The following is a 288,358-nucleotide window of genomic DNA, read 5'->3' as shown; positions in this document are numbered from 1 at the left end:
GGAGCCTGTCCTGCCTCCATCCCTACTCTGGATGTTGTTATGGAAGGAAATGTGTGAAGCAGGGTCACCAAAAGTCATACAGCATTCATGCAACCTGCCAACCGTTACCTCTATTATCATGTAAGACACTAAACCCACAATATCTAAGCTACTAGTTATATTCCCTACAACAGAAAGGACCCTACTCAGTAACCATGTTGGGTGAAGCAACTTGAGTCCCAAATCTCCCTCAATTACTCTCAAGACAATACAGATGGATCAAAGATTTAAAATAAAAGGACTAGAAGAAAATACAAACGAAGGTACAAGACCATTTTAAATGCACTAGCAATGTATAATACAGACTAAATGCTACATAGAAAATCATTTCCATGTTAGAGAAACACCATTAGCAGAACCCCAAACCCCTAACCCACTAGATCACAGCCCTCGTGGACTGTGCTGTCCTGCAGCCTGTGTGCCTCCTCCTCCTCCGTAAGCTATATCTCTAGCGCACTTAACTCTTTTTCTCCTTACTACTTTGTGAGCCTTAAAAACCATATCCTGGGCTGTGGATACAAGAAGGAACTTGGCAACAACGTAACAAAAATCATTTTACAGAACATGCCCCAAGACAGGTCCACAGATATGAAAAAGGACTACCAAACACAAGGTCACCATCCCCAATCTATAGCACACACAACCTTGGAGAGGCAAGCCCAGACTAAACATTGAGACTAAACATTGACCTCCAAGAACCTCAAACTCTGGAACTACCTGACAGACTACAACAGCCATGGCCGCCAAGCACAAACCAGTCCAAAACTGTGATTCCACAGCCCAAAGAACGGGCCCATACTGTAGGAGGAAGATGGACATGGAAGAAATGAGCAATTCCAGGCAAGCGGAGGAGGAGATGAACTGGTGGGTCTGACTTCCTCATTCAGCTCTGGCATATAGCCACCTCCTTCTCATGTGCAGGCTCTGAGTCACTCAAGCAACATCTTCAGCCTTGCCTTACTCTCCATCCTCACCTCTGCCTCCCCATCCTCACTCCTGCCCTTCCATCCTTACCCCTGCCTTTCCCATCCTCCCCATCCTCACTCCTACCCTCCCTCATCCTCACCTCTGCCTCCCCCATCCTCACTCCTGCCTTCCCATCTTCACTTCTGCCTCCACCATCCTCACCTCTGCCTCCCCCCATTCTCACTTCTGCCTCTCCCCATCCTCAGCCCTACCTCCCACATTCTCAGCCCTGCCTCCCTCATCCTCACCCCTGCCTCCCCATCCTCACCTCTGCCTCTCCCCATCCTCAGTCCTACCTCCCTCATCCTCACCCCTGCCTCTCCCCATCCTCAGCCCTACCTCCCCGTTTCCTCCCATCCTCATCTCGGTCTCTCCATCCTAACCCCTGCCTCTCCATCCTCACCCCTGACCCCCTATCCTCACCCATGCCTCCCCTATCCTCACCCCTGCCTCCTCTACCCTCACTCCTGGCTCCCCATCCTCACCCCTGCCTCCCTTATCCTCATCCCTGCCTCCACAAACCAGGCACAGGGCTGGCTTCTTAGCAAGGCCTGAGGACAGTGACAGCTCCTGCATGTGACCCAATGCCAGCCCCCAGTGTTCCACAAGTAAACTCCTCAGCCTCACTCGGTTCTGCACTCTGGTGTCTGCCCCTTCTCTGCCGACTTGTAATCCCAGCAAAGCAGGTGTTGGGAGTGGGATTGTGGGTCTACAATGCCATGATTTTCGAGGCTTGCCCTGGTGAGGAAGGGAAGCATGATCAACATACACAAGAGATCTGGAACACTGTTGTGAGCATCCAGACACCATGGCCTCGGGTTTCTAAAGTCAAATCAAACTGTGATCCTCCCATTCACCTGCTCCTCCTTGGGCCCCCTTTCATAATTGTGTTGGCGCTCACCTTTGGCAAAGGTTTCTGGAAAGCCTGCATCGCCAGAAGCAGAGGAGCTGCTGTTGTCCAGTTGTAATACCTAACAAGACGAGGAGATAGCATCAGACAGGGAAGCGGGGACAGCCTTTCTACTGTAATATGGAGTGCTATAGAAAGGCTGGGAAGTCCAGTGAGGTCCTTTAACAAATCCAGTGTGTTTCCTCCCTTCCCAGCCCTACACACTGACCCTATCTACACAGCGCCTCCCTTTCTCCTGTTCACCTCACAGCGTGCTGAGGGTGAAGGGTCAGCAGCAGGCAGGGCAATAGGGTGAACATATGAGCATGTCAGGCAGCCAGTCACTAGTGGACAGTCACCTGCTTGACTACTCTTGGCCATGTCCTACTGAACTTCATGGAAAAGGGATAGACAACTCCATAACCTCCCAAGTCAACACACAGCATGTTTGCAATTCCTCTCCAGGAGGAAAGTCTGCCAACAGTCTTCAGAGTCGCTCACCGCACACCACAGACTGAGCTCCTGAGGTGGTGGTGAGGTCTCTGTGCCACACGTGCCCTCAGACCTAGGAGCAGACAGGGTCGGAGTCCCACAGTTGGAGCACCAGGCCTGACAAGGTGGATTTCAAGGTCTGGTACACATACTAACACCCACAAGGTGGGGCTGGGGAGCAGTTCAATAGATGCAGGGCCTGCCATCGTGAAAACCTAGACCCTGATTTCAGATTCCCAGCACCCACACTGAAAAGCCAGGCCTATGGCACAGACCTGTAATTCCAGTGCTGGGAGGTGGAGACAGGAGGATTCCTAGGACTTGCCTGTCTTCCAGTTAAGCCAAACCAGCAAGCTCCAGTTCAGTGGTTTGACACCCTGTCTCAAAAACTAAGGTAGAAGGCCGGGCACTGTGGGAAACACCTTTAATCCCAGCCACTAGAGAGGCAGAGACGGGCAGATCTCAGTGAGTTCAGGGCCAACATGGTCTACAGAGTTCCAGGACAGCCAGGGCTACATAGAGAGACCCTACCTCAAAGAGTAAACCAAAACCAAAGAAGAAAAACAGGTAGAGTGATCAAAGACAATGTGGACCTCTGGTCTCCACAAGCACGCATACACACACACACACACACACGCACGCACGCACGCACGCACGCACGCACGCACGCACGCATGCTACAAGACTCTCAATGATCTAGCCCAGCAGCTGCACGTGGACATAGAAATTTACAAACAATAAAGGCAATAACTAAGTTTAACAAGACTCCATGAAGGCTCAACGGAAGCAGTTCCATTCCACTATCAAACGGACTGTCAGCAGGAACTCACTTATTACCAATCTTGACCACGAGATTGGGGTCATCGATGATAGCGGGGTTGTCTGCAAACTGCTGATACGACACGGCCTGTTCCAGGAACGCATCTGCGGCGGCGGCAGCAAGATGGGGGAGAGAGAAATCACGAGTGTTTTAGAGAAACAGGCCAGTTTTCAGGTTGCTCATTCCCACGTGTCTGTCTGAGTTTACAAATTGCAGTTCCTCAGACAAGCCTAGGAATCCTACAAAATGCACTTGTAAAGAGGGCTTGAGCTTGGTTTTCTGTTGTTATTTTGTTGTTGGATTTATGTGCCTGGGATGGGGGTGGGGGAGGACCTCTTTAGACATCAGCAGACATGTGGGGCATGGAGCCCGCAAACAGAAACAGGCATGTTCTCCAGGGACACTGGCTTGAGTCACTTCTGTTGTGGAGACCTGTGACTGGATTCTAACCTCAATGATCTCCCCCTCAGCATCTGCCTGATGGTCATGGCCACTTCCCAGGGGGTCCTGAAGATGGGAGAGGATGGCAGTCAGCATCCTGCTCAAAGCGAGGGCTTTATCACTGTCATCTATGTAAAAGGTGGGAGCCAGGGCGGTGTAAGGCCTGATACTGCCCATGCTCAGGAATATAACAGACCCAATGGTCAGAGCTGTGGTCTTAGAAGATGCGAAGGATAAAAGGAACAAGTCACTAGGAAGGGCTGGTGGCACCCGGGCCAGAATAAGAGGATGCAGTCTGTGCATAAGAAGTCTGCAAAGCCTCAGAGGGACTTCACAGTGGCCACTGGAGCAGGGAGAGGAAGTAGTACAGTCGCTAAGAGCATGGTCACTCCCTGCTGAAAAACAGAGAAAGCAGTGGTGGAGGGAAAAGGGGGCAGAGGGAAATTAGGTCTGGTTCTAGAATTCAACAGCCCATAGCAGCTGTTACACCAGTCACCATGGACCTATCACAAGATGGTCAGCTGTCACATTCCAGTACGGCAGGTGGAATGCACAAGTCATCAGGGCCTACCAGTGCGGCAGCCTCTAACACCCAGAGGGGAAACGTTTGCAGAGTTCCCCATACTGAGTCAACCTCCCTCCCCTTCTCTACAGATTTCACACACACACCCAACGTCCTGTTATAGAAGACTGATAAGCCTAACTCGCCCTCCCCTCCTCCCCTGGCCTCCACCCTACTCCCCACACCTGCAGGCTCACCATGAACATTCTTCAGGACTGGCCCTGGGCACAGGGTATAGGGTAAAAGAGCTGGTCAAAGAAATCCATCCTGGCTCTGAAACCAGAGTCAGTGAAAGAAATCCACCCTGGTTCTGAGACCTGAGCCAGTGAAAAACATACTTTAGCCCTGAACCCAGAACCAAAGAAACTTGCACATGTTTTGTCCCTAGAATCAGAGTCAGTGGAAGAAATACACACTGGCCTCAAAACTAGAGCCAACAAGCTTTAAAAGGCCAGTGAAAGAAACACAGTTTGGCTCTGAGATCAGCCATCTCTAACCAATTAAACTAACCAATCCCTGAGCAGGGAAAAACCAACCACTTCCTTGTCTCCCTGGAAAAACTCCGCCCCTAAGAAGCCCTATGTATGCCCTGGGCCTGTTCAGTTTGCGGTTGCTCTTCCACCCTGGTAGAGGCAGCCACTCTTCTGAACTCTTCCCTAACAATAAATCCTTTGAATGAGGTTTGGGTGAAGACTTTCTTTCCCCAGGGCAGAGCAGAGAAGAGCGGAGCTGGACTGTAACACTAGTTGGGGAAACCTTCCCATAGCAGCTTGTTACAACCTCGCTGGGGAAGTTAGGGGCAGAGGGAGGCCAAGCAGGGCTGCAGGGCAGTAAGACTGGAGCCTTCCCCTAGCAGCGGAGTTGTAATTGTAGCTTTGTAGGGGAAGTCAGAGTTGAGCTGAGCGGAGAAGGGCTGTAACGCTTTAGCTGGGGAAACCTTCCCATAGCAGAGCTGCTACACTCCCCAGTTATAACAACTTCACTGGAAAGCCCTCTCCTGTCAGAGCAGAGCTGTCACATTGGGGAAGCTGTCCCTAGAGCAGAGCTGTAAGCTGCTAAGCTTACCGTGGCCTGTGCTATTCCCTGGCTCCAGGCCGCCAGAGCCCTCTTCTACCCGAGCCATAACACTGAGTATTTCTTGGCTCCCGACTGCCAGGATCCCTTTCCCTCTGAGCTGTGACACTTCCACGGGAGGCACCCGATTGTGCTCAATGATTACCTCTGAGGATAAATGCTCCCAAAAGCGTTCTTGATTCCTGAAGGCCCTTGCACCCTGTCCTTGCATTCTGAGGACAGCTAACTGCAACTGGACACATGCGGGGCCAGAGAACAGCGAACCTTCTGTGCGCTCATCAACCACAACCATGAACTAAAGACGCCTCAGCTCCAGGGCCTTCTGCCCAACGACCACTAGAGGGTGCTGTCCCATAGAGCCTAGTACCTTTGGTGATGTCTCTGTGGTCACTGAGGCCACCGCAGAGGGAGATGGCTATGGACGGCAGGTCCCTCAGGCCATCCGAGGTGCTCTCCACACCACTGTCGATGCCCGAACTGCCCACAGACTGTGGGGACTGGTTGGTTGACCTGGCTCCATTGTCGCAGGCTTGTTTGGGGAGCCCAGCAGGATCACCACTGAAAGGAGGGGAAAGAGAAGCTGTTCTGAGCATCCCCATCCATCCTCATTCTGACTGTCACATCAAATGACCCTCCAGAAAGCCGCAACACCTCAGAGAAGCAATTACTAGCACCTTGGGGCAGCTTTGCCATCAACACATCGGTAAAGACAGCAAAGTCAAATGAACCAGCTCAGGAGGGCCTGCACAGTCTCCTGTGACACTCCAAACCCACATGAACCCTCGAGAAAGCCTGTGTCTGGGAGGTCACTATTATCCACTGGCACTGGCCCCTGCCCCGTGTGCCATATCTCAAGGGAGCTAAGGCTGGGTGCACAGAGCACTGAGTGAATCCCTCCAAGGAGGACCATACGGAGGTCTCTCTCACTTGGATTGTGGGCCACTGGTCAATGCACTCCAGCCTCTGACTCCTTCATGAGATAGCATTGAGCTCACATTCCTGTAAGAAAGGGTAGAGGGCAGTCACATGTGTCCACCCATTCCCCATACCCCTTCAACCCCCTAACCTCTCCTGTCCACACACAGAGATGCACACACAGACACACACACTGAGTCTGACACAGCACATGGAGCTGAGGCTGTGCCAGGTTAACTATGAGCCTCCAGTGTCCCTGCTTCACTTATCAGCCAAGATGAACTGAGCTCTTCTCGAACTACAGAAAATGGGACAGATGTGATGGCTGAACCCTGCAAACCCAGCCATCAAGAAGCTGAGGCAGGAGGACCACCACATGGGCAAGGACACCCTAGACTACATGGTGAGATTCTATCTCGAAAGCCAAAGAATAAAGTAGCTTGAGCAATGAGAACAATTTTTACTTCTTGGGGAAATACAGGGCTGCCACTTCAGGGTCCATGTCCGTGAGGTCATCCAGATACACGCCATCAGCTCCCAGGTGTCGACTCCGCTTATCTGAAAGAGTGCAAGGAGCAGGTCAGAAATCGACTCCATTTCCAGGAAGAGCACCTGAGCCCACAGTGCAGATCTGCTCCCTGGTGGCATCGCCGCCCCCAGCCCAAGAGCCACACAGTGAGAAGCGGCAAGCACATCACTGCAGAACCAGCAGGGTCCAGCGCTCCCTTCTGCCTGGTCCAGAGGGAACAAGTACTCAGCCTCAGGCCTCATCCACAGAGGGCCATGATCACCGTAATTATTAGTTGTAGATGACAAGTCCTCTCCCGAATGCTTCCCTCATGATGCTCTAAGGCACAGCATCCCTACAGCTGTGGGTCCCTGTCACGTGCCCACAGACTTCCTCTCTTCTCCCTACTGAGAACTGTGTAGCTGGTTCATACAAACCCAGGGTGTTGCACCACGCGGCCCGGCTAACCAGGGTGATCTCCTCACTTGGCAGGAGAGCACAGATTAAAGATTCAACATGACAGATGGCATGGATGTGAGTCTTCTCTGAGTTAGTTCAAACTTTGGGTGAAGCTGCACTGCCTCTGGTGTGGGCAGCAAGCCTGGGGGTAAGCTGGGAGACCCAGGCTTGGCTCCGTACCTTTCTTTCTGGAAGGGGAATCTGTCTTGTTTGTTGTCTGTGTTGTGCTGGGGGCTGGGGGCTTGAGCTCTTCGGCCACGGGTAACAGTGGGGCCGCAGCTCCTAAAGCCTCAAGATCCTCCTCGTTCACAAACTGCATTTCCGTCTGTGCCTTGCTCTGGTGGACCAGCAGCCCCTGGGCCAGTGTTGGCGACTGGTCACTAAAGGTGTCTGAAGACTCGCTATGAATGGCCTGAAAGTGAATTTTATCAGGAATCTTCCGGCTCCCTAAGGGACTGGAGTCTTTCATCTTGTGTGGAGAAGATGACTAGAAAAAAGGAGAAAAAGAGGAGAGTTGAAAGCCCTGCAAAGAGCCAAGCTGAGGCACCAATTGGCAAGAGGTCAGAGTTAAGGATTTATGATGAACTCTTTGACCCCAGAACAGCCTGGTGGGTCCCACGCCTGCCTAGAGAACCCAAGGTCACAATTTCCACAGCAAGCATGCTTCCAACGCAGATGGCACAGTCATGGCGTCTTACCTCTCCCACGGCAAAAGTCACACCAAACACACCTGGCTCCCAGGCTTTCACCTCCACTGCCAAGACCGAGGGCTGCACAGCACACATGGTCTTTGGGGGGGGGGGTGATGGCAGGGCATTGTGGGAGCTGTGGACACTCTGGTGTGGGTCCAACACCAAAGATGAGCGAGAAGACACTATGGCTGGCATCTGACTCGCGGCATCTCTACCAGGGTGTGCCTGCTGTGCTGAGGAGCAGCACACTCGCGTCCTGTGCGTCCCCACCCCACACTCGCCAGCTCCCACGAGCCCTGTGTGCTCCCTGCAGCTCTTTGGTTTCCTTATTCTCCTTGTTCTCCTCCGAGTATAGGCAAATCTCAGTTACGTTTATGGCTAAGAGTAAAAACTAGGAAAGCACAAGGAAGAAAGAAAAGAGCGGCTGACAACAGGAGTGGGGGGCAGGGTGGGGAATGACGGGCCAATGGGAAGCCCTGCAAAAGCAGTCCCTGTGCCTGTGGGGCAAGAGGGTGGGCAGTCAGCACGGGCGGCACTCAGAAGGGTGAGGCCCTCCATGCTGCTGGCCACCCACAGCCACAGCCACACACGCTGTGAGAGTACAAAGCTGCGTACGTCAAGCCTGTGGCTCCCCAGACACATGTATCCCGTTTCAATAAAGCTTCTCCCCCAAACAGGGACTGACGAGGACCTGGTGGTGGTAGGCTTGCACGAGAGTGGAGTTTACCACGCAGGGATCCACAGTGACAGAAAAATGTAGGCAAACAGAAACTGACGCTCACCAGCAGGCCCCCTCCCTATCTGCTATCCCTGGATCCCTCGCAAAGAAAAACAAATGTCGCAGGTTTGTGGTTAGAGCCACCTTGCCAGAAGGGGCTGTTCTGTGCCTTCACTGTCAGCTGTGACACAATACTGGAAGTGCGTATGTTCAAAACACACATATTCACTGAGTCAGAACCCCAGATGCACATCCCTTTGCAAGGCTGGGATACTAACTCCATGCAGTCGGAGCTAACTCAGAAATCTTCAGGGTGCCGCAGAAAGGAGATTAAAAGCTTACCTTGGCAGCCTGCGGCAATTCACCCCAAAGCCAGAGCATTTCCAGGTTACTCTTTGGTGTCGACCTGTCTGCAGACTTACTGATCAATTCGGAATCGCTCTTTGGTGTTGAAGGACGGGAGCCTGAAGGACTTAAGAAAACACAAGTCCATCATTCAAGTGAGAAAAGAAAAATCTTTGTCCCAGTTTCTGTCCCAGAGTTCCAGCAACCCAGAAACTAGATCTCTGCTGCTGCTCCCTTCTGACAATCCCTTCTTTGGCCACCAGAGGTCAGTGTGCACCACGTCCAATAAGGTGACCAGCCTTGGAGCTAAATTAAGAAAAAATGAGGAGCTATATTTTGGGAGGAGTAGGTGAATAGAATCAGAACTTGAAACTCTCAGAACTAATAAAAGGAGGAAAAGAGGAGGAGGAAGAAGAATCAGGGAGGCATAGGGAGAGGGAAAGCAGGAGAGAGGCCTATGCCACACCTGGCTCCCTGTGCTCCCATCTTCCTATCAAACAGCTCAGCTTCCAGCCAGGTGCAAAAGGGTCCTGGCCAGCTAATGCTGCACCCCAGGTTAAACACTGGCTTTGAGGACAGGAAAACTCTCGCGTGCCAACTTCATTACACTGGATCACGAGGCAGCTGTCTCCAGGAACACATCAAAAGGCTTTCTGTGTGGACCCAGCACTGTTCAGTCTCAGGCCAGCAGGGACGGCAATGCACCTCACTTCCACACAGCTCATTTTCACGTCCAGCACTTGAACCAAGTCCTGTGTCAATCCAGCCAAATTAATGGGCTAAGAGAATCAATGTAGGTCCACATTCTCTTCTCAGACACCAAGCTGAGAAGCAGGAAGAAGTGGCACCCAATTTCCTTTCTCTGTATTCTCTCACACCACTTCCTCAAGAAGAACACAGCCACCTTTTACATAAAACAGGAAGCAGCTTCTCCGTTGACCCGATCTATGTCCACACCCCCCACTCTCCCACACCCACTCCCACCACACTGAGTCTCACTTATCTAAGTCAAGTTCCATCTCCAACTCAGGATGGCATTTCCTGCCAGCACAAGCTGAGGTCCCTTGGCAGTGCGCACAACACCACGTCCACATGTAACCTGTATCTGAGAGATTTTCTCCATAGCTAGCCTGGCCTGACACTTCCCCGAAGCCAGACTACAGGCTATGTGACCCTCATTTCACACTGATGTATAGGACCCCCTTTCCCTTGGCCCCTGCTGACCACTGATTGTTCCAATGAAAGCACCCTGCCAAGGGGCACCCTCTTGTTCTAGCCCTGTCTGTGAGGGAGGAGGCTCCTGGTACATCATAGCATGAGAAATTCTACAATGGACCCGTACAACACATACTACGCGCGCACACACACACACACGCACGCACGCACGCACGCACGCACACACACACACATTTAAAATTAGTTTGAGCCACAGTGGAGAAAGGGAGGTAGGCCTGGCGGTGCACATCTTTAACCCCAGCAATCAAGGGGCAGAGGCGGGAAGATCGCATTGAATTCCAAGCCAGCCTTGTCTACATAAAAAATTCTAGGCCAGCCAGAGGTACATTAGTGAGATCCTGCTTCAAAACAAACAAAATCCACAGGGCATTCTTTCTCTTTGGGGGGCTGGAGTTAGTAAATACAATTAAATGTTAAGTTTTAAGTCAAACGAAACTGTAAAAGTTATGTTTCCCAAACAGAAATTAATCAATGTTTACTATGATAATAAAAGTAGACGAGGAATGTCCACAAAGTTAGCAAATACTGGGGAATAAGAGGAAAAATCTCAGACACCTGATCCTAATAAAAAGGGGGAAAAAAACCTACACCCTAAGACCCGTCCTATGCAGTTCTTCTAAATTCCATTCTAGAAACGCTGGGAAGAGTGTCTGAATCCATTATGCAGACAGCTAATAGGCTGTTTAAATATTTATAGTAAGCGGCTTGACTTATTTACTAAAGTGGCATTCTAAAAATAGCCTATAGACTTGTCTGCCAAATGGCCCACCACAGGAAAGACTGAACCCCAGTCTCAAGTTCCCTGTCCTGGCTTTCAAGGCCACCCAGGGAGTTGGGCAACAAGGTGGGGAGATCATTAGAGGGATTTTAACAAGTTCAATCAGATCTCAGCAGTGAAGAGAACATGCTGCTCTTCCAGAGGACCCCGCTTAAATTTCCAGCACCCACATGGCAGCTCACAATCCTTCGCGACTCTAGTTCCAGGGGTCCATCGCCCTCTTGTGGCCCCCTTCGACACTGCATGCATGTGATATCCGAACATACATGCAGGTACACGTTCATACCCACAAAAGTAAATAATTTCAAATAAATAGACAAGATTAATCACTTATGGCTCACAGTGAAAGGAGGCATGCATTTTTTATAAGTAAGTTGGTTAGTGAGCAAAACTGATTTTATGTGTTAGATCAAACTTTCTACTTCATATCAGCTGTCAGTAAGTTCTTCACAAGTCACTGGGTTAAGGGAAGGTAAGACAGAGAGGTTAGATCACGGCTTATGTAAGAACTCGTCTACCTTTCCGAAGCACGGAAGTGGGAAGACTGTGGAGGGCAAGAGCTAGAGAGAACTCCCTCGGCCACTACTGCAAGGTGAGGGGGGGTCCTCTGGCAATCTACCAGGCTGCTGGAGGCACCGAAAGATGCACAACAAAAAGAAAGAAGAAGAAAAAAAAAATCACAGGTCAGTTCAATGCAATCTCCTATGGCTGCTTCAGCAGCTCTCAGCAATAACAATTCTAAGAAGTGGAAGCATTGGCTGTTTAACAGCAAAGGTGAGTCTATGTTGAGATCAGTGGGAAATAAACATGAACCTTCTATGAGGCAGAGTCTCCTGTTACCCAGGCTGACCTCAAACTGGCTACGCAGCTGAGGGTGACCTTGAACTTTTATTCCTTTTTCTCCACTTCCCACTTGCTGGGGTTACAGGCATGTACTGCTAAGTCTGGTTTTTCCCTGGGGTGGGGAGTGAAGCCAGGACTTCACAAATGCTAGGCAAGCACGCCCCTAACTTGAGCTACTGCCCCGGGCATGAGCATCAACTTTCTGGGTTGCAAAGACAGGAAGCTGCCGAAAGACCCATTTGGCTTCCCATTTCATCCTGTGTCCTGAGCCAAGACAAGATCAGCCATGACTGGTTGAAGCTGGGCACTGAATCAAACTACATGATCTAAAGACTTGAACATGGGTTCTGTCTACGGTCTCCTTAATAAAAACGCATCTTCCTGAGTGTGGACATGAGTATCTACTTAACCTAATGTGTAATCCATTTGACAACAGTCACAATCTGATGCTACCAGTATTCTGGACTCACGAAGCAAACAAGAAAGACAAACATTCTCTGGGCTGGTTTGAAACATTCCATTTGCATTCGTCAGGTTAATGAATAGGTTTTTCAGTTGGCTACCAGTTTCCTAATACCCTGCATGTTTTCTTCCTAAACCCTAGGTTTTCTCTTTGTAGGGGTCATCTCCCCGAGCCAAGACAAGAACACAAGAGGTGCCGGGCACCTTAGACAGGTCCCGTCCTATACGGGGAGCCACTGCTGACATGCGGCCAGCTAAAACTGACACACGCGGAGTCACTGACCTTAAAGACTTAAAAATATCTCGTTAATGGATTTTGTGTTTTGTTTTGTTTGTTTTTCAAGGCAGGGTCTCACTGTGGAGCCCTGGCTGTCCTGGAACTTTCTCTGTAGACCAGGCTGACCTCAAACTCACAGAGATCTGCTTTCCTCTGCCTCCTGAGTGCTGCAATTTGTGCACCACCATCGCCCAGCTCAAAATACCTTGCTAATGTTTTTAAATAGACTTCTACAAAATATAGGTCAAATGAAATCTATCTTTGAAATTACGTTCATGTTTTTATAAAGGTTTATTTTAGTTGTGTGTATGTGTGTGTGTGTGTGTGATGTATGTATAGGTATCCACAGAGAGCAGAAGAAGGCATAGGATCCCTGAAACAGGAGCTACAGGCAGTTGTGAGGCACCCAAACCAAAGTGTGTTTTGGGAATCAAACTTGGGTCCTCTAGAAAGCAGGAAATGCTCTTCACGTCTGAGTACATGTGGTGGCTGAGTGTTAACTGCCAGCGTAACAGAATCTATAGTGGCCTGGGAGTGGGCTCCTGAACTGTGGAGGATTACTTTGATAGTAACTGGGATAGGAAGATCCACCCCACTGTGGGTGGCACCATTCCCTGCGGGATCCTGGACTCTATGAAAGGAGAAAGGGGACGGAGTGATGGCATGCATTTACCTCTCTGCTTCCTGACGGTGGATGCCCTGTGACCTCTCTGCTTCCTGACGGTGGGTGCCCTGTGACCTCTCTGCTTCCTGACGGTGGGTGCCCTGTGACCCTGCCTCAGTTCTGCCTTGACTTTGCTGCCGGGATAAACCAGACCCTTGAACTGTTAACCAAAGTAAACTGTTTTCCCCTTAAAGCTTTTTTCTTGGGGTATTTTATGACGACAATAGGAAAAGAAGTTAAACCAGAAAACGTTTAAGCTACATACATGTAGCTAAGCAATAGGTTCCTAATGGCAGGGCTGATATAAACACAGGCAGACCCCCATCGCTTGGCAGACCACATTTCCTGCCAGTACAAGCTGGAATCAGGCATAGGACACACTACACTACAGCCCACACTGCTGGCCGTTGCTGCCTCGTTCTCAAGGTGATGCTGAGCAAACTGGAACCAAAAGGGGTGCTTTGAAAGAATGGCAGCCCATGACAGTCCCAGGGTGCAGCCGCTTCCGTTCTAAACTACAAGTACACCACAGTATCAGGGGAACAGCCCAAGCTTCTCAGCGTCTTCTCCACTACCTCCACAGCCCCAAGCATCCTGAGCAAGTTGGCAATCTGTCCTCCACCACCACAACACTGAAAGCTGTGGTCCCTTAGGGGCCACAGACCACTATGCCCAGGATTTGTCTGCCACCCAAGAACCAAGCTGTTTTCACCCTAGCAGGGGTAAGCCTGTCCCGTGGAGAGCATGGGATTTCCATCTATGTCCTTCTTAGGCTCTGGGCAGAAGCACTCTGAAGGTCCTCCGTCCTCACAGGCGGCAGGGCTCTAAGAACCTCTGGAATCTTTGGGAAGGTCACTTGGACTCTGTGCGGCTGCAAGCTGGGCTCTCAGGTTCGTGTGGGCACTCCAGGACAAGTGGGAGGGCATTTCAGGGAAGCATGTGGTCCTGAACCCAGCAGTGTGGATTAGCTGTAGGCCAGCATCCCCATAACGGTCCTGAGTGACGTCAGAGGGCCCCTGCAGCAATGTTCCTACGTTTGAACTCCACTTCAAGGCTAAGGACCAAAGTGAGGTTGGCCATGCTGCCCTCTCCTGCTGCCAATGGGTACTGGGTAACTTAGCAGTCTTTCTTCCTGTCTGCCTTCCCCACAGAACCTTGCAACACACCTGCAGATTGAATCTAGATTAGATGTAAGGCAGATTTTTCTGATCCTAACGATTTTCAGTTTTAATTTCTATTTCAGGGTTTTCTGAGACATGCTTCCTACCACTGACTGCTAAACCCTCTGGATCAGAAAAGGCAACCTCTGACACACATAAGCAACTTACCTGGGGCTGGGGGACCACTCTCGATCTGAATTGGGGTACGATGCTGACTGGGGATACGATGAAATTGAGGGGAGATTTTCCTTAGGAATATCATCTTGGAATGGTGGCACATCATTAGGGAGAGTTCTGGAGGGATTTAAAAAAAAAAAAAGCCAAAAATTACGAAGGGCAGATTCACAATAAAGCCAAGTTTCTTTAAGGGTTTCATCAATCAGCATGATCTCTGTCACACTCAGACACATTCTAGAAAGTGAGGGTGGAAAGGGAAAAGGTGAAATGTCGGCATATATAAATGTGTGTTTGTGCATGGGTGGACTGCAAACCCAGAATGATTTCACCAGCACATGAACATGGTGAGCATGTCAGTGAAGTAACACTGATCCTCATACACGTGTGTGTATCCCCAGGGGCACCCTCAAAGTGTGTGTGTACCCCTGGAGCACCCTCAAAGTGTGTGTGTACCCCTGGGGCACCCTCAAAGTGTGTGTGTATCCCTGCGGCACCCTCAAAGTGTGTGTGTACCCCTGCGGCACCCTCAAAGTGTGTGGGTACACCTGGGGCACCCTCAAAGTGTGTGTGTACCCCTGCAGTACCCTCAAAGTGTGTGTGTACCCCTGCAGTACCCTCAAAGTGTGTGTGTATCTCTGCAGCACCCTCAAAGTGTGTGTGTGTACCACTGTAGCATCCTGAAGTGTGTGTGTGTGTGTGTGTGTGTGTGTGTGTGTGTGTGTGTGTGTGTGTGTGTGTTGCTGGGGATGGAACCCAGAACTCACACATGGTAGGCAGGCACTCTACCAGTAAACTGAGTTACTGCCTACTTTGCATATTTAGAAATAGGGTCTCACTAAGTCACTCAGGCTCGTGATCCTCCTGCCTCAGTTTCCACGGTTTTGGGCCTCCTGGTGTGTGCTACCACACCTACAGCCTCTTGCTGTCACCTTTCACACTATCCCTCACCAGAACCTAAGTGACAGGTCAGCCAGAACTGGATCCAGATGTTCCAGAACATTCCCATATACAGGTGGATCTCTGTGAGGTCGAGGCCAGCCTGGTCTACAGAGGGAGCTCCAGGACAACCAGGGCTGTTATACAGAGAAACCCTATCTCAGAAAAAAATAAATAAATTGATGGAAATCATCTTTAAATCTAACTCACTTGGGTCTAGAGATATAGTGCAGTTGGTACTTGCCTCGCACGCCTAACACTCAGATTCAAATCCATCCCTATCTGACAGAGCATGAATAGTGTGTGCCTATAATCCCAGCATCTGAGAGCAAGGGGCATGCTGGTCAGAAGCCCAAGGTGATCCTCAGCTACAGATTCAGCTCAATTTGTTGAAAAAAGAAACTAGCTCGCCCCCTCCAGCACAGAGCCGTCTTCATGCGGTTTACCTGTTTCCATCCGTTGGTGCTGTGTCCTCGTCAGAGCTCATCTCTATGGGAAACATGTCTTCATCCTCAGATGTGTTGACGTTCTCATCTCTTTTGAGATTGTCCAACTGAGACTTCCTCCTCCTTTTCCTCCTCTTCTTCCCCAGGGAACCAGTGGATGGGGTGTCGCTGGGAGGCAGGCCCTGGGCAGCTGTGGTGGGATCCAAGCACCTGATCCTGTCCACGGAGTTCCTTTTCAGCTGGCTTTCCATTCGAGAAGCTCCTTCCGACAGGATGGGAGATGTGGCCAGGTACATGGGGATGACTTCCTAAACAGGGCAGGTGAACTGATATTTCATTCGTAGTTTAATAAATAAAGCTTGCCTGAAGATTAGAGAATAAAACAGTCAGCCGCCCTGGTCAGCCTTACAGACCAGGCAGAGGTGACACACACCTTTAATCCCAGTAGCCATGCTAGTTTGCCATAGAAACTGGGTAGTGCACGCCTTTAATCCCAGCCCTAGAGAGGAATATAAGACGGGAGGAGACAGCTCTCAGTCAGTCTCATTCTGAGATTCCAGGAGGCAGGATCACCTCTTTGGACTGAGGTAGGGGTAAGAGCCAGTGGCTGGCTGTTTTGCTTTTCTGACTTTCAGGTTGAACCCCAGTATCTGTCTCTGGGTTTTTATTAATCGTGCTATATTTGGTGCCCAACGTAGGGCAAGAACCCAAGACCCTGAGGTTAAGAGTCTCATGCTCTACTGAATTGTGCTACAGGCAGGTGTTCAAGAGTCCCGCTAACACAGGTGAAGGAAGGCCATGACGAAGGGAGAGAGACACAACAGGACAACCCAACATTTCACGGTAACAAGGATCAGAGCCATGAAGTCTTCAGATACTGTTTTATACTCAACACAGCATTCCTATAATCATAACAAGTCGGGCCACTGCCAGTGACGTCAAAACTCATTTAAAACATCCAGGGCAGAGAAAAATGAGGGCAAAGTCGTGACACTGTTGCTGGGACCCAGGCACAGTTTTACATTACTTTGAGTGTCAGAGTAAGTAGGAGTGGGTTTCGATGGATGAGTGTGTGTGTGTGTGTGTGTGTGTGTGTGTGTGTGTGTGTGTTTCATATTCCAGCATGAGGCCCAGTCTAGTTAAAAAAAAAATCCAGATGACAGTTCTGCCTACAGGCCTGCCACTCCAGAGCACATCCAGCCGTGTAGCCAGTATGCTAGGAGACAGGGACCCCTCAGAGAGAACTGGAGAAGAGCAAGACCTGCCACAAGCAGAAGGGGGCAGTCGGTGACAGAGTATGCAGGTCCTAGCCTTCAGCAGGCTCCTAGCCTGACAGAGTATGCAGGTCCCAGCCTTCAGCAGGCTCCTAGCCTGACAGAGTATGCAGGTCCCAGCCTTCAGCAGGCTCCTAGCCTGACAGAGTATGCAGGTCCCAGCCTTCAGCAGGCTCCTAGCCTGACAGAGTATGCAGGTCCCAGCCTTCAGCAGGCTCCTAGCCTGACAGAGTATGCAGGTCCCAGCCTTCAGCAGGCTCCTAGCCGCCACAAATGCTGAGCCAGCTACTACACAACCTCTGTGGCACCCAGGCCCCTAAGGACTCCTGACTCCTAGAGTCTAAAACGGGCCTCAGCCAGGAGCAATAGGAGGTTGCAATAATCTCAGCCAGTAAACTCAGGCCTTCCCATTTAGACAGGAGTTGCCTGGAGGCTGAGGGCTGCAGCAGACAGTGGGGCAGAGCAGCCCTTGGCTTCCAGCCCAGAAGCTGTTCCCTCAGGCAGCAGATAACAGGGAAGTCTAAACCACAGATGCTGGAGCTTCCTTCCCAGTAAGGGACCAGCAGAAGTCTGGAACCCTGCACAAGACTGCTTCACAGGGGCCCCCAACAGGCTGGTGGGTGTCTTTCTCCGTCACTCTCCACCCTATGGCATTGAGACACAGTCTCTCACTGAACCTGAAGCTGGCTGTTTCAGCTAGACTGGCTGGCCAGCCAGCACAGTCTCTGCATCTGCCTGTCTCTGCCCCCAAGGCTAAGATCACAGCCACGCACTGAGCTTTTCTTAACTTGGGTGCTAGAGATCCAAACTCAGGTTCTCAAACTTGCAGCGCGAGCACTCTTACACCACAGAGTCATCTCCCCAGGTCCAGTCCCTCAAAGTGTTAAACATTAAGTCACCACACAATCCAGTAATTTCACTCCTAGGTATACACTGGGGGTGGGGGTGAGATCAGAGTGTATGTTCTCACAGAAACTTGAATACAAATGCACACAACATCATTACTCCCACTCGTCACAAGGTGGCGACAACCCAAGAGACGACTAGGTAAATGAAATGTGGTCTAACATTAACTGAAAACACTAACAGTTTGGGCCCAAAACAGGACTCGCTTGGTAAGGCACCTCTTGCGAAGCTTCACAATTTGATACTGTCTCTGGGATCCACGCAGAGGAAGGAGAGAACCCGCTCCCGAAAGGTGTCCTCTGATGTCCACACATGCTCTGGCACACACACACAAATAAACTGATAACAAAACTGAAGTTCAGACATGTGCGGTTCCACAGCTGAATCCTGATACACTGCATGAAGTGAAAGACATCAGGCATGAACGCAGCATTCCTGCGTGGTCTCCTTCAGATGTTCAGGGTGGACTGGCTGGTTTTGCATGTCAACTTGACACAAGCTAACGTCATCAGAGAGGAAGGACCCTCAGTGGAGGAAAGGCCGTGATGAGATCCAGCTGTAAGGCATTTCGCATTTAGCGATGAGTGCGGGAGGGCCCCGACCATGGTGGGGAGCCATCCCTGGGCTGGTGGTGCTGGGTTCTGTAAGAAAGCAGGCTGACAAGCCATGGGGAGCAAGCCAGTAAGCAGCACCCTCCATGGCTTCTGTGTCAGCTCCTGCCTCCAGGTTCCTGCCCTGCTTGAACTCCTGTCCTGACTTCCTTCAGTGATGGACAGCAATGCTGAAAGTGTGAGCCAAGTAAACCCTTTCCTCCCCAACTTGCTCTTTGGTCATGGTGTTTCGTCACAGCAATGGAAACCCTAAGACATAGGGACGTGGTAACTCAGCAGCGGCTTTGGGCTTGGGTGCTGAAAGATTGGCTGAATATAAAGAGGTGGTACATTCAAGATGGACTTTTTCAGGTGATTAAAGCATTCTGAAATTGAACAGAATGATGGCTGCGTGTACCTGTGAACCGACTAAAAAAACAATGAACCACACTTGTGGTAGCTAAGATGTGTGAGTGTCTCAATGAAACTGTCAAGAAATCATGACTGCTTGCTGTAAAAGCAAGAGAACTTGAGTTCAAATTCTCAGCATCCATGGAACAGCTGGGCATGAGCACACAGTGCCTGTACGCCAAGCACTGGAGGACTACAACAGGAGGTCACCAGAGATCAGTGCCCAGCCAGATTCACCAGAGCAACAAGCTTCGAGTTCCAGAAGAGAGCCTGTCTTAAAACTAGGGCGAAAGCAACAGAGAGAGACCTCCGACATCCTCCTCTGGCCTCCACGTGTACACAATCACCAGTACACATGCATGCATATACACCGTACACGGACACATACCCCATGTGGTAGTCTGAATGTCAATGGGCCCCATAATCTCATAGGGAGTGGCACTATTAGGAGCCACACTATTAGGTATGGCTATGTTGGAGTAGGTATGGCCTTGTTGGAGGAAGTGTGTCACTGTGGGGGCAGGCTTGTGGGTTTCCTATCTCAGGACACCACCCAGTGTCTCAGTCAACTTCCTGTTGCCTTCTGATCAAGATGTAGCCAGCACCATATCTACCTGCATGCCACCATGCTCCCCGCCATGATGAGAATGAACTGAACTTCTGAAATGTAAGCCAGCCAGCCCAATTTAATGTTCTCCTTAGAAGAGTTGCTGTGGTCATGGAGTCTCTTCACAGCAATAGAAATCCTAACTAAGACACACCATATTCACACAGTAACAATAACAGAAAAAAGTATTTTGGTCACGTACTAAATTAAAATGACCTCTCACCTGGTCATTGTCAGTCTCCTGGACGAAAAAGGCTTCTCCATTGTCTCCCAGCTTCATGTGCAAATCCACGGACTCCCCGTTGATCTCTATGTCCACCTGAAGGGAAGACACAGAAGGACACAGTAAACGTCCCTGAAAGCTGACACCTCAAGTCTCAGTAGCTGTCTCTCGTCCAAATATACCTGCCCTGAGCACTGGGGAGGGAGGAGGGAGGGAACTTGGGTTTCTAAATGTGTATACTGGTCCTTTTTAATACTGCCATTGCTGTTTTAGAACCTTCTGTTCCCCACCAATGCGCATACTTCCCCTCTCCTGGAGGATGAGAGAGGCTTGTGACTGACACCCAACCAGCAGAATGCAGCACAAGTCACTCCACAGGACTTCAAAACAATGTCATAAAAACATCATGTCCCCCAGGCTTGTGACTGATGTCCACCAGCAGAATGCAATACAAGTCACTCCACTGGACTTTCGGAAACCAGCTCATAAACACACCATGCCCACCTAGTCTCCCATGAGCAACTGCCATGCAGTAAGGGAGCCAGATCACATGGAAGGACTCTGGCTGGCAGCCTCAGCTGAGGACACAGAACCAGTCCCCAGGCAAAGAAAGGAGTGGGTGCTCCCCTGCTTTGCAGCACCATGCCCCCCTGCCCTGGCCTGTCCTGCCTTGAGTCTCTGACTTTGATAAACAGGGGTATGCCTGTCATCTTGGAGAAACTGACACCACGCTAGTAACTGGGACAAGTGGATCATTGGTGAGCGTTAAATTATGCTGAGTGTGAGAGCTCAGGACGGAGGGGCAGCACCCTCACACTGCTGTTCTCTGTGGAGGAGGTGCCTAGGCCTCACCACTTTCTCCCGGGAACGCAGAACGCCCATCTTCCCGAAGCGGACGTGGAAAGGAGAGCACTGCAGACTGCCATTGGGCTGGCGGACGACGATAATGTCGATGCATCCTGACAGCGTGGCAGGGTTCAGTCCCTTGTAGAGCTCCTTCACGGTCACAAACACCTGGCCGGCCAGCTGCCCCACGTAATTCATTGTCTGAACCTGAGGGACAAGACACAAGTTCACGAAGGCACTTAACACGGGGCAGTTGCCCAAAGGCTCCAACTCAGCGCTTCTCCACACCAATGGTGTAGTAGTGTACACACACTTTAACGTTTTGCCCACATCTCTTTGTTTCTGGAATGTTCTCCACAATGGCCCCTTTCTCCCACTCCATCAAGAAGCCTGGCATTCTTCCCACCACAGGGTCCAGCACAGCAAGACCCAGAAGTCCTAACGGGGGTACCACTGGGCTGAGTCCGTACATCCCAGGACAACTATGAATGTGACCTCACATATTTGTGTTTGGCAATATTGTCTCGTTGTCAAACACAAAAAAGCTTGGGACCCTGGAATAAAGAGAGTGCTTCATTTGTGTGGCTAATGGGAGACAGTGCCTCCTAGGGATCCAGGAAACATGACCACGTAGATCACTGTTCTGTAAGCCCTCCTCATTCTTCCATTCCTAGGCCTTCCATGCCCTGATGCTCCCTGGGCCTCAGAGGGGGTGACATCTATGTCCCAATTAGTGCCAAGCACTTAGCACATACTTATTCTCGACACTTTGACGAGTTATGAGCCCCACCCCCCCACCCTGACCAGTACTCACAGCTGAGAGATGTCCCTGACCAAGTCTGAGAGCTGCACTTGCCCGTGTGGGTAGACATGAACTGTTCAGGGGCTGACAAGATGGCTCCGCTGGTCAAGAGCAATTGCCAACAAGCCTCACATGGAGGGATGGGAACCAAGAGCTATACATTCACAGTGGCAACACACCCCACACACAAACTAATGTCAAAAATGTGACAATTTAGAAGGCAGTTTAATTATGTTTCCATTTGGCAAAACATCAGTCGTAGATTCCCCCACAGGGCCTGTGACAGCCCTGGCCATAAGCTCTTGACCAGTTCTGCAGTGTTCGGCGTGCATCCCCTCCCATGGAGCAGACTTTAGATCCAATCAGGAAGCAGTTGGTTTCCTTTCAAACACGCCACTACTGCACCATGGGCATCTCTGACAAGGCAGGTCGGCATTGCAGCCCACAGGGTCTGTGGTCCAGTGTGACAGCTGTCCACTTTCCTCCTCCAGCAGTCACCCTGCCTCACATTCTGACATGATGCCTGCTAGGCGACAGGGAGACAATGGCTCTTATCAGTTTCCATCTAGTCCCTGCCTGCCCAAGCTGTGACAACCCCAGGGGACAGGTATGTTAAGCATTTGCCCAACCAGTCAGCCACTTGCCATTCTCAGCAAATATCTGGGGCTTCTACCCTACAGGCCCAGCACTGTAACACATACAAAAGACACTGTCCCTGGCATAGGCTTGTGGGAGAGAATGAATACAGCTGTAACCAAAATATAAACCAGTGATAGCACAACTCCATAATCCCGACACACGGAGGTTCCAAGAGGAGCATCAGGTTTTCATGTAGCCAGCCTGTGCTACATGAGATCCTGCCTCAGAAAACAAATTCAAACAAAGGGAGAGAGGTAGAGGTCCCAAAAAGACCTGCAATTTAAAAACCACGACGCTGTAACTCTCACATTCTTCCCTTGCCTGTCACCCTCGCATTAAACTTGAAATTTTAACTTTTGCTGTACCTAGCAAAAGAAGGAGCATTTTAAGGGTGTTTTTGCACGATTTCTATTATGTCTCCTAATCCTGCGCTTCACAAGAACCCTGTGGGTGGGAGGCCTTTCACAGGGGGACCAAGAAATAGATCCCAGTGTCACGAAGTCAATGGCCATGACCACAAGCTTGGCATCAAGGCCAGAAGCAGGCTCACTGGGTGCTGAATCAACTCTGTTCTGGTTCAGTGAAGCCCCCTGAGATGTCCACCGTGGCCTCCCCTAATCCCTCCCTGCTCCTACAGGGTCTGAGCTTATTGCTGAGCAGCAGACCAAGCACGCTCTCTGGCAGGGAAGTCCCAGCCCATGCCAGCTGAGACCCATTTGAGTCTTTCTTTGCTATGAAGCAAACACAGCTCTCAATTCAAATGAAGTAAGAGGTGGTTTATTCTAAAGCAAATGCAGGGGAGCACTGCCCCAAAACACAGATTCCGAATGCCACAAATCCTGGGTGCCGCCATTAGAACATGGTGCCACCCTTACTTACATGGGATTGTATCATTCACAGGACAAAGAAAATCATACATCAAGCTATTTACCTAATAATTGGCAGGGATCACATAAGCAGGGCATACAATAAAGAGAGAAAACTCTGCTACACCTGTAGTTTCCAGTGTTATCTAATGACATCCTTAGCTTCTGAACTGGTAGAAGCCAGCAGAAGACCTTTGCAAGATACTGATAGTCCAAAGGAAGTTAGATCAGTGTGGTGCATTGCCTGAGAAATCTCCCCCAGAGTCTGAGCATCTGGACACTTGGTCCCCAGTTGGTGGCCCTGTTTTGGAGAGCCTTAAGTGATGGAGCCATGCTAGAAGTATGCTGCTGGGTTGGGCTTAAAAGCCTCCGCCACTTCCAGTTCACTCAGCTTCCCGCTTGCATTTAACAGTGTGAACCCTCAGCTTCCTGCCCCAGCCACCATGCCTGCAGTTTGCTGCCATACTCCATACGGTGAGGACTCTGTTCCCCCTGGGTCCATAAACCAAAGTAAAGTCTTCCTTCTATAACCGTCTTGGTCATGGTGTCTATCACAGCAGCGGGAAGGTGAGGAACACAGTCAGACAAAGGTGTGGACGGTGAATGGCTGTTTAGAAAACTGAAAGCATAAAAGCAGCCCAAGCTAATTCAGTCCTGGATCTGCAAGATTCTAACTCTCCGCAATCGGTTAACAGTTTAGCCTTCTAGAATCTTTAATACTGGGTGTGTATCTTTGGGTGGGGGCTTCAGTTTACATTGCATAGGAAAGAAAAAGGTTTGAGAGTTGGGGGCAGTTAGCAGATCTCAGCATCCCAGCTTCCCAGGTTCAAAAGAGTATGCACAGGGTCCCAAATGTCTGTAGGCCCAATTCTAGTTCTAACGGGTCAGAGAGAAGGGACACTTTCCCTCTCCGTTTAGCAACCCGAGTGGCACCCCTCGTCACCAATGCTCTCGGCTGCTCTGCCCTGTGACCTCAAGAAAGCAACCCTCCCAGATACAGGAATGTAGAAGAGGAAGAGTCCAAGTTGGAAGGACCCTGATCACTTCACTGCTCCAACAGGTTCTTTCTAATGGGAAAAACCTAGAAATGGGAAGTCTTAGGCAGAGATCCCCTGTGAACAACCCCGAGAACTCACCCCCTGGGTAACCATGCACTGTGTGAGCAAAGAGCTGGGCTACTGTACTTTTTTACTGCAATTAGCCAGAAGCAGCTATCTATTGGAAGCCTCTGCGGATGTTAAAAGGTCTCTATGTGGGCACCAGGACACTGTTCCTAATCCCCACCAGACAACAGTCTTCTTGAAATGAATTATCCTTAATATCTAGACCCAGGGGCTACCTAGACAACCCCATACTAAGCTTATAAATAATAATAATAATAATAATAATAATAATAATAATAATAACTGCCTCCACAACCTCATGAAGCTGACTGTCATTAACAAGAATACAGGCAATATTGTCAAGTAGGTGGGGGAACTGGGGGTCTTGTGTGCTGTTGGGGGGGAAGGGAAAAATGGTGCAGCTACCTAAAAGCCAGGGCGGCAATTCCCTAAAAATGAAAAACCCTATAATCCAGCAATTCAGTGTCAAGGTGTATCGTTTAAAGAACTGGAATCAGGGTCCTGAGAAGGTATGTGTACATTCATGTTCACCACATCCAAAAGAAGAATCAACCCCGACATCCATCGACAGAGCGACAACATGTGGAATGATGGGAAAATGATGGAGGCTGAGGAGGTAGCGCAGAGGACAAAGCACTTGCTATGCAAGAGTGAGGGGTAGAATTCAGATCCACAATGCCCACATGAAGTCAGTTAGGCATGGTGGTACACCTGTAACCAGAGCTTAGGAGGCAGGGAAGGGGGTCCCCAAGGCAAGATGGTCAGCCAGACTTGCCCAGTCAGTGAGATCTGGGTTCAGCGAGAGACCCTGACCTCAGTACGCAATGTGGAAAGAGGAAGACACCCAACATGCACTCCTGGCCTCTACATACATGGACACATCTTACGCATATGCAAGAAAAGGAGGGGAGGGGATTCTGCAAGCTGCCACAACACACGCAGGGTAAGCCAGGAAGGCACGAGGATGGTGAGAGAGGCCGTCAAACCAGACAAACCTAGGGAAGACTCTGAGGGGATGCAAGCAGAGCAGCAGCTACGGGGCTGGGAGGGAACAAGGGTGTCTGTTCCGGAGCAGTGTGGTGACTGCTGCACTGAGCGGCACACTTTAAATAACTTAAGGGCTGGAGATGCAGCTCAGCTGGTACAGCGTTTGTCTGGAAAGCACAAAGTCCTGGGTTCATGCCCCAGCACTGCATAAAACCAGGTACAATAGTGCAGTCTGCAATCCCAGCACTGGGGAGGTAAAGGCAGGAAAATCAGAAGTTCAGGGTCATCCTCTGCTACAATCCAAGTTCAAGGCCAGCTTGGGCTACCTGAGATCTCTGCCTCAAAAATATAAGTAAAAGACCTGAGGTGCAAGACACAGCTCCACCCCAGGAGGCATGTGACCGACAGTGGCCTTTAATAAGCCAGTCTAAGGCAGGTCCTCTCAGACACCCACTGGGCTGAAATCAGGTAAGGTGGATAGAAATGGCTCTCTCTGCCCCCATACCAGGGTCTCTTCTCAAAGAACACTGCACAAATTTTTCTTTAAAAGTTCTACAGCTCAAACTATGAGACGCAAAGTCCCAGGTTTCACTTCCTTCAGCTGCCCTGGCATTGAAAAGCTCAAGGAAGAAGCTAATTGGATTAGCCTGGAGATAAGCAGCCAGAGCAACCCTGCCGGGGCAGAGGTGCCTCCCGGGGGCTGCAATCTCATTACCACCACGGTGTCATAGCTTCCTTGAAAGCACCTGAGGAGGCAGAAAAGGAGAGGTTTGGTCTGAAGAAGAAAGCCTCTGGACAACTCCTGGGTGAGAAAGATCAAAGAACCAGAGGGAACAACGCAGGACACTCGCGTCTCAGGGGGACCAGCTGGAAGACGCGGGCCACCGGAAGCCTTTCCTGGCTGCTGGTTTCTATCTTCAAATGTGGCAAGATACTGCGCCTGGCAGGACTGAACAAGCTGAGGACAGATTTTTTTTTTTTTTTAACGAACACCACCTGTCTCTTGTACTCCAGCCTAGGCATTAGTTGCCTGTTTCTCCATTTCCTGTCTCCACACTGGGCTTTCTTCTGTAGGCTAAACGACTTTGACCACTGTTAAAGATGACTTCTGGTCCCTTCTCTCACTGGGCTATGCTCTTCCAAACAGGCGAGCCAGACTCCTCGGGACTGCAGTGCGTCTGGCTCAAACGTATTTTGAAGAACTTGACCAGGTCTTAGAAGATCCTCCGACTACCCTGGGATTCTCTAGAGCAGTGGTTCTCAACCTTCCTAATGCTGCGACCCTTTAACACAGTTCCTCTTGTTGTGGTGACCCCAGACCATAAAATTATTTTCGCTGCTTCATCATAATTATAAGTTTGCCCCTGCTAATGAATCATAATGTAAATCTGATATGCAGGGTATCTGATACGCGACTCCTCTGAAAGGGCCATTAGACCACCCAAAGGGGTCACGGCTCACAGGCTGAGAACCATTGAGAACCACGGCTAATGCAAACCAGGACTTTATGGGACTCTGGAGTCACAAAACAAGGGACTCTTTTCCTTCTTAGATGTGGCTGCCTCTGGGCTGGCATTTTGAACCATCACCAAGGTCTCTGAAACACCATCTCCAGGTAAGATCTTCCTAAATGGACGTGGAGCTTGTGTGGGGAAGGGAACCCCACTTCAAGGCCCCAACCTGCAACTGGAGGCCACTACCCACCCCCACATCAATCCTGGCATTCCGCAGGTGCTTGGCACAGCCACCACCCCAGCCTCAGACTGTCCCAGACATGGCCTAAAGACACACATCATCAAGCAGTGCCACGAGTCTCATGATTCCCCATCTAACTATGACACTAGAAAAGTCTACATTTAGTTCAAAATTGTTAAGACTCCATCAGCCGGCTTCATGAACCTGCCAAGAAATGCTGTTCCCCTGCCCATTTTTTTTTTATCTGCCAAAATTCAAAAGTCCTGCAATAGATCTCCTAACCCCACAACTTTATTACTGCAATTCCACCACCTGGAATATTCGTATCATTTGAGGGTGGCCTCAGGTCAGCGCCATTGAAAACTTGTCACAGTAACATAAGAGGCTCGCAAGACAGCAGAGGAAACCTGGATGGGTACGTCCCAGGAGCTCATCATCCCAGATTCACACAGATATGCAAATCAATAGAGGGATGGCTCAGTCCACAAAGGAACAGTCTCGAAAGTCTGAGGACCTGAATTTAATCCCAGCACCCACATTAGAAGTCAGGCACGAGGGGGCTGGGAGATAGCTCAGAGATTAAGAGCACTGACTGCTCTTCCAGAGGTCCTGAGTTCAATTCCCTGCAACCACACGGTGGCTCACAGCCATCTGTATGAGATCTGGTGCCCTCTTCTGGCCAGCAAGCATACAGACAAACAAAACACTGTATACATAATAAATAAATAAATCTTTAAAAAGAAGAAGAAGAAGAAGGAGGAGGAGGAGGAGGAGGAAGAGGAGGAGAAGAAGAAGAAGAAGAAGAAGAAGAAGAAGAAGAAGAAGAAGAAGAAGAAGAAGAAGAAGAAGACGACGACGACGACGACGACGACGACGACGACGACGACGACGACGACGACGACGAAGAAGAAGAAGCAGCAGCAGCAGCCAGGCAGTGAGCCACTGGGGAGGACTGGAAAGGACTGGGAAGGATTGTGAAATCCCTGGGACTCACCAGGATAGTCAATCCAACTCAACTAGTAGCAACAAATTCAGTTAGAGTCTAGTTCAAAAGGTAACGTGGACCTAAGGAAGGTCCACCTCTGGCCCCCACATGTGCACATGTATCCTGCACACATACACACTTGCACACACACAGACATACTTGTACACACATACCACATACCTACGCAGACACTCCCACTTGTACGTACACACCCTTGAACACACATGCACAAAATGATTCATTTTTAAGGCCTTTCAGAAGGTCCCAAATCAAAGCATTCCATAAATCCTCCAATAGTGAGAGCAGAATCACAGACCATTCACTCAGCTCTAATCATTCACACGAAGAACTACCCATTTGGCACAGGTCAGCAAATCCTAGCAATTCCACGGCAAGAACTGATTCTACAGATGAAAGAAGATTGTGTTTTTAGCATGTGTGTTCGCACAGGCACGTGCATGCTCACGTCACAGAATATACGTGGACCGCGGAGGAAAGCAACTAGTGGGCGCCCGTTCTTTGCTCCCTCAGAACTAGTGAGTTTGTTCTTTTGTTCCACAAATGCGGGCTCCAGGAATCAAACTCCAGTCATTCTGGTTGGCAGCAGGCACCTCTACCTGCTAAGCCAGCTCACCAGCCCCCAGAGACAATAACCATCTTTGTGGGTGGTAGTCACCATAGACTTGGTTGTGATGGAGGAAAAGCAGAAATCACTCCAAGACCAACGAGACCCTGGATGGACAAATTATGGACCATCCACATTAAATATGGAATAGTGTGAGCCTATTAAATGTGGAATGGAGTTACAGGCGCTATAAATACCCATACTCACAGGGGGTAGATGGCTGACCTTGGCTTTCCCATCTACACAAGCATTTCTTTCACGTCAGTTTTTAATTGGGGGGGGGGTCTGAAAACTGCTGTACATTTGGTCTCAGGGTCTCTGTGTCAATAAAAGCTACTCCGCACAAAAGGGACGTGAAGGGGCTTGTGGGATAGCTCACCAGGACAGGTGTTTACCAATGAGCCTAAGGCCCTCAGTTCAAGCCCGGGAACCCATGGGGTAGGGGCAGAGACACATTCATACACACACAAACACTAACTTTTAGATACTGTTTCTGATAAGGTTGTCCGAGTGGCAGGACAACTAGGACACGGTCCCTGACCCGGCTGGAAGGTCAACTAAGTGACACTCGGACTTCTCAGAGCTGAGCTCTGGCAACAAGGGGGAATTACTATAATCCCAGGTAATAAGTGTTCTCACATCCCTGCCAAGAAGCACCCGGGATCTGGCCAACAGGAGAGGGACACATAGACGCAACGTGACCCCTGTGCTCTGTGACCCTGCCCTGAGTTGGGACTCGGAACCTCAGCCCTTAACCGTTAGCTCCCTTGCAGGGCACAGGACCTTTGCCCTCCTTGGAAGTGCCAGTGTCTTTTCACACACTTGCGAGGGCCCTCTAGCCAGCTGCACATCTTGGTCAACAATGCTCTGCTCTTGGGACCTCTGTAAATCCTTGCAACTCCCTCTCCAATCCTGCCCCAGCCCTTCTGTAATGGTCACATATCCCCTGCCTGTCCGAGAGAACTGCAGCTCCATTCCAGGCCTGGAAGACAGGGTGATTCAAACAGGACCTGCCACCTGGAGGCACTAGCAAGTCATAAAGTCATAAAGGGTCCTTGCCACAGTACTGAGTCTCTTACAGCAGAGTACTTTGCGTGTATTTAAAGAATTCAGATTGTACCTACACACACACACACAAAAAGGCAGAGCAGGGAACAGTATTGATTCAGATGAATACAGGGGTACTGGAAAGGTAATACTCGTGTTCCATAATAAACATGGTGTCAGGCAGGGTGTGGCGGCACACGCCTGTGATTCCAGCATCCGGGAAGGAGGCTGAGGCAGGATGAGCCTGAGTTCCAGGCTAGGCTGGGCAACATAGGTCAAGACCAGCCTGGGCTACATACATAACAAGTTCCAGGCCAGTCCAAGCTACAGTAGCTCCAAATTAACATATGAGGACGTTCAAGCGCAGTCCGTTCACGGACCAGTCTGCACCACTCACTCCTGGTTGTTTTGTAAAAGGCTCCAAAGGCCGGGGCTGTTAGTGCACAGGACACCAAACCCCCGCCCAGCCTTCCTAGAGCAAGGTACCCATCCCCATAAACATCCCCACCAACATACTTGCTAAAATCAATTCATAACATTATTGGTCCCTTTCAGACCCTGAACCTGAAGAGAGAGAAGACCCCGGAAGAATGGATTCACAATCTAAGCTGGGGAGGAGTGAGCCAAGGCAGCTCAGGTATGGACCAGAAGCTAGCAACAGCTAGCCAGGACTAGCCTAGCTCTACAAAGTGCCCTCAATGGAACCCTGAGCTCCTCCTTGAAGAAACAGTCTGAAGTTGTTCTGAAGTATGTCATTTGGGCAATAATAGGGTAAATGAAGCCTGGTTTTATTTTTTTTTTCACTCACTCTAGATAGGGAAACTGATAATCAAGCTCCAGGCCTGACTCTGGCCCATAGATTTTCTGCTATCGGTGGTCAGCTGTCCTGCCATCTCCTGACCCTTTCCCTCTCTCCAGCCCAAAGCCCTGAGCACAATAGATAAGCAAAAAGCCTGGCCCAGCCCCTCCAGCAGATGCTTCCCCATTCTGGACAGCAGCCGAGGATCCCATCTCCCTCATCTGACCCCCAAGTTATCACCCAGGCAACAAGACCAGGCATGTTGTCCCCTTTCACTACCACTCCTGTTCCAAAGTGACAAGCACGGTAAGAATGCTGGCAACTGCCACCTCAAGAGGGTAGAAGTCACATGGGGTGGCACAGTCACCAAGACGGTACCAAGCACAGGAGCCAGGCTTCACAACTCAACCATCAGTCTCTACACAAGCAGGGATGAGGGCCAAAAACACCCACACACCCACACATAGAACCCGTGACAGCAGAAGCCATGTCAGCAAACAGGAAGCTCTGTCAACAAGGGGAACCAGACACACTGGGATCCTTCAGCCTTTCTGGGGACGGTGCAGAGTTCCCTTGCCAGGGTGTTTATCAGGCCTTAATTATTATGCACCCCTAAACTGCTTTCATTCATAAAACAAGTAGTATGGAAACAAGGGGTGGGCCGTTCATGTCTGAACCCTCCCGGGTCGCTATCCACTCCTCTAAGGACCGTTACAGGCTCACCCTCCCCACAACTCCACTACCCTATGGGAAGCCACTGAGTCCCCCACTCCCCGGACCAGCCCTGCCCAGGGCTTTCGTTTCTCGCTTCCTTTCCATAGGAGGGTGGGTGCCTGCAGCAACTACTGGAACAAAAATTAGCAGGCAGCCACCCCGACTCTAACCCCCATCCCATTACTTAAGATGACATCCAATGCTTTGCTTGTCACTCTGCATTCCCCTGGCCTTCCCCATGCAAAAAACGGTCTGTCGCCCAGGCTGGTGGAGAGGCAGGCCCAGCGACCACCACACGGCAAAGCAGTGCGGAGGCCTGCCGGGTAACCTGAGAATCAGGGTTCCTAGCAAGTCGCCACCCTGCGGAGGTGTGCCCTTGGGCATGGAGGTCAACCTCCCAGTCTGACCTCAGTAGCCAAGGCGGCAAAGCCCGAATCCTAAGTATGCCCTTTGGGATGGGTCTCATCCGGGTCCCAGCCTCCCCCCCCTCCCGTGGGGTCCCTGCAAACTCGTGCGCTCCGTGAGGAGGCCCGGGATGCGAGGCTGCCGTCATAGCCTCCGAGCGGGTCCCCACAACCCAAGAATGGGCCTCAGGGTATGATCTGGGACCCAGATCCCGGCTGCTACTCACCAAGAGGAACGGCACGCGTGGGCCGCCTTTGTATGCAAACACCAGGCCTAAAGCTGCTGTCAGTTTAGAGCACGGTGAGGGGCGGGGCCTGAACGGAGGCGGGGCTTGTAGGGCGGCACCAGGGGGACTTCGGAGGAGCGGTGTAGCTGGGATGCTTCCAGGGCCCACTACCTCCCCATCCCACCCAGGCCTTCCATAGACTGGACTGTCTGCCTTGGCTTTGCAGAATGTAGGGACCCTGTGTCTCCTCCCTAGAGCCGAAGTCTTCTACTCCAACAGCCTGACTGCTTCTTGATCTTATTGCTGTTCACACTTAGTCCTCCCCTTGATGTGCTATGAGCCAGCCAACAACCTACACTCTCAGCACCCCCACACCCTACTTCCCTCCTGGCTTACATTTGCCACCGGGGAGCAAAAGCCAAGAAAAAATAAATAAAAAATGACGCCAAGCCCGGTGGTGGAATGAGCCAAGTCAGATCAAGTCACTCTCAAGTGTTGCTGAGACCCCAAAGGTCTCAGTTTTGAAGACAGGGACTCCTATGTCCCAGGCTGGTCCCAAGCTTCCTATGTAGCCCAGGAGGACCCTGAACTTCTGATCTGCCTGTCACCTCCCAGGTGCTGAGATTACAGGCAGCCTCCAGCATGCCTAGTTTATGTGTGCTGTGGATGGAGCCCAGGGCTTCTCTGTGCTAGGCGAGTGCTCGACCAACTGAGCCACATTCCCAGCTAATAAACACCAAGATATATATAGATATAGATATAGAGACAGATACATTTGTGTGCAAATATATAAATATATACATGTATGTATGTATGCATGTATGTATGTATTTATATAAAGACCCGCCAGAGTCTAGGGAATGACTGCAGAGACCCGGAAAGAAAGCTGTTGAAGAACACATATCTGAGGTCTTGTAGGCCACAGAGAGAGTCGAGTATCATTTAGATGTTAGCCCAAGAAGGGAGCTGTGTAGCGCTGTATAATGGGGCTGGATGACAGGAGTGAACGCCTGCTCACAGCAGTCCAGGAGACCGGGGAGGAGGTGGGGATCAGAGAGACAGCGCTTTGCTCCCCCTTGGGGGAAACTAGCTTATAAGGAAGGAGGGGGTCTTGTGTATCCTAGACTGGTCTCAATTCTAGGCCTCTAAGGATGACCTTGAACTTCTGATCCTTCAGCGTCCAGACTGCAGAGATCACAGATGCACACCCCTACACTGAGTTTGTCGGGTGTTGGAGATTGAAGTCAAGGATTGTGCATGCCAGGCAAGTATTCTACCAGCCAAACTGTGGCAGTCAGACCTACAGGGGAACTGAGCCAGGCTGAGCAGGCTCCACCCAGGAGCTCTGGAGGCAGAGGTGGGGGGACTGGGAGATCGGCAAGGGCAGGGTGAGGACATCCAGGAGATCAGTACGGTAGGGTGGCTCTGCTGTCAGCCAGGTGTCTGGAAGGGCTCCAGCACTTGGGGCAATTCTTAACCAGCCACAAGGACAGTCACCACTGCCCACGAATTTCTGGGGCTCTGGGCCCCAAAGTGAAGGCATCCTGACCCCTCCCCCGCCCTCCAGGCTTTCCAGAAAGCAAGTCCTACATTCTGCTTTTTACAGGACACTTAAAAATATATATATTTTTAATTATTCAGATCTAAAGGGAAGATTCTGAAGACATAAAACCCAGCCCAAAGCGCCCTTACCCCACCCCCACAAATGGACCTGAGGATTGGTGCCCACATGTGCGTGTGCACACACACACATCACTTTTTTCAGAAAGATTCACTAAGTCACTATACAGAAAACAGGATGCTCTGAAGCCCAGGTGCTCTAGCCCTGGCAATTTCTGGAGCCCCCTTGGTGGGGCCCCAGGCTGTGTTGTCAGCAACTTAGCTAGAGGCTCTGTGGTGACTCAGCCTGGGAGCTGAGGTGATCCCCTGAGCCAATCCCTGCACCTGCTGTGTTCAGCCCAAGTCGGAAGAGGGGAAATAACCTACTGACTCTGACTTGAGGAGGAAGGAGTCAAAGGCGGGCTGAGCCACACAGCATCCAAGATTCCAGACTCAGTTTCACAATTCAGGAAGTGGGTGGGGGTGTTGGTGAAACGGGTCCTTTTGGAGGCTGGAAAAGGGATCTGTTATGTTCCGGGCACTGTTACTGACTAGACTTCCAATTCTAAAATCCAGTACTCTGAGAAGAGGGAATTCCATAAGGACCTGGCGGTTGTTCCACCCCATAGCTGCTACTCCCTGGTCCCTAAGAGAAGACAGGCATCATGAACTGGTCCCTGCCCTGCCAATGAGAATATGAAAGGCCGTTTGTTACTGAAAACCCACCTCCTCACCTCCTCCCTCTCCAGCAGTGATAATAACTGTTTAAGTCTTTGGGTTCTGCTTTCCTGACAGATTGCTCCACTGCTAACAGCTCTGGCCCAGGATCTCCGAGCAGGTGTGGGCAGAGGGGTGAGCAGCACCCTCTCCATGAGACCCCCACAGCCATACCACCACAGGCAGACAACTGACTGGCCTCTCCTTCCAGAGGTCAGCTCTGCAAAATCCCAGAAGCATCCCAGTCGGCACAGAAAGAGTACCAATGTCTAGGATTTCTGGGAATGGGAGGCTCTTCGGAGTCTAAGGCTAGCCCTTAATGGAGGTCATCCAGCCAAAGGAGACCCTGCTGGCCCTCTTTGAGACAATGGATCTCAAGAAACTAGGATTTCCCTAGAACTCCCACGGTGGGAAAAGACAAGAGCTGAGCCTGGTGTCCAACAGGGAGGACACGAGTCTCCCAGAAAGAGGCTTCCTTGCTCTTCCTCCTCCTCTTCTCAATGGCACCACGCTGAATGTATTTCCTTTTTCTCTTCTGCCCCATTACCTGTCTAATTGGCCTGTTGAAGACAGGCAGCAGAGGTTAGTTTGTCGGGGTGCTAGAACCCTAATGAATCCAGTGACACAATGAGGCAGTTTCATCGCAGGGATTTCCTTACTAGGGGCCTCTGAAGTAAGGTGGGAACCCCTGGCCTCCTGGTTCGAGGTCACCAGGGGCTGGGAGGACAGGAAACAGAGCGGTGGGAACGGCCAGCAGAGGCAGGATGCAGCCCGTGACACTATGGTTTGCCTGGGAGAATTTCCGGGGAGGCAGTGGCTATAAATGGTCCTGGTTCCAAAGGCAGAGGAGGAGGATGGTAATCCGGGAATGGCAAAGGGCAGGAACAAAAGCATCAGGGACAGAAGACTTTAGAAGGTCACAGGGCCATCTTAATTAGAACGGTGCTCCTGGAGGGCAAAGGAACGGCGGAGATATACAGGGGAAACTGCTCCTTGGCAGCCAACGGGCAACTTGGAGCCTGTGCTCCTCCAATCCGTTCCCCACATGCCAGGAAGTAAGCAACACTCAGCCTCCCCAGGGACCCAGGCACACAACATTGCAGCCAACACACAGAGCCTCAGGGCCAACACCTGTAGGACACACCCACACTGTAGCCAGGCTCCCCAGTCCCATCTCTGGGAGGAGCAGCCACAGCACACAGCCTCTCTCGTTCTCTCACTCCCCCCACCCCATTCAGCACAGTGGGCCTGTGCGGTAGGTGCCCAGGTTACCCGGGGGTAGCTGTCCTCAGCGGGCACACAGTCTCAAGTGCGTGTTCGATGACACAATGGACATTGTCATTGTTGTCCACTGATGAAGCGTTTTAGAAGCCTAGTCTCCGAGCAAGAGGATTCGACCTGTGTGGTTACTCCTCTAGGCAAATCCAGGCCAGATGGAGGGGCTAAGAACAGGGATAGCCAACAGCATTTGCAGAGACGCTGAGGTGCACCAGGGCTGACAGAGGCTGTGGCTGGCCTCAGGTGGACAGGGACAGTCACAGCTGCTAGGTAAGATACCTCTCTCCCTGAGAGAAAGCAAGAGCGGGGCCATCATACCTTTCCCCTCTGGTCACCTGAAAGAATCACAGTGAGCCAGGCTAGAGCAGAAGGGACAAGACAACACAGGCACGGAGGTCCCAAGGAACTGAGGCAGACTGACAGGAGTCAGCATCCGCTTGGGAACAGAGGCTGTCGCTCTGGGGAGCTACTCACTGCTCCTGGGAACAAACAAAACAGTCCCCAGTCGGTCCTGAGTCACCTGTGACCTTGTCAGGCAGACGCGAGGGGCAGCAGTCCTGCGAGCGATGTGTCTCGAGTCTCACATTTCCCAGCTAAGACACCAGCTAGCTTCCCAGAAAGGAGATCAGCACGGGCAGAGATGCAGAGAAACCTTACAGAGTTTAAAGTTGAGAGCAGCTGTGGTCGGGGTATTTGACATGCTTAAAGAAAATAGCTTCGCGAAATCCATCGCTGAGTACAACAGATTCAGGCCAATCCTTCAAAAAGTGAAGGTTAAAAGCAAAAAGGGTTCCCCTTAGAGAGCGAGGCAGAGAGGTGACCAGTAGCGATAGAGTACAGACAGGGGTGGTCAGCATTTGGAGACATTTGCGAACCAGAACCACTTCTAAGACTGTATGTTATGTTTCTTCTTCAACTAGGCCTATGCAGTAGACAACACTGGCTGACCCAGACCCTTCATGAGCAAAGTAAGGCACCAAGACATGGCTGAAGTCACATGGCCGGTGAGCAGTCATATGGCAGTTAACAGGCATTAGACCACACGGCACGCGCTTGTCCAGTGTGCTCTCTGACCCGAGATCTTTCCTGCCAGTTTCTTCGGCCTGCGTGTGTCCAGGTCAATGGAGTTTCGCGTCTCCTTTTTCACGCTAGGCCTGCTGGCATGAGTCTCTTGCCCTTGCTTTGACCCAGGATGAAAAGAGGCCAACTCAGTGGCATGCTGCATTTGGGATCCTCCCACACCCTGGCGCACTGACCCCAGCCGGTCTTCAGAAGTCACTCCTCTCTCATCTGAAGCTCGCAAGCACGCTGCTGTCTCCCTTGAGGGCATGATTTTTTGCCTTCAACTCTAAGGAGCAATAAGCAACCTGGGTGAATATGCAGTGTCTAGGAGCTCAAATCTTGTGGGCCTGAGTTCCAAGTCCAGCCCAGCCAAGAGGCAGGTGTGACTTAACCTCAATTTCCTCAGATATTCATCATGAGTGACCAGTTGCAACTCAGCATGTTGGAGCAGTCATGTGAGGTACTGTGTTTGGTCATGGATGTCAAGTAAAATTCATGCTGCTGGACCAGCCTTAGCTCTCGCTCAGTGATCAGAAACATATTGCTGATGGATGAATGACAAGCATTTAAGAAACCAGGTCTACTGTTCATTTTTCCCAGCTGTAGCTCACAGCAGGTCAGGACACCTCAGCAGATAACAGCACTCTTGACGCGGCCACATGGTGCCAACCAGGTAGGAGTCGACTAAGCAAATGATCTTCTCTCCATGATACCCATGGGACCATGGCCAGACCCACTCTCATGGCCAACAGAGTCACCAAGCAAGTTGGTGGCATAGTTGAGGCAGGACTCTGGGGCCCAGCTCAGTCACTCCTGTGGGCCTGCTAGGCCCAGTACTGATGTCTCGATGGCCTCTGCCCTGTGACCATACTGTGCATTGAGCTCACAGCCAAGGGAGAGTGGGGATCTGATGGAGGAGGGTTATCTGTCTATTCTGTTATTTTCATTGGTCAATAAAGAGACTGCCTTGGCCCTTTGATAGGACAGAAAATTAGGTAGGCGGAGTAAACAGAACAGAATGCTGGGAAGAGGGCAATGAGGCAGACGCCATGGAGCCAGCCACCAGGTCAGACATGCTAAATCTTTTCCGGTAAGCCACGACCTCGTGGTGCTACAGATTATTAGAAATGGGTTAATATCAAGATATGAGAGTTAGTCAGTAACTAACTCTCTAGAGATAATGGGTCAGGCAGTGCTTAAATGAATACAATTTGTGTGTTGTTATTTCTGGGACTAAGCTAGCCGTGCAGGAGCCGGGCAGGATAAAAAGCAGGCCTGCCCGCAGCTCCTTTCTACATATGGCGCCCAAACGTGGATAACTAAATCCACAAAAAGCTTGAAAAAGCTTAAAAATATATAATTTTCTTTGGGGCCTGCCTGCTGTGGGGTACTGGGCGGGACAGATACCCCAACAAGCGGCCCCCTCATGTTACAGGGATCCTCTCCCCTCTTAGGAGAAACAGCCCTGGGTCTTGCTGAGTTTGCACTAATTATTTCTAAAAGCCAGCTTACCTGAGTTCAGAACCACCTAGATAGCTGGTAAAGTCCCCCCCACTTTGGCTTTTTTTCTTTTTACTTTCTGGGTGCATCGTTGGTGTTTCTGAGAGAGAATGGTATCTGAATCAAAGGACTGAATAAGAAAGATTTTCCATCAATGTGGGCAGTCAGCATCCCTCAGCTAAAGGTCTGTTACTATTGCCGTCATGAAACACCATGACCAAAGCAACCTGCAGGGGGCGTTTCTTTGACATACTCTTCCCCATCAAAGTCCATCACTGAAGGAAGCCAGGACAGGAACTCAAACAGGGCAGGAACCTGGAGTCAGGAACTGATGCAGAGGCCATGGAGGGGTGCTACTTACTGATTTGTTCCCCATGCCTTGCTCAGCCTGCTTTCTTATAGAACCCAGGACCACCAGCCCACGGATGGTACCACCCACAGTGGACTAGGCTCTCTCCCATCAACTGCTAATTAAGAAAATGCCTTACCGGCCTGCATATAGCCCAGCCTTATGGAGGCACTTTTTCAGGTGAGGCTCCCTCCTCTCCAATGACTCTAGCTTGGGTCAAGTTGATATACCCAGTCAGCATACACACAAAGACAAAGGGAAGTAGAATCCGTTCTCTCTTCCTCTTCCGTCTCCTTCTGTCATCCCGCTGCCTTTGAACAGCTGAACTCCAAGTTTCCCTACCCTTACCCAAAAACTGAACGATCCCACTGACCTCCCTGGTCCTCTGCTTTCAGACTGGAGATTCTCAGCATCTAGCGCCCGTGAGCCAGTTCCTACATACCTCTCTCATCTACCCCAAACCGCCTGCATCTCATGGACTCTTGTTTCTCTGAAGGACACTCACTGATGCCACATGCTCAGTTCATCATCAGTGGTACAGTTGCTGTCGGAGAGGAGTTATTTTAGGGGCTGGAGAGATACTCGGGAGTTGAGAGCACTGGCTGCTCTAGCAGAGGACCCAGGTTCGGTTCCCAGCGTGATGGCTCAACCATCTGTAAGTCCAGTTTGGGGGGATCTGACACCCTCTTCTGTCCTCTAAGGGCACCAGGGATGCACATGGCATATGCACATCCATGCAGGAAAACATTCATACACATTTTTTTTAAAGAATAATTATCTTAGCCAAGCATGGTAGGCATGGTAGCACAGGCCTTTAATCCCAACATTTGGGAGGCAGAGGCAGTTGCATCCCTGAGTTCAAGGCCAGCCTGGTCTACAGAACGAGTCCCTGGGCAGCCATGTATACACAGAAAAACCCTGAGTCGAGAAACAAATAGTAAATAAATTGATCTTAGCATACTTGTCTACCATTCTGCCATCTCTGATGATTCTATGTCTGCTCGTGTGGTTTGAGTACAAAACAGCCTCCACAGATTTGTGTGTCCGAAAACTAGCTTCCCAGCTGGTGGCAACAAGTGGTTGTGTGACCTCTGGGACACAGAACATAGCCAGGTGGACATAGAACAGTGGGGGCACTAACTTGAGGGCAGTAATTCTACTCGTTTCCTGTTCCACGAACTCTTCCCCGGAGCTGCGGAGCTATGATAAGTTGCCTCCACGTGCTCCCATGGCCACAGACTCCCCAAGGATGCCCTTCCCACCATGGTGGGCAAGACCTTTTCGAGCTCCAAGCCAGAGAACACTTCTCCCCTCCTTTCAGCGGCTTCTGCTGGCTGTTTGGTCACAGCAAACACAATTCCTGAGTGATTTCTCTCCAGACAGCAATAACGCTGCTCCTGCTTCTTCAGACACCCCATGGTTTTTTGTTTTTTGTTTGTTTTTGCGAGGACATTTTGCCTTGTTGGTGGCCAGGTTCTGTTACATTCCTTTAAGGTTTCTTGGGCTTTACTCTGAGATGCAGGTAAGACACTTGAGATTAGTTGAATCCTTCTAAAACATGATTTCAAGTCCGGCTGCTCGTGTCACTAATGCTGTGGAACTGCCTTCCTGATCCCCTGCTCAAGGATCTGCTTTGTCGGGAATCCTCAAGCCCTGAATGGTCACCTGATGCTGCCTCAAAACTAGCAGTGTTAGCCAATGGACATCACCAAGATCTAAGGAGCAGCCCTACAGGGCAATCTTGGGAAATCAAACTGTAACCTCTGGAAGGGTCACGGTGACTGGGGCTAGGACCTGCTTCCAAAAGAGCGTGCTTGCTTCCTGTCTATTGATAAAGAGCTCAGATCTCTTCCCCAGGGGCCTTCCCCATAGGGTGACTTGGATGGCATAGCTGTGTCTTCCCCTGGAGTGGTGGGTCTAAGAGAAGGCAAGGTGGAAGCCAGAATACCTTTTATGGCCTCGTTGCTAAAGTCACCCACACCACCACCCTCCCTGGCTCCACAGTCTGTTCCCGAGAACTACATGAGTGAGTAAATCCAGCCACACTCGGCGGGGAGGGAGGACCGGACTTCTCATGTTGAAAGTAAAGATCTCCAAAGAATCTGCATGCTGTTATGAAGTTGCCACCAGCCCAGATTATCCTAGGCCTGGGTCATCTCTAGAGACTCTTCCAACCAGAAGAAGCTTTAACAGTCATGTGCCGACTGAGGCTCAGTCAAAACACAAGGGAGCCCCTCTGTTGACCTCTCGGGGTTCCTTCCTCTCTGCACTCTGCCTTACAAATTCTCTCTCCATCAACTCCAAACTCTCCTTTCCTGGGGAGCCTTTGGGCACTATTTAGGGCACCTCTTCCCCTCTGAGCTTGTGCGCATCTGTTTAAAGGTGTGTGTGTGTGTGTGTGTATGTACAGTGCGTGCACGCGCATGTACAGTGTGGTGTATGTGTGCAAGTTCCCAAGGAGGCCAGAACAGTCATTAGGTGCATTGGAGCTGAAGTTCTGAGCCACCAAACGTGGGTGCTGGGAATCAAGCCCCCATCTCTGGAAGAACATCAAGCCATAATAAATCTCCTATTTACCTCCCTTTTCCCATGCCCTGGCCTCCAAAAACTGCTGTTTCCAGTTCTCTGGAACTTTCCCTTTCTCTGGCTGTTCAAAGCAGTGGGATAAGTTTGTCCCCGATGCCCTGTGAGTGCCCTAAGTGGCTGTTCCTGGTAGCGGCAGTGAGCCCCGGAATGAAGCAACAGAGGAATCTCGCGTTCTTGCCCCCAGTCAGATGTTGCCGCCTTCCATTCCTGGGCCTCTTCTGGGCCTGCAGGACCCAGTAAGGCATCTGCAGTGCCGCCCTATACTCAGTCCTTTGGGATACACTTCAGAGCAGAACGTGGGCATCTAGCTCTGCAGGCTTCTGCCTTCCCTGCTTTCCCCTCCTTTCGGATTACCTTGAGTGGCACGTGCATCAGCCAATCACAGCAGGTGTTAGCCAAGGCAGTACACGTGTCTGCAAGGTTGCAGAGCAGGTGGAAAGAGGCCTCATCCAGGCCCTTGTTCCTTCTCTTGTGGACTTGAGGCAATGCCTACAACTGGCATATCTAAAATTTAATGGTTGCCAAAGCCCTATCAAATATATAACAGACCAATCTATTCATGTTTCTGTTTGGTTAAGACAAGGACTCATACCGCCTTAGACTAGCCTCCAGCTTGCTATGTAGCCAAGACATGGACCACTACACCCAGTTTTATTCAATAAATAATTTGGAAGAGCAAACCCGAGGCTTTGTGCATGCTAGGCAAGCGTTCTACCAATTCAGCTATGTCCCCAGCCCTAGATGAACTCACTATAGAGCAGGGCCTGAAGAGATTGCTCAACAGTTAAGAGCTGCCCCTCCTAGTACCCCATGGATCTGAGACCCTTGGCTGACCTCTGTGGGCATAGAAGAAAAAAAATGGAATATTTTTAGCCGCAATGCAAAGAAGTATCTGCTGTTACCTGGATTCTTATACTTCCTACAAATTAACACATTGACATGCTCCCCCACGATATGACGGTACCAAAAGGTGAAGCCTTCAGGAGGCAGGGCTCAGGAGATGTTTAGGGCTAGCTAAAGTCAAGGGTGAGTTAGCTCAGAGCTCTTCTGAGACCAGAGGAAGTCAGCCCTCACCAGAACTACACCATGCTAGCTCCCTCGTCTTAAACTTCCAGCCTCTGGAATGGTGAGAAATGAATTTCTGTTGTTAAACCAACTAGCTTATGGTTTTCTTTCTTAAAAATCTGGAACAATGACTTAACAGTTCATTAAATGGACCAGAAAAGATCATTTTAATCAATAAAGCCCAAGTGCAAAGCCAACCTGTCTAGAAGGCATTGCTGGGGTCTGTCCATCGGTCCTTCCTCAGAGCTGGCCAGCAAGCCGGGCAACCTGAGCCACAGCCTGGGTGTCAGCCAGTGAGCCACCATCCTCTGGCCTCACTGAGGGAAGCTGCCTTCCGGGTAAAACCAGGTTTCTGTGCAGCCCGTCTGTAGTTATAAGACACTCGCGCCAACCCCCGAATAATTGTTCAGCTACTGGGAGGTGGTTCAGTGGATCAACCTTTGCAGTGCTTAAGAAAAATCTACAAAGTCCATGTACAGAATTGTGACGCATTTCTAAAGAAGCAACAAGGAAACTGTAAAGGGATGGCAGCTGCCAACAAGCAATAAGAGTCCCCAGATCACCTGCATACGACCGCAGCTGCCAGCTTGCTGCCCGGACACCTGTCGTGGCTGATATAGAACCTAAGGTTGGTGGGGAGAGAGATTTACTTCTTGCTGTTTCCCCATCCCCACAGGGTCGGCTATGTGCTGGGCCCACGGGCAAAGCTGAGCAGACTTAATGAACGACCCACGAGTTGTGTAAGGTTGGTTGGTAGAAACAAGAAACTAGCGGCGTAGGAGACTTAAGGCAGCTTTGTGGACTTAAACATACTCCTTTGAGCATAGAAAGGCAACGTGAAATTTAACGTAAAGCACAGTATTAATGTCATATACAAACAACGTACCATAGATATGAAAGAAGAATCAGAAGCGCTAGGCAAACATTATCCTCCATGTCGCAGCCTGGGAACACTTTCTCGGCCTTCTCCACCCTTCCACCCTTCTGTTTTGTGAATGGCGCTTTGAGGTGGTAGCTCAGCATTCTGACCTCCGTTTATCCCGGTGCAAGACGTGAAAAAGACTGCTTTTCCTGATTTCCTTGAGGTGTTTAAGGCTACTGTTCAAAAATCTTTTCCATTTCCCTTTGAGAGGCTAGTGGGTGTGTGTCTGTAAGTGTGTGTGTGTGTGTGTGTGTGTGTGTGAGTGTGTGCACACGCGCGTGTGTGCGCGTATGCATGCACGTGTGTGTATGCAGGAACATGAATGCAGAGGCCAGAGGTCAATATTAGGACTATCCTTGTCTTCCACATTGGAGTGGGGAGAGCTGGAGCTCAGTACTTCGGCTACTCTCTCTTAATTCGTGGACACACACACACACACATGGTCTTTTGCCTTTGTACAATTGGTGAGCACTGTATAGAAAAGAACAAAAGATTTAAAAATCAGAGAAGCCAGCCTTACATCCCTGTCCTGCCTCTTATCAGATGTGAGACTTCGGCCTAGAGACACCTGAACTCCGGTTTAATCATACCTTACGGAGGTCACCCGTGTCCTCTTGCATTTTTATTTTTGATAAAATGGAACTTGGAGTGCTTACATGTGCCCTTAAGGAGCGTCACACAGGCTGTGCCCTTGGAAAGAAAACACAGCTAGAGAGCAACACAAAGTTCAGTTACAGTGGATGAGGGAGAGTCCTGATGTGTGATTCTGTAGGCCAACCCCATATGCGAATGTGTATGTGTGCACGCATGTGCGTGTGCGATTGAATCTATACACATATGTATTGCCACATGAAAGCCAGAGTCATCCGAGCAGCTGTGAGGCTCTGGTCTATGTAAGGTGTTCAAAGTTCCCTGGAAATCCAACAACACAGAGGAAAACCAACTGACTGCAATTTCGCTTGGAAACCATTTTCTACAGAGCTTAAAAGACAGCTCTGTCAGACTCCCGGAAACAGAGAGGACCTCCCACAGGGCTCCTGCCTCAATGACTCTCAGTGACTGCGGATCTGAAAGAAGGTGGGTCAGAATTTGGATGGAGAATTCGAGGCTATGGCGTGACGTCCTTGAGGACAAAGTGGAGGAGCGGAATGTCACGGGCACTCTCCGGCTCTCGCTCACAAGCGCCTGTCTTACCCAGTGTTCTACTGCTGCCACAAGACACCAAGACTGAGGCAGCTTATAATGGAAGCATTTAATGGGGGTCTTGCTTATGGTTTCAGAGGACGAGTCTGTGAGCATCGTGGTGGGAAGCATAGCAGCAGATAGGCAGGCAGGCGGGTGCTGGAGCACGAACTGAGAGCTCACATCTGATCGACCACTTGGAAGCAGAAAGAATGAGACTGGACCTGCCACGGGCTTTTGAAAACTCAAAGCCCACCCCAAGTAGCCCACCTCCTCCAACAAGACCACACCTCCTAATCCTTCTCAGACAGTCCACCAATGGGAACCAGACAATCAGAAATATAAGACTTTGGGGGGCTTTCTCATTCAAACCACCACAGTGTGTAGTGTCTGTTTTCCTTCCCAGTACATTCTGAAACATTGAGCAGAGAGACCTACAAGATTGGGGTTGACTCCTGTATGCAACACACACACACACACAAGCATGCAGTCATGTACTAGCACACACACACACACTTGCACTCACACACACACCTTATTCTTTGAAACAGTTCACTTTGAAATTCAAGTTCTGTATAAGCAGAACAATAACTTGTCTTTTGTATTTCTTTGACTATATTTTAAGAAAATATATAAGGTATTTATTTATTCCTCAAAAGTTATATTTCACCAGAGTACATTTTTCCACAAGACATAGATAGACCCTGTTTTCTGTTTTTTAAGAATACCTGAGGCTGGTGCTTGATAAATTCAAGTTATTCATATGGGTCTCAGTTTTAGAGACTGGAAGCAAGAAAAGATGGCGCCTTTGATTCAGTATCCATCAATGGCCTCCTTGGCTGGGTTACAACATGGCAAAGGATCAGAAAGAAGTACTGGCACACAGACATGGGCTATCCTTGCTTTACAACAACCCAGTCCCAGAAGAACTAATTTTCCCAAATCAATCAGCACCAACATCTTCCCAGGGTGCCTCCGGTGACCTCAGGAGCTCTAACTAAGCGCTGCAGGCATACCTTTGGGATCTGAACTATACAAGGGTAAAGAAGAAAGAGAAGAAAAAGATGGAGAGACATATATTAAAAGTCCAGAGGAAACCAATTAACTAGTATGAAATGAGAGACTCCAAAAGTCTCCATGCAGAGTTCTTAGTTTCCTCAAATTATCTTACCTGTCGTCCTCTTGAGTCTGTGTTTAAGAAGCCAGTGGGAGAGATGACAACGACATCTAAAGAGCTACTGAGCACCTAGGGAGATGGCTCTGTACATCAAAGTGCTTGATGTGCAAGCAAGAGGACCTGAGTTCAAATCCCCAGCACCCATGTAAAAAAGTCAAGCATGTCTGCACCAACATCTATATCCCTAACTCTAGTGCGAGGACATTCGGGATGGGGGGGGGCTCTCTGGGGCTTTCCGACTGCCAGCCTAGCTCCAGATTCAGGGAGACCCTTTCGCGGGGGAATGAGGTGGGAGTTATAGAGTAAGACACCCAGTAGCCGCATTCGGCCTCTGTTCCAGCGCAGAGGCACCTACACCTCTGCACGCAAGTGCATATATGCCACCACACACACATACCACATACACATCATAACCACACACAAATAAAATCAAAAAAGCCACTGAAGCCTCATTAACCTCCGCCCTCCCTGAGGCCGTGTACCTTAGTTGTCTGAAGAAAGTTTGTCCTCCCACCCCTGGAGAATAGGCTGTGATGACCCCATTTGTCTTCCATCAACTTCACTCGAAGGTCCTTGCTGGCGAGTTCTTCGGTAGCCCGGTGGCAGATTGGTGTTTCTTTTTTCTCTGCCCTGTAGCTATCAGTCTGCTACCGCGACCCTCGGAGGTTGTGCTTAGGGTAGGCATGTCTGGCTCCCCCAGCCTCCCTCTTCATGTTCTTTCCTCCCCATCCTCCCTCCCCCACTTCCCCCCACTTATCGCCTCCCCTTCTCCAGCTTCCTTTCATGACCACTCTCCACCAGGGCTCCAGGTTCATTGCTGAATGTCGGGATTATGATGTCATCGCTGGGGTTGTGACATCAGTATCTGATGGAGCTTGGAAGAAAGCGGTAAATGAGGGTCTAAAGTAAATGCTTTGGAGCATTCACCTGGGCAACGCGAGAGGCAGATGGTTGGGTCCCAATCCTTCTATGGTATTGGAATTTTCAACGGCTTTTGGAATCATAGAACCCATAGTCCAGAAAGTGGCATCCAACAAGCAGAAAATATCAAGGGAGGAAGGACCCCCGCCCACTTTTCTTTACAGCACATGAGCAATTGGTTTTTAGCACGTGTCATATTGAGATTCTTATAATGAATGTTAAATAATAATAATAATAAAAACATTAGTTCCAGGAAATGTGAGCTCTCAGAAATGCCAAAAGCAGGGGCTGGGGAGATAACTCGGTCAGTGACTCGCTTGCCTTGCATCCACCTTGAAAAAAGAAAAAAATGCAGGGTATGATATAATGAGTTTGTAATCTCAGAATGGCCAGGACAGGAGGAACTCTGGGCTCACTGGCCAAGCAAATCTAGCCTAATTGGTAAATTCCAAGTTACTGAGAGACTGTCCCAAAGGAGGGTAGACAGCTTTCCTGAATATGGCCTCTGAGGTTGTCATCTGACCACACACACGAGTATGACACACACAAACTACCTACATGTGTGCATGTACACACACACACACACACACACACACACACACACATTTAAGAAGAGAAATGCCTAAAACCAGAGAGCCGTGAAGAATGACAGGATACAAGCACTCACTGCGTCACTATCTGGTTCACTACAAACAAAAGGTTTTAAATGGCTGTAAAGGTGGAGAACTATCAAATAGAATAGAGTCCCTTAAATGGTGGCAGTTCTACCCCACAAGTGTCAGAAGGCTGCCAGGGTGTCATTCTAGGTTCCCAGGCTTTTCACTGAAAGTTAAGACACACATTGGCTCCTTTAGTCCATCACTATGTGGAGATGTCAGCTCATGACTAGTTGCTGGCATCGAATGTTCCACAACAGAAGAGAATCTGGAAACTTTGGACACAACCTAACTATGCACAGAGACTGACTGTGTGCAGAACCTGCCTGACCTGGCCCACCTGGGTTTTGGTCTGTGTTTGTGTTTTAACAAATAAAATTTGCCTCAAGATCAGAGTACAGAGCTAAACCACTAGAGGTCAGGGAGTGGTGGCTCACGCCTTTAATCCCAGGATTACAGAGGCAGAGGGATCTCTGTTAGTTCAAGGCCACCCTGGGCAACACAAGACGGAATCTGTCTAAAGGAGAAACAGAGTTCACACAAAGGCGATCCCACACTTGGGATCCCACACCTTTAATCCCAGCACTAGGGAGGTGGAGACAGGAGTGATATGGCTGGGTGGAGAGAGGAGTGTAAGACAGGAGGAGACAGGAGCTCAGGGCAGTCTGAGGAGAAGTGCAGTCTAGGCAGTCAGTCTGAGGACGCAGTCTGAGGAGGCAGTCTGTGCACACAGTCTGAGGACAGGATCGCCCCTTTGGTCTGAGCACTGGCAGAGGTAAGATAAGAACTCTATAGTGACCAGCTGCTCTGCTTCTCTGATCTCTCAGCTTTCACCCACTAATATCTGACTCTGAGTTTTTATTATTAAGACCAATGAGAAGTTGTGTTACAGGGGCTCCTGCACCAATTAGCCTTGAAATCCTCCTGATCCTCCTGCTGAGTGACGGGACAGGAGTGGTCACCACAAAGAAAGTTCTTTGCTGGTCCTCCCCTGAGGGCAGAGCACACTCACTGTGGCTGTTACACTGCAGTCCCGAGGATGCTGGCTCGCCTGTTTGGAAGAGCATAGCCCAGTGGCAAAAGGGACCAGAAGTCATCTCTAAGCACCATGGTCAAAGTCATTTAGCCTACAGAAGAAAGTCCAGTGTGGAGACAGGAAATGGAGAAACGGACAACTAATGCCTACGCTGGCATACAAGAGACAGGTGGTGTTCGTTAAAAAAAAAAAAATCCAAAAGACCTGGAAGTGTGGATTTGTGGTCACTTAAACAAAGGAGTCGGGACTGAACTAAGAGATCTCTCTCTTTCTCTCTCTCCCTCTCTGTCTCCCTCCCTCTCTCCCTCCCTGCCTCACCCCCTCTCCCTTTCTCTCTTCCGCCTTCCAAAGTGAGCTGCTGTGTCCTTTGCCAAAGAAGTCTGAGAAGTCCGAGGGGGAGCTGTCTTGCTCCTCATCTGAGAAGATCGCAGGTGGACCTGGGGGAGGCAGACAGAGCAGAGCCGGCTTCTGGAGGCTATGATTTCCACCTCGCTGGGCCTCAGTGGGCTTTAGTGGCTTTTCCGCTCCTCCCGTCCCCATCAAGGATGATCTGAACGTGGGGAAGCTCTATGCTGGGTGTTCATGAAGAGGGGACCAGGGTTTCACCCATGAGACAGGAGTGGGCAAGAAAACTCGCTCTGGAAGCTCAGAGTTTCACACTTGCCCTTGAGCTAGACCACATGCCCCACCTGCGGGCTCCCCAAGTCCCGAGAGGGACAGAAATGGCAGGATCGCCACACTGAGTCTGTCCTGGGACCCAGTCAAATCTGTTTTGTTTTAGTTTGTACTTCCAAACCCCACCCCTGCAAGTCAGATCCAGCGAACAAAAAACAAACAAAAGATCTCAGAACTTGCGAGAGTGCAGGGCGTCCTGATGAGACAGAGTCAGCAGAACCAGAGAACTAAGCTCCAGTTTGTTCTCTGACATTGCCAGATGACCCTGCGTGTAGCCTGAGGTTCCCTCCTAGAAAACAACAATAAACAGAACTGTCTAGCACCTTCTTCCTCTGGCCTATCATCTAACTCAGGGCTTCTTAATCTTCCACCCATGACAGCTATTCAATCAAGAAAGATTGTTGGGACCCTGAGTGCATAGGTATATAAAACGGGTATACAGATCACACAATTTCTTCTAATAACTTAGAAAAAATATTAATACAGTCCTTTGGGGGCTAAGGAGATGGATCAGTGATTAAGAGCCCTGGCTGTTCTTTCAAAGGACTTGGGTTCAGTTCTGAGCACCCACATGGTGGCTCACAATTGTCTGTCTCTGTATGCATACGGTGTGCCTATATAAGTATAGGCAAAACACTCATATGCATAAAATACGTAAATATCTAAAATAATAGTCTGACACATATATAATTTCATAATTAAAGACAGTAGCAAATTTGAATACTAATGAGATGCATGCGCTTGTTCTGCTAATGAAATATAAAGACATGCTAATTTGATATTTAAATGTCGAGGACTAATGGTAGAAAACATTGAAAATCTTTGTTTTCTGTAATTAAGCCATTATGTTTTATTAGCATGATGGCAGAAAAATTTGTACATACAGTAAAAAGTGCTGCAATTCACAAGGCCATAGCCGTGCACCGGAGCTGAGGTGTTTCAGGCTATGTGGGTTGAACCTGCTTCGGGTGGCGGCATATACCATGCAAAGCACACACGTTGTGAGTGCAGAACCCAGGCTAAAATGAAGACACGTGATGCCCATAAACACTCTGGGTTCGGTCCACATTTGCTCTTTTAAATTAATTTCTGGTAGTCGCAAGTTCAGAAGCCTTTCATTGTCAAGTGTTTGTGACCCCCACATCCTGCGTCGCAGTTATGACCCACAGCTTCCCTAAGAAGCTTGGATGTCCTTGCTTGTGCTGGGACCTCACGGGATGGCCCAGCCTGTACCCTCACCTCACATACGCACGTCCTCCCCAGCAACCGTCAGCATCCGGGCTATCTCTCACCCCCCAAAAGGGTGTTAGGACCACTTCAGAAGATGGAATTCACATAAAGTCTCTATAATTTTACAATAGATAACACTCCTTCCGATTCCTTCCCCTCTCGCCTCTCTCCCTGAGGAAGCAATGGGCGAGCCGATGAGGGTTTGAGTCTGTCATTAGAAGCCTCCCTCTGACATCTCCTCCTCTCTTATGTTTGCTTTGTCTGTCATGTCTCCAAATGAACCAGCTAAGCCACCACTCCATCCTGCTGCAGTCAGGAGCCCCAGGGCTACACAGTTCCAAGAGAACACACGGCTCAGAGAGACATAATATGTCTTCATCAAAGGTCTGGCCACCAGGCAGAAGCTGCCATGGCCCTGGCTTCACCACTTCACCACCAGCTATAGGCTCAAGCCCTCCTGGGTCATTTTCATTCCTCACACCCGTCAGATCCCTTCTTGCCATGACCCTTTCATGCCTTTGTCCACACTCCACCCCCCGTAGCGTCAATTACGTTGGTAAACTGTCTCACATTTGTACTCGGTGAAAGTAGGCTCTGTGGATGAGGAGGCCCCTCTCCTTGTCTCAGACTTGAGCATGGTTTTAATCAAGTGTCTTCTAAGATAACCTGTCTTGGTGTAGGAAGTCCTTCTGTATATGTGTTGCTTTTATTGGTTAATGAATAAAGAAACTGCTTTGGTCTGTGATAGGGCAGAATAGAGCTAGGCAGAAAAACTAAAGTAAATTCTGGGAGAAAGTAGGCCAGTGAGAAGCCATGGAGCTGCCAGAGGAGAAAGATGCAAGCCACCAGTCAGAACCTTGCCAGTAGGCCACAAGCCTCACGGTAAAATATAAAATAATACAAATGGGTTAATTTAAGATATAAGAGTGAGCTAGAAATATACATAAGCTAAAAGGCCAAGCAATGTTGTAAATAATATAGTTTCTGTGTGATTATTTCAGTTCTGGGCAGCCAGGAATGAACAAGCATCCCCCCTCCCCACAAATTGGTGCTCCAATATGTGCTAGCTAAATACACATACAAAATCCACATAAAACCTGAGAGAGCTTGGAAAGGAATTCTCCACCAACAGACAGGTGCCCTGGTCCTGAAACAGGGAAGTAAGGGACAAGCCAACAGCTGAGCGTACTAAAAAGCATCGTACTCTTGAAAATACCTGGAAGGTACGGCCTTCTGACTAAGGTCACTGTGTTTATCCTGAGGTGTAAAAAACACCCACAGTGGGAACCAGAAGGTGGAAGCTCGGCCACAGAAAGCCCACCCCACTCTGCCCAGGAATTTCCAATCGGGACCTCGCTCGTGACTTCAGCAAGCCATCCCCAGTCACCTCTGCCAGATGTCATGAGTCCCCCGATTGGATGATGTTTTGCCATCTGCCTGTTGCTTCCATCTGTCTGCTCCTCACTATTTCCTCTTTTGCCTTTGCTCACTTTACACTTAATAAATCCCCTCATTTGAAACCAAAAGTCTGGTTGTCCCCGGGCAGAGTTGCCTCTCTCTTCGGCCTTCTTCAACCTTAAGCATCACTACCCGCACCCCCAGCGAACTCTGTCGGGGACTGTTGGAGACCAGCACCCGGCTGTGCGTCTAAACCACATGCACTGTTCCATTTGCACGCATGGGCCCTGTGAGCCACTCTCCAGTGGGCAGCTACAGCAAGGGGACACAGACGACTGGTTTTTACATATCTAACACCGTGCCTGCACTCGGGTCTCAACAAATGCCTCCTAAACGAATGCCTAATTATTACATCATAGAGTGTCACGCCTGGTTACAAATAGGCCTGTCATAATTACAAACAAAGCTAGGGTGAAAAATATGGTCGCCACACTAAAAATTAACGAATGAGTCCTGCCCTGGTATGGAAGGTGTAACCACCCTTGTGAGAGGCCATCCTGGTGGTTGCAGCAGGCCAGGCCCAGTGGCCAGTGAGTGCATAGGAGATGGCTCCGCCCTCAAGAAGTTAAGACCAAAGAGATCCCCAGTACTCTGGCAAGAGACAGCAAGTGGTTAGAGTCCAGAGCAGGTGCTCCCTGGGGTGGGAGAAGAGATGAGTAGGGTGGATAGCTATAAACAGAAACAGACAGCACCCTGAGTTGTCACTACAGTGCAGTCCTTGACAAATAAAACAGCACCTCAGGGCATATCTAGAACCCCCCCCCCCCCCCCCGCAGAAGCCACCACATAGAAACTGAAAGCTCTGGGTCATGTGAGGCTGTAATTAAATAGGTTATTGTTGTAACTGACTGTGCTGGTGCCCCCAGCTAATCAACACCCCCACAAACTGGTATTAAGAAAGAAGAGCAATTGGATACAAGAGCCACACAGTGTGTGTCTAGATTAGAGCACATGGCTGTCACCAGATACCTGAGAGGACTCCGCTCACAAGTTGTGCAAGGAGAAAGCCACAGAGCAGGAAGTAGCAGGGCAGCCAACACGTGTTGTGTTCCCTTCGCTTCAAAAGGAGCCTCCCAGGGTGACAACTGCTGCGATGGAACGCGGTGACCAAAGTGTCTCGGGGAGGAAAGGGTTTATTCGGCTTACACTTCTACAGCACTGTTCCTCATCACAGGAAGTCAGAACAGAAACTCAAGTGGGGGGGGGGACCTGGAGGCAGGAGCTGATGCAGAGGCCATAGATTGGTGCTGCTTACTGACTTGCTCCCCGTGGCTTGCTCAGCCTGCTTTCTTATGGAACCCAGAACGACCAACCCAGGGGTGGCTCCACACACCATGGGCTGGGGCCACCCTATGGGCTGGGCCCTCCCCTACCAATCACTAAGAAACCCAATCTTATGGAGGCACTTTTGAATTGAGGCTCCATCCTCCCTGATGACGCTAGCCAGTGCAAGGTGCAAGTTTCTAGAATTTAAAAAATCAGCATTGGAAACAAGAGGGGCGTCTTCATCTGCTTCCTAGTTTTGTGCCTGTGGTTGTAGTAAAACACCCTGACAAAAGCAACCCAGAAGAGAAGGTGTTTGCTCTTGCTCACAATCTCAGCTGACAGTCCATCACTGCGGGAAAGTCAGGGCAGGGACCTGACACAACTCCACACATCCACCACCAGGAGCAGAGAAAGAATGGACATCCACATACAGGGCTCACTTCCTCTTCCCTTACACACTGTGGGGGCCCACCAATGTGTGTCTGGTCCACACTGACTGAATATGTGGGGGCCCACAGGAGATTATCTGCTCCACCTTGGCTGAAGGTCAGTGAGTTCAGCCTACTCTTGTTCTTTCAAGGTTATTGACAAGAGGGCTGGCTTAAGGTGTGACTCCAAACGAGATTATCTTGACCTAGGATGCACTTACTAGGTGTTTGGGGTATTGAGATGGCCCACAAAGGTGAATCCGTTCTACCCCAAACAGAGGTCAGAGAATTCAAAACTATCCCTTCTCTTTCGAGAACATAAAAGAATAAGAAAGTTTGACCCAGGGAGTGCTGCCTACAGGATGCTCGGTCTAAGGTGTAGTTGGTACATGTCCTGCCTGAACAACAGAATGCTTAACTCAGGGTATAGTGGCTTAATGCTTCAAGTATTGAGGCACGCACTTGCTTTGCTTGTTCTTTGTATCATGCAAAAGCAGCCTTTTGCCTTCTTTCTCCCTCTTTGGACTGGACTATATAAGATCATGGAAAATAAATGCAGGTGGATGTTGAAGGAACAGCGGGCCACTTCCGGCAGCCCACCTGGCTAGCTTTACCCGAAATAATTACACAGAAACTGTATTCTTTTAAACACTGCCTGGCCCATTAGTTTCACCCTCTTATTGGTTAATTCTCACATCTTGCTTTAACCCATATTTAGTAATCTGTGTAGCACCACGAGGTGGTGGCTTACCAGGAAAGATCCTAACCTGCGTCTGTCTTGGAGAGGAGAGTCATGGGGACTGCCTCATTCTGCTTTCTTTCTCCCACAATTCTGTTCTGTCTTCCCCACCTATGTTCTGACCTATCAGGCCAGGCAGTTTTCTTTATTAATTAACCAATGAAAGTAACACATAGACAGATGGCCCTCCTCCATCAGGTGGATTCATTATTCACTAGATTACCCTCCCAGTTCTATCTATGTCTAGATATTTCTTTCTCATCTCTGTTCCTCCTATGTAATATTTCTAATCCACATGCCCCTACCCTGGAGTGGGCAAACCCTGTCGAGACTGGACCCCAACACACAGTCCAGGACCCCCTAAGTAGGGAATGATGTCACCCACAGTGGACTGGGTCTTCCCACATCAGTTAACATTAGCTGTCAAAACAATGCCCACAGACATGCCCACAGACATGCCAACATGATTAGACCATCTTTAACTGAGACTCTCTTCCAGGTGACTCTAGATCCTTTCAAGTTGATTCCCAAAATCATCATAGCTGAAAGAGAGATTTAATCTGATTTGGAGGCAAAGGAGAGTCTGCCTAGGTAAATATCCTAAGAGACCAGATGAGTCATTCTCTCATCTCAGCTGAGCATCTGCGCCTGCCACCCCCACCCTCTGTCTCTTACTTCATGCTCAGCCAACTGTGAGGGCTCTTCCATTGTTCCCCAGAAGACTTACCTTATGTTGGAGGCTTTTTCTCTAGGATTGTTCCTAAGCCTTCTTCACTCACCTCAGACAAGCTGTTACCACCCCTCTCTCCTACTGCGGAGGCTTGCAGTAGACAGCAAGCGCTAAATACGTGGGATCAAGCGAGCGCCTACTGGACACAGGAGTTGCTGTCCTGTCAGGTATCTCGCTCAGGGTCTGTCTCTCACATACCGCAAGTAGCACAGCAACAGCCCCAAGCTTGGGTTTTCATCCCCTACCATGAGTGATGAAGCTTTCTGTAATTCCACCCTTTTAAAGTAGGATATTCCATCTGTGCCTTCTTCGCACTGATCTGTGAGGATGGGTTAGTTCCGGGTAGGGTGCCATAGCTGGGGCTAGTGGGCTGTTTCCCTCACCTGACTCTCCTCTGAACCACAACCATTGACCTGCACACAGGGCCAGATGTGAGCTGGAAACCTGGTAGCCATGGCTTCTAGCCCAGGGTCTGCAGAATAGGGAGCTGGCCACGGGAAGCAGCGTCAGGCTCCTTCTGTGACCACCGGCCTGCGCAGCCACCCACGGAAAGAGGCACTGCTTACCCAGAAACTTCCAGCCCCATTCTGGGCTCAACTGCCACTAACTGCCCTCTCCTCAGGCTTCCTGGCCTCTCATTGGGCCCATTCCTGTCTACAGCTTAGACATAGAATTTCAGCCCTTACAGAGTCCCCGGAGTTCTGTCTCCTTCAGCAGCCTTCCTCACTTACTCCACTGGGGCCTCCGGATCAATGCAAAAATATATTCCTTGCTTTGTCAGGTACTTCTCTAAGCCTCTAAGGTCCTCTGCAAGCCTTCGTCTATACCTCTTTTTTTTTTTAAAGGAATTTTTTTTCATTTGTTTACTTTTATTTTATGTGTGTTGTTGTTTTGTCTGCAGCTATGTCTATGTGTGAGAGTCAGATCTTAGAGTTACAGACAGGTGTTAACTGCCATGTAGGTGGTGGGATTTGAACTCAGGTCCTCTGGAAGAGCAGTCAGTACCCTTAAACCACTGAGCCATCTCTCCAGCCCCTTGTCTATACCTTTTTCCTGAGCCCTTTTAGCATTTGAGTTCTTTAAAGGCAGAATCAAAGTAATATTTTTGTTTTATAATCTCAAAGTAGAAATAAGCCACAGCAGAGTCAAATAAGCCTTAGGAATTGAGTCTTCCTTTGACCACCCAAGAACCTCTCTACCTCAAATCCGAAGAACTATGGGCTGTATTCAATGTGCTGTATGATCTATTGAAACCAAGCACCAAGACAAAGGGGTCATATGCTAAGGAAAAGGCTTTGGAGGTATCAGGACCACTTCCCAGACCAGAGGCTTACAGCAAAACATAAGGAGAGAGTCCACGAGGCCTTGAATGGGCAGGGGAGTCAGAGGATGGGATGGGCATCAGGCTCCTGAATTTGGAGTCTGGGGAAGACCCACAAAGACAGACTCCAGGGTCAGACAGAACAAGGCCAGTGTGTAATCCTAGAAATGACAGGAAGGGTGGGAACTAGGCTTGGACCAGCTACGAGGAGGAAGGGATTCACAACAGGACCCAGAGGAAGCTGTGCAAAGTTCAGGAGTATCTCTTAGTAGACATCTCTGACCACAGCCAGGGACCGCTGTCAAAGGCAACCAAGGACATGTCTTCTCCCATTCCACTAATGAGCCTTTGGATGCTTTTTAACTGGGGAAATGGTAAAATCCCATCTGTGTCTGGAGGCTGGTGGATTAAGAGTAGAGATGAGAAACCAGGCGACATGGTTAGCTGCCTGGGCAGAGTTTATGAAACACAGGGAGAGCTCTGGAAGCATCCACCGAACGGATTCCCACTTTGGAGACTGTGCTTGCCCAAGGCAGAAGGCTGTTCTGTGACAAGATTTAATCTTATCATATGAAACCACATGAACATGTTACAGCCACTGCACTCACGTTAATGTTGGAAGGCCACACATTCCGGATCCACCCAGGGTCTCTCATTATTGGAATCTGAAAAGCAAAAACATTAGACATTAATTAGAGGGGCTGGGGAGGTGGATCCCTGGTTAAGAGCATTGGCTGCTCATTCAGAGGATCTGAGTTCAATTCCCAGCACCCACATGGCAGCACACAGCTATCATCACTGCAGTCACAGGGGATCTGACGCCCATTTCTGGCCTTCAGAAGCAATGCATGAATGTGGTGCATAGACACACACCCTTCCACATAAAAATAAAAGGTTACAAATATTTTTAAGGAAGAAGTTAATTAGAGATACAAGTCAAGTAAATCATGACCTGGGCCCTGCTCATATGTCAAAGGTTTTAAGTACTGAGAATAAATTCTGGGGACCAGGCCCATGGCTCAGTTAGGAAAGGATTCGATGACAAACATGGGACGTGAGTCTGATCCCCAGAACCCACATCATAAAACTGAGCATGGTAGCATGAGTTTGTGACCTCAACACTGGGGAGGCAGAGACTGGCCCTTCAATCAGTCTAGCCAAATTGTTTGCAATCCAGGCCAATGAGAGTTCCTGCCTCAAAAATCCAAGAAGGGGCCTAAGGAGATGTTTCAGTGGGTAAGATCATTTGCCATGCAAGCTGAGCATCTGAGTTCAAGTCCCTAGCACTCACTTAAAAACCAAGGTAAGCACGGCAGTGTGTATGTATAACCCCAGCACTGGGGGCATGGAAAGGCAGATACCAGGAGCTCCCTGGCCAACTGGATCAGTGAGCCTGTCTCAAGGCAACGAAGGAAAGAGTGATAGAGGAAGACACAGGATTGACTCCTCTGGATTCTGAATATGCCCTGATAGGTATTCACAGGCACACACACACACATACACACACACACATACACACACACAGACATACACACACAGAATGACTGCTGCTGTGGAACAATGGTCTTATAGCCCTGTAAAGGTTTGTCAATTTTACTGGCTTAATAAAATGCTGATTGGCCAGTAGCCAGGCAGGAAGAAGAGGCGTGTCAGCCAGAACAGGAGAATTCTGGGAAGAAGAAAGGCTCAGTCTGCAGCTGTCACCCAGACGCAGAGGAAGCAAGATGAGAATGCTTCGCTGATAAAAGGTACCAAGCCATGTGGCTAACACAGACAAGAATTATGGGTTAATGTAGGATGCAAGAGTTAATAAGAAACCTGAGCTAATAGGTCAACCAGTTTATAATTGATGTAGACCTCTATGTGTTTCTTTGGGACTGAACAACTGTGTGACTAGGGCAGGGACAGAAACTATTGCCAACAGATAGCCATATATGATGGTTCACATTTATAATCCCATTGCTCATAATGTTGAAGCTGGAAGATGACAGAGTTTGAGGCTGACTTAGGCTACCTAGTGAATTCCAGGCCAGCCTGGACTATAGAATGAATGAGGTCCAACCCCCAAAACAAAACCGTTAGCAACAAAAAAAAGTTTTTAAAGGAGTCAATAGGAACACTCTGGAACTGGCCAGAAGCAGGGGTTGGAGAACCAGTGACTGTGTTAAAAACCACAGGATGGAGCACTTTAGCAGAGAGAATTTCAGCTCAGCCTGAAAAAAGAATTCGGTACTAAGCAGCATGTGGGGGATTTCCTTGGCACCCAGAATGTGACATGATCATAAATCCCATTCCTTCCCTCTTTCCTCATCCCATCATCCTGTGTGAAGCACACACAACCTATTGGCAAAGCCACAGGTCGGACAGGGAGGAAGCAATGGGATCAGAAGTCAGGACAGAGCGCCTCAGGGAAGCCATACCTGTTTCCTAGGTGTGTGCCACTTCATACAGCTAGTTTGTTCACCTCTAAAGGGATCCTACCAGCATTGTGTGAACTGAGTCCAGCGAGACTAAAGGGCAAAACCTAGTTCCCTGGTTCCATTGCACAGTGTGTTCATGTTAAAAGAGACCACACATGTCTTCTCTGCAAAGGATCCAATTAACACCGCCCAGAGTGTATCACTATGCTGGGTTAGCCCAACTTTCTAAAGGACATGCCAGCTGTCCAGGGCCTTTAATTAATTGCATCCTAATTTTGTTCAGAACATGCCTTTCTTAGTTTCCTTTCCCATGGTAGTGATAAAATTCTCAGACCAAACAACCTAAGGGAGACGGTATTTCAGCCCACGATTTAAGTCTGTCCTGGTGGGGAAGACAGCTCACCAAGAGCTTGAAACAACTGGACACCTTGTATCTACCGTCCAAAAGCAGAGAGTGCTGAATAAATGCATGCTGGCTGGGGCTCAGTTATTTCCTCTGCTTTATGCTGACCGGATGCCCTGCCTAGGCAATGGTTCTGCCCACAGTTAAAATGGGCCTTCCCGTATTATTTCACTTGATCAAGATAGTCCCTCACAGGCATGCTCAGAAACCCATTTATCTCCCAGGGGATTCTAGATTACATCAAGTTGACAAAGACTGACAATCAACACTAACCATCAGAACACATAATTTGAGTTCAACTAATACAACTCTAACAGTCAAGCCCCCACCCATCTTGCTACCACTTTGGCCGGGCTGGCTTTTCCAACCCACATTTGTTGGTGAACTGCTGGTGAATGGGCACATTCTGCATCATTTGGTGTTGAATGCCTGGCAGTGTCTATTAGGGTCCTGTGCCTGGCTTCTGGCTTGGTTCTGGGAGCATAGAAATGGGTGAGATGGACTTCTCCTCTGCGAGTTACTTTGAACTAGGGGAAAGTAAGAAGGCAAGTAAAAAATGTGTCTGACCAAGGTCACCTTCAAGAGATGCCCAGTGTGATGGTAAATTACCAACTTGGAAGATTCTCAAATCAGCTTCTCAGGGAGTCTCAGTGAGGGGCTGGTTAGATCCAGGTGGCAGTGGGGGAAGTGGGTTGCGTTAATTGAGGTGGGAAACCTTCCCACTATAGGTGAGACCATTCCCTAGGCCGGAAACCCTCGACTGTGTAATTGTAGAAAAAGCAAGTTGAGCAGTTTCATGCATTTGTGGCTCTTGACTGATGATGTCATGTGACCAGTTGCTTCATGTTCCTGCTGCTCCAGTTTCCCCACAGTGATGGGCTGTAACCCAGAATTGAGAGCCAAATAAACCCTTTGACCCTTAAGTAGATTTTGTTGTGTATTTTATCACAGAAACTGAAAAGGAAACCAAGACACCTCGGGAATGGTGACAACACAGAGCAGGAAGCCTGCTGGCCACCTTCCTCCAGAATCAGACTGGAGAAGGCTCCACACCACAAGCAAAAGACACCAACTGACGCAGCTCCTAAGGCTGAGTATCTCCCAGGGAGGAGCAAGAAGACATGGCTTCTACAAACATGGAAGTGGGCTACTCAAAGAATGGAGGCCCAAGTCCCAACAGGGTCACCTGAGTGCAGAAACCTGCAGCATGTCTAGGAGTGAAGGGGACAGGAGGCCCCCAGGGGGAAGATCCAGAGGCGTTCAGACTTCTGTAGGCCATGTCTTCAGCATTTTAAGAACATATTTCTCAAAAGAGACCCTTACAGGAGACGATTGTGTAAACCGACAGATGGAAAATCACCCAGGTCAAGTCTGGAGGAGGCCTCAGGACTCCCCATCCTGTCTACAGAAAATCTCTGGACCACAGAGCAGGAAAAATGAGGGTATGAGAGGTCGTCTCAATGACCTCTGTGTGGAGGATGCCCAGGAGGCAGAGAAGTGAGTCACAGCATGTGGCCAAGCTAAGACTCAGGCAACATTGGTCCATGGGACCAAAGGAAGGATACCAACAGATAAGTGTAGTTCTCACACCTAATCAGAGAAACTTCTTACATAACAGACAGAGACCATTATAGAAAACCATAATTAATCAAAATGCAGAGAACGAGAGACAGCGTGGTGTCCAGTTCCAACTGATGCATCTACAACAGAGTTCACTGTTCGGGTCTTGTTTAGGAGGCCGTGTTGGTGAGATTCCATGAGTGTAGCTTCCCTGATATTTCCAGGAGCAAACTTCCTGCTCCATGCTCTTCCAACCGTCCTCCTCCCACTTCCGTGACAACCCCATGGCATCTAATGACATCCAAGTTTGAAATAACCTCTGCCTGAGGCACACTGCTGCTGTTGAACCCCCATCTCCGTCGGGTGCTGCAAGAAGATATCCGACTTGAACTCAGCTGTTTGAGAACAGCCAACTCAAATTCTTCGGGGGGCCACAGACACAGTCATGCGCACAGCAGTCTCTCATTAAGACAGCTGGACCGGCTTTCCTACACTCATGGTTGACCAAGAAAGCTGACAGCAATTAAACTCACAGTGGGTTCATTTATCCCTGATTAAAAGTGAAATTTCGGACCGAACCCCAAATCTATTCTTCTACCAACAAGGGCATGGTGTCTCTAATGCCACCTCCCATGGAGAGTTGGTTTGATTTTATCATTTAAGCCTAAACACAGAAACACCAAAGGTGGCAGAAGTGTGTGTCGTTTACAAGCTCCATGGGTCACATGGTGAGATGGTGGAATGGAGATCAGATGGGCAGCGTCCCAGCCTTTGGCCTTCCAGGGCTTTCCCAGAAAAACATAAAAGTAGAGCAAGGCGGGACTTGGGAGGTAGAGCCAGGAGGGTATGGAGTTCAGCTACACAGAATTTGAAGCTATCCATGGCTACGTGGGACCATGTGTCAAAGAGAGGGAGGGGGAGGGAGAAAGAATGGAATGAAGGAAGGACATAAAACAAGGCAGTTGGGTCTGAGCCTTTTTTTAATGGTTTGTTTGTTTTTTGATTTTCAAGACAGGATTTCTCTGTGTAGCACCTCTGACTGTCCTGGAACTCGCTTTGTAGACCAGGCTGACCTTGAACTCACCAAGATCTGCCTGCTTCTGCCTGCTGAGGGCACTGCCGTGTCTGCTCCTTCTTGAATTTTTTTTAAAGATTTATTTTGTGTATTATGAGTGTTTAGCCTGTGTGTGTGTAATTGGAGTTGTAGGTGGTTGTGGGGTGCCGTGTAGGTGCTGAGAACCAAATCTGGCTCCCCTGGAAGAGTAGCACATGCTTTTTACCCATGAACCACCTCTCTGACTTTTTATTTTCTTAATAATGCTCGATAATATGTAGTCTTGAGGGAGTCTGATCATGCCACAGCAGGCCCTTGTCTCCAGTTACAAACTGAGGTTCTGGGCTGACAAGATGCTATCATGGCATGGTACGCACTAAATCACCCCGGAAACATCTCCCCCTTTGAAGCTCAAGGGGAGCAAGCCTTCTTCTGTCTTCATTCCTCCTCTCACTGCCACTTGCGGCACTTGCCTCGTGCTTCACCTGGACCATTCCTCCTGCCTGGGTCACCCGTCAGCTGCCAAGACACTGCCACAGGTGTCCGCTCCTCAGCAAAGCTGACCTTGGCTGCCTCAACTTCCTCAGAGAGGACTGCTCCTTCGTGGAGCACCTGCATGGGTCCCCCACACCGCTTAGCTCAGCTGGCAAGTGTACATTTGCTTGCGCATGAGTTCAGCTAATGACAGCCTTCTCCATAAGGAGAACACGAACATGGCCTGTTCTTGTCATCTAATTCCCCAAAGCCTCTGGCCACGGTAGATAGTCATTAAACATTGCTGAGTGGAAGAACAGAGGTATAATTTTCTCAATATTCAAAGGAAAACTCTAGAGTCCAGAGGGTCGAGAGAGTTAGCCCAAGTTACACAGCCAGCAGATTGGGGTGGGGGAGCTGGGATTTGTCCCAGGTTCCAGTAACTTCAAAACCAGGATGCTGTCTGTTTTCCAAACCCACAGCTGTGGGAGGGACTAGGACTAGAACAGCCTTATTCTTACACCTTCCCCAAAGGGGAGGGGAATGGTTCCAGCTCCTTCGATAGCTCCATTTGCAGCCCTCTGTGCCTCTGCCTTGGGTCCAGGAGTTTTCTTCTACCCCTCATCACATCCTCATGGCTACACGTGGGAGAACCAGGCCCCCAGGCTTCACCCAAGGCTCACACGACCAAATGGCTTCTGAGGACCTTCTGCAGGTGGGAAGCCAGACTGAGCACACGCCACAGAACAGACCCAACGAACATTGCTGGAAAGGAGGGTCCAGGTAGGAGAATATAGATCAGACCCACCAAGGACTTGGCCTCCATGTCCTGGAGTACAGTGAGGCATGGAGCTACCCGCTCCAGAATTCTCTGACTCCAATGGGTATGCAACACATGACCTTCGCTTCCAGACTTTGTGAGTACTCTGCACGGGGATTCCAGATGTCTGTAGATTTAGTGAGGGGTGCGGAAGATGACAGGTTAAGTCACAGGGCAGAAATCACTGTTCAGAGATTCGTGAGGACCTGGGATAAACACTTACAGGGAGCCCATGAGCTCCTAGTTCTGCCACAACAGGGTCATCACAAGGTCTACGGCTTCCAGCCTACCTACACCCCAAACGTGTGCTGGCCAGGGAAGGAGGCTTGGGCTTCCATGAGCGCTGCAGACTGTGTGTACATGAGTGTGTGTGTGTGTGTGTGTGTGTGTGTGTGTGTGTGTATGTATGTATGTATATGTATGTGTACGTGTGTGTGTAAGAGAGAGAGAGAGAAAGAGAACTGTGTGTGGATGTGTGTGTAAGTGTATGTAAATATGTGTGTAAGTTTGTGTGACAGAGCATATGTACCTGTGTGCACATGCATGCATATGTGTGTACATCTGTTTTAGATGAACAATGTCCTCAAATTCTTCATGACACCTGGCACTGAGACAGGGAATCTACAGTCCCCCCCACCCCCGCCTTTAAATCTGAACCACGTGAGTGACGGACTTAATAACATTAAGGACCCACGACTACCTTAGAAGCCCGGTTGTGAGAGTCCATGTCGTGTCTCCTCTGCCTCCATCAATACTCTTTCTCGAAGAGTGCTGGCTACTAGGTGAGGACCCTAATCTGGGGTGCCACCCCTCAGGGGCTTGTGTGTGACTCCTGTCTACAGTCCCCACCGTGCTGGGCCTTCCAGCTCCCTCCTCTCACAGACTTAGAGGGGTTCCTCCAAACCAGCCCTTCTAGCCAACAGATACCACCACTGAGCCAGGCAACATGGAGGGGAGACAAATCCTCTGGCTGAATCCCACACACATTCCAGACCTGAAATGTCCCCTAATGAGGTGATGACTTAAGCTAGTAAGTTTTATTCTCCTTTTTTAAAAAAATATTTTGTGTGTTTTTATTTAATTAACATTTAAAGATATTTTAATGTTTCCTTTAGCAGAAATTGATCACATACAATGAGTCTCATTGTGACGTTTCAATGCACGCATATCTTATTTGCCAGGGGCTCCTTGCTTTCTCTTGTCCCCTCCCATCCCACTGACTCCGATTCTCTTCCTGCCTGGTCTTCCTTCTACCTTCACGCCTTCTTTTTAAATGACTCGATGAGTTCCATTAGGGTTTGCAGGAGCATGGGTAGGGGTTTGATTATAGGAACATGGACACCTTCATAGGACTACACTGTTGAAGAAAACATCCCTCTTTCCCAGCAACCATTGCTTGCCTAGAAATGCTCAGTGAGAGGTGGGGCTGAGTGTGTCACCCCTCCCCCTTCATAACAAGATGTCCACAGGCCCAGTCTCGTGAAGGTTAAACCAGTTGCTATGAATTCAAGACTACAGTGGCCAATCTTGCCCTAAAGTCAGCCTTCCACACCACTTCCCACCTACTTCCTGTTGGAGTCTCACTACTTATGGCAGGCTGACCTTGAACTCACAGAAATCTGCTTGCCTTCCAAAGGCTGGGATTAAAAGCAGACACTACCATGCCCAGCTCAGTTCTTACATTTTTTAAAAACATTATTCAGGTACGTGTATGGATGCTCTTCTACAACAGTGTGTGGGGGTTGGTCAGCAGGGACCTTGCAGGCCTCAGCTCTGTCCTTTATGTGAGCACCAGGAAACAAATTCAGGTCATCAGCTCCTAGCCATGTCACTGGCTTCTCTTGCGTTATTTCTGGCCCTTCTTCTACATGGTCCCCAAGCCTTGGAGGAGGCAATACAGTTGTCCCATTTAGGGATGACATTCAGCAGTCACTTATTCTCCACGCTGGGACCTGTTCTGACTCTCCACAGTTAACCACTACTCAGCACAAAAAGAAAAAGGGAAAAGAAGTGTTTGTGAGCAAAGCTGAGAACAGCACTAACCCATAGGCAGAAACAAAACTGTTTAGAAGGCAAGTCTGCCAGGCACACCGTGTCCACTTCGCAAAACAACAGAGCCTTCCCCATAGGCAAGCCAACAAGTTTGGGACCGGAGTGTTCCAGAAGAGTAAACAACCAGAATAGAGCATGTGCCCAGGAGCAGGAAGGCACTGGGTGCTTCTCTATGCAGTGGCATGCATATACCTGGAAGAGCAACTGTGCCTCTCTGAGCAAGAATGTCTGTCTTGTCTGCATGGACAGTTTTGTCCTTTGTGTGGTTGCTCTCTTCCTGCTCCCCACTGCGCGCGTGTGTGTGTGTGTGTGTGTGTGTGTGTGTGTGTGTGTGTGTGTGTTTACAACAAAATGACATTCTCTCCTGAGTGAAATCAATCCCATGACTCACTTACCCTCCTGGCTATTTACAAAAAGCACCATGCAGAATTCACGTGTTTGCACACGCAGACGCTTCTGTGTGGGGTCAGGTTGCCTGGGAAACTGGCCAAGTCTAGGATCCAGAGTTGGCAGACAGCTATCCCAGCCTCCCTGGCCTCCCTGAAGCCCTGGCCCCCAAGTCTGGAGACAAGCCCAAGAGTGTTGGCTCGGAGCCACCCCTACTCCCGTCCCCCAGCAGGGAGACATTCCCGGAGGGTTTTTCACAGCACTTGAGTCGGCTTTAGGAAACATCAACTCCATGGTGGGTCACAGAAATGTAGTCAGAATGAATGGCTGCATTTCTGTAGTCAGAATTCCGGAAGAAACGTCTGTGGCATGGTGACATGAGGTGGGCGGTGCTGAGGAGACAGAGACAGACTGAAAGATAGAGACAGAGATGACAGATGCAAATCTAGAGAGATGAAGCAGTAGGGATAGACAGAGACAGAGACAGACAGACAGACAGACAGACATTAAAAAGAGACAGAAATAGAGATAGAGAATCCAAGAGACAGAGACAGAAGAATAGTCCTGGAAAGACTTGGGTAGAGAGAGAGAACCAGGATTAGAGACAGAGGTGGAGAACCAGGGGAAAAGAGGGGTAAACAGGGCATACAAAGAAAGATGCTAGAGAGAGAGATATCAGAGGTGGGGGGCAGAGAGGCAGAAGGGAAAGGGGGGAAGGGGAAGTTCACTGCAGCCTTCCTCCCAACCATTCACACAGTCTTGTGCCAGATTCTTATTGCACACGGTCCCTTCCTAGTCAGGCCATGCCAAGGAGGGCAAGGTTTGTCTCTCTTGAGACTACAAGTGGCAACTTGAGCCATGTCTTCTTTAAATTTCTCTATGTTGGGGTTCTTTGAGATAGGATTTTGCTACCCAACCCAGTTGTCTTGAAACTTATAGTAATTCTCCTGCCTCAGCCTCCAAAGTGCTAGGTTCACAGGCACGTGCCACCATGCTCTGCAAAAGTCTTATATGTCACGTGTTTCAATCTATTTTAAAGGTTTTTGGGTTTTGAGGCACTAGGGACAGAAGGCAGGGTCTCGCACATGCTAGGCACACGCATTACCGCTGGGCTTCATCCTCAGCTCGTGTCCGCTTACATTACACTAGGGACAGAAGGCAGGGTCTCACACATGCTAGACACATGCATCACCGCTGAGCTTCATCTTCAGCTCTCCTGTCCTCTTACATGTTGCTGCCCTGATGTCCTTCCAGGACTGGCCCTGTCTATGAGGAAGTTTTTCACAAGCAAACCAAGCCAGAACCTTTGCTCCATCCAATTGCTGCTTCTCTGGGCTCTCACGCCCTTGGGCCTCCAACCACCTGCCTGTCCCTTTCACCTGCCTGTCCCTTTCACCTGCAGATAGGGTATTTAAAATGTTTTAAGAACTTAGGACTTTTCATGACAGTGAGACACGTCTGCTCCTGGCAGCTCCAATCTACTTCAAGAGGAAGATGGGCATCAAAGAGGCTCCTTATGGAGTCTGGGCAAGAAACTGCTCTTGCCTGGACTGCTTAACTGGACAAGCAGGACCCGGAGAGAAATGACTGCTGAACTTGCCTAAAGGTGAGACAATCCTTCTGGGTTCTTGCTTCATGAAAGAGTCTGCTAGACATTCTGCAAGACACAGAAGAAAGTGACTGACAAACTGCCAATATAAGTGGAACTGTCTTTGAAATTTCCTGTATCATGACAAAGTCTGCCGGATACTATGGGCCTGTAGGCTGAAGATGGATGCCCAACATCCATCAAAAGAAGAACTTTGGATGACTGTCCAGGTAGCGAGATGTATCTGTCAATTCTAGAGTTTGGAAGTTGCTTACAATGTGTTTCCTGTTTACTTAGGTATTATTATATCCTTCTGGAGTCTTTGATGGAGTTGAAGAATTTATAGTTATAGTTTTCCTTAGTTATGATAAAAGATAAAGTAGATATAAATAATTATTGCTTGATACCTGATTTGTTATATGTAATTTTACTATGTTAAAGTTTAAACCTTTTTAATTTAAATAGAAACAAGGAGGTGATGTGGGATTCCCCTCTTTATGCTGTGAATACCATTGGTTATTAAAGCAACTGTCTTAGGCCTGTGATAGGGTAGAGTAGAGCTAGGCGGGGAAAACTAAACAGAATGCTGGAAGAAAGGAAGCAGAGTCAGAGAGACACCATGGAGACCTGCCAGAGCCAGACAGAACCTTACCAAGTAAGCCACAGCCACGTGGCGTTACACAGATTACTAGAAATGGGTTAAATTAAGATGTAAGAATTAGCCTATAAGAAGCTAGAGCTAATGGGCCAAGCAGTGTTTTAAATAGTATAGTTTCTGTGTGATTGTTTCAGGTCTGAGCCGCAGGGTAGCCAGGAAACAAACAAGTGACCTATTACAACAGAGACGGGCACGGTGACATTGGTGTCCTGATAACCAGACACAGCACAGGCTAGTTCAACAAGACAGCATGGGTGACAGCCTAGACAAACAGACCTCTGCCAGCCACAACAGACACACCAGCCCTGGATTCCCCCCAGCAATGACATAGAAGACTAGCGTTTGACCAGCAGAACTCAACCCTAACCCATCACACACATTCTTTTCCTTTGTGTAAGAGAGATGAAAACCCAGGCCATGCAAGAGCTAAATGACAACAGAGTTAGGGGACTTAGTTCAGAAACTAGTATGCTGCTTGAATTTGACAACTATCAGGCCTTTATTTTTTGGCTGTCATTATTACTGCATGTTGCAAAATAGCAAGAGGGCAGAGCAGTAACTCTTTGGGATGACAGTTCTCCTTATGGGCCACCTGGGCCGTGTGCTGGGAACAAGCTCAAGAGCTTGAGGCAATCAGAGCAGAGGGACTGGAGACTGGGTTAGTCAAGTCCACTCACACATGTCCTGGGCTCCGGCTGCGAGCCATGCCTGTGGTAAGTGATGAGATCATGATGGAGCAATCTCTATGAGATGGGCTGCTTGGATATCTCGTAGTACACAAGGAGGAAGTGCAGAAGCTGGGATCTGCAATCTGGCATGCTATGTTGTGTGTCATGGAGGAAGAAGGAGGTTTTCTTTGAGGAAGGTAGAGAAGAGGAGGGAAGATAATCCAGGAGGACCAGATAGTCAAGGAAGACGTGGGAGGAAGAAGAGAAAAGTCAAGAAACATAGCAGGATAGTCTTGATGCTGCGAGAAGTGAGGACCCAGGAGTTCAAAGCCAGTGGAGAATGGATCGAGAGAAAGAGAAGGAATTTGACCACTCAGGAAGAAGAACTAGGAACAGACAGAAGGACTCAGGGCACCAAAGACATGTTTTATCCACCGTAGTGACAGTGTGATCCCAGCCATAGCCTCAGAGCAGCCATCTGGAAGGGTGGGAAAGAAAGATGAGCTACAGTCCACAATCCTCATCATGAGTGTCAGTACCAGGGATGCAGTCATGTGTCTTCCGCAAGCCTCACCATCTCCCTGGGGGCTCATCCATTTAGGAATGAAGAAGTCATCGTGCGAGCAGCTGTTATGGGACCTGCCCAAGTTCAGACACTGCAGACTGAACGAGGTCTGCCTTGCCCCAAAGGCCTTATTCTCTCAGATCCCATCTCCTGAGAGGCCCATGCTGAGGCCCGTGGGGTGGGTAGCAGTAGAACAGAGGGAGAGGACACCACCACGCAAACCAAGGTCACACCTGAGTAAGAGTGTGTTTGGGGGCTTCAGGTGAACGTGTGTGGTGGAGATTGATCCTGGCACTGAAGAGAGTCTGCACATGGAGTCCATTGGCCTGCACCTGCAGGGATTTCTTCTAACCTATGCACCAAGGCAGACCATGACAGGAACAGAAACTCCTCCTCCTAGACCAGCCAGGTTCCACACCGGTATTTTTCTATTAAACTCGTTGAACTCTCTAAGCACGGAGGGTATTGCCATTACGGTCTTTCTGTTTGCTTTTGTTTTTGTTTTTTGGGGTTATTATTTTTTTTGGGGGGGGGCTTCAAGACAATGTTTTTCTGTAGCTTTGGTACCTGTCCTGGAACTAGCTCTTGTAGACCAGGCTGGCCTCAAACTCACAGAGATACGCCTGTTTCTGTCTCCCGAGTTCTGGGGTTAAAGGCGTGTGCCACCACCGCCCGGCTTTGTTTTTGTTTTAAAGAAACAGTTTCAGCAAAGTTGAGTCATTTCCTCAGGCCACACCAGCTGGTCCAGCTAGACTCATCTTCAGTTCCCATCTCATTTTTAACACAGCTCCTGCAGGTGGATGCCACTTTTCCCTACCCTGCCCAGCCCCACACTAGTCTGGGAGCTCACCGAAGGCAGTCCCGAGCCTCATACGCCTTGTTCTTTAGAGCGGGGTACATGCTACAATCACTTGGCGACCCTTGACTCATGAGCATGAAGGATAGAGAAGGTGGGTGACATCGCTATGCTTGTGGCCAGAAGGCATGGAAGACTTACTTAGACCGTCTCAGCATGTGTGGTGCTGATGCCATCACGTGTGATGCTACGTGTTCACATGTCACGGTCTTGAAGAGTAGGAAAGACAGCCTCCTAACTTTGCGACCATCAGGAAGGGGTAGGAAGATCGGACCTCACTTCCTCTGCTACCGCCTTGCTCCCACACCGACATGGACTCCACACCCCTCAGGACACAGCACCTGTCCAGTCTGAGGCACAGGCAAAGCCATGGGTTTCTTAGAAAGCTGAACTTCACACAACCCATTAAGTCAACCTCACTAGCTTGCACCTGTGGAGCTGAGACCAACTTGTAAGGTATTTCTTCCAACACAAGGGTTCATCCTCAGCAAGAAATAATTCCCAGAAGAGATTGCACGTGAGTCAGGGCTGCAGGGAGATACAAAGTTTACATCTTCTTAAGTTTTAAGTTGTACTTTTAGCTGGCGTATAAACTAACAGGTTTCCTGTGGAGACCAAAAACTGTGAGCCTATTTCCACCTCGTCTGAAGGTCAGAGAGTTTGAGGTTGCTCAGAATTGTTGACAACAACCAGACCCCAGGATGTGGTTACTTGGTTCTTTTGACATTAAGATGGCCCAGACAGCTAGATCCACTCCACCCTGACCAAAGGTTAGGATATTCAAGCATACTTCTGCTCCTTTTTTTTTTTTTTTTTTTAATTTGGAGGTTTAATCTGGCTGCCTTCAGGATACTTGGTCTAGGGCGACTTCACTGCCTAAACAACAGAATGCTAATGACTTGATGTCTCAAAGTGTTAACGCAATCAACTGTTCAAGTTGTCCTTTTGTTAAAAAAGAAAAGAAAAGAAAAGAAAAGTCTTTTGTTGCCTTCTTCCCCCTTTTGTCTTGGGGTATAAAAGTGTATGGAAAATGAAATGCAGGGGTTTCAGTACTCACTGGAGCTCCCTCCTGGTACTGTCCTATGTTTCTGTTTTATTACCTTCACTCACATCTTCACAGTCTTTACTTATTTTCTGATCCCCACGCCCCTAACCTGGTAAGTAATATTTTTGTCAAAGCTGGTCTCCGACAGTTTCCCTGTGGTATTTTTATAATATACTTAGCCACCCCCACTTCTCTTGTCTCCCTGACTTGATCCTGGCTGTGTCCCTCTCCCCCAATATTCCTTTTTCTCACCTTCATAAAAATTCCATTACCCTCCCACCAACCTCTCTTAAAGTCTTTTTCCCAGCTGCTACCCACACTCATCCCACATACATACATATATGAAAATAAGAAGCTAGGATGCACATGTGAGAGAGAACATGTTGATTTTCTTTTTCTGAGCTTGGCTTCATATATTTTCCAGCTTGATCCATTTTTTTTTAACCTGTAAATTTCCCAATTTCACTTTCTTTATGGGGGACTAAAATTCCCCTACAAGTCAATGGCACACGCTTTTAATCCCAGCCCTCGAGAGGCAGAGGCAGGTGAACCTCTCTGTGAGTTTGAGGCCAGCTTGATCTACACAGTGAGTTCCAGGACAGCCAGAGTTACAGTAGTTCTCTGAGACCCTGTCTCAAACAAACAAGCAAACAAAAACAATGTATTTATATACCACAGTTCATTATCAATTGTTGCTGATGGCCATCTGGGTTGATTCTGTTTCCTTGGGACTGAAATAACGTAGCATTTTGCATTCAGATGAGGGACCTGTGGACTTGGCCTCACAACAGGAGGGCTCAGTAAGAGCAGGAACTACAGACAAGGGCTGACACATGGCACCTGACCCTGATCATGGGTACTTTAGATTTTGCCGCAAGCCTTCTGCTCACAAAATGCAAAGCCTTGACCTTATTCAGAGCACAGCAGATTCCAGCTGAGCAGGTTTGTTCACAGGTACAGAGCTCCTCTTCGGGAGGCCAGCCCAGAACTACAGACTGCTAAAGGACACGGTGTGGTTTGTGGGGCAAGAGGGAACAATGCAGTCAATGGTCACAGCACGGCTGTGTGGCATCGGGCCACTGACAACTGTGACATCTGACTCTAAGCCATCAACTCAAAAGCAAAGTTTATCTATTAAACAGTAGCCCCGACTGTGAAGAAATCATGGTTTCTGATGACATCAGTGCCTAGACGCTGTCCCCAAGGTACCAGGACTGTTCTTGTATTTCTTAGAAGAGATAGGTACATGACAGCCAGTTCTAGCAGCCATGATCAGGAGAGAAGTTTTAAATGAACAACATGGAGAAAGCCCTTTGGCCTCTAGAACATCCAGTTCCTCCTCTGAAAGTTCTGGCCTCCTGGGACAGACATGGTGACGTTACCAAGCATGAATAAGGTCATCCGCAGTCAGCTGGGTCCCTGCCAAGGCAGCCAGCAGCCAAGAGGCCCCCACAGTCTTGGTTAGGTCTTGCTCTATATGAGAATGAACTACCTGAAAAACAGATTCCCACAACCCATTACTGAACTCATTTCCCTCCGAGCAGGATGAAGGAGAGCTTGTTCCCCAGCCCGGTGAGACAGGGAGGAAAAAGCTGGGGCAAGGACGAAGGACACCCAGGTGAGGTGACGCACACTGGCGAGGACTTTGGGGACCAGTGGAGCCACCCAAGTGCAGCACTCTGTTTGTTTTGTTCTGTGGTTTTTTTCCCCCTCTCGTATCTGACTCTAACTCTGAGTCACAATTTAAATGTCCCTGGCTTGAGAAAACCATGGCGCCATTGTCTCTGCATCCCCAAAGGCAAGCCACAGGATGTGCCTCTAATTCCTCGGCAATGAAGATAGAGATAACAGTTATTCCCAGGCGTTGATCAGTGTTAAGACCTCAGAAACCACATATATGTTGGGGGCAAGGAGTGGAACAGAGATACACAACGGTGAGGAGGAGCTGAGAATGGAATGAGGGGAGGGGACCTGGGAGGAACACTTTCTCCCTCCAGGGCTACTCTGCTAAACTGTTCCTCCTCTCTCACGGCGCTCCACATTAAGGACTGTGAGTTGGTGCTTATGTGGCCGGAGCAATGAGCGAGAAATACCTGAATCTCTAAGCTGTGCTCTATTTAGAGAGCTGGCTAGTCAAGAAGGTGAAGGTGGAAATCCTTAATTCTGCCTTCCGTCTCCTCTCCAGCCACCAGCTTTGTAGGAGGGGTGGAAACAAAGGTAGTCTGTCTGTCCGTCTGTCCAGAGTTCAGTCCTGCCCTCTCTAGCCAGGTGGCCGGTCTCAACCCTGAAGTGCCTGATAGCTGTGGCTCCCTCATTTCCTAGAGAGTAATTAATCATCATGATCGCAAATCCCATAATGCCTCATGTAGACTATCATAAATAAATCCGCAGGTGCTGAAAAGGTAATTGGCTGTTTCCTCCATACCTTGGGTGCATATGGAAAACTGTTTACATATTTTAAATAACAGAATTTCAAAAGTTCTGCCAGTCCTACCCACAGTGCTTGAGCTTGAAGCTGATGAACCCTGGAAACTGAGAACCATGGCCTTGTCTTAGAACTGAAGGCACACTGTGCCCTCAAAACACCAAGGCTGGAGAAAGAAAGCCACTGTGTGATGTGCGATTTCCCTCTGTATGCTGTGAATACCATTGGTTAATAAAGAAACTGTCTTAGGCCTATGATAGGGTAGAGTAGAGCTAGGCAGGGCAAACTAAACTGAATGCTGTGAGAAGGAAGGCAGAGTCAGGAGAAGCCATGTAGCCCCATTGGAGCAGGACAGAACTTTACTTGGTAAGTCACAGCCTCGTGGTGATATACAGATTACTAGAAACAGGTTAAATTAAGATATAAGAGTTAGTCAGAATTACACTTAAGCTATTGGCCAAACAGTATTGCAAATAATATGGTGTCTGAGTGATTATTTTGGAGCTGGGCAGTCAGGAACTAACTAGTGGTTTTTCTACAACAACTGCACCACACAACGCTGCAGAAGATCAGAGGACACCGAGATATGGCCGAGGACAGAGAGGTTACTGAACCGAGTTCAGCTCTCAAGAGCCAGGGAAAGCAGAATTCCCTAGAAGTGGCAGCCACGCAGAATCGGAGGGCTCTTCAAACCCTGTCCCCACCCCAGGTAGATCACATGATAATTGCAGAGCATCTGAGCACTTTGCTCTACTGCACCTTGATTTCTTCATCCATTCAGAGCGTGTGTATTCTCCACAAACTGTGAAAACCTACTCAGTTTCAATTTTGAGCCCCAAAATTCTATGCCAAAATGACTATGAACAAAACCAGGCTTTGCTACGATGACCCTGATGAGACATCTTGGACAACGACACCTTTACCTGGACAGAATCTTGTGTAGCCTAGGCTGGTCACAAACTCCCTATGTAGCCAAGGGTAACTTTGAACTCCTGATCCTCCAACACTCACCTCCCAAATGCTGGGTTTACTCACAGGACTTTGGATACCTTTGGGACCCAGCTGTGAGGCTTGTCTCCAACTCTCGAGCGCCACCTAGTGTGGACAAAGTATCCACCCTCACCACAGGGAAGTTCCTTGTAATTTTGTGCTGCCCCAGTTTAGACAAAGTTTCTGTGATTGATGTACCTGGGAAAGGCTGATGCCTGCCCCTAAATAACCCCAAATGCTATAGCATCCTGACTTCAGCTACTCTCAGACTGCGCTATAATCTTAAGATCACAGTGGAAGGTCAAACTCGTGTTTGTCTCCGTAGCTTGGAATTTAACAAAAGGCATTTGAGCCAGGTCTCATTTTTTGATGACTTTTGTCAAAGGAAGACATCTGTAGAAAAGAGCCTGACCAGGTCTTGTCCTACCGTCCTCTGCGATGCAGTCCAGGCAACCCTAGAGACCCATGTCCCTTGGAAGGAGTAGAGAAGGGGAAATAAGAGCAGGGACTCGCGGAGGAAGCATTTGAAGGGCACTTATAAAGCTCTAAGCACTGTTTGCTGAGTGCCTCACAAAGTTGATGGCACAAAGTCTAACCTGTTTTTCTTTTCACCAGACTCAGTTGAAGGATTTGCTAGCATTGTGCAATCCCAGCCTTTTCTCATCTGCTACATTTAGCAAGCAGATGAGCCCGAGAGAGGCAGGCAAAACCTAGAAGATAATTCAGCCTGGAGCCCTATTTGGTTTGGGTCACATACACCTTACAATGCACTTGGCAACCTAATTCCTTCACCTGCACATACTGTGCACACACGCCCCTCTCCAAACAATAAGCCTAGCAACCTCAGAACTCCCTTGGCTTTTTCATCCACACTAGTAAACAATAGTATACTCCTCTGGTCCTATAACAATCAAATTTAGATAGTTGCTATTCAATTGCATTTCCAGTGTGTCCAGGTATGAAGAACAGAAGGGCCAAACTGGCCTGAACTGGTTTGGGGATGCATATGCAGTAAGGCAAAACTATGTCCATTTTAAACTATCATATGCATATGCATAATTGGGCTGGGCATGGTTAAAATTATATGTCTTATGGGAAGAAACATGCACAGTGGGAAAATAAACATCTGACCAATCATAATAGGGATCCACCCACTATTCCACTTGGTGACTCGCTCCTCCTCCCTCCAGACTCACGTTGCCCACTGTCAATCTTGGTAACGGATCCCTCAATCAGCTGCGCTATCGCTTCTCCTCAAATGAAATTATCTTGTTCCTTTTACAAATGTGTGATCCCTTATATTCAGTTCTTTCAGGAAGAGGCCCAGAGCCTGGAAACACTGGGCTCAGATCTACACCGACAGTAATGCAGGGACTTGTCAAAGCCCTCCGAGGCTCTGTCGTTGGAGAGTCACTCACTGCTCTGCTTAATCCCCACAGTGATTGGACTTACAGACGAGGCCACTTGGGAGCAGAATGACTCGCCGACATCGTGAAGCAAGGAGGCGCCAGAGTCCAAGCAAGGAGAAGGAAACGGCACCAGGGTTTGGAGCGGCAGTTGCACAGAAAGTCAGAATGCTTACTCCACCAGGGATGTAGCAATACACATGGGTTTTGTTTGTTTGTTTTTGCCTTGAACACATCAGTATTCGTTTTGACTACCCAGGAGTCAGGGTACAGGTCCTATCCTAGATGCCTTCCCGGGAGCCGTTCTTAGCACTGGAAAACAAGGGACATTAACTCCCTGTGAGAGGGCTGCGGTCACCAGAATCCACAGGGAGGAAATGTGATGAAGAAGAGCTTTCCTTTCCCCATGGTCGGATGGAGTGTCAGACAGAAAAGTACAGACACGCTGGTACCCAAGGACACGCGTGCTTTGCATCCACATGGGCAAAAGGGTTCCAGGAAGGCATCTGATGAAAGCTTTTATAAAGCCAAATAAGGTAGTGGAGGGGCTGGGGTTTATATACTGAGTACAGCTAAACAAACCACCATCTCCAGGAAAGGGGGATAGCTCAGAGGGAGGCTTCAAATGGCACACGTGTATCTAGTCTCTTTTTAAACATTTTAGTGATGCTGGGTTAGGAGAGAAAGCATGTTTGTAGCTTATGGCCAAGACGATGTCATGAATCAGTTTTTCAGATCATCTCAACCCCCTGGCATGTAAATATACAAAACATCTATGACATCATAGATAAAAAGAGATAGGCTTACACAGGGTGTTTGCAGACGCCAAAGACAGATCAGACATGTAGAGAGAGGGCCAGCAAGATAGCTTAGTGGGTAAAGGTGCTTGCTGCCAATTCTGACGACCTGAGTTCAAGCCCTGACTTCTGCATGAGTGCCACGACACGTGAATTCCCCCCTACAAATAAATACATAGTTTTCCGAAAAAGTAAATATAAAAAATTGAATGTGGTTGATTCACAGGGCCACTTTCCGTGACTCCGGCTACAGCAGATTCAATGCTTTCTTTGGGCCTCCATGGGCACCAAGTACACACGTGGTACACAGACAAACATGCAGGCCAAACACCCATCCACATGAAACAATAAATCAAAAGTTAAACTAAACGTATTTTATGAGAGTTTGTCATTTACTTGTGGATATGTGCGTGTGCCACAGTACACACGGAAAGCCAGAGGACGACTTTCAGGAGCCTGTCCTCTCCACTTGAGGCCCAGAGACTGAACTGAGATCACAGGCTGGTGATAGGGAACCTCATCTGCTGGTCCATCCCACTGGCCCCCAATAATCAATTTACCCCTCCCTCCCTTCCTCCTTCCCTCTTTCTCTCTCTCTGTGTGTATCCGTCTCTGTTTTCTTGTCTCTGTCTCTCTCTCTCTCTACCACACACACACACACACACACACACACACACACACACACACACACCACACCACACACACACCACTGATTCTGGCAAGCATCAGCAAATCACACAAAATATAATTCTGACATTACAGATCTCAGAAACTCTGGTGTGATTAGATGAACATTTTCAAGCCTGTTCAGGGGTCTCCACCAGAGCCATAAGAAACCAGGGGTGCCTGGAGCTCACCTCAGACACTGAGATTACTCTGGCAGTTCTGTGAGCAATCCTGATTGCCCAGGGCTGGCATAAGCAGAAGGCACCCATGAGGCTGGATGACAATGTCCAGCTCTGAGTAGAAATCGAGAGGACCAAGCAGGCCTCAGCCGTAGTCAACACTCATGACTCCATTGTCCCCTCAATCCTCCTTCCACCTGGAAGTTTCTGGAGATGGGATCCCTGAAGAAGTCACTCTCCTGCTTCTTCTCACATGCGCACCCCATCTAGCCATCACCCCGAAGAAGACTCATGCTAGAGTCAGCTGGAAAATTACCATCACCTCAGCGACATCACGTCTCTAATTCAGGCTGGAGAACGAGAGTCACTGAAAGTCAGGCCCCACCCGCACGTGCAGAGAGAAGCAGGGAGCAGCATCTGTGGTGGAGCCAGCAGGGCCTTTGGACACAGGTGCCCACCCTGGAAACAACCTCCTAATAAACCTCTCTCAGCTCCTCTGTGTGATCTGTCTGACCGGAGGCTAAGTATCACTGTAGGATTATTATTATTATTATTTTTACATTTTTATTTACGGTTCCATGATGTGTGCTGGGGGCCGAAGTCAGAAGGACAACTTTCAAGAGCAGGTCTCCCCTTCCGCCATGTGAGCCCCTGGGAAACAAACGCAGACCATCACACCTGACAGCCAGCACCTTGATGCATGAAGCCATCTTGCCTGGCCCCACTATGAAACTCTTAAACAGGTCTAGAGCAAAATATGGGAAACGGCAGAAATGATCCCTGACGTGAAAGCTTACGCAGCAAATGACTATAAACCTAGATGTTGGGGACCATGGGCCACCAGACCCTGAATTTCTTGTAAGCAACTTGTTTTCCTCTGCTTTGAGCAGCCTGCAGCTGCTCTGAGCATGAGACCCTGATGGCTGGGGAGTGGGTTCTGATGAACCTGCAGCTGAAAGATCCTGAGAGCTGGGCTGCGGCCAGAGTCCCAAATAAGCTGCCCTTGAGCACAATAACGTGGGCATTCTTGGCATTCTTGTCTAAAGGATGTCCCCATTGACCCGTCTATCTGCCTTTTTCTGTCTCTGCCTGTGTGTTTTTAAATGTTCAGCTTAGTTACCATAGCGCGTAGCAAGTAGCGTGCAGAATGGAACCGGTGTAGTTTTACACCACTTTAAAGTACTTCGGCTTATCAAAAACCCAAGAGTGACTCCTGTTTGCAAAATGCTCATTTTCAGGTTGACTGCTTGGCCTGGCCCTGACTCATGCTCTTTCGCTACGTGTGCTGACACCACGGGCATGTCTAACTGGAGAGAAGCTAGACACTTGATCTCATGGCACCCCACTGTCCACTGCAAAGTGTCTATCAGATGGCTATTAATAAACTCAATTTCTGCTCAGGTCAAACCAGGTCAAAGCACCAGCTAGTCAGGTCCCCCCCCCCCCCAGCCAGTTTTGAACTTCTGTGAAATTAAACCACCTCGTTCTCAGATGAAGAGAATTCATTTAAGAAATTGGATAAAAACCCTCCTTTTGTTAGCCAGAGATGTTTTATGTATTAATTCACTTGCCGTTTGTTGCTGCTAGCTACCCCTCACGGGAGAAGGGGTGAATTCCCTGGGAGACACCCGGCCTGATCATCATTTGGCTCTCAGCCCTTATGGCCCCCTCGGTCAGTACGCCGCAGGACACAACTCTAGAAACTCAGTGACAGCTCTACCGTGACCTTTTGATAAAAACGTCCATCACGAGCTGCCACCTGATAAGCAACCAAAGCAAACAAGCGAACAGACAGCAGGAACCATGCCGTGCTCCTCTGTGCCCCCACCACGGCCCTCTGCTTCCTTTTCTCTCTAAGCCTTCGCCTTACCTGACCTTGTGCTTACTCAACTGTGCATAGTTCTCCCTTCCTCACCTGGAATGTGAGCACCAGGAGGGCATGGGGGTTTGTTTTACACAAGGGTCCATCTTCAGCACTTAGACACGTGTCTGACATATTTACTTCCTTATTTGTTGTATGTGTATTTGTGTGCAGGTGTGTGTACCTAGAAGCGTGCTTTCCTCAGTCACTCCCCACCTTATATTTTGGACACAAGTTCTCTCACTGACCCCGGAGCTCGCTGATTCAGCTGGGCTGCCTGACCAGCAAACTCCAGAGATCTGAGTGCTGGGATTATAGTCACACACTGCCATGCCGGGCTTTCTGGCTCTTGGTTTATTTGGGTTTCTGATATTTTTGTTTTGTTCTGTTTTTCTTTCTTTTGTGAGACAGGATCTCACTTTGTAGCCTTGGCTGGCCGGGAACTCACTGTGTAAGCCAACCCGTGCTGGAACTCATAAAATCTGCCTGCCCCTGCCTCCTGTGCTGGATGGAAGCTCCTGGAGGAGCCACAGTCAGGGCCTCATACTTGACAGGCTGGCACTTCGTCTGCTGAACCATCTCCCTCCCTGGCCCTCCTACTGAAAGACAAGCGTCTATTAGTTTTATTTCAGGCAGACATGAAATTATCCACTTTTAATCCTAAAGAAGGATGGAGGAAAGAAGAAAGGAAAAGAGGAAGGGAGGACCCATCTAATGAGATAGTTTCATGAAGGAAAGAGATTTTACAGTCTCTAGATTTGTTATTTTTCTCACCACTGAGACAGAACAAGCTCATGCTTTTAGAGGGTTCAGCCCGTGGTCACTTGGCTTCTTACACTTGGGCAGAACATCATATCATGGCAGAGGGAACAAGTCGCGGAGGATGTCATTTCCTTATAGCTGACAGGAAGCAGAGAGCAAGGAAAAGACTGGGGACCAGTTACAACCTTCAAATGCACAATACCAGTGCCCCACTTCCCCCAGGAAGGCCCTGTCTCCTTAGGTTTCCAGAACAACCCTGTCCTAGTCAGGGTTTCTATTGCTGGGATGGAACACCATGACCAAAAGCAAGTTGGGGAAGAAAGGGTTTATCTGGCTTACACTTCCACACCATAGACCACCACTGAAGGAAGTCAGGACAGGAACTCAAGCAGGGCAGAAACCTGGAGGCAGAAGTCGATGCAGAGGCAATGGAGGGGTGCTGCTTACTGGCCTGCTTCTCCTGGCTTGCTTTCTTATAGAATCCAGGGCCAGTAGTGCAGGGATAGCGCCACCCACAGTAGACTGAGCCCAACCACATCAATCACTAAATAAGAAAATGTCCTACGGGGTTACCTACAGCCCAAGCCTGTGGAGGCATTTTCTGAATTGAGGTTCCCTCCTCTCTGATAATGCTAGCTTGTGTCAAAACATAAAACCAGCCAGAACCATCCTCAACTACCAGCAGCAGCTAAAGACTAAGCATTTAATACATAAATGTGTGTGGTTCGCTTCTTATTCAACCCACACCAGTCTCCCAGGATACAAAGTGCATTCTCTCATAGTAAGTAGTGACTTTTCCCAAGAAAGCTCGTTAGACAGCATCACATCAGCACATACATGACACAACTCTCTCTTATTTTCTTTTATGGCACAATGCTAAAAACCATGGCACAACCACGCAACTGAATCACTCCGGTCCTTTTTGCAAAAAGGAAAAAAAAAAAAAAGATGTGAAGAGACATCAACACTTGGTCGTTGGTTCAGCGGATGCACCTGCCCGAATCAGCATCGTTCTTGGCACTGGAGGTTGAAGCACTGGCAACTGGCAGGGACCCAGGGTCGCCACGCAGACCAGCACAAACCAGGTACCCACCTAAAGTTCACACGCTCTACAGGTCTTGTGGAACGCTTCCACCTATTAATACTCCCCCACCACACACACACACACACAACTCATCCTGATACATTTTTCATGAGAAAAAAAATCTACAACTTGAAAAAATGTCTTAGTAACAATAAGACTCTTCGCCAGCCTCCCCTCACTCTCCCTTGGCGTAGCTAGAATAGCGGATTCTTAAGCCCCGTGCTCTCTGTTCTGTTTTCGTTTGTTCTTGAGACAAGACCTCCGTTTGTAGCCTGGACTGGCCTTAAGCTTTTGATCCTTCTACTCCAGCTTCCCAAGTGCTGGGGTTATAGGCCTACACCACCACACCCCAATTATAAAGACAAAAATCCAGAGACCCTGAGAACCTAAGAGCAGTTGTATAAAGGACGGTAGCTTGGTTTATAGACAGCAAAGCTGAAATTTCAATTCGGGGACTGTGAATTCCAAAGTCTGAGTATTCTGTAGTCTCTCTAGACCAGTGGTTCTCAACCTGTGGGTCCTGACCCCTTCAGGGGTCAAACGACCCTTTCATAGGAGTCACCGAACACCATTGGGAAACACAGATATTTACATTATGAGTCATAACAGTAGAAAAAGTACAGTTATGAAGTGGCAACGACAATAACCTCATGGTCGGGGCTCACCACAGCATGAGGAACTGCATTAACTGGGTGCAGCATTAGGAAGGGTGAGAACTGTTTTTTTCTGCGTGTGATGTCAGGGTACCACGTGCAGGGGGCGCTCAAGACTCTCATACTCACCTGATATTGGCCAGGATGGGCCCTAGATGCCGGGAGCAGGAACCATTGTAAAAGGCTGTCACCAAATATCCCCCACTGTTCCCACCTCTCAGGACAGAGCTTCCTGTGGTTTTTCTCTCTGACCCTCCCCCTAACCACACCTGCCCAAGGGCAGAAGCTCTCAGATCAGGGGAGCAGGGGACGCAAGCACTCAGCCCGCACAACTCTGTGGAGACTCGGACCCTGTTTCTGACTCCCAGAGATCCTTGAAGAATGCAACCCAAGAAAGCCTCGTCCCTGTCCCGCTATCTGGGAGGTGGAGGCAACACCCTAGAGGCAGGCATGCTCTGTAGTTTTTCTACAATCCTATCCTGCTGAACCTACAGGATCTGAAGAAGCAGGCTGAGCCCAGGGTCCTGGAGGGTCACCTCCCTGGAGACACAGCGAATACCTCTGAAGAAAAGGACGTGGTTCAGTCAAGGTGTGGCTAGGATGCAAGGTGGTCACAGAGTCAAGGAGTGGCTGGGGCCAACAAAAGGTCCCGTCTGGCTGAAGCCTGTACTCAGGGTAAATGACAAAGAGACATGGCTCCATGTGTGTATGTCCTACTGAGAGTGTTCTATAGATCCAACACCTAGGTGAATGTTATTGTATATAATTTATACATAAATATAATTTTATATAGTTTATAACATAAAATTATATGTGTGTGTGTGTTTACAGAGAGAGAGAGAGAGAGAGAGAGAGAGAGAGAGAGAGAGAGAGAGACAGAGAGAGAGAGACAGAGAGAGTCTAATGTATCACAGCTTGACCTTCAGCTAACTGTGTAGTCTGTAATGGCCTTCAACTTTTGATCCTTCTCCTCTCTACCTCCCCAGTACTGGGATTACATACATGCACCACCACCATGCCTTGTTTTATGCAATACTTGGGATCAAACCCAGGGCTTTGTATATGCTAGGCAAATATTCTACCAACAACATGAGCTACATGCCCAGCCCTGAAACAAAAAAAATTAAAGTTTAGATTTAATCATTTTCTGTTGTCTGCGAGTACTTGACTTGCATGAATATATGTGCATCACGTGCATGCTTGATGACCAAGGAGTTCAGAAGAGAACATCAGATGCCATGGAACTGGAGTAACGGTGGATGGTTGTAAATCACCGTGTGGGTGCCGGGAACTGAACTTGGCTCCCCTGCAAGTGCTTTTAACCCCTGGCCACCTCTCCAGCACCCCCAGTTCAAAATTTGATTATCTGTCTCTATTACATTTAGAGCCCATAGCCCCAGGCCACCCCACCCAGGTTTAGTGCTGGTGTTAAGGACAATGGCTGTCTATGGAATTCTCTTGAGTCTTCTATCATCAGATAATAGAAACATCGCTTTACAGATGGGGACCCTGAGACTCTAGCAAGCTAAACCTGCATATGCCAGAGCTGGCTTATGAACCCGGACCTTCTGGCTCCTGTACCTTGACCTTTTGGGTCTCATATTTGGCCCCTGACTGCTTGCTTGCTGTCTTTCAGAGGCTGAGTGCCTGGCCAAAATGAATGTCACAGTGCACGTCCCAAGTAGGAGGGGAAAAGAATCTCTGAGAGCGGACTACTTGGGCAGGGAACACTCTGTACTTGCAAGCGTTTGCCTATGCTCAAACTCACCTCCCAGCCCAGTGGGGTCCATCCCTGTTGGCTGTCTATTGAAATCCTACCCCTCCTCTGCCTGGCTCTTAAGCCAGCTTCTCAGAGGCGCCTTCCCGCCCCCCCGGGCAGGCACAATCCCTCCTGAACTGTGCCTCAAGAACTCTGCCTGGCAGGCTGCCGCCTGCCCACCCACAGTTGGCCTGACCTCCTTTAGTGACCAGGCTTAGCATCTCCCCACCCTGCTGGGCTCTGCCCGTACTCAGGACCCAGAACTGAAACCCAGGCCCTGAAACAGAGTCCAGAAACTCTATGAGTGTCTGTAGCCAACGCTGCAGGTGGGTGGTGCCAACCGAGCAGGTGCCTCCAGGGCTTGTGTCGCTGCCAGCTGCCCTTTTCCCAGCCCCATGGTGGCTGAGTTGCTTTAACTCTTCCCAGAAGCCAGACAGCTGAGCCAGAGCAGCTGCAGCTCCCCGCATCTCCTGTGCGCTCACCAGATCTTCGGAAGCCTTGCACAAGCACTCTTGGTCTCACCAATCCGTTTGGGCTTCTGCTTCAGTTTCTGGACTTGGTCCCAGTTTCTCTTACATTACTAAAGCCACGACCCTGGGCTTATCCCAAGACCTGATGTTCCACCATCAGAGGGAGACATTGATTTCACTGGGCCTGCTGGTTAGGTGGTCCAGAACACTAGCGTACAGCAGGTCAGATTCTTCCAGAAGACAGAGGTCTGAGCCATGGTCCCAAGGCCCTAGAAAACTCAACCTTAGAGTTGACCCCTCCCCTTGTAGGGAGCCAATAGCAGGAAGATGGACTCTGTCACCCCTCACTGTCCCCGCCTCCCCACAGCCTCTCTTGCTCTGAGAACAAACAAGAGAAGCCAGAATATGGTGAGACAGAGGACGGCCTCTGCCTGTTCAATTTCTTCAGTGAATGAGCATTTATCTAGCCCACGGGACAGTGGGGAAAGAAACAGAATAAAGGGGCATAGAGCGTGGATTTCAAACCCTTTGTCCCTTTCTTATAAAGAGCCATCAAAGAACGAGGTTCAGTCTGTTTGCAATGCCCTTAGGGCTTTCTCTCACAGCCTCTATGTTCTACACAGTCAAAGCACAAGAGGTGGCGAGATGGGGTTTGTGGGGGTTGGGCTGTTGGGGAGGCAACACAGTCATGAGGGCCTAAGTTTGAGCCCCCATGTGAAACCCACGTGAAAAATCCTAGATGTGGTGGCACATGCTTGTAAACACAATTGCGGAAGCAGGGGCATGGAGAACAGGGCTTGCTGTTGGTCAGCCTAGCCTACATGGCAAGTCCCAGACCAAAGGGACGCCCTGTCTGAAAACAACAAGGTGCATGACGCCTGAGGAATAATGTCTGAGGGTGACCTCTGACCTAAACACACACACACACACACACACACACAACCTAACCACACATGTGTGCCACTCCCACCTCACATACACACACCCCTACCTAACTACACATGTGTGCCACCTACACATCACACACACACACACACACACACACACACACACACACACAAGCAGAACATAGATATCCAATCAGAGCTTCCTCAGGTTACAGAGCCAGTGGGCATGGACTTGGGGGGCAGACAGAGTCTACACCGGTCCCAGATTCACCGTCAGCTTCCTTAGATGCCTGCTACCTAGGCTGGCCTCGGTCAACACATGACAGTGAAGCCTCAAGGACACCAGAGAGTCCGTCATGGGGACACCAATGCGTCTGGTGGGCATCCTCATCACCCACAAAGGAAGAGGAAGTTTACATCTCAGCTCACACAGGTGAGGATGGGTGCTACATTTAAGTGACGTTCTGGACTCAAAGGGAAAAAAGCTACTTTAATGCCCGACTCACCCACAAACAGCTCACTTAATCAGACTGTGACTGTGATTCACCAGAGGGGCATTCTCAAAGGGTCGCGTCACTCCTGTCCCCAGGGCTAGGCCTGCGATAACACTTTCACAAGCATGGGTCCTTTCAGGGAATACCTGCCTGTGGAGCTGAGGGACGATTGGAGACAGAATAGGTGCAGAATCCAGAACCACCCCCATTTGGGCTCCCATCACTGCCCTGCAGCCTATTCTCCACGGCATCCTCTCGTGGACCCCCTGCCCTGCAGCCTATCCTCCACGGCATCCCCTCGTGGACTCCCCACCCTGTAGCCTATCCTCCACGGCATCCCCTTGTGGACTCCCCGCCCTGAGGATGAACTGCCAGGTGCCAGGTGCTGTGTACCACCAGCATCCAGGAGGCATCTCCCTGAGGATGCAGAATAGCAGGTGCTCTGCGCTCTCAGAGCCCTCCCTGCTGCTGGTCCAGTACCTGCATTCAGGGTCCTGACATAGTAGCATAGGGGTGTCCCGGGGGCACCACTGGGTCAGAGGTATAACCTGCCCTCAAACCTACTGGCCTTTTCAGGAACAGTGAGGCCCGAATTTTAGCCCCAGTCCTATCCTTGATACTCAATGCTACTTGGGGCGTTCTCAGTCCCCCACTTTGGGCTTTGGGGGCTTCAGTGAACATACCACATCTGAACAACCTCCCCTTTTCCTGGACTTTGAATGAGGTCTGAAACAGGCAAGCCAGAAGAACTGAGAGCTTCAGAATCCTAGGAGGCCATGTCATATACGGTGCTGTAAATGACTAGGCCAGACGCAAGTCATTCTCCTGCTTCTACTTTCCTCCCTGATGAGGCAGGGACCTGAGAACACCTATGGTCAAAGCACACATCGAGCATTTTCCATCCAGGGCAAAGAAATCAGGTGTTAAGCCCTGAGTCACTGCCAACAGCTTATAGAGAAGCCTCCATGAGAGCCCTGGGGTGGGAGCTTGCAGGGCACTTGGCTGGATACTGTGAAGGTGGGACCCTCCTAAAAGGATCCTCTAGACACAGCCAGGCAGCAGAGGTTAGTTCTCCCAGCAGCCACATGCAGCCTTACCCACGACCATGCCGAATCCTCAGAGCTTTTGTCCTGGGGCGGCTCCCACTTGGAGCTGCAGATACGATCCTGCTCTGCCATGGCTAGACCCTGCAGCGTCTGGAGAGAAATGACCCTCAGGGACACCGGCTCAGGAGCTGGAGGTTGGACACCGGAGTAGGCAAAACTGCTTCCCTTTACTGAGCCTGGGCCAAGTCACAAGGCCCCAGCAAAGAGCAGGGTGTTGAATTGCAAATCCTTTCCCACCTGGGGACTGGCTGACAAACACAACAGCCAGGATGCAAAGATACCAGAAAATGCCAGTTTCTGACCAGTTTGTGTGAGACAACAGAGGAGGGCCAGCTGGCATATCAGGGCACTTCAAACCCACCACGTCCACTCCTGCCTGCGAGACTTGGCTCAGGAGTAAGAAGGAGAGATGGAGCAACTTCCAAAACTTCCAAAGCTGGCAAGTCCTAAGACAGACTCTGGATTGAAACCCACATGGGATTCCCAGAGGGAATCTGATGAGAGGAAGCGCTGGCAGAGAGGCCATCCCTCAGGCCCCTTCCTGACTGAGTGCAGCAAATGGCGCTTTCAAGAGACTGCAGTCCACAGTCGGGGAGACGACTCAGTGAATAGAATTGCTTGCTGTGTATCTTAGTAAGTTTCTATTGCTCTGATAAAATACCACGACCAAAAGCAAGTTGAGGAGGAAAAGAACCTGGAGGCAGGAGCTCGTGCAGAGGCCGTGGAGGGGTGTTGCTTACTGGTTTGCTCCCCATGGCTTGCTCAGACTGTTTTTTTTTTTTTTAGAACCCAGGACCACTAATCCAAGGATGGCACCACCCACCATAGGCTGGACCCTCTCGCATCAATCACTAAATAAGAAAAATGCTCTACGGGCTTGCCCACAACTTGGTTTTGTTGAAGCATATTCTTAATTGAGGGTCCCTCCTCTCAGATGACTTTCGCTTATGTCCAATTGACATAGAACATATGAGGAACCTGAGTGTGAATCCCTAGGGCCCACGAGAAGTTGGTGCCATCTGTAATCCTGGTGGTGTGCCTACGAAAAATAGGAGGCAGACAACAGGAGAATCCCCAGGATCTTGTTGGCAGCTAGCTTGAGACACACAGGAAGATGAGAGACTTTCTCAGCGAGGCAGAAGGTAAAGACTAACTTAAGCAATTGGCTGGCCTCTTACTTCCATGGCTATAGCATACATGCACCAGCATTCTCACACACACGCACACACATACACGCACACCATATACACAAAAGATTACACAACACAGTGGCAGTGTTCTGTGCATTCATATTCTACAGGTTTTCCACCAAATCAGAGAGAAGCTGCTCTCTGGATTGCACTGTCATGGGCTTGTTAAAGACAAGAGAGAGGGGTTCAGCAGCAGGGCTGCGTTTCCCATGTGGCTTTGTGGCACACTGAGTCGGGTCCCGGCACCCTTCGTTACCACTGTGCTACTCAGTCCCGGGCATCCTTCAACAGTTCTGGGCTGGCGATGGTCTTAGACACCGTGGGAACTATGCTGAGCATGGTAGCTGCATGATCGTGTGTGGTTTCCCACCAAATATACATTGTTCCACCCAGGAAGGAGAAACTTCAAGAGCTGGCTTTGAGTCAAGAAGTGGGAAGTTACAGAGCAGGCCAGGTGACTTAAGGGACAGAGCCCTTAAGCTGATTCTTAAATTCCCACATGTCCTGGATTCTGTTGGGCTCAGGTGGCCTGAAGTTGCTAGGAGGGAGGCTTAGCAAGACCAATTCTGGGAACAGCTGGGGTCAGAGGCCACATGGGAGGCAGGGCACCTATAGAGCAGAGTCAGGGAAAGGGGCTTCAGAATATTGTCCCTGAGTGCATGGATGGGTGAGAGAAAACGGAGAGGAGCAAGTCAGCGAAGGGTTGGTTGCCCAGCCGACCTAGATGCTATTGCTGGCAAGGTGGCTATTGCTGAGGCCACCACATGCCACAGTCAGAGGATATAGAGACACGAAGCTGGAACAGAGCAGAACACCTCCCCACTGCTAACTAGCCCTCATAGTGAGGACAGTGTCGTGTAGGCTGCTGGGGTGGGAAATGCTATCAAACAGTCTTACTTAGCTGTGGACTCTGCATGCAACACTTATGACTGGTCAGTCAAGACACGCCCAGTGGTATGTAATGCCATGGCTGTTATGGAGGTAACCAATTGCTGTCTGATAGGATTTGAAGACCACTCCATGGGAAGGAATTCACATCTGGTCCTGTAAGTCTAGTCAAAAGCCCATGGCAGGAAAGGCCACAGACCCTGGCATGAAGAGCTACTCCTTCTAAATAATTACATTCACACCCAGGTTTGGACAGAGACTCTTCTCTTTGCAGTGGGCAGTGGTCAATGCAGAGACTCATCACTGGTCAGAACGATAAGAAGGAGTGAACAAGAAAGCCCAGCCATAAGCAGAACAACTGTATCAACCTTTCTAAAACTCCTGAGACATCACAGATAAAAGGGCAGAAGGAAGGAAATGCAGGAGGAAGTGGGGGCATGGGGAAGAGCTCACGAGGCTCCCCAGAAGGATTGAGAGACAGTTATTGGTTGCTGGGGAAGGGGGAGATAATTTCTTCAATGGTGTATTCACAGCAAGGTACCCATGCTCCTGCAAACAATCCCAACAAAACTCATTGAGTAATAGGAAAACAGAAGGGAGGGTTACTGGGAAGAGGAGGGAGTCACTGCGAGGAGATGACGAGGTAACTGGGGTGAATATAACCCAGGTGAATTAATTACACATATGTATAAAAGTTTCATAATGAAATCTACTATCATGTGCAATTAAAATATGCTAATAAAATATGCTAATAAAAAGACAAAAACCAACACTTCAGGGGCAGAGGCAGGAGGAACTCTGTGAGGTCAAGGCCAGCCTGGTCTACAAACTGAGTTCAGCCAGGGCTATTACACAGAGACACCCTGACTTGGAAAAAACAAACAAATTTAAAAAAAAAAGAAAAAAAAAGAAAAAGGAAAAAGACAGAAAAGGAGTCAGCAAAGGACAGTGAGTAGCAGACATTGCAGCCTGCCTCAATTTCCCCTGTGCTAACCCCCCCCCTTTCGCTCTGCTCCCTGGTCTTGCACACGACTGTGTATGATTCACACAGCATCCCTGTAAGATTCCACACAGAAAACAAGCTCGAAGAGCTGCCTTAAGTGGCGAAGCAGGACAGGCGGGTTCAGAGACAGGGCTGGCTGTGCACTGACTGCACCTCTAAGGTCAGGTTGGTGCTCACCCACTGAGCTCTGACACGAACCACTCAGCGGGGACACCCTCGGCCTTCCTTACACTGGGGAAGCTCAGAACAGGCACCCCACCACTCTGACATGGACTAGTGCCCACATCCGTATGCCCTGAAAGGTCCTTCAGTGCAAGAGAGAAAATGTCAATGCTCCAGGACATTTCCACCAGTCTGGGTCACCAAGGCCCTTACTATTTTTAATTCGCCCTGTCAAGATATTTTAAGAACCTCATGAGTGACAGGTGATAAGATTGTGTGGCGCTGTACCTGTCTGGTTCAGCGCTGACCTGATGGAAGCACCCCAACACACATGTAGCATACGTGTCCAGACACACTGCACCGTAAGGGCTGCGTCTTGGCCACTGTCCTGGCGCGCCAAGCCTAGCCCAGGAGTTTTCACACATGCTGGCAGCATGCTAGAAGAGACAAAGTGCTCAGTGACATGTGTCTCACTGCTGGGTCAGACAGCTGGGAACATACACTGGTCGGACATGACGCCAAGGATGGGGAAGTGGCCATGGATGAGCTCGAAGCTTGGGTTCAGTTCAGCAGGAGTTCAGCATGGGATGGGGGAAGCCACAGCTGGAAGCAGGCCAGCTCTTGAACGCTGCCCCTAGAAGCTGCCAGGACTTAGGGGGACTCGCTCCACCTCCAACAGCCTTCTTTTTCCCATCTGGGAAAACGAGGATCAAAACAATTCCCCCCCCACACACACACACACGTGTACAGTGGCACAAGCCTGTAATCGAGAGACCATGGCAAGAAGATCACTAGTTCAAAACCAACCTGAGCTGCAGTGAGCTCAAGGCCAGTTCAGCAACTTAATGGGATCCTGCAAAAAAAAAAAAAATTCTTTCTAGAGATTTTTGGGGAGACTTGAGGCCATGTCAGAAAGGTCTAGTTGTGATCCTTGTACAATGTAACCCCTGGAAAATAGAAACAGAATAATTCTTTTTCTCCACAGCAACTTTGGCATTAGGGACACCATTGTGGAGATGCAGAAACAGGGTGTGTGTGTCTGTGTGTGTGTGTGTGTGTGTGTGTGTGTGTGCATGTTTATGTGAACACATGTCTATAGGGTACACACGTATACACGTGTGTGGAAGCCAGAGGAAAACGTCTAGTGTCTTTCCTCAAACACCATTCACCATTTTTTGGAAACAGGGTCTCACTGCCTGAAGCTCACCAAGTGGGCCAGGCCGGCTAGCCGGAAGTCTTCAGGGACCCTCTTAGCCCAGCTCCATAGCCCTGGGATTGCAAGTGTATGCCAACACATCTCGTTTCCTCGCATGGGTGTTAGAGATTAAACTTGAGTCCTCATGCTCATTGGGCAAGAGTGTCCCTTATTTGACAGTTAGAATGTGCCAAGGAGGGCTGTTATCAGTGAGACTCTGTCTCTCCATCCCACCAGCACTGGGAGCCCTCAGGACAGGGTCTCTGTCCTCAGCCCTAAAAAGCTCACACTTATTTTTGACATCTTCAGTTGCTTGAAGCTCTAACATAGCGCACGGAAGTTCCCCCAGCTCCCTCAGTGGTCGGGCCAGGACCTGAAGAGATGTCCCTTGCAGATCCCAGCTGTCAGGAGCCCACAGGATGCCACCCTTCCCCTGGCAGCCTCATCCACATCTGCGAGCTGCCCGCAAGCGCTCAGATCCTTTGCTGCCGTGATTTCACCAATTTATTTCAAGGATGTGCTGACCTCACAGTGGAAGCCAGGAGATGTGCTGCGTTGGGGAAGGGGTTTTGTTCTTGTTTTCACAGGAGAGGAAAAATTGTGGATACCATCAAAATTAATAAAGGTTCGGTTTGAAGAGGAGAAGCCTCTTGGAAGAGATAAATGATAACTCACTTACACGGATAATAATCACACCAAAGGTAAGAGAAATATATAGGTTGGGGGCAGGGTTCTCTTCTTGTCTTCACAGGAGAACGCTCATTTTCAAAGGATTCAAGGGATCCTGGATAATTGAATATAGAAACCGCCTACGACCCAAAGAGGATCAACAATGAATCCAAATAGTTTAGGTATTACTATTTTTTTAATATGTACTAATGTGCATTTATTTATAAATATGTAGAGCTGGTTTTGGAGTTGGACTATGGCTCAGTCCCTCTTCATTTCAAAGCCTGTTGATAAGAGATATCCCAGAGTTTCTGTCTCATGTCAAGAGCCAAGATATGGGACAGAATAACTATAATTGATAAATTTTCTTTGCCTTTCCCCACATCTGTTTCTGTCTTTATTAATATATATATATATATATATATGTCTGTATATGTCTTCATAGATAATGTTTAACTTTGCCATGACAAACAATAAATTTTCCTGCAGTAATCTTTAAAGCTTCTAGGATGAAGATGGGGCCCCACAACACCAACTCCACCTGGTTACTATGACGTCATAATGTTGATAGCGCTATTTTTTAGACCTGTTTTTTGGTACCAGCTACACAAAACAGTTCCGAATGATGCACAAAATTTGACAACACTCTGGCCAGACCTCCTCAAACTACTCAGAGACTATTTACAATGTTTATATGGGAATTTTACCATAAATTATTTTCACAGGACCACCTAAGAGAAACATCGCCCCCATGACAGCTGGAAGCAATTTTAGAGGACGACATCGCCTCTCCCAGTAGAATTTGCCCTCAGGTTTAGGGACATAATTTAGGGGTTGGTTATAATTGATATAGGGATGAGGAAATGGGGGGGAGGTATTTTATAAGCTCAGGGGTGTTTATCAAAAAAGGGGGGGATTGATTGGGATAATAATATGTTGGTATTTGTGAGTTATTGTTTTTAGAAAATTGTGTTAGTGTTGATTTTTGTACATTGATATATTGAATATTGTATGTGAGTATGCTTCTACCTCTACTTGTATTGATATATATATACATATATTTACATTCCTACCTCTGATTAAGATATTTATGTAATGATATACATTGTTTACATTTGGAGGTCATTGTCCTCACTCATTGCACAGTTGTTCATTCTCTTAGTCTTCAAGTTAGATAGATAGAAATCAATAGTCATATATTTTATTATATTTATATTTAAGCTAATCAGTTTATTTAGGTGCATAGAGATCATACTTAGTATAGATAGTATGATCTTCAACCTCTTCGAAGAGCTGTGGAAAATGGCCTTTAATCTAACTCATAGTTCTACAGTAGTGAGACACAATCGCTCCTGGCATCACCGCTATACTCCCGAGAGAACGTTGAGCACCAAAGACACTCCACCTGGAGCTTGTCTTCTTCCTGGCAGAACTGGCCTTTGGGCAAAGAAAAAGCCCATGCCTCGTCCACTGACAGAGTTACAGAATATCTGTAAATGGATAAAAGCAGGATTGTCTTATCTTGCCAAGACAGGGTGAGAGAGTCCTAAAAGGTTTCTTGCCTTTGAAAAATGGCATGTCAGTTACATCAGGCCTTAGCCAAAGTTGGTTAACTCAACATTGCATACGAGACTTTGGGTGATTGCCCAGGTAATCAGTTGTCTCTTCCATTTGTTGCACATTTCGGAAGTTTCCCGCTTGTACTTCCGGGCTGCTTGAGTAAAATTATTTCCCTTCTCAGATCTTTGATGGAGTTGAAGATTAGATAGTTGTCGTTACCATCTACATTATTTAGACTCCCTGAAATAGAATGTTTAGTAAAACTTTTGTTATGTTTCTTGCTTAATATTGTTTGTTGTTTGTAACTTTATATTTATTATTTGCTTCTATTGTATATAGTTGTATTTGGTTTGGTTCTGTCTTATTTTAGAAAAAAGGGGGAGATGATAGGGGAGTTCAGCCAATCACACTCTGTTTGTGAGGCGTGTTGTCCTTAGGCTAAAGTTTACCTATCAACCTATAATGGTGAATCAATCCCACACCAGTTATGTTTTAAAGGGGGTATTTATTTTGGGGGGTAAACTTACATACACATAAACCGTCAGGAAAGGAGCCTAGTCGCTGGAGCAGGAGCCGGAACCAAGAGAGGCCGAGCCGAGCTGTCAGCGGCTATTGGCTGACAGAGTGGAAGGTGCTCCCGCAGCACTGTGGGCTCGTGCTTCAGCAACTATTGGCTGAAGCAGCGGAAGATACTCCCGCAGCAAACCTAGCTCTCTCTCGCCTGGCTCCTGTGTCCGGACGGATTGTTTGGATTCTGGTGTAAGTTGGTGTAAGTTTTCCTTCTGTTTATTAAAGTTGTATATTTTGTATTAAGATAGTATGGGGACTTTTCATTACCAATCGCCCTGTGGCATCAAAGAAGGACCTATACAATGAGGTCATAAGGGCAAGTCCAAGTGATGTTCTTTCACACTTGGTCACATTTCATTCAGCTTTGAACTCTTCAATTGGATATGGTGGTTGAAATAAGGATGGCCCCCCCACAGGCTCATTTATTTGAATGTTTAGTCACCAAGGAGTGGCACTATTTGAAAGTATTAGAAGGATTAAGAGGTGTGGCCTTGTTGGAGGAAGTGTGTCTCTAGGAGTGGGCTTTGAGGTTTCAAAAGCCCCTGCTAAACCCAGGCTCTCTGCTCTGTCTCTCTGTCTCTCTCTGTATGTCTCTCTCTCTCTCTCTCTCTCTCTCTCTCTCTCTCTCTCTCTCTCTCTCTCTCTGCTTCTGGATCAGGATGTAGCTCTCAGCCATTGTTCCAGTGCCACACTTGCCACCATGCTCACTCCCATGATCACACCTGACTGACCCTCTGAAACTGTAAGCCAACCGCCAATCAAATGCTTTCTTTTAGAAGAGTTTCCGGGATCATGGGGACTCTTCACAGCAACAGGACAGTGACTAGGAATGGGCTGGCCTTCTGATTGGGTTAGTGCCTTTATTATCCAATTGCCTTCCAATAGTGACACCAGGAAAACCTAAAGGTCCAGCATGAGGGCAAACATGAGGAAGCCAACCCTGCCATTGACCTGAGAATGGGAATTCAACCATGCTGTAATTTCAGGGAGCCATACTGTGGGGAAAGTAGATGGCTTTGCATGAGGAGCCTATTGCCCATTTCCATTCATTAAGGTCCTTAAAACATCAACACATTTGCATACCGACATTCGCATGCACATGTGTGCTTGTGCATATAATTACATATGCATTATTATACACAGTCGTGCACACACTCCTGATCACATCTACCCACAACCTCTTACACACACGTGTTCATGCTGCACTCACATATGTTCAAGCACTATGTTAGTGTTAGTCAAGGTACCAGTCACAAGCCTATAGGACATTCAAGCTAGGTCCCTGAAAGAGTCCCTCACAAACACGGTTTACAAGGATAAAGGTGAGACAAACGAGAGAGGAGGTGAGTAACCTGGACAGTAAGCCAGAGACATTGGCACATCTAGTAAGGAGAAAGGAGGGGAAGCAATGGGCTGAGCCTAGATAAGGAGGTAGGCAGGATATTACCCATCAGAAAGTGAGGGGGTCCCTTTCTCAGTCCTAGAATCCCTGCGTGTCCCCCTCACACAGAGTTCTTATGGATTTTGCCACATTGTGCAGTAATTGAGGCTGCAAGTAGGATGCAGGCTGCTACTCAGCTGCCCTCAAAATAGGAAGATGAGGCCCTGCTACCTCCAACCATGCGAAGCTCCTTGTCTGTCACACCATCTCACTGCCGCAGCATACCCAGCTTAGCTGTCCTCTCCACCTTTGTCCTTGTAGTGAGCGTCCAAAGGAAATCTCCCCGTCCCTACCCCACCCTCCCTATCTCTGCTGCCTCCCTCTCTCTCATCTGCTCAGTGTTCTAGCCCAGTGGGATAAGAACCCCAGACATGGGACTGGCGAGAGTGCAAAGTCTCCCCACAGGGGACCCAGGCTTGCTCCTAGTACTCACACCAGGCTTGCAGCCAACTGTGATCCAGCCCCATGTCTGGGCTCTCCACGGTGAAAATCCTCTTGGTGGTGGTGGTGGTTTTCATGTTGTTTCTGAGACAAGGTTTTACTAGGTAGCTCTGGCTGTCCTAGAACTCGCTCTGCAGACCGGGCTGACCTCAAACTCACAGAGATCCACATGCCTCTGCCTCCCAAGGGCTGGGATTGAAGGTGAGTTCAATATTACACCAGGCTTAAAACCCTTCTAAAACAAAACGAAACAAAAATTTAAATAACTTTTTAAAATGTGGGAAACATGGCCGTGTGAACCCTAACATACATGAATTCTTGTTTCTTAGTTCTCCAGCCACAAAATCCATCATCAAACCGCCAACAGGCAGCCTGGCCCATTTTGCTCAGTTTCCTTCCTTTGGGCTGCTCTGATTTCCAGTGAGAAGGAGGCCCTCCTTTGCAGGGCCCAGGGCCAAGCAAGTTAAGAGAACCCTTTACTCCAAAATTTCAAAGAATTTCAAGATGTCAACAGGAGCACTAACTCGGCTCTTAAGCAGGAATCCCCCAAAAATGTCAGACCACACACTCAGAAGTCAGGCCGTATGTGTTGGTGGCTCCTATCATTTCTGGCTTAACTAAAGCCATGGAATTGTTCCTTGTCTCTTTCCCAGTCTCAAAATCATCCCCATGTATGAGCAGAATGAAAAGTAAATTTATATTATCTCAGTTTCATTGTGGCTATGGTTGTATATCCAGAGGAAGACTGCACTGATTGTCACTGGGCCATAAAACCTGTGATTAAAAAAAAAAAAGAACAAAACAAACAAAAAACATCAGGAGGCCAGGGTGTTGATCTAATTCTGTTCCCAGGAGATACGAGGCCTCTAGAAAGTCTTCCAACCCCAAAGTTCTATTTTCTCCATGAGCTTAAAACTGAGCCCAGTAAAATGTTTTAAACAGGCTTAGCACACATTGAAGTGAGATCCTAAAGGAGTGGGACAGTATGATACCGGGAGGGTCTGGGCACCGGCCACCTTATTAGGTTGGCAAAGTTGCCAGAGCCTGGCAAAGCCTTCCCTAGTCTCTTTCTGACTGCTCACGGAGATGACAACAGAGAGAGGTACAAAGCTCAAACTCCATGTCTATCTGCCTGTCTGTTCCTACCGCAGCTTGGACATCTGTATGCCGAGCCACTCTTGATCCACGGAGAAATTCTGCATCAGGAGGGGTATTTTAAAATTGAAAATGGGGAAGGTCACAGAGGGGTTTAAAAACTTGCCCATGGGTCACACAGCTGATCAGTGATGCTATCCAGGCATACCCCCCCCCCACAAAGAACCCCCTTTTTCCATCAACACATGCTTTTCTGGATTGACCCGAGTGGAAAAGGGTTTCAAGTCTGATGCTACCCTGGAACTCCCTTCAGGGGCGTGTCCTCCCAGCTCTGGAGGTTCCCAGAAAGGAGGTTCACCGGGCAGCTAGCCCAGGCTCTGGGCAGTGAGAGGGAGGGAGCGCAGGCCACCACGAGACAGTGATGGAGACCAGCAGCCCGCGGCCCCCAAGGCCCAGCCCCAGCGCAGGGTTGAGCCTGGACGCACGGTTGGGCGTGGACACGCGCCTCTGGGCCAAGGTATTGTTCACCGCTCTCTACTCGGTCATCTTCGCGTTGGGCACTGCGGGCAATGCGCTGTCCGTGCACGTGGTGCTGAAGGCACGGGCCGGTCGCCCTGGACGCCTGCGCTACCACGTGCTCAGCCTGGCGCTGTCGGCGCTGTTGCTGCTACTGGTCAGCGTTCCCATGGAACTCTACAACTTCGTGTGGTCCCACTACCCCTGGGTCTTTGGCGATCTGGGCTGTCGTGGCTACTACTTCGTGCGGGAGCTGTGCGCCTATGCCACGGTGCTGAGTGTAGCCAGCCTGAGCGCAGAGCGCTGCCTGGCTGTGTGCCAGCCGCTGCGTGCCCGCCGCCTGCTCACTCCGCGCCGCACCCGCCGCCTGCTGTCCCTGGTTTGGGTCGCTTCACTGGGCCTTGCCCTGCCCATGGCGGTGATCATGGGACAGAAGCACGAAATGGAGGGGGCTGATGGGGAGCCCGAGCCGGCCTCGCGCGTGTGCACGGTAATGGTGAGCCGCGCCACACTCCAGGTCTTCATCCAGGTAAGGGAGACCCACAGTTAAATGGAAGAACCCACTCCCTAAAGTTGTCCTCTGTCCTACACACACACACACACACACACACACACACACCCCTTTTTTTAAAGGAACCACAAGGTGAGCCCGTGCACATTTTTTGTCCCATTAGACTCTACACCTATTCCACTCCAACCATGTGGCTTTGGAGTGGGCATCTCAGAAATTGAGATGGGGCTGCTTTTTCTGTTCCTGTCTTCTGTGAGCTGATGGGGTTTCTGGCATCACTTCCTGCCCCCTCCTGTCCTGTGAGGACCACCCCCCCAACCCCCCACCCCCGCCTCTTGCCCTACCCTGCCCCTCGCACCGCTATTTTCCCTAATTCTGCCTGGCCTCTCTCTCTGGCATTTGGTTCAACAAGTCTTTCTTTGCTCCCTCCCTCTCCAACCCTTCTTAACCCCAGAAGTGAGCCTTCCCTCAAGGGAAGGCTCCCAAGACCTCTCCTCTCCTGCCCCCTCCCCTACCTCTCCTAGTCTGTGATCCACTCCCAGCGATTTGCAGTGGTGTTTGTTTGTTTGTTTGTTTGTTTGTTTTTTGCAAGTCTTACCTTCCCAAGTACTTGGTCCAGTGGTCCTTGTAACCCAGGGCCCTCTGAGTTTTCCCTTCACTGTTCAAATGAACCTAAAGGGAACACACACTGGTGCAGTGAGAGACACTAAAGCAGCCACTCCAGCATCCTTCCCAGAAATCCAAAGGACCAAACATGGTGTGGCCAGGACTCCTTCACTAACCAAGAGCACGCAGAGGATGCCAGCAGGACACAAGTGGGAGTCGAGGGCTGCATAGACTCTGGACCATCATCCCTCTGCACTGCATTGCTGGCCAGGTGTAGACTTTAATCTGGGGGAACTGCTGAGATGTTCAGGTCCTTGTGTCCCAGAACAAAGAGTTGGACTAGGGGCACGCTCGCAGGTTTATCAAGGGGGAAAGCACTTCCAAGATTGAAGTGGACATAGAGCAGGGGAGAAGGGTTAGAAGCTCAAGGTCACTCAACCAGGAGAGTGGAGTGGTGGCGACCTTTTATGGGGCAATTGCATAGCACCTGCCTTCTTATGTATTTGTAACTCATGGGCTTTTCTATTGCATGCTCTGTCTCTTATATGTAGCCATTGCTAAGGATCATTTGCCTTTCTCTGTCATTGGTTTCTCTCATACTAATCTTGGGACCTCTCTCTCCCCACCCTATTCTCCTGCCTCAGTACAAGGCTGCAGCCCCTGACATAAGCTTCTCTCTGTTCCCTTTTACCACCCTTTGTGAGCTGGGTCTGACAGGTAGGGAGAGAAGACCCTTGTGACCTTCCTTTTCACCCAAGAGGGATGGGGAGGAAGCATGAGAGGGGCCAATTGTTAAATTGTGCCCATGTTAAACGGTGTTCTACAGAGCTGCTTTATCCCTATCTGGTCCAAGTTTCCCTCCAGGAGAAAAGAGAAGCAAATGCCGATAATGGTCTGTTTGGAATGGATTTGCTTTTAGGAAGAGTTTGGCATTTGAAACATTGTGTCCATTTCTAGCACTGAGTTCAGTCACTATAGGGGAGGGAAGGGATGGAGGGAAGTTGGAGGATTCTGATCAAGATGCTGCTGCAAGCCATGCAGAAAAGAAGAAACTTCAGCCTACAGAAGGACTCAGGACAAGGATGGCAGGGAGCAATGGCACCCTGAGTCAGAACGAAGGGCATGCTGGCTCCCAGGAGGACCTTCTTCTGTACTTTGTCCCTGCTTTGTTCCTAATTCAGAAAGGGATGTTTGCCTGTCCATGAGCAGTGTTCACATGCCTGGGTTTGCCTGAATGCCAAAATCATGGCGCCAGTATCATGAGAATCATTCAATGTGACCCTGTGAAAGTGTAGGGATACGGCACAGCAGGTCCTCAGCCCGTGTTCCCCCCAACTTTCTGTCCCCACATGCTCTAGAGGGTTGTTCTCCAGTTTTCCTTCTCACCCAAGCATCTAGCCTGAACCACTGTGCAGCCTTTCTTCCCCACCCCCGCCTCATGAAGTCTCCCCATAAACATATGAGTGATGGGTGGAGCCCTCAGGAACTGCGCGTGTGGCCTCTAGGACAATCACTGAGAGAACGAGTGGGGAGAGAGGACCCACAGGCCACCCCCTCTGCTGTCTTTGCCCCGGGTATCTCCGGAGGTCCCACTTCGCTTTGGGCCCCCATGGTGCCCCGCATGGATTCCGTCTTGTCCCATGGCTCTGGATGTCACTGCAGCTGCTCTTCCCGGACAGACTGAGCCTCCGCTTGCCACAGCCTTCTGTGTGCCAACCTCCAAGACTGTGATCACGGACTGTGATTTTTAAAATGGATTCCTTTTATTTTTTAATCATATGTCTATGTCTGGGTGTAAGGGTATGTCCACAACAAGTGCGGGTGCCTGCAGAGGCCAGAAGAAGACCTCAGATTTCCTAAAGCCGGAATTACAGGTTGTTGTGAACATGGATGGTGGGAACATGGATGCTGGAAACAGAACTCTGGTCCTCTGCCAGAGCAGAGGTTCTGAACCACTGAACCATCTCTCCAGCCCATGAAATGTTACTTTTTTGTTTATTTGCTTTTCGAGACAGCGTTTCCCTCTATAGCCCTGGTTTTCCTGTAACTTGTTCTGTAGAGCTGGCTTCTAACTCACAGAGATTCACCTGCCTCAGCCTCCCGAGTGCTAGGATTAAAGGTGTGCACTGCCACGGCCTCACTTACGGACTGTGGTTTTAAAATAAAGGTAACCAGCCAATGGGAACCGTTTGAAGATCCCGTTTGAATAGAAAGACTGCAGAGTAGGCTGGGGCACTCAGAGGCCTGAAGACAGTGACTGGGGAGGTCGAGCATCTAATGATGTCTCTCCTTGGAATGAGTTTCTGCCTCCTATTCACAGGGAAGAATGGGTTCTCTGTGGCCTTGAACTTGTACTGTAGCGGCACAGTTCTGAGCCGTTCCTTAGCTTTACCTTCCAGGCCTTTCTGTCCCCGCTTCTGCTGATGCAGATTCTGAGTTCGGAGCAAACCTGATGGCCAGAGCCGCAGGCACTGCCCCCGTGACGCTTGGCATTACCTTCACAGGTGAATGTGCTGGTGTCCTTTGTGCTTCCCTTGGCACTCACCGCCTTCCTGAACGGGGTCACTGTCAACCACCTGATGGCCCTCTACTCCCAGGTACCATCAGCCTCTGCCCCAGTCAACTCGATCCCCAGCCGCCTGGAGCTCTTGAGTGAGGAAGGTCTCCTGGGTGTCATCGCGTGGAGAAAGACCCTGTCCCTGGGGGTCCAAGCCAGCCTGGTGAGACACAAGGATACCAGCCAGATCCGCAGCCTCCAGCGCAGCGCCCAGGTTCTCAGTTAAGTACTCCACCACAACACTCCCCTGAGGGAGAGGAGCCTGGGGAACCAGGGTTGCCTCTATCAGTCCCTGGCGGGATGCGCTCGGCAGGAGCTGGACGTTCATCCGTTGCATTCCCCCACAAACACAACGGGGTCATTAAAAGAAAGAAGTGGAGTTCTAAATGAAAGTACAGATCTGTCCAGGGAATAGCTTACCCAGGACACAGGCAGAGACCTGGCTCTGTCTCAGAAAGTGGGTCTGTGTGAGAAGGCAGGCAGAACTCCAGTGGAGGACTTCAGTCTGGTGATTGTGGACTCTCAGACTGGCTGGGTCCCCAAACCCCATTTCCCCTCTAGCACATCTGTTTACTTGACTGCCTTTGGTAAGGATTGGGAACAATCTGGCCTTGTAAGGGACACTTTAAAAGGCACAGGAAAACAGGTCTCTCTGTGCAACCATTATGCCCTTGTTGAAATCTGGGCCCTAGCTGAATTCTGGAAGGATCCGATGAGATGGGCCTGTGCTCTCTGCAGCATCACAGTCTCATGGGAAAAGATGTTGAGAGCTGAGTGCACAGTGAGGTGATGATTGGCAAAAAGCCAGCCGGCTGGGAATAGCTAGCCCTAAGTTGGGAGTGTGTTCCAGCACGCATCAGGCTTCATTCTACAGTTGCTGGGTGGAAGTTCCAAGAGCCAATGTCTAGCAGATCTGTTCCCTTCACATCTACTTAGCATATGGACTAAATAGCGCTCCCAAACTTTAGAGTGTATGGCAATGGTATGGGACGTTGTAAAAAGCCAGAGCGTAGGGCCCAGTCAGGAGTTTCCAACCCATGAGGTCTTAAGTGGGATGACGATTCTGTGTTTGGACCAGAACACTAGTCAGTACCGCTGCCGCCGCTACTGCTGGTGCTGCCGCTGGCTGTTGCTGCAGAGCCCACACTGGGTCCTATGTGGGTGGCTGCTCATGCGAGGAAGAGGAAAGGTTGTCAGAGTCCAGTGGGGAGGACTTTCACAGGTGGCAGTAATGGAGACAAGGAAGACATAGAGTGTACAGTTGCTGGGGACGAGCCCACTAGAAGCAAAACGTGGAAGGATAAAAAACTAAGAATGTTCTGGTTTCTGGCCTGATGATGGTACACCATCCGTCCATTCAGAAGGAGGAGTTCCGGGACGAGCTTTGCAGGGTACAAAAGGCATTTGCAGTTATGGTGCCCAGGCATGCAGGTGGGACTGTCTCGCTCTGAATTGGGAGTGTATTCCAGTAGTCAATGGAAGATTCTGGAAGCATGTTGTGTCCAAGGACAGGGCAAGTTCATATCCAACAACTTAAAGTTCTCTTCCCATCCTTTGGCTCCAGGAAGAGGCCCCAGGAATTGCTGTCGTCACCTTGGGCAGCTTCCTCCCTGGACGATGATGTAACTGAGAACGTGTTTGCTTTCTGTCTGCTATGTCCCCTCTCTCTCTCCCACTGTCCTGCAGGAGCCATTGTGACTGTGTATGTCATCTGCTGGCTGCCGTACCATGTCCGCAGGCTCATGTACTGCTACATCCCTGATGACGGGTGGACTGAGTAAGTGGACTGAGGCTGTCTGGTCACTGAGCAGGGACTGTTGGGCTGGCCTGGAGCCAGGCAATGGATCCTCAGCTGCCAAGTTTTCTGGATTTCTGACCTATAGTCTATTTGATCCTGCTCAGGTTCTCAAAATCTTCCATCTGGAGGTGGGGAACAAGGCATTGTGGGGGTTTTTTGTTTGTTTTTAAATTATTTCATGTGCATTGGTGTTTTAGCCTGCGTGTGTGTGTGTGTGTGTGTGTGTGTGTGTGTGTGTGTGTGTGTTAGGGTATTGGATACTCTGGAACTGGAGTTACAAACACTTGTGAGTTGCCATGTGGGTGCTGGGAACTGAACCCGGGTCCTCTGGAAGAGTAGTCAGTGCTCTTAACTGCTGAGCTATCTCTCAAGCACTGTTCGTTTGTCTTCAGACCAAGTCTTGTTATACTGCCTCAACTGACCTAGTATTCTCTTAGTAGCCAAGCACAGCAATCCTCCTGCCTCAGTCTCCCAAGGACTGGTGTAAGAGGCTTATGTCATGCCTGTCGGGATCAGGGCACTCTTTGAAAACATCCCTGACCTGGTAAGGCCATGGGTATGACAGGCTTCATGGATAGTTAGGGCTATAAGCATCTTGACACCAGAACAGACCAATGCTTGTAGCCCAGGAAGGGAGGTAAAGGCCATGTTATTACAAGGAGAATGAGAAAGACACAACATAGTTTTGTCATCTAATAAAAACTGTGTGGAGAATAGGATGTGAACCCTCTTTTATTAAAGTTAGAGAAGAGAAAAATTATGGGTTAGAAATACAGCTCAGCTGGTAGAGTTAGACAAAGCCCTGTCTAAGTTATGGTTTCTGTTGTTATAAAGACACCAGGACCATGGAAACTCTTATAAAGAAAATCACTTAATTGGGGCTGGCTTGCAGTTCTGAAGTTTAGTTCGTTATCATCGTGTTTGGAGGCACGGCGGTGTGCAGGTAGACATGGTGCTGGAAAGGAGGTGAGAGTGATAAAGATAAAGAGAGCTCCATCTTTATCTGCAGGTGACAGGAAGTGGACTGGGGCACTGGGCATGGCCTGAGCAGATATGAGACCTCAAAGCCCACCCCGCAGGACAACAAGGCCATATCTATTGCAACAAAGCCACAGTTCCTAATAGTACTAATCCCTATGAGCCTGGGAGGGTCGATTACATTCAAACATCACAAGGAGCATATGCCAAGCCCTTACCACTACTGAGGAGTTCTTCCACAGGGAGCACAGCTTCTGAAAAACTAAACAAAAACTTCCCTCATGAGTAAAGCCACATCTCTTTGACCATACCATGAAGCACAGGGTTCCCAGCATCTCACTGACCTAGGCAGATAGCCTCTGTCATCAGGGGAGCCATCTGCCATATAGGTGATCAGTAATCTAAGCAGGGATTATCACCACCGAGCCTGGCTGGACTGCACCAGGGAATGGCAGCGATAAAAATTTGTACTCTCTGCAGTGAGAGTCCCATCAGCAGAAAGACATTCCTTGCTGGCCCGGCACTGTGGCGGGGACAGGAACTCTACAGCAGGACTCACAGGCACCGTGAGGAGGTGACAGTTTCTAACTAGACCCCTGGGTTTCCCTTCCAGCACACTCTACAGTTTCTATCACTACTTCTACATGGCGACCAACACGCTCTTCTACGTCAGCTCGGCAGTGACCCCGGTCCTCTACAACGCTGTGTCTTCCTCCTTCAGGAAGCTCTTCCTGGAATCCCTCAGCTCTCTGTGTGGTGAACAGCACTCCCTGGTGCCCTTATCCCAAGAAGCCCCAGAGTCACCCCCTAGGACATACAGTTTCCGGCTTTGGGGAAAGCCAAGAAACCCCAGCCTGGGTGAAATACAAGTATGAAGAGAATACCAATGACTGCCTGGGACATGGCCATCAGACAAGCCACGCCATCACTAACAACCCAGGTGGACCTCCTGACCCAGCTCAGTCATTGACCAGTGCGTACTGCAGGCAAGCCACATAACACCCACTACCCTCAGCTTCCCACCTGTGCCTGCCACCGAGTTAAAGAATAGGAACCGTTGCCTAGTGATGAAGGTGTCCAGTGCCAGGCCTGGTACATAGCCAATACTCAATAAATTTAGCTGGTGCTAATATCTCTCTCTCTCTCTCTCTCTCTCTCTCTCTCTCTCTCTCTCTCTCTGTGTGTGTGTGTGTGTGTGTGTGTGTGTGTTGGCATGTGCGTGTGAACACACATGTGTATGCACATTCATATTTGTGTATCTTATGTGGTCTTGTGTGTCCATGTGCTCATGTATGTGGAGGCCAGAGATCAACCATTGTCTTAGATAGGGTTTCTATTGCTGTGAAGAAACACCATGATTATGGCAACTCCTACAAAGGACAGCATTTAACTGGGGCTGGCTTACAGTTCAGAGGTTTAGTCCATTATCATCACAATGGGAAGCATGGTGGCATGCAGGCAGATATGGTGCTGGAGAGGGAGCTGAGAGTTCTACATCTGGATCAGCAGGCAGCAGGAAGAGAGTGACACTGGGCCTGACATGAGCATTTGAAACCTCAAAACCCACCCCCCCCCCAGTGACACACTTCCTCCAACAAGTCATATGTCCTGATTCTTTCAAATAATGCCACTCCCCATGAAGGACATTTTCATTCAAACAACTACAAGCATCCACCTTGTTTTTGAGACACAGTCTCTTCCAGGACTTGAATTCACCAAACATGTTAGGCTAGCTGGATAGAGTCCAAGTGTCCTGTCACTGTCTCCCTGACACTAGGATTCCAAGTGTATGCCACCACCACACCCATGCATGTTTAAAAAGCATGAATTATGGTAATTGTTTTAGGATTTCTTTCTTTTTTTTTTTTCAAGAGATGGTTTCTCTGTGTAGCTTTGGAGCCTCTCCTAGAACTCACTCTGTATACCAGGCTAGTATTGAACTCACAGAGATCTGCTTGTTTATATCTCCTGAGCACTGGGATTAAAGACATGCACCACCACCACCTGACTTGTGTTAGGATTTCTGTGAAGAGACACTACGACCACAGCAACTCTTAAAAAGGAAAACATTTAATTGGGATGGCTCACTCACAGTTCAGAGGTTTAGTCCATTATCCATGGTGTGACATGGTGTGCAGGCAGATATGGTGCTGGAGAAGTAGTCAAGAGTTCTACATCTTGACTTGAAGGCAACAGGAAGTGGTCTGCCTCCATGGGTGTAGCTTGAGCATATCTGAGAACTCAAAGGATGGGTAATGCACTGGAAGTGTTCCTCTACAAGTTACTTTAGATCAGTATTTACCAGAGCAACAGAAAAGCAAACTAGACCAGATCCCCCATCTTGCTTCTTCAGTTTCTAGCAGACAATCCTTAATGTTCTATGCTCAAACATCTCTCACTCCAGCCTGTGCCTCCTTGTCCCATAATCTTGGCATGCTTGTGTTCCTCAGGGGGCATGCCACTTAGGTCTACCTTCACTCTAGGACAGTGGTTCTCAACCTTCCTAATGCTCAAACCCATTAATACAGTTCCTCATGTTGTGGTGACCTCCAACCATAAAATTATTTTCATTGCTACTTCATAGTAGTAATTTTGTTACTGTTATGAATTGTACTGTAAATATCTGTGTTTTCCGACCCTCTTAGGTGACCCCTGTGAAAGGGCCCTTCGATTCCTAAAGGGGTCACAACCCAGAAGTCGAGAAGGGCTGCTCTAGCATAATCTTAGCCAATTTACATCCTAAGGACCCATTTCCAAATGAGGCCAGATCCTGAGGTGTTGAGGGTTAGGACCAATATGTCGTTGCGGGGCCCAATACCTCTTTTGAAGATCATGAAAACCTGGGAGGGCAGGCAGGCCTGCACCTCTAGATAGAGGTTTCTATTGAACAGGGACAGGCACAAGCATGACCCCAGTCCCCAGAAAGAATACAAGAGCTCGCCAGAGTTGAATGAAGAAAGAGAAACTGGGGCAGTGTATTCGGGGAATGACAAATTCACTCACAGGATCCTTGTTTCTTCCCTGGGCACGAAGGCTTTTAAAAATCTGCACTGGCCTTTCCAACTGCTTTGCCCATTAAGATGCTAATCTTTTCTGAGCTGGGACATCTGCCCAGACAAGCAGATTGAAAGGGAAATGAGATCGGTTATTGCTGGAGGCCACCTTGGTTCATGGTCCTCCCTCAAATAAAAGCTGTCTGTAGAAGCTGAAGACAGGTTGAATGTTTTCAGTGCAAATTTCTGAATGGAAAGAGATTAATAAACTCGGATCCCCAGGCACTTTGCAAAAGGTGTAAAATCCAGTGGGTTTGGTACTGACTCGTGTTTGTTATAGACTCATGTCCAATATGCAGCCCAAGTGGGCTTTCAGTGAAGAACTATGGGATCAATACATTTATACAGTACAGAGCGAGAGAAGCCGACGGTATCTTCCACTCTGTGACAGTGGCGGCAGTAGGTTAAGATGGGAATGTTGACAGGCATGTTACTGTGCTCAGAGGTCTACTCTTTTCTCACCTAACACCAGGGTAATCTTAGGTCCCTTAGTCCTTTGTTAAAATGGTCCCAACGACATCTACTTCAGAGTACTGTTGCATTAATAGAATGACATAATTGTTAGCCAAGACTCAGTGTTTGCTGAACCTTGGGATTTACTTTTTGGCTAACACATGTCCTGGAGAGCTGAGTCCAAGGATCCTGGCTTCTGTTATTGCTCTCCCCACCCTAAGACGTGATGCTGTAAGAACCCCAACTTACCTACTCTTTCAAACTCCAAGTCTCTGACATTTCTCATCTCTCATCATATTCTCTACACTGCTGAAAGCATTTGGGCAGTTTTTCTCTTTAGGGACCACACATATCAGAAAGGCATTTTCTGATACGTGCAAGCCCAGATGACGAGAAACAGAGAATGAAGCTCTAAAGTCAGGAGCTAGAACAGTGGTCCTCAACTTGTGGGTCATGACCTCTTTGGGGAAATCAAATGACCCTTTCACAGGAGTTGCAGATGTCCTAATATCAGATATCCTGCATAATTACAGTTATGAAGTAGCAACGAAAATAATTTTATGGTTGGGGTCACCACAACATGAGGGACTGTATTAAAGGGTTGCAGCCTTAGGAAAGTTGAGAACCACTAAGCTAGAGAATTCTGGGTCACCATGTATGTTCATGTCACTTACTCATGAAGACCCATCAAGCATATACTTGGAGCCCCAGGCCCCTGGTGACCCAAGCTGAGTTGAATTCAGGTAATGGTGAAGTTTGTGTTTGGGTTGGAGCATTATATTGGGGTTTAAGGGTATTCTAGCTGGTTAGATTTGAACCTGAGGCCTCCAGGACTTATCCTGGAGGATAACTTATCCTGGCTTAGGATAATTAAGGGTCTCAACCAGCTACCTATCCTGGCAAGGATTCTTCTGAATATTGGAGTGCTCCCTAAGTGAAGAAATTGGACATATAATAGTTGGTTGTGTTGGAGCTATCAGAGACACTTGAGTGTGGCTTCTGTATAAAATTACATGTGGTCAAGAGTCTATGACACCACCTCTCCTTTCAGAATGTCTATAGAACAAGAAGAACTCAGGACATCAGGAAAAACCATGTGGTGGAGACTAAAAACCTTAGAACCTCACTAACTCCACAGCTACTAAAGATTTTTAAACTAATAGTTGGCACATGCTCCATTACTGATATAGCAAGCTAAGTCTCCCAGTTCAGAATAAGTGGAAGGACTCAGTTGGTAGAGTGCTTTACCCAGCATGCAGGAAGCCCGGGTTTGGTCCCCAGCATCATATTAAACAGGCATGATGGTACACATAATCCCAACTCCCAGAGGCATAGGCAGGAGGATTACTGTAAATTCATGGCCAGCCTGAACAACCTAGTAAATTCAAGGCCGACTAAAGCTACATAGTGAAACCCTATCTCCAAACCAAAACAAACAAAAAACAGAAGAAGTTGGGGCTATTTGGTTTCTTGGTGCTAGAGTGTAGATGGGAGATTTTTTTATGGCATCTCTGCCTCTAGTCTGTACCTCTTCATTTGTTCCTTCTTTAGGAGCATTCAGAAATTGATAGGAATATCAACCCAAAAGAGCAGATTTTAATCCCGCCTAAAAAAGAGACCAGGAGCAGTGTGTAGCAACCAGCCCTGACCCTGGGAAAGAGGTACAATCTCCTAGAAAGACAAAAAGTCAAGGGCAAGCTTTGCCAATTAGAGAAAGTGAACTGGTCAGACTTTTCTTTAATCTATGACTCCAGAGAATGAGGGCACAGGAGCCTGGGGAAGGGTGCAGGGCATGCTGCACATGGGCCTGGGACACACTTCCAAAGGTGACTGTGATCAGTTGTTGGTGACATGGCTTTCATACTTCACCAGGAAGCATGGTGCCTCCATACCGGAAGTGAAGTGTTACAAAGGAAGAAGTTGGGACCAAAATATCCTGGAAGCAAGATGTTGATGGAGGAACATACAGCAAGGACATGGAGTCATGGTTTGGTGAAACACTTGGAAGCTCTTCTGGAAGAGGAGAAAGAAATAGAGAAACAAGATCTGGGAGGCATAGAAGAATAGTGGTGATAATAAGGAACCACAGGATTTCCTGAAAGAGAAGGGCAGAGACTTGGTAGGAAGTTTTAAAATGACCTGTATCAATAATAATAATAATGACACAGATTAATGGAGTTTGGTACAATGATTCTTTTCCTATGTATATGTGAGAGTTGTATGCACACTATGTGAGTGCAGTACCCAAGGATTCCAGAAGAGGGCATCATCTCCCAGAATGGGAGCTATAAACAGTTATGACTAGCTCTGCAGTTTTAAATCTGGGTCCTCCAGAAGAGCAGCATGTGCTCATAACCACTGGGGTGTCTCTCCAGCCCCTGCTGTGATATTTCAACCATTTATACAGCATACATTGATCAATTTGGGCTAATTAGCACTCCCTGCCATCATTGTTTGTTTTCAGACTTTGGGTTTCTCTATTTTAGATCTTTATAATGACATTTTGTGTGATTGTGTTGTTACAGCCATTCCCCTGTTCTCCTGTGAGTTGGGGGGCACCATCAACCCCTCTCTGTTCTGCCTTCCCAACTCTCATTTTTTCCAGCCTCTGGCCATGACTTCTTCACATTCTGGATGACTTTCTTCGGCTTCCACGTACAACAGAACAGAGTGGTGCTTGTCTTTCTGCGCCTGATCTACTGAAATGTTTGTTTCTTTGCTTGCTTGCTTCTTTTTGCAGCACTGGGGAATAAAGCCAGGGACTTGTGCATGTTGGGGAAGCAAAACCATCAGAGCTACAGCCTCAGCCTTTTTGAGCATTTTAATATGAGAAATGATAGGAAAATCTGTGAAACACAAGAAGGGGCATTACCGAACACATGAAACTTCCTTTTACCAAAAAAAAAAAAAAAACTACACAAGTATCAGTATTACTTTTTTTTTTTGAGACAGGTTTTTTCTGTGTAGCTCTAGCTGTTCTGGACCTCATTCTGTAGAGCAGGCTGGCTTCAAACTCAGAGATCTGCCTGCCTCTGCCACCAGAGTGCTGGGATTAAAGTTGTTCTCCATGTTCTGGATAACCCTTGAAAGGCGATTGAAAGATGAACCAACTCTAAGGAAAGCCCAGGCCAGAGAGAGACAGACAGATGTGGACAGATCAAGTCCAGAGGCTGAGAGCCAGACAGATGTGGACAGATCAAGTCCGGGCTGGGGTGCAAGACCGAGAGCCAGACAGATGTAGACAGATCAAGTCCGGGTTGGGGTGCAAGACCGAGAACCAGACAGATGTGGACAGATCAAGGCCGGGCTGGGGTGCAAGACTGACCTATACTGTGCCTCCATGTATGACTTTTTCTATGCAGGAGGAGAAGTTAAGATTTGCCAGGCACTTAGAACAGGGTGGGAAAGTGCTATATAAATGGAAAGTAATAAATATGTATTCCGTTAATTATGTGGGAAATGAACACACTTTATTTGCCTGGCATATAAGATTGGCAGGTCCCAAACATGGAGCTCATCTCTCTTGCCTCAAGGAGTCCAAGACAACCAAATAGACAGACACTGGCAAAACAAATGTCTGGGCAGAAAACTCAAGAAACTTTAAAAAGTACTCCAATTGCCAAGGAAACACGAGGTCATATTAGGGACATTAAAACCAGCATTGAGTCTTTCAAGAGAAAGGAGACAGGAGAGGCAGGAAGTGTAACAGAGAAGATTATCAAGTGCCAGGAGCACTTGAGAATGAGAAAGAAGGATGGTGACGGGTCTGGCCTTCACCAGGATTGGGAAGGTAATTCTACAGAAACAACGTGAAGGTGGGCAGCTTCCCTGGGAGGCAGGCTCCATGGCGTCCACAGTTCCACAGCTGGAGAGCTATGGTTATAAACTACCTCCTTGAGTGTGAAGGGCTAAGGACAGTCAGTCAGTGAGCCGCAGCAGGTGAACCCACGACAGAAACGGCCAGGGCTGCCATCTTGCTAAGTGTGACGGTTGACGCTACCAACCTGGTAGGAGCTAGAATCACAAACGAGGTAAACATCGTCAAGTTCTAGGCGCATCTGTGAGGAGGTGCCTAGACTGGGTTAGGTGAGGCCAGATTATCCACCCTAAATGTGAATGACAGCATTCTAGGGGCTGGGGTTCCACACTGAAAGGAAAGAGAGAAGCTGGCTGAGCACCGTCATTCATCTCTCTGCTTCCTGACTGCAAATGTCATCTGACCAGCTGCCTCATGCATCTGCCACCACGCCTTCCCCACGATAACCCACACCTTCAAACCATGAGCCACGGTAAACCCTGCCTTCTTTAAGTGGCTTCTGCTGGGTCTTTTCCATAGCAACAAGCAGAGCAGGTAATACACCAAGTTTCTCGACTTCGCAAGAAGCTTGATATAGGAGCAAACAATCAGAATTGAATCTGTGAGACCACAGAATTGGCCCAACAATTAGGCTCTGTCCAAACAGCAAGTGAATTCTGAGATCTCAGGAGCTTAACCCAGGCTGGGGATGGGGGTGAGGGTGGGCGTGTTCTGTGTTATGGATTCTTGTCATAGAACACTATCAAGAGGAGGAAGATGGCTGCTTATGGTCCTGGCTCCTTTCATTTCTTGGGGCCTCCCTCCTAACACAGCCACATCCTGGAGTCTCACACAGGTTTCAGAAGCATTGTCTAAAGGCAAACACTAAGCTGCAGTGAGCAGTCTTAAAAAAAAAAAACAAGAGCAAGTTTTTTTTCACTAAGAATGTTCCATTGCCCAAGAGATCACCTGTGTCAATCAGACCTCAGGGGCAGGTCCTGTGGATTAGAGAGCCCCAGCTTCTGATGTTTCCTCTCCCTGATGGGAATGTTATGAACATCGCCTTCTAGTTTCTCTCTGCCTCCTGATTTTCCCTTCCCCACTGACAGAGCCCTAACCTAGTTTACGGTATTTGCAGGGGAGGAGATGCTATATATAGTTTAGCATTTTCTACTCTCTACTCCAGGAGCCCAGCTGTGCTGTCGGGATGGAAGAAGGAAAATCACTTTTCTCCACAGCGGTCACTAGGTATCATCAGCCATCTGTATTTCTGACATTTCCTGCTATATCTAGCTCATAGCAGTGTCCCCGGGTCTGCAAAGCATTGTGGCCATCGTTACTCCCGGTAACCGCCAACAGAGGCACAAAGTTTTATTCTCTAGACCTGTAGCTGAGTTTTATGTTTTGGATAAACATTGTCATCTCACTTTTTTTCTGGTTTTAACCTTGTTTAAAGTTTAACCTTGTTTAAAGTTGCTCCGTGATATCCGGTTCACTCTACACATCTCCACACAGCTTCCATCTCCTCCCACTCTCTGGCATTAACAGTATTTTTTTCCTGGGTCTTTACTGTGTAAATTTCTGCAGTTCCTGTTTCCGTATCTTGTTCCATAGCCTTCCCTACACACTTGAGGTGACTGTGGAGGCTGAACATGCTCTCTTTTCTCTACGCCAGTTGTTCTCAACCTTCTTCATGCTGTGGCCCTCCAGTACAGTCCCTCAGGTGGTGGTGACCCCCCAACCATAAAATGATTTTTGTTGCTACTTCATAACTGTAATTTTGCTGCTGTTATAAATCGCAATGTAAATACCTGATATTCAGGTTATCTGATACGGGACCCCTGTGAAGGGTTGTTCAACCCCCACTCCGGGGTTCTCGACCCACAAGTCGAGAACTCCTGCTCTCATTTGGTTTGTGTTTGGTTTTCTATCACAGCAAAAGCGAAATAACGAACACAGTAGATCCTCGCCTTCCACCTTGAGACGGGGTCTTCCACTGTCCCTACTATGTACGTCAGCCAGGAGCTTCAGGGGTTCTGTTCCCATCTCCCATGTCACTGCAGGACGTGTGCATCCACACCCAGCTTTACCTGAGTCCTGGGGTTCCGAACTTGGGTCCTCATGCTTGTACGACAAGTATTGCACTCTCTGAGTGATCTCCCTAGCCCTCCGTGGCTCTGCTCTTCTTTTCTTTCCCAAAGTATACTGCCTTGCTATGAGATTTGAAGCAGGCAGTCCCAGGAAAACACTGGCTAACCTCTGTCTCCTCGAAACAATACCATCTGAGCCCACCATACAAACAAGAAGCACCTTATATGTTTTATTTATAAGACTGGAGCAGTCGAGAGTGTTAGTTTAAATTAACTAATAAAACAGGGGGAATGGCTTAGGGGCTGCTATTTACAGGAGACGAACTAAACTAGAGATCATCAGTTTTGTTCCAAATCAGGAATCATGACATTCACAAAGTGATTGCTTTATAAACATTGATCTAAATATTTTATGCTTGTGTATTTTTTTCCATTGGGGGACAAAGGTTGGCAGTAAATCTTTGGCATCAACTTGAACAGGGTTCTCCTTGGACTGTCACCATGCACAGTGCCTGTCCACCTCTAATGGGCCCAAGGACTGTGTTCTGATTACGTTTTCAGCAACCGCAGTTTTCCCGTTAGCCGTGGGTCACTCCTAAAGCACTGTGGTCTCGAGGCAGCTGGACAGCGGTTGGAATTGTGCTTCTGGTTCTTGTCAAGGCTTGCGCTCTTTGCACCGCAATGTTCATCTTTCAAATGAGAACAGTCATTCAAGGAGTAATATAAAGCGTACACAAAGAGACCTGGCCGCCAGGGAGTGGCCTAAGGCATTGATCTAACCGCCCATTGGGGAAACACACATCTGCTTGCTTCTCTCTGGGCAGGCCAGAGACTTTCTCTCTAAATGAACTAAGATGAATAAGAAAGCTCAGGCTGTCTCACTGATAAGTGAACTTCAAAAAATTATAAATCTGGTCCTTAACTGGTTTGTTGGGGTTTAAGATTCTCTCTCTCTCTCTCTCTCTCTTTCTCTCTCTCTCTCTCTCTCTCTCTCTCTCTCTCTCTCTCTCGTGTGTGTGTGTGTGTGTGTGTGTGTGTGTATGTGTGTGTGCATGCATGTGTTTGTGTGTGTGTGTGTATGTGTGTGTGCATGCATGTGTTTGTGTGTGTGTGTATATTTGTGTGCGCGTGCACACAGGTCTGAGCACACACAGAGGTCAGAGGAAAGCATTGGGTCCTCCGACCTGGAATTACAGGCATTTGCAGAACGTGTGGCTTGCCATCCATGTCCAGTCTTCACGACTGGACAGCAAGCACACTTACACCACTGAGCCGTCGCTCCAGCCCTCTTCACTGTCTTGTACTTCACTTTGGTTTTCATTATTTATTATTGTGTAAGCAATTTATTTGGTCCTCTTTTCTTCGGAAGGCAAATCCTCAGTCCACTGCGACAATCCTAATTCCCTCCCTAAAGCCCTTTGGTTTGTAAGAAAACTTCTTTTCCACTTTGCCCTTTCTAAGAGGTAGGGTATTTACCCTGTATTATTTTAAGAGTTGCTTTTTTGTCTAAAGTAAAGCAATTCATTTTATCATATTAAATTGAATGCCTTTGGGCTAGCTTCTGCAAAGAAAACTTGGAGGTGGTTAAATAATTCTTATTAAAATGATCTACTCCTTTTGTCTAGTCTCCAACCTTTACAGTTAAAACGTTCCTTTGGAATATTGCTCTGGAGGGAGTCATGGGAAACACACTATGTGAAATCACAGTCACAGGCACTGTGACAAGACAACCCAGGATTCTCTAGAGCCGGTCAAGCTTGTCCGTGGAAGCATATGAGCAACAGCAGAGTGAAATTTTCATTCTTCATAAAACGAACTTCAAGATAGCCCAGGGCATGTGGACTGGCCCAGTCTTCGCTTTTCTTGCCATCAAGGACTCACGGCTGTAGCTTTAAGTCATTATCTGCCACGGGACATTGTGACATGTGTCACACGGGGCTGTGCATGACCGACTCTGGGTGCGTCTGAGTTCATACACCCGTGGCCTGAAACCTGCACCAGCCTCAGCGGCAGGTGGGTGTTGACGACCCCACACTCTCAGGAGTTCTTTCAGCCCCTCCCCCTCAGATGTGCCGTCCAGTGAGGAAAAAGAGCGGCCTGTCTTCCTTGGCGTTGGCTGTCTGGAACTCATCCCGCAGCCGGAACTGCCATTCATCCTCCAGCTCCAGGCGGACCACGGTCTGGCGGAGTGAGTTCCGGTCTTGGCAGATCACGCACAAGGTGGCTCCTTGAGAGGGCAATGACAGAGGCAAGAAGAGAAAGGGGTTGAGTCCTTCCAAAGTACCCACTCACAACAGCTAACAGTTGGGTGGAGTGTCAGGCACCCCGTGGCCTCTGGGATCCCACTCGCAATAACCAAATGGCTGGGTGGAAGAGCCAGGTGCCCTGTGGCCTCTAGGATCCCATTTGCAAATAACTAAATGGCCGGGTGGAAGTGCCAGGAGCCCTATGGCCTCCGCTCTTGTCTAAGTGATTCCTAATCTCAACATCATAGGCAGTGGTAGGGATTGGGCAGGCTTGCTGGGAAGACAGTGTAGTGGGCAGAAAAGATGAACAGAACAGGGATGAAGGGGAGCAGAGATGGCGGCTTGTTGCCAGGCCAAACTATCTCAGCTCCAGCCCTGGGCTCTCACGTCACTACGTATCTCAGTTCAACCGTTTCTCACTCATGTGGGCCTTGGGTAGCTCGCACCTTTGCCACATGCCCCGCCATAGAAATTCTCCATCTGCATAGCTCCCAGCCTGCAGCAAGCCACCCGTCAGCCAGGCACTGTTCAGTCTTTTCTCCTCCCTCTCTACCTGTGTTCGGTCATCACTTTGGGCCTGGATGTTTTAAGTAAGTTTATCTTTTGGGGGGAGTCACATTCTTAGCTAACCTGGGGCACATTGGGGCCCCCAGACCACAAACTGGACAAGCCTGTTAAACACTGTTCCTGAGGTAAAAGGTTTGGCTATATTCTTGCTACTTAAATGAATAAGAGCAAGGAAAACAGGCAAGGTACAAACAACGCCAGCAAGGAACCAGAGCAGGCCTGGAGCCATCGGCAGACAAGTGCTGTTTATAGGGTTTTTCCAGATTCAGCTGCTAACAAGAAAAGGAGAAAGACTGGAGGCAACGGTAGACATGGTGCTTTGGACCACACAGAAGCCTCTAAGGGGCACCAACATAAAGGACTTAGAAGAATAAGAAACAGAGAAATGAGAAATGCCTGCCATTCGTGAAAAAGACAGGGGAGTCTTTTCTCTACTGAAAGGTCCCTGGGAATTCAGTCCCAGCTTTCTGCTACTTTGAGAGTTGAGGTCAATGTCCTGTCATCGGAGATGCGGGGTGACAGTGCCGATCAAACCGAGGTCCGGGCTAGGAGCATTACCTTTCAGAAAATGGAACTTCTTCAGGAAGCTGGCCACCACGAAGGAGTCACAGAGGTACAGCAGGAGCCCACTGAATGCCACGCCAGAGCAGCTGATATTTAGGGAGTGGGGTCTGGAACTCACATAACAAACAGAAATCTGGAAAAGAAGGAGCCAGGAGGGTCACCTTCCAGGAAGTACGCAGTCACGCTTGGAACTAACAGCCAGCACATAGCACGTGCTGGATCAAACTCAAGGTGGAGCTCGGGGAAGAGACAGTCATGATGTCGCCAAATCATATCCTTTAAAAAAGTCAGTTCTAGGAGGTTTGTTCCAATTGGTAAATTGATTTGAGAATCAGTAACGCCTTGCCATCAGAACTGGCTTTGATACCCCAGTTCTGTTTGACAAACCAACATGGTGCCCTCTGCCTCGGTTTTGGCAGAAGTCAAGTGTGGTAGAGCATCTGAGGTAAAGGCCTGAGCACAGCCCAGCCTCAGTATCCACAGGTTCCATCCATGCTGTGTGACAGTGATCCTGTCACTTGTTTTATTTTTAATAAAACGCTGATTGGCCAGTAGCCAGGCAGGAAGTATAGGTGGGGCAATGAGAATTCTGGGAAGAGGAAAGCTCAGTCTGCAGTCGTGACCCAGCTGCAGAGGACGCAGGATGTGACTGCCTCGCCGACAAAGGTACCGAGCCATGTGGCTAACACAGTTGAGAATTATGGGCTAATATAAGATGTAAGAATTAATTAATAAGGAGCCTGAGCTACTAGGCCAGCCAGTTTATAATGAATGTAGACCTCTGTGTGTTTATTTGGGACTAACTGGCTGTGAGACCTAGTCGGATAGAAACCCCAGTCAACACATCCATAGTCACAGATGCTGTCAACCACAGGTCTAAAATATTGGAGAACTGAGTCTGTATTGAACATGCGGACTTCTGGGTCCTTGTTTCTTTGAGCAGTGTAGTACAGTTATGTCCACAGCACCTACATTGCAATGGGTGTAAGCCACCTAGAGGTAAATCCAAGTGTATAGGAGCGTTACGTGAGCAATGCTAACACAAGGGACAAGAGCGCATGTAAATTCCCAGTACCCGTGGAGCCGCAGACCGGCCTCCATGGATACCTGAGAGACGCGGTAATTACGATTCAAGGTCATGGTACTGGGTCACCTGTTCTGTGGATTCCAAGCCACGTTACCTGAGGTCCTAGGTTAAGGTAGCAGTCCACAGACAACACGGGGTGGCTGTGGTTCTTCAGGGACAGTGGGAAGAAGCGGTGGCTGTGGTACTGGAGGAACTTCTCCAGTAGGAGCTGAGCAGGAGCGGCCAGGAACGGGTGCTTACTGTCTGGGGCACAGATGTACTGGGAAGGCACAATGGCCGCAGAGCTGTCGGATACCTGCCAGGAAGAGGGACAGGTTTCAGGCCACTCAGGTGTCTCGGGTAAGATACCGCAGCACAGGCATGATGCCTGAGCTCAGAACCCTGGTACCCATATGAACGCCAGACATGCTCACATGTATCTGTAACCCTCGGGCTGGGAGAGGGAAGGTCGGGCTGCATCCCTGTAGCTCACTGGCCAACCAGTCCAGCCGATTAATGAGTTCTGGGTTCAGTGACAGACGGCCTCTCAAAGGGTAAGGTAGAGAGATCCAACAGCCACCTCCAATGTCTGGCTTCGCATGAATGCCAACACATGTGCAAGCATGCAAACACACATTTACATGCGTGTGAGCATGTGTGCGTGTGTGCACACATGCGCACACACACACACACACACACACACACACACATACCACCACCACCACCACCAAAGAAAGCCTGTGAAAACCAACTATCGAGATCACATTGATTTGCACACACTGATCATTCCATGGAGAAAACTGATCCAAAGAAAATAAAAGCACACGCAGGCCTTGGAAACTCTCCCACGGAGCCTGAGCTATAAAAGCAACTAGAGTATCTAGAGCATTGGTTCTCAGCCTGTGGGTCACGACCCCCTTGGCAAACCTCCTTCTCCAAAAATACTTACATTACAGTCACAAAGTAGCAGCGAAAATACTTTTATGGTTGGGGTCACCACAGCACGAAGAACTGTATTAAAGGGTCACTACGTTAGGAAGGTTGAGAACCGCTGATCTAGAAGTCGTCAGCTCCTCCCTGACCCCCAAATCCTCTCCTCTCCCACAGCTCTTCCCCTTTACTGTCTAGCCGTCACCCACAAGGTCCTCCCACCCGCTCGACCACAGCATGGTCCCCTTACTGCGACCAGGGGCTGCTCAGTAATTGAAATGAATCTGAAATCAGAACCTCTGCTGGACATCATTAGTGCTTCTGCTGCGGCTCACTCTGAAATACCCAAGCTTCATTAGCTCATGTCTTGAGGACTTGTTCCCTGCCTGGTGGTGGTGTTTGGGGAGGCTGTGGAACCTTCAGGAAGTAGAAGCTAGCTGATGGGAGTAGGTCCTGGAAGGAGGGGCTTTTAAAGGATATTCCAGCCCGGCCCCTCGCTCCCCTGATGTCTACATCACGGTCCACTACCCCATACAGAGCTCCATCACATGATCCTGCCACCATAGGCTGAGTCCTCCACTCTGCCACCCACCCCCACTTTGGTGGACCAAAATCCACGCAACTGGAAGCCAAAAGAAATCTTTTTCCCTTAAGCTGATCCAATAGTCATTCTCCCTTTGGGGACATAAATCTACCTAATCGAGTGAACTAGTGTCACAGAAACGGGATTGTTATTTGAGCTAAGTTTGACTGTATGGTTGTTTCCCGTCACTCTTCCTGGTTCTGAGGCTTCCTCCTCGGGGGCACCCACGGACTCCTCGCCACCCAGCTGTTACGTTGGGTTACCCTGCAACATCTCCTGCAGCTCCATGGTGCTTCTAACAGTGGGGGGCCGCCCTAAGTCTGTCTTCTTCCTCAGCTGCAAGTCCACACCCTGCGAGAAAAGGGCCCGACTACCAAATGCTGGTTTATATCCAACAAAATAGATAGAAATGAGCGATTTCACTCGCATGAAAAGCTTTAAAAAACTATACTTAACCAAAGTGCAATTAAGATTATGTTCAAACTGGGATAAAAATCTTAAAAAACAAATAAGCGCTAGGGCTGGTTCAGTGAGCAAGGGTGCTTGCCAAGTCTGAGAACTTGAGTTTAATCCCTAAGACCCACGTGAGAGAAAGAGAGAACCAACTTCCACGGGTTGTCTTCTGAGCTCTATATGTGCACTGTGGCATACACACACACATACATACACCACACACACACACACACACATATATGCTCAAGAAAGAAAATTCAACCCAAGAACTTAAAAAATGACAATGGGGACATAAAAGTGAATTTAAAAGGCACATCATGATCTTTAGTAGAAAGATCTTGGTGGTCCCCACATTAAACATGTCCAACACTCAATTTTTTAAAACATCGCAGTGGCTTAGTCATTGGTTCTCAAGGTCTTGGGTTGAACAGGTCTCACAGTTGGAAGGCCTGCTACTCTGAGCCGGGCTTTGGTTCACTAAGAAAGCTTTGACCCCCGCCTGAGGGATGGCGGTGTGGAACTGTTGTGGGACCCAGGAGTGCTCCAGCTCAGGCTAGGTCACTCTGCAAGGAGCTGGTGGAGACTGGGAAAAGACAGACACCAGGAAAGGACGTCCTGATGTCACACATCAGGACAAGATCCAAGATGTACACGAGAATCAGAGGGACCTTCAGGCAGGGGGTGGCCAGCTTACCTGGCCTTCTGGAGGATTTCTGATTTGCTTTTCCTTAAGTGGATGGGTCTGCTCAGTTAGAGCAGTAGAGTCAAATCTTTCCCACTAGATCCCGGCTCGTGGGCAGACAAACATGGCCACGAAGCTGGCTAGCCTTGTGTATGACGCCAACAATTCTTTAGCCAAGTGCTATCCAATGGTGTGAAGAAAAACCTAGAACCCTGTACCCTGCCTGGATGGGGAGCGAAGGAGTGCACAAGAATGGTTTGCTTGGTGATCTTGCACTAAGCAGCAACTTCCTGCCATTTAATGTCAAAGAGTAGAGATTAGTCCCCAGGGCTTGGCACCAAGTGTCCAATCCTCTGACTCCCTTAAAAGGCAAGGCACCACCCTCCATCGCCAGGCTCCTGCTTTCAGCTTTGGTACCAAGGCCACCTGGGTGTGGCCTGAGCACCTACTTTCAGTGCTGCTATGCTCACCTTGGATGTGACGTGGAAGGACCTGTGCCCGCCCACCGCGATCTGCTTCTTCATGACGCTGAAGCGGTTGAACCGGCAGAGCAGGAGGCCTGCACTGTGCACACGAAGGTTGAAGTCTACATCATCACATGTAAACCTGCACGGAATCAAACGAGTGGGTCTAACTGGGCACATTTCCCAGGCCCCCAGATACTCATTAGGGGGTTACAAATGTTAAATCGCAAGTCACAGTAATTAATGGGATCTACGGCTAGGTGGAAACATGTCCTCGTCTTCTCCCTTTCGAGCTAATGGGAGAGGGGAGTGTTCTGATCTGTTGAGGGGACAACCCCAAGGAAGGTCGGTTCATGTTAAGAAAATGTTCTTCTCATTCAGTCCCTATGAGCTACTGTGAGGCTCAGCTGGGCCAGCCTGCCTTTTTCAGTCATGTTTCAGAAAGGCGAAACTATTCCTCTTGCTTCCATTCTTCTGTTTTGAATGTCGGCCAGGCCAGGGCCTAAGTATGCTCTGTGTGTGGGTGTGGGTGTGCGCACGCGTGCACGCGCTTTTAAACTACCTAACACACACTTTGGCTCTTTGCTGCCTGCAGTGCGGCTGCCTGCCTCCAAGTGGCGGCCTTCACACCAGCTCCTCTTCTCCATCCTCTGAGTTTTACAGCGTGCCTACCATCAGGTCTTCCTTTGAAACTCTAACTGGCCTCAAGCGTCCATCTGAGTCTGGCCACTGTCCCTGAGCCTCCACTTGCACCTGCTCTTAAACACTTTGTATGAATGAGACTAAGAACCACAAGGAGGGAGCAGTATTATATAATGCTGCTCCAGGATTCTCCAGGATTCCCGGGGATGATGCTTTACCACCTTTCGATTCTTCCCAGCAAGGAAAATGAACTTGTCCCTGCACCCCCTACACTGCGCCATGAGGCTGAACTGGACCTCACTCCTGCCTCAACGTCTCATTCTGGTGGGAAATGAGAGGCAAAGTGGAAGGCAAGGAATAGCAGCACTGGACCCAGAAAGGCTGTGTGTGCCGGGAACACCAGCTACACAAGGACTTGGATATGAGCGCAGACACCATGAGGGACACCACACAGATGCAGGTCCACCATACAGTTTGGTTTGTTTGTTGTTGTTTGAGACAGGGTCTCATGGAGACCAGGCTAACTTTGAATTTACTTTGCACCAAGGATGACCTCAAACTTCTGGTCCTCCTGCCTTCACCTCCCAAGGGCTAGGGCTGTATATATTTTATGTACTGCTGGGATTAAATCCAGGCCTTCAAATGTGCTAGGCAAGCTACGTTCCCAGGGCCTCCACTGAACTGTTAAAAAAAAGAAACTGTCACAGCCCAGAGTGTAAATACTCTCTGTGTAATAGAGTGTAATACTGGGTATTCTTTTATAGCAGAGGCAAACAGGTTCAGAGAGAAATCATTGCCTGTTCTGCAAGTAAATGGGTGTGGGCTCCAGAAGGAAGTTAGTCTGGCTTCCAACCTCACATCCCCAAGTGGCCCACTGCCTGGCATACAGGATGCTCAGTCAACAGACTTCTGTGGTTGGAAAGCAACTCATTCAAATCACTCTATAGTTTTCTTTGATGGTGTGGTGGTTTGAATAAGAATGCCCCCATAGGCTCATGGATTTGAATGCTTGGTCATTAGGGAGTAGCTATCTAAGAAGGATTAGGAGGTGTGGCCTTGCTGGAGTAGGTTTGGCCTTGTTGGAGGAAATGTGTCACTGGAGCATAGGCTTTAGGTTTCAAATGTTGAAGCCAGGCCCAGTCTCTCTCTCTCTTTCTCACTCTCTTTCTCTCTCTCTCTCTCTCTCTCTCTCTCTCTCTCTCTCTCTCTCTCTCTCTTCCTCCCTTCTTCCCTCCCTCCCTCCCTGCTGCCTGAGGATCTAGATGTAGAACTCTCAATGACCTCTCCAGCGCCAGGTCAGCCTGCATGCTGCCATGGACTGCCATGTTGATAATGGACCACACCTCTGAAACTGTAAGCCAGCCCCAATGAAACATTTTCCTTTAAGAGAGTTGCTGTGGCCATGGTGTCTCTTCATGACTAAAATTGTGACTTATTTGTCAAAGAAGCCTAAGGGAAGGGAACACCCAGTACAAAGTAGCTCACTAGGGAAAGCATCTATGAAGGGATGGAGTTGAACGACTCCATCAGAATTCAGGACAATTCTACGGCACCCGAGGACCTCCAGCGCTGTGGGCAGAGCCGCTGCTTCAGCAGCTGTGGGGATTAATCCTGACTGTCAATGTGACAGGCTTTAGAATCAGCACGGGTGTGTCTCTAGGGGAATTTCTAGAATGGGTTCATTGGGATGGGAGGATCCACCCTGTATGTGGGCAGCACCATTCGTGGGCTGGGGTACCATACTACGTACAAAGGAGAAAGGGAGCTGAGCATCTTTACTCATCTCTCTGTGAGTCCTGACAGTGGAGGAGATGGGACTGGCTGCCTCGCACCCCTGCCACCATGCCTTCCCCTCCCGCTGGACTTAACTGTCAAATTCCCCTTCAAATAACCCTTTCATCCCTCAAGTTGCTTCTGTCGCGTTGTTTTTGGCCACAGCAATAGTACAGCGCAGGTAGAACAGAGGAGAATCTGCATCCTGTACAGGGCTCAGGGCTACCGGCACTGAGGCCAGCTCCCACCCCAGGACCCCGGGCTCACCGGTTCTGGTTGTACTGCACATTCTGGGTCAAATCCACATTGAGGATGATGAAGTCGTGCACGTGGCATCGGGAGAAAGGCTCCTGCACCTCGCGGCCCCTTGTCTTGCTGGTCCACTTCCGCATGCCGATCAGGGCATAGTGTGTGATGTTGGGGGAGGCCTCGATGTGCTGCATGACGTACTTCAGAGAGACATTCCTCTCAGACCAGGAAAACTCCCTGTTTGGAGGAGAGACGCCAAGTCAGCCAGCGCATGGCTTCCTAACTGCATGGTGTGTGCTGGACAGGTCTGATATGGACAGAACCCAGAGCCATCCAATCATAAGGCAGCGGGTATCCTGGAACGTATTTCAAATTTATTATGACTTTGAGGTGCAGAATATAGTCACGTCCCGTGTATGGAGCCTACATACAGACGACGGTGTGGTCCATCTCTACAATGAACCCTAACCTGGAGATTGACACCCTTCAAAATGAGAAACCTAGAACCCCAAAGTTTTAGTTGCATGCCAAAAGACACAAGCAAAAATTAGTGTCAAGAGTGAAGGGTTCTGGGAGGATCAGGGCTAGAACGTAACACAAGGAGCATCTTGGGAGACGAGCAATGCCCATTTATTGATGGCAGGGGGAGGGGGTCAGCTAACTGGGTATGTTTGACGTGTGAAAAAAAATGTATACATGTTATACTTTGATTTTGTGTGTATGTATGTATCACACTAAGTATATATGTCTTTTTCATTTTTAAAGATTTTATGTACATGTGCATGTATGTATGTGTCTATGTGTGTTTGGGTGCATATACTTGTGCATGCGTGGAGGCATATGAGACCTTAGAGGGGGAGTTAAAGACATTTGCTAAATGTCTCTTGTTATGTGGGTTTTAGGATCTGAATTCCATCCTCACAATTCTGCAGCTAAGTATTCCTCACTGCTGAACCACCTTTCCAGCCCTTGCATTCTGTATTATATATCTCATTAAAGATTATTTTTTAAATCAAAAGAATGAGGACTTGGACAATGGGTTCACTTCTGCTACATCCACAACCCTGGCTTTCTGTCATGAGAGGCACACTGTGGTCCTCCAGGCTGAGAGCGGACTGGCCATCACTGTCCTGCGTGGTTCTCCGGAGGAGGGGAAGAGTACACCCAGACCACCTCACCTGCTCCGTTCTCCCGCACAGTCCACGTCGGCCACGTTCCACATCACACAGGAATCATCGGAAATGACGATGAACGGCCAGATGTCCTGGGGCTTGACCCCCAGCTCCTCCTGTCGGTTCCTCTCCAGCTCTAGGTTGTGGTAGCACAGCTCTTTGATCAGGAAGTGGGCAGCCCCTGTGGTGGCCAAGTGACCTGACTCAATGTTCAAGCTTGCATCCTCATGGCCAAGACAGCTCACACCAGACCCACCGGAACCAATACTACATATTCCCGCTTCCAATGACCACTGACCACCAGCAAGGAAAGAGCCCTCTATAGTTTATACATACATTTATTTTTTTAACAGCTGAGAAAATAAGTTATATAAATAATCAAACATTGTTTAAGGGTTATTTATAAGAAAATTCTAACACGGGCTAGGAGATATCTCAGTTGGTAAAGAACTTGTCTTGCAAGCACAAAGACCTGTATTTGCACCCCAGGACCCATGGATTTTATAAAGCTGGGTATAGTGTTCTGTGTGTATAATCCCAGCACTCGGAAGACAGAGACCAATGGATATCTGGGGTTCACACACCCAACCAACTTTGTCAAACCATTGTGCTCTAGACAACAAGAGACCTAGTTTCAAAAACCAAGGTGGACTCCTTTGGGGAAATGACACCAAGGCTGTCCTCTGGCCTCCACACACGTGCACATTCACTTGCACAGCAAGTGCACACACACAACCAAACACATCAGAGAAGCTTTCGTTCATCCATTCCTCAAGCAAAGAATGTACTATCAACCGTTCAGCACTTCCCTTCTGTAAGACATTCTCCGGAGTCTTCATTCATAAAAAGCATACCTGGTCTCATATGTCAAAGTCACCTACCAACTCCGGCGCTGTTGAAGATGCTTGGGAGAACAAGCATGATGTGGTTGGGCCAGTATTTCTTATAAATGGCCATTTCGTACTCCTTGACCACCAGCACGTGCAGATGGTTGGCCCCATCCATCGCATGGTACAGATTAAAGAGTCCATGCTCATGGCGGCCCGTCGTCGGGGTGAAGGTTGGGCTCTTGATGTGTTCGTGGTTCTGCAAAGTAGTGGGATATCAAGGGAGGGCATGGGTAAATGCAGGCATAAGGACTCTTTGCCCCGTCTCACGTCTTCCGTGGAAAGACACAGTTGTCTCTGATCTCAGAGAGAGCACTGTGATTAGCCCCACAGCCAGTAAGATGTGGGGAAAACGATGCTGTCCCCCTTCAGAGCATGGCCTTGCAGAGTGCACCCTTTTGGAATGTGCCCACAGTTAAGCCTGGGCTAGCCTGCTGGTGCTCAAGGCTTTACAATGCAGAGAAGCATAGCTCTGTGAGGCCGCTCTAGACATATGCCCTCTGGCTGGCTACAGCTAACCCAGACACAAGAGTGAGCTTGATCAGATTCAGAGCAAGCATCCATCAAAGTACCACTTATCGTCAGGCCGTGGAATGAGAAGCCTGGGTGTTATGCAATAACCTAATTGGCATCCACTAACTAAGCAAATCCATCACCATCTCATACTGGAATCTGGGAAATAATGCTCTTGTACACTGTAAAGATTTGTCACTCAGAACAGCTTGATAAAATACAACTTATGCTTGTGGGCTATCACTGGGAGGCTGGGAAAGTGAACTGAGTGTGAACAACCTCTCCTGGTACACCTACAAAAGGGCCACGACAACATCAGATTCCAGGGTCCCCAGACAACTAAGTAACCAAGACCTCTCTGGTGCTGTACAGAGATCTGCTTCATTGTCAACAGACTGCTCGGTCAGCAAGACCAAGTCCTGCTTGACTGACAGCTGGCACTCCCAAGGAGGAGGAGCAATGTCCTCCACTCCCGTCTGCTGATAAGGGCTGGTCAATCACATCCAGTCAACCCTGAGGCTGTCAGGTAGACATGGGAAGTAAGGAACCCTATACGGGTCATCTACAAGGGGAGAGACAGTGAGGACAAGGGGAGAAATGGTGAGATGCTGGGGATCAGTCTCCCCCAAAGGACATGTAGACAGAAGACAAGACAGAAAACACACTGACTACGAGTTAGTCTTTGTGGACACTGGGGACAGGACCTAAAGGAGTCTTGGGATCTTTCTCCTATTTCTCCTACCTCAGCCTACCCAAATGTTCCATGACAGAGCATTAACAAGCGGTGAGGAGGGAGTGAACATCTCACCAACGCGTGGTGTGTTCCAGGTGCTTCAGTCATCTCGTGTTGATTATTCTAAGTGACGCTTACAGCAAATGTCAGAGCTGTTTCTGACATAAGACCTCATATAGCCCAGGCTGGACTTGAATGTCTACACAGCCTTGAAATCCTAATCTTCCTGCCTCCACTTCCCCAGTGTCAGAATCACAGAACAAGTCACCACACCCAGTTCGTGCGATACAGGGAAATTCAGGGCTTTGTGCGTGTTAGGCAAGCACTCTAACAACTGAGCCCCATCTCCAGCCCCGTCAGAGAGCTTTTTTAAAATGAATTGTTACTGCCCACCCTTGCAAGTAAGGAAGGTGGGCTCAGCACTATTAAGGGACAACTGGCATAATTAGCAAGCGTTACAACAAGGCCCGAGTGTAAGTGACATCCAAGCCCACCCTTCACCAGCGTCCCCCAGGTTCAGTCACCATTGTGTTTGTATAACCTGCTCCAAACACCCTTGACTGGCTGGGCACCTATGTGTCTACGTCCCCAACTCAGGGATCCCCAAGGCAGTACCTTGTCTGTGACGAGGGGCAAACGCATGCTCTCCAGTTGACCTCCAGGTTGGCTGAACACAAAGTGGTGCTCCTTGGACTTGGGGATGATGAAGTGGAGTTGGATCTCCTCTCCTAGCATGGAGTAAGAGAAGGCAAAGGCGTGCAGGGTGGACTCATAGAGCTGAGGTGTGAGGGGAAAGGATAGAGCTTATCATCAGAGTCCGATGTCCGACTTACGTCCCCAAAGAACCCAGGCCCAGCCTGGCCACGATGACACCCAGCTCACCTGACACCCACCCCTGCCCGACAGTGTAAGAGCAACACAGCAGAGAGCTTAAGATGCTCAGATCAGGCTGCTGGGTGAGCACAACCAAGACCACCCTCATGGGGCCGGAGCTAGCTTCATCCTGAATTCCAGCGGTGCTTACCCAATCCTGTAGCTTCTATGACTAAGTCTTTCTGCCCTTGAGATTTGACCTACAGACCATCCTGGGTCAGAAAACAAGGCATTCATGAAGATCTCATGGTGGGTGTGTATAGGTGTGTGTATGCGCATGCATGTGCACACACACATGTGAGGCCATAGGACGGCTTTGGGTGTCTTTCTTCCAGCACTGTCTACACTTATTTTTGAGACAAGCTCTTTCATTAGCCTGGGATTTGCAAACTTAACAAGCTGGCTGATCAGTGCACCCCAGATCCTTCTTTTAAACTCCTGTGTATTAAACCCAGGTCTCACATCCATTAGACAAATACTGACCACTACACTACATCCCTAAGCCATCTTCAGCTTTTTGAGTTAGTGTCTAAGTTGTCCTGGTAGCCCTTGAACTTGTGATTCTCCTGCCTTGGTCACTTCCGTCGCTAGGATAATAAGCCTGTGCCATTAAGCCCAGTTTTTAGTTTTCATTCTAAGAAGGCATTTTCTGTTGTAGGTGTCATGAGAGCTGGCATATAACAGAACAATCATAGCCACACAACCCTGAATGTCTTAATACACTCAGCCCTGTGTCAGGTGCCATTCTGTCCCCTTTGTGCTGTCCCTAACACTCCTGGGGAGGATGGCATTCCTAGGAGACAAGGTTACTATCCTACCATATGGACACAGAGGCTAGCATCCAGAGGTCCCAGGTTCGCTCCCGTCCCCTAGTCTAACCTCACTTTCCTCCTACCCCACTGTTTGTGTGTCCTCCTTTCTGGGAGTGACCCCTAGCCCCAGCTCTGTTCTAGATTGGCCTCTCGGGTCCTGCTGAGCTCTGCCTTTCCTGCCTGGCAGCCCTCATCTGTCTACACAGGAGCTGCAGAGGGAGGTAGCAGCCCGGCACACCAGCACACGCTTCCTTCTGTTCCCTCTAGGGCTCTGCCAGAGCCATAGAGCCTTCTGGAAAGCAAGGGGATTAGACCTGCGGGGCTACGCAGTAAAGGTAGTAATGAGAAGATTAATTAAAAATAATAATAATAAATAAAAAAGGACTCTAGGGAAGCAAAAGGAGAGGAGAGGCAGAGATGCTTTTGGGGCTGGAATCGGATGCCAGCAGCTGGCTGGTGCTCCTGCACCCCTCACCAGACAAGATCCAGGTCCCCTTGCCCTAAGCATGCTCTTATTTGACTATCCCCAGATCTGTGCGGCTCATGAACACAGGCCTGGAGCATCCCCACCACCAAAACCCAGGAGTTTCTGCTTCCTGCCTCATGTGCTCTGGGCTTCCACTAATGAAGAGAAGGAGAAACACCATTTCTCCTGTTTAGAGTAACAGTCCACTGTTGGAAGTTAATGTTCTGAGTAGTGTTCACAGCTCATGAGTCCTTTCCAGTCTATCACATTTCAAAAGTCAAGAAAACACTTTTGCCACAGGCATGTGATGTTCTAGTTGTCAATGAGCACACAAGCATGGAGAAATTGGTTTTATATTTTATCATTTTGTGAATTTTCTACATTTAGAGAAATGTAGACATTTGTTGTCTGGAAAACTATAGCATATTTAGGTAGGAAAATTCCCAATATATTAAGTTGAAAACATGCTAGATAGCAAGTTTAGAGCATCGTTTCGGAATAAATGGTTACAACTTTGAGTGCCTTCAACAGTTTAGCATGTAATAGATGTTACAGCAGTCAATGTGAAGAAAAATATAAACCCTGCCTGTCCCAATAAACTATATCCTGGTGGTGAAAAAATATAAAATAAAAGCCAGTGATATGCCAGGACTTATTTTTTTTAAAAAAAAGAAAATAGTTCACATTTTTTTGTTTTGTTTTGAAATCTTGAAACAAAAACCCCTGTTCAAAGGCCAAGAGAAATCGGCCTTTGTTTATGTGGCAGGAGTAGTGTTACTATTTGACTTGGTTAAAAATACTTTCCAATGCCATCTATATAAAAGTGCTAAAAAAGGAAGCTGCTATGCCTGGGACGGACAAGCCAAAGGCCAGTCTATATTAAAGTCACTGGATGCCATTTCCCTTCATAAACAAGACAAAGGGTAATCAAGTCCTTGTCTTGGGCATTTCCAGCAGGACCACGCCTTCAGTCCCCTGTCATGAGCAGGTATGTCTGTTCCCATCTGCTCCAGCCCTCCACGTCCTCCTGCCTCCCTGCTTGGGTCTGAATTAAGATGAAACTCTTAAATCTAAACTATTAGAATCTACGCGTTTATTAATAGCCAGTTTGGGTCCTCTGCAAAGACCAGTGAGCTGGGGGAGACCATCCACACTGCAACCTTTCCTACCGGGTTCTCTGAAGAAGCCCACCTGCTTCTGAGTGCCCAGGGCCTTCTGTGACCCTCTCTCCACCCACCCTCCTGGCTGCCTCTTCAGGACACCCACATCTTCCATTCTGTGTTCTGGACACAGTCAACTGAGATCAGTTCTCATCCCCAGACTCCGCACTCCCCCTTTGGAACATTCTATTCCTTTCACTGGCTTTGGCCCCTCAGCAAATTCCTACCGACCCTTCAAAAGTCCTTTCTCTACCCCACCTGAACTGCAAAGGTCAATTATCCCGGACCTGAAATGCTTGACTCCAAGGGTCCTACAGATTTAGGATTTTTTTTCAGACCTTGTGACATTTCTAAGGACTTTTCTAGCTGGGCATTCACAGTCTCAAATCCCAAAGGCTCTGAAATCTGTGTTGAGCATTGTGTTAGTGATGACTTTGGACGTCCCAATGAGGGAAGCTCAGCCGATGCTCATTTATAAACCGATGATGATTAGGCCTAGATAGGATGCTTTTCCAGCCGGGGAACCCTGAATGAACTACAGGTGTAGTTTGTGACACAGTACCCTGATAATCAGTCAGCCTGAGACAGCCTGAGCCATGGCCAGGGAGTTTAACTCATCTATTCATTCATAATACAGGAAGAGCTGGTACATAAGAGAGGCAGGAGTAAGCTGCTGGCGCGCAGTAGGTGCCCAATAATCCGGACTCCTCCCGTATTATCTGATTCCTGTGTCACAACCATATAATTCTCCTTCCTGCTTCATGCTGTTCTGAAATCTTGCTCACCTCCCTTCCAAATCATGAACCCTAAGGATAAAAACAAGGTTGATTTGTATCTGCATTCTCAGGTCCTTCTAGTGAGCGCTCAGTGAGTGTCCCTAGCATTTTGGATTCTCTAGAGCCTGAAGATAGGAATGACACCCTTAGTCTCAGCCACTATTATCTGGATGACCACAGGCACTGTACTGTAGAGTCGACAACATGTCATGACCTATGAGGGCTGCCTGGCAGGCATGCAAGGGCTTCCAGAACTCTCTTCTCCCATTCTAGAACTTTATCAAGGAGCCACAGGGAAACAGACACAAGGGCTGTGATGTGGCACCAGCAGAGAGCCAGCCAGTGCCTGAAGCCTACCTGGTAGTGGGGGTGGAAGCCCATGTACTGGTGGCACTGTTCACAGTGGTGGTATGTGTTGTATGCTGCATACTTGGATAGTCTCATACGTGCTGTCTGACGCCGCACATACAGGTCCTCCGGCTTCCGGGAAGTCCCTCTGTCTGCAAATATATTCCCGGAGTTAAGCAGCATCAGCCCAGAGCAAACACCCCACCCCTGACTGCCAAACTCAAGTGAATGCATTGCTCACAATAAGCAGCCCACAGATGGGCTGTACCAGCCCTGAAGATTGTTTCTCGTGTCTCTAGGCCCTGGTCATAGGAGGTCAGCATCTCAATGGGGATACTAATACGGGAGAACTCGGATTGCATGGCATCATACTTGTGGATCTAAAAACACTTTGAAGGAAGGTTTCCATGACTAGGAAATAAATTAACAGCATGTATGGTCCCCAGTTTCTTCAAGGAACTTGGTAGGAGTAAGATTGTAACACTGGTCCCTCATTAGGGCTATCTATGGGAAGGGACACCCACACCCCTCCTGTCAGTGACAGGGAGTCAGGCCAGCAAGTACCTTTTATCTCTTTGGAGACAAGGTCTCACTATGCAAGCCAGGCTAACCCCCAACTCTTGACCCTCCTGCCCTAGTCTACGACGTGCTGGGATTACAGATGCACACTACCACACCCGGGTTATAGGTAAACTGTTCTCCCTAACATGACATTTATCAAATTTTTTCAGGATACACTAATAATCCCACAGGTCACTCCCAGCAGGATTGATTGAGGCTGCCCTCATAGACCATAGAAGTCAGCATCCCTGGGGAGAAAAAAGAGAGGCTGAGGACAGAGGAACATATGCACCCATTTGGTGACAGACTCATAAATAAAAATTCTCATCTTTTACCTTCCAGTAACCAAACCTTCAACAGATCCTGACCATAAGTCTATGGGTAGGGGTGGTCTCATGGGCTTTGTGGTAGTTCTTTCCTTCTCCCAGCAATGGGCAGTCTCAGTTCTAAACCAGGTTCTGGCAAATCACTCACTTACTACCAAAGAGTATCCCTAACAGGATGCATCTCAACCAAGCTGACATTTATTAATACATAAGAAGCAATTGAGCCTATGTACTTTGGGCAAGAGTGAAGTAAGACATCTTACTTCACTAGCTTTTCACTGGCCAAGTCTGCCCTCCCTCATGTGCATGAGTGTGTGTGTGTGTGTGTGTGTGTGTGAGAGAGAGAGAGAGAGAGAGAGAGAGAGAGAGAGAGAGAGAGAGAGAGAGAGAGAGAGAGCTATGTATCCACATGCCCACATAGGTACATTTGGAAACTAGAGGTTGACCAGATGTCTTCCTTAAGAACTTTTTCCATTTTATTTTTTGAGATAAGTTTTTGGCTGAATCTGGAGCTCAACGATTGGCTATACTGGCTGGTCAGCAAGCCCCTGAGATCCACCTGTCTCTATGATTCTCCCACCTACAGATGTGTATTCCAATGCTCATCTTTTTACATGGATGCTGAGGATGTGAGCTCAGGTCTTCATGTGTGGACAGCAAGCACGTTATGGAATGAGCCGTCTCCCCAGTCCCTGACCTTCACTCTTGATGCTCTGGTGATGTGAACAAATCAGACTGGCATCTTCATACTTCGGGTCATGAATGATGTAATCAAAAGGCATCTTCTTGAAGAGTTCCAGGTCTGGCCAGGGGTCAGTGAGCTGGAGGTAATGCCAATCCGATTCCTCCGGGAGGCCTACGGGATTGGTAGAAAAATGGATGCATGAGAAGCCAGATGTGAGGATGTGCTCTTTAACTGTCCAAGGATGGTGTGTGGAGCTGAACCATCATTCATTTATGGCTTCCTGGGGATCCCTACATATCTAGAAAGCTGCTGACATAGTTGTACTTCAGGATGGCTCAACCTGAACGAGGTCATGCACTGGGATATGTCCCTACCCAAGTGAACAGCCCTCACTCTGTGTCCTGTAGACACAGGTCTGCTCTCTGCCCTTGCATACTGGCTTCCAACCCTCCAGAGTCCTGAGTCCTGAGCCCTGAGCTCACACGGCCTTCCAGCAACACCTACTTCATGCACAGCCCCAGCTCCTTGTCCTTGTGGTGCCTGTGTAGGTTTCTTCCTTATTCTATCATCTAAGTCACCCCAGCCATAGGAACTCAGCTGCTGTCACTTCACACTAAAGAGTACTGCAGAGGTCAGTGACGCTCACAGCATAAATCACATCTTATACTTGCCAGCAGTCTCTTACACTAAGCTAAGTATAGCCTTCTGTTGCTCATCAAGTTTCTCTGTGAACAGCCAGGCAAAAAGTCTAGTGGGCCCAACTCCAACTGCATAATCTATTGATATCATGTATGATGGTAAATATGTGATATAGAGGAAGTTATAGATGCTTATTTAAGTCTATATCCTATGCCCAGGCAGTGGGCATGTATCCAAGAAGGAAGGAGAACAGAGCTTACTAGAGCTTTCATAGGAATTTCATACCCTGTGATACAGAAGGTATCCCTGCTTTGCAAGAAAAAAAAAACTGACCCAATAGAATAGTTAGGATTTGGCCTTTCAGATTTGATGAAGTGCATTTAGATCCTGTCTTTATCACTGATCTATCCAAGAAAGCAAGATGACAGAGATTCAAGCTCCTGCTATGAGAAAACCACAGAAACCACAAGGCCACGGAACAGCAGAGGGCTGGATGGGAGTCCTGGGATCAAAGCTTCTCTTGATCAAGTTCAACCTCAGAAAGTGCTCACAGGAGTTGCTCTGATGCCAGAGTGGGTAGCTGGTGACCTCTGCATGGCAGTCAATTCCCCTTACACAAGGGCACAGATTCACTCACCAGGCCAAGACCATGAACTGCTGGGCAGGACGTGAGGAGGAAACAGAGTAGGCCTTACAGTTAGCACAGGGCATGTGCAGAGAGATGCATGCCCTACTCAGAACAAATCTACCCAGTAAACAGCAAACCCAGACACCTCCTTCTCCCGGTTGAATTTAATTCTTCTCCACCCCTCAGATGCTGTTCTAGGTATTTGGTTGCCTGAGTTGTGGGGGACCTTCCCTGATGAAGAACTCCACATTCTACAGACCACAGACTAGTACTGCTCAGTTCCTGCTTTGGTGCTCTCCAGCTGGACTTCCCGTGTGAGAGGCTAATATCCCAGCTCACAGATCAATGTGAAGATCAAATGGGCATAGTATCTATCACAGTGCTTGACACACAGAAAGTACTCATTAGGCATGAATTGCTTTCGCGTTAGCAAAAGCAATTCATGCCTAATGAATTTCTTGACTGTATCATTGAGGAAAACAGACAACAAGAAAGAAAAGGCCCTTGGGACAAGTCAAACTGTGAACCTGAGAGCCCATCCTGAAAGGGAGAGATAGAGTCACCAGGTCACTGACAAAGGTTGGTGAGTATTTGCCCGAGCCCAGGGTTCACAAAACACAACTTACTGGTATTGATCTCCTCTTCATCATAAACATCCACTTCTGTCAGTCGAATCAGCATCCTGGACAAGATACTGAGGAACTGCAGGTAGGCACCCGTCTTCCCTATCTGTGAAGACACTGGAATCAGAGCCCAGGGGCAGGAAGGGTACGCGCGCTCACACAAGCATATACATGAACATACACACACACAAACATACCCACACTCACACAAGCAAGCACAAACATACACATACATGAATAAATACATACACACATGCATGCATATACATGAACATACATACACCCACATGCATGAGCACATACATACATGAATATACACACATACATGAGCATACACACACAAATTTAAAATAAAATTACTGAAAAAGGACTAATGATCAATGGACACATTGCAATGTGCTTATTTTATTAATAATCCAGTACCCTGCTTCTCATCTATTAAATAAGTAAAAGTGCTACAGCTGTAAGATCCAGCTCTGTGTGGGTGCAGACATGTGGGGGCTCTTAGAAAACCTGTTCCTTTCTCTACTTTTTATGTGTGTTAATGTATGCATGTGTGTGTGTGTGTGTGTGTGTGTGTGTGTGTGTGTGCATGTAAAGGCCAGAGGTCAACATTGGGCGCCATTCTTCAGCCCCAGTCTCTTCACTGACCTAGAAATTGCTAATTGAACAATGCTGGCCCGGGCACCTGCCTGTCTCCATCTCCCCAGCACTGTGATTACAAGTAGGAAACCCATGCTTGTATTTTTATGTGAGTGTTGGGGCACAGAACTCAAGTCCTTATGCTTGTATGACGATGCCAACAGATCCATCACCCCAACTCCATTTTTTCTGATTTTTTTTATTAGAAAATGTAATATATAGTCATTTTAGATACTGAGGGGAAAAATAAGATTGAGAATAAAGTAGACTGCCACTGATCCTGCCTCCCCCCCTAAAGACAGTGAAGGAGCTAGCCTTCCCAAGATGCCTCAAGACATACTCAAACATACAATAATTTCTTTCCTAATTAATATGACATTATGTGGGGGCATGTTGATTACAAGTTAGGATTTTTAAAGAAATCTCATTGGCGAAATGAAGAGACCTCTTAAAATGTTTGTGGCTGAATTCTAGGTTACATTTATCCTCATATGTGTGTAGTCAGCCAAACAGTTAGCCAGGAGACTTTCATTCTGGGCCATTTCTCATCATTACAAACAATACTAACATGAGTGATCTTACATGCAATTTGTGCATTTGCATTTCTCAGGATGCATCCCTGGAGATGAGCTTGCTAGTGGAAAGACAGAACATGGTACTGATTACATGGTACATGATCATGAGACATACAGAGCTGTCAGTGTGCTCTCCTGGGAGCCAGGCGATTCTCTAAGCACCTACACCTCTACACAGGCAAATCAGGTGACATTTGAACAAAATGTGGTTCCAGGCACTTGGACCCCAGGCTCTTCTCTCAGTCTTTGACCAGTTCTAAAGATCATGTCACCCTCCTCCTCCCACGCCCACCACAGGCGGCACCCAGACCCTTGAGGTTCTATGTGTGAGTGTGTCTGTGTATGTGTGAGTGTGCAAGCGTGCATGAAGACAAGAGGTCAATATTGGCCGTCTTCCTCAATTGCCCCCCTGATGTGGGATTTCCCTCTGTATGCTGTGATTACCATTAGTGAATAAAGAAACTGCCTTGGACCTATAGCAGGGCAGAACTTAGGTAGGCAGGGAAGACAGAACTGAATGCTGGGAGAAAGTAGGGTGGAGTCAGAGGAACCATATAGCCCTGCCAGAGACAGACACTGGAACTTTATCCAGTAAGCCACAGCCACGTGGCGATACACAGATTAATAGAAATGGGTTAAATTAATATGTAAGAGTTAGTCAATAAGAAGCTAGATCTAACAGGCCAAATAGTGATTTAATTAATACAGTTTCTGTGTGATCATTTAGGGTCTAAGCTAGTTAGGTAGCCGGGAACCAACAAGCAGCTCCTCCTCCAACACCCCCCCCCCACATCCTATTTTCTTTAACACAGTCTCTTACTGAGCCTCCTAGCTGGTCAGTGAGCCCCAGGGGTCCTCCTGCTTGTGTCTCCCTAGCACTGGGATAAGTGTGTAGGCCACACCCAGCTTTTCAGTGGGTGCTGAAGGCATGAACATTGTGTTTACACAGTGAACACCTCACCAACTGAGCCATCTCTCAGCTCTGTTCTCTGTGGATTTGTCAGGTAAAGTGGTCTATGCTGGATACATAAGTATCAGTGGTAAGCTGAGTATGAGCTGAATCCAGGAAACAAAGGCCCCTGAGCCCCATTAACTGTCCACCAAAACTCTCCAATGCAAACTGTCACTTTGTTTCCTATGGGAGAAATATTCAAAGACTGTCCACCAGGGTGAAGGTAGGACTCTGCCTGAAATTACAAGATGTTCCTATCCAGACAACATCCCTACACCCCACACACATAGAGGAGAAAACTATGATGGCCAATGGAAGGAACCTAGCAAGGGATGGAAGATGAAACCACCCTTCCCATCCACCTGCCTACTCCAGACCATCAGAAAGAGTCTTCACTGTAATGGCTAATTTTAATTGTCAACTTGACACTATGTTGGGAAGAGAGTCGCTTTCTGTTGTTGTTGGAGACAGTCTCACTAGGTAGCCTTGGCTGTCCTGGAACTCACTGTGTAGACCAGGCTGACCTTGAACTCATGGCTGGAGCCACTGTCTCTGCCCCCAGGCCTGGGATTAAAAGTGGAAAGAGAGAGTCTTAATGAGGGTTGTCTAGATCAGGCTGGCCTGTGCCCGCATCTGTGAGGGATTATCCTAAGTATGCTTTTTGCTATGGGAAGACACAGCCTGAAGAGGGCGTCATGATTCCATGGGTCTGGGTCCTGAATTGCTGAAGAGTGGTGACATGGAGCCCAGCGTTAGGCGCGCGTGCATTTCTTGAATGCACACGTGACTGTGGGTGGGATGGGACTCGCTGCTCTGAAGCTCTTGCCATCTTGACTTCCCTATGACGAACTATAACCCGGAATGCTGAGCCAAACCAAACCCCTTCTTCCCTGAGTAGCTCTCTGTCAGGGTATCCTATCGCGCCAACAGAAAGGAAGCTAGGCCATCCATCGAAGGAGCACAAAGTGAACAAGCAGACACCCTGGAACCAAAGGCGACTCTGGAAGCCTGGCCTGTGCAGGGGCCGCAGGCACGGCACTCACCTGAGGTGGCCCACTGAGCAGCAGCCTGCGGGGGTGGAAGCTGTCCGCCCGGCCTTCGGCTCGGTTGCCGTAGTCCATGTGGCTAGGCCTGGGTACTGTCCACTGCCGGTAGTAGAGGGACTGTTCGGTTGATGTCATCGTCTTGCTGAGCAGGGGCCGGAAGGAGCTGGTCCACATGACGGAAGGGGAAGGCAGGAGGGAGGCAGACTTGGGCAGGCCGCTGCTGTCTGTGGACACGAACATGTCGTACACAAGCTTGGGCAGGAAGACGATGGGTGGCTGCCGGCAGGCCTTGGCCATGGAGCACTGCGAGGCCTGGAGGACTAGGACATTGGCAGTGGGCACGGCACACGTGGACGATGAGCCCGAGGAGGAGGAGGACAGCTGGGAGGAGGGGGCGGCCGGCACCTGCAGGCTCCTCTGGCCAGTCCGGAGGCTGGAGTCGGGTTGTGGGGCCAGCCCAGGGCTGTGCCTGCTGACGACCGGAGGTCCCTGACTCACTCGGAGCCGTGGTATCTCCCCAGGGGTCCTGCCCTCCTCTGCAGGGCCACAGGGTGGAGGTGACCTGGCAGGCTCTCCCTGTGGAGGTCCTGAGAGCTGAACCAGGGACTCACCATAGAGCACTGAGCCTACAAGACAGAGGAATATGGTTGGAGGCACCCTGGGAACAACCAGGCGTAGACTCACAGCTGCCCCTGTGCCTGCCTGAGGAATGCTGGGACAGTTTAAGGCAAAGTTGGTAGGCATACATTTGGCCAATCTCTCCTCCACAAACCAGACTTTCCTTCAGTCACAGAGTGCCAGGCTGACGCTAAAAGGGCATGTGTATCTGTGGGGTAGACCATACCCACAGGGTCAGCTCTCACTCCTGGGTTGTAAACCCAATTTCCTGATGGGCCCTGAGCTCTCTACACACGTGACCACAAACCAGTGTCTCCTAAATGCAGCGAGGCTCCACAGAACCCCACACAAGCCTATATGCCCTTGAGCTTCTCAGCCTGGACTATTCCCTCACCAGGAACATGATTTCCGCCGAGGTTCTCTGGAACCTTTGGTAAACAACTGTCCTAAATCTATCCTACGTGTGAGACAAGTGAAGGACTTCCAACTCCCAGATTATAATGAATGCCCAGTTTGATGCACACTTTAAGACAGGTAATGCTATTTCCTGGCCGTGGGATCTTGGTGGAGCCCAGAAACCAAGGCCCCCTTGGGGTTGGTGCCCACAGGAGGAACCATTTATTCACAGTCTCTCCTCCTGGGTACAGGCATCATGGGCTCTTGATATTACTTCTTCCACGAACCCTCCTAGGTTCACTTCTCTGGTCAAGGCTCTTGCTCTCCTCAGGCAGGGGTCCATGAAGGGTCATCAAAAGTGGCACCGCCACATGGCCAGGGTACTATGACCTACATTGCAGCCAGGGGGAGACTAGTCCTCTCCTCCCAGCAGCAACAGCTGGACCCGGAAGTCCTATCCTGGCTTCAAGGTCTCAGATGTCAAGTTCAATTCTAGGCTATTCTTGTTGAGTGTTCTCCATGTCCTGACTGGAAGTCAGGAACGGCATGGCCCTGGATGTTCTTCCCAGTTTCTGACCTGGGAGGCAGTCCCATGTGTGATGCCCCAAGTGGGGACTCACCAGATGCTTTGGAAGAGAGGGAGGAAGATGCTGAGTCGTGGGAGTGGGAGCGCTCCCTCTTCACAGGGCTCCTCTTCTCTGAGGTAGAGCCTGCATCAAAACACCCTGCGGACACAGAGGAATCACCATCCCTGACCTCACAGCCGGGCATTCAGTAGTGAAGACATCATGCCTCTTTGCCTGTTTCTTTTCTCGCTCCTTCATCCACCTGCTGCCATTTAAGTCCTGTACCTTACACACACATACACACACACACACACACACACACACACACATGCACACATGCATGCATAGACCTCCCTTAGACAGAATAAGCTCACAAAGGAGTTAAGAGACTAGAATGGGGTGGGTCAGGACAGGCCAGTGAGTCTAGCCACACCATAAACAAACAATATTTAATGCCATGGTCAAAGTCATGCTAAAATTAGCCGCCACACAGAAGATCCTGGTGAGCAGGACTTGCCACCTCAAAGGACAAGCTGCAGTCAGGCTACGGCACTCTTGCCTTGTGTTACTCAGTCAGCAGACAGAGAAATAAGAAAATTTACACGTCTCTCTTTACCCTCTGTACCCCCAAATGCACGGCATATTTACATCATTAGTTTCTACTTTCCTGTTGTACTAAGGACTACAGCCAGACACTGCTCTTATTTGTGTGTCATATTAAAAATACGGCATCAGACTCCTGGAGTCTACAAATGGTGCTGGCCTGCCCTCATAAACTTCACTGATGTTCAGTTTAGTGTCGGGTGAGTGGATTTCCAACAAAAGGGACGGGGAGTGAATCTACCCGCACTGAAAACAAAACCATAAACTTGAACCCTAAGACATCACCATTTCCTCCCTATTCTTTAAGAATTCTAGATCTTAGAAGAACCTATAAGGATTCCCATCTTCCCACACCAGAATGACAGAGAAGGAAAGAAAGGCAGAATCTGAACATGCTGAGAATGCTGACGTTAAAAGGATGGTCCAGGAGGGTGAAAGGAAAGAACACAGAGGTGCATCAGCCCCCCCTCACCTTCCACCCCTGCCTCCTCATCTTCATCCGTACTGCTTAACTTCTCCCCATCACTCTCCAAGACCTCGTTCTTGGCCCCCTTTTCCAAGGGGATATCGTTGCTCACAAAGTAGGCAGCCAGGCCCAATTCCTGCTCCAGGGCTGTCCTCACCAGGCAAGAGGAATTGATTAGACGTAGGTCACAGTACCTCAGAGACCTGGGGATAACAGAAGGTTTTCATCTGTCACATACTTTCCGCCAGGAGGCTCTACTGCTAGTGGACAGAGCAATGGTGCCACACCTGCCTTCCTCGTTAGACCATAGCCCACAGGGCTCTGATGCACGGAGAACCCCACTGCAAGCACAGAGCACCAAAGTCGGGTTCACGCTACGTCTCTGAGGGCACCTACCAGGGATCTACTCCTGTGGGGCATGTAATCAGGATACCACGAAATTTTGGATTGGGCAAAAGTGAGAACTGAACCTCAGCCTTGCTACTTTCCAGGGCTGGAAACTGACAAGGTGTGCAGCTTCTTAGAGGCTCTGGGTTTTTTCCCATTCAAAAGATGAGGCTAAGCCAGGCAGTGATGGTGCATGCCTTTAATCCCAGAGCTGGGGAAGCAGAGACAGGTGGATCTCTGTGTGTTTGAGGCCAGCCTAGTCTACAGAGCAAGTTCCAGGACAACCAAGGCTACACAGAGGAAACTGTATCAATAAAAAAAAATGAGGCTGAATATTCATACCTACATGTACTGTTGTAGACTGAATTGCTAAGTAGATATTCAGTTGAGCGATCCACACTTAATGTGCCCCTGTGTTGTGCTGGAAGCTAGGAGCATGACAGCAATGGAGTCAGTCACGCTTTGTAGGAGGACAAGTGACTTTCCATCCTAAGTGCCTGCGTGTAGCTAAAGATCTCAGGGAGTCACTCAATGGACATGTGTCTATGGTGACTGCAGAAATACACAGGTTGGGAAATGTGATGGTTTAATATGGCCCCCAGAGGCCATATTAAATGTTTCTATCCCAGTGGTGGACTCTTTAGGAGAGATCAGGAGGTGAGGTTCGCTGGAAGAGATGTGTCACTGGGATTGGGGCCAGGCTCAGTCTCACTCACTCTCTGCCTCCAACTTACAGATCAGATGTAAGCTCTCAGTTACCACTCAGCACCACGCCTGCCTGTCTGTCACCACACTTCCCACCATGACGATCAAGGGTTAGCTCTCTGAAAGTGTAAGCAAGCCCCTAATTAAATGCTTTCTTCTATGTGTTGCTTTGGTCATGGTGTCTCTTCGCAGCAATAGAACAGTAACTGAGAAAGGTGGCATCTACTCTTTGTACTTAACAACCTACTCTCTGAATGGCATCATGAGCCCCTCCTACACCAGACCTCACAATGGTCCAGGTACCAGTGACACTGGCTCCAGCTCTGGAGAATTTGGTCATCATTCCACATGGCGCTGTCTTCTCTAACAGAGACACCTCCCCACTGAGTCCATTTCCCCTCAGTCTGAACTGCAGATTTTCCAAACTTCTACCCCCACACAATGGTGTCCTCTGAGAAATGGCTAATACTGCTCACACCTCGGACACCTCACCCTGGAAAACCCAGCCCAAATATAGCATCCATGTTGACTGGGAGTAGGAAACCCCGCACCTGGGGCTGGGGTGTCCTCCTCCCCTCCCCATCCCTCAGGACCTCAGGGGCCCTGATTCCCAACTTACCGTGGCAGCGACTCCCCATGAGGATCCATCCCACTGAAGATGAGGATACAGGGCAGGCCCTCCAACTCCAAGTAGGTCTGGGGCCTCCATTCCGCATCCTCAATCTTCTGCCACATCTGCAGAAGGGAGAAGGAAGGCAAGCTGCAGAAGTGAGGCCTGACTCTCAGGGTTGCTACTTCCTGGGGTTGTTACTGAGCTTCCGTGAAGCTCAGGTTTTTCCTGTCTGAAAGACGAGAGGACCCAACGGCACCATTATGGATTAAATGCACTAATTGGTGCTGGTGAGATGGTTCAATTGTAAAAGCACTTTCCACCGAGTCTTATGACCCGAGTTCAATCCCCAGAACCCACTCAGTAGAAAGGAAGAACCAACTCTCAAAAGTTATCTTCTGGCCTCTACATGCATTCTGTGACATGTATTCTGCACATACACAATAAACAGTGTAAAAAAAAAAACCATACTAACTAGACGTGCAATGTGCAATCCATACTTAACATGGGCCACTTCCTAACCATCCTAGCTCTAGAGCACCCTGATGTCTATCCACTAGTTGGCGGTCCTCACAACCCATCTTGTAATACAAAGGAAGAATTTTATTCTGCATATGAGCATGTCATGAGTCACTGTGCTTTTGGTTGTTCTGTTCCTGTCTATCTCCCACTGCAGGGGTCGGGTGTGTGAGGACACCCTGTGGCCATTACTCTGGAAGACAGCGGGTGTCTCCAGCTGTCCCTGACATTTCTCCCTGGACTCTTCAGTGATACTGACTATGTCCTTCTTCCAGGCTTTCCACTTATTCTTTCAATCGATTTTCTCTGCCCCTTTTACATTTTCTGTCACCTGTGTATCTTAATAAGAACCTACAAGGGTACTCAGCTTTGAGGGACCTAGATCGATCCCTCCTTTACTACTGGGACAGGAATAGAGGCCCCCAAGTATGGAATACGATGTCTCTCCTAAAAGGAAAAGTAGTTGAGCTGAATTATCAAAGAATAAGCATCAGGTAAAGCAAAGGAAGGGAAAGGTGCCTTGGGAAGAGAAGAAAAGCACATGCTTCCTATCAGAGGACTGGTACTGCAGGCTGTGTTGGGGGACACAGGGATGTAGGAAAGCAGCAGAGGAGGTATAGGGGGAGGGAGGGTAGGTTCCAAGGGCCTGTTGCCACACCCCCTCTTGCCACCCTTTGATGAATAGCCCTCTGCCCCTGAGCACAACACCTACCTTGAGCTGCTTCACAAAGTGCTTGCCCACAGTGATGCTGGAGCTGGGGTGGCCCAGGATGATCTCAAAGTGTTCCTCCAGAGCCAAGCGTGCCCGCACATGGGCCAGCCGCTCATAGGCCACAGCTGCCAGGGGCGAACAGGGAACGCGCAGCAGGACCATGAGCCCGTGGCCACAGGGGCACTGCTTCGGAGAGTTGAGGAGGTTCTGGGTGATCTCCAGCGTCTCCACTGAAGTATGGTTTTTCATCTGCGGGAGGCCGCTCACAGCCATCATGGCGGCTGCGTAGTGCTGCACAAGAACAAAGGTCCTGATCACCGCGCTGTGCAGGCGGGGGAACCTACAAGGAACACAAAGAGACCATGCCCATGACCCCAGGACTGGCCATGCTTGCCACCCAAGACACAGGCAACTCCCAAGTTACAGACTCGATGGAAACCTGTAAGGGTTAGCTGCTGGGGACTTCCGAAACCAATACACAAATGCCTTGGTTTTGCCCAGTTGGGAGGGAGACAAAAGCATAGGCTTGTTGTAGCTGCTATGACTTGTGTACTTTCCAGTATGATGCATAAGAGACATGCCTGCCTAGTTTGTCATTAGCTCAGGCACTTCATCCCAGAAGCCAGGAGTGATGGTCAATCTTCATTATCAACTCGACAAGATTTAAAGTCATCCCAGAGACACAGCCCTCCATATGTCTATGAGCGTGCTTGTCTATGAGTGTGTTTTCACAGAGGTTTAGGTGACGGAGAAAAGGCATCCTCAACGGGGGTGGCACAAACCCATAGGCTGGAGTCGCAGATCCAGCTAAAAAGGGGAAAGCAGTGTTTCTCTCTCTCTCTCTCTCTCTCTCTCTCTCTCTCTCTCTCCCTCCCTCCCTCCCTCCCTCCCTCCCTCCCTCCCTCCTTCTCTCTCTCTCTCTCTCTCTCTGCTTCTTGACTGTAGCTGTGATGGAGTCAGTTCCCTCACACTATCCTGACTTCTCTGCCACAGGGCCTCTCACTAAACCTAACCAGATTGGTTAGGCAGCAGATCTTCATGACAATTTCCCTCTACTTCCCCACACTAGTGGAAGTACAAATGCACACTGCTCTCCCAGATGTTTTACGTGGATGCTGGGGATCCAAACTCAGGCCCTTACATGTGTACCACAAACACTTTCCTTGCTGGGGCTCACATGTGGTTAAAATAGTCATCATCCTCATTGTCCACATGGAAACCCCGCGAATTGTGGAGTGGTGTCAAGACCTTTAGAGGGTTTTGCTTTACTTGTGGGCGATGAGGTATGGCGCACGAGATGAACCACCATTCTTCAGCTGTCCAAAAAGCTTAAAGGAAAGACCTGGAAGTCTTTAACTGCTTCTCAGGGACTTAACTGTATCCCAGAATAAAAGTCCAGGTTAACAGTGACAAAACAGACACTGTAGGTAAAGTTTACCGTGTTCTCAAGAAGCTGTGTGACGGAAGTGCCGCTAACCCAGGATGCTTCAAATGCAGAAGATGGAGGGACTGAGACACCCAGGGAGGGAGGGAAGTGAACACCCTTCCTGGAGCTCCCTGGAACATTCAAAGACTCCCACTTTCCACTTACACTTGACGCTACCAAGTGTGTCTAGTAACTTTGAGGAGAAACATACCTTTTTCCTAAGGCAGTGACCATGGCCTCAAAGGAGCTGTCATATCGGAGCAAGGGGAGGCTGTGCCCTGACAGGGTGGAGTCAATAAACTCAGAGAGCCCAAAGTATTTCTTATTTTCATGATATAGGTCCACACCCTAAAACACAAGAGCATCGGTCACTCAAATGTCACATTCACAGGGCAAGGTAAGGTTCACAGGCCAGGCCTCTGGACTGCTTGACTGGCATTTTGAACACTGTTGATCCTGTGGTTCTGTGGGTGGTACTGGAGGCCTACAGCAAAGAACAAAGATGGTGTGTTCCCACCAGTCAAGCTTCCCATTCATTGGGCCCCAAGATCTTCACGGTTGCGGGCGATGAAGGGATGAACTCAAACTCATCTAATGAATCTTAGATCCACATAAAATTATTTCCAAATTAGTGCAGAAACTCCTTCAACCTGAGCTGAGCAAAGCCAGGAGAGGTTGTCCAAAATGCAAAGGTGTGAGCTCTGCTCTCAAACAGTGGAGTGACTAAGCACCAGGGCTAAGGGGAGCCTGTCCCAGGGTCACCCCCCAAGAGTGGTCCTATGCAACTGGCTCACCCCCATCTTCTCATTTTTCCATATGTAAATCAGAACATCCTCTGATCCTTTTGCATAAATTCATGGATATAAAGCACTCAGAGTAGGGTCCATGGTAAGCGCCACAGAAACATTGATTCTGATGTCATGGGATGGAAGCCGGACATCCGTATTCTTGGGAGCTCCTGGGATGGCTGAAGCATTCAGGAGAATTCTGAAGACGTACAGAATTCTAGAGTGCTTATCCTCCCCAGCTGGAATCCAGCCATGCAGAATTCTCAAAACACCAGGTCTGTGGAGGTTTCTACTTTCATAAATTATGACAGGTGGTGGCTGAAACCAATCTCCCTGGGGGAGGGGGTGAGTTCGGTCTGAAGATGCTTTGAATGTGGCTGCACACCAAGCCATCCATGGGGAGCCCAAACCTCTACTATCTCCCAGGGCTCCGTCTTCAGCATCTTCATCTGGTGTTAGGAGAACAATCACTCAGAATGTTGTTCTGAGACCCGGGACTTCAGTTCCCGGGGAAGATGTCAAACCAGCTATACTGCCTATACATTTAAGATGGTATCACCCATGGATAGGCTTCAGAAATTTCTCCAAAAAGCCAAGAAACCTAACCCCAGGCCAAACCAAAGATCCAAGGAGCTGAAACCCACTCACTCCCAACTGGACAGGACCTTCGACTAAAGCCAGCATCTTAGAATCCAAGCAGACAGGTTAGACGGCGGCCCAGCATCACTCACGTTACTATAGGAGACGGGCCAGTGGATCTCATTGTAGGGGCTGATGAGGGTGTGCTGGGTCTGTAGTGCATACGGGAAAGAGGTCACGTGAAGGGTCACGATGTTGGGCGCTTCTTTCACCTCCCTGCAGTTGAGCAATCTGTCCACTAATCCCACCGAGGGGTCACTTTGAGAGTAGATGTTATGGACAGCACTGCTGAGAGAGAGAAGAGAAGAGAAACGTTAAACGGAATCGCTAACTCTGTGTGATGATCATACAAGGGTAAGGCACCTGATGAAGTGTCTAACTAGGTTCCCCAATTTCACCTATAATTGAAGCTTGTAGCCCTGTCCACGGCTAGAAAAACAAGAGGCGATTAGAGCTGGGATCTGCTGGGGGCTCAATTAGTGCTCAGTACACACAGGAAAACTATCAGGAAAGAAACTATGGTGGACTCCTTGCATGGTACCGTGTGTCTACTCTAGAACACCAATTCATACCCAATCTTACTCTCAGTAAAAAAAAAAGCTGATGAGGATGTGAGTGAGGAAGGAAGGAGACTCAGGGGCCAGATGAGCCTCCTCATGTCCTCCTAACTTGGCAGAGGATGTTGGTTTGCTTGCCCAGCATGCACAGAGTCCTGGGTTCGATTCTCAGCACCACATAAACCAGGGCATGGCAGTGCACACTTGGGATCTCAGCACTTGGCAAGTGTAGATAGGAAGACTGGAAATGCATCCTCCTTGGTGATGTGCTAAGTTCAAGGGCAGTTTAGGCTACGTGAGACCAGGCCTTGTCTTGAACAAAATAATAATAGTAGAACTAGAAGTAATAATAACAAAACCTACAAGATCAAATAAAGTCCTACTGACTTGAGATGATTCAAAGATAATATAAAAGAGCAAATTCTACATTTGTTCAGAAGACGACATTAAAGGAATGGGAAGCATTCTGGATCTTGGGGTTTTGGTAGCCAGACCCAGCCCACATTTTCTTTGTAAGATAATGGCTGGCGTTCTCCTAAATCTAATCAGTGCTTCATCTTCTGGTTGCCAGGCAGCTACCTGAGACAAAATGAAGAACCAAAAGAAAATGGCTTCTACCATTGCGGGATGCTCCATTCCTCCAAACCCACACGCATACTCTAGATTTGTAAACCCGTTCCAGTCCTGGCAAGCTTAAACAGCTACAGTTGGTGCCAATCAAAGTCTCGTTCTCTGACCTGGTCTAGGAACAAACTTTCTCACCTCCACCAGAGGCAGCATCTAGTTGGTCAGCTCCAAGGCCAACCTCTGGAGGGAGATCGCTTCCCACAATCTCCAACTGACCAACCTCACACACATCTAGGGTGAGATTTAAAGTGTTTGTCCTTCAGGAAGGGCCAACCCAGCTACCACTCATGGTCCTAAGCAGGACAGAATTCCAGCAGAGAGGGCTTCACCCAAGAGCCTCACACTGTACTCAGGAGTCATGGCTCCAAGCCTGGCTCTTCCACCAACACCTCCAGTCTGGCTCCCCACTCTACCCGATGCTCCCCGCTTCTGCGGCACTCATCCCTTGGCCCTTGGAGATTGCACCGAGGGACCTCAGAGATGCCACGCCCTATGACACTGAAAACTACCCACAGCCTCTGCTCATAGACACCAACTCCCAGGACTTGCTCAAGACTGGTGCCCTCATCCCCAGGGAGAAACAAGTCACCGTCACAGACCAGGAGGTCTGACCTCACTAGATCCCAGTGGGCGTGGTCGTGGATGAGGACAAAGAGCGTGTGTGGGTTCTGGAAGGAGTTTTGCAGAAAGGCCTTAAATCTTGCCTGGGCCTCCGTGTCTAGTTTCAGAACGTGTTGCTCCGCCCTCTGCTTGGTCACAGGCTCTTTTTCCAGGCCCAGCTCCAGCAGAACCCCTGCAACACAGAACACCTCAGGAGCTCCTGGGTTCACTCACCAACACAATGTGGGCCAGCCCTGATTGGAGAGAGCAGCCGCAGGAACGCATGCAGTGGAGATAACACAGGCCCAGAGAGCCGAGCAAAGGTCTGGCTATGCGTATAGGGTCCCCACATAGGAGTACCAGCAAGCAAGCACCTAAATCAACAGATCTTAACGAGGTAAGATTAAGAGATGGGAAAGGCCCAAGCTCCTAACAAAACCATCTCAGGTTCAAGTCACAGGCCCAATGTCAGGCCACTGAGGAGGTAAGATACGCTATGTGAATGCCCGTTAACAGCAGCCAGTCACAGAAAGAGCAAAAAGACGACTGGTTCTATCTTTAATCTTGAGAAAAATCACTGCCTTTGAACCTATTTTATGGTCTTTAATAAGTGGGCGGCAATAATACTTGCTCCATCTACCACACAGCAAAGTATGGCAACAACATCCTTGTGTGTGGTAGTGTGAATGTAACTGACCCCCATAAGATCATAGGGAGCAGTGCTATTAGGAAGTGCAGCCTTGTTAGAGTAGGTGTGGCCTCGTTGGAGAAAATGTGTCACTGTGGGGGAAAGGTTTTGAGGTCTCCTCTATGCTGAAGCCACACCCAGGGTCTCAAACCACTTCCTGTTGCCTGCAGGATCAAGATGTAGCTCCTCCACTCTCAGCTCCTTCCCCAGCACCATGTCTGCCTGCTGCCATGCTTCCCATCAGGATGATAACGGACTAAACCTCTGAAACTGCAGGCCACCCCAATTAAATGTTTTCCTTTGTGAGAGTTGCCATGGTCGTGACATCTCTTCACAGCAATAGAACAGTGACTAAGACAACTGGATGAACAGAGCAAAGCTTTTCCCTTGGGCTTCAAAGCTCCTCCCCTGAACCCAAAGCTCTGCCTCTGAACCCAAAGCTCCTTCTCCAGGTTTTAAAGCTCCTCCCCTGAACCTTAAAGCTCCTCCCCTGAACTCAAAGCTCCTTCTCCAGACTTTAAAGCTCCTCCCCTGAACCTCAAAGCTCCTCCCCTGAATCCAAAGCTCCTCCTCCACGCCTCAAAGCTCCGCCCCTGGGCCTCAAAGCTCCTCCCTCAGGCCTCACACCTCCTCCTTGAAAGGCCCCCCTACCTGAATGCCAGACATGGAACACGGTCTGCTGATAGGTCACTTCTGATGGTGGAATGCAAATGAGAAAGTCCACCTTCTCGAAGGACCCCAAGTCCAGATTTTGGGTGCTGGAATCTGCGATTGAGCATACGTGCGAGAGGAGCTTCTGTGCCACCGCCAGCTGAAAGGGCCGGACGCCCCGTGGCTCCAGACGGTAACCTGCAGCCAGAGCCCCGAGGGATCCCAGATGAGCGCAGAGGCAGCTACCACCCTCAGCTAGAGAGATGTGCAGGAAGGGAGGCCTAGCCACACACAGCCATATAGAAAAGAGAGGCACTCAATAGTCATCTAGGGCATGCACGCTCTCAGCCAGACCCTGGGGCAGCCTCACGTGCCTCCTCCTTCCTCAAAAGTCTGAAGCAAGCACTCAGGCAACAAAAGTAGTGGTAAACTCTGCCTGCTGACGCTAGACTTGGGAAGGGGCACCGAGCTCCATGGAAGGGAAAGAAATGGTCACAGCTCCTTAAACCCTCCTCAGAATGAACAACTAGAACAGTGCGCTGAGAGCAAAGAAATTGGCGTGAAAGGAATGTCAGGAGAGGGCGACCTCACATCAAGCAGGGCTATTTTAAGCCTTCTAGGTGCACCACGGGAACTTTAAAGTCTCACAACTTTCCGGACAGATGCTGCAGACTCCAGACCCATCCCTGCAGGTTTTCTCCTTAGGTGGTAAACACACCTGAGTCTGACCACCCGCTCTGCGCCTCTCTGTCCGCGCCTGCGCACACTCCAGCTGACGCTCACTGCGCACAGCCATGCACAGTGGAGCCAGCATTCCCGATGCAGCAGCTACTTCCTCTGTCACTCGGGTGCCCACTGCATCCTCTCCCTCTTCCACTCACTGTGCAGGTCTGTGCCCCTCCCCGCCACTCACTTGTGCACACGGGAACCCCATTGGCATCCAGTGCGGCTGTTTTCTTGGTAGAGGAAGCAGTGAATGAGGACGAGACATGGCCTTGATTTTCCTGGTGAAATTTGTCCAGCAAAATGTCAATGTCACCCTCTGCCCAAAACAGAGAACAGAAGTGGGTTTTGCATCTCAGAGAAATTCGATAGACGTCTCTGGACCAGCTACTGTGTCTGGTATTGGCGCGAAGTAATGTGTGGAGGTGTGGGCTTCTATGCAGAACTGTATCCACAAGGGGGAATCATACCATGGCTTCATGCATAATGGGAGAAAACAGAAATAGACTACTTGAGGTCAGAGGCGGAGGGACTTTGTGCCTTTCCTGGCAAAGATTGGTCTCTAGAACTTTTTTGGAGTGTATTAAATGAGTCCTAAGGGACCAGAAGCTGTAGAGAGGAGGGGAATCTGAGTGGCTGAATAGACCACAAAGATAGAAAAAAAAAGGGTTCTAAACACAGGGAGAGCTGTGTGCTAGGGCCCAGTCTAATCTCAGCACCTGAGAAGACGAGATGGGTGTGCTACACATCTGAGGCCAGCCTAGGCCGTAAAGGGAGAGCCTGTCTCAAAAATAAAGCTACAGACAGATAGACTGACTAACTGACTAACTGGCTGACAGACAGAGAGCACAAAACTCTTCTCCGACCCTGGACCTCTACAGCCAGAACAGGAAGACGGACAGACAGCCAAAAAGCTGCAATAGGAAGGAGGCAGTAGCGGCGCCAGTGCACAGGAGTGGGGGCTCAGTCAGAGAGGCTCAGCTGCAGCAAATCCCAGGCATGAGGGCCCCCCAGCAATCTCCCTGCCCCACACATGCGTTTCTTCTCAGTGTGCGCACTTGCACCGGCCTCTCACCAGTTTACCTGGGCAGAGGCTGCTAAAGAAGGCTCCCAGGGAGTCCACTTTGCCTGTGACCAGCTCATAGTGGACTTCTCTCTGGTACTCTGCAGGGCTGAGGAGGCTTTCAGAGAGAATCCGGGCTTGGTATTTCCCTGGAAGACAAAGGGTAACTGTCACTGGATCCTCAGTATAGAATCACTGTGAGATCTCAGACAACAGGGTCCCTGCCTGACCTACCCCTGCAACACCCTGGCCGAGGGGGATAAAACAAAGGACTGAGATGGTCAAAAGCACTTAGAGAAACCCCACAGGGCCTGCCTCTGCCTGTGCCAGCTGTGTGGCACAGACAAATCTGCTAACCTTGCCAGACCTACCATCCCCATTGGTCCCCGGTGGCTAACAGCTGTGTTGGCCTCACAGAACACAGGCAACAGTGCTAGACATACACATACAGAGGAATGGGCTTATTAAAGATGGTGAGACCCAAACCCATAAGCTTGGTGCTTATCTTACCAAGGAAACTCCCTCCAACATTTCAACCTGAATCTCAGCCACAGCAGCAATGGCTGCACACAGTAGGCTTTCAGGGAAATTTTTAATACTTTAACCAGCAAAGCGGATCATTGTTTCTTATCTCAGTCTGCTCCATAAATAACTGGGAGCCAGAGTGGAGATGTGAGTGGACTTCTTAAAGCCGATTTGTATAGGGCAATTCAGACTGCAAAGCTGGGCCCAGTCTCTCCAGAGGCCAAATGGTCATTGCTAACTTAGCTACTGACCACCGGAATGTCGGTAACTACGTATGTTTCCAGGGATGAGCATCTGAGAACAAGACTACCTTCTAAAGCCACCAACATGGGCAAAGGCACTAACTGCCCTGCAACATAAAGCCCCCAAGACAAAAGAGGGGGGCTCACCAAGGTGAGAGGCTGGGTAATCAATCCACAGCATGGCTTTCCCATTGGCCAAGAGACAGGACTCACCAGTGACAGCAATGCAGGAGTCGATGGCGGCGTTCCTGCAGGCACAGATGATGACCACGTAGTTGGTCTTAGAGAGTTTACCCTCGATGAGCAGCCGGAACATCTCGGAGAGACCCTCAGCCAGGGAGTACGTGCACTCGATGACATGCACGCTGTCATTGCAAGAGCTGGCAGCCAGGCCTGCCAGCCAGGGCAGCTGTGCAGAAGTCACGGGGGCCGCAGTGTTGGGGGCTGGTGGGAAGGGCTGTGGAGGCGCCTGCTGGTACTGCCTGATCTCTGTCAGGTGTGATTCGCGCCAGGAACGCAGGAAGATCTGCTCCAGGTCCTCCATCAGCGGCACCTGATCAGCAGCTGCAAGACATGGTGGCGAGAGAGGACGTCAGCACCTCCTCGTCAGGGGCACAGGCAGCTTGCCACCAATGCGGTGGGCAGCTGAGACTACGTGGGCATGCTTAAAATCACACAGCCTGGAATAGTGATAGGAGAACATAAAATGAAGTCAGCCCGCAACCCTCCATCTCGAAAGAACCACAAAGAAAATCAAAATACTCTCTTTCTCTCCATCTACCATAAGGATTGTGGGTACTCAACTTGATTCTTTACCATCAGCCCTACAATCAGGTTTCCATATCTAACAGTCTCCCCGCACAGCTCTGCCGATGGGTGTGCAAATTATTCTCTTGGAGGGGCCATTTGGTCATCCTTGTTGCTACTGCAGATTTCTGTATTTCTTCAAGGGAATTCCTCTGTAGGTTCATCTGAAGTGCATGCCTTCAGGTATACTTGTTACTTCCTAGGCATGCTGGATAGTTTTATTTCAACTCAACACAAGCTAGAGTTCTCTGGGAAGAAGAAACTTCTACTGAGAAAATAGGACCGCCAGACTGGCCGGGACTGCCAGGCAAAGCTGCTTGCGGTTCCTTGGTGGCTAATGTGGGAAGACTCCACCCACTGTGGGTGGTGTTACCTCTAAGCAGGTGACCCTGGATGGTGCAGGAAAGCCAACTGAGCAAGCCAGTAAGCAGCACTCCTCCATGGCCTTTCCATCAGCTTCTGTCCTGCAACATGAAACTGTAAGCTGAAATAAACCCTTTCCTCCACATGTTGTTTTTGGCCGTGGTGTTTATCACAGGAATTGAAAGCCTGGGCTTGAAGTCTCAAAAGTCAGCTTTCCCCCAGTGTGATGGGTGTGACAGATCTAGCCCAGCACTCACAGCATCGATGGGTACCATCTCGTGGGTACTGAGAGAAATGACACGTTCCATTGCTCATGTGTCTCTCTTCAGTGGCTAATGAGATCGGACAGCTTTCCAAAGTCCCTGTATTTTCTTTTGTGAATTATCTGGGTGCTCTAGCCGAATACTGCCTTCGAGGAGCTGGAGGGGAGGTTCTCAGACTTCCAGCCGACTTTCCCCAGCTATGGGACCTTCGCTGCCCTGCCCACAGGACAGCTATGAATGCAGCCCAACACGAACATAAACTTTTTTAAAACACCAAGGTACTTTTGCCATTTGAAAAACTCTGAATTCACCGTTCTCAAGTATGAATTCTTTAGGTGGCAATGCTGGGTGACAAATGTCAAAAGGTTGGCCAAGCCTATCACAACTCCTCAATCTGTAAAAGGTAGCTTGTAGCAGCCACGTAGGGCTGTGCCAGAGTGTGATCAGCTGGGCTTAGAGCTTCATTTATTTTTCCACTTATTTCTTGTGTGTGCTGAAGAACATGTGAGCAGGTCAAAATGCAACAGGCAGCAGTCAGGTCTCTCCTTCCACCATGCAGTTTCTGGGTATCAGACTCATCTTCAGGCATGAAAGCAAGCACCTTTATCTCCTTGGCCCACCCCATCGGTCCCGCTTTCTTTATTTTATTATTAAATGCCTCTGGATTATGGCTAGTTATTTGAAGTGTGTGATCAATTAGATTAGAATCGGCAGGTTGGCTGTTATACTCCTTGTCTCTAAGAACCCTCCCTTGAGCCCATATCTCTTTAGAGCCATCACCTCTGGGCAGAGCTCCCTTAGAGGTGGGCTAGACTCCCTACACTTGTATCCTGGTCTCCATTCTCTCTGATCTGCTTTTATACGGCTTTTGTCACTGCCCCCACTTCTATATTCTTCCTCAAGGCAGCCAGCCTTCCACATGGCCAACCCTCAATCAATTACCAGAGTCCCTGCATTAAACTCCTAGCCACACTGATGAGTGCTCAGCCTGTGATCTTGACACAGCTTCCTTCAGTGGCCTCTGTATCAACCTAACCAACCCCTCACACACACACCCTTAGTGAGCACCAAGCTGGCCCTGCAGAGGCTGCACCCACACATAAAGCAACAGACTGGTGTTCTTGGCCCTGCAGCACACATCCCAACCTGGAGGAGGCGCTCATGGAGACACAGCCGCCATGGTTGCTTCTGGAGTGACCAAAGGAAACTAGATACAGGCCAGGGGCTCTGGTGTGGGGAGCTGTCCCAGGTGTAGCAACAAGGTTCCTTTGAGGAGGTAGTGTATGGGTCAAAACTCAAATGACAGGAAGGGGCCAGGTTCATGGATGTCCTAGACCAGAGCACTTCAAACGGAGGCTGCAAGTCCATGATGCTCTGGCATGAATAACACTGCACAGGACGTAGCAACTGGGGCAGAGTGGGAAGATGGGAGTGGAAGGCTGGCAGCCACCAGACCTGGGGATAAATGCCAATTGGGCAGGACTAGAAACCACCGGTGAGCTCCAGGGAACAAGATGTGGTTTGCTCCACAGCTCTCACAGACCTGGAGACCAAGAGGCCAGAGGTTTGTGATGGGGAGGAAGGCAACAAAGACAGGGTGGGGCTGGATCCTGGGTGGATCTGTGCCAATCGATCGACTCACATGGGTCTTGGGAAGGAGCCTCAGAGAAACCTGATGCTGGGTCTGCCTTCCAGAACCTTCACCATCCCATGGTTCTGTCCCGATCCTCCTCACCCACTGAGCCTCTGACTACCTGGGTATCAAGGGTCAAGCCTGCCCACCCACAACTGCTCACAGTGGGTCACGGCTGGCTGGACATGTCCACACAGACTATCCTTAAGCTCACATTCCCGAAATTTCTACCTCAGCCTCTATGGGATTCAAGAGCTCTCTCTCCAGAGGGCAGTTGGCCTTGAGAGCAACACAACTTGAAGTAACCAACAATTTTTTTCATTACTTTCCACTGCTCACTTTTTGCTACACATACACTCACAGCTCACTGTGCTCCCTCCTACCCACAGTCAGCCCCCAACTGTGCTCCCACCCACCCACACCCCCCAATCTGGGCTCCCACCCACACCCAGCCCAACCTGTGCTCTCTCCTCGGCTCTTCCCAACGCTGTTCCTTCTGGCAGTCAAGTCTCTACTCAGAGGCCTTTCTTGATGTCCCTAAGTGGACCCCACATGCCCACACCCCATCAAGTTCTCTCCTGCCTCTTGCTTCTCTTCTCTGGTTGAGTTGACTCGCCCTGAGGGCAGAATGTTGGCTTTATCACCTGTGCCTTTGAGTCTGGCTCGGCAGATGAAAGGTCAGCACGTTGCCTGAATACAGCCCGTGTCTTTGCACTTAGACAGGCAGGTGAGTGACTGGTCTCTGAATCACCCCTGTTGATTACACCCTTCTGTTTGTGGACCCCCTCCCTGGAAAGGTTAGGGATAACCTGGTCTTCAGATCCCTCTCTAGCCTCCTGAGTCTAGCTGGCCCTCCCGGTAAGATTCATCCCTAGTCCACAGCCGGACCCAGGCTCACCCAGCTGGACAAGGTAGTAGACGGTCAGCAACAGTTGCGTCTCCTCGGATATGGGCTGCATGGTGGAGGCACCGTGCTGCTCGTAGGCCCTGGACAGCGACTGTGAGTTCTGGTAGCAAGTATACAGCAGGGGGCTGATGACCACATCATTCAGGTTTCCGCAGAGGTAGGGGAAGTTCCCGTGGCCTAGGGAAGAAGAAAGCGGTCGCTCAGCAACTGGTCTTAGGGAGTGATATTTCATTCATATTTTAATAAATAAAGCTTGCCTGAAGATCAGAGAGTAAAACAGTTCCACTGGTCAGCCATACAGACCAGGCAGTGGTGACGCATATCTTTAATCCCAGTAACCACACTAGTTTGCCATAGAAACCAGGTGGCAGTGGTATACGACTTTAATCCCAGCCCTAGAGAGGAATATAAGATGGGAGGAGACAGCTCTCACACACAGTCTCATTCTGAGACTCCTGGAGGCAGGATTGCCATTTCAGACTGAGGTAGAGGTAAGAGCCAGTGGCTGGCTGCTTTGCTTTTCGGACCTTCAGATTGAACCCCAATATCTGGGAGTTTTATTAATCATGCTACAGTCTTGTACTCAGCCTGACTGGGGTACCACTGTGGATCCCCTAAGAGCCAGGGGAGTTCTTAGGTCCCATTTCTGAGAAATCTCAGACCTCCTATGGTCCTTGATGAACTAGTACACCTGCTCTGCCTTCTGGGACCTAGGATGAAAATGTCATCACTCACACCCAGCTTGAGGCAGGGCATTTGCTTGCTCATTTTGTCCAGTCCCTTATTTTGCAGTTGATCAAGTTCAAGGCCAAACAAAAGAAGTTTACCCAAAACCAAACAGCAATGTCCCTGAAATGGTGGGGTGCGCATACCAGTGGGGACTGTTGACCAGACCTTGTCTTCCTCAAGGCCAAGCCTTACACACACACACACACACACACACACACACACACACACACACACACCAGGTCCTATAATGAGCAGAATTAACCAAACAGCTCAGTGTCTAGACCCAATGACTCTAGAAAGCGAAAACACTGAGTGATGCTGCAGTGGATGCTAGAATCCCTCTTACGGCAGCTCCTGGGGTAGGACGGCCCAAGCAAGGGTCTGATCCCTTCTTTACCATCGTTAGCTGCATGACCTTAAGCAAGAACTTGACTTTCTCAAAGCCTTTGCACAATGGGAAGATGCCAAACGGTGTGGGCATGATGTGAACGAATGTTCTCCATTGTCATCAAAATGACACTAAATCTCCCCACGTGTAGCTATGCATAGGCATCATGTGGGGCTCTGTAGGCTGTGTCTTGGGAAAAAATGTTTCTCGTTCTTGAGTAGGACTGATTTGCTCAGACACATGCTGGCCTCACCCACAGCTCCAGGTTCAGACTTGTGAGTTTGCATCTCTGCTTACTTCCCTCAAGATGCTAGGGAAGGGGACTTACTTGTGCTGGCTTACAAGGGGCTATGTCGTTACCCTAACGAAAGAGATATCATGCTTGTCATGCAAGGGGCTTCACGAGCTGTCCTGAGAACCAGATGAGAGCTATGCTACAGAGTCGCTGGCTGGACCTGGAAGCTTGGGAGCAGCAGGCATAGGAAAGTGAGCACACCTGAGCAAAGGCGAGGACCTGTCCTCTGAGATGGCTCAGTGTGAGATGTGGGCATGCAGGGTTCTCTCTGTGAGGATCTTGGTCAGTACAGATGCTGGTGTCCACCTCTGAGTCTTGCTACCTGCCCCAACTCTGCATTCTCAGCCTCTCTCACATGATTCAGAAAAGAAGGTGCAGATCTGACCTTCGTTTCTTCCATGGGGCCCTGAAGCCCTTCTACCATGCCAGTACTTTTTTCTGCCATTTTTCTGCCACCTCCCCGACCTCTCTTCTCACAAGCAGGATGCCAAATGGCCAATCAAGGAATTGGATCTATATGGTCCTGAGCTCCTCTCTCCTCAGGCACTGCCAGCTTACCCTGCACACAGTTTCCCATCTGAAAGTCTCCGGCTACCGCAAAAGGATTTCTTCAGTTGAGACACAAGGCAACCTTTAGGCAACACACATGGGGCCACCACAGAGGGGACCAAATCAAATCTTACTCAAGGATGTCTCGGCCCAAAGTCAGAGGGTGTGGCTTTGGATGAAAAGGGAACAAGCCATGGGGGCTTTGTCCATCCCCCCCGTCCCAGGCCTCGGTGCTCTGCACTAGCTGGGTAACTAAAACCCAGGTTCTGTGAAACAGAGCGAATGAAGGAAAGGACCAGAGTCTGCTGGGACAAACTGATATGCTCTGCCGTTCTCAGCAGTCTAGAGACTGGGCCTGCTTCGTTCTCTTGCCCTGAAGACCTTTTGAGTTGGCTCAGGGGGATTCCTTTGGAGCTGAACTGAGACGAGGTCACAGTTTTGTGTAGGGTTCCTTGCAGCCTTCCCTGCCTCCCCAGCTGGGGGCACAGCCGTACTTGCCTTTAAATATCACCGGCTTGGCCTTGCAGATCTTCAGCAAGTTGTCTGGGACAGACACTGGTTCACCAGATGCCACCACTGGGAAGGTGACTGAAGCCGGTCCCACCAAGCCAGGCTGGGGCACACAGGGTACGCCGGTACCTTCTAGGAACACAACCAGCATATCAGTAAAACACAGCAAAAGAGACAATCTTTCCCCAGCCAACCCGACATCCAGCCACCATACGAAAACTAACACCTGACCCATCTCCCCACTCATAAGACTGGTGGACTCACTCAGCCCCACCTTTCCCCACCAAGAGACATAGTCTTTTTCGACACATAGGCCACAGCGTGGTAGAGAGGTTGTTTGTTCCTCTGCTACGCCAGGGTCGGCTGCCCAGAGCCCCCTCACTCATCTGCGTGCACACATGCACACGTGCACACATACACACATGCTACTCGCAGGCCAAGCCACTCAACTTGGGTTTGAACAAGACCCTAGCCACTTACCTTGCTTAGTTCGGCTGCAACCGCCCTGAGGGAAGCCACCGTCCATGGTTGACTTAGACTCTGGGGACCAACCTTTGTGTCGTTTTTTGGGAGGCCCAGAGTTTGGCAAGATACCTAGACAATATTCAGAGCGTGGGTTAGGCCACCATTGGGAACTGGTGTCAATACAACTCCCCCATGATTTGGAGAGCAGAACTGTTTTGTTTTGTTACGTTGACAGAGCTGGGGCTCAAATCCAGGACCTTGTACATGTTAGGCAGATGTTCTCCCACTGAGCTACATCCCCCAACCCTTGGTATTTTTTTAAAATTTCAGCTCTATGGATCTAGACAGAAGGATTTTTATAAATGTTTCGCTCCGAAGTTGTTTAAGCTGCATCTCTTTAAGTCTGAGCTCCTCGGTTTTTAAAACAGTCAAAAATAATAGTAAAAATCTACCGAGGAAGTGGCTTAACCAGAAGAAGAGATGCATATAAAATACTTAAGTGAAACACTTAGGGGTTTGGGCTCCGTAAACTGCCTCTCCCGCCAGTATCAACATTACCAGCCCAGCAAAGGTTCAATGCACCAGCACAGTTCTGCCACTTGAGGGCAGTACTGATCCACATGCATACCCGCTTCCTACCCTCCAACCCCACCCTCGCCCAACTGGAAAGCTAATTTCACACTCCCACCAAGCTGGAAAGCTAATTTCATTAAAAAGCAAGAGCAGAAGCTGGATCCGCTGCTGCTTGTGAGTCATCCCAGCCCACTCTGGATGTCAACAGGCTAGTGACGGAGAACTATTCATAAATTAGTACTAAGAATTGGCTACCCTATTTTCTTTAAACTCTGGACACAAGTGCTCAGCTGTCCAGAGGTCCCGTCTCACCCCTGTCATACTTTAAACACATCTGAACACTTTTAAAACTACCTAGCCAAGCCGGAGGGCAGTGGGGAGGTACATGCCTTTAATCCTAGGACCCAGAAGGCAGAAACAGGCAGATTTCTGTCGAGCTCAAGGCTAGCCTGGTCTACACAGCAAGTTCCAGGCCAGCCAGGGATAGTCAGTGAGAACGAACTCACTGTCTGAGTTTTCAAACGAAAACCTGTCTGTCCGAACACAAGACTGTTCTGAGGACCTCAAGAAGCTCAGCATGCGTGGAATGAGGCCTCCTGACACCTGGGGCTCCTGGGTGACGAGAACCCACAGAGTGGAGCCCACAGGGCCGAGGGTGATGTCTCCCTCAGCCTAGGCAGAGAATACGCACAGGCCTGGCTATGCCTAAAGCAGCAGCCCTTTGAGAACGACCGCTGTTGAGTCTCCTGGAAGGAACCTCGGATAACTACCTATCCTTAGACTGACCAACGTGGAAGAAAATCAAAACCAGACAGACACAGAGGTAAAAGGACATGAAGCCCTTGACTTTACAGAGAGCTTTCAAACCTGCAGGCTTCTTTGCCCTCAAAGGCAGGGAGACCATCATCTCTGCACCAGCTCGTCTAACACTGGCCCCAGGAGCAGAGGAAGAGCTCTCAGAGACAGGATCCGGTTCCTCTAGGGCGTGGTCCCCAACTACAGGAGGGTAGGGCTGGAGATGAGGATGCAGGAGGGATCTACAGGGGTCAACCAGAAAGGTCTCTACCGGGCTCTAAGCCAGTAAGTGATCTCAAAACATCACCAGGAACAGCCCCTGTTATCAGCGTGAGCCAATTATTTCTCCGTCTCCAGAGATAACCCTATATGGCATTTTCTGAGGAGGCTTCAGGACTTTTAGCTACCTGTCCCCTCCATCTGGGAGCACCGTCCCCTCCATCTGGGAGCATCAGCCCCTCATCCGAGACAAGGCTATTTCCCATCCTCCACTAGGGGGCAGTGTTTCACTGAGAGCGGCCAGTGGTAGGCCTAACTTAGTTGGAAGCAGTTCCAACACACTGACCGCGAAGACTTGGTAGCTCTGACACATGCCGCAAACCAGGTCAGCCAGCGTCTCTGACTCAGTCCTTCCCTCTGTCGGGTTCTACCACAGCCAGACGCTAGGGACTGCAAGGGACCTTCAAAAGTTAAAGATTAGAGTGGGTGGCTGGACCCCACCAGGGAGAGGCGAGTGCGAGTGATGGCCCGAGCTGAGCTCTAGAAAGCCGTCTAACAGAGGCAGGGTGAGCACCGAGGGACTGTGCAGAGTGTGGACATCATGGTGAAGCCACCACGGGAGTGAACAGTTAAAAGAGGAATGAATGACCGTCAATGAGCTAAATTCCAGAAGGCCTTTGAGATCCCGGCAGGAAACTTAAAGAGCTTCATTCCCCACACACCTCCACGAAGTAAGCTTGGAAAGTTCTAGTCTAATCCTGAATCCAACCCTCTGTGAGCCACCTGCCCAAAACCAAGGTCCCAGGGCCCCAGGCTGAGGGGATCTGCTGTATTGTTGAATGGGGTGAAGACTACATGTCCACAGAGGAGCTACGCTCAGGGAAGAAGCTATGGACAGCAAGGGGCTTCCTGTCCTTATGACCAAGGGCCACTCTTCAGCCATGCAGCTGCCCTGCATCCACCCTGGAGAAGGAACAGCCACAGGAGGAAGGGGAGAGACTTAAGGGTAGGCTGAAGAATGATAAAAATTCCAGAATATGAAAGCTAGTCGAGAATGGAGAGTCTTAGATTCATGAGTGCTGCTCTTTCAGCAAATGGCTATACAGCCGACAGATTTGGACCAGAGAAACCTTCTGCTACAATGAAGTTGTATTCCAGCCCAGGGTGCCTCTCTGGACCTGTCTTTTCCACGATGTTGAAAATAAAACCCAGGAAAACACACTCTATCCGTGAGCTACAACTCCATCCTCAGGATGGACATTCTCTAAGAACCTTTCCAATTTAATGTCTCAGACCCTAGGCTCCAATTCAGGTGGGCATGGGGTATGGAGGCCAGGTGACAAGGCAGGAAGAGAAGGAGAGCGGGCGAGACTTTCCGGAACATTCTTAGGAACAGCAAGGTGGGAGAGCAAGAGAATTAGAGTTTGAATGCAGTCCCCAAGTCTCTTTGCCCCCTCCCTCCCTCCAAAACTCAATTATCACACCCCCTCCCCGCTATCACCTCCTCCAGGTGTTAAATGGGCAGACAAGCTCCTGTGGCGGGCTGACACTGATACCGATAGCCAGTGTCAAGCAGTGAGCTCCCAGATGTGCACAGCAGCTGGGGATTCTCATCCTATCCTCAGAGAGGCAGTCTTACCCCCAAGGGGGGACCGCTGAAGAAGGCTGCAAGATCTACACCCAAGGAGGGACCGCTGAAGAAGGCTGCAAGATCTACACCCAAGGAGGGACCGCTGAAGAAGGCTGTAAGATCTACACCCAAGGAGGGACCGCTGAAGAAGGCTGCAAGATCCACTGCCTTACAAGACAGAGCTGGGCTCTGGATTCATATTTATCTGCCCCAACACCCACCTTCCCCTACCACTCCCAGTCTTCCCGAAACCTGCATCAAGAGAGGCTACCTGCCACCAGCACAAAACCCTCTCTGCCCCTCAGCACATGACTCTCCCATAGCTCTGGCCCAGGCACAGACCTGAGGACATGTGACATCAGCCCTGATGTTCACCAACACATTAGACTCTGGAGCCTCCATGTCCCCAGTCCTGTACCCATGTCCCCTCTGGCCCACGTCCAGAGTAAAGAAGGGCCCTAACACCTCTAGGAATAATCAGCACTACCTAAAGCTGAGGGACGAGGCACGGCAGACAGGCCACTCTTTGCCGGCTGGGGCTGTTTCGGGGAGTCTTTGCCATTGAAGACAGTGGGACCCGTTGCTGTGGTCACTGAGGGATGATCAGAGGCCGGACCTGAAAGCAGAAAGCATGGGAAAGGGGTCAGAGCACAGGCTGCCCCGGAACCAGGCAGATAAACTAGCTCTGATGAGTTCTATCAGGAAAGCAGGTTTCTGACATGGTGATTCTGCCACACAAAGATACATATGTGTTCACATGTGCACATTTGTGCACATACTCCTAAACCCACACACATGCAGGTGTGCATATAGAAACACATGTACACCTGTGTGTACATTCTTGCCCATGTGGACATAAATGGGCACATATGAATGTAAACTCATTTCCGATTTCACATGCATGTACATGTATGCACAGGTATGCATACAGGAACATATGCATGTTCCCCTGCATATACATACAAGTGCACAAAAACATACTTAATAAATACCCAAATGTACAAGGGACCGATATACACAAATACATGTACACACATTTAGAAAGACATAAATATTCCTGCTCACACAGGAGCATGGGAGCAGACAGACACATATGAACATGCGCACATAAATTCCATGAACCTTCTGTTTTCACTCCAGAGGGTGTAGTATGGGTAAGGAAAGGTCTTGGGGTGCATGGGTGGCCGAATTTCCTAACCTGAGATGGTTGATTCTGTTTGCTTCCTACCTTCCTCCAGCTCCGGAATTCAGTTTTATATCAAAACATTGCAGGGAAGCCTGGCAGGTTGGTTGATGACAAGGTCTGGGCTAGTTATAGGGTTCAGGTTCCTTAAGTCTTGAGACTAATTCTGGGGGCAACCATGGACTCTGGTACCATAAGGAGGCCTACGTTGGCTGGAATCATAGGAAGGTTTTCATGAAACTTCCCTGTCAAGGTGGTGGCCCGTGTGACAGTTGGAATGTGATTCTGGGACTGTTCAGCCTGTGTCTGAACCATAGTTCCATTACTTACAAATTATGTGACCTGAAACACACACTATATCTCTCCAAATTTCAGTGTCCCCTCCATAAAATGGGAGTCATGACAGGAAGTGGCAGAGCCACCGTGTGAAGGGTGCAGGTGGGTAGACGTCCAGGGCATGGAACAAGTCCCTTAAGGGGCTGCTCGTACTATAATCTCATTTAATTCTTATAACAACCCTGTGAACTAGACTGAAAAGGACACCCCACACCCCCAGGTCTACACAAGGGCAAACAGAGTTAAGTTCCAGGAATTAAGGGAATTGCACCATTCTGCAAAGGATAGCAGCACCAGTATCTACACCAGGTGCTTAGACACAAAACAGCGGGTTCCCCAGTCCACAGTGGCAAAGAGAAGAGCCAGAACACTGTTGGAGGAAGAGGACAGAGGCCAGCTTGTGAAAAGGAGCCTAGAGCCCCTGAAGGACAGTGTGTCCCAGTGAGAGTGATTGATGGGTCTGCAGAGCCCAGGACACTGGCTTCTCTCCCAGGGCAATGTGCCACACTGACTCTCTGGGCAGGAAGGATAAAAACCACCAATGGCCTTCCAGAGTCCTTAGGAAGGCCAATGTCTCCAGACAATGGCAACCACACTTACTTACAGGCTTCGTCTGTGTGACTCAGGGCCAGGCATGTGAAACAGAAATACCTGGTATACAAACTTGCCTCCCCCAACTCCTCCCTGTGAGGTCCTGGGCAAGCCTCAGCCTCCATGGAACCTCAATTTTCCAAACAGCCCACTGGCTCACAGGGCACAGCAAGCTTTAGCGAGTAAGATACATGCCCAGGGTAGGCACACCCAACGTGGGATAAAGGACAGGAATCTAACCTCTGCCCCTCCTAGAAATCCTCTTGGAATGTTGACCTGATACTTGTCATCTCCTGAACTCTTGTGTTGTGACTTGGGGAGGCAGAATGACTCTGAAGCAGGATCTCAACACTGGGGAAGGGATGGGGGGCAAAAAAAACCCCAACACTGGGGAAAACACATTCCTTACCCAACAGGAGAGCAGGCAAGTTTTCCAAATGAAAGGCAATGTGAACACTTTGCTAAAACTTACAAACTCAAAATAACCTAGGACAACAACACACCAAGTAAAACTTACAAGATGGCATCGAGCAACAACACTCAAGTGTGACCTTTATTTATTTTGAAGAATGCCAACTCCAGGGGCCTGGCTTTAGCACCTGGGACACCACTCAGTAGTCTCACCTGCCTGTTGAGCTCCCCCGGGGACACTGGGGTTTGTCCCAGGAACAGGATCACTGGGGAAGGCAGCCAGAGACCCCGAGCTCTCCAGCGGTGGGAACAGAGAACTGGAACAGGTGTTGGTGGAGTTCTGCCGGCTTCTGAACTCTAACAGAAGCAAGAAGGACACATGAAGTTGGGTGGTGGTAGTGGCAGCACATGCCTTTAATCCCAGCACTCAGGAGGCAGAGGCAGGTGGATCTCTGTGAGTTCGAGGCCAGCCTGGTCTACAAGAGCTAGTTCCTGGACAGCCAGTGCTACACAAAGAAACCACTCCCCAAAAAAAAAGAAAGAAGGAGGAAAAAATAAAGGAGGAGAAGAAGGAGGAGGAGGAGGAGGAAGAGGAAGAGAAGAAGAAGAAGAAGAAGAAGAAGAAGAAGAAGAAGAAGAAGAAGAAGAAGAAGAAGAAGAAGAAGGAAGAAGAAGAAGAAGATGATGATATGACAGTGACCAGGAAGAAGAGGAGAAAGAAGGAAGAAGAAAGCAGTAATAAAATCTACTTGGCCCTTATCCAATGACTACAGAATGACTTCCTAGAGTGGAATTGTCTACAGGACCGTGGGGCACAAGCGTCTATAAAGAATGCCAGTGCCATGCTAATCTGTTTCATTGTGTTGCAGGGCAGAGGTGCCTTGTTCCATAAATGGTTCCCTGCCAAAGGGTGACTCTATCCGCAGACAGAATAAGAGTGTCCAGTGGGGGGAACAAGAAATACATTTTAGCTGGGCGGTGGTGGCGCATGCCTTTAATCCCAGCACTCAGAAGGCAGAGGCAGGCGGATCTCTGTGAATTATACATCTCTGTGATCTACAAGAACTAGTTCCAGGACAGGCTCCAAAGCTACGGATAAAACCTGTCTCAAAAGAAAAAAGAAAAGAAAAGAAAAGAAAAGAAAAGAAAAGAAAAGAAAAGAAAAGAAAAGAAAAGAAAAAAGAAAGAAAGACACTTTATGCAACTGAGCTATCTGAGCCTGTGCTTTACATCCAAGGAGACACGGGGTGATGGTAATGACCCAAGACACAGGACCACTCAGCACCTCCCTCCTCTCCTACACCATCCTCTTTCATATATACGTCCTTCCCCCAGCAGCAGCCCTAGCCCGTGAGCAGGATAGAGAACTGGACCCACAGGGAAGGTCAGCTTCATCCATGGGACCTGGGACTGACTGGTACATGGTAGGAACTTATTAAATAGTCATTGCATGCAATAAAGGAAGAGGAAATGAGAGGGGAAGAGGAGGGGGAGGGGAATCGAGGAATAGTACTCAGAGTCAGTCACTCACACCTGAGAGATCCTCCTTCCACACAAAGAACCTGTGTGGAACATTCCAGAAAATGCAGAAAAGTGGGGGACAGAAGGACAGCTCTTCTGGGCATTTCTGGAAAGTTCCTTCTCAGACACACTCCACCATCCCGGGCAGGCTTCAGAACAGCCACTGTCCTAGCTTTTTTCCCTCAGCAGATGGGAGAGCGACAGACGAGACTGAGGCCGGCCACTGTGCAGCCTTTTCCTGGTAAAACCAGAGCCCAGCTCACCCCCGGGGATCACACCCCAGAGCTGCTCTCTTTGGTCGCAACTAGCCGAGTTCAGGGATGCGGAAGGTGGTGATGGTGTGGTATTGTTCAAACCCAGCTTTCTCAGCCTCATCCCAGTGGCACTGTGGGGGATCCTAGCCTCTTGCTGAGGGTTGCAGGGATTTTAGCATTAGTCTAGGTGCCAGGAGCAACCTCTAGACACTATGATCAAAAGCATCCCTTAGCAGTGATAAATGTCCCCTGGGAATAAAAACCACTGTCCCTTATACCCACCAAAAAGAGGCTCAGCACCAGGTGGCCCTCGGCTAGTGCTTGCACCATGCAATGAGTCTGTCCAGTGACACCATGGAGCAACTTCAGGGCCAAGGGCTTGCTCTCCTGCTACAGCCTGTACCTCTGTACAGAAGTCCCTGACCCCTCCCCTCCTAGCCCTACAATGCTCACCAGGGCTGCACTCCCAGCTCCCCACTCCCACCCCTCCAGATTCAAGTCCCCCCACTCCGCCCCGCCTCACCTGAGCCTTTCCAGCAAATCAATGGTCCTTTGGTCAGTGCCCCCTGTGCGTTCCGGACCAGATAGTATTTGAGGTGCTTCTGTTTCTTGGGCTGTGTGCTCAGCTTCAGGTTGATGTGGTTGGAGAATTCGGTGAAGTAGCAGAAGCCTTTCTTCCCACAGCCAACACAGTTCCCAGAGAAACCTGGGCAGGAGGGAGCAAACCATGAGCCTCTCTGCTTCCCTTTCAACTTCCCTTCAAATGGCCATAGTTCATCAGGACTCTGACTTTGCACCCCCATACCGTCAGTCACCCAGAGACTGCCATAGGCATGGTACTCAGGCTGAGGAGTCAAGACTGCCTTGACTCAAACGGGAATAAGGGTCTGAGCCACAAAGGTGAGTCTGGGCAAGTGTGGGAGATTTCACCTTCTTGGGGCAGTGTGTGTGTGTTTGTGTGTGTGTGTTAAAAATTCCATGTACGTGAATATAGTCTACACACACACACACATAGAGTGGAATTTTATCCAGCCACAATGAAGAACACAATTGTATCATTTGAAGGGGGGAAAAAAGTGAATGGAGTTAGAGTTCATTATGTTAAGTGAAACAAGCCAGACAGATTCAGAAAGACAAACAATACATGCTTTTCTCTCATATGCAGAACCTGTATTTTAAACATATATGTGTGTGTATGTGTGTTGGTGGGTGGGTATATATATATATGTATACATGTGGCTTCAAAAGAGATGGAGAGAGGAATAAGTGAGGATAATGGGGGAAGAAAGACAAAATATTATAATTTTTATGATATTCAAAATCAAGATTTTTATATGAGTATATGTGAAATATATGATACATATTTATACACATAATATATATTGCTTTGGATATATAATATAATATATATATATATAAAGCAATAAATATATATTGCTTTTGGATATATATAATGTTTGGGTAACATTCAGAGGAGGAAGGGAACAAATGAGGGGGATAGGAGGGGGGACTAGCAAGGATAGCTGGGGCAAACATGAGCAAAACACAAAGATAGACAGGCAGGAAGATGTCATAACAAAACCCAGTGCTGAGAAGCAGCAGATAGCGAGCCATGCGTGGAGCTCACTTTAAAGGCCAGCTGTAGCCTATTCAGCCAGTCAGGCAGATCAAAAACTACCAAATGCCTAGTGGGGACCCTGGGAGTGAGACCCAAAGTTTAGCAGCCTGCAGAGTGGAAACGCCGTTCGAAAAAATGGCTGTGTCGGGGTGGGGCATCCTCCTGCTGCGACAGGCTAGACGGGCCTCTCTGCCAGCTTGCAGCCCTAGATAGGCCATCTGAGAGGGGATGAGAAAGCTCCTCGTATGAGCTATGGCCATGCAGAGCGTGCATTTGGAGGGGTCTCTACAAAGCACAAGGCCACTCCAACAGAACCAGCCACAGGCCTTGGTTAGTACAAGAGAGACCTAACAATGTGGCCTCTCCACCTGACCACTGCCCCTGAGTGTAAGCCATCCCAAGACAACCTTGCTCTGCCAATAGCAGGCCTGGTTCCTCGGAGTCCAGCGTCCTGGGTCAAGGGAGGTCCTGAGGCAGAGCCACATTTACTTCCTTTATCGAGCCCTCTGCCTGATGGGCTCACTTGGTGTGAGGCCATAAAAGTCACAGGTTTCTGTGTAAGTACTGCTCCTAAGCAGGTTGTCCCTGGGAATTCTGGCTCATATTCAGAAGAAGTCCAGTAGGTGACATGAAAGTTAAAGACATTGCCCCAGAGAAGACTCCACACTGCTCAAAATCTCCAATCCGCACATGTCTTGAGCATTTTAACATTTATTCTATAAAAGGCCGTAGAAACAAGGAAAGACTTTGGCTGGGCTGGGATAAGTACAGGTGACGTAGCCATTCAAATCCAGCTCATGCCACACCAGTGTGAACAGGTAAGGCAGCACGGACAAGGACGATGCTGAGTGGGGCTTGGGGGAAGCCGATGTGCACAAAGTACCAGGACGTTGCACCATTCATTGTCAAGTACACAGCACATGTACTCTGCTTAACTGACCCCATTGTCAGTCACGGTGGGAAGCAGAACGTTCTTGTGCAATCCGCAGAAACTGAGACTCAAAGGGTGGGATTTAACCGCAACCCAAGGATGAAGTTCAGATCCCACAGGCACCAAAGGCTGTGGAATCTTCCATCCATCCCTAGCTTCATCTTCTCCTCTCTGAAACAAGGTGCCTCTTAACCCACGTGCTCCAACTACCCCTGCCCTGCCTCTGCCTCAGTTTCTTCTCCACAACTCCCCTACCCAGGTCCAGCCCTTCCTCAGTACTCAGCTCCTGGACTCAAGAGGGGAGACTGGGGACGGACACTTTCCCAGGCTCCTACGCTCAGCTTTCTCAGAGTCCTGGGAACTGCTCAGCGTCAGGCAGATGTATGTCTTGTCCTCCCAAATGGCCATGCTCTGGTGTGACTGCATACATGTTGGGCTGTATCTGTGTAAGCATATGTGTGCCGACTGAGGGCACCATGTGATTCCGTGGCCAAGAAGGTAAGAAAGAGAGGGATGATTAACCAATTAATTAATAATAAACACTTCTACTTATTCACTGACCTCCAACCTAGGAACACACACAGCCCAACTGGCACCCAAGAATACAGGACAAAAATGTCTAGGGTTCCTGAGAAGAAATTTTAAGCCCGAGTATAGAAAAGATGCCGAGCAAGGCATAGGAACTTCAAGGTCCAGGGCACTGAGAGACCAGCTAGGCGGGTTACAAACCATATACATGGGCCTGTCATGGTGTCAGCAACCATGCCCAGCGGAGAAGTGGCTACAGCCATGTGGGGAGCAGTCCCTGGTGACTCCTGGCCTAGTCTCATAGCGGACAGTTGGGTCCAGCAGGCAGACTGGTCCCTTGCAACAGAAAAACCTTCCAGCTGAGGACATAGCTGTTCCAAGAGGGACACAGCTGTTCTGAGAGGGACACAGCTGTTCTGAGAGGGACACAGCTGTTCTGAGAGGGACACAGCTGTTCTGAGAGGGACACAGCTGTTCTGAGAGGGACACAGCTGTTCTGAGAGGGACACAGCTGTTCTGAGAGGGACACAGCTGTTCTGAGAGGGACACAGCTGTTCTGAGAGGGACACAGCTGTTCTGAGAGGGACACAGCTGTTCTGAGAGGGACACAGCTGTTCTGAGAGGGACACAGCTGTTCTGAGAGGGACACAGCTGTTCTGAGAGGGACACAGCTGTTCTGAGAGGGACACAGCTGTTCTGAGAGGCAGCTGGGGAATGAGCAAAGAAGCCAGGGTGAGAGCATAGGACCTAGCCTGAGCAGATGATGTCATCCTAAGACTTCAGGAAATTCCTTAAAGAGCAGCAGACACTTTCAAGAAAGGTTACAACACGGAGCCATTCCTTTTGGGACTTAGAAATATATATATATATATATATATATATATATATATATTTTAAAAAAACTCATCAGAAAATGAGATATCTGGACTAATGATTCAGACTACTGCTGGGCACAAAGGCCAAAAAGGAAGGGACGGTTCTTCAACTACCACACCACCAAAAGTGGTCAGCACAAATAAACCCTCCTCTAACCAACTCAGCACCCCAGGATCACCCATTGGGTCTAGTGTGGCAACTAGAGGGCCATCTATGTAAGGATCACATGCCCGAATGGATACTGCACTTGCAGGCCACAGTGCGAATGAAGCATGCCCTCCTATGGGAAAGTAGCCCCTGACCACCTCTCCCTGCAGCAAGTAAACAAGAACACAGAGTCAGCAGGTCTCGGGGTCAGGCCCTGACTCGAGTCTATCAAGCAGGCTACAACTTGTCTCTGAGCTTCATCTTCACCGTCTGCAAATGTGATGGGAGCTAATACTTACTGCACAGCCGCTGCATGGTAAGTTGTGTGTGCGGAGCCCTTCATGTTACCAATGCCCAACGCCCTGTTTGAATCTCATGAACCCCGTACAATTATCCGTAAAGTCTGGGGTGTTGGGAGGTGCTGAGCCTCGCTTTCCTCACTCTGATGTGTCATCATCTCCACAAAACCTCCCCACAGGGACACTACAAGGGTTAAGGTGTCTCCTGGCTATCTAACCCATCCCAGACTCAGAGCATGGTGTCCTTTCTCCTTCCTCTTGGACCAAGTGGGAGAGAGGAGAGTGCAGGCGGCAAGAGATAAGCAGTAACTGTCCTGGGTTCTGGTCTCTTCTGGTCCCTGTTCTGTTCTCTGCTCTGGGTTGCCCAGTCACAGAAGACAGAAATAAAAGCTGTGATTGCCTTCCAGGTCTGAAGTGACATGATTCTTCCCATAAGCTCTCACCATGTGTTCCTTTGGACGTGGTGGGTGGTGTCTAAGCACACAGCGTTATGACTCTGGGGGGAGGGGAGGCAGAGCGGGACGGGGATGTCTAGACTTGTTTCCGGGATTCCTTCCTTTGCAGAGAGGGGGTCTCCATCTCCCAACCCTCACGAATGGGCTGGAAGCCCTAACATCTGACTTTTCCTAATGAACTACCATCTACAGAAGAACTCTTGGATGTCCTTGCAGCAGGGCTAGGAGTGGCCGCAAACCTCACATCCGCATCCATGGTCACATTCCTGTCTGTGGACGTGAAGATCTCTGACAGCAAAGGTGGGGGCAACAATTTCTGAGTCTCTCCTTGAAGTTCAGGACAAATCCCAGCCCCGTGCAGGAACACCCTACTTGGGTGGAAGACACAAGCAAAGCTGAGTCCGTTAGACACCAGATGAGACACAGGCCTGTTGGGGTACACTGTGGAGGGCTTGAAGTTCCGGCCAGAACATCATAGTTATCTTAAGTTCTGTATTCAGCTCAAAACTCACTCCTGCCTTGGTTTCCTTTTTGATAAAAATCGGTTATGCGTGGGACACCCAAGAAAGTTTTCTAAAACACAGTAACTACCTTACTTTTTGAAGATTTATTTTTTTGTTTTTGTTTATGTGTATGCATACGTGTGGGGGGGTGTCTATGTGTTCAGGTACCCACACAGACCATTAGAGGATACTGAATCTCCTGACCCTGGAGTGGGTACTAGGAACTGAACTCAGGTCCTCTCGGAGAGCTGCAAGCCCTCTTAATTACTGAGCCTTCTCTTCAGCCCCTATTTGCCTATTCATGACACCACCAATATTTCTTAAAAGTATACCATGGAAGGGAGAAAACAAAGGGACACGTCATTTTCAAAAGGCAAGAGCTGAGGCTGTACCTCACGAGGTGAAGTGCCTGCTTGCTGGGTATGATACATTGGGTTTGATCTCAACCTTACATTAAAACCAGGCACAGGGCTGCACACCTGTATCCCAGCGCAGGGCAATGGGAGGGAAGGACCAAAAGTTCAAGGTCATCGGCTGTGGAGGCTATGTAGTATGTTTGAAGCCAGTCTAGAATACACGAGACTGTGTCTCAAAACATACATTCATATTAAAAATGCAAAAGAGAAGAAATGAATTAACCAAGCACTTTAAGAGAACTTGGATTGGGTCTTGAATTTTAATAAACTAACTTAAACAAACAAACAAACAAACAAAAAACAGCTGAGTATATAGTGAAATCTGAACTCACTACCGAGTACGTAACAATATTAAAGACTGCTTAAACTTTTTAGATAGGATAATGACACTGGCTTTCCAAAAATTTGTCTTTGTCTTACAGAGACAGATACACATAGAAATAATTTCAGATGAAGCATGCAGTGGGTAGAATTTGATTCCAGATAAGCCTGGCAGGGAAAAAAGAAAGAAGTCACACAGCATGGGGCTTGCCGCACCCCACACAAGGAATCACTGAAGACAACGACATGGTGGCCTTCTGGGCTCTTCTGTTTCTTAAGGTCAAAGGCAGCTTCCCAGCTTCTGTCCTGCAGGACCCAAATGAAGGCCATCTTCACACATCTCTCCGAGTGTCCATACCATGCTTCCCTAAACCAGTCCTACATCACCTGGGTTAAAGTATTCCCAGCTGCTGCATGGGGGACCTCTGAATGTCACATATGAACGGTAGATTACGGTGTCTCTACTTCAGCTGTTATTTCAACCTCTCTGGGATAGTTCCAGGCACGTGAGTCTTCAATAAATAAGATTTACTATTCATGTGTTGCCTCTACCACCGTTATTACTATTTTCCAACTAGAATATTTTTACTAATTTGTCAGAACCTGGCTGCCACTAAAACTCCCTCCCATCACCAACAGTCCATGGTAACACCCTGGTCACTTTCTGAGGGTGCAGTGCCCCCATAAGATGAGGTATAAGATCTGCTGGTGTGGTTATTTTCTATTGATGCTATGGACCCCACAGACCAAGCTGTGTCTGTTTGCCTGTGTCTCCACACCAAACCAGGGGCTTCCAATGGAAGGGTTGACTTCCCGGATATGCATAAACACCAGCCTTCGGCTTGACCTTATACATTCCATCAATGTGTGGAGAACTTACCTGCCAGATAAACCACAAACTCATTTTCTCCTAAGAAATGAGAATGCTAGGAAGAGAGACCTTTTCTTCTCTGGTGGCTAAGGGATTGACCAACTTAGATTAATGATTGGCAACCACAGCAAAAGCTGAAGAACATGCCTACAACTGTAACCTTTCAATTTTCTCAGACAAAAATCCCCCAACAGCTTCAAAGTTGCTAGAACAATATTCCTAAAGGCTCTGCTTTCCCAGGGGATGAGCCACAGGTCCAGTTTTATGGATCACTAAATTAGGCTGAACCTGGTTACTGCAGGAGCTGCGGAGACCACCTTGTCCTAGGCAGCCACCCGGGTTAATAGCAGGAAAACCTAAACAGTGTTAAGTGTCCAAGCTGAGAGCATAAACTTTCGTTCAAAGGAGAAAGCACAGGCTATTTCCAGGCAGCCCTTGTTCCTCATTCTGGATGGCTTTCTGCCAGCAATTAACAACGTTCCTTCCTGGGCCCTCTAGGAGGGGCCAGACTCATAAGAGTTGGAGCAGAAAGAGCTGGGAGATTCCTGTCTCCAGGGCTCAAGAGGCAGAACCTCCCTGATTTACTGCCCCACCAATTCCCTTGTAGTCACAAAGGGGTGGAATTCAGACAAGCCCCCCTCTCTTGTCCCATCCCATCTCCGTCCCACCCCACCCACAGATCAAAAGACAGCTGTGTGAGGCACCACCACAGTTAATGCGGGTACTACGTGCACCCAGTGAGCAAACCCCATGAACCCAGAGAGAAAAGCTCAGTACACTTGTAGGGCTTCTGCTGGCTTCTTGGATAATTTTCCAGGATTATCCTTAAAGAGCAGATCTCAGTAAGTGTGCAGACCTGCCTTAGGAACCACTCTCCCCAAGACATGCTGCCCCCTCCTGGGAGCATTCATCTGCCTTCTTTGACAGTTTACACATATTGGGACACACATACCCCCAACACACACACAGTCTGGGAACGTCAATAATTCCTTTTCTTCCCGATTCCCACTCTCTCCCACCCCAGTCCCTCAAGCCCTTCCTCTGCAATGAGTTTTCTCACCCAGTTTGGGAACATAAGGGAACAAAACTGGATATTTAAAGGGCTGAAACCCATGGAGAGTACAGACGAGTTTGGACCAGGAATCCTCTCTTGTACAGTGGCAAGACTCCACGTGAAAATGGACCACTGCCAAGTCATCCGCTACCCAGTCCTCCAAAGAGGTAACTGGCTAAATCCAAGAACAAACTGCCCAAAGCCATAACATGTATCCAAATCCCTCTCTACTGTATGGATGGAGGGGGTATGGGAGGCTACATGGCGGCTTATGGGTAAGCAACAAACCAACCCTATTCAGACTTCTGGCCTCTCCATCCTAGCTGGCCTCTTCCTTGATGCTGCCACACAGGAAGGGAGTATGGTACACAGTAAGACCATAATAATGTCCTCTGAGCGAGAGAAGGTCAGGCCTCAACGTCACAATGAGTCATCAGGATCTTAGCAGGCCAGCAATGACGTGAAAGACAGTGGGCAGGTTCCCATGGCCAGGAGGGAAAGCGACCCCGACTGATACTTGACCACCGCAAAAGCACAGTGTGTAAGGGGAGAACCTGGGAACTGAAAGGCTTGAACTTGGACCCCTGATGTCTTCTTTATTCTCAGAACTTAAAACAAGTTCATGAACAAGTCTAAGCTCCCCTACAGAATTGTGACAGACACCACCTCTCCAGGGGGAGCCTTAAATCAAAGCAGAACACGTCTAGAAGGTCTGGCAATCACTCAGATATGACCACCCTGTAGCAGGGACACACACACACACACACACACACAGCCTCACTCTCCTGTCCCCTGCCTGCTAGTTTCTGAAAGTACCTGGCCCAGGGTTTACAAGCCCTTTCTCATCCAGACAGGCAAATGAAGGTTTGAATAGCAAACTAACAAAAAACAAAAAACAAAAACCAATATTAAGTGATGAGCTTTCTAGAGGGAAGCAACCAGTCATTTTTTTTAAAATTTATATGTGTAGGCATATGAGTGTGTGTGTGTGTGTGTGTGTGTGTGTGTGTGTGTCCATCTGTGTGTATGAAGGCCAGCAGACAACCTCAGCTCTCATTTCTAAACTGTTTTGCTGCAATATCCTTGGGCTTGATAATTCAGCTCAACTGGCTGCCCAGGAAGTGGGGTTATGATAAACACAGCCATCAGACCTGAAATTTTACATGGCTGCTAAAGATCAAACTTGGTACTCGATAACACTTTACCAACCAAACATCTCCCTAGTCCCAACCAGTCATATTTTTAAATAATTCCCATTTTTTCTTCCAGTCCATAAAGAAATATGCAAAAAACAAACACACAAACAAACAGGTGTAGGACATCAAACATCAAAGTATTCTGTCTCCAGCAGCTAAGGCCTCCTCGTCCGGCCCCACACCAAGCAGATAGCCACAAAGAAATGAAAGCGAGAACTCACCGAGCAGGGCATTGTGGCCATTGTCGTCGGGCAAGAACCTCTTGTCCACTGCACACACCAGGAGGTGGTCGGGCAGGCTGGGGGACTTGGCCCCAACGAGGAGGAAGCCTGCGGGGACCTCGATGGGTTCTTGGGAAATGGAGACAAGACGAAGATCCTTCCCAGCCTGGCAGAAGCCTAGAAAGGGTAGACAGGGCTCACACACTGTCCTGAAACATCCCAAAACCAAGGGCCTGGAGGTCACAGGAGCACCAAACACCACCTTACCTCTGGGTTAGGGTTTGATGTGAATTACATCTGAGACGAGACAAAACCAACAGAGGGTAAGGGTTGTCTCATCTTTTACATACTATGCTTTATGGGGCTGCAGAATGGCTACCTTCAGGAGGAGGGCCAGAGCCGGGCTTCCTCAGCTTCCCCTGTGGGGCCTTGAGGTCCATCTATACCCATTGGACCTTTGCATTGTAAACTTTTAAATATATTTCCTATGTGGAAAATAAGTTCTCAGAAGTATCCGAGAAAAGGAAAACTAGAGGGAAATGGCCGGGGTTCACGAGGCAGAGTCTTGTTCTAGATGAGTGGTTCTCTACCTCCCTGACATGGCAAACCTTTAATTCCTCATGTTTTGGTGACCTCCCCAACGGTTAAATTCTTTTCACTGCTACTCCATAACTGTAATTTTGCTAATATAAATGTCTATGCTTTCCCGATGGTCTTAGGTAACCCTGATGAAAAGATCATTTAACACCCCCACAAAGGCATTGTGACCCCCAGGCTGAGAACTGCTGTTCTAGATAAAAATGAGCTAAGATCACAGGCTTTCTGCGCTGTCAACCAAGAGAGAGAGAGGCAAGATCCACACTGCATCCCAGGAGCCAACCGTGGGACCCTGCCACCCTTCACAGGCTTCTCTTCCTTTGGCTGCTCCAGGCTGTCCACACTGGCCCCTTTCTCAGGCTTTCTCTCAGCCCAGCAAGCAGCCCACCTTCAGGGCAGCTGGAGAATACGGGCTAGCGCAGTCTGGGTCTACTGCGGCGACTTAGAAATCCTGTGAAAGCCACTTCGGTGACCACCATTCTCACCATCCATTCCACTCTGGGGACTGTCTCACAGCTGCACTGACTTCTTTGTCCCAGTAACATCAGCTGGCACTCGGGGTCAAGGGCAGAGGTCAAGTTCAGGCCTCAGAGTGCAGATGGCACTGGCAACGACCCTGATCATGTTCCAGTCTCGTGCTTTCACTGCTCGCAAACCCTGCACGCATGTCCTGTTCAGCCACCTGCGGCTCCCCCAACACGCATCTCACCCCATAAGCCTCTGCAACACTGCTTCCTCTGCAGTTTCCAGGCCTCCCTAAACCTTGATAGCCTCCTATCTAAGACCTCCCAATCCTCTAAAACCCAGAGGAAGGACTCGCTTCTCCCGGAAGCATCTCTTAAACCTTGTCTGCCTTAGCGTTGCCCTCAGCTCCCACGCTGTCAAGCTTACCACCCACAAAGGGGACACAAAGCATCTGTCTCCCCAGATAGCCCCCAGAAGTTCTCATCTCTAATCCCTGAACTTCCAGAACATGGGCTCAATAAATTAACGGCTGATTACTATTGTAGTGAAGGACAGATCGTGACTCAGGGCGTAACAGGGTCTAAAACATGAACCCATAGGCCTCCTCAGGTGCAGAGCATAAGTTCTCACCACTGTGCTGAGACATTGCTGTACCCAGCATGCCTTGCCTCTGCTCCTTGTCACCTAAAAGGTAGTGACATCACAAACTGCCCTGATTCCCAGACAATGCAGATATCTTCGCTTCACAGACAAGAATTGACAGGCATAAAAGGTCATTCCTAACCCATCCCAAATCAAGTACATAGCATAGTCAACTCGAATAAGGAAAATATATTCCGATTTCCAAACAATGGACCCAAAACAATGACTATCGGACCCCATGCCATTCTTACAGCTGAGGCTGCTTGTAGTGGTCGAGTGGCTGACTCTCAGCCTCCTGTAGCCTGTGTGCGGACACAGGCCCAACTCACATCTCAGGGGACAAGGAGGGTTATGACCGAGCTGCAGATCCTGAGCAGGGGTTCAGTCTCTTACCATCTGTGGTGCAACAGCCTTCAGGAGGAGGGGGCAGCTGGTAGGCATTCGAAGGACTACTGGGTTCTAAGCCCCCTTCTCCCTCATCTTCTTCTTCTTCATTGTCCGCTCGTCCGCTGCCTGGACATGGGAGAGAAGAGGGTTGGTTTGTAAGGAAGCTGCGGTGGCGCCTGGGAAGTCTCCTACAGGGCCTTTCCCTCCACCTGGAACTATAAGCTCAATGAGGTCAGGGGCCTAGGGAACTCATCAAACCAAGGAGCCCTGCACCCCTCTAGGATGAACTCTCTGCTCTGTCGCTCATTGGTCCTTAGAGACACTCGGAAGTTGGGCATTCTGATCCTTCTGCACTGGAAGGAAATGCCAAGGGTCTCTCAGGGACGGTGACTCCCCAAGAGCGCACACAGACTCAGGCACAAGTTCACTTCTCTCCTAGCCCCGGCAGCTGCCTAGGTCTACCCAGGTGTGTGTGTGGGGGGGGGTTGTTGTGGATACAGTAGCTAGACAAGGAACATGACACAGTAGGCATTCCAAAAGCATTTCTGTGAGACATTGAAACACGGAGTTTCTATTACAAATAAGAAACCTGGAGCTGGGGGAGGGGGTCACCGACCCACAGTTGTTCAACAGCCTGTAGCTGAGCCTGTGGGCCTGCAGGGGCCCCTGGTGTTCTGGCAAACCGAAGTAGCATGCACTGCCTCAATTTTGCATAAGGGAGCTGCTGAGCTATACGTTAGTGTTCATCCAAAGGATGCATATATTCATTGCTGGAAATACAAACACACAAGCACACACACACATACACACAGATGTGCACATTCCAACTCTAGCAAGCCAAGTTTCAGTACTTAGATTGCTGCTACCTGTGTGGCCACAGGGCAGTCAGTTAACCTCTCTGTGCAAAATGAGTTGGTTACAAGGTAAGCCCTAGGTCGCTGCGAGCTGTGATATTCTAGAAAATGTGGCACTTCCAAGTGGCACCCAGTTTTCTACCTGTGATTTAACTATACAAGCTACTGGGACCATAACCTGACTGGGGCCAAGATCTTGAAGAGGAACTAAGAACTCTCAACCCTCCTTGGTGCCCTGGACCTTGTGGGTGCAGAGACAAATACCAAGTGGCAGAAAAATCATGGAAAGATAAACAGGCAGGGTGGAAGAAATGAGCCCAGCAGCTCAGCTCCTTGGCGCCTTCCTCTGGCAGGTCTCAGAGCCCCACCAGACTCCAGGCACCAGCACCAGAGCAGATGGCACAGCCCACATGGGGCTCTGACCTAGCTCTGCAGGAACCCAGAGAATGGCACAGACACTAGCCTTGGACTGAACATTCCTGCAAGATCCCCAACAGCTAAAACAAACGTCTCCAGAGCCCGAGCCACGGACCAGCACTGAGTTCAAGGGGTCCAGGCTGTGCGTTATTCTGCAGAGCCCAACAGACAGACATTCCAACACACTTAGAAAGAAACAAGAGAAGAGGATCTTGTGCCTCAGAGAGTCAAAGGGCTCAAACTGCAGGCAGGGTTAAAGGTCAAAGGCCTGTGGCAGGCTTTCCGGACTTTGATGGGCTCTTCAGCCAGCTGAAGCCCCCTGAGCAGACTAAACAGACGTGTTTACAGAGGTCTCCTGGCAGGGTTAGAGTCTTAAAGTGGCCTTAGACAAAACCATCAGGGTTGAGGGGTTAGCACAGTAATAAAAACCACAAATTGAAGGACCCCATTGCACCCCTGACAACAGGCACATGAGGCTATTCACTCTGGTGTTTACAAGCAAGTCTCTTCTCTTGCCATGAGACACACCTCATGGGCATTCTGAGCAGGTAGGACTATAGGAGTTTACCAGCATTCTGTTTAAATAGTAAATTTATGATGCCTACAGCTGATGCAGCCATCTGCTTTATTGGCCTTTCTCTTAAAAAGTCAATACTGTGCAAAAGGATTTTCCCCTAAAGTGGGTAGTGGGTAAGAGCCCCAATTCAAAGAACAAAGCTATAATAAGGTCCCTACTAAATTACCCCCCACAAATACATAAAAAGTTACCAGATCCCTGGGAGTTTAGTGTCCCAGCACCCCGGTCATAAGCATCATCAACAATGGTATTATCTGAGGAAGGCCAACCATCAGATAAGAGACCCCGACAGACAGACAAAACAAGATGGGGCCCCCAAATGCCTGTCTGCTCCAAGGTTTATGAAGCCGAAGATATAGCCCAAGCTTAGTGCTTGGTTTATGGTGACATTTAACAAATCCAAACGTCTCCCTCTCCCACCGACCCCTCAGGCTGACTTCTGCACTGGACAAACAAAATCCCAGGAGAAGGTTCTTGGTTTTTTGCTGAGAAGAAAGAAGTGCAGAGGGGCTGGGCCAAGTTGGCACAGGAACTCAAAGGCTGAGCAGTCCCACCGTCAGCTGGCAAGGAGCGTGGAACACTCCGAACCCGGAGGAATCAAATTCATGAGCCTCCACACTCTCTCTGGGGACTGAGATAAAGCTCAGAGGTAGAGCATAAATTAGCACACAGAATTCCTGGGTCTGGGCCAGCACAGTCAGGGCGGGGGTCAGGTGGGGATCACTGAGAAATACCAAGTGCCCATCCATTGTAGAGGAGACCCCAAGAAAATGTGAACTCCCAACTAGAAGGTGAGCAGCCTAGGGAAATCCTCAACAGTGGGAGAAGGCAACTGGGGAGCCCCCAAGGACTTTCTGCTGTTCTCGGTTCCCCCCTCCCCCATCCCCACTTCCCCACTCCTATCCCCACCTCGGTTGTCCTAGTCCAGAGCTGACAGCCAGTGCTGAAAGTGCATCTCCAAATCACCACAGGCATCAGCATTAGCAAACGAGCAGGCCGTAGATTTTAGGACATTACTCGAGTATTCTAAATTATCATCATAACTGTGGGTGTTAAATTACCACTGGTAAGGCTTGTCGACCCAGGAATCAGTTAAGGATGACCCTGAAATGCCTAGTTCATAGAGGTCTTTTGGCTGGTCAAAACTGGGACCCGTTAAAGAGTCTCTAATAACTTCTTGTCTCCTGGAGAAGTCACAATGACACAACGCCAGAAAATATTGGCACTCTCTTAATGACTATCAGAGAATTTCATGTTTTCCTAATTGATAGTGCTGGGCAAATCTAGTTTCTCTTAGACCTAGACCCAGGTTGGCTAGGCCTTTATCTGTGCCATTTGCAAGGTTAATTTACTAAGGAAACCAGAATGACTCACACTATCCACTCTGCAAAATAAGGGCTTACAGGCATCCATACACTAGGTAGGCACCACACACAGTCCAAGGAGCCAAATGCAGTGCAAACCTGGTGGACATTTTTTTCTTTCTTGTTCAATCATTTGTTTTGTTTTTTTTTGCTTTAAAACCAAGACCTTTCCTACTTCAAAAACTACTGATGTTTGTGTATAATTTTAAGCAACAAGCATGAACTTACAAACCAAAGAAAAATTCTAAAACCGTTCCATCCTGAAGATTGCAGCAGGCTTACTTGACATGAAAACATACACTTGCACACTTTTTACGTGTTTATTTTTATTTTCTGTGCATTGGAGTTTTTCTTGCATGTATGTCTGTGTGAGGGTATTGGATCCTGAAATTACAGCTGTGAGCTGCCATGTGGGTGCTGGGAATCGAACCCGGGTCATCTAGAAGAGCAGTCGGTGCTCTTAGCCATCTACACTCAAATCCTTTATCTTCCAGATAAAGGAAAATCCAAGGTCATCCCCATACCTGTATTTTAGCTTTGGTACATGCAAAATTCATAAAGCTTACTCTTTATTTTTTTTTAAAGTTTCTAAAGTGTTCTTACACCTGTTGCCACACGGAGACACAACCTCTCAACTATTTTGCAAAGATAAGACCGCGATTCACAGGTGGAAAAGAAGAGAAAATACACAGCCGAGGGCCAAACGTATTAAAAACCCTTCCTCACCAAAGCTCAAATGCCATCAAATCAGAGCATAAATAACAATTTCAGGAGGGTCTAGCACACCGCACTCTCCCTGCCTCCTAAGAGCCTGAGATTAATATTTTTGGTTGTATTTTCTGGCCTGAACTTACTTTTAAACAAATAAAAATCTGTGTGCAACTTGCATTCTTTTTTGCTAAACTCTAGATTTCCTGAATGGAGAAAAAGAGAGAGAGACAGAGAGAAAGAACGCCAGGCTTATGCTGCTCATAATAAAACACACACGCACCAACATGAAAAACTGTGTGGTTCTTACCTTCTAAGGAGGACAGTTGCTGCTCAGCCTCTAAATACAGCTGGGAGAAGATGGGCCGGGGCACCAGGGTATTGGAGCGCAGGGAAGCCTCGATGGAGTTGTGGAGGACCTCTTCAAACCGCGTGCTCTTTAGCTGTCCGGCATAGGAATTGCCCATCTCCGAAGCACAAAGAAGAGGACGGAGGTTTCTGGTTAAAATGGCATTTCAGTTCTTCCGAGAAGGGCTGCCTCCACACAAAGCCCGACGTGGAGGTGAACGGAGCAGCGAGAAGGAAAGGGTTGCAGCCTCTGCTCAGCCCCAGACAGGAGAGGGCGGCTCTCCACAGCTACTGCCAGGCAATTACAGGAAGTTATATAAGTAACAACCCCCATTGATTCTGCACTCACAGAGCCCACCGCCTGCCTCCTCGAATATTCCACCAGGAAGAGCTTCTCGGGCTTTCCTGATTTTCCCAGAGATAGGATCCTGCCTCCTCAGGTCAATGACAAAGGCAAATGACATAACCTTTTCCACAAATGGCCATCCACAAAGAACAGCATCACAGCACAAGCCCAGACTTAGGATTAGAGGAGGCACACACGCCCAAAGGCAGGGTTAGCAGATTTCATCGCGTCTGCTCCTGGTAAAAGGCTGGATATTAAAATGTTCCCTTTAGAGTACAAAGGGTTCTTAAGGATTCTCAACCTGTGCACAGCAACCCCTTTGGGGTCCAACAATCCCTCCCCTAGGGCTGTCTAAGACTATCGGAAAACACAGATATATTTACACTGTGATTCATAACAGTGGCAAAATTACAGGTATGAAGTAGCAACGAAATAATTGTACGGCTGGAGGTCCCCACAACATGAGGAACGGTTTAGGGTATTAGCAGCACTAGCAAAGCTGAGAACCACTGCTTCAGACTGTACTTTAGCTTATTAAAAGCCTCTATCATATAAGTATCACACAACAACCGCAGCTTCCCATGCCACGACAATCATCCTCATTTTATCGGTAACAACTTCATAACTAATTTGCACAACGAAGTAGACAAGTCGTAGGTTTTTAGCAGTCACCATTTCTGTGCAACTGTGGCATGATTGACTTGGCATGTCCGTCATCCCCAGAGAGAAGTCTTGGAGTTGTCACTCCCCAACCCTGCAACGATGAGTCTATTCCCTGTCGCTGCAGCTTTCCTTGTTCTGTCTGCTGTACAGAAGGAAGCACCAGACAGAAAGCCGTCTGTCCACAGCTTCTTCCACTTAGCACAGTAACTTCAGGATCCAAATGTACCATGTCATGAATCAGCAGGGCTGCCACTGGGATCCTTTGGGTTTTGTTTGATGTCTTACGGATCAAACTCACAGCCTCTCGACGGCGGCTAAGAACTCTACCACTGCCTCCTGGACCAGCCTTGCCACTGTGATATTTTGATCTGTGTTTGCAAACTAAATTCCCTTCAAAACTTTGGGTGGGAAGGACAGGGACTGTATCCACAGAGTTACAATCATAATGACTTCACTTGACACATATATGTCCCTCAGCCCTCTTCCACGGGCTTTTAAAATCGCTCCGATGCCTGCACGGCATCTCGCTGACCGGAAACCCAGGTGCTTGCCCAAACGGTTCTCTGCTTTGTGTTCAGAGTTAAATTTCTATCACTGGTCCTTTCCAAGAGCAAGCATTCAGCGCCCCACACCCTCCTGACGGTTTCTATTCCTTGGCCCTTGCATTAATGTTAGCTTTGGGTTTATAGTTCCTTCTTTCCAATTCCTTCCATTTTATCTATTGCATTCCTCCCGATTCCTCTAAAATAATTACTTGCTCATGTGACTTCAACAATAGGGACATGTAAGACCACACTGTCCTTTGACCATGTCTTTGCTTTGGCATGTAAATTAACCATAAATTCAGTCAGCCAATCTCTTCTCTCTCCCTCCCTCCCTCCCTTTCAATACACACAGAGACACACAAACACACAGGCACACTCACACACAGAGATACAAGGTCTTGAGTAGCCCAGGCTCCCCTCAAGCTTGCTATGCAACCAAGGATGACCTTGAACTCTCGATCCCCCTGCCTCCGCTTCCTGATGGCTGGGATGACAGGCATGCACCACTAAGTCCAGCTTCTCACTTTTTTTCCCTGGACATCTTATATCCTCCGTTTTGGTTCCCTCTGTCTTTGCTCCAATGCTTATCAAAGAGTATTTAATTTCTAAATAATCAAAATGGTTGGGGGAGGTGTCTTACACTGCTATCTAAATTCTAATTAAGGTTAGTCTTTAGACGCTCTATTTTTTAACCATCTTAAAGGTCTCTTTCTGACCACAGCCTGAGGAGTTTACATGAATACTACACACAGAAGAGAATGCACATGTGTGAGGGATGTAAGGAAAAGGTCAAGTCATTCCTTTCTTGTATGTATGTCCTGGAGCATTTCTTGTCTCATATACTGTGAAACTTTAAAATAATTTAGAACTCACAGAATAACACCAGATGCCAAGAGCAGCAGCCATGGACAGCAGTTCCTGGCTTACGTCTATAAAAACACACACACAATAGCTGGAACCTCGGCACCACCCCTCAGCAAAATCTGGCCCATCATTTTTGGTCTTAAGACGTACTCAGTAAATTCTCTTGTTCCTTGCTCCGTGGTGGCAGATAAGCCTCTAAGACGTCACTGTGGGATTGAAGAAGTTCCAGTTCCCACCTGAGAGGGAAATGAATGGTGTGGTGTGTGGTTTCCCCGCCTCTATTGCAGGGGGCAACAACACTCCTCTTCCAGCTCAGTCAAAGGAACCTATTAACCACTTCCTGCCTGCCGCAATAATTACCGCCCACAGGCCCCTCCCCAGCTCTCTGCAGCCAGGGAAATGACCTCACCCCCAACAAAGGGAAAGTGCTCCAGAGTGGAGCGGTCAGAAACTGACACCCCGAAAGACGACTGACGGGGTCTTGGCCTCCTGTCCACGAGCTGCTTTGCTTTGTTGTCGTTTACCTGTCTCAGACTTTGAGATATTCATGAGAAGGTTGGTTCATCCTTGGGGGGAGGGGGCTGATGTAGTTCTCAATTCAAGGCGGCCCACCTAAGCTGCCACCATCAATAACATCACCAACGCCTCCTGCTTGTGCAGCATCCTTGTCTGAACAGTGTCAGGCACACAGGAGGAACTTCCTAGTGGTACACTGACTCAAAGCCTTGCAAATCTTACCTGCCCACAACCCCATCCATTTGCCCGGGGGCGCCCGATTGGCACCCAGAGCTCAGAAACTCGGCAGCCCAGGCCAATTGATACCTAGGGTGAGGAGACCAGCCAAAGGGAAGAGGAGACAGATCCTCCTCAGGGGCCATGCTTCAGGCTCCAGGCGCCAGGCTTTTTCCCTACTCCCAAGAAATGGTGGCCTGGGAATGGGCATTCCATTGCTTAGTTTACTGGCTATGAATTAACAGTGGAGGTGCAAAGCCCGAGGGAGCCCTTGTTGAAAGAATAGGAATGGGAGGGAAAAGGGCACACACCACAAAAGGGCACTAGCTAAGGAAAGTTCTTACACTCAAGAAATGGCAGCCTTGGGAGGGGGAGACAGGGTGGATATAATCAATATTAATATTTCATACATGTTTGAATGTATGTATTAAATGGGCATATTAAAATTTTTTCTAAAATTAATTTTTGCTTTGTTCTAAGTCTTTAACACAGAATGAAAGCTCTTCTGAATGAAAGACATAACATAACAAACTTCAAGATAGGCATGCATAAACCGAAGCGCCACGTTGTCCTTACACGGCGACACTTAATGCTAGAACAACACAAACCTCTGCGTGTTTAGCAGAGACACGGGACACTGGAGAGCAAGGCAAACAGCAACACTCGTGGCATGCAATCCTGACCAGAATAATTATTTTCATCAAGCACAGCAAACTAATTCGTGCGCAAAACATCTGGATTCATGGCTCAGAAATAATGGATCCATCTGATCGATGGTGTGGAAGTAAAACCAGCCAGCTGCTTTTACTACATGGCAAGCATAAAATATAAAAATTTCCTCAGGGGGCCAGCGAGATGCTCAGTGGGTAACGAGGGTAGCCACCAAGCCTAAGGACTTAAGTTTGAGTCCCAGGACTCACATGGTGGAAAGAGAAAACCAACTCCCTCGAGTTGTCCTCTAATGTCCGTGTACACATGACATGTGCACACACACACACACACACACACACACACACAAAAGTCCATGTTTTTAGGGTTAATGTTTTCAAGCAGGACTGTAAATTCCACTGCTTTTCAAAGGTCTAATGGGATCGAAGACTAAGGTCAGTCGCTTAAGTCACATTCCACAGTGATATAGTCACTGGTACACTGCCCCCACTCAGCAAATAACCCCACACCCATGTTTATGCAGACAACTATGATTGCATGTAGTGGGCCACACACTCACTCACACACACACACACACACACACACACACGTACACACGCCACAAAAGTAGGAGAGAACTTGGGAAGAAGAAAGACTTTAGGGAGAGGAGGAGCTTGGAAAAGATAATGGAATTTGATCAAAGAGCATCATATACATATATATATATATGTGTGTGTGTGTGTGTATATTCATATATACATGTGTGTAATTATAATATATATATATTTTTTTAATTTTGGATCAGGTGCCAGTGACTTAAGCTTTTAACCCTAGCACTTCAGGAGGCAGAGGCAGGTGGATCTCTGTGAGTTCAAGGTCAGCCTGGCCTACACAGTGAACTCCAGGACAGCCAGGGCTACATAGTGGCACTTTGCTCAATAAATAAATAAATAATGGTTTTCTGTGAATACATAGCTTTCATTCTGATGCTATGGACACAATTGCTCAATTTTATGCTTTATGTCTGCGTTTTAAAGTACATAGAATACCACAGAAAGCTTAAACTGCAGTGAATGTTCACCAGGATGAAAGGGTTCCTGCATCCCATTGCTGAGACACGGTTTCTGCTGACATTTGTCCTGCTAGATTTTCCTGTGCACAAGATTTTAAAGACATTTATAAATCGCGCTGAGTTCACCACCAGCCTGGTCTATAGAACGAGTTCCAGGACAGCCAGGGCTACACAGAGAAATCCTGTCTCAAAAAAACCAACATTTGTGTATCTTCTAAGTGAAATGCCAGTTAGTCCCTAGATCCTATTTGACCTTTATAAATATATATATATATATATATATATATATATATATATATATATATATATTCGTTTTAAAGAGCTGGAGTGGCAAGATGATCCCCGGGTGAAAGTGCTTACCAGCTAAGCCTGAAGACTTAAGTTCACTCCCCAAACTCCAAGGTGGAAGAGAGAACTCACTCCTAAAAGCTGTCCTCTGACCTCCACACCCGTGTCACTGCACACACGTATGAATGCACATATACATCATACAAATACACTCCAATGATAACAATAAATATAAATAAATATTTAGAAAAAAAGAAAAAAGACAGGGATGACTCAGTGGTTAGGAGCACTGACTGCTCTTCTAGGGGACCCAGGTTTGATCTCTAGTAGCCACAAGGCAGCTCACGACCGTCTATAATTCCAGTTCTAAGGGATCTAATACTCTCTTCTGGCCTCAGGCACACATGTGGTGCGCAGACATACCTGCAAGCAAAATGCCCACCCACATAAAACAAAATAAATTAAAAAGAAAGAAAGAAAACTTTATCTTACATCCCTAAGCAAACATTGACGGTTTCCTATCTCCAAAACGTACACCCCTCCCTATCTGCAGGCACTGTTGACGTCACAGTGATGAGGACACCCTGGCAGATAAAGTTGGAGAAGCAGCATGGAGGGTGTTACTAAATGTCAGGGCCCTTTTTGTTTTCTCTACTGGACCACAATCTAGCTGTGCGGACACTTTCCACATACCGTGGGAGGAGTCTGCCTTATAGACAGATCATGGCCATGACGTCTCCTCTGTCAGCTGAGGAAGGGTTGAGGAGCCTGAGGAAAGCTTGTGGACCTCGTGAGCGTCCTCCACTTGACCGTGAGAAGCAAAGGTTCAGACGAAAGAACCTACCTCAAGATCAAACACTAGCATTAAAAACTGCTCAATGGGGCAGGCCAGAGGGCTCGGAGGGAAAAGGCGCTTGTCTGTAAACCTGATGACCTGAGTCACATGGTGGAAGGAGAGAACCAACTCCCACAAGTTGTCCTCTGCCCACGTGAGTACCATGGTACATACATGCGCACAGGCACACACACACACACACACACACACACAGTAAATGAATGTAATTTACAATCTCTGCTCAGTGCCTCATGGAGGCATCAAAAGGCCCTCCCAGCCGAAAACTGTCAGAGTAGCAGCCACATCAGAACACTATCCTCATCAGCTCACAGAAGCTGGGACAAAGCAAAGAACTTGCCTCACAAGCTCAGCGCACAAAAGTGAGGGCTTGGACGAGCAGATCAGTCACTAACCAGTATAAAAGCAGTAGTGTCTGGAAATGCTTGGCAGAGTACCTGCAGCATGGCTGTTCATTTTTAGCTAAATCAGAGCATTCGCGTGTTTAAAGAATTTGAATTTCAGATCACACATGGTAAATGACAACCGGTACAGCAGTCTAGATGAGATGGAGAGAGAGAGAAATGGGCAGGGCCATCACAAAGACTGTTGAGAAATCCTTTATCCTCAAAGCTCAAGACAAAAGTAACAGCCAAAGGACAAAGAACAAAACGTCAGAAAGAGTCAATCCCCCACAGTTAGCATTCTCAATGGGACACTGCACTTAACACAAGAGCAGAAGGCTGCAAAACATGACGGAGAAACCAAAAGTGAACTCTTCTAGATTGCTGAAGTATGGAAATCTAAGCTCTAGGAAAAGAGCCTGAAAACAAAGTTGAAGCTAAGAAATCAGAGTACGGGGACAGGCGATGGTGGCACACGCCTTTAATCCCAGCACTCAGGACGCAGAAGTAGTGATTTCAATGCCATCCTGGTCTACAGAGCGATTTCCAAACAGCCAGAGCTATACAGAGAAACCCTGTCCAAGAAAACAAAAACAAAAGGAAGGGAGGGAGGGAGGGAGGGAGGGAGGGAGGGAGGGAGGGAGGGAGGGAGGGAGGGAGGGACCAAGGAATAGAAAAGATAAAAACACTTAAATTATTTAATTATTACATACTGAAACAATAAAAACATTAAATCCACCATGTCATTGTCCTGTCATATTGTTTCCAAGATGAGAGGAAAAAGAACTACACTTGGCCACAGTTACTATAAAACATTTCATAAAGTCACTAAGAATATTTATTTACTTAATCAACCTCCATGCCCCCCTCTCACAGACACACACTTCAAAAAAGATGACCAAGACCTTGGCGAGAAAGGTCCTGGCAGATGCCAATACCAAAGGAAAACACTTTCATGTTTTCTTTTAGTGTCTTTATCCTGCTGACATGCTAGATGATGCTCTTTGAGGTTGGGAGGGAAAAGAAAGAAAATTTGACACTAATCTGTGAGCTCCATAGGAGTTTCAGGAGGAGGAGCAGAGGGAAGAGAGAGGGATGGCCCTCAGGGAATCACCTAGAAGATTCTAGATTGAAAGGACCCTAGGGGTACCCAGCATGATAAAAGAAAAAAGATACAAACCGAGGTGTATGACCACGAAATATTAGGAGATTGCCAGTGAGAAAAAGAGAGGAGAGAAGAGTCATAGTCTAGATTTGAAGAGACTGTAATGGCTCTGATGTCCCAGCAGCAACACTGGACACTTGAAATAATAACAGAATGTCCTGGAATTCCAAGGGAACTTTCCTACCTAGACTTTTATACCCAATCAAACTCAAGATCCAAAGAAAAGAAGTAAAAATACATTTTTAGAAGTTCAAGGCTTCTAGAAGCACCTAGAAATTGGAGGTCACAAGCAAATGTGCGACACAGAACCTCCAAAAAGGGCACCCAACCCATGAGACAATAAAGGGGCTCACAGGCACCAACAACAACAGGAATGGAGTCGTATGGCAGCAGGGGACAACAGGACTCTGGGAAGGATGTCCCAAGGTGGTGTATTACATCACAATGGAAGTTTGTCCAGCTCTACCAAAATATGAGGCTAGGTTCATAAGAATTTAAAGTCTAGAAAAGAAACAGTACTTGTAGGGAAAGGAGATGAACAGATGGGAGTGTTGGTTTTCACAGACCACAGGTCTGTGAGGAGTATGGACTCACCCAGTTTACAAGGTGAAGGAAAGGAAGTAGTGAGCACCTGTTTTGTACATGTGTGAGTCTGGGTACATGCAGGTCTGTCTGGATATGTGTGTATCACTGTATATTGGATGCGTGAATTCAAGTATATGTATACATGTTGATGTGTATATATTTGATAGGGTGTTGGATACGTGTGTATGTGTTCAAGGAGTGTGTATAAAAAGATGAATAATTGCTACAAGATATATAAGAAAGCCAAATTCTCATATTCTGCAGTAACAATGAAAAGATGGTCTGGACAAATGAAATGCTGTGGTACAAGGCATTCTATGGAAATAAAGAGGTAAATCCCCCAGCCCAGAAAGAAATGGTTCCTTGGGTCGGCAAGAGGGTTCAGCAGGTCAAAGTGTTTGTCACTAGGCCTGATGATCTGAATCTGCTCCCTGGAGCCCAATATGGTGGAAGAAGCAAAGTCAACTCTCACAAGCCGGTCTCTGCCTGCACATGCACGCCACCACACATCTCCTCTGGGAAAATGAACCCTCACTAGTTTAAATGGAGACTAGAAGTGTTTCAGGCACCTTCGTGTTCGTGGCTAAATCTATGCATAACCATTTCCTTCTAGGACCTTTTCTAGTAGTGGCATAACACTGCCCGATTTTATAGAAGGCTATGACATTCCATCCAACTTCTAGTGTGCTAATCCGCAGCCCGTGGGCTATGTGCAACCAGAGAGAGCTATGGACGTGACCTAGACAAACTGTAGACTTAAGTAAACCACTGTGAGATATTTGTTGTCTTTTCTAGAACTCAGTGTGGTTCTGCAGCACAAACTCTGTAGATGACAATATCATGTCACTATGTCAAAAGGTGGGGTGCACCTGCTAGGATACTGGTCTAAAGAACCTAAGCAAGGGCTGGAGAGATGGCTCAGAGGGTAAGGACGCTGACTGTTCTTCCAGGGGTCCTGAGTTCAATTCCCAGCAACCACATGGTGGCTCACAATCATCTACAATGAGATCTGGTGCCCTCTTCTGGCATGCAGTCATACATGGAGGCAGCACACTGTATTGTATACATAATAAATAAAATCTTAAAAAAAAAAAACCAAGCAAGCATGCACAGCAAAGCTAGGTAGCCTCTGGGTGGGCAACATTTTCACTGAGTGACACGAAAATCCTGCAACTATTCAGAGAATAAGGCCCTACTCTGCTGCTAGCACCTCCAGAGAGAGCACACATGGTCTCCATCGCAGAACCTATCAATCACAGCGACAAAAACTGCACAAAAACATAAAACTTCATTTTAGCCATTTTATTTATTCACATCCATCACTTTCTAGCGTATTTTTTTTTAAAAAAAAATTGGATATGCGATGCATGCCTGTGAGTGCTCCGTAGAGGCGAGCACTTGGTGTTGAGTGTCTTCCTCTCTCACGCTCCAGCTCTGCTTTGAATCAGGGTCTCTCCCTGAACCTGAAACCCAACAATTCAGTAAGACCAGCAGACTATTGAGCTGCAGAGATTCTCTTGTCTCTGCCTCCCTCCCCAGTGCCAGGATGACAGAGGGCGGCATAGCACCCAGTTTTTTAAGTGGGTCCCTGGCATCCAAACTCAGGTCTTCACTCTTACATAGCAAGCGCTTGACCAACTGAGCCAGCTCACCATTTTACAGTATAAATTTTCTAATTTTAGAGCATAAAATGTATGTTTTATAGTATAACTATAAGATGACACTTTAGCCCCTGTGTTAACTGTATGAGTCAGTAAACATGCTGTAGAGACACACATGAATATATACTTGTATTTGTTCTATTTATGCCCCAGGGTACTAGGCTGCTGAAGACCCTAGATACTCGCTACTCAGAGGAGGCAGAAGCGAAGGGAGGGGACAGTGAGGTCTGCAGATGGAGTGTGGGACTGTCTGACAGTGTTCAGAAGCAGCCTGCGACAGACAAGCACAGTTGAGGTTATGATTTGGGTCCCCAGGAATCCCCTCCATTACAATCTAAAATTCCAGCTGGCTTTTCTCCCTCGGGTATTTACCAAAGACCTTCCTGCTCTTGGCTCCAGTTGCAGCTGAGAGAAATTTGCCTGTGAGAAACGGGGAACAAGCTGTACACCTGCTCGGCCACTGTTCCTTCAGCTAAGGCCTCAGCCAGAAGTTGACGCTGCTCCCCCACCCCAGTAAGCTGCCTGCATCTCCACAGGGACCTGGGTTTATTCTCCCAAAAGTCACAGAGACCTATCCATGTCTGCCAGCTTCCCGACAAACAGCTACAAAAAGCAACAAAAAAAAGTTTCCTGCTCCCATCCCCTCACTTCTGTCCCCCTCTCCCTCTGAGCCTCAAATAGTTTCCTATGGAGAAGGGTCCTTTCTCCACCACCCAGACCACCCCAGGCTCCTAGAGATAGTACAACTGGCCTCAAGAGTCTCAAAGCCTGGGTTGGAGAGATGGGTCAGCGGTTAAGAACACTGGCTGTTCTTTCAGAGGTCCTGAGTTCAATTCCCAGCAAGCAGGTGGCTCATAACCATCTGTAATGAGGTCTGATGTCCTCTTCCAGGCTGCAGGTGTACATATAGAACACTCAGACATAAAATATTAATTAAAAGAGAGAGAATCTCAAAGCCCAAGTTCAGAAAGCTGGTGTGTCTCAAACCACAAATGCTTCTAGTCTGACCTCTGCCTGCCATGTGAGAAGCAAAGACCATTCTCCCTCCCCCCTTTTTCCCCTCCCCCAAGATCACAGTTTGACCCGAGAGTCCAGTGCTTCCATGATCTAAGCCTACTGCATGGCCGAAGTATCTCATTCCCACCTCGAGCTAAGGTCACAATCCTGCCCTGAAACATCCCTCCATTGTGTAGGCAGAACAGGCAGTCAATTGACGGTGTGTGCTGCCTCGGGAAGGGGTGGGCAGAAGCCACCTTCAAGAGAAAGGGAGAGGGAAGGAGAAAGTTCTATCTCAGCTTAGCCTGGCAAGGCCTCCTGGCACAGTTCCAGCCTCCAGAATGAGCCCTGTGGAGGCACAGAGGAATTCAGGGAAGCCTAGTGAGGTGCCATAGAAAAGTGGAGAGGAGTGTGGAGAATATGAAGACTTCACCCTGTGTAAGACGGTGGAGAGGCCCGGCTGGCCTCCATCTCTGAAAACAGTGAGAAGCGAGCTGTAGTCTCAGCATGCAGAAAATCTCAGAAGCAGCACAAGGCTGGCGTGAGTAACAACAAACCAGGCCTTTCCGACCCTGCAGATCCTCACCCAAGCCTGCAAAGCTCCCTTCATGGGGCCTCAAGGGGCCCGGTCCCATCATCCCCACCACTGTCTAATCTCCCCACAACTTGAGAAGAAAGGCCAGACTCCCAGTTCAGGCCCTATGTACGGTTCCTCACTGGCCCCTCTTCTCAACCTTCCACCTGCCCTGTCTGTTCTGAATGCAGCCCAAACACTCCTCGAGCCTCCCTCTACGTTCTAGCTCTTTCTGGAGACATATCCCCCAGAATCTCTGCCGACCTTAGGACCATAGATGAGAACGACAGAGGCAGCCATGGGGCCCACAGGCCACCCAAAGTCTCCCTACATCGTCCTACACTAGCTAGCACGAACTCTGACTCTACCTTCCAACTTCTGAACAAATTCTCACTAGAACAATCCTACACACAATGAGAGGACGGTCTGTGTGCAATGAGCCTGAAGTTTGTGTACATGTGCAAGCATGTCTGTGAACACATGCATACTCACATGCCTGCTTATGCAACACAGAAACTGGTTCGCTCCTTCTACCATGTGGGTCTGGCGGATCAAACTCAGACCGTCAGGTTCGGCAGTAAGAGCCTTTTACCCTCTGAGCCATCTCGGCGGCTTGAGCCCAGAATTTAGAACAGGACAGAACAAAGAGATGCCTTCTGAATATGGCATGCTCTTCCCTCCCAGGGATCCCCGCCAGGCTTGGAGGCTCCCACACGATAGCCATAGCAAGCCCTGAATATATGATATGGCAATAAGGGCACTAAACTGCAGAATTGCATCCCATAAACTCTTTGGCAGCCCCGCTGGCAGGAAACGCGGGCATTCGAATGGAGATTCCCTGATCTGTCTTGCAGGAACTATGAACTCCACAGGTGCTGTGGAGGAATGAAGGTGGGGGACTGGGAAGGTGGCTGGTGACCAAGCTACAAGTCCCTCATCCCCTAAGCCTGCCCAGCCTGTGAGGAAACTCCCCCGCCTCGCTGCACCTTCTGCAGGCATCTGTTCACAGAAGGTTTTGGGTGATTATTTAGAGATCTTCAAATGCTCTCCAAAAGAATGACAAAAAAGTTTGGTTTGCTTTCTGGCCATGGCTAGCGGTAAATGGAAGCACAAAGTCGGAGGAGATGTCACTTGGAAAGCCCTCTCTCCAGAGCCAGCAAAGCGGACTCCAAAGAGAAGTGTCTGAAGTTCCCTTAGTCTGCCCTTTGTAATAGCAGCAACTGTGGCTTTTGTAACTACGGTGTGCGAAATGAATCATTTGTGTCCTCCTTAGGTACCACAGCAAACAGCACCAAGGACATAATTAAGTAAGCTTCCCTTTGGTTATGGATTTTGCATCTTATAAAAGGCTAATATTCTGTAGCTAATATGCTTATCCCAGCCAATACTGTCATAAATAAGCAAAGGCGACACAGACCTCTTCAACCCCAAAGTCAAATTCACCATACCTTACAGAAAGCTGGTCACTTCAGGCATCCCCCCCCCTAAACCAACAAGCTAAGGGCAAGTTGCAAATCCCCATAAGGACGGGAAGCTCTCAGTGGCTCCCTGCCTCCCTCAACCCATGCCTTTGATCTGCGTTAGAGACAGGATGCAGGACGGGAGGGTGTGGGGCGGCTCAGTTCCACCCTGGTGCACAGCAGGGAGCCCGGGGGAGGGGCGTGTCGACCTGACCCCACAGCTCAGGAGCCCTGACGCTGGATGGTATCGGAACTAGTATCTGCAGTCACACCATGGCTGCCACCGCTCCCCACAGAAAAGAAAAGGGAGCAGGGGCTGTTCCAGGCGCTCCATCTGCCCCGCTCCCGCTGGGTCAACGTTCTCAGAACTGAAGCGCTCACGGGTCACAGTGCTCTCCCAGCAGGTACCTAACAACGCTGCTGTCTGCCCACAGGCAGTCCAACTGGTCCTTTTTCAACAATGAGGAAGTTTCTGTACTTGGGAGTACAAAACCAAGCACGCTCGCTCGTGTGGAAAGCAAAGGGTGGTGACCCGAGCTGCGCTGTGCGGGGCAGTGAGTGGACAGGGCAGTGCACACAGCCCCGTGTGAACCAGAGGTAACCCATGTCCCTCAAAGTCACCACCTCCTAAACACGGGGTATACCCTGCACCTGGAGCTCCCTTGAGAATCGCGAGAGGCATAGATTTTATTTTTATTTAATTTTGTGCAGGCATGTCTGTATACATGTGCACGTATGTGTGGTGGTCTGGGGACAAACCTCGGTTGCCAGGCTTATACTGTAAGTGCCTTTATCCACTGAGCCAGCCCCTGGCCCTAAGGGCAGATTTCAACTCTGTCGTTTGCAACATTTGTTTCTACTGCAATACAAATCTTGGACAAAACCCCAGCTGGAATCCAGAGCCCTCTATACATTCTATACATTTCTTGTATGAATTCAGGACTCTAGAGCAAATCCTAACTAAAACAGGGAGGAAGGGAAGTGAGAGACAACTCTATTTGTGGTAGACAACTTAAATCTTTATTTCCCTATGATGGTGACTCACTTGAATACAACTTGAGAATTTCAACACCATTTACCTCTATGACAAAGTCTAAAGAGTAGAATTATTCTCGTTATTGCTCAAGTCAGCAAAGGCAGTTCCTAGATGCTTCTGTGTGTCACTCCCAAAAGTACCAGGCACCACAGGATGGAATTAAGGCACCCACCACCCACCTGAGCAGTGGCTCCTAGGAAAGGTGGCATCCAGACCACAGTCACACACTTTCTGGTGACTGGGGAGCAGCGCCCCCTGGTGGTCCTGCTTGACAGTGTTCAGGAATCCTGAAGCAACTTCCTGGGGCTTCTGCCCTCACTCTTCTTGAGAGGAGGATGAAGAAAGGTCATCATATACAGGATGTACTTAAGGCCTTTCTGTCAGAGCACTGTTGGTAATCGTGGAAAGTGGTGGCTAAAGAAATGTCCAAGGAGGAGGAATACATAAGGTAACCTACAACACCCACACGTGATGAAAGCTACACACGAAGGCATTGCAAATAACATAGACCCTCTTAGACTGTAACATTCAGCAAGAGAGTGCTTTACAGGCTGAGGATATGGCTGAGGATGAAGAGCTTGCCAAAAGCTGTGAGTTCAGTTCTCATACAAGAATGCAAGGAAGGAAAGGAGGGAGGGAGGGAAGGAGAGAGGGAAAGAAGGAGGGAGAGAGGGAAACAGAAAAGATTTAACACTGCTGCTGTGGGTCTGGAGAGGCAGATTAGTGGTTAATAGCACTTGCTGCTCTTACAGAGGATCCAGGTTCAATTCTCAAGACCACATAGTAGCTTTCAACCGCCATAGTTCCAGGGACTCTAACACCCTCTTTTGACCTCAGTGAGCATCTACAGATGCATGGGCCACAGATAAATATATAATAATATATATTATATATGATATGTTTGCATATATGATTATATATGATGCAAAATATATTATGTAAAGAGATATATGATGTAAAGATATACAATAATATATTATGTGTGATATGTTTGCATATATAATCTATATATGATATAATCTATATATGTAATATATATCGTATTTATATGATATATAAAATCTATATATTACATCATATATATCTATATATCTATACATATTTTACATCATATGTGTCATGTATATCATATATAGATTATATGTGATGTAAAATTTCCATAGCTGTATGCTTTCAATTATTATGTATGTGTTTAGACATACATTAAAATATGTTCTGCTCACTGTACCATCGGCCGTAACACCGGCACAATTAACCATCAGTTTGTATGCCATGTGCTCCAGGTCCAGGCTGGGTTTGTACCCCTCCTTACTCGATGCTCAACCGTGAGCAAGTCGCCATTACACGCCTCAGTTTCCCAAATCTGGAAAGCAGAATGAAAAAACCCTCCCTTTTGGAGGGGGACTACATGGATTCAGTAAGTCCCTGTGCAGAGAATACCCGCAGCAGTCCCTGGTATAGTAACACAGGGGACACCAGGGTCACAGCCACAGCAGCCGTGGCTACGCGCTCAGCCTGTGACTATGCAGCAATCAGAAAGGGACTGACGGAAAACGTACTGCGGCCGCCTCAGGGGCTTTCAGGTGTCCCTCGTGTTCACCCCAATCTGTTAACTTTTTAAGTTGTTCTAAGTTAGTGTTAAGAAAAAACTTAGCAAAGCAGGTTTTGTCTTCTTTGGGTCTGAAAGATGGGACTTTGAGCTAGCTGTGCTTTTCCCTCGCTGTCAAACAGACATGTGACCGGCATGGTTCAAGGGCCCTGGGCAGGGTGGGGGCCCCTGGGGGAGGATGGCAAGAGAGAGCCTTCCCCTCCCCATCATGCAGGGTTGCTGAGGGTGTGGCGTGGCTTGTCCTCCGGCTTAAAATCCCGGTCCCTCCCTTCTCCATGGCATGTGCTGTCCGGCCCTGAAAAAGCCCCTTCCACATAAACAGAACACTGAGGTCACAGGCACAGCCATCGCACCAGCTGCGACCACATCAGCTCTTGTTTTTCCTTCCTGACCACCAAGACTGGAAGTGATGACCTTCCAGAGGCAGGAAAGAAGTCTCTGTTTATTCAACAGAATGCTCCAGAGACAGTGATAACCGCCATCAACAAGTAAATACGCCTTGAGTTTCGCAAAACGTGTCCCTGAGCGGTTTCCAGATCACTTTAGGACTCAGAGCTTCCCAGGTGCACACAGGGAGCTACCACCTCCCAGCATCCACCAGATGCTGCCTGAAGATGGGAGACACGCTCACGCACGCGCGCGTGCGCACACACACACACACACCCGCCTAGCTCTGTGTTCCCCTCTGCTGTAAAGCCTTTCCTCACTACTCATAACACGAACTCCTATTCATTCTTCAATACCCAGCCAAGCATCTCTTCCACAGTGTGGTGGACCTGCTTTGAGCCCTGAACAGAATCCTCCCAGCTCCCTTCTTCCATCACAGCCCTATTGCTCCCAGTGTAGGCTGCTACGCTTACACCAATTTCTCAGAACAACCAGTCTGTATGCTTGGCTGTCTCTCCTAACGTGGAGGGATCTGCAAGAGAACAGAGTATAGTTGTGTCCATCCATGCCATCACACATCTGTCTGGAAAAATAAAAAAAAAATATATCTGTGCACTGGGTGGTGGTGGTGCATGCTTTTAATCCCAGAACTCAGAAGTTGGAGGCAGGTGGATCTCTGTGAGTTCAAGGTCAACCTGATCTACAAAGAAAGAATGTCCTAAGATGGCCAGGGCCGTTTTACAGAGAAGTCCTGTCTTGGGGGGAAGTATGTGTGTGTGTGTGTGTGTGTGTGTGTGTGCGCGCGCGTGTGTGTATACATACATATATGTGTGTATATGTATGTATGTATGTATGTATGTATATGTAAGTCCTTGGCCCCTGAGCTACAGCCTCCCACAACAAAGGGTATTTGGAGGATATTCGGAGGAACTTATTTGGAATGACTGCCCTTTCATTAGGAAAGAAAGAGAAGGAGAAGGGAAAGGAGAAAAGGAGGCTAAGGAGCTCAGAGCTACAACAAAACACATGAACACTTCAAAGACCCACACTTAGGCAAACTATTAAAAGCCTACACATGTATTGGACACAGCCAGGAAGTTAAGGAGACAAAGTAAACGATGTACCCCAAACCTGATGCAACCTTTCGTGGGGCTTATGAAAACACAAGTCCCTAATTTTCCTTTCTAGCTCAGCTGTGTTCGGCCTCTTCCCTTGAGTTCACGAATTTCAGAATGTCTAGCATAAAAGCACCAAGACCTCATTCAATGCATTTTACTCCACGAATGCATTATATACCTTTCATTTATATATAATTTGATCCACTGTCATCCTATGGGCAACGTGCCAGGATCCAAAAGCAGAGAGAGGCGTCCTTTTTAGTCCAGAAATGCAGCCAACTGGAAGAGATAAACAAACAGAAACTTATCATGACAACGAATTTCTACCTCCACACTCACCACACCTGACCCCTCCTGAAATAATCACTTTTTTTAAAAAATTCTAGTTTTGGTGCCTATGGGATAGCTCAGGGGGTAAAGGTGATTGCTGCCAGGTCTCATGACCTGAGTTCAATCCCCGGGACCCACACGGTAGGTCCTGCAAATTGCCTGCTGATTTTTCATGTGGCTGCTGTGGCATGTGTGCAAACTCCTCCAAAACACACACATACACACACACACACACACACACACACACACACACTGATGAATTATAATAAATTCTTTTTGAGGCAGGGTCTCACTCAGCAGCCATGACTGGCCTGGAACTTACTATGTAGAACTCACAGAGTCAAGGACCACCATGCCAAGCAAATGTGTGTGTGTGTGTGTGTGTACATATCTATATGTATGTATGTATATATAAATTATGTTTGTTTGTTTTTAAGCTTTAAATGGGTGGAGTTGCCTTGAGCCATAAATTTTAAGGAAAACAGACAGTGAGAGAACTTCAGGTTTACTGAACTTCCAGAAGCCAGGGAGTACACATCTCGCTTAAGCGGGTGAAGCACCTGAGGTACTCAGGCCTGCCTGCAGCAAGTGGGCTTTTAGGAGTGGGACTCTCTCTAAAACAACCTACCAGGTATCTGGAACCCACTCCTAAGGGTACATGCCAAACTCCCAGGAAACATTTCCCCCAAAATGTTCAGCAGGGGCATCATCTGGCCAATCCAGGCAACCCCTGGGAACAAACCTGCCCCCAAAGGCCTCCCAAATACCAGCAGATTCTGTCCAGGGTCCCCAAAGCAACTGCCCTTGTTGCCAACCACTGAAAACTACAACAGTTGCCCAGCATTCTGAGGGAAAGAAACAAAAGAAACGCCCAGAAGCTAAAGAAGAGACTGCGGAATCAGAAAACCCAAAACCCAGGACACAGCAAGGATTTGTAACTGTAACAAAACTTACAGTTAGTCTTCAGAGGGATCAGGGGTCAGATTCTGCTTCCTACACAATCCTTGCATCAAAAGACTGCCAGAAATATTCTCGGAGGGACCCAGAGGAGGCGGGACAGCTCGTCTGGGTCCCTGTGGAAGAACCCAGTGTAGACAAGGTAGTGCACGGGAGAGGCGAGGGACAAAGTCATCCACTTCCCACAGTCGAGGTCAGCAAGAGTTTTAGGTCTTATTCAGTGTCCCCCCACACAGTCAGGCCTGCTGCCATGCTTGCTCCAGAACTTCTGATTTGAATGACCATACTGACATGTTTGGAGCAAATGGAACACCTCTCGAGTTGCATGTGTGTATTCTTAGGTGTGGCATCCTCTCCAAGACATATTAAGGCAAGTGGATCTAAATGGCATCTGGTTGGATTGGGCTACATAGGGACACAGAAAAAACATGCACGCATCCACACACTTCAGTACCCACCAGGTACTCCAGCCAGCATGAAGCACCTGTGCCCTTCAAGGTTATCCGTCTGTATTTATTGCAGGGTGTATATATTTCTTAACTGTTTGCACATGTGTAAGACATGCGACCTTTTTATTAGGATTTTATCTCTTTTTAAAGTGTACCACTGATTAAGAGTTTGAGCACTGGGTCTTTAACTCCATCCCGATGAACACACACGTTGTATTATAGCACAAATGACTATATATCTGTATTCTTTTCACCCCCCCCCTCTTGACATCAGGAAGTATGTCTGTATTCTTGCATACAAGATAAAAGCAGCATGCTCGCCTGGCATGCACAACGCCCTGGGCACAAGCCCCAGCATATACAAACCAAGTATGCTTATGTGCCTATAATCCCAGCACCCTAGAGGTAGACGCAGGAGGGTGAGAAGTTCAGGGTCATGTTTGATGCTACAGAGTGAGTTCAAAGCCAGCCTGAAAGACACAAGAGCCTCAGAAAAACAAATAACTTAGGTTTCTGATTTATGTGTCTTTGTGAAGAGCAAGGGATAGATCAAAATGCACAGCATGCTGGTGTTGGTTTAAAAAATGTCTCCATACACATTCCACCCCACACACCCAAATCTAATCCAGAAACTTTTCCCATCTGCTTGGCTCTCTACACTGAATCTCTTTTGGGGGTAGGACCAACACTTGGAGATTAGGTTCGACAAAAGAAAGTTCTGACACTCTGTGTCATTTGATCTCTTTCCTCCACTGAATACAAAATAAAGTCAAACCTCCCCGTGAAAAATCCATCTCCAGTGTCTGTTTGCAGGAAAGTAGAATCTCCAGCAAAGCTTTAGAACATCTGTGCTTGGGTTCCAATCCCAGCCTCCTCCACCGCTGATACCTTGTGACCCATGGCAGACCCCGTGCCTCTCTGACCTCCAGCCTCCTTGGCAGAACATGGAGTGAGCGATGCTTTCTTGGGTGCCTCTACAGGGATTAGTAAGATGACGTACGTAGTAGTGGTTGCCGTCAGTATTTGTCCTTCCTTAAAAGGTTTATTCATTTTATGTGTGTGAGTATTTTGCCTACACGTATGTCTGTGCACTGTGTGCATCCGCCTGGTGCCCATGGAGGCCAGAAGAAGGGGTTGGATCCCCTGGAACTGGAGGTACAGATACTTGTGAGCCACCATATAGGTGCTGAGACTCAAACCTGGGTCTTCAGCAAGAGAAGTCATTGCTCTTGACCACTGAGCCATCTCTCCAGCCCTTGGTCACTTGTTTAAAATGAAGATTATAAATCTCTCCATTGGCCACAAACATATTTCCTCATCAATCTGTGTTATTGGCCTGTTCACCTATTGAATCTCCCCCCCATCTTCTTTGAACCTAGAACTTGAGAACTGAGTGTGGGGAGGGGTGGATCATTGGGAGTTTAGGAAACCTTGGAATTGTTGGGATCCATTCTTTGGATCCACTTCAGTCAATCTCTCTCTGTCAGGTCTTTTTCTTCCCCTGGCATTGGAATTCATTTCTCACTCACTTGTTCAAACATTTAGGGGTCCTGGCTATATAGTGGGGATGAGTGACAGCTCCCAGAATCTTCACCTCCTTAGGAACATGAGTCCTAAACCACCCTTAGAAGATCGATGAGTTGAAAGGTTCTGAAAGAGAATGAGACACTAAGGAGCCTTCAGCCAAGCCTGGCGCGTCCTAGACGCTCAGCAAAGGCCACCTACAAGGAAGCTGTCTGTACTGAGACGACTAATTCACACCCCCGTCCCATCAGATCTCCAGCATCACTACACAGGACACCCTCTGCACCCACTCACATGGGAAAGTAGGCTCACAACTCACTGCCGTGGAGGTGGACTGACTGCCTCCTCCTACAGATCCAGACAGGCTCGGGCACGTATCCCTGGCAGCGAAACAATGAGCCGGATTAGGAACTCTCACCACCAAGGAGGCACGGGCTGGCTGACTCAACTCGTCACTGCAAGCTGCCGCAATTAGAAGCATTCCTGGCGGTTCCAGGTCAGAATGACCCAGCTGCCACAGCTTTGTTTTGTTGTTGTGCCCCCCCCCCCCCACCGCCATACAGTTTGTGGTGGATCTTCCAACAAAAACTAAAAGCTTAAGAAGAGATAAGTATTCAGCAGCTTTTACTCAAAGCAATAATGTTACAAACTCCACCCTTGAGATACAGGTCCCAGTCAAGGAAATCATGAACACTTCTGTGTTTCTGGCTACAGTTGACCATGACTGTAATTTTCAGGGACATGGACACACTTCTTCAATAACAGAATTTTTCTTTCTTTTTTTTTTCTTTCTTTGTTTCTTTCTTTAATTCTTTCTTTCTTTTTGCTTTTTCTTTTAGGTTTTCGAGACAGGGTTTCTCTGTGTAACAGTCCTGGCTGTCCTGGAACTCACTCTGTAGACGAGGCTGGCCTCGAACTCAGAGATCTGACTACCCCGGTCTCCTGAGTGCTGGAAATAAAGACGTGCACCACCACAGCCTAGTTAAATTTCTTTTCTTCTACTAACAGAACTACTTGCAAGAGATCTTACCCACCACCCAACATGGGGCACACACAAGTACCATGAGTATTTCTAAGAAGATTCTCCTAGAGGCAGGTAATGGGGGAGGGGGGGGAGAATTAACAACCCTGAATATCAGATCCTTGCCAAAACTTTCCACAAAATAATAATAATAATTAACATTTTCCACACTATCCTTGCTAGTGTTAGCTCATTACCAAAGCTGCCTTCTCCGCATTTAAGGGGGTGCACTCAAATGCATGCAAAATGCATGAAGTAGTAATAGCACAGAGCGCACACTTCGGGAGGGAAGCCACGGCATTCACATCTTTAGCACTTTACAAAATTGTATTTATTTATTTGTTTTTAGACACATGTCTCATTAGCCCAGGCTGGCCTCAAACTCACCATGTGGTAAAATTGACCTTAAACACCTGGATGTTCCCGCTTCCAAGTACTACTATGCTTTCTCCTTCATTGAGATACAGAAAAGCTGGAAGGAAATACAGTAAGATGTGAACAAGGGGTGTTTAGGGAGGCGAGATTCCGGGCATGTTTTCTTTCTTCCTAATCTGTGTTCTCTGACTCTACTTGTTTTGCTTATGCAAATGATCTCATGAAATTTTTAAAATTTTTTTCTATTTGTGTGTTTTGCCTACATGTACGTATGTATGTGCACCACATGTATGCTTGATGCATGCAGAGTCCAGAGGAAAGCATTAGAGCCCCTGGAACTGGAGTCATAGGTGACTGTAAGTCACCATGCAGGCGCTGGGAACCAAACCCTGGTCCTCTGAAAGAGCAGCCAGTGCTCTAACCACTGAGCAATCTCTCTGGTCCCGTTCACAGTTTTTTATAAATTGAAAACACAGTCACCAGGAGATCATTGTGGCACAGGAGACTCGGGGCACTGCTGTTGGTTGTTGGTTATTTCACTCTTAATACTTTTTTGGCTCTTTGTTCTTTGGGGGCGCCTGCCACCCAGATCCCAAATAATCACATGGAGACTTAGTCTTTCTTATGAATGCCCGGCTTTAGCTTGGCTTGTTTAAAAAGCTTGGGAACCAGCGTTTTAAACCTTAAATTGTCCCATCTACCTTTGGCCTCTGGGCTTTTATCTCTCTGTATTCCATATACCTTTCTTTACTTCTTACTCTGTGGTTTACTGTGTAGCCGGGCAACGGGCCCCTCTCCTTCTCTCCTCCTTTTCTCGCTTCTTTTCCCAGATTCCTCCTCCTATTTATTCTCTCTGCCCGCCAGCCCCACCCCAGCCCCATCTACCCTCGCTCCTGCCTGGCTATCAGCAGTTCAGCTCTTTATTAGACCATCAGGCATTTTCAACAGGCAAAGGAACACAGCTTCACAGAGTTAAACAAATGCAACGTAAAAGAATGCAACACACATTTGCATCATTAAATAAATGTTCCGCAGCATAAGCAAATGTAACACATCTTAAAATAATATTTCGGAACAGGGCATCATGTGAGCTGTCCTCGAGTCAGTAAGAAGCAACCAGGGAAATTTGCTGACCCGACTCACTAGCCCACCCACCTGGGTGATGCCTCTCCTAGCTGACAGTCAGTCACAGGCCACTGGCACCTAACATCTCTGACCCAGGACAGCTAGGGCAGCCTTTACTCCACAGACATCAAGCTCCCCCACCTTTTCAGGTTAACCACAGTTCTTTATCCTCCAGGTAACTGTCACTAACCCCTTCCTTCCTTCCTTCTCTCTGTGTGCATACGTGTTCATGTGTGTGTACCTGTATATTCCTACATTCACAAGCGCACACGGAGGTCAGAGGTCAATGTCAGATGTCTTCCTCAGTCACTTCCCACCTTATTATTTAAGACAAGGCTCTCAATGAACCTAGAGCTCACCAATTCAGCAAGACACGGGGGTCAGTGGATGGACCTTAGGAATCCTGCTGTCTATGATTCTCCAGTGCTGGGGTAACAGGCAGGGACCACCACACCTGGCATTGATGTGGATGGTGGGAATCAAACTTGTGTCCTCATGTCTACCCAACAAGCTCCTCAGCAACTGAGCCGTCTCCCCAGCCCTCTAAACTCTTTGTTTTGAAGAACAGTGTGCATTTGATTTAAATACACGTAAACAGAGGAATGTTTGTAATTTTTTGTTATTTGTATACACTGACAGCGACCCGGCATCCAGCAAAAGCTCTGGTCCCCACCAGCAAATTCAAAACAAGCACTCTCATTATCCCTGAATAGCTTTCCCATTCTTTACCTAGTCAATCTTCCCAAGCAATCAAGAATCTGAATTTCATGCTTTTGTTGTTGTTGTCATTTTTAGTTTGAGGCAGGTTCTCTCTGTGTAGCCCTGGCAGTCCTAGAGCTCACTCTGTAGACCAGACTGGCCTCGAACTCACAGAGATCCACCTGCCAGGGCTGGGGTTAAAGCTGTGTGCCATCATGCCTAGCCTGAACTCTATGTCTTATTTGTCCCTTGGTTTTCTTCTTATGCTCCACATCGTTTTCAAGATAATCCTTGTAGTGATATTTCATTTGTATTTTAATAAATAAAGCTTGCCTGAAGATCAAAGAGTAAAACAGCCACACTGGTCAGCCTTACAGACCAGACGGAGGTGACACACACCTTTAATCCCAGTAGCCACACTAGTTTGCCAGAGAAACTGGGCTGTAGAGGTGCATGGCTTTAATCCCAGCCCTAGAGAGGAATATAAGATGGGAGGAGACAGCTCTCACACACAGTCTCATTCTGAGACTCCTGGAGGCAGGATGACATTTTGGACTGAGGTAGAGGTAAGAGCCATTGGCTGGCTGTTTTGCTTTTCTGACCTTCAGCTTGAACCACAATATCTGTCTCTGGGTTTTTATTTAATCATGCTACAAACCCTCATTTCATGATTAGCTTAAAATTTTCCTGATTTACGAAGGTCAACTTTAATATATGTAGGGATGCCTGAGGAGTCTTGTTAGAATTCTGACTCAGTAGATCTGAGCAGGAACTGAAAATACCCCCTTTTTCCTTTTAAAGCACAATTATCACTTGGTAGAGAGAGGTGTGTGGGAATCAGCACCCTGGGGATCAAGTCCTGTGGCAGTCAGAGGGTAGCTCTCAGGGGTTGGCTCAAGTCAACCTCTGCATTATTGAGGCAGGGTTTCTCTTGTCTCACCATACTATGTACTCCAGACTAACCTGTCCACAAGTTCCCAGCAGTACATCTTCCTGTCTCTGCCTTCCACTTCACAGAAGAAGGAATGCTGGGGTTGAAGGTGGACAACATGACATCTCACTTTGTTTGCTTGTTTGTTTTGTTTTGTTTTTCAAGACAGAGTTATTCTCTGTAGCTTTGGAGCTTGTCCTGGAACTCACTCTGTAGGCCAGGATGGCCTCAAACTCACAGAGATCGGCCTGTCTCTGCCTCCCAGGTGCTGGGATTAAAAGCGTGCGCCAGCACTGCCCAGTTTACCTCTGGCTTCTTATTTGGTCTCTGGGGATTGAACTCCAGCCACAGGCTCACGCAGTACACACTTTTACTTGCCGAGCCACCTCCCCAGCAGGCAGTGCCACCTCCCCAGCAGGATGTGCCACCTCCCTGGCAGGAAGTACCATCTCCAACTTCCTTTTCAGTTTCACCTCTGCAGCATGCTATTCAGTGTCCCACTCCCATAGCCACGAGTGTCCATGTGCTGTGCACATTTCCTATGACCAGCTTTTAGCTTCATACAAAGCCCTCAGGTTACCCCGTGATGTCTCAGCCTCTAAGACCCTCACCACAGAGGCAGTGTACAATTTATTCTCCCAATGGACGGCTAGTGGCTAATGGAGCTGTTTCCAGCTGTTCATGAGTCACTGTAAAAGACCCTCAGAGAATCATTCTCAAATCTCCCCTGTTACAAGCACAGGTTGATGCACAACCATGGAGTTGTGGAGGCTACACAGATGGCATCCTCAAAAGTATAGCACTGGACCAGCATACACTCCTGCCATCAATCAAGTCATGCTCTAAGTGCCCCACTTCTTTATCCATCCTTGCCTACTGTCAACTTTTCTCACTGTATGCTGATAACATGTGAAACTGTAGCTGATTATGATAGGATTTTTTGGTTTTGGGGGGAAGGGTTATTGTGTTTTTGAGATAGGGTCTTACATATCCTAGACTAGCCTCCAATTTGCTATGTCGCCGAGGATGGCCTTGAACTTACTATGCTTCCACCTCCCAAGTACTAGAATTACAGGCATGCACCATGTAGTGCTAGGACTCAGGCCCAGGGCTTCAAACATGCTGACACTCCACCCTCTGAGCTCCAGCCTCCTTCCCAGCCCCACCAAGCCGGTCTAATTTGTTCTCCCTTCCCTGCAGATGAAATCCAACACCTTGCATGCTTCTAAACTATCTGTTTCTCTCTTGTCCTTTTCTACACTCCCAAACCATCCCTTGAATTGCTCTTTCCAAACCTATGAATATTAATGCCTCAGTTGTACTCCAGCTCAGACCCTGCCTGGTATTCTCCCTTTTCTTTTTGCTGGTTTGTAGGTTCTTTCCTCTGAGGGTATGGATGAGGGATTCTCCTCCATCCTCACCAGTTTAATGCAAATTCCTCAACTTCTTTATATTTTTTTTTTATAATTCCTTCCCATCACTTTCAAATAAGGCAGATTTTGCAGATACTGGCAAATGGGAACTTCAATGTTATTGTATAGGAGGGAAGTAAACATGTACACACACACATAACACACACACAAACACACGTGCACACACACACGCACACGTGCACACACACAGGTTTTTGGTTAGTTTTGTTTTGTTTTCTCAAAACAAGGTCACACTGTGTAGCGCTGGCTCTACTGGAACTCACACTGTAGATCAGGCTGGCCTCGAACTCACAGCCTGCCTCTGCCTCCCAAGTGCTGGGATTATTTAAGATATGTGACATCTACTTGAGCTGCCTTTTGGAAACCCATTCCCAATGTTGGATTGCCTCACCTAACCTTGATGCAGTGGGAGGAGCTTGGCCCTGCCTCAACTTGATGTACCGTGCTTTGTTGACTCCCATGGGAGGCCTGCCCCTTTTTGAATGAAGTCGGGGTGTTCTGACCAGATGTGGTGGTGCACATCTTTAATCCCAGCCCTGGGGAAGCAGAGGCAGATGGATCTCTGAGTTGGAGGTCAGCCTGATCTACAGAGTGAGTTCACAGGACAGTCAGGGTTACACGGAGAAACTTTGTCTCAAAAAAAAAGAGAGAGAGAAGAAGGAGGAGGAGGAGGAGGAGGAGGAGGCGGAGGCGGAGGAGGAGGAGGAGGAGAAGGAGGAGGAGGAGGAAGGAAGGAAGGAAAAGAAAGAAGAAAGAGAAAGAATGAAAGTGTTCTGCCATAATGAATTTTTGAGTGTGTGAATTTGGAGTTGATACAAGGAAGTTACAAGCCTACATCAGAACAGTGCCCACTGGGATTTCTGTAACACAGATGCAAAATTTTTAATTCAAGACCCTACCCTAACATACACAGCCAGGTCCAAACATATCCAACACAGCCTCCATGTACGGCTCCTCTGCATTAGATGCCTGGTTAAATAATCAATTTTACAACCCACAACAACTCACCTTGAGATTCTGTGTGTTGCTTCCATGGCTGTTGTGGGACATTAACTATTTAAGGATATGTTACATTTGTTTCTAATGCATTTGTTTAACGGTATAAAGATGTATTGCTTTGCCTGCCGAAGGCACCTGATTGGTCTAATAAAAAAAAAAAATTGAATGGCCAATAGATAGGCAGTAGAGAGACAGGAGTGGCTGGCGAGCAGAGAGAGAAGAAAAAGGAGAGAAGAAAATAAGTGAGGATGAGGTAGAGGGGGGAAAGCCCAAGGCCAGCCAGGCAAGGAGGAAGCAGGAAAGCAGGACTTACAGAGTGAAAAAGAAGGTAAAAAGCCCCAAGGCAAAACACTGATGAAGAGAAACAGATTAAAGTAAGTTACAAAAGCCTGTGGGACAGGCATAAGCCAATGCCAAGCTCTCATAATTGATAAGAAGTCTCTGTGTCTTAATTTGGGAGCTGGTTGGCAGTCCAAGAAAGCCCTCTACACGTGGCCATTTGCAGGAAGTGGAAACCTTCCTACAAGCTGAAGGGAAGGGAGGTGAAGAGCGTGAGGGGCTGGCAGACTCCACAGCAGTCTGGTTTGCTATATTAATAAAACAATGCAGGAGGTGGCCTTTAGCACTAGGATCCAGTGACACATCCTCCTGGGAGAGTTTGCCATGTCCTTGGAACATCAATCTCACCAGACCTCCTATTCTGCCTCTGTCATTCCACAAGACCAGGGACTCTGATACTCCAAGAGACAAGCTGTTCACTGAGGCCCGAGGTCCACTCTGGGGCTCAAGTTTCACAAGACTCTTTCAACGTCATGAAGCCCCTGGATGGGACAGGCCCGAGAGCAGGGATTTCATCTCATCTCAAGAGGCAGATGGCTGCAGGCGTGCAGCTTTGTTTTGTGGGTCCTAACCAAAGGCTCCCGGAACTCAGGAGAGGCCATCATTCTAAAAAGAAACCTGCATGAAACAAGGACACAGCCTACATATTTGCTGAACTGTGGAGTAAAGACGTTAAATCGTTAGTGTCGTGTCAGTGCGAGCGGAAGGGAGAACTCCCTTGCGGGCAGTCAGGCTAGGTTATGTGGAACAAGAACTCGACTCTGGCAGCTTGACCTCCCAGGTCTGTCCTCAGTGATTGCCGAGACCCAAGCTCCTTCTGCCACTAGGAGGGAGGAGATCGCATCCCAGTCTAGATCAGGAGGAGGAATACAGGCGAAGGATAAAAGCAACAAAACCTCCATACCAGGAAACAGCTGCTTTTCCGGAAGCTCCACCCAGCGGGCTTCTGCTGGTGGCACACTGGCCAGAAGCCTCACAGTGGCCCTCAGCTCCCAAGGGCCCTGGGAAATCAAGTGTTCAGCTAGGCACTTGGCTATGCTAATAAGTCTGGGCTGGAGGAGTGGGCAGAGTTGTCTGCCGCAGGCAGCCTTGGAGTCCAGCATCCGTTCAGCCCGGGATGGGGGAGATGAGTGATGGGTTTTGGAAAGCACGACATGAGAAGCTACGATAAGACCAAACAAACCAGGGCCAAGCCCGTCCCAGACTAGGAGGTCACGCTGACCCTCTGGGAGAAGAGGACGTTCAGACAGACCGAAGTGCTGTGGGTAAGGACAGTCTGTGAGCCTGCAGAGGTGGCTCCTTCCTGTCCAGGAGCACAGCACACAGAGAGTCCCTAAAGGACACTCCTACCTGGGTGACACACATCACTTCCCTTCATCCCCACATATTCCCAGGAGGCAAAGAGGAGAAAAGTATGAGCGCTCTCCCAAGGTCACCCAAGCAGGAGGTATGATACGACTCTGTCATGCTCCCAAACCATGGTCTCCCCACCTTCTCTTGTCCACTTCCATCTTGAGAGACTTGGACACGACCCTGCCTCCATTCTGTTCAGACCAGAGCTCAGGTAGACCCCGCTTCAGCCTCGGGTATGCCTGGGAAACAGGCTAACTGGTTACTCTGACTTTGGTTTTGCTCTCCAGAGCCTCAGAGCCCTCTGCCTGTCATGGCACCTCATGACTGTGGTCTCTAGGTGAAACTGATGTACCTTTTAGGTCTGATCTGACTGGATGCACCCCCAGCCTATCCGTTAGAGCCTGCTTCTAGATCTTTCCTTCCATGCTTCACCAAGTATGTCCACGTCCTCTCCTCATCTCCCACCAGCTCAACTGAGAACTCAGGTTAGGGCTTGGGAGAGGAGCAAGGTGAAGTTTACAGCTGGGTTCCAACCATTTCATTATTCAGAATGTGTGTGCATGTGTGTGTGCGCGCGCGCGCGCGCGTGTGCATGCGCGCACACATGCCAGAGTCAACCTCAGGTGTTAGTCTCCAGGAGTCAGCCACCTTTTGTTAGGCAGGCTCCCTCACTGGCCTGCGGTTCACCAAGTAGGCTAGCCCTCAAGCCCTAAGGATATACTTGTCTCTACCTCCCCAGCAAAGGAGTTATAAACTCACACACTCATGCCTAGCCTTGAAACTGTGGATTTGGGGAATCAAATTCAGGTCCTCATGCTTGCAAGGCAAGCATTTTACTGACTGAACTATCTGTCCAGACACTCCGCACACAATTTTAAAGGCAGTGTTTGCTGGTATGCATGTATCTGTATGGGCAACTGCATAGCTTGGTGGTCACGAGCTAGCTGGCATACATGAATCCCTGGGTTCAATTTCCAGCACCACAAAAAAAATGAATAAAAAATGTTTACCCCTTTCCTGTGAAAAGCTTAGCCTAGCTGGTTCTCAAGAAAAGTCTTATCCTGGTATGTGGGCAAGCAGGTTCTTAACCACTCCAAGTTGGCGCCATTCTGTGTTGGCACTCTAAGCCCGTGTAGATAGGCTAGGCAGTGACGACTTCTGGAGCTATCTAAACCATAAGCCATATGGGCTGCTGAGCATGGCAGGAGCAAGGACAGGGACGCAAAGAACCAGTTAAAGGTCTCCTGTGGCTAGTCGGAAAGGGATGTTTCCTGTGACTCTACACTAGGAATATTCTGGGAGAAGAAGTGAGGAGGAGATTGGTCAGTATGAAAGCACCCGGGCTGGTCCTTCTGCCCACCTTTCTGGTTTCAGTTTGAATTGCAGCGTTGGACATCTGCTTATCACAGCAGGCATCTATCCAAAACATCCCTCAGAGCTCAGGGATGGTGAGGGAGGGATCACGCAGACCTCTGACGGAGGAAAGGTGACCCATTGACTGTACTGGAAGAAAGGCAACATTTCAGAAACCCGCATCTGTGTTGATGTTCCAGACAACGGATTTTCTCTGGTCCTTTCACCAAGACCAATAGCAGCTAGCTTCCAAAACAAAAGTAATATTGAATCACAGACTCTAGGGCTTAAGATATATATCTCAGCAGGAGAGCTCTGACTGCATGCATAAGGCCCTGGCTTCAGTTCCCAGAATGGTCACCACGCATACCTTTTCCCAGCTGGGAGATGTCGGACACAATTGGGGGTGGGGGTAGGGGGCATTTTGTGAACCCTGGTAGGACAGTAAGGATGAGAAAAATGCTGTCTCATGCCTATGTAGGAAAAGGGGGGGGGGGCTCCAAGCAGCTGGCTCCTTTTTCATTGTTGGGCATCATCATCTATAGGCTGTGGTCCTCAGTCCATCTACACATGACACCTCGGTAGTAAAAGCACTACCCGAAGGGTTGAGAGGATGGCTCAGAGGACCTCAGTTCAGACCCTCGGCACCCACATAAAAGCCAGGTATGATCACGCACACCTGTGACCCCAGCACAGGGTTGGTGGGGCAGAGATTAGAGGATCCCTGGATCTTACTACTCACCATCCTAACTCAGGTTCAGCGAGAGACACTGTCTCAAAGGAACACAGGACGCTGGATGTCATCCTTTGGCCTCTGCATGCGTGTACACACATACACACACACACACACACACACACACACACGAACTACTGCTGAGTTCATACAGTTCGTATAACCTGGGGCAAGAGCACCCCCAGATCAGTGTGTCCATGACCTTCTGGGGACCAGCATGAGTACAGCTTTACCAAGCAGAGGAGATGAGCTCACAGACATGAGCCTGACCTAGCAGGAGCCGGACCACACCTGTCAGGGTTGTAAGAGCCACGTGTTCAATGGCTGTCCCCTTCAATGTCAAAGCTGCAGGAGTTTGGGTATCGTGTACTCTACATTCTTGCTGCGAGTCTCCCAATCCTGCACTGGGTCGTCTACAAATGCCAGTACAGTGAGTTCTCTGTACCCACAGGCTCTGGGTCTGTGATCCCATTATCCTAACATGGAAAACAGCCACAGAAACTTGGTGTCTATGCTCGGCATGTGAAGATATGGTTTCCTGGCCATGGTGCCCCAAACAACATACATGAAAGTATTCACATCATGTTTACATAGACTGGGGTCTGTCGAATCTAAAGATGACTTAAAGTACGTGAGAGGGCGTGGCAGATGCAAATAAATGTCACACCATTTTATATGTCACAGGGTTCAGGGTCACGGGACTTTCCATGATATCAGGCACAGTCAGGGTCATAACTAACAGCAATGAGGATCCAACAGAGCTGAGCTTCCTGAGTCTTTCCAAATACAGAGGCTTAAAAAGCATGGACTGTGGACTGGAGCGATGGCTCAGCAGTTAAGAGCGCTGGCTGCTCTTCCTGAGGACCCAGGTTCAATTCCCAGCATCTACATGGAAGCTCACAACTGAAACTCCGGTTTCCGGGGGATCCGACACCAATTCACATCACAGTGTTCTTTCACATTAGGATGAATGTTAGCTGACAGAAGTCGATTTAAAAGTCTAATTACAGGGCTGAGGAGAAACTCCGTGGGCAGAGTTCTTATCATGCAAGCATTGCAAGCATGAGGACCTGCATTCAATCTCCAGGACTCACATAAAAAAGCCAGACAGGATGCTGTGCTTCATAACCCCAGCCCTGGGGGGTAGAGACAGGTGCATCCCTGGAGCAAGCTGAACAAGTAGCCTAGTGGGAGGGTTCTATCTATGTGTTGCTTTTATTGGTTGATGAATAAAGCTGTTTCGGTTAATGGACCGGTAAAATATAGCTAGGCAGGAAGTCCAAACAAAGATACAGAGAGAGAGAGAAGACAGAGTTGGGGAGATGCCAGCATCCGTCAGAGAAGTAAGATGTGAAGTAACAGGTCATGAGTCTCGTGGTAAAATATAGAATAATAGAAATGGGCTAAGTTGTAAGAGCTAGTTAATTAAGCCTGAGCTAATAAGCCAAATGGGGGAAAAAAGGAAAAAGAAAAGAAAAAAAAGAAAAAAAAAGCCAAACAGTTTATAATTAATACTAAGCTTCAGGGTGGTTATTCAGGAACTGGCGGGTAGGAAAGAAACCTCCAGTTACAGGGGCCAGTGAGCCCAGGCCAGTGAAAAACTAAGTCCTCAAAAAAACCAACAACATCTAATTACACAAATACTATGTTGTCATAGGCTGGACCCTCCAAACTGGGGACTGACAAAGCTGGTCTATCCTCCTGGCTTCTCGAGCTCCACCAGGCATAGATAGAGACCTGTTGTATGTAACATGGCTAGTGTGCTCAAAAGGAGGTGTGGCAATCAACTCCTGGCAAAACATTTTCAAAGACCTGTCATCAAAAAGATGAGACTAGCAGCTAGCAAAATGGCTAAGTGGGTAGAGGCATTTGCCACCAAGCCTGACAACCCGAGTTCAATGTTTGGGACCTGCAAGATGGAAGGAGAGAAGGAGCTCTCTGAACCACACATGCACACACACACACACACACACACACACACTGGTCTGGATAAAAATTTCTGTGTAAATAAAAATGTCACACACTTTATGGCTGTCGTGAATACTCAGGTGGGCACAGTGGCTACTTTATCATGTGGTTACAGACGAAGAAACCAAAAGCTTGGTGGATTATGAACCCTTCATTATCTGCTCTGCTGTCAGTCACACGGAAACAAGGTACACAACTGAAATGCCAAGGAACAACCACTTACAAAAGCATACTTCCCAAATGTCCAAAAGGTTTGCGTGTATGACAGATACTTTATAAGAGTCTGCAGGGAGCCATGACCTTTTGGGGATTTCTAAACCCAGAAGCAAGCAGAAAAAAATATTTGTAAAGATCATAAATTTGGGAAGGAAAATATTCACTCACTGAACCAAGTCATAACTTTTGCCAGAAAGCTAACATTAGCACACAGATTTTGTGTGTGTGTGAATAGGAAGCTGGAGGAGGTAGGCGGCAGACTTAACAGTAGGCTAGCTTATTCACGTTCACTTCCATACAACTCGTCAGGAAGTCATAGTAAATGTTCCCACACTAGTTTATTTACACATTGCCTTGGCTTGACATGAGATGTATGCGACGGTAGCCATGGCACCCCCAAGGGGACAGGAACCCTCAAAATTGCAGACAGGCCCACTGAACACCCAACGCTTACAGGCACTCACACAATCGTCTTCCCTCCTAACTCCCCTGAGATCGCCAGAGTGGAGATGACTCTCACGGTCAGGAACTCGGCTTGATCAACAGAGCCGGTCTGTCTCAAAGGGCATACCAGTAAAGCGGCTTCTCCCATCGATCAAGCAGATTTCCAACCCCCACTGATTACAGAGCCACAAAGAGCCAAAGGGTCGTTTAGAGAGGCCAGATGGGAAGGGCAGCAGGCAGATCAAGGTCAGAGATCTAAAGTAGTACCTACCCTGAAAGTCCACAAGTTTAAAAGTCCCCCAGGAACCAAACTGCTAACTAGGTAAAATGAACCCCTGAGCAAACAACGTGAAAGAAGCCCATCAGATTTTCAAGGGGATGACCCTTCCCCTCGGCTTCCCTCTCTATTTTTTTGTTTGTTTGTTTGGTTTGGTTTCTTAAGACAAGGTTTCTCTGTACCTTTGGAGCCTGTCCCAGAACTAGCTCTTGTAGATCAAGTTGGCCTCGAACTCACAGAGATCTGCCTGCCTCTGCCTCCCAAGTGCTGGGATTAAAGGTGTGTGCCACCACCACCCAGCCTTCCGTCATTCTTAAGACGCCACTCCATCTTGAGCCAATATGACTGGTAACCTTATTAAAAGGGCAATTTCTTAAATTTTAAATTATGTATAATATAAATTTTAATGAAATATACATACATTTGCAATGTATATACATGAAAGGGGGTGTGTGAGTTTAGATCCAGAAGAGGGCAATGGATCCCCTGGAGCTGGAGTTACAAGTGGTTATGAGCTACCCAGGTCCTGGGAATTGAACCCAGGTCCTCCAGAAGGGCAGAAAATGCTCTTCACAGCTAAGTCACCTCTCCAGAACCTAAAAGGGAACTTTTACAGAGGAGAGAACATATTAATACTTCCATGACCAAGTAAGCCTGGAAGCCAGGAGAAAGGCTAGGAGCTTGCATATCCCTAGGACCTACAGAGGGACGTGTCCCTAGGACACACAGAGGGACATGTCTCTAGGACCTACAGAGGACCATGTCTCTAGTACCTACAGAGGGACATATCCATAGGACCTACAGAGGGACATGTCCCTAGGACCTGCAGAGGGACATGTCTCTTGGACCTACAGAGGACCATGTCTCTAGGACCTACAGAGGGACATGTCTCTAGGACCTACAGAGGACCACGTCTCTAGGACCTACAGAGGGACATGTCTCTAGGACCTACAGAGGGACATGTCTCTAGGACCTACAGAGGGACAGGTCCCTAGCACCTACAGAGGGGCATGTCCCTAGGACCTACAGAGGGGCATGTCCCTAGGACCTACAGAGGAGCATGTCCATAGGACCTACAGAGGGGCATGTCCATAGGACCTACAGAGGGGCATGTCCATAGGACCTACAGAGGGACAGGTCCCTAGGACCTGCAGAGGGAAGGGTCCTGGATAACAACTTCACTGGGGCTGTCATCTCTAGAACTGAGAAAGGCTAGATGACCATTGTCCAGGACTCCAAGTCTGTGACAACTGGACATGCCTTAGTAAACTCTTTGCTCATTCCACCAACATGGGACTCTCCCTTTGCACTCAGTCTGAAGTTGAGAGAAGTGGGGAAGAGGCAATGGGATGCAGTGACCTTCAAGACATCACTGGGCCAAAACCCCCTGCTATAGATTTGCAACCAACAAAGCCACAGGCTCTGAGAGCACAGAACTCTGTCTTATAAGCTCCCATGCCAAGGACCCAGGCCAGCCTTCCACTGAGATACACAGTCCCCTCGACCCCCTACTGCCCAGATCCTACGGCTGCAGGTCTGAGCAGCAGGAAGGGTCCTGTGGTCCACAGTGACCAGTCTGCCCCTTCCCATCACACAAGGAAAATGAAAGCACTCTCACCACCCTACACAGACCTCTGCTGAGGACTTACAGCTGTCCCCCCAGGCAACTGGAGAGCACCAGAGAATAGACACAGAATCTTAGGCATCAGGACATCTCCATGTGGCCCGATACAGATGCCCAGAAGTCATGTCAATCACACAGAGTGAGCACCCACCAGCCATTCTATGGTCTTTGTAAAGGTGTGGGCATCCAGAGGGCCAAGGGTGGCCCAAGTGTCAGTAGGAGAAAGACTGTTGCAAATACCTGCCATGACACACTTGAACCAAATTCTACAATCCGGGAGAGGAACCTAGGCACTGTCTTTGAGGTAGCCGCTCTATGCTCTCAACATCACTATCCTTGAGATAGCTGCTCTATGTTCTAGGTAGCCACTCTATGCTCTCAACATCACTATCCTTGAGGTAGCCGCTCTATGCTCTCATCACTATCCTTGAGGTAGCTGCTCTATGCTCTCAACATCATTATCCTTGAGGTAGCCGCTCTATGCTCTCATCACTATCCTTGAGGTAGCCGCTCTATGCTCTCATCACTATCCTTGAGGTAGCTGCTCTATGCTCTCAACATCATTATCCTTGAGGTAGCCGCTCTATGCTCTCATCACTATCCTTGAGGTAGCCGCTCTATGCTCTCATCACTATCCTTGAGGTAGCTGCTCTATGCTCTCTTCACTATCCTTGAGGTAGCTGCTCTATGCTCTCATCACTATCCTTGAGGTAGCTGCTCTATGCTCTCTTCACTATCCTTGAGGTAGCCGCTCTATGCTCTCAACATCTGCAACAGGAAGGATCAGCACATGTAGGGGACAGGTCTAGGCAGTGAGTGTTGAACAGTGGGTGAGGAAGACAAGGACTGGGTACCAACGGGACTGGGGGAAGGGACTGCAGAGAGATAAAGGAATCCTGAAGGCTGAGTCCCAGCATAGTGATGTTTCACCTTGCGCAGCTTCCAGCTTCCAGCCTGCCCTTGGGAAGTGTCCTTCCAAGTCCTTCAGGCGCTCACTCCTCATATCTACAGCCTGCTCTGAGTGGCTAACTTCCTTCCCTCACCTCCAAATACAGCCCTGGCTCTGCTTAAACAAAGGCACCTGAGCCAGCTAGGAGGCAGTAGTACAAAAGGCAGCCCACGCAGCAGGTTGCAGCAAGGAAACAGGAAGGCATGAGAAGAGCACAATACTTTGGCTAGTGGCAGACTGGATGGCCTCAAAGAGCCTTAGGCTACCTTTGCTGGGAGATCAAGGGTGAGGCAAACCTGGCCTTGTAGAAGCAGCCACCTCAATGTGACCCCATTCGATCCCCACAACCTCACCCAGGTAACCCTGGACCCACTGCCTGCACCATCTATAAACATCTATAAACATGGGCCGAGAAGGACATTAGAAACACAGACAGGGATAGGTGCACGTGAAGGAACTTGGACTTGATCTAATAGGTGTAGCAGAGTGGGCCCTCTGCTACAGGGAGGAGGGGGAACCTGTCTCTGCAAGAGGGTAGCCATACTTTCCTCTGCCACGGGAAGTCATCTCCAGTGAGAACTCTTCCCAGATCTGGGACCTGGGCCTTCGCTAAATCACCAAGTCCCCAGGAAGGGAGCATTAGCAAGTCCATTTGGCCCTCCTGGGCCATCTCAGCAGGAAAGGTGTTTACAAGGCTGGAACTTGGGTAGGGGGTGGGAAAGTGAGTTCTTAGCTCCCAAAGGGTCAAGACACCTCTCTCACCCCTCCACTTCTCCCACTCCCAAAAGAAACCATAGAAGAGTTAAAGGATCCTGTAGGACAAGACCAGATTTGTGCTAATACGATCCAAGTTGGAACCCTGTTAGGAGGCCATTATAATAGCCTCCAACTGAGGACCCATGCCACACGAGTCATAAGGACAGAGAGAAAGGACTACCTCTCCAAGCCACCCCAACACACACACACATACACACACACACACACACACACACACACACACACATACAACTGGCAATCCCAAACACTTGGCAGTTACTTGCCTGTGATGTTCTGGGGACCCTCAGCAGGAAGCTGGAAGTCCGAGCCCATTCCCGAGAGCTGGTGTGACCCTCTGACCATGTTTATTCATATTGCTAGGCTGTTTACAACATTTCCAATTTAATGCCAGATCCAGATTTGCAAAACCCCTTTAACAATAAAACACTGGGCCCTGGTGAGGCTTTTCCTAGCTGCATTCCAAAGCATGCAACATCTTGCGTGGCTGAATCAACCTTAGTGGGCAGCCCCGTGTGGGCCTCTCCTTCACAACACTCAGGGAAGATGAAAGAATTTCTCTGCCTCCACGAGTCTGAGTGAGTCACAAACTCCCAGTGGTCCGGATCAAGCATAATATCAAAGTGCTCTGCCTTTGCTCTTGGAGAAGTGTTCTGTCACCTCCTGTCCCCAGAGAACGGCTAGTGAGTGATCACTCTGGTCCCAGAACATCTGCCTGGTCCTTTCACACAGAATCCCTCCTGGGAAACACAGGAGGAGATGGAGACAAGGCCACCTGGAAGCCACCAGGTCAGTACCCCCTGCCCTCCCTTCATACCCAGGCCCCCACCGAAGACCACATGTCTCACTGGGATTCCAGCTGAGGATAGGCAGATGGTGCTGCCATCACCTCCAGGGGAGGGCAGAGCAGGAACAGGACAGGGACAGGAGCTGCCTCACTCTCAGCGATACCATTGAGGGCAGAAAGTAAACTTAAAAACATGATTTCTTCTTGAAGCATCTCAGGTATGGAGCAAACAATGTCTTCAATCATTTCATTCATTCACTCTTTCCTATTCACAGGTCTTTCCCTCACCCCTAGACTCTTCATGAGCACTGTCTGTATCAGATTTGATCTGTTACCTTACAATGCCACTCCTCATACTCTATCCTATTCAAAAAAACCTCTAATTGAGTGGGTGGGTGGGCGAGTAAGTGAATAGATATTGAAGAGCTGGGTGGATGAATGGGTGTGTGGGTGCACAGATGGATAGACAGCAAGCGCCTGGGCGGGTAAGTGAGTGGCATGTGGGTGAGCGGCTAGATGGATGGATGGATGGATGGATGGACAGTGGGTGGATAGGTAGACAGATGGCAGGATGAGCAGGTGGGAGGGTGGAAGAATGGGCCCAGCAAATGATCCTGAGTGTCTATCATGTGCCCAGCAGTGTGAGCCCCGGGGGGGTGCAGAGGTGGATGGCACCCGCATTCAACTTCAGAGGCGCTCATAACCGAACAAGGAAAAATGCCACCAATAAAGGAATGCGTGGAAAGCGATACAGCATGGAGGAAGAGGGGGCAAAGGACTCAGCACACAGAGAAACTGCACAGGTTGAGTAACAAAAAATGTGCAGGCGTCCTTTGGTCACTGGAGTTGTGTGCTTTCCTGAGCCCTCAGAGACATTCCTTTGGCTATTGCAATCTCCGGTTCGTCCCCACTGAAGAGTCTTCTGCAGTCAGTGCCCATCTTCCTTTTCTTCTCTTCCCCCAGCAACAGCCAAGAAGCATCAACATCCACGAACATCACAGTGACAAGCAGCAGCAGCAACATGACATGACACGGTCACGGTGGTTGACAAAGGGACGCGGTAATGGGAAGGATGCAGGATTTGGAGTCACCGTCTCTCAACTGATGAAATCCAAGTTTAACAGTGAAGCCTCTGACTTGGAGAAATGGTTTTCTCTGACTCTGAGTTCTCTGCACAGTGAGTCTTGTGGAGATGCCAATATAACAGCCCTGACTAAAGGATTCAGGGACACCACACTACCCTGGCTCTATAAGGAAGTACATTCCAAATTTGGATGTGATGGCACACACCACGGCAGACACAAGCAGATCTCTATGAGTTTTGGGTCAGCCTGGCTTACACAGTGAGTCCCAGGCAAGCCAAGGAGACATCCTGAGACCCTGTCTCTAAATAAACAAAGATGCTATGAGAATCGCACGCGAACAAACAACTATGGTGTCTCCTACACATACCCCTGGCTTCTGCGGTAATCTAAGCCCATATCCCACTCCCTGGGTTTAGGGACATCATTTATTTCCCACTGTCTTCCGGCATATGGATCCAACTCCATCTCATCTAGCCCAGTCTCCCAATCAAAAGGACTCCCCTACCCTATCCCACCCATCTTGTCACCCCCCCCTTTAAGGTGTGAGCTCCTTAGGGAAGAGCTACATTCAACTCCACGGGTCTGAAGCTCGACTCAGCACTTGAAATTGCTGGCTGGGCAGCTGGGGGTGTAGCTCAGTGGACAGAGTGCTTGTCTAATAGGCATGAAGCCCTGGGTTGGAGGCCCAGTCAGCATAAAACTGGGCATGATGCACGTGGGTAACCCCAGCACCAAAACTGTAGAGGCTGGAAGGTCAAAAGTTCAAGATCCTTCTGAGCTACATAGCAAGTCCAAGGCCAGCCTCAGAGGCGTGATTTCTGAAAGGAAGGGAAAGAGAGAGGGGGAAGGGGAGCATGGAGGGAGGGAGGGAGGGATACCTGCATGCATCACTGGCTAAATGAAACATAGGTTATATTGAGGTCATCAGCATGATTGACTCCCCCATATAATGGATACTATTCCTACAAAGAGGAAGCCAGGATGTCCTCAATCAACATGCAAGATTTGATACACAAAAGATCAACCCTAGGAAAGTACAGCATGAACACTCATCATGAAATAGATATGAATCATTACAAGGAAGCCACTGTTCTTACATTTTCTTTTTAAAGGCAGGAGTGAGAACTAGCAATGATCTAAAATGACCGGGAAATGGAATGTTCTTGTTCAACAATATATCTGGGAGTCAGAAGAAACCCTCAAGCTACACAACATTAGTCCTAGGGTCCAAGGAGATCTGGGAAGGCTTCCTGGAGAACATGGCCTTGAAGGATGACTGAAAGAGTCCCTGTGGTCTCAGCAGCGATCGGAGTAAAATGGGTGTCAAAGACCTTGAAGGTAGCTCGGAGACAAGGAGTCCCAGTTGCAGAGAACTTCCCACAGACCCCAGCCTCCATCCCCAACTGCAATCTCAGACGGTGAACGGGGTTCTTCCTTACACCCTCCAAGATGGTCTGGGGACTCTAACAAGCCCCTAGGAACACTGAAGAAGGGAAATGGCAGATAGCTGCCAGGATCAAGTGGAGCATTGTCTGAAAGCCTGCCCTGGATGCTTACCCTTACACCGGAACTACAAACAGAAAAACTATTGGTGCTCCAAAACCTTTTTATAAATAATAATAATAAAAAATTCCATCCAGCTCAAAGACAGAGAAACTCTGCTTATCGACTTCCCCAGGTCATGGGTGTGTTGTAGGCAGCTGACGTAGTTTCTGCCCCATGGGTTCCTCCTCCCTTGCTGCCCTGTAGCTGAAAGATCTATCTTAGTCTACAAATTTTAAATGACAATTCAGTAAAAAAAAAATGAGTTAAGATGTACAAAACATAGTGAGAATTCTCTGAGACCGCTCCCAGGAAGGTCACAGAGCACCTTCCTCGTGCCAGGCACAACTGAGTCCTGCATGAACCGGACATATGAGACCTGAAGTCTTCCTCTTGTTACCCAAGGTGGCAAAGGCTCCTGGGAGCTCTACCTTCTCAGCGGCTTGAGAATCTATAGGAAGTCAGAGCGGCTCCCCTGTGCAAGCCCCTCAGCTGTCTCTCTCCCTCACAGTCACCTTCAGATCTCCAGGCTGATTCTTTGCCGTGGAGACGCCCCAGTTTTCAAAGCTGCCCGTGGCTGCAGCCTTCCCCTCCACAGGGCTGTGCTTGTTTGGAGGCAGCCTTAGCTGAATTCACCCCTGTGTTCTTTGAGGGAGTTTGCTGAAGTCTCCCGATCCCAGGAGTGCTCTCCCTACTCCGTTCTCATTGCTTTATTGACTCCCAGGAAACCAAGGCCATGGTTTGTTTGCCCAGTTGTCTTTATTGACTCCTCAGGTTTGAGGGGGGAACCTCAAGGGTTCTGTGTCTCAGCTCTCTGGTTATAAAACGGGGGAGGTTGCACAATGGCAGAAATGCCACGACCTCCAGAAAAAGGCCTTCTGGGAAATGGACAACGTGACCTTCGAATGCTGTTCCATCAACTCCTGGTTGCCCACAGCTGGCTGTTTACTAAGGCAGTGGCTCTCAACCTTCCTTAGGCTACGACCCTTTAATGCAGTTTCTCATGCTGTGGTGACTCCCGACCACAAAATTATTTTGATGCTACTTCATAACTGTAATTTTGCTACTGTTATTAATTGTAATTTAAATACCTGATATGTAGGGTATCTGATATGTGACCCCTGTGAAAGGGCTGCTCAACCCTCAAAGGAAGGGTCACGACTCACAGGTTGAGAAACACTGCACTAGGGGAAAGCTGTATTCTCTGCTTAGCAAAAGAGAGCCCCGGCCCCTTACTCCTGTGCTTTTGCCAGAGTTTGAGCCTTCAAGAGCCCCTGGCCCCTGGTGGGCAAGTTAAACACCAAAAAGCGTCATTACTTTGCAAGACTGAGCACAATGAACATATTAAATCAAAACATTGGTCACGATACTGACAAACTATCACCAACCGCAACCAACACAGACACCAGTCATTGTGTGCAGATTGTTCTAGAAGAGAAAAGAAACCAGGCACTACTTCTGCCTTGCCCTGATGGACCTCAGGAAAAGCCCTTTATACTGAATGAGAAAGGGTGGAGCAGGAGAGATGCCTCTGTGGGGAAGGGCCTTTCCCCAAGGCTCATGACCTACTTTCAGACCCTGGAAATTACAGCGGTGGGTTGAACAGACTTCTGCTAGTTGAGCTCGGACCTCCATGCACATTGTGGCATGTGAGCCCCCATCCCCAAAAAATAAATAAATGAGGAAGGCATTATAAGCCAGGATGTGGTCAGTTCAGTCTCTGAAATCAGTGACCCAACTGTGGCTTCGTCCCGTGGGGAAAGGCTGGTAAAGAGTTGACTGAATGCTGTAGTATTAGGAATTAAACATCTCCCATACCGGCTGGGCAAGCATTCTACCAATGAGGCTATACCTCAGATCTTTATTTCCTTCTTTTATTTTTTTAACTTTTAAATTTTTTAATTTAAAAGGAACTCAATTAGATGCCCAATATAAACTTGAATTCACTACGTAGCCCTGGCAGGTCACAAACTTATGATCCTCCTGCCTCAGCCTTCTGAGTAGCTGGAATCATCGGCCTGTGACACTAGGCCTGGCTTGGTGGAGAAATTTTAAACGTAAAAATCAGAATGGCAGCCGAGGGATGGTGACGCACACCTTTAATCTCAGCACCCAGGAGACAGAGGCAGGTGGATCACAGTGAGTTCAAGGCTAGCCTGGTCTACAAAGCAAGTTCCGGGATAGCCAGGATTGTTACACAGAGAAACCCCATTGTGAAAAAACCAAAATAAAATAAAAGTAAATCAAAATGGCATATTCAAATCACTGGCCTATCTAAGTAACTCCAAGGTAGACAGACGGACACAAAGCATCATGTAATATAAGCCCACTGATGACACATCTCTGTACCTTTCCAACACTGCACCTGAACCTGCTCAAGTTTCTATATCTAATTAGTGTTCTCTAATAAACATGGACAAAGGTACACAATAGTTAAGAGTCCAGCAATTCTAAGGAGCAATGACCTGGTATTTTCAACAAAGAAATGTCAAGGGAAATGTGTCACTGATCAAAAGAAGCTTAAGTAACTTCCTGATAAAGCCAGTGCCTGGAGCTAGGGAGACGGCTGAGTCAGTAAAGAACTTGCTAAGAAAGAATAAGGACCTCTTCACCTCACCAGCACCAAGCCAGGCACATGGGCAGTGCCTGTAATCTCTGCTTGGCAACGGCCCGCCCCGTTTCTGTGCCCAGAACTAGAGAGATGGACAGGAGGATTCTGGGAGCTTGTTGAGCAGCTAATCTAACAGAGTCGGCAAAGTGCAGACTTGATAGAGACCCTGTCCTCAATGTAAAACACCTGCCATATGCCTCTGATCACCAGCTGCATACGCACACATAGCCACACACACCTGCGTGCACTTGTGTGTGCACAAACAAGAACACACATACACCAAAAATAAAATAAAATAAACAGTAATAAAAAAAATAGAGCAAGGTGTGGTGGCACACTCCTTTAATCCCAGCCTTCAAGAGGCAGAGATATGAATCTGGAGAAATGACTCAGTGGTTAAGAGCACTAACTGTTCTTCCAGAGGACCTGGGTTCAATTCTCAGCATCCACATGGCAGCTCACATCTGTCGGTAACCCCCAGTTCCAGGGAACCTGACACCCATGGGCAAAACACCAATGCATACAAAATAAAAAATAATTAAGAGGCAGAGGCACGCAGATCTCTGTGAATGTGAGGCTAGCCTGGTCTATACAGTGAGTTCCAGGCCAGCTAGAGCTACAAAGTGAGACCTTATCTCAAACAACAAATTAAGACAAGTGTCTGGACCTAGTTGGGTCCTGATTCCAACAACTGGGCTAAGCGTGCACCAAGGAACCGTATGTGGGGACAGGTGACTGCTCTAGTCCGCAGAGGCTGCCATAGCAGGGCACCTCAGACAATGCGACTCACTTCTCACATGCTAGAAGCCGGAAGTCCGCCATCAAAGTTCAATTCACCAGTGTTGGATGAGAGCTAGGTCTCTGATTTAAAATCAGCCTCTGCTTGCTGGATCGGGGTCTCTTTTTAAAAACTGCCAATCATATTCATAATCTACTCAATCCCTGAAGGCCCCACTCAATACCATTACACTAACTTCCAACACAGGTGTTTCAATTATTTTTCTCACATTTATCTTATTTATTTAGTGTGTGCATGGGGAGGGGCGCGGGTATCCCAGCACAAATGCAGACATCTAAGGACTTCTTACAAGTCCTTAATGTAACTTCCCAGCCAGGATTGTTACACAGAGAAACCCCATCGTGAAAAACCAAAAATAAAATAAAAATAAATCAGAATGGCATATTCAAATCACTGGCCTATCTAAGTAACTCCAAGGTAGGCAGACGGACACAAAGCATCATGTAATATAAGTCCACTGATCACATATCTCTGTACCTTCAGAGCCCAAGTCATCAGGCTAGGTAGCAAGCACCTTTAGCCTCTGAGTCACCTTACTGGCCTTGGATTCTTGGGGGCAGGGTGCATTGTTGGTTTAATACAAGGCGTCAGACTGACTTCCTAGGTTCTACAAAGCTGAGGATGGTCTTGAACATCTAACCTACCCAGACTGGAATTTCAGGCATTCACCACTACACCAGTTTTAGGCAGTCCTGAAGATTGAACCCAGGGCTGCAAAGCAATGGGGAAGGTGGAGATCAATACCTGAGGCAGTTCTCTGACCTCCTACAGGCATGCACACGCCTGCATCCCTGCAACACACACACACACAGACACACGGGGGTGGGGTGGGCAGGAGAGACAGACTACTGTTAGAGAGTCTAGTCTGGCAAGAAATGGGAATGGTGAAAACAGAAAAAAAAATCGTCTTTGACAAATCTCTATCATTTATGTTGGCTTTAAAAGAATGTTTTGTTTTCTTTCCTTCTAAATATGAGTTTAGACTATGTTGTCCCGGAACATGACTGTATGTTCTTGAAAGGTTTGTGAGTCTTCTTGTTCCGGCAGCTGCCATACAGCAGGGAGAAGCAAGGGGAGACGTGGGAAGGGTGGGAAAACATCTTCTTCTATGGGTGAGGACCAGCAGAAGGTCAGGAGTAGGAGGCAGAGACCACGCTATCCAAGAGCCCCGGCTGCATATATTTGAGTGGAAAGAGCAGGCTCTGGGGAACAGACCAATGCTAGACTCGTGTGCCCCAGATGGAGGGGGTGCAGAGGAATGGCTAACACATAAAGTCAAGCACTTAGTCGTCAGGAGTTGGGGGGCTCTTCTCGAAGAAATGTAAATTCCAACTGCTAATAATCCTTGAGAGGACAGTCTGGTGCTGGGACTAGCCAAAGGTCAAGCTGGGGACAGGGATTGGAATGCAGAAGGAACTCAGGGAGGGGGGACACTTCTCTGCCTTCTACATTCTGAAGGCTGCTGATCTCCCGTACAGATATGAGTTCCTAATGTCTCCAGACCTCTGAAAAGAATCCCATCTAATAAGAGGTTTATGCTCAGCAGGCTACTGTTCCTGAGGCCATTCCAACAGGGTATCGGAAAGCAGTACAGCCCAGTCTTAGGGTAATCGGGGAAGAATTCGGAAAGGCCCAGGCATGCTAGCTACAGCTCAGGGGGAGAAGAAAATGGCCTTTTCTGCACCCACTCCTAAGCCACTGTGGCAACAATAGTGACAACTAAGGAACAAGTTTCATAACCTCAATGCACCAGCAGCACAGAGGGCCACCCAGACCCCCAGAGAGGCACAGGGACTCTGAGCAGCAAGGTGGGACCCTCAAGCCAGGAGATTCCAATATGAGAATAACAGTCATTACACAGAGTGTACTGTTATACATATTATACTATTCTGCCTTGGTTTCTTGATACCAACTATAAGGTGTCTTATCAGACCAGAAAGCAGTCACAAGAAAAAAGTCATTTTTTTTTCAGCTTGGTTAACATTGTTACTGTTTCATTACTAGAAAAATACCAAAGCTTATTACAATACCTACAACACATTTATCTCAACTGTCACACTGATGAGGCCCGGAATCCCCTGGGAGGGGATTCACCTGATAGGGTTCACTGAAGGGAGAAGACCACCCCACTATGAGGGGATTCACCTGATAGGGTTCACTGAAGGGAGAAGACCACCCCACTGTGAGGGGATTCACCTGATAGGGTTCACTGAAGGGAGAAGACCATTCCACTGTGAGCAACACCATCCCCCGGTAAATTTGTCTTTCTGCTGTGACCATGACCAAGGCTTAGTTTGGCTTACAGGTCCAGAGAGAGAGAGAGAGAGAGAGAAAGAGAGACAGACAGACAGACAGACAGACAGACAGACAGACAGACAGAAAGTTCATACCAGCAAGGTAGGCATGGCATCAGGCAGCCAGAGCAGAAAGCTGAAAGATCCCATCTCCAACCACAAACATGTAGCAGAGAGAGTCCACTGGAGACAGGCTGAGAGCATAAACTCCTAAAGCCCGTCCCCAGTGGCACGCTTCCTCCAGCATAAATTCTGGACAGTTTCAGCAAATGGGGCCAAACATCAAATACCAGGGGACAGGGCAGTGTTTCTCATTCAAGCTGCCATACCTGGACTGGGATCCTGGCACCCCAGGGAGGGCACAATATAAACATTTGTCACTCTCTGTAATCTGCTGCCTCCGGCTCCTACAGCTGTGACTCCCCAACCATGAACTGTAAGCCTTGCCTTTGGAGCCAGGAAGTCTCACCTTCCCTCAGTTGCTTTTGACAGCTCACTGTAGGACAGCAAGAGAAGTAATATGCCCATTTAGGCAAACTGGGAAGGATTGCAACTCTTTCTAAATTTCTTGGTTAAATGGATGATTGATTATTGTGTAACTTTGTATCAAAATGTGCATATTCTTTCACTGAATTTAAAGGGATAGAAACACTTTGTTTTTAAAACAATGGTGGAGGCTTGCCTGGGTTTCGCCTCCAGCACCGCCTGACAAGAGTGCTCAGGTGTGCAATAGAAGAAATTGGGAGACAGAGGCAGGAGGATAAAGAGTTTAAGGTCATTCTTGGCTATTGAAAGTTCGTTCAAGGCCAACCTGAGATACCCGAGACCGCTATCTGTCTCAAGAAGGAAAAAGACTGAAGACTATGGGCAAATCTTGATGCTGAAAGTTCTGAAGGAACAAAAAACAAAAACTAAAAAAGGGAGAGAGAGATTCTATGCCCAGTGATGTCTGCCGTGGTTAATGGTTATGTATCTGTAATTCCAAGAAGTGTTTTAGTTAGTGTTTCTAAGGTACAATGGAACACCAGGGCCAAATGCAAGCTGGGTTGGAAAAGATTTATTTCAGCCTACACCTTGACGTTACTACTCACCATCAAAGGAAGTTGGGGCAGGAACTCAAGCAGGGCAGGAACCCGGAGGCAGGAGCTGATGCAGAGGCCATGGAGGGTGCTGCTTACTGTCTTGCTCCCCATGCCTTGCTCAGCCTGCTTTCTTATAGAACCCAGGGCCAGCAACCCAGGGATGACACCACCCACCATGGGCTGGGCCCTCCCTAATCAATCACTAATTAAGAAAATACAGGCTTGCCTACAGCCTGATTTTATGGAGGTATTTTCTTAATTGAGGCTCCCTCCTCTCAGAATATTTCATAAGAGTTACAGGAACATTTAAAGTGTGTGTGTGTGTGTGTGTGTGTGTGTGTACACATATAATGTACAACACACAAGTTCACTTGTGCAAAGGGGATTGTTTTCTGCTATGGAACAACCACAACCACCCAGACTCACAGAAAAACTGTACACATACCGCCTCTCCTAATTGATCTTTTCAGCATTAAATGAACTTAATTTGTCAACTGATTCCTACGTCAGCTATAATTATGCATCCACTCGAAAGTCTGGAAAAAAGCGTCTGCTCAAAGGTCAAGCTCGAAACCCTTCCAGGACAAGTTTCATAAGGTGAGTGACAGAGGGCGCCTGTCACAGTCACCTCTATGCTCATGGAAGGGAACCCTGGCTGTCTTCTCCACGGTGTTGAACAAATGTCTCCACATCCACAGGGAGAGGAGAAGAGAGGAACAGAGGGAAGCCAGGAAAGAAGGAGGGACTCTGTACCTTACACACTGCAGGGGGGAGCCAGGGACCCTGGACTCCAGATCTACAAACACTACACACACTGATCTGGTGTCTTGACTCATCAAAGAAGCTGCAACCTGAGGACCTGTCATTCAGGAAGGCGAAGCAAGAGACAAGCCTGCCTCAGCCTTGCTCCAGTTGCTCCTGTCATTCCCTGGGTGCCCTGAGTCGCCAAAGTCTGGAAAGCTAGGGAGGGCTTCAGACTTTGTCATCAGGTATCCACCAGGCCCTGAGTGAATCAGTGTTGTCAACACAATCCCCCTGCCTCAGTATCTTTCAGCTGTTGTGATAAAATGCTGACGACATACAGGATAAAGGGTATAGGGCTTATTTTGACTCACAGTCCCAGGGCATACAGTTCATGGTAGGGAAGTCACAGTGGCAAGAGTGTGTCACATGTCCACAGTCAGAAAGTAGACAGTGATGTGTGTCTACACATCGAGCTTGTGCTTTTTCACTCTGAAACCCAGCTATTGGTGTCACACACTCTTACAGTGGTTCTCCCCACCTCAACTAATGCAACTGAGATAATCCCTCACAGGCATCCTGCGGGCTTGTCTCCTAGGGACCCCAGATCCATCAAGTTGACGGTCAACACATTACCTTTGTCCAGAACTGTATAGCATGGACAATAAGCTTCAAATGCAGAACAGAGATTGGTTAATGTCTGAAAACATAAAGGAGGCTTTTTAGAAGACCAATAACTCTGTGAAGCTTCCAAGTAGGGGGGTAAAGATGAGCAAGTGGGGGAGGTAACCTGCAGACAGTCCTCAGCCCTTCAACTTCTCACACGCTACAGATTCAGCTTTAGAAGAAAGCTTCATGATGCAATAGTAACACACCGTGCCTTCTGCCTTGCAAAGCCCACAAGTGATTCCCACTCTTGACTAGACCTACACAGGGAAGCCAGTGGGTCAACAGCTTACAGAATCGCCACAGGACAATCGCCACAGACTTGGATTCCCAGTCCTAGCCTTCCTTGTAGCAACCATAAATAATTGACTCCACCCTTTCACATCCCTGTATCAGCCTGTAACATTTCTCAAGCATGAATGCCACTCTCCTCTGATGTCTGAGTAATCATAGCATAACTTCAGCTTCTGTGTCCATTCACAAGATAGGACATTGAACACCCAGTGCTACAGTTCATTAATCTACTGTTCCAAGATTTCTTAAGGGCAGAACCAGGCTTCTAGCTTTAATTCTGTAACCAACTGGGATCTTGGTACATGTACCTTTCTCTGAACTCTTACATATTATGAAGATTTTAGATTTTCTTTTTTCCTCTTTTTTTTTTTTGAGACAAAGTCTCATTATGTAGCCCAGGCTGACCTTGAACTCATGGTCCTTCTGCCTAAGACTTAAAGGAGAGCAAAGATTTGTTTCAGCTCACAGAGGCTTCATCCATCATTCCTGGGAGAGCACAGAGGTACAGATCAGTCCACATGGCACAGGAAGAAACAGAGAATGTCCTATCCCACAGCACACCATCAAGGACCTTCTCCCAGTGACTATGTCTCTCAACGACCATGCCTCCATGACCCAAGCTTCCCAATGACCAAGCCTCCCAATGACCACACCTCCCAATGACCAAGCCTCCCAATGACCACACCTCCCAATGACCACACCTCCTATTTGCAACATCTTATAAAAGTATCATTGTATTAGGAACCCATCAAGGGGTTAATCCATGTATCAGTCCAGAGAGCAGTCAGGTGCCAATCACTTCTCAAAAGCTGACAACCAAGTATAAAACCTTTGAGGAACATCCCTCCAGAAGCCAGACAGCCCAGTGGCACCAGCACAGACTGGAGGCCCTATGGCTTATAGTTTAAAATACCAACCGGGTCCCTTCCAAGCAATATGGTTTGTCCCTAGGCTCTCTAAACTGCCATTCCTCAGAAACGGACCAGAGGTAAGAAAACTTAACTCATAGACATTCACCATAATCAGTTGTGTGTTCATTCAATACATTAAGTGTTACAGATAAAATATCAAAAGACAGATGCATAGAAAACACATAGTACTGTATCTGTGGACAATAAGTATGCCTTTGCCATGTTTGTAATTGTTGTCTTTACTTAAATAAGTTAATAAATTACAAATACATGAACTAAAGAAGGCAAAAAATTATGCTGATTCTGTAAACTTGAGAAATCTAGGGGGCTGGAGAGATGGCTCAGCAGTTAGGAACATTCTCCTTCCAGAGGACCTGAGTTCAGTTCTAACCACCTACACTGGGTGGCCTACAGTCATCTATAACTCCAGCTCTGGGGGACCTGATGCCCTCTTCTGGCCTCCTCAGCCACCTGCATCCAAGTGCATATACCCATCCACAGATACACACATACACATAATTAAAAATAAATCTTGAAGAAGAGGAGGAGGAAGTGGAAGAAGAAGAGAGGAGAGGAGAGAAGAAAAGAAAAGGGGAGAAGAGATGAGAGAAAGAGAAGTTATTGGCATCATTACACCCAGGCTCTAGCAAGAGTCAGTTTGGCAGCATATACGAAAGGAAAATGCCAAGCGCGTGGCTCCTGAAAAAAACACCAAACACAGCAAGAAGCTGGCCCTTGTGGTGACTGCTGGACACATCACACTATGAAGTAGAATATCAGAGCATATTTTCTTGTGATAAACTCTTTGTTACTGCCCAGAAACAGAGGAACAGGCTACGTGACTTCACACTGGAGAATCCCCCCAAGGCCGACTGTAGCTGTCTGCCTGTCAGCTCCCCAGCAGCCCTGTCGTGAGTCAAAGGTCTCCTGACATGCGGGGAGAGATGCAAAGCCTGCAACAGCGTGGCTAATTATATGCTGTCATATAACTGAGTCGAATGTGTTCCTTGGCCAGTTCCAGGAGGCCATAATCCTCAGGTCAGGTCTGGTGAGTTCCCAGGTGATGTGGCCTAATTCTTGCCTTTATCTGGGCAAGAAGTCAGGTAAACATAAACGCAATGTGGTCTGTACACGCGAGCCCATCACTGCTTGACTGAAGACCACAGCCCTGCAGATATCCAAGTCACGTGGTGGCATATCCTGAGCCACCTTGACCACGCCTGCGTCTCCCACTGTGGCAACCACCACTCCTCTTTGTTTCAATTTTCTGTTCTTCTTCAGCGCTCCCCAGAAGGGGTCACTGCTCTGTACACAAGTCTTAAGACAAAAAGTTCCCAGTTCTTGCTCATCAATCAGAACACAGATCACTTTGCCATTGTTTTGTTTTTATGAGTCAGGATCTCCCCATGCAGTCCTGGCTGGCCTGGAAATTACTATGTAGACCTTGATTGAACTCCAGGCCTCCCAGGGCACACAGAAATTGTAACCATTTTACCGAATAAGTAACAGTCTGTTACTTCAATGATACCTTGGACACCTGTAATCTTATAATTTTTAACAGTATTTATTTACTATAATAAAAATATTTGGCTAAACCAGAGAGGGCAACAATACAACTTCAACTTGTTCAAAGCCAAAATTTCATAATCTAAAGAAATCATGTCCAAGAATATCTGATCTCTGCAGCTAACAAAAACATGCATAGTGTGATACTTATAGTAAGGGCACAGATAGACGTTCCCCCCAGAGTGACAAGGAGATGGTATCTAAACTGCAAAACAGCCTTTTAACATTGGTGGTGCACAATGGAGGCCCTGGGAGGCAGGGGCAGGCAGATCTCTGTGAGTTCCGGGCCAGCCTGGTCTGCACAGTGAGTTCCAGGCCAACCAGGGCTTCACAGTGAGACTCTATCTCAAGAAAAAATAAACCAAAAAAACAAAACAAAATAACAACAATGTCAGGGAACAGGGCCAGCAAGATGATTCAAAGGGTAAAGGCACTTGCTGCTAATCGTGACTACCCGTGTTCTATCCCTGGGCTCACATGGCAGAAAGACAGACTGTGGCAGACTGTCCTCTGACCTGCTGTGGCACACACACACACACACACACACACACACACACAACTGTAAAGAAAGATTCTTCGTGCTGACAGTGCTTATCTCTAGGGGGAAGGAATTCATTTATTGTTTTGTATTCTTTTCTATCTATGAATTTTCTGCCACCAGCACCATAATCCTTGAATCTGAAGAGAATGCTTCTTAATCTTTTAATCAGATAAGGAAATCCATGCATTTTCCTCTGAACAAAACAGAGAAATGGACGAAATGGCTAATGCTAATGTCATTGATCGATTTCTACTCACAATTAACACTGGCTGTTAGCTCGGGGGCGCCCTCACCCTGGCTCCCCATAGGGAGACCCCCTTGTGCAGGCAGGGCAAGGGACAGGGCGGATAACAGTATGTAGACATGCCTTTGATGTCCTCAGCCACCACTGGGACCAGGGGAAACAAAAGCTCATTCTCCCAGCTCTGGCCACAGCCGGACTCCAGGCTCCCCACCTTTTAATACTACTGGGCTCTCCAGAGTGACCTCTGCCCCCACAAACAAAGGCCTCATTCAGCAGCATGGCCAGCCATGTTGAAAATTCTTGCCAGATTCAGCCATTGAGAGAATTTTTGTTTCCAAACTAACTTTGCGTTTCCATCACTCAGCTGGACTGAGAAAGGAGTTTGGGAGGGAACTGATCCCCCAAAAAGATAATTTCTTCCAAAATTAGCAATAATTTGGGGCTCATGAGAATTTTTTTAGCCAAGGAAATTCCAGAGACATTTAATTTCACTTTTTATTTTACCTCTCCCATAAACACATCTGTATATTAGAGCATTTTTAAACATTGCTACTAACCGTAACAAATGGAAATGCACATTCTCCAGATTGTATTTAAGTTTCACATATTGTCTACCCAGGCTTCTAAACCAACTACTAACACCTTTTCTGTGGGTGGGGAGGTCCGACAGGAGCTGACAGATAAAAGTGGTCAGCAGTTTAGGCAAGCCAGCCCTTGAAGGAGCCCAGGCAGGTCATGCCCGTGCCAACCACAAGGTTAACTTCACCCTACAGGTCAGGGTGCCCCAGTTCAGTCCAGGGTGCCAGACGCCATCAGCCCAGCCAAGTTGCCTGCCCTGACTCATATCTCTACTTAACTAGAACACAGTCTTGACTCACAGCATCCCAAAGCTGATGAGCTGTGTTTATGGCTATCAGGAAGCTTCGAGTACCTAAACACACATCTATTTGAGTGTTCATAAACACTACCAACTTTGTCTTTTTTTTTCCTTTTTTTTTTTTTTTTGAGACAAGATCTCAGGTAGTCCAGGCTGGCCCCAAATCCTCTATGTAGCTAAAGATGCCCTTGAACTGTGGATCCCCTGCCTTCACCTCCAGAGTGCTGAGATTACAGGTATACATCACACATGGAGTTTATGCTGGGGAGGGAACTCCATGCTCTACAGATTCAGCTACATCTCCAGCTCAAAAAGCACCAACCCGGACCATCTTCAAAGAAATTGACTCACAAGCAATTCAGCAGAGGACAGGAAGCCTTTCCAACAAACCGTACTGGAACAACTTAGCAAAGAAGTGAACCTGGACCTAAACCCTGACGCCGTCTACAACAGCTGACTCCCAGCGGCTCCCAGCATACAACCAGGAAACAATGCTTTAGAGAACAGAATGTCTTCCTGATCTAGAGCTAGCCAAAGAGTTTTTTAATTTGACATCAAAGACATCATGCACAGGTACACACAGAGAGAAACACAGAGATAGACACAGAGACACAAACACAAAGAGACATACAGACACACGGACATGCATATACAAGTGGACACACATTAAAATTAGACTTCATTAAAATTAAAAAGTTCTGCTCTGAAAAAAAAAAAAAGCCTGCTTAGATGAGGAAACAAACCGCAGCGGGAAGACGTTAGAGTGAAGCACAATAGCGCAGTCAGAAAATGGGCCAAAGCTGTGGAGAGACACCTTACTAAACAGAAAGAACCAACAGACAGCAGAGAACCTGGGAGGAAACAGTAATTAAGAGAACACAACAAGAGTGGGCTAGTGTGACAGCTCGGTCTGGCGGCTCAGCGGTGCAGAGCACTTGTGGCTTACACAGGAACCGAGTTTTTCCCCCAGCACCTCCAATTCAGCAGCTCACAAACAACCTGTACCTCCAGCTCCAGGGAATCCAATGCCCTCTTTTGGCTTCTCCACCCTCACATGCATGGCACACACACATGAATAAAAACAAATCTTCTCGTTTTGTTTTGTCTTTTTTTGAAACAGGGTTTCTCTGTGTAGCTCTGGCTGTCCTGGAACTCACCCTGTAGACCACACTGGGCTGGAACTCATAGACATCCACCTGCCTCTGTCTCCTTGGATTAAAGGCATGTACTATCATGACTCAGTGATAAATATTTCAAAAGCACAATAAAATACCACCACATACCTTACAGGTTGGTTGAATAAAAGATAGTAATAATACCAAATGCAGACAAAGACGCTAAGAAACCAGAACCCTGAGCCCTAGCCATGGGAGGATAAAGGGGCACAGTCACTCTGGGAAACTGCTTCACAATTTATAAAACTAACCATGCAGGGGCTGGAAAGATGGTTCAGCAGTTAAGAGCACTGGCTGTTTTCACAGAGGAACGAGGTTCAAGTCCCAGTGCCCACACGATGACTCACAACCGTCTGTAACTCCAGTTCCAAAGCATCTGATATTCTCCTCTGGCCTCTGCAGTCCCCTGACATCAATGTGGTGCACAGACATACACACATGCAGACCAAACACACATGCAGGCCAAACACCCATGCACAAAAAAATTAAGCATGCACCTAACCTAAAACCTAGCAATTGTGACCTTAGATAGTATCCTACATGGGTTACTATTGCTATGATAAAATCCGTGACCAAAAGCAAGTAGGGGAGGAGAGAGCTTGTTTGGCTTACACTTCCACATTGTAGTCCATCATTGAAGGAAGTCAGGACAGGAACCTGGAGGCAGGAGCTGATGCAGAGGCCATAGAGGGGTGCTGCTTACTGACTTGCTCCCCGTGGCTTGCTCAGGCTGCTTTCTTACAGAACCCAGGACCACCAACCCAGGGATGGCCCTGAGATGACACCTCCCACATGAATCATTAATCGAGTAAATGCTTTACAGGTTTGCCTCCAGGCCATGAAGTAGGTAGTACCTGACTGAGTGGAAGGCCAGAAATTTCTGTGGGAGAGAATCTGGGGTCATCGTGTCCCTTCAGGGTGGAAGCATCTTCAGGGGAAATCCTATTGTAGAGACCTGCACAGGATCACGCATTGCCAACCCTCCTCACCTAAGAGGGACACTTGGAGGGTCTGTCCTAGACTTACAATCGGTTATCTTGTGACAGTACCACAAGAAAGTGAGTGTTACAAGTTCTAATCGGGTAAGGCCGGTGAGAGGGCGGGGAGAAGGGCGGAGAGAAGGGCGGAGAGAGGGGCGGAGAGAGGGCTCAGGAAGTAAATGCCTGTCTCCAACCCCGACTACCTGAGTTCAGTCAATCCCCAAAGTGAAGTGGAAAAAGAATTCCCACAAGCTATCTCTCTGACCTTCACACCTCCTCCTGCCCCCAATCGCTACTCCCAAGAGAAAGCCAAAGGGGATGGCACTCCTGTAGTTCCAGGCCTAGTACTTGGTAGGCAAAACAGCTATCAAGCAGTGTATGGTGGTGGTGGCCGTGGAGGCGGCAGCATTGGCCGCGCACAGGAACGTGCCCACGAACACCGTTAATTCCAGCACGCAGAAGGCAGAAGCAGGTGGATCTATGTGAGGTCAACACACAAAGTGTGTTCCAGAACAGGGAAAGCCACACAGAAAGACCCTATCTAAAAAATAAATAAATAAAAGTGCCGGACAGAATTGAAAGCAAATGATATCCTGGCTCAGTTATGTCCATCTAATAAGGGACAACGTGTCATTTCCGGACAGTAAAATCAGTGTTCAAATAAGCAGAAACTGAATTTCTGCATCATAACAAGCAGCTCAAGAGAGCTAAGGAGCCAGCTCGGAGGGTAAGGTGCTTGCATGCAAGCCGAAGGACCTGAGTTCAATCTCCGAGCACCTAAGTTAAAACAATCATCACCAACGGATACAGCTGTGTTGGGGGGCAGAGATGAAAGCTCCCTAGGGCTCAACCACCAGCCAGTCTAACCAAATAGCGAGCCCCAAAATAGCAAGCCCCTAAGTTCAATGAGAAACTCTGTCTCAAAAAACAAAGTAGAAAGTGATGAAGGAAGTCACACACACACACACACACACACACACACACATATCCATGAGCACACAAAAAATATAAGAATATAAAAAAAATAAAAAAAATATAAGAATATTTAGTAGGAGAAAAGAAACATAGATTACAATTAATTTTATTTTTATCATTGTTATTAGGCCTTTTTAAAATTTTTGAGATAGGCTCTCACACTGTAGGCAAGATTGGCCTCAAACGTGCTGCAACTTTCTTGCCTCTGCTTCCAGAGTGCTCAAACGGGCATGTTCCATCAGGCCCAGTGACATACAATTTCAAATGTCATTTATTCCATGTGTACTCTACACAATTTATAACCAAGTAGAGAATTAGAGGTTTGCGGGGGCCTCTTGTCTTGGCAGACAAGTCTATGTGGTCATAATTTCTGGAGACCCTCACTCCACCCTAGGCCACCACCTACCATCAGTCCAGGTGACGGTGAGGAGGCTGCTTCCTGAGGTGCTTTCAGCAGCTGGGGCTCCTGCTGCCTGAGTTTCTATTTTCCCTCACCCTTGCGGTGTCTGTTCTCAAACTGATCCCTGCCCCCAGAGATAAAGAACTCTTCCCCGGCTACCACCACCCCTAGGGAGAGGCCACTCAGCAGAACGACCCTGGAGGAGTCCGGAGGCTTCTGGCACCACTGTCTTATAGGGCAGTTCCCTTCCACAAACTGGGAGGTGAGCCATTGAGGCTGGACTCGGGGGCATCTCCTGCAGCAAACCACCTGGTTAATCATGCATTAATTTTTATTTTTAGGCGCATTGATGTTTTGCTTGCATGTGTGTCTGTAGGAGGGTGTCAGATCCCCTGGAAGTGAAGTTACAGCGTGAGCTGCTATGTGTGGGTGCTGGGAATTGAACTAGGGTCTTCTGGAAGAACAGCCAGTGCTCTTAACCGCTGAGCCATCTCCACATTCTCGAAAACCATTTTTACTGAACCAAACTTCTACCCTTTTATTCTCTCTTATATTGACTCCTGCAAACCCATTCTTGAAAGTCAACCAGCTACTCCTGACTTCACACAACACCCTCCAACTACGCTTCAGTGGAGCCCAACTCAGGGTGGACTCTACCCTCTCCTGAGAGTAAGCATTTGTCTCTCCCAGACAGTTATCTAAAGAATCCCAGTACAGTAGCAGACGCCAACACAGAGGTGCAAGGCCTGGCTTGGGAAAGGTGGCAGCCCATAGTATGGCTAATGGGTCCTTGGTCCTCTGAGGGCGATAAAAATGCTCGGAACTGGACAGTGGAAAAGCTGCACAACTCTGAACGCATTTTTCAAATGAATTGTGTACATTAAACTATGGGATGTAAAATATGCTAAACTATGGGATGTAGAATAGTTTTTAAATTTTTTTAAAATATTCACTGTGTAACCAGCAAAGAGGTCCACTGGGTAAAGGTGCTTGCTGCCAAGCCTGTTAACCAGGATCCATGTGGTAAAAGGAGAGAACCAACTCCCAATAGTTGCACTCTGACCCCACATGTGTGCCGTGTCACGTATGTGCACACCAATAAATAAACAAGTGTAAAATAAGATATTCATTGCACACAGAAAAGAGCTGAATAATACAGCCCGATGTAAAAAGATGTTGGTACGGGTGGTCTTGGGGTGAGGGGCAACCTTTTTCTCCTTGAAAACGTCTTTATTGAGCTACCACTTCTCGTTAACAAGGCACGGGAGCCTGCTCACCTGTAAAATACAAACAGTAACCCCAGGTTGTTTTCCAGGTTGGAAAGCCTATGGTGAGTCCCAAAATAGTTTCTCATACCATTTGGTGCTCAAGAAGAGGTGACTTATAATCAGTGTCATTCAGTTTTAAGTCAGGAGGCCACGCAGTGACGACGTCGCGAGGAAATGAACTAGTCCCGCAGGACAAGCCTCTGGTCACTGCTACGCTTCCTCCCAGGGTCTCCGACAGGGCCACACACAAGAGCCTACTTCAAGGGCTGGAGCGATGGCTCAAAAGGGCACCTGCTGCTTTTCATTTCCCAGTGCCTGCATCGGGCAGCTCACCCGTGACTCCAGCTCCAGAGAATCCAACATCCCCTGCACGCTCCCATGGGCTCAAATCCCCCAACGCAACACTAAACTGAATGACATTTTTGATTCATACAGAGGTAAACCTTTAATTCCTTTTTCATGGTTCCTGCCAGTGTTCCAGAAGTTCCAAGAAGAACGAACACCCATTCACTTAGCAAATATCACTGAACACCTACTGAGCACCTACTATGGGCCAGCCATTGTAATGGGCAGGCGGGTAACCACAGTGACTCGTGCTCCCTCGGTGCTTCTCGTGGGTGTCCTAGAGCAGTGACCCCCACCCTGGGAGTCAAGACCCCTTTGGTGAGGTCGAACGACCTTTTCACAGGAGTTGCCTAAGACTACCAGAAATAGCAGAGATTTACATTACAATTCATAACAGTAGCAAAATTACAGGTATGAAGTAGCAATGAAAATAACTGTTGGGGGGTCACCACAACATGAGGAGCTGTCTTAAAGGGTCATGGCATTAGAAAGGGTGAGGAAACACTGGGTTAGAGGAAGCGGGTTGCCAAATAAACGTCACTGCGTTGGAAGTGTCACCACGGGAGAACTCGGTCTTTTAACTTTGCACGAAATCGCCTGTGTAGACTCCTGTCCAGAAATATCGTATCTCACGATTTCTTTCCCAAATCCTTACAAGTCAAGAACATGCCAGTTCTCAGAGTTCCTGAATGATGAATGCCCCCCCCCACCCTTGTCATTCCACAGTCAGTAATGCCCTATGCATTCACCTTATGGGTTTCCAGACTTGAAAGGGGGGAAAATGCACCCAGTTCAGGAGAGTCCAGGGATTGAACCCAGGTTCTCATGCATGCAAGGCAAGCACTTTAGTGGTTGAACTACCTTCCCAGCCCTGGTCTTATTCCTTTACACTCATAGCTATGTTGGCTATATTCATGGAGTAATGTTTAAACCTGACTGTAATCCGAGACACATGAAGTCAAAGAGTTTCTGAGTAGGTCTAAGTGGGGACCTGAGAATGCACATTTTGTAATGCAGACCCAGGCACTACAATTTATGAGGCATGACAGTCAATGAAAAAATCAAAGCTTACAAACAAAGTTAAAGTCAGAAGGAAGCTTGTAGGTGACCTAGGTCAACTTCTTTAAGTGTCCGGAGAGAAGAACCAGTTCCCTCAAGGTCACAGTGAATGGTAAAACAGGTTCCCTGACCCCGGGACCTGGGCCATTCTGTTACACGATCCCATGTCCAATCTACCTCTTTCTGCTTTCAGGGCACACTGATCTAGCTTTGTAATTTCCCATAACGAAGAGTCATGAGAATCAACTGTATCAAGATTTATGCTGGAGCAGGGGAGCAGAGAGAATTTCAGTAGCTAGAAACATGACGCTCTTGAAAAGTTCCTGAGTTCTGCTCCCAGCATCCACATCAAGTTGCTCACAATCACCAGTAACTCCAGCTCTGTGGGATACAACGCCCTCTCCTGGCATCTATAGGTAACTGCATTTACATGCACAGGCACACAAGCATACACACATATTTAAATCTTGTTTTAAAAAAGTTTTACATTGAATATTTCCAAGAGAGCTGGGTTTTCACACAGACTGAAATACATCTCTTCCACTCAAAAGAAAACAGAACAAAAACGTTATATACACATCTATGTCAAACCAGACCCTAGTAAACAAAATTAAGGCACAAATTTCTGTCCCCCAAAACCCTTAAATTGGCAGCATAAATACAATGCAAAATGTATCCCAGGGATGGCTAAATGACCTAAAATCTGGCTTTAAAAAACTAGATAATTTCTGCAGAGACCAAGAGAGCTTAAGTCAGACTTCATTCATTTCACCTCTTGTCCTAGAAGTCAAATATCTTTTGCCACCTCTTAAGAGTAGAAAGCTTGAGATACACCATTATCATCACTCAGGGGTGTTTTCTCACTATAGAAAGAATGCTAAAAGAACACAAGTGTAGAAAGCTTCTAAAGAAATGGTTAGATTAAGCCAGGCATCGTGGTACATGCCTTTAATCCCAGCACTCGGGAGGCAGAGGCAGGCAGAGTTTGAGGCCAGCCTGGTCTACAGAGCGAGTTTCAGGACAGCTCGGGCTGTTATGCAGAGAAACCCAGTCTCGAAAAACCAAAATATATGGATCAGTTATAATTTGTCTACACAATATGCAGTCATTATCTAAAATAAGATACTCAATACTCATAATCATTATGTAGAGAAACCAGATACAAAATGACATAAATTGAATATCTTGTAATTCTGACCAACTTCTTGGCATAGTTTCATAGGCCTTTAATTCCGGTACTCTGGGGGCAGAGGCAGATGGATCAGTGAAGGTCAGATCATGTCAAGGTCAGCCTGGTCTCCATAGTGGTTCCAAGGCAGTCATAGATACACAATGAGACCCTGTCTCAATTTAAAAAAAAAAAAAGACCAACTTTTAGAAACAACCAGAAACTCATTTTTATGCCATGAAAATAAAATATGAATCATAATTATAATTTCTGGTTTGCTTTTCTAATTTCTAAGCTTTTTTTTCCTAATTCCTTTGCTGCTTCTTTTTTTTTCTCTTTTGGCTTTTTGAGAAAGGGTTTCTCTGTGTAGCCTTGGCTATTCTGGAGCTTGTTCTATAGACCAGGCTAGCCTCAAAGTCAGAAATTTATCTGTCTCTGCCTCCGGAGTGCTGGAATTAAAGGCATGTGCCACCATGCCCAGCTCCCCTGAGTGTTCTGAAAGTTGAGGTCACAAATGTGTATTCCTTCTGCCATAGCCTTCTCCTGCTATATTTTTAAACTATAATTAGCCTTAAAGTACTACAATTTATCACCATATCTAGAAACTGAACCAAAAGCCAAAACTATCCATTAAGCAATATCTGACTGACAGGATTAACTGCCTGGGGTGTTTTGGGCAGAATTAGACATCCACAGACCCTCTAGAAGAGCGGTCCCAGTCTCAACTCCATCGCTTCCACGAAAGCTCTAAAGGCATCCTCACCACATCTGGAGCACCAAGCTGGAAGGGGAAAGGCGAGGCACGCCAAAGCAAACTCCCTTCTCCTGACACAGGACCGTTTATAAACAGCCTTGCTGTCAACCCCTGGTCCTGCGGCTTCTGATCTTCAAACTTGGGTGTGGGGCAGTGGGCAGGGGTCTCACCCTCTCTCTTTGTCACACTTCCCTTTTGGATTTTCTGATCTGTTGTTGGCTCTGCTTGGAGGCTGCCTCAAGAACCTCTACATAATTCAAATGCTGAAACCCCAAACTGGACACACAGTTAAAGGAAACTTCTAATGTCAAGTGAATTGGTAGGGCCAGATGGAGTACAGGCAAGGTCAGGGAGACTCCATCAGGGGTTTCCTAAGTGGAAATGCAATCAATGCACAGAAACCTTAGCTGGTCTAGAAGATTAGAACATCTGGTTAAAATTACTAACCGAGGAGACAGTTACAAAGCAATACCTACCAAAGATTGCCACTGGTTTAAAGATTGTCCCAGGTTTAAAACATTTTAAGCCACAAACCACGTAAACCACCTTCAATGACAAGAAAGGCCAAAATGGGACACCAGCTTCAGATCAAAATGACTCCTAACTCCATAAAGAATACCAGTACCAAAATGAGAAGGAACGGAATGCCTTGTGCAAATGTTGCAGGAGAACCAAAATGTCACAGATCACATTGCAAACTTTAAATGAACCAGAGTTAGGAATGGGGTGGGGAGGACAACCCACAGACACAGCCCCTCGCCCATAAAGGTGTTTTACATTTAAATCCAGCTTGCTTGCTGGGAGCAAACTTCTGAGCAAGCATTTGGAATCAGTGCTTCTTTGAGAGAGGCATCCTGTAAAGTTGCAAACTGAAGCAAACTTTCTGTTGAAAACTCCCAGCAATGTAATTCCACCAAGCACTGCAAACCTAGACATATGCACAAGACTAGGTTCAGAATCCTCTTGAGAATACTCAGCGTTAAAGGCAAAAGAGTGTCCTTGGTGCGACTAAATGAGCTTTTTTTTTTTCAGGTTAAATTTACACATTGATCATTTTTTAAAGGGCTAATAAAAAAAATTTCAAGCCCCGAGGCAACACTTGACTCTATAATAAAAGTTGATTCAAGAAAAACTTCAGTCTATAAAGTAGGTAATTTCTTTTGGCTGCTCCTCAGGAGGAGGGATCTAATGAGCTATGACAGCAAAATGGCCCAGTGTCTTTCTGTGTGGAGGGTCTCCTGGCCTCCCCACCACCACCGCCACCACCACCACCCTTGATCACTGGGGACCTGGCGAGTGCGCGCGCACAAACACACACACACACACACACACACACACACACACACACACACACACACACACATTCTTCGACGTCAGGCCAGTAGCCTTTGTTTCAAGCTCTCTCTCAGCTGGGGTCCAGCAACCAAAACTCCTCAGCCAATGACCACCACTGCCACCAGCCTTTCACAGGTTCCCATGGCCACTCTGGGGAAAAGTCGCTTTTCTCCCATGTTCCAGTACTGTAGAAAACGCGGGTGTCACCTCGGGGTGCAAACAGGCTCCCTAACACAGAACCACGGAACACACAACCCGGAGCAGCGCTGTCTTTCTTCCTAAAGTTCTTACCTAAGCAGCAGGAGCTTTCACCATGTGCCAGGAGCGCTTTGGCTTTGGCTCTGGCTGGCTGTCTCTCTCACTCACACACACGCACACACACACACACACACACACACGGACATACGGACACGGACATACGGACACGGACACCTCCCACAGCCCTTTGCGCTCGCCCCTCTCCCCGCGGCCACCCTCACCTCGCGCCCTTTGTCCTCGCCCCGGTCCTCGGAGCCCGCGCTGCCCGAGCCGGAGCAGCGTAAAGCCCGGAGCCGCGGAGTCGCGGAGTCCTCCCGTCCGGGTCTTGCGGGCGGCCGTGCTTGGGGAGCGCGGGGGGTGGGGGGGAACCTGAGCAGGGGCAGCGGCTCTACCTAGGTGTGGGCGCAGAAGGGGACTGACCAACCCTGCGGGTGTCGCGCCCGCCCTGTTCCACCTCAGCTGCACTCACCCGCAGGCTCGTTGGGAATCTCACAGGGTTCGCAGCTCCGGAGGGGTCCGCGCGGAAGTCGGAAGCCTCCTGGGACAGAGGTCAATTGTTGCTTGGCCGCAGAAGCCCGAGGAGGAGGTAGGGTGGGGGGACGCGCTAGGGAGCAAGACCCCCTCCCCCAGACGGCTCCACCCGACGCAGGGCGTGTCCGTGGACCGCAGGACAGCGCCCTTGGCAGTTCAAGAGGACAGAGGTAGGAGACTCGGGCTCCCGACAGTGGAGGTTAGTGAGCCCCCTGCAGTAAGGAACCTACCTAAGACCAACAGATGAAGATTCTGGAACCTTGGACACCGTGGGTGGAACCCGAACTTCCCCAGATGCGAGCATGGGTCAGAAAGATGAGCGCGGGAAGGAAGGAACAAATCTGATTGCCTGGGCAGACCTCTCTGCCGCCGCAGAGGTGGTCACAAGCGACTCGCAGAGGAGGTGGGGCAAATCAAACAACAGAAGGGACCCAGGACCGTCCTCACCATCTCCTCTGCCGCCACCATCCCTTTCTGGGAAGCTCTGTGTTTTCAGAACTCCCAGGATGTACCCAGCGCCTTGTCCCCCTCCTGTCTTTCAAGAACTCCAGGAGGGGTGATGAGGTAGCTCAGTGGGTACAGGAGCTTGCAGCCAAAAACTGAACCCCTGTGTTGGATCCAGGAGCTCCCACAAGTTGTCCTCTGACCTCGGCAGCACACGTGCACCCACACACAGAGATGAGAGAGAGAGAGAGAGAGAGAGAGAGAGAGAGAGAGAGAGAGAGAGAGAGAGAGAGAGAGAGATTTTTAAAAAGTACCAGCAGATGGCTCGGGCCAGGGTCCTAGAAAAACAGAGAGCCGGTCTGGCTAGGAGAGGAAGACAATGGGAGAATAAGGGTCAATCTCCTGCAAAAGTGGACAGGTTGAGGGATGCTCCTCCTCTCCATTTTCACAATGACATTGGCACCAGCTTCCTTTTCTAATTAGGAAATATATTCCAAGCACAGGCCAGACTAGGGACAGTTACGTGAAGAACCCTGTCCTGTGCCTAAGACCCAGCCAAGCCTAACTGGATGCAGATGTTTCTGTAATAAAAAAGTATTTCAAGAAGTTAGGAATCGAGTCTAAGTAACCCTGCCTAGGATGCAGCGAGTTCCCCAGCACTGCATGAGCATAAACCAGGCATGGTGGCCCATGACTGTAAAGCCAGCCCTCCAGGAAATGAGGAAGGGAGAATCAGAAGTTCAAAGTCATCACTGGTTACATTGAGTTTGAGGCCAGCCTGGGCTAAGTAAAACTGCAGATCAAGAAAATAAAAAATGTTCTTGCCTCCTCACCTAGCACTGCCTCGAAAGGGACTTGCATGGCTGTTGTAAGGGAGACAGCTTTATCAGCATAGCCGCTCTCCATGTGGACTCCCACCCCTTCATTTGTAACCTAGACTCTTTGTTCTGCTCTGCTTATGAGAATATTTGTGGGATGCCTGACCTTACAGTCTGTTCATTGGAAGTGCTGAGTAATACTCCCTGTCAGGAGCCTGGGACAACTTTGTTTCCATTCTTCTGTTGATGGACATTTAAGTTGACCTAGCTTGCAAGAGTGCAAACAAGGCAGAAGTGAACATTCTTAAATTACAGAGTTACTGTTGCATCAATGGCAACCAACATGTTTACTTTGTGGTTTGGGTTAGAAACTGAAGTTGCTTTTAAAATAAATGTAAAGTTTTATTATTAAAAGCACATACATATACAATGTGCTTTAATCATACTCCCCCACGTCAACGTTCTCTCGTCTTCTTCCTCCTGTTGAACTCCTTCCCCTATTATTTTCATGTCTGTGTGTGTGTGTGTGTGTATGTATGTGTGTCTGTGGGTGGGTGTGTCTGTGTATCTGTGTGTCTGTGTCTGTAGGTGTGTATGTTTGTGGGTGTGTGTCTGTGTCTTCATGTGTATCTGTGGGTGGGTGTGTCTGTGGGTGTATGTACCTATGTTTAATGAGACAACATGATCCCTGGGTGGGAGAGTTATTTGCCTGAAAGCATCCTTACAGTTTGGTTGCTTATCTGTCACACAAAATACAGGCCAAAAGTCAGCAAACTTTTTATAAAGGCAAGAAGTATTTAAAGTTTTCCCAGCATATTGAGGCCAAGTCCTCTTATAAGTATTTACAATGTACCCCTTAAAACTTTGAAAGAGGCTGGGATGTCATTCAGTGGAAGACACTTGCATGAGGAGTACTTGGTGGGCCCTGGGTTCTAGCCCCAATGCTACAAAACAAACAAACAAATAATAAATAGCACCAGACTTACCTCATGGCTGTAAAAGCAGAACCTAGCAAAGCTGCAGTCAGCTCGCTGGAGAGGAGAGAGACTCCAAGTCCCTTCCTCTCTCATTCAGAAGGTCATCCCCCCCACACACAAAAAGACAACCACTTTCAACAAAGACCAAAGTACAATTGGGCTCAACATTAAACTTAATATGACCACGGTGTCACACGAAGTGGGGGGAAGCACCCCCTCACACACAGGTTCCTCTCTCATCCCTATGCTCACACACATTTCTTCCTCTGTGCTTTTCTATTTGTGTGTACCCAACAATCCCCTGCACACATAAATGCATGGATGCTTCCTGCAAACCTTCATTGCTTATTATAATGACTTTTGGGGAAACACTGAATGCTAACTTTGAAAATCTGTAATGAATTTTAGGAATGCATAGGCTCATACCAATTAGGCAGTAATTAGGAAACAAAGTGGAGCTCACTAGAAAAGGCGTTGATTGTTTTGTAGCCTAATGAACCATCTCCCTGTTCCGAGTTCATTAACTTAAACACCAGCACAAAGAGAAACGCTTTTGATTGCTTTTTCCTTGAACTGAACCTGACTGACTGATTTTATGTCTTTATTGAACTTGAGCCAAAACTTGAGAATAGAAAAAGAAGTAGTTTCAAAATATATTCTTCAATGAATCGAATCAACCTGATTTAAAACGTTTTATTATTGACAAGAATGGGGCCAAACCAAAACCTGTGGTGGTTGACCTCAAACTTACTAAGGAACTGTCAATCTCCGAGCCCATTCAGTGATTTGAGGTCTTTTCCCTAGAGGCCGTGAGGTCAGCCAGGCAATTAGACATGGCTTCTGGGCACCTTTGTCTCTTTGCCCAGCATTATCCTTTCGGTCACACACACATTCACTGTCGCACACACACATTCCTCTCTGCCCCATTCATGCCCACCGTCCCGTGCATTCCTTTCTTACGAGGCTATTCATGTGTGGCTCCATCCCCTACACATATGTACATCTGTAAATGTGTAAAGCACATGTGGCTCTTTCCCACATACACCCGTGACTCTTCATAGTACGTCTTTCCACACGCACAGACCCTCCCCATGTATCTTGTGACTCAAACGTTTCTCCACTTGATGACGGACACACTCTCCTTTAGCTTGTATTTCCTGCATGCCCAGCTCCTCTCGGACATTTAACTTTCTGCCGTACACGTGTTTTCACACCACTTTGCCAAATACAAATTCATTCTCTAGTATCTTTGTGTATTTGTCTAGCTGGATGCACACGCACCGAGTAAGTAAATAGTCTTTAAAAACTAAGTGAAAATACAGTATTCATTCATTTCAAGTTGCGGCAGTTATTTAAGCAGTTGGAGCAGGCATGCAAGTGGATGCAGCTTTTGGAACCTCCACTTGTGCCTATCAAGCGGTTTAGGATTGTGTACAAGTCTCCCGCCACTTGTTTCTATACAAAGAAGGCTTTCAAATGAGCTGAGGGTCCTTGATGCTTGTTCTCTGATATAAGTAAATTGTACCCCGTTTATATAGTTAAGTGGCACTCCCTAGGGTGAGTGTGTGCCTCCCCCCATAGGGAAATGCTTACATCCAATTTCCTTAAATGATCCCAAGATGTAAGGGAAAATAACCACTAAGGCTGCCACAAAGGGACCCCAGACTTACTGATTCATAGGCAGGGACAAAAAAAGGATCTCAAGTCAAAGTGTGAGCAGGTTAGGGCTTTCTCTCAGCTTCCAGAAAAAAACTGTACAAGCCCCTCTTGTTGGCTCTCTTCTCCCTATATTTCTTTACAAAGTCTTTCCTCTGTGCCCCTATGTGTCCCAATTTATTCCTATAGTGATACTAGACATATTGGATTGGGTTCCAACCTAAGAACATCATTTGATGTAAATTCATTGTAAATATCCCCTCTCTAGAGAAGGCCACATTCTAAGTTATTGTTATGACTGATGGGAGTTGGGGGAAAGGACACAGCAGACTTTGATTTGTTTCTGCATATGGTAGTTTATTAGCAAGAGAAAATAATTCTAAACTCCACCTTTATCGATAATAAGTCTGGGGCTGGGGATGCATCGCAATTTATAGAGTGCTTGTCCAGCATGCAGAAAGTGCTTAGTTCAGTCCACAGCACTGTATTAAACCAGATGAATGGTGCACACCGTCCTGAGTTCCATAGCATGTTTGAAGGGCAGTCTGGCATATGTTGAGTCTCTACTACAAATAGTGTACCAGTGGTCTGACGTGGCAATTCCTCATTTCAAACTTAAAGTCCGAATCTAACCGAATCTCCTCACTCCACCTTTCAAGGAATATAGCCCGTTCCAATACACCACACACACACACACACACACACACACACGCGCGCGCGCGCGCGCGCGCGCGCGCCCTTGGCGGGAGAGCGAGGGAGACTGGACTCCTAAGGTGATATTGCTCCACCTGGTGGCGAGCCAAGGAACTTGACGGTGCATTCACTGACTATGGCAGGTCTGCAGCAAGGTGCATTCGAGAGGCAAAGCCAACATAGATCTCAGAGGCAGGGTGCAGAAGATTAGCAGTTAAATGAAGCACTTTGGCAATCAACTGATCACCAAACAAACTAGAGCAAATGGAACAGAAAAAAATTAACTCGACTCTGACAAGACATTCCTTCAAAATCAGGCTGCAGAATTGCACTTCCATAAAAACCATCTGAGCTGAGCCATGGGGATTACAAATTCCAGAGCAACCTGGACTACACAGGAAGCTCAAGATTAGCCTGAGCTACACACTGAGTTCAAGACCCATCTGGGTTATAAGGTAAGACCTTGTTTAAAGATGAAGAGGGGGGAGAAGGAGCAGGAAGAGGAGAAAGAGGATGAAAGGAAAGAGGGGAGGAGGAAGGGAAGGAGGAAGGGAAAGGGAAAGAAACAAGAAGAGGCAGGGGAAGAGGGGGGCAGGAAGGGAGGAAGGGAATAAAAGGAAAGAGGTGGAGGAGGTAGAGGAGAAGGAAGGGGAAGAGGAACAAGAAGAATAAGGAGAGGAGAGGGAGCAAGAAGGAAGGAAGGGAAGAAGGGGGAGACGAGTATTGTGTAATGTTTTACTCTTTTGGCTTTTGGGAGAGCACCACCCAGCTCCCAAATAAATCACACACATGAATGCCTGGTCTTAGCTTGGCTTGTTTCTTGCCAGCTTTTCTTAAATTATCCCGATTACCTTTTGCCTCTGGGCTTTTATCTTTCTCTATTTCTGTATAGCTTTCTTTACTTCTTGCTCCATGGCCTGCTGTGTAGCTGGGTGGCTGGTCCCTGATATCCTCCTCTCCTTGTTCTCTTGCTCCTTCTTCCTTGTTTCTCCTTCTATTTATTCTCTCTGCCTGCCACCCCTGCCTACCCTTGCTCCTGTCTCACTATTGGCCATTCAGCTCTTTATTTATAGACCATCAGGTGTTTTAGACAGGCAAAGAATCACAGCTTCACAAAGTTAAACAATGCAGCATAAACAAAAGCAACATACCCTAAAATAATATTACTCAACATTTCCTCTTTTTTTCTTTTTAAACAAAAATGAAAAAGTTTAACTTGAGTATAGTAAGACTGTGTGTATACAATAAGAACAATGATCACGTAAAGATTACATTCACAATATACTGAATTGCGATTCATTTGTGTCTGGTAAATTTAAAGAAAATATTCCATTATCTATCCTATCTTAAAGAATCTAAAATTTTATACCTAACTTACTTTCTATCATATCTAAGAAAAAGTGAAACTATAACTATCTAGTTTTCAACTCCATCAAAGACACTAGAAGGATATAATATTATTTAAATAAGCAAAAGTGCATTGGAAATGACTTCCAAACTCTTTAAAAATGACAGAGACATCTGACTGCCCAGATAGTCCCCAAAGTTCCTTTGCAATGTTGGGGCAACCATCTTCAGTCTACAGGCCCATAGTAACTGGAAGACTTCTCAATGAAGCAGGAAATTTGAAAGAATGTCCCACCCACATTGACAGTTTGTCAGCCACTTTCTTCTGCATCCTGCAGAATGTCTGGCAGTTTCTTCTGTGAAGCAGGAACCCTGAAGGACCATCCCACCTTGTCTTGGTAAAATTAAGCAATCACTTTCCTGTGGGTCCTGAATGTCCAGGTTTATACAGCATTCTGTCAAGAGGTTCAGGCAAGAGCAGCTTCTTGCCCAATTGGCTAGCCTTGTCACATTGAAAGCAAACACCATAAGGAGTTTCTTCAGCGTCCATCATCTCTGAAGTAAATTGGTGCTGCAGGAGCAGATGTGTCTCACTGTCATGAAAAAGCCAAAATTAGCAAAACATTTTAAATGTTTTGTAGGTCTTTGAAAGGTTTAAAGACCATCTATCTATCTAAAGTATATCTCTATATGATATGGAAAACATACCTAGCATATTTACAAATTTGATTGTCATAGATTACTAACTACTGACCTGTGTTTCTTGATTATCCTAAATAGTTCATAATAAGAGTTTTCAAAAACTAGAATTTTGCCTTACATTTTAAAATGATCTGCATAGTTACAATACCTTAAACAAGAACAGAAACATACATACAATATGTTGTAACAAAAATAACCTTAAATTTGTATCAATATGTAAAAATCCTTTAAACAAGAGTAGAAACATATATATAATGTGTTGTAACAAAAATTACAAATTAAATTTGTACCAATATGCAAAAGTCCTTTAAACAAGGGTAAAAACATATATACAATGTAACAAAATTGACTTTGAATTTGTATCCATATACCAAAATCCATGCCAAGGCAAAATAGCTATGATTACCTATTTTTTCCATATTCCTATATTCCCCTAAATTATAACAAACATCCATAACCCACAAAATAACCAAAAGCCTCCCACAATTCACTCTTGGGAATGTGGACATTGTGTTCTCTAGACAGCTTCCTGCTGAATGTGGGTCAAGGCATCTTTAGGATCCCCGAGGGAAAAGTGAGATAATGACTAAGTCCTGGGAAGACCAGCTTTAACCTTTGTTGATAGATATCACCTGTCAAGATTCAGGAGGTCTCCCCTGATCAAACCAGATCCAAATCAACCTGGAACGAATCCACAGTCTCATGTTTCCTGTGGGGGGAGGGGGGACGGACTGCTTCTCCAAAGCATTTTTGATTCTCATTTGTCAAATACACTTTTTGACTTTAATTCTTTAAATACCTAGCCTGGTTTATTCCACAGTCCCACTTTCAGGTCCAGGTCTCTTAGCAGCTGCCCTTTGCTTCTCAGCAATCAAAAAATTCAAAATCAACACAAGCGCGTACAGGATTCACACTCCCTGTGCCTTTCCCATCTTTAAGTGGCTTTTTTCTTTTATATTACTTTTACTGTCTATTTAAAGACTTTACTAATTTTTAAAACTATTTCTTTCCATAACTGCCTATAGCCATTTTCTTTCTTTCTTAATTCTATGCACATTGTAAAGCACACTGGAACTTATTTAGAGGTTTTTTTTTATAACTGGACCTCTTTTACTGTGTATCTTTAGGTTTTTTTTGACCACACAAGCAAATTTTAGACTGTTAAGCTACACCTGGATCTTCCACATTCTCCATAGGCTGATTCCGCCCACTCTTGAGCCTAAAGCTTGCCAAGAACTACATTAAACTTTCTAGCTGTGAAAGCCGGTACCTGTGTTGCCACATGCGGTTTTTACTTACCTTGTTAGCTCTAGTTTCTATTCTGTCTGCTGAACCTCAGCATCATTGAAAGGAGCAGTATCCTTCCCCCCACCAAGTTTTCTCAGGCTCTAGATGGATATTTGAGTCCCAATTTGGTACACCAAAATGTTGTGTGAAATTTTATTCTTCACTGGGTGTCACCCAGTTTCCAAATAAATCACACACAGAGGCTTATTCTTAGTTATGAATGCTGGCCTTAGCTTGAATTGTTTCTTGCCAGCTTTTCTTAAATTACCCTGACTACCTTTTGCCTCTGGGCTTTTATCTTAATTTCTACATACCTTTCTTTACTTCTTGCTCCATGGCCTGCTGTGTAGCTGGGTGGCTGGTCCCTGATATCCTCCTCTCCTTGTTCTCTTGCTCCTTCTTCCTTGTTTCTCCTTCTATTTATTCTCTGCCTGCCAGCCCTGCCTATCATTGCTCCTGTCTTGCTATTGGCCATTCAGCTCTCTATTAGACCATCAGGTGTTTTAGATAGGCAAGGTACCACAACTTTACAGAGTTAAACAAATGCAGCACAAACAAAAGTCACACACCTTAAAATACTGCACTTAAAATTTTGTCACACACCTCCCAACAGACAAGGGGAGGGGAAGATGAACAGGAAGAAAGAGAAGAGGGAGAGCGGGATGGGAGGAAGGGGAGGAGCAGAAGGAGGAGGATTGATATACAGGTCTGAATAAGAAGATTCTCTGTGTGCACAGAAACAACTCTGTAGCATGAAGCAACATTTCAGCACCTCTCTAGTTATAACAGCAGCTACAAGAAAACAGAATTGAATAAAACACAAAGGCTATAAACACTGTCGGCGCGGGTGACTGCCTTGTCACTCTAAGCATCATTCACCTTTCCTGTCTCCAAAGGACATCATGTCCATTACAACACACCTGCTCACTGAGTGCATCCAATTGTATCCTAGTCAGGGTCGCCATTGCTGTGATGAAACACCACGACCAAACACAACTTGGAGAAGAAAGGATTTATTTGGCTTAGGCTTCCACATCACAGTTCATCACCAAAGGAAGTCAGGGCAGGAACTCAGAAAGGGCAGGAACCTGGAGGCAGGAGCTGATGCAGAGGCCGTGAAGCTTACTGGCTTGTTCCCCATGGCTTGCTCAGTCTGCTTTCTTAGAAAACCTAGGACTACCAGCCCAGGGTTGGCTCCACCCACAATGAGCTGGGCCCTCCTCCATCAATCACTAATTAAGAAAATGCCCTACAGTTTGAGATTATGGAGACATTTTCTCTACTGTGGATCCTTCCTTTCAGATGGCTCTAGTTTGTGTCAAGATGACACAAAACTAGCCAGGACACCATCCACATTTGTTCTAAGTCTTCAATCTCAAAATACCATGTCAGAAAAAATGAACTTGGTTTTGATATAACAAAGTATCAGTTTAGGGGACTGGGGACTTGCAGAGCCAGCAGGAGCTAGTTTTGTATTTGGACAGTAAGGACCAGACCAGGACCCAGCCAGTGTCTTGTTGAGCACACCCAAACCCTCTGAGTTTTTAATGCAGTGGTTCTAGAGAGGACCTTAGAACCTGCATTTCTAGCAACCCCCCACCTCAGTAATGGCAATGCTGAGACCCATGATCCACTGTCACACAGCAGAAGGAATAAGAGACATAAGCTCTCTCCCTTGCGATCTCTTCTCTCTCTGTGTCTCTCTCCCTCCCACTGATCCCCTCTAGGGCTCAGGTATCCCAGGCTAGCCTCAAACACATTTAGCTGTGGATGACCCTGAACTCCTGACCTTTCTGCTTCCACCTCCCAAGTGCCTGAGATTAAAAGTGTGCTACCACACCTGGTTTACACGGTGACTGAAACGGAATCTAGGTGTTGGACACACTAGCCACACTCTCTAATCTTGTCCAATCTAATCTAATCTAATTGATCGTCATCCATGCCCCTGTTAGTGTCTTTTATAAGGGCAGCCCAACTCTTGAGGGGTTTAGCCTGGTTACCTCCCAAAAGTCTAATAACCAGTTCTTTGGGCACCATCAGTTGTGAGCACATGGACTTTAGAAGGGAATAGGAATTCAGTCTCCAGTGGCCGGCATAAAGGATCCACTGGCTAAAGCTCTGCTGAGTCACCGCAAACCCCTTAGCGCGCCGTCTAGTCTCTCAGTCTCCACTGTCAGTCAGTGTTCTTGGTATCTCTGCTTTACAGGGTGATGCATGAACAAGTCCCAAAGTCAATCATTAATTCTCTCTCCTCCCCTGCCATGGTGTGTTAGACATAATCTAATTTCTTACGCTATCTGGTCATATGTCTTCACCAACCTGGGAGTTCCTAGTATGCAGGACAAATCCCTGTCACAGTTAGGCGTCCCTTCAGCTCCTGACCTACTGCCAGACACCTAAAAGATGCTCAGACAACCCAGGAAGGATTTGGACCTCAGAGTGTAGCCACATGAGTGGACTTTTTTTGTGGCCGTGGGAAGATTGTGCCACTGTTTTCCCTCCCTAACACGATGGGTGCTCATGCTTTCATTGGCCTGGATTGCCTCTCATCTGGCATGTCACACCCCTCCTTCCCTGGCCTAACTCCTTGTGGTGATAGAAATTATGGTCACTAATCAACAAGCTGCTCAAGGGTCCAAATACCAAAATAAATTACCCAGCTGCGAAGTCAAATCATGTCTCTACCACTCTCTGGCTGCCCCCCACCTTGGGGCAATTTTGTAATCTCACTGGCCTCTGATTTTCTGATCTGTAAATTGGAAAGAAAGTCACCTTACAGGACTTTTCTGACAGTCAAAGTTTTTCTTTTTCTTTTATATCTTTGTTTGTTTGTTTTACGTTTTTGTTTTGGGTTTGGTTTTTCAAGACTCAAGGTTGTTGAAGAAATGGTTCAGCAGTTAAGAGCACTGACTGTTCTTCCAGAGGACCTAGGTTCAAATCCCAGAACCCACACGGAGACTCAAGACTGTAACTCCAGTTCCAGGACACCCAACATCCTCACACAGACATGCTTGCAGGCACAACACTAATGAACACAAAATAAAAATAAATTATTTTTTAAAAAAATTTAAAAATGAATAAATCTTTTAAAAAGTATACATGTCTCGCCAGGTGTGTTGGTGCTTGCCTTTAATCCCAGCACTTAGGAGGCAGAGGCAGGAGGATCTCTGTGAGTTCCAGGGAGCTCCAGGATGGCCAGAAATACATAGAGAGACCCTGTCTCAAGCAAACAGAAAGTACCCATCTCTTTTTAAGTAAATTATCCATTAAGTTATTTGACCTCCACAGCAACTTCTTGCCATCTGACAAATTTAGAAACTGAGGCACAGAACGGTTTTAGCACCTGGCATAAGGCCTTCTGATTTGAAAACATGTCTTATGACTACAGGTAAATTTTTTAAGCTTAGTTTGTATGCATAGGTGTTTTGCCTGCATGTATGTCTGTATACAATGTGTGTGCCCGTTGCCTGTGGAGACAAGAAGAGGACATTAGATCCCCTGAGCCCGGAGTTAACAGATGGTTGTAAGTCACCACGTGGGTTATAGGAATTGAGCTAGGGTCCTCTGGAAGGGCAGACTGTGGTCTTAAATACAGAGACATCTCTCCAGTCCCCAGTTAAAATGTTTTATCTGTCTCCTTCCCTGGAATTTGAGATCCAGTCTGTCATATTCAAAACAGTATCTTCTTGAGCCCAGTCCAATACCTTACACAATAAGGAATCAAAAACTGATTCAACAAATGAAAGGGGGGGCGCTCTGGTTTTAAGACAAAGTCTACCACAGCGAGCTTCGAATTCAAGCACATTTTCTCCCCGTATCAGCGTCTATGGCATTGGGCTTAGAAGCATGCACCTTCCGGTCCCTCCAGGGTGGCTTGTTTAAGAGCATGTGCTAAGCATCTTTTGATGCTTAGAGCCCGACAGTCAATCACCCAAAGTCCCTGGGCGCTGAGAAGGTACAGCCCAAGGGTAGGGAATTCGGGAACGTCCGTTCCGGTCCCCCGGAATCCCTGCTCCGCCTCTTTCTTCTCCCTCTCCATCCCCTCCGAGGATCCATCCTCCGGGATACCGGGATACCGGGCCGCCAGGAGCAGGCGAGGACCCGTGCGCGCGGGAGAATTCCACGGAAGGCGATGCGCATGTGCAAGAGACAGCGCACTGCGCATGCGGGAAGATGGCCGGCCCAGGAGCCTGAGCTCCTTCGCGGTCACCCTGGTCCCCTCTGCGCCTAAGTACATCGGAGGGCGAGTGGGACCGCGGCGCTCCGTGGGTGGAGCCGAGGTGCTCCGTGGGTGGGGCGGGCGGCCGGGTGCGGCGCCCAAAGGGGCCGCAGAGCCGGAATCGCGCGCGCCGAGCCGCCCGGGAAGGCGGGAGGACGCGTGGGGCGCGAGGGGCGCGGGGCAGCATGAGTCAGCAGCGGCCGGCGCGGAGACTGCCCAGCCTGCTGGTGGATCCAGCGCAGGAGACGGTACGACGCCGCTGCCGGGACCCCATCAACGTGGAGAGCCTACTGGTGAGCGCCGGCCAGGACCACCGGGGGTCACGTGCTGCGGGGCGCGCTCTTTGCGTCCGGCCCTCTGCACCCTTGTCGCTTGGTTGCCCCGGGGCTCTTCCTGCAGCTCCCCATCCTCGGACCGCCCTCTGCTTTTTACATATTTCTATTGCATTTACTTACTTTGTGGGTGGGCGGGCGGGCGCGTGGATTCCACGAGGCAACTTGGGGAAGTCAGTCCTTTGCTTCCACCTTTGTGGTTCACAGGATGGAACTCAGGTTGAGTTTGTAAAGCTTGGTGGCAAGTGCCTTCCCGAACTGAGCGATCTCGCCCGCCCATCTGTGCTGTTTGACAGGGGCAATGAAAGAGCGGCAATTCCCTCCATTTCTGACTTCCCACGGTTCTCAGGGCCCCTGCTGGGTCCGTTCTTTGTCCACTTCTCCTGTTCGCTGTTTTCTCTCCAAGACAAGCAATATCCGAGCGGTTCTGGCCAGTCCCGTGCCAGCTACTTCATGAGCACTGTCTGCTCACACTAACCTTGAGATTGTTATTCTTAGAGTGTGTCAGAACAGACTTGTTCTGATGTTGTGTGGCTGCCTTGTGGCTAGGTAATGGAAGCTGGAGGAATCTCAGAGTGACTGCAGGTGACAGCCTTTCCCCTAATTTCTTTTCCTTCCTTTAAAACAGTGATTTCTGCACGGTATTCACTTCCTCTTACATTCCCACCCAGTCTTAAGCATTCTGTAAGGTTGTTCTAAATAAAAGCTCTGTCGGTTTTTGTCAATTCACCTTATCTTGTGTAACGACTAAGTACTCACTCTTGGCTGAGAATTCTCTGCTGTGTTTTTGACAGCCACGGTGGGGGCCCCTTGTCCCCTTCTCTTTCCTTTGCAGACATGTGGGTGCCATCCAGGGTTCTCTACTCTCTGTTCATGTGGGTGGCCTGTAACCGTGGTGTTTTCTTGAGGATTTCCTAAAGCCTCTCTAAATGCTCACACTGGTAAAAACAACACTTGACTTTTCACACTGCATCAGAAGATACTGTCCTCTGAAGGCTTAGATGTTCTAATCCAAGCTGGTGATTTCAGTAGCATCGAGGTAACTAACTCCCAAATGCATACATCTTTCCCAGAGCTGTCCAACTGTATGTTAGATGTCCCTACTTAGATCTAGAACTTAAGAGAAATATGTCTGTACGGATGTCGTGTGTATGCTGGTGCCTGGGAGTGTGTGCTCCCTCCAGAAGAGGGAGTTGAAGTTAACAAGCAGTTTTGAGTTGACATGTGGATGCTGGGAACTGAACTCAACCCTCTGGAAGAGCAGCAAGCGCTTTTAACTGCTGAGCCATCTCTCCAGCCGCAAATTTCAGACTCTTACATCCAAAGCCAGATTTATGGTCCTCTTCTTACCTAGGAAAGCATTCTCTTTTTCACATCCCACCTCAGTGGTGGCATACCTACCCAGCTGCCCAAGCCAGCACTCTGGGCATTGCTGTTGCCTTTTTTCTTTTCCAGAATTGGCCCTATCCCCCGAGTCTCTGAATTAACATCAGTAGAGCTACCTCTCCCCCGGTCACATACTATCTGGCACTAGTGTCATCCTGACCGATTTCCTGCCACTCTTGCTGCCCCTCACTGTTGATGTGAACTTCACCCGTAACTGATGATCTCATGAAAGCGTGTTTCTGATCTCATTTGCCCAGAGGAATTCGTTGTGATTCCCTGGTACTCCCAGGACAGGGTACAAACCTATTAATATAATCTAACTGCAGGTTTTTCTTTCTTACATTATTCTTCTGTGGTTCCATACTCTGTCCAGGCCTCGTTTTCTCAAGCTGACACCCGTGCATACATTTCCATATTGTCACCAACGTGTCTGAAGTCAAGCTTCATGGGTAACTTGTCTTTAGACAAGTGTCTTTACCCCTTCCTTAGCCTCCAGGCTGTTGTGTTAGCACCCTCTATGCCCCCAGACCGTTCTGTGCTCACTGCTTCATCCTCTGCAGAGCTTGGGTCTTTCCGCTTATTTCGTGCTGTTGTGAAGATCTGGCTGCGGACAAAAAGATTAAGCAAAAAGTTAATAAAGTGGAGACTCTGTATTTTCTTGCCTGTAAAATAGTGACTTAACATGTCAATGGTTTTTTTTTAATCGGCTAAAACAATGCCAAAGCTGAATAAGCCATTGCGCGCAACAGTTCCGTGTCTTGCTGAGTGTTGGTTGCCAGGATGAGTGGCTTAAACCTGGTGTGGGCTCCGGAGCAGGGAGTCAGTAGCACTGGAAGGAGGTGAAGTTGGTTCGCACATTAGCAGATAAGGACGATCTGGGTGGGTGACATTAATGCAGTCACCTGGGGGAGATCAGTGTTCTCTGAACTCATGGAGTATTGTTCCCACGCGGGGAGCTGATCCAGAGAAAGCTCTCCATAGAGAGAATTAACCATTTTGGAGACAGTGCCTCGGACATTAGTCTCTACGAGTCACCTTTCACTTTTCTCACCCACCTTTAAAGCTAGCCAGGCATGGTGGCCCTGCTCTGTCGTGCCGGTCCTTGGGAGACAGAGGCAGAAGGGTGATGAGTTAAAGGCCTGCCGGGGCTGCATAGCAAGTTCCAGCCAACCTGGGATGTACACTGAGATCCCGTCTCCGTTCTTACCCCAGTCCTCCAAACCGAGAAGATTCCGAAGCTGCTTAATCGTTATACAAGGGGGATGGGGCCAGGGGATGGTAGTGCTGCCCTGTGTGTTCCCAGATTTGACACAGGTTTTTAAACGTGGGAGCGGAGCATCAGGGAAGTAGTTTGGAACAAGCCAACTACTTGTTGTAGCTCCCTCATCAAGGCCATTCCTGAGTGTTCTCTGAAAGTCCTGAGGTCCCCAATCGTGTCTACTGGGGGGTGGGAGGCTCTGCCCTCTATCTATGTGGCAGCAAGGTGGGTTTGTGGAAGGGAAGAAAGCCAATGGTGGAGTGGGAACCTGTTTCCTGTGTCACTGCAGGCAGTGTACAATGTGCCTGCGTTTATTGCAGAGTATGGGGCAGGAGAAGGACTTCCTTTCTTGTGTCTCATTGGAATGCTGTCCCTGTACCAACCTGCAAAAGCAGAATCGCTGGCCCTCTAAAGGAAACGGGCAGCCAATAGGTAGGCAGTCTGTGTACAGGGCTTGGCCCTGTATCTCTGGGTTAAGAAAGGCAGCTTCAGCAGGCAGCTATGAGTGCATAGTAACACTTCTGAATACTTGTTGACACGCTTTTCACATCAGTATGAGGAGGCTGGGCTTGTTACTCGATTAGAGAACCTTGCTGTGAGGCAGGAGTGCATGGCTCAGTTGGTAGACTTACTTAGCATGCGTGGAAGAACCCCAGTTCAATCCCAGGACCAAATGAACAGGCATTGGGGTACCTATCTGTGATCCTGGCACCCAAGAGATGAAAGCAAGACGATCAGCAATTTAAAGCCATCCTTAGTGACAGGTTGAGTTTTGAGGCTAGCCTGGGCTATGTAAGAGAACCCCTTCTCAAAAAATCTTGCAGGCCAGCAAGATAGCACAATAGGTTATGGTACTTGCTGCCAAGCCTGGCAGCCTGATTTCAAACCCCAACCGAGAACCGTATGGTGGAAGGAGAGCACTGACTAATGCCACAGAGTTGTCCTCTGGCCTCCACATTTATGCCACAACACATACATGCACAAAATACATAAGTGTAAGAAGGAAAAAAGGACCCTTGCTTCAGTAGCCAGCCCCTGTCTCATACTGTGTTTGGAGAAGGCTCTATGTAAAAATAGCAATAACAGTTGTTCATACTTCCCTGTGGTCGAATTTCCCAGGTCTGCTTCAGAGCTCTCACGTCGGATGTCATTGCCGGCATAGTCCCTGCCCGCAGAAGTGTCAACTTCGGGGTTGCACGTGTGGCCATAGCGTGTACCCTGGCAGGGAACAGTATTTTTATCTCTCTATCCATAGCATGTACTGCTTGGAGTCATGTCATGACTATCATTCTTTACCGTCTTCTCCCCAGCACCTGCTGCAGTCAGTACAGGAGTCTCTGTCGGAACTTGTGTCCCACCTAAGTACCCGGTCTCCCACCCGTCTGCCTTTATCCACACAGAAGTCTGCAGCCTGGGAGGGCCCTTAGAGGAGTCACGCGCCAGGTGAAAGGACGGAAAGAACGATGGTTAGGACATGACCCCAAGCCCCACAGGGATGTAGAGCCTCTGCGTGTGATTCTCATCACCTGACAAACTGCATCAGGTGTAGTTTGTGAGGACTTATTTTCTCTCGCCCTCATTACTTCGGGTGGAAAACAAAATTTTTTTAAAAAGTATCATGGCCTGGCATGGTAGTCCACCTTTAATGCCAGCACTCAGGAGGCGGAGGCAGGCAGATCCCTGAGTTCGAGGACATCCTGGTCTACAAAGCAAGATCCAGGACAGCCAGGGCTACACGGAGAAACTCTTATCTCGAGGGGGGGGGGGGAACAGATGAATGGATTGTAGAACAATGTTAATTCATTTGCATTACTGTTTATAAAATGCTAAGTTTGTTTTATGTGTTTTCTTTTTCTTCCAGCCGTCAAAAATCAGGATTAACCTAGAGGAAAATGTGCAGTATGTGTCCATGCGAAGTAAGTCAACTCCAGAGTAGGCTTGGGTTCTGTAGTTTGAGTGTCAGACGGTGACCGTGGCTAGATTTTTGTTTGTTTGGTTTTTGGTTTGGCGTTTTTGTTGTTTTTCTACCAGCCTCTGCTTCCCGAGTGCTGGGGTTAGAGGTGTGCACCCCCACCGCTACCCGGGAACATGGTTGGTTTTGAGCATGCACAAGGTCATAGAAGAGACGTGAAATGATAGTGAAGGATACCTCTCTGACTGAGTTAAGGCAGGTGGGAGGGGGTTGTCTTCACCCCCTCTCAGTGCAGTGACATTACTGTACATGTCGCCGTCGTCTCCTATCCATGTGGTTTCTTGTGGCCCCTTCACTCTTCCTGGCTTTACTCTGTCACAGGTTCATGTGTAGGGTATTGGATGATCTTTGTGATCGATGACCCCGTCATTGATTTCCTCCTGATTTGGTTCCTGCCACGGGGACCCTTTTCATTTACAGACGCCCAGATGTAGATCCTACAGACTGTCCTTTGTTCCCCTGGGCATCTGCCACCGTCTCCCCTGTGGCTGTGGCTCGTCAGCAAGCTGGGTCAGCTTGACCCTTGAGGTGTTTCTTTCCACTGTCCCACACCAGCTGATTGTGGCATCTGTACTCGAGTGACTATGCTTCAAAATACAGCTGTGGTTTGTCATCCATTGTGAATGAGGAGGCCAAGGCCCAGAGAGGTTAATTAAGTAGCTTGCTTAAAGTCAGTGTCCACGCGGTTAGCTCTGGAGCCCATGTCTTCATCCCGTCCATGTAGACTGCCACCTCTTAACCGCCAGCTCTGGCTCTCCCCAGCCCATCCAGGGCTCTGCTGCCTCTTCCCCTCTAGCCTGAACCCCATTGTGAGCCCACTTCTCAGATGCCACTTTGTCCCTCCTTGGAGTGGGAAGCACCGCGCATCATCCTCCTGTGCTGCTCCCAGCGTCCTCCTCTAGGAGCACCCAGTCCGTTCTCCACTCCAGTAAAGATGGCGCTTCTTGTTCGCAAGTGGCTTTGAATACCACTCAGCATACCACGGTTTATAGCAGATCTCCTTATCGGGTCCACACAGTTCTCTTGGTGGGGGAGCTGTCCCCCAGCAGAGATGTTCAGTTAGATTTGTTCTTTATAAAATGGCTGACACCCTCGGAATGTGCTTAACCTACGCTAATAGGACTAAAACGTACCCAATAAATGTCTAGCCAGTGAGTGAGTGTAAAATGAGAATAATGAACCCTGGCTTGTCTTGTAAGCATCATTTGATATCGTGTTCCCAAGTACCGCGATACTCAGCAGATTCTGTGTGACGTTAAATGTGCAGTCTTTAGGAATAATGAAGTACACCTTGGCATGGTGTGCATACCTTTAATCCCAGCACTCAGGAGGCAGAAACAGATCTCTGAGTTTGAGGCCAGCCTGGTCTACAGAGCAAGTTTCAGGATAGCCAGGACTATACAGAGAAACCCTGTCTTGAAAAAATCAAAAAAAGGGCGGAAAGAATAATGAATGAAGTACATTTGCCCACACCTCACGATCGCGATCTTAAAAGATCATATTAAAAACCGTTCGCCTCGAGAGATGGCTCAGTAGTTAAGAGCACTTGCTACTCTACCAGGGGACCCTGGCACCTCCGTAGTGGCTCGAAACCACTGCAGCTCCAGTTCCAGGTCTAGTGACCTCAGTGGGCACTAGACATACACACAGCGCACACACATGCAGGCAAAGCACTCATACACATAAAATAAGTAAATATTTTTAAGATTAAGAGAAACTATACCAGTGACCTGAGAATGTTGCTCAGCGGTAAGACACTTGTCTGGCACCTGTGAATCCGGGCTCACACCTCTACGTGCCCCCAAAGAAGAATGGATATCAACTGTATTGTCAGATTATATGTATGAAATGAAGGCATTTGATTCTCTAATCATTTCTAATCCTATTCCTGAGAAGCAGAGTTGATTATAGAAATTTCTTGAAGGGATATGAAACTTGGGAAAATAGTTACTGGAGGGAACTCACTCCAACCTTTATGGGAACCTACTGCCTTTGCTCACACCAGCTGAGGCCGATTTGCCTTTCATCTAGTTGGAGAACTGTTGCCATAGAAACTAGCATGGGTCTCCCTTGCCGTCTTCTCTGGTCCTAAGGGACTAAGCAGCTGTCCGAGAGGGCTGAGCAATGTCAGCTCACACGCCGTGCTCTCCTTCGCAGAGGCTCTGAAAGTGAAAAGGCCCCGTTTTGATGTGTCACTGGTGTACTTGACTCGCAAGTTCATGGATCTCGTCAGATCTGCCCCCGGGGGCATTCTTGACTTAAACAAGGTTGCCACAAAACTGGGAGTCCGAAAACGGCGCGTCTATGACATCACCAATGTTCTGGATGGAATCGAGCTGGTGGAAAAGAAGTCCAAGAACCACATTCGGTGGATGTGAGTTTCCGTCCATCCTTCCCGTTCTCTCCCCAGCTGCAGCAGTGTTTGGGAATAGAGAATGAGGCTTTTATGATTCTTCTTAGGCAAAGTCTGAGGCTTTCTTGTCTCGCAGTGTACTTAAATGTAAGTGGCTACTTAGGTCTAAATGGGAACATTAGGTGTAGAAGAATATCATTCAGATGGTGTGGAAAAGTTAAATGGAATAAGGTGGTTAATTAACTAATTTCCCCTATAAGATGCTAATAATGAAACATCTGATAAGAGAGGAAATTTAAAAATGTATTTTCTTAGCGTGAAATTAATAACAGAAGACATTATTCCCATGGGGCAGTAGAGTACACATCCAGAAACCCAGCCCCTTCCTCGCTTGGATTGGGTTTTTTTTCTGGAGAGAAGCAGGCGTCAACCTTCTTAGCAGGCCCACTGCATGGCGGTGGTGCAGGTGAGCAGACACACTGCCCTGAGGGTAAACACAGACATCATGGCCAAAAGGCAGTTGCTAAAGAGTTGACATGACTGGGAAGGGTCCCATAGAAAGGAAGCCTGAAGCTAAGACACAGACAGAGCTGTGTGTGCACAGAAAAAAAGCTGTATACTTAGGAAAAAGAATTCCGGCATTGGAGTACATTAGAGATACAATAGGCAGATGTAAAACCCGAAGGTCTTCAGATGGCTAAGGAATGGCTGAGGAAAAGCGCCTGAAGGACCCTGGTTTAGGACAGAATGCAGGCACGTTTGATGAAAACTGTGTCAGCCATTCTGAACCTTTAATCCAGACTCAGGAGACAGAGGCAGGTGGCTTTCTGTGCTTGAGGCCAGCCAAGGCTGTATTTAGAGAGACCAGCCCAGGAAAAGAAGGGTGGGCATAACCATATAGAGGGCATTAAAGGAAGTGCAGATGCTCTCCCTTAGCCAGCTCCCCTCCAGAGGCAGCCTGCTTCCCTCCTGGCCCCTGCTGACTGCATGTGTGTTTCCTTCTGTAGAGGATCCGACCTGAAGAACTTCGGAGCTGCACCCCAGCAGAAGAAGCTCCAGGCTGAGCTCTCGGACCTGTCGGCCATGGAAGACGCCTTGGACGAATTGATTAAAGACTGCGCTCAGCAGCTGTTGGAGTTAACCGACGACAAAGAAAACGAAAGATATCCTTCCATCCAAATCTTTGTAGAATTTCTGCTTCCAGTGTAAATAGGATGTCTGAGGGAGAGTTTGGGGGTGAGTTTTCATATTTGGGATATAAAATTAGGCCCTTAAAAGTTAAAGTAAACACAAGTGTAGTGCTTATGGCTTGAACACACATGAACAATTCATGTTGGTGTAGACTCTCTGTACTCTGAGCCAAATCTGCATGACAGCTGTTGTCGTGGCTTCTTAAAATTAAGGAGTGGTTGGTTGGTTGGTTGGTTGGTTGGTTGGGTTTTGTTGTTTTGTTTTTGTTTTGTTTTTGTAATCCTGGATGATAAATTGTTAATCAGCTTTTGTGGAAATCAAGTTTTCCCTAATCTGTGAACTAGTTTCTTTCTGAAGCAGACTGTGCTACTGAAGTTGTGTCTGCGTTCATCACTCCATGCAGAAGCCTTGTGGAGCAGGAGCTGGGAAGGTCTGGGCCTGGGAGCCTGCTTGCCCCTGCTGGGCCCCCAGACTGTCCTGCTGGCTGTGACGAGTGTCAGTAATTCCTGCTCCCCCCCCCCCCAAAGCAGTCAAATTCTATTACCACAGCACAGATCTTAGAAAATCAAAGCCAAGGCTCCCAGCGTAACAGCCACGCAGAGAATCTTGTCTAAAAGAAAGAAAGCCAGAGCAACTAGACTGAAGGAGGGCAGAGTATCTGGCAACCTCGTAGGAGGAGTTGAAGGCACTGAGTGACAGAGAGGCGCTTAGAGGCCGTGGGTGTGTGATCGCGCCGAGAACTTGCTCTCTGGGATCTTCCTATTTTGTAGACTTTTTTTTTCTGCCTTATGGAGGGTTCTTACCCAAACCCTGAATGTTTTTTTTCTCAAACTCCCGTAGTAAGAGCTAACCCTAGGCTCTTAACAGTGAATGAGAATTCACACTGTAGCGTAGGTAGGAATTTGAACATACTGCTTTCCCCTTTTCTGTGATTCTGCTTTCTGTAATGTCTATTGCCCACAATCAGACATGATCTAAAAACTATTAAGTGAAAATTCTAGAAGTAAAAACTTTCAGTATGTTGTAAATGCACTATTATTATTGGTTTGTTTGTAAGTTTTTTGGGTTTTGGGATTTTGGGGGGGTTTACTTTGTTTGTTTGGTTTTTGGTTTTTCGAGACAGGGTTTCTCAGTAGCTATGGATCCAGTCCAAGAACTAGCTCTGTAGACCAGGCTGGCCTTGATGTCACAGAGATCCGCCTGCCTCTGCCCCCAGATTGCTGGGATTAAAGGCGTGCGCCTAATTTATAAATTCAACCTCACTGTAGAAGCGTGTATGAAGAATGTATATAGGGAAATGCATGCTATGTACAGGATTTAGCTTTGGCCCGTGACTACTGGGGATTTAGAATATCCACTCAGCACCCCACCCCATGGGGATTATTACCTTCATGAGTTGTGTCTGCATTCAGTATTTGGGCTTTGTTCGTATCTTTCTCCAGAAACTGCTCCAGCCAGTATTTGGTTTAAAATAATTCTTCGTTATAAATAGTATAAAACACTATAAAATCTTAAATTTTTCTGGGGAGTTTATTGTATTTTACTTATGAATGTTTTGTTTGCATGTATGTATGTGCACTCCTTATATACCTTGAGACCCAAGGAAATGAAAAGATAGCTTCAAATCTCTTAGGACTGGAGTTAGGATTGTGAGTGCTGGGAATTGAACCTAGGTCCTCTACAAGAGCAGCCAGTGCTCTTAACCACTGAGCCACCTCTCCAGCCCCAAGAATTCTTTTTGAAATAAAGTTACCATGAAGTTTTGACTTTTCATCTAACTGTTTCCCTTCCTTGTAAGTTTGTATCCCATAAAAGCCAAGCAATTCTAGTACCCGCACTTAAGAGGTGATCCGCCCATGCATGCTGGTGCAGGCCTTTATTTCCAGCCCTTGGGAGTCAGAGAAAGGCAGGTTTCTGAGTACAAGGCTAGCCTTGTCTATATAGCAAGTTCTAAGCCAGCCAGAAGTAAATAGTGAGACTTTGCCCTCAAAAGGGGAGGGGGGGCTAGGGGTGGTGTCCTGTCCATCTTGTCAGATCCTTGACCAGCTTTCACACTAGCGTATGTCACCTATCAGGACATCCACAGCATCCAAGCCTTCCACGAACAGATTGTCATTGCAGTGAAGGCTCCGGAGGAAACCCGACTGGACGTTCCGGCTCCCAGAGAAGTAGGTAGCGCTGCACTGCAAGAAGGAGTAAGAGAGGGAGGTGGGTTAGCTTCCAGGTCTGTGACCACTACAGTCCTACAGTCGCTTGTCATCTGTGTCCTTGTCATGCTGTGTACCTCTTAGCTTAACCGTGAGTGAGGTGAGAGAGTCAAGCACAGAGAAGCGGGTGTGCTTCAGGAACCCACACAGTGACCAGCAGGACCAGGCGTAGGATGGAGTTTGGCTGGCAGGTGCTGTCAGCCATGCTGCCACTGTCAGGCTGCAGAAGAAGCCCCTCCATTGGCCTTAGTCTTCAGGTTCCAGAAGTAATAGCTGGTATGGCCGGAGCTCCAGGGAACTAACTAGCTTGCTACCTACCAACTCACCAAAGACTGAGAGTAAACTAGACACCGAGTCACGGGCGTTGAGCCTGTGTAAGGCCAGCCTTCCTGTCGGCTGCCAGGTACGCCAGGACAGTTCGTGTTGAGAGTAATTGTCCCCAGAAGGCCACTTGATGAGGACAGAGTCCAAACCAAAGCCCGTGGCCCTCGGCATTCTGTTGGCTGGGTGGTCTCCACGCTGCTCATGGCAGCCGCCACACCACCACCGTGGTGGTGAGGATTGTTTCCACCACCCTCCTTTCTTTGCTCCCCAGCAGAGCGCTGTTCCAGGGAGACCCCCTTACCTGACAGTGTGTCGTCAGTCACAGAGGAGCACTCGCTTTTCCCTCAGTCTCATTCGAATTGTGACTTGTCAGATTTGAGTTGAGACAGTGTTCGAGTAACGTATTCAGGAGGAGTTATTTCCACTGATGCTCAGCTCCTTAAATAGCCACTGATCTTGCAGAACGGCTTTTCTTTGGGGCGTGGTAATCCATTCTACAGAACTTAGTGGGGTTTGGTCTCCTAGTGCTCTGAGCTGTTTGGCCGGAATTGCTAAATCGCTCTGAACTCTGAGCGCTCCCAGTCCCATTTCGAGCTCTGTGATTGATGTCCTCCGAGCTGGCTGTTCTCGGCAGTGTCCTGGATCAGTAGACTGACTCTGTATGGCTCTAGTGGGGACTGTGCACCTACTATAGGGCTTGCACTGTGGCCTTCAACTCGCTCTGGCCTCCTACTTGTCCTTGTAAATAGTTTTGTTGGAACAAGGCCACCTGTTTAGATATCACCCATCTGCTTTCATGCCACCATGGTAGAGTTAAATAGTTGTGACAGACAGCATAGCCTAAGAAGTCATCTCCTCTGTCCTCTTTTAAAATGTTTTGAAACATGGGTATGGGTATGTGTACGTCAGTGCAGATGCGCTGGAAGCCTTGGCGTTGGCTCTCCTGGAACTGGAATCACAGCTTTGGAACCTGTTTTGGAACTCACTATGTAGACCAGGCTGGCCTCGAACTCACAGAGATCCATCCGCCTGTCTTTGCCTCCCTAGTGCTGAGGTTAAAGGTGTGTGCTGCCACCACCCAGCGGAGCGCACCCTGTGAGCTTCTCTTAGTTCCCCAGGAATCCCCTTTACAGAATGACTTAGTGGCTGGTAGAGTTTGGGGAACAACATTGTTCTCATGCATTGTTTAATGATAAAAGGTTTCTGTTTAAACCAGATCTGCCCTGGCTTTCCAGCCACAGAGCACAAAAGTGGTTGGCCTGTCTCACCTACCTGGTACTGGGAAGGACATAAGAGGGTCCAAGTCTCTCTGAGAAGCAGAATCTCACCAGCTTGCTTGTGTGAGATCCCAGAAAGGGGAGGAGCCAGAGCAGCGGTGCTGTCTTGACTAGCCCATCTATGTGGGTGTGGGAAGGGTGGACTTGAGGAGAACCAGGCCAACTCCCAATGGGAAAGATGGGGAATTGTACGAAAATGCCCCTTACATATTTAGCCTCTAAATAGACTCAACCACTTTTTAAATTTCTTATGGGAAAGCCATTGGAATTTACTCCTGGGTAAATAAAACTGAAGCCAGAGGATAATAGTCATTTAATCTAGTTCCTCTCTTTGTGTCTGATGTTTCAAACTTCATGAGGCATGTTACGATTTCATCTTTTCCTCTTACATCTTTTAACTGGACAGAAGAATAGCCTTCCTGTGAGCTCAGTACCTCTGCACTAGTTTGGAAACCCTGACACTTTCTTGTGCAATACAGTGGAGTACTCCGGAGCTCCCTGCTGTCAAAGGAGAAGGGGAAGGAGCTCCCGAGGACTCAGCTATCCTTCTAATAGCTCCAAGACTGCCGGCTGTCTGCGTGATTAGGAGGTCTTTCTTGCGAATTGGCCAGTAGTGTGGAATGTAGTAACAGTCGAAAACATGATTTTCTCAAATGCATGGTGGAAAAGAAACTATAAGAATTGAAGTTCATTGAAAACCTGTGACTAGTGGGTACCAGTGCTCAGCTTGACGGTTTCTGTGTCCCTTGCTAGGACTCTATCACGGTTCATATCAGGAGCACCAAAGGACCCATTGATGTATATTTGTGTGAAGTAGAGCAGAACCACTCAAGTGGTAAAACAGCCGATGGAGCAGGGGCCTCTCCATCTAAAAGCAGACATCAAGAATGCCCAGAGAAAGGTAAACATTCCAATTTTGTAATTAGAAAAACAAGTGTAAGATTAATTTAAAAAAGTATAAGATTCTAACACTTTATAGATAACTTGAATACATACCTTTAAGGTTTTTCATGTTATTTATTTTTCTTTAATTATGTCTGTGTTTGCGTGTGGGTATGTGCACATGAGTGCAGGCACCCTTGGAGGCCAAAGGCATTGAATCCTTGGAGCTGGAATTACAGGCACTTGTTTGTGCACATGAGGGACACCCTTGGAGGCCAGTGGTATTACATCTCCTGGAGCTGGAATCACAGGCACTCGTGAGCCAGCAGGTGTGGATGCGGGAAAAGTGCCCTGGTCCTTGGGAGGAGCAGTGGAGCGCTCCACGGCTGATCCATTTCTCTAGCCTCTCCATAAGGAATCAGTGCACTCCTATCACCCCAGCTCAGGGGATGCTGAAGCGGGCAGATCCGAATGACAAGTCAGCCTCAGCTCCATAGTGAGAGACTATCTCCAAAGAGTCAATTTGTGGGGGCACCAGCTGGTAGACTCTTGCCAGAGAAAGCTGTCTGCGCTCTCTGGCAGGTGCTTTCCAGCCACGGGCTGGAGTTCCCGTTTGTCCTGTGAGCCTGAAAAGATCATTCCGAGAGAATTCTGTGTAAGAGAAGGTTCTCGACTAGACAGCTTCATTTTTTTCAACTGTTGGATCGTGAGCCCAGCTGTTGTTCTGGCCTTCACTCTCTGTCTTTGTGTGTCTCATTTCAGAAGACAGGCCTCCTCAGTGAAAGCCACTCAAAGTGGGCGACTGATAGCAGAGACAGTGGTGAAGGTTTCTGGGGCCTCCTGCGTGAACGGATTATGTCCTGGTTTGATCCTCAGCAATAAGTCTTCATGGAGCGCGCTGGGTCTCCCGTTCTAGATTCATAGCCAGCGTGGAAGGCCAGTAGTGTTCTTGAGTAGCTTCCTGCTTAGGTTCCTGGATGGTTTCCATGTTCAAAATTAGCTTTCGATAACTCTTCACTGCCTCTTGTCAGTGAGACGGACCTCTGCCTCCTGAAGTCATTTTATCACAAAGAATGTCACGAGGACAGACAGATGACCAGCTGGTCGTGGACTCTGCCCTTCCCTGATGGACGGTGTTAGCTTCTGAGAAGAATTGCCTTACACTGGCTCACATTCGCGGTTAGGTGTCGTGCACTGGTGAGGTGTACACACAGGGCCAAATGTGGCGCCTTTGTACATATCTGTATCATGTTGAGATTGCTTATGAAATATGTCTGAGTGACACCTCTAACCTAGAACAACCAAAATAATGTATATAGGGGAAAATGACAGACGGATCTCTATGTCAGTATCGATAACTTATTAGAACCCTCTGGATGGGTTTTCTAAAGTTTTCCATGTAGGAGTTCCACAGATACGCTGTGCATTTAGGTTCACATACTTAAAGTATTTTAATACAGCTCCCAGTACTATTATGGGAGTCAGATACTTCTTGATTTTAAGCTGCCTGCAGAGTCACTGTGTCCCAGTAGAATGGTGTGCCTCGAAACGTTGAGGGCACATAAAGGAATGCCCTCCAGCAACAGGTCAGTTCACTCCAGTGTGAACCTGGTCCCGGTGAAAGGGAAAGCATTATCACGCTTTCTGCGAGCAGATTTTATAGTGTTTGTGTGTGCAGCCTGGCTCCTCTATCAGAGGGGCTTCCCTCCCCTGCATTCATTGTACCCTGCCCCTGTTCCAGCTCTCATCCCACCTTCCCAAACACCTAGCCACTTCTACCTCAGTGGGAAAGTCATTTACCTCTCTGTGCCTCAGTTTACTCAGTAATTTACCACTAGACTGTGAGCTCCGTAGTCGTGCTCAGCACCTCGCCCCGCACCCAGTCTGGAACAAGTGCCCAATAGATGTCTAGCAAACCAGTGAGTGGGTGAGTGCGACGTGCGGCCCATGGGGCCTGGCTTGTCGTTGTCTCGGGGTCTGGGGAGCATCATTGGTATGTTAAATCTCTCATTTTACAAAAAATTGGAAGCAACTTGAAGTAATGACCATGTATACAAAAAAAAATCAAGTAGGGAATCCAAAATTAAAGTATTAAAAAGATAATCCTGCCTGGTGCTTTTGATTCACACAGTCTCTGTTGGTGTATTTTTCTTTAAAGACATTTATTCAGCCTCATGATCAGACTGTTACATTTAGCAATCAACAGCATGAGTTAAAAAAGGTCTACAGTAAAACCCTTTGTGGAATGCTTGACACTTTTCTCAGAGCAGAAACTAAAATAGCCGGTTATACAGTTAGTCACAGGTAGAGTCCTGGAGTTATTCTGCCCGTACACATGTGTATTGTCTAAAACATGGCTTCTCTGTAGCAGCCAGGCCCTGTCACCACTGGGCTTGGCTGAGTTCACATTGTTGTAACCTGTAGCTTCCCTGTCACTTCGCTGGCTCTCCTTTCCTGCTAAGCTTTGTCTCCTGACTGTAATTAGAACTTCCTGCCACTGCCATAGCTGCTGCTGCTGCTGCTGCTGCTGCTGCAACCACCAGAGCCACCTTGGTTTTGTGGTTTAGCAAAGTACTGGCCTCCACCACCATAAAGGCCAGAACTTTGGCCTCCAAACTCTCCTTTCATTGGTCCAAAAACTGAAGACTGATTGTTGTAATTGCCAAAATCATTGTAGCTTCCCCCACCACCAAAACTGCTTCCATCATTACCGAATCCATTACATTCCTCCCGGCTGCCACTGAAGCCACCACGACCACTGAAGTTTCCCACTCGACCAAAACTGTCATTGTTGCCAAAACTGCCTCCACAACCACCACCAAGGTTTCCGGAACCACTTGGACCTCTTTGGCTGGATGAAGCACCAGCCATCTCCTGCTTGGATAGGGCTTTTCTTATTTCACGGCTGTGCCCGTGCACACTATGGCATTTCTGAGTAGCAGTCTTGTCCACAGAGTCATGGTCTTCAAAGGTGACAAAAGCAAAACCTCTCTTTTTTCCACAGCCTCTGTCAGTCATGATTCCAATCACTTCAGTTTTCCCATACTGCTCAGAATAATCTCTTAGGTGATGTTCTTCTGTGTCTCCTTTGATACCACCAGCAAAGATCTTCACGGTTAAGTGGGTACCTGGTCTCTGAGAATCCTTCTTGACACAGCTCTCTTAGGTTCCACAACTCTTCCAGCCACCTTCCGGGGTCTCAGATTCCTAGTGGCATCCACTTCCTCTACAGTGGTGGCGTGTGTAACAAACCCAAAGCCCAGGATCGCTTGGTGTTTGGGTAACCATAAGCACGCAGTCTGTGAGTGTTCCCCATTTCTCAAAATGGCTCCTCAGACTCGTCGGTTGTTTCGAAGCTCAGCCCTCCAGTGAAGAGCTTCTGCAGCTGTCTCTTGACAGCAGGGAAATGAGAGCCTTCAGCGATGCTTTCTTGGCCGCATCAATAGGCAGAGGGAGTAAGCCAATGAACGTATCCTCTGCTGGTGTATTTTAAGATTCCTAGAAATTACTGGTAATTAGTATGTTTGGCCTACAGATGTCCTTTCCTTTCTGATGCATAAAATGTTGTTGTTTGAAATTAGCCAAAGGATTTAGCACACAGTTGTTGTCAACCTCCCTGACGCTGTGACCCTTTAATACTACAGTTCCTCATGTTGCGGTGACCCCCAACCATCAAATTATTTTCATTGCTACTTCATAACTGTAATTTTGCTACTGTTATGAATCACAATATAAATATCTGTTTTCCGATGGTTTTAGGCAACCCCTGTGGAAGGGTTGTTCGATTCACACAGGGGTCACTTAGCTGCTCACTTAGAAGCTCCTCCATTTCCTCATTGGTCTAGTTAGTGGAATGATTGGGCGAGACAGGGAACACAAGAGGAATAGCAAAGTGGGTAACAGTTGCACTGTCGACACATTTGATGGAAGGGATAGTTCTGGCATTTGTGTGTAGTGGCCGGGGCCCTGGGAAGAGCTGAACTCTAGAGTGCACTGACAGATGGTTGTGTGTGCCTGTTAAACAGGAGAGGGCTCATCTGGTGAGGGCACCTACTGCCAGAGGAGGGTTCCAGGAGCGGGTGGGTCGGAGGGCACAGAAGAAAGGATAACGAGAGGAGGGAACGCTGTGGGCAGTGTCCCGGATTCAAAGGGATCATTAGCAAAGGGAAGCAAAGGTTTCCAAGCCGTGGGACTGGCAAACTGCATGAAGTTTGGCGTGCATGAAACCCTGTGGACGAGAACCCCTCTAAGTTGTAAAAGTGTCTAAATGAAGTATCTCCATAACTCAGTCTGCTGTTTGGCCTCTTCCTTTTAGAACCAATGAAATAGGTTGGTTTCCAGCTTTTCCTTCACTGTTCCCCATGGGGATGCTACCGACTCTACTTCTAGTGCCTGTACCACCCATTCTGAGCTCCAGCGACTCTTGAGTCTAGACCTATGGAGTTACGTGCCTGAGTGTCCGCGCGCATGCGCATGCTCCATGCCTGGCTGGCCCCTGGTGTCCTCCTCTCCTTGTTCCCTTGCTTCTACTTCTCTCTCCAAATTTCTTCTATTTATTCTCTCTGCCCGCCAGCCCCACCTGTCCTTGCTCCTGCATTCAGCTCTTTATTAGACCATCAAACGTTTTAGATAGGCAAAGAATCACAACTTTGCGGAGTTAAACAAATGCAGCATAAACAAAAGCAACACACCTTAACATCGTTAAACCAGTGTTCCAGAGCATAAACAAAAGTAACGCATCTTAAAATAATTTTCCACAACACAAGGGGGACACCCAGTATCAACCTCTGACCTTCACATACACTATACAACACGTGCACACATTTTAAAAAATTCTCCTGTGGAGGACAGGTACAGCTACCGTTAGCTATTACACACTTAGACATTCAGCAAAATCTAGAATGCTTTGGGGGCATAACTAGGGTGCTGCTGACACCTGGGCATAGATGACAGGGATGTCACATGATAAACGTAGGCAGCAGATTTACACAGTCCAGAGTGTCAGTGGGATTGAGGTCAAGAAGTCCAAGTTAAGGTAACAGGCAGGTACCCTGTCCAATTCACTGATGACAACCTTGTCCCCAGTCACTTCCATCAGTAATGAGATTGTTTGTGTGAGACAGGGTCTCTCTATGCAGCCCTGGCTATTCTGGAATTTGCTATATAGGCCAAGCTGACCTGAAGCTAACAGATTCGCCTGCCTCTGCTTCCCAAGTGCTGGGATTAAAGGCGGGTGCCGCCACAGCTGTCTTAGTGATGAGATCTTGACCCATCTCAGGTTTCTTTTCATGTTTGTTTGTTTGTTTGTTTGTTTGTTTGTTTTTGCAAGGTTTCTCTGTAGCTTTGGTGCCTGTCCTGGAACTAACTCTTGTAGACTAGGCTGGCCTTGAATTTGCAGAGATCCGCCTGCCTCTGCCTCCCGGGTGCTGGGATTAAAGGCGTGCGCCACCACTCAGGTTTCTGTGCTGAGCAGTTGACACTGCACATGGAAGAGGAAAAGAATTTCCTGGGAAAAGGCTATTACAGCATTGGAGCTCCACACTACCAGTAAGGATTAAATGCAGCTGCTAACAACAAAAATCTCCAACAAAATGCCTGAAACAAGATGAAAGTGTGTTTATGGAATCCAGAGTGGGAGATTCACTCCCTTCAAGCCCCCTCCCAAGTGGTGTCAGGCTTGTCTTTCACTACCAGTGGTCACACCAGAGTCCAAGGACACCCAGCCCATCTACAGACTAGCCAATAGGAAGGGCATAGACAGAAGATGATGCTCCTATGGCCTTTTGTGGGGTTTTTATTGCTGGGAAGAGACACCATGACTATGGCAACTCTTATGAGGTGGCTCACTTACAGCTCAAAGGTTCAGTCCATTATCATCATGGCCGGAAGCATGATGACATGCATGCAGACATGATGCTGGCTTCTTTTAATTATTAATGTGTATTTTATATACATTGCTGTTTTGCCTGCATGTATGTCTGTGTGAGGGTGTCGGATCCCCTGGAAAAGGAGTTATAAACAGTTATGAGCTACCATATGGGTGCTAGGAATTGAACCCTCGTCCTCTGGAAGACCAGCCAGCACTCTTAATCGCTGAGTCATCTCTCCAACCTGATAAATGACTTGTGACTCTGGGCTACGGTATCTTGAGCATAGGAAATCTCAAAGTCCTCACGGTGACACAGCTTCCTCCACCAAAGCCGCACCTCCTGATAGTGCCACTCCCTATGAGCTTATCGAGACCAATTACATTTAAACTACCAGAGGGCCCTTCTGCAGGCTCACACTGATGGCACTGACCACTTCATAACCACAGACTTAGAATGAAATCTTGAGGTGGGCTTAGCCACGTGCCCGGCTAACAGGAGCTTTGCTCCTGAAGAAGGGAGGGATAGATCAGGATAGTTCTCATGAGAACAGTTAGCAAGCCCTGGTTCTCCCCCTCTGGAGACTAGGAGTCTCCAGCTAGTTTCAGCCAGTTGACCGTGAGGCAGTTACAGGTTCCAAGCCACGCGTCCAGCAGACACAGGAGCCACGGTTGACCTCGACGTCTGAATGCCTGCGTGGAATCCAGCCGTTCTGCCAGTCCTCTCTCAGTCCCCACGTTTGGGAAAAAAAAAGAAAAGAAAAGAAATGTGTCAGACTTTTAGCTGCAGTATTCTCTAACCCATCTTAACTAGCGTGTGTGTGGGGACAGCAGCTTTCTGCAGCCCAGAGGGGGAGGATAATCCAGTCAGAACATCCTCATTAAGCCAGAGTTGAAAGAAATCCCTTGACAAACCCGGGACTGTTGTTAGTCGCCTCTGTCCAACAGAACTGAAATAGTAGTCATGCAGTAACCAAGACTGTGGTGATTGCCATCTAGTGAAGAATCAGTCATTCAAACAGTATTTTCTTTTACCTAAGTAGATACTGCTAGAAAAATGATTTTCTGGTTTTTCAAGACAGTTTCTCTCTGTAGCCCTGGCAGTTCTGGAGCTGTCTTTAGATCGAGCTGGCCTAAACTCATAGATCTGCCTGCCTCTGCCTCCCATGTGGTGGGATTAAAGAAATGTACTACTATGCCCTGCTTAGCATGGATTTTCTTTTCTTTTGTTTCTCAAGACAGGGTTTCTCTGTGTGATTTTGGCTGTCCTAGAACTAACTTTATGGACCAGACTGGCCTCGAACTCACAGAGATCCACCTCCCTCTGCCTCTCATATGCTGGAATTAAAGGTGTGCCCGGCTTCAGTATGGACTTTCAACAGGCATTTTCAGATATTAGTTTGTTTAATGAGAGAATTGACATGCAAGCATAGGACTTTTTTTTTATTTGATTCTCGGCACCCATGTACAAAGCCTTGTGATGGGATCCCCAGGACTCACTAACCAGCCAACGTTGTCAATCAGTGAACCCCTAGCCAATGGAAGAGCCTGTCTCAGAAAACAAGGCGGACAACTCATGAGGTGTGATACCATTGGCCTACACACACACACACACACACACACACACACACACACACACATACACACACACGCACGCACGCACACACACGCGCGCACATGCACAGAAGGGGCAGGGGAAATTGAGTGAGTATCAGACTCTAGGCTGATGAGATAGATCAGCTTCTTGTAAGCATGAAGATGCGAGTTTGGTTCCCAGTACCCATATAAAAAGGCGAGATATAATGGTAAGCACTCGTAATCCTATTGCTGGGGAGTTGGAGATGGGCTTCCTGAGGCTTGCTGGCTTAGCTTGCTCAGCAGCTTCCAAGCCAGTGAAAGATATGATTTCAGAAATAAGGTGGACGTCACTTGAGACATGCCACCTCTGCCCTCCACAGTGCACCTAACATATGTACCTGCGGACACACATGCACCTGAACGTGTATGAATACACACACACATGCACGTGGGCACGCAGGCAGTATGCTGCTGTAGTTACTTGACTATGAAATATTTCCCATAGGCTCTCATGCTTGAACACCTTCCTCCAAGTGGTGGTACTGTTTGGGAAGGTGGTGGGGCCAGGGTGGTGGAGCCTTGCTGGAGGAAATTACTGGTCACTAAAGTGACCCTTGTGGAATTTATACCCAGCCTTGCTATTCAGTCTGTCTGTGGATTGCGGATGTAATGTGTCCAGCCAGCTTCTGCCCCTGCTCTCATGCCTCCCCCACCATCCGCCTCCTCCGTTGTAGACCATAACCCTCAGGAAACTGTAAACCAAAATCAACCATTTTTTTCCCTGAAGTTGCTTGTGCGGGGTATGTTACGACAGCAATGAGAAAGTAAAACGCGTGCCTGTGAGCATTTTCTGTCTTCCACAACTTACTGCACAGAGACTTGGACTGTCGGATTGGTCCAGGACCCTGGCCCTGTCAAACAGGAAGCACTGTCTTACGTAGATGTCTTAGTAAAACATGTACTAACTACAGGGCTGTAGATCAACCCATCCTTGGTACCAAGTACAGTCTCCCTCCACAGGAAACCGCAAAGGCAAGTTGATACAAGAAATGAACTACTCAGAAGCTGGAGGGCTGTGGTAGCCAAAAGGGACATTGCGTTAACACATTCGTAAATCCAGAAGTGGCTGCAGCAAGGACATCATAACCCAGATGTTAGAGAAGCCTCCACCCTGCTGGCCCGAAACTCGGAGTAGAAGTCACATAAGCCCTTGGACTTCTGCTGAGAAGAGTCCCCTTCATATCATTGATGCCCAAGTCTCTGATGGCGTCTGACGTGTCTAATGGGCTTGTCACTAAGGGGACCACAGTCCGTTCTGGCACTTCCAAGGGACTCCATCACTGCCAGGAGAATCTGGAGAAGATGGGAGCTGGGACTGGAAAGGCACTCCTCCGCGTGCCTTCTACTCCACCACTGCCAGGCAGTCTCCCACCATCAGTCAGCAAGGAAAGTATAGGGGGCGTGGTTTGCAGAGCCCCAGTCCCGGGGCCATGGGTCAGGAAGTAAAAGGATGTGAGAGACAGTAGGAAATATTTGGCATTCCCTTCCCACTCAAGATCACTCCATGGAGTGGCAGTCGGCTCTGTCCCTGGCTCACTGCCACAGACTCATCTTACAAATAGAAATGATTGATTTCAACGACAACATGCCTTTGCGGTTCTTATTCTGGAATTCTAAATGGGACTTCTGAGTCCTCCTTGACATAGACATGCGTTGGTTCTCAGAGATCTTGTTCCCGTGGTATGTTTTGTTGCGTGACCCTAACTGACAAATGTGTACCATTCTCTTCCAGAATGTGGCTCCTCTGTGACAATTGGTACACGTCTTGGCAACGCTGGTATAAGGTTCCTTCATCTCCATGGTCACCATAGTCTCCCAGTTCTCGATAGGCCTGCCCACATGCCCTCAAACCACACTCTCCCTCCCTGCACACTGGGCTTCCTGGCAGTGGTGTCTGCAAAGGCGGCACCTTCAGCTGTTCACACTGTCCTGAGCCTCTGTGCCAAGAACACAGATCCACCAGTCTTTAAGCTGGACATGTCTCGATGTGGAACCACGGGGCACACAATGCAGCGGCCATACGGTTAGGGGCTGGGAAGTGTGCCCGGGCTTTTTTTTTTTTTGTAGCATTCCAGTCAGGAAGCCTAGCACCTATTACATTGTGTAGGTAGAAGCCAAACAATCGTTCACCCTACATCAGACTAGTATTCTGATATTTTGTGCTTGTGTGGCTGGCCCCTGAGGGCAGCTGGAGGGCTAAACTAGGAAGCAGAAATCTAAAGAATAGAAGATGACTAGAGGGAGGGGGATGACTTCAGGTTTTCTCAGAGGTATGTGGAATGACTTCTAAGTGTCTGGTGTTGCTTATGGCTAATTTATTCATAAAGATAAGAATTGATTTGAAGCCCAAAGGTTGTCTCAGACATCTTTTTGTTGGCTTCTGTTCTCCCCAGGAGTTAGCCAGTTTTCTTTGAGTATGTCTCTGCTTCTCTTATGCTAAAAAGCACACAGATTTCTGAGCTCTGCTCCAGGTCACATTCCTGATGTAGCAAAGTGGCACCCGCCATGGCAATAGGGGTAGAAGAGAAGAAGCCAGAGGACTCTGTGGTAGTCACCTCATGCATGACAGGCTCTGGAACACATGTAAATTGTCTTTACATGCTGTCATTTCAAGTGTCATAACACAGCAGTGATGGGTTTCTTTTGCTTGCTTGGGTTTGCTTATTATTGCATGTAGGGAGATGTGATGCATGCAAAATGACATGGGTGGGTGTGGAGGCCGGGGGACAACTCTGAGGGTTCACGAATTGGACTCAGGTCACCAGGCCTGTGTAGCAAGCACCTTCACCTGCTGAATCACCTCACCGCTAACTAAATAGCCCAGGCTGACCCTAAACTAAGAGGCAATCCTCCTGCCTCAGCCTCTCAAATGTCAATGGAACCACTTTGCTGAGCTGTGTAACACTCTTGAAAGACCATAATTATGGATTCACAATGCTCTGCTGTGCCAGGGCTCTGCTGTGCCAGGGCTCTGCTGTGCCAGGGCACTGGGACGAGAGGAGGAGGCATGGGAAACTGGCTGTTTTTGGATGAGCAGCACTGAACCTTCATGGTGATGGGAACATCCTGTGTTTCAGCTGCTGCACAGTCAGCATCCGGCCTGGGATTTTCTGACTGTCCCCGTGAGGAAGTTAGGTAGACGGTATATAGGTTCTTTCCATATTCGTTCTCAAAACTACCTGTGACTCTAAATTCCAGCAAAATAAAGACTTAAACATGAAAGGAAGAAAGAAAGAAAGGAAGGAAGGAAGGAAGGAAGGAAGGAAGGAAGGAAGGAAGGAAGAAAGAAAGAGAGAGAGAGAGAGAGAGAGAGAGAGAGAGAAAATTGGTTTTTCCAGACAGGGTTTCTCTGTGTAGCCTTGGCTGTCCTAGAACTCACTCTGTAGATCAGGCTAGCTTCGAATTTGGAGATCCCCCTGCCCCTGCCTCCCGAGTGCTGGGATCGGAGGTGTGTGCCACCATCCCCCAGCAGGTTCCCTCATCTCTAATGAAATCCTCTTTCAGGTTCTCAGCCATGTGGGTCTTCACACCTCCCCTGAGACATTATTCTTCTTACTCTCACAAGAACCTGGTATGTAATGATTGATCTTTAAAATGGCCACATCTATCAATTTCACACGTAGCGACTGTGTTTTCTATTTTTTTGACTAAATACAACCGGGGTCCAGAGAAGGTTCAGTGTGGAAGGTTACTTGCTGCCAAGTGTGACAACCCAGGCCCCACATGGTAGAGAGAGAGAGAACTGACTCTTAAGTTGTTCTCTGGCCTCCACGCGTGCACCATGGGATGCACGTATGTGACAAGGGCTGACACAACAATAAATAAGTAAATAAATAACACATAAATAAGTTGGATGGATTTTATAGGTAGTGTGGATTCCAAAGTAAAAGCATCAAAATAGCTGAGGAAAAGACTGTAAAAAAGTATCTTTTCAGGAAATGGGGGCTGTAGCACCACTGAACTCCTTCCTAACATTCACAGTGTCCTAGGTTTGATCCCTGACACCACGTAAGCGATATGGTAGAGCCTGTCTGTCATCCCAGAGCATGAGAGACCAAGACAAAAGGATCAAAGTGTGATGGTAGAGCCAAGGACATGGCCAGAGCTCAGATTCCCAGAACCCACATCATAAAGAGGGCACTGTGTACATCCATTACCCCAGGATGCCTACAGCAAGATGGGAACCAGAGTCAGGAGACTCCCCAGCAACCTGCAGGCCAGCAGACCCGCCACACACAGTGCGGCACAGCAGAGAAACCCTGCCTCAGATGGGAAAGGAGAAGAGCAACCTAGAGCCAAGATTGTCATCTGACCTGTAGTCAAACAGGGGGAAGGCGAAGAGAAACTTAGAGCCAAGGTTGTCATCTGATCTCCACTCATGTTCTTGTGGTGCTTGCCTATACCTGCACTCACACTTCATACGTCCAACACACTACACACACCTACTAAAAAGTCCAGGGTCATCCTGGGCTGCATGGTTAGTTCAAGCCCAGTCTAAGATATGTGAGACCCTGTCTCAAAAGAAAGAAAAAAAAGAAGGAAGAGGGAGAGAGGAAGAGGAGAAGAGATCAGTCAATAATGAATGCGTATTTACACATATGTGTTCATGTGTGTATATGTGTATATGTATATATACATAAATACAATCATTGCCTCTATCAGCCCAGCTCATGACCTCTCGCCATTACACACGACAACCTCGCTGATGAAGATACCATTTATGGAGATGAACATGTTAGTCGTTCAGGGTCAGCATCCTGCATCTACACTCCTCCGTTCCCAGGCCTGCCCCTTCAGCCTTCTCCACACTTGTTTAACTGCTGATTACAGTGGGCTAGCCAGAGATCACAAAGAGAAGATGATCAGAGACTGATTATTAAGCTTTCGGATTCCCTTCATAAACGAGGATTTGCTTCTGTCTTCTCTTTAACCACAAGCTTGGAAAGACCAAGGAGCCAGGACTTCAGAGCCCTGGAGAGCAGCTGGGGCAGGCAGCACTCAACAGTGCTTAGAGTCAGACATTCAATTTCCCTATTTTATAAAGCGACATATGCCCTGGCTATTTCCTAAATAACTTCTGGTTGACCGAGGTGATGATATTAGGATAAATGAAACGTTGTTTGCTCCTAGTGGAAAAAAAAAATCTGTCTTCAAAGGAATATTAAAATGCTGCTCTGCTGAGCCTCGTTAAATGCGTTTGCATCGAACCATGTAATGGCTTATTCAATCACAGAGCTAATGAATGAGAACAAATGCCTTGACTCCGACTTGATGTTGAAAAGCAAGGCAAGTCATCACTTGCCAGTTTCCAGAAGGAGGCAAATACCATGTTCAGGACGTGACAAAAGTCTTCCAGATCTGCTACCATCAGCCAAAAATACACTCACACCGCCCCGCTGTCTGCAGGCAGGCTCCGTTTCACAGCTGACTTAGAAAATCTATTTGTCAGTCTTCAAAACAAATTTATAATCATCTAGAACCAAGTCTTGGTTGCACTGCTTCTCCATGGCCCTGGCAGATTCTGATGGAGACAGTTAAACTAGGGCTGGGGTTGGAGCTGCTGAGATAGTGCTTGCCCAGCATGCGTGAGGCGATGGGTTCTTCTGCACCACAAAGAAAGGCACGAGAAGGAAAGCTGGCTCGAGGTAACATATCCTGTTTGGGCAGGTACTAGTGGCCGTTTAGACTGCAACACAGTTGTACATTCCACAGTGGCTAAAGCAATATCTCCTTACAGCCACCACCCACGTGGATCAGTGCCTTGTTCTGCGACAGCCACTGAGTAGACAGGATTCCATCTTCCCACCATCCTTGTTGTAAGAGTGGAGAGGCCAAATTCTGGAGCGTGAACAAAGTGTTACCCAGAGTTCCGTGGTTGGGGAAGACAAAGCCACAGTGAGGACCTCCAAGCAGGCAGGGTGATATACGAGCAGCCCACATGCCCTTCGAAACCGAAGGTGACCTCTGGTCAGGCTATGTCATTTGAGGCTTTAACACCATAGAAGAACTCTTGATTCTCAGACGTCCCTCACAAGTTAGAATGAACTTTATCTCTCTAGTTGGTAGACCTGGGCTGCCTAGCCCATTTCGCTGACCAGTGACCACACCCATCCTTGAACCAGTAAGAATGAATACACATAGAATGGTGGGGGCTTGTGATAAGAAGAGGTGCAACTCAATCCAGGGCTACTTTCTAAGTTTGGTTTGGAATGTCACTCATAGCGTCATTGCATTGTCTCTCTAAACTCCTGACAGTTCGTGTTAAGTATTCAGGAAGGTTAGATATGTAATTTGTAGGTAGATGGTGCTGATGATAGATAGATAGATAGATAGATAGATAGATAGATAGATAGATAGATAGATAGATAGAAGAAAAATTCTTGAGAGCTCTATTTTCCATTTATTTATATGTGTTGTGCTCTGTCGTGTAAAATATTCCAGAGGACAACTTGTGGGAGTTTGTTCTCTTTTTATCATTTGGGTTCTGGGGATTGAATTCAGTTTGTCGGGCTTTGGTGGCAGGGGCCTTAATAGCTGAATCATCTCAACAGCAAGATTGTGTGTGTGTGTGTGTGTGTGTGTGTGTGTGTGTATGCCTGAGTGTGTGTATACACATGTGGGAGGGATGCATTGCACAAGTACCTGTGTGTATACACAGATGCCAGCAGAAGGCATTGGGTGTCCTCATCACTGCCCACATATTTCTCTGAAGCAAGGTCTCTCCCTGAACCTGGGGCTCACATTTTCCTTGCTAGTGCTAGAAGCCAAGAAGCCCCCAAACTCCTCACACTCTGTCCCTTTGAAACTTGGAGAATAGGCATTTGTGAGACTCCCATCTGGTTGCCTTGGTCCTGGGACTGGAATCCAAAGTCTAGTCTTTTGTGTTGTTTTTTGAGACCAGGTTTCTTTGTGTAATTTTGTTGCCTGTCCTGGACCTAGCTCTTGTAGACCAGACTGAGCTTGAACTCATAGAGATTCGCCTGCCTCTCCAAAGTCTAGTCTTTATGAACACACAGCAAGCACTCTGAACTGCTGAACCATCTCTCCAGCCCTCCTGGAATAACCCTCTACCCCAGCAGTTCTCAGCCTGTGAGTTGTGACCATCAGAAAACACATATTTCCGATGGTCTTAGGATCCCGCACCCATGCATTTATTTTCGTTGCTACTTCATAACTGTAATTTTGCTCTTGAGAGGAGTCTCAGTTCCTAAGACCATCCGAGTATGTGTTTTCCCATAGTTATCACCCACAGGTTGAGAATGACTGCTTTACATCTTGATTTCAGGAATTGGAAATGTTCCTCTTAATTATCAACTGGGATAATTGATTTCTGGTGTTTTGAGTGACTCACAGAAACTAATCTGCCACAGGGCCCAGGGCTCATGGGTGGTGGGGGAATCTTAGTTAGGGTTTACTATTGCTGTGAAGAGACACTATAACCACAGCAACTATTATAAAGAAAAGATTTAATTGAGGGCTGGCTTACAATTTCAGAGGTCCAGTCAATGATCATGGTGGGAAGCATGGCTGCATGCAGGCAGATATGATGCCGGAGCTGAGAGTCCTTACATATTGACTCAGAGGCAATGGGAAGTCAACTGACACACTGGGCCATATCCTGAGAATATGAAACCTCAAAGCCCACCTTCACAGTGACACACTTCCTCCAACAAGGCCACACCCACTCCAACAAAGCCACACCTCCTAATAGGCCACCCCCTATGTAATTATGGGATTATGCGGGGCCAATTACACTCGAACTACCACGGGGGTGGGAGGGTCTTAGGCTTAATCCCCAACACCACAAGAAAAAATAAGAATCTGCCACCAAAAAGGTACAGAGTCATCATGAAATTGGCATTTTTTCCCTCAATACTTGACAGCATCTCAAATAGCATTCTCAGAACCTTGTGAAAATACACAGTACAGTTTTGTTTTTTAAAAGTTAGAGAAATTGGGGCAAAGGCTAAAGGAGGCAGAAATTAACATGTGTCCCAGAGGGCATGCTGCATGTGTGTCATTCATTACATTTCGCCCTAAAAATAACTTTCCTGAAATGTGGCCCCGCCTTGGGAACCCTCACCTCTATGTCAACACAGACCCGCCTGGCCCTTTTGTAACTGGTTCTTTGGGGCCAGCCCTGGGAAAGGTTCCTCTTGATCATGTCCCTTATCAGGTGGCAGGGGGCTTGTTCTTGGTTTTTGTTCTCCTCTGAGAAGCCACCTAACACAGCATCTGGGATAACAAAGGGTCATTTGAGCTTTTTCAAACAAGTGACCGTGAGGAGCGCTTGAGGATTCGCTTGTCAAGAGGAGCTGGACCATCTTCTGTGGGCATGCTCCTGTTTCCAATTTGGGACTCAGAGCAATCAGCTGCGGAGCGTCTCATATCCGCTTGACGTCAGCACTGAGCCCTGCGGTATCTTTAGTAGCTCGCTGTGCACAGTGACACCGAGGGGTGAGCTGTCTCCTAAAAAACAGCTTGTTTGGCATATGTTTTATGCGGCTACAACCTGGCAATGATATTGGAACTCTCTTCTAGACATTTCTATCACCGCAACACACAATGCACAAATCTGAAAGGGAGAGCTTCTGTTTCCTAATGGCCCTCCCTTTCCTGTGAGGGTCATGTGCTACACCCTCATGTAACCACAACCTGGGCTATACAAACATTGACAGAATTCCTGCCGTCAGCGTTCAAACGAATGAGCTGAACACATAAGAGGAAAACTAAAATGTCCCCGTGTGGAGCCAAATTCTGTTTTACATGAAATGCGTGCTGTTTTCATTTGTGCTGCTGAGTAAATGGAAATATTAAATACACCAAGTGCAAAATTCTAAAATCAATTTTATTTTTGCTTTAATCACTTTGGGATACACACACACTCACTATGTAAGTGTGTTACACACTTGTGCAAGTGTATAGGACAGTTATATGAGTACATGTGCTCGTGTGTGGGCATCCGTGTTGAAGCCACAGGAGGACCTCAGGTATCATTCCTCAGGATGCTCTGCACCTTGTATTGTGAGCGAGTCTCCCACTGAGCCAGGGCTCCAGCTGTGTTAGCTAGCTTGCAAGTGCCCTGAACTCATCTCCCTGTCCCCATCTTCTCTGCACTGTGATTACCGGCGGAGGCTGTACCTGACTTCGGCATGGTGTAAGGGACTGAATTGAAATCCTTATACTTCTGGAGCAAGCACTACTCCAAACTTGTCACTTTTGAAAACTTTGTTTTCACGGGACTGAAGAGAGAGCCCTGTATCGGACTTGCTTTGTGTCTCATCACCTCTGCTCCTTCAGCTTCGTGGAGATACAGTCTCAGTCTGCCTTGGTCTCTTGCTTCATCTAGAAAGCCTCAAACAATGTCTGTTATGTAGACACTGCACCACACTGTCATGTCTATCACAGTGTTCACTGAATGGGTGAATGGGCATGTTAACAAGCTAGCATACAGGACCCAGGGTAAGCCAGGCCAGCAGGTAAAGATGTTTATTGCCAAGCCTGACAAACTGAGTTTAACCCCCAGAACCCACACAATAGAAGGGGGAACCCTCAAGTTTCCACTGTCTTATTTAGGGTTTCTACAGCTGTGAAGAGACACCATGACCGCAGCAACTCTCATAAAGAAAAACATTTAATTGGGGACTGGCTTACAGTTTCAGAGGTTTAACCCATTATCCATAGTGGGACATGGCAGCACGCAGGCAGACATGGTGCTGGAGAAGGAGCTGAGAGTTCTGCATCTGGATTCAGAGGCTGCTGAAGGTGTCTGTTCCAAACTGGGAAAAGCTTGAGCATAGGAGGCCTCAAAACCCACCCCCACAGTGAAACATTTCCTCCAACAAGGTCACACCTACTCCAACAAAGCCTCACCTCCAATAGTGCTACTGTTACAGGGACCATTTTCTTTCAGACCATATCCTCTGGCCTCAACATGTGCAACATGGTATTAGTACACACACACACACACACACACACACACACACACACACACAAAATAAATAGATGTAAGAAAACAAAATAGAACAACAGCAAAAAAAGAAAAAGAGCCAATAATGGGGCAGTGCAAAATTTATTAGATGGGAAGTGGTGAGGACACCAGTGTTTTTGGCACAGGGCTTGTGTGGAGGTGATTTTAACTGGGATGAGTTTAGGAGAGGGGAGTCATATGTTTATAATGTTTTCATGCCGGGAATGCACTGCGTCTTGGTTCCCTTTCCTGTTGTTGTGGTAAAGCAACTTAAGGGAGAAAAAGTTCATTGTAGATCGCAGGCTGAGGTATAATCTACCCTAGTGAGGATGGCAAAGCAGAACTGAAGGGAAAAAGGGTTCATTGTAGATCGCAGGCTGAGGTATAATCCACCTTGGTAAGGACAGCAGAGCCGCAGGAGCTCGAAGCACCTGCATATTGAACCCACATCAGAAAACTGGGGAGAGCTGGGCGTGGTGGTGCACACCTTTAACCCCAACACTCAGGAGGCAGAGGCAGGTGGATCTCTGTGAGTTCGAAATCAGCCAATTCTTGCAAGTGCTTACCTAATTTTCTCCTTTCTAGACAGTCCAGGATCCCCCTGCTCAGGAGATGGTCTTATCCACAGTTAAGATGGCTCCTCTCATACAAATTAAGATAATCAAAATAACCACCCACAGGCATGTTCAGAGACCATCTCCGGGGTCATTCTAGGTCAACCTTGTCAAGTTGACACACTAGCAAGCATGGGCTGTGAGGCCTTTGGAGTCCCTGCTTGACTCTTGGTTCCCTTGTACCAGGAGCGTAGACGTACTGATGCGCAGCCTTCGACCTTGTACATTCCCTGGGCTGGCGGTCCCCAGCAGAGCGGTGGGTCACCTCTATGCAGCCACAGCATTTCTTCTGCAAATTACCATTAAAGTCTCTCCAGAATCCCTTTCACAGAAGATCTCTAGGGATATCCAGGAAGAAATGAGCCCTGTAGGGGTACTGATGGCAAGCATCTGTTCTGGATCCCCTCAGCAAACCCGAGTCCCGAAATGGCTATTTTTTCAAGTGAAGTGGATTAGAGAGGTCACTGATTTTTTTTTAATCAGTCAAGATGTTTTATTGCTCCTAAGAAATCCGAATTCAAAGATTTTTTGTTTTGTTTTGTTTTTCGAGACAAAAGTTTCTCTGTGTAGCCATGGGGCTGTCCTGGAACTAGGCTGGTCTCGAACT

The 288,358-nt window shown here is 48.2% G+C and overlaps 4 protein-coding genes, 1 long non-coding RNA gene and 1 pseudogene across 16 annotated transcripts in view; 3 read left to right on the top strand and 3 right to left on the bottom strand.

Moving 5' to 3' along the window:
• Positions 1-85,794, bottom strand: part of Lpin1 (lipin 1) — a 110,927-nt gene extending 25,133 nt beyond the window's left edge. Inside the window, exons 1-13 of one of the 6 annotated variants that reach the window (XM_048439741.3) lie at positions 85,648-85,794; positions 56,176-56,232; positions 20,763-20,963; positions 19,911-20,006; positions 15,900-16,207; positions 14,509-14,634; positions 11,453-11,560; positions 8,918-9,047; positions 7,346-7,652; positions 6,663-6,756; positions 5,651-5,841; positions 3,217-3,310; positions 1,907-1,976 (exon numbers count right to left, since the gene is read on the bottom strand). In XM_048439741.3, coding sequence (XP_048295698.2) covers positions 1,907-1,976; positions 3,217-3,310; positions 5,651-5,841; positions 6,663-6,756; positions 7,346-7,652; positions 8,918-9,047; positions 11,453-11,560; positions 14,509-14,634; positions 15,900-16,207; positions 19,911-20,006; positions 20,763-20,963; positions 56,176-56,232; positions 85,648-85,728 — 1,863 coding nt within the window. In that variant the 5' untranslated portion in view covers positions 85,729-85,794. Of the gene's footprint in view, positions 1-1,906; positions 1,977-3,216; positions 3,311-5,650; positions 5,842-6,662; positions 6,757-7,345; positions 7,653-8,917; positions 9,048-11,452; positions 11,561-14,508; positions 14,635-15,899; positions 16,208-19,910; positions 20,007-20,762; positions 20,964-31,670; positions 31,810-45,589; positions 45,786-56,175; positions 56,233-83,181; positions 83,377-85,647 lie in introns of those variants that run through there. The other 5 variants (XM_048439742.3, XM_085690850.2, XM_048439744.3 and 2 more) reach the window with 5 other exon arrangements.
• On the top strand, positions 66,120-76,108 carry LOC146894269 (uncharacterized). Its single transcript, XR_015002334.2, has 2 exons — positions 66,120-66,555; positions 74,972-76,108. It is a non-coding gene; the product is annotated as an uncharacterized LOC146894269 (long non-coding RNA).
• Positions 85,795-96,263: 10,469 nt separating the features above from the next.
• Ntsr2 (neurotensin receptor 2) lies at positions 96,264-103,966 on the top strand. Of its 2 annotated transcripts, none has more exons than XM_085690849.2 (4): positions 96,264-96,915; positions 100,101-100,281; positions 101,747-101,837; positions 103,450-103,966. In XM_085690849.2, exons 1-4 carry the CDS (start codon positions 96,292-96,294, stop codon positions 103,709-103,711), a joined length of 1,158 nt encoding a protein of 385 aa, XP_085546975.2. In that variant the 5' UTR covers positions 96,264-96,291; the 3' UTR covers positions 103,712-103,966. The 2 variants fall into 2 exon arrangements, with proteins under 2 accessions (XP_085546975.2, XP_048295703.3); XM_048439746.3 differs by having other exon boundaries at positions 96,267-96,915; positions 100,008-100,281.
• Positions 103,967-112,432: 8,466 nt separating this feature from the next.
• On the bottom strand, positions 112,433-244,485 carry Greb1 (growth regulating estrogen receptor binding 1). Of its 5 annotated transcripts, none has more exons than XM_087907234.1 (34): positions 244,277-244,480; positions 198,356-198,456; positions 181,155-181,483; positions 176,931-177,050; positions 174,834-175,010; positions 165,921-166,103; positions 163,836-163,979; positions 161,589-161,717; positions 157,900-158,013; positions 157,408-157,551; positions 154,940-155,125; positions 151,189-151,539; positions 150,229-150,357; positions 149,336-149,464; positions 148,423-148,620; positions 147,096-147,276; positions 145,392-145,587; positions 144,084-144,220; positions 142,447-142,786; positions 141,225-141,340; positions 139,520-139,716; positions 138,499-138,603; positions 136,862-137,490; positions 133,653-133,755; positions 131,772-131,930; positions 130,197-130,339; positions 126,368-126,529; positions 124,501-124,705; positions 123,626-123,800; positions 122,466-122,684; positions 119,790-119,925; positions 116,787-116,987; positions 115,600-115,738; positions 112,433-114,455 (listed from the first exon to the last, which is right to left on the bottom strand). In XM_087907234.1, the coding sequence occupies exons 3-34, from the start codon at positions 181,309-181,311 to the stop codon at positions 114,292-114,294; spliced, it is 5,868 nt and encodes a 1,955-aa protein (XP_087763360.1). In that variant the 5' UTR covers positions 181,312-181,483; positions 198,356-198,456; positions 244,277-244,480; the 3' UTR covers positions 112,433-114,291. The 5 variants fall into 5 exon arrangements, with proteins under 5 accessions (XP_087763360.1, XP_087763364.1, XP_087763363.1 ...); XM_087907238.1 differs by having other exon boundaries at positions 145,392-145,584; XM_087907237.1 differs by having other exon boundaries at positions 181,155-181,480.
• An 11,951-nt stretch (positions 244,486-256,436) lies between these two features.
• E2f6 (E2F transcription factor 6) lies at positions 256,437-271,766 on the top strand. Of its 2 annotated transcripts, XM_085690848.2 has the most exons (8): positions 256,659-256,774; positions 260,768-260,900; positions 261,319-261,373; positions 263,587-263,803; positions 264,790-264,946; positions 267,028-267,141; positions 269,535-269,682; positions 270,426-271,766. In XM_085690848.2, the coding sequence occupies exons 3-8, from the start codon at positions 261,367-261,369 to the stop codon at positions 270,443-270,445; spliced, it is 663 nt and encodes a 220-aa protein (XP_085546974.1). In that variant the 5' UTR covers positions 256,659-256,774; positions 260,768-260,900; positions 261,319-261,366; the 3' UTR covers positions 270,446-271,766. The 2 variants fall into 2 exon arrangements, with proteins under 2 accessions (XP_085546973.1, XP_085546974.1); XM_085690847.2 differs by lacking the exon at positions 260,768-260,900 and having other exon boundaries at positions 256,437-256,774.
• Positions 271,761-274,138, bottom strand: LOC125403910 (heterogeneous nuclear ribonucleoprotein A1-like 2; annotated as a pseudogene).
• Between the last annotated feature and the right edge of the window lie 14,220 nt (positions 274,139-288,358).

Source organism: Myodes glareolus, chromosome 6 (genome assembly GCF_982192425.1).
Source record: "Myodes glareolus chromosome 6, mMyoGla1.1, whole genome shotgun sequence".
Taxonomy (NCBI): domain Eukaryota; kingdom Metazoa; phylum Chordata; class Mammalia; order Rodentia; family Cricetidae; genus Myodes; species Myodes glareolus.
Note: the sequence above shows the minus strand (reverse complement) of the source record. Positions and strands in the feature narration are given on the sequence as shown.

Coding starts and splice junctions, on each gene's coding strand:
- Ntsr2 (XM_048439746.3), top strand. CDS start 96,292: ATGGAGACCAGCAGCCCGCGGCCCCCAAGGCCCAGCCCCAGCGCAGGG. Junction 96,916..100,007: donor CACTCCAGGTCTTCATCCAG/GTAAGGGAGACC, acceptor TTACCTTCACAG/GTGAATGTGCTGGTGTCCTT. Junction 100,282..101,746: donor GCGCAGCGCCCAGGTTCTCA/GTTAAGTACTCC, acceptor ACTGTCCTGCAG/GAGCCATTGTGACTGTGTAT.
- E2f6 (XM_085690847.2), top strand. CDS start 256,667: ATGAGTCAGCAGCGGCCGGCGCGGAGACTGCCCAGCCTGCTGGTGGAT. Junction 264,947..267,027: donor ACGACAAAGAAAACGAAAGA/TATCCTTCCATC, acceptor CCAGCTTTCACA/CTAGCGTATGTCACCTATCA. Junction 269,683..270,425: donor TCAAGAATGCCCAGAGAAAG/GTAAACATTCCA, acceptor GTCTCATTTCAG/AAGACAGGCCTCCTCAGTGA.
- Greb1 (XM_087907234.1), bottom strand. CDS start 181,311: ATGGGCAATTCCTATGCCGGACAGCTAAAGAGCACGCGGTTTGAAGAG. Junction 124,706..126,367: donor TGCCCCTCGTCACAGACAAG/GTACTGCCTTGG, acceptor ACTACTTTGCAG/AACCACGAACACATCAAGAG. Junction 116,988..119,789: donor CCTTCCACGTCACATCCAAG/GTGAGCATAGCA, acceptor TCTTCCTGGCAG/GTATCCGACAGCTCTGCGGC.